Raw genomic sequence first — 288,358 nt, forward strand, 5'->3', positions numbered from 1 at the left:
CGTGTATTCTTCTCATCAAGGCGCACCTAATAAAAATATTTTAAAAATAATTCACAAAAAATAAATTGATCAAAATATCTGTAACGTTTCAGGGGTATTTTGGGCAATTTATTTCTTGCAAATTATTATTTTTGATATTTTTATTGGATTTTTCTATTTTTGAATAATACACATGTAAAATTTCAAATTATTTGGATTTGTAGAAAAAAATTAAAATTAAAATACGAAATGAGATCGTGACCGTCAGATCAGATCGGCCTATATTTAATCTAGGTCGTTGGGCTCATCTATATATATATATATATATAAAATGCTGGGGTTAGCCCACTAGTTCATATGAACATATGAGCCCAACGGCTTAAATTGAATTTGGGACGGTTTGACAGTCACGATCTCATTTCGTGTTTGAATTTTAATTTTTTTTATATAAATCTAAATCACTTGAAATTTTAGGTGTGTGTTCTTCTCATCAAGGCGCACCTAATAAAAATATAAAAAAAAATTTTCGTGAAAAAAACAAAAATACCCCCAAAATTTGTCGGGGGTATTTTGGTCAATTTATTTCATGTAAAATATTTTTTTGATATTTTTCGAATATTCAACTAGTTTTGATGAACACACTCCTAAAATTTCAAGTAATTTTGATTTGTAGAAAAAAATTAAAAATACTACCGACCATCCGTGATCGTCCGATTGGTCCAGATTCAATCTGAACCATTGGGCTCATATGTTCATATGAGCTAGTGGGCTAATCATAGCTTTTTTCTCATATATATATATATATATATATATATATATATATATATATATATATATATATATATATATATATATATATATATATATATATATATATATATATATATATATATATATATATATATTCATTTTTCTATCAAAGTTTTTAAAATGTTATGAAAATTGGGCAAAAATATATTTTATAGCAAAAAAATATGTAGGTTGACTGTTGAAGCAAACAATTAACATACTTGGACCCCGATTGTTCTAATCTTCTTCCCAAAATTTTTAAAGATACCCAAAACCTGACATTTAGATCTCTAATTTTGCCCTAGAACCATGCTTTGCAGTTTTCACACAGTTTCTCTAACTTGCAAGCTTATGCTCTTCTTCTAAATGTCTCTTATAAAGATCTTTTATCATTGTAAGTTATCTCGATTGGTTTCAAATCTATCTAGTAATATGAATTTTTGGGAGAGTACTTCTAAAAAAGAGAGAAAGAGTTTTATAAAAGTGATCTTAATTTCAAATCATCCCTCACACTTGCCCATAAGAATTGGGTCATTAATATTAAAATATACTAGAGAAATCTTGGTTAATCTATCCAATAACCCATTTTTAGCAGGGCGAACTTGAAAAGGTGCCACTACTACAATTGTTTTAAATTTTTTTTTAAGATTTTTAACCTCTTTTTGTTTTTTTTTAATAATATCTGTCAAATCGGTTAGTCAGGTTCGGGTTCTAACCCCTCCAAGCCCAATTTGTTCCGATTCGATTTTGCCAACACCAGTTAAAATAAAAAGAGGAAGGAGGCCCGTCCTCGCGTCTCATCTAATCTGATCTCATCCACAGCAGGTCGCTGAGAACTAAAATCATGGCTTTTCCGAGCAGAGATGGAGAGAAGTGGCGGGGCATCTCGCCGGACCTCATGGGTTCAGATTTCTGCGAATCAGTGGATTTGGAGGTGGCTGGCCGCCACGCTTTCCTCTTCGACGATGATTCGACCTCCCAATTTGTGGATTCATCTGACGCTCTTGTGCCATGGAATGGTGACTCACACCTCTCTATCGACCGCTATGACGTCCGCCACCTCCTCTCTGATCTCTCTTCTCTGAGGAAGAAGCAGAAGCTACCATCCAGTAAATCTCCTGATGCTGTTTCCGAATCAGATCTCGACTTCGAGCGGTTCCGCGATTTGAGAAAATCCGATGACCCTGAAGGTTAGCTCATGTGATCACCAACCCCTCCCTCTCTTTCTCTATCTGTCTATCTATATCTGCTCTCTCTCTGTTTTTCTGCTAATTGTCCCTCATATCTGTCGATTGTTTACTATCTTAGTAATTGTTTATCTTTATCATTTTGCAATTTTTTTTTTTTTTGAATTTTGGTTTTATTTTTAAATTTTTTATACTCTTATCTCTATTTCCTCCTCTCTATTTATCTTTATTTTCATTATGGGTTGGGTTTTTAGGGTTGATTTTTTTGCCCTTTTGCAATCAATTCCTATATTCGTACTTTTTTTCATTTTTACTTATTTTACTTTTAACTTTTTTTTTAGGGTCATTTTCATTGTTGGGACTTATGACAGTTCTAAGTACGTGTTGGTTCTTTTCAATATGGGTTTTGTTTTTTTCATTGGTTTTAGCTGTGTTTTATCTACGGGTTATGCTAAATATATATTTGATAATACACGCTAATAATAATTGAGTGACTTGGTTATTTTTTCTTGTTTCATAGTTAACTGCCTCTTGTTCAATGGATCATGCTGAGAGAATTTTGTTTTGGATAAAATTATGCTAATAATGTACTTTCAACTGGTGTGAGAGACATGCATAAAATTATCCTAATAATATACTTTCAACTGGATGTGAGAAAATTTTGATTTTTTCTTTTTCCCTCTTGAACATTTTTTCTTGATGGTTATTGAATAGTTTAATCTAAAAACTTTCTTCCTTTGCCCTACTATGGAGATTCCATGCTATCACTTCTTAGTCCTGTGCCATCGCTTTGGTCACTATTTTCTTGGGTACAAAAATTGTTTCTATTCTTTCACATAGTGACTAGATATTACATATCTATGTGACTTTGACCTAATGCCTGTTACTCTTTATTAAAGATGAGGTTTTTCTGTGTGGCATCCTTTAGTTTCTCGTGTTGCTTAACAGCAAGAATTAGGCAGAAACTTGATCTAGTTAGCAGTTTTCACCATTCTTATTACTGTTTCCATATTTGTCTTTCTTTTCAACCTTGTATCCTTATTCCTTTGACGTCGGGGTATACGACTAATTGAGAATTTGGAAGTTCTTCTTCCAGACTTATCCTTAGTGGAAACAGTTTATGATTCTGGGCCAAGTGGTTACAGTAGATATAGTACCGGGCAATTAGACTTAGTGAAAAGTAATTAGTTTCTTATTTGCTTTTTCAATGGATTTTAAAGTTTGCAGGGAGGATGTCTATTTACTTCATTCACATCTGTGGTGCCAACAAGTAAGAAGCTTTAACCTGTAATCCCAATGTTTATTCTTTTGCACATTAGACCACTTCTCCTCTGCAGTTGTGATTCCATGTACTGTAACTTCTATGCTTCATTGGAGGTAACTAAAAATTAACACTTTAGTTGTACTCTTCCTTTCATGCAGGAGGGGGTAGAGGAGCTGAAATGGCGAGTGGGTCTTATCAGGCTGTTCCATTTTCATATGGGAATACTGAGGCCTCCAGCGACCCTAGGAACTCTGAGGAGCGATTCGGAAAGTCTAATTTCTGTCCACCTTTTCCAATGCCTGAAACATTAGTGAACCACCTCGTAAGTACACTTGAGCATTCATCTGACTTTACCAATTGCTGTTCTTGCATTGGAAGTGTATGGTTATTTGTTGGTTGTGACTATAGCATCATATACCTGTTCCCCTCTACTTGTGATAGTCGTGGTGCATTTTTATTCTAAGGCTTACCTTGTCTAAGTTTCAGATACTCGGAGCAGGGATCGAGTAGTCGGTCTCATGGTTGCCTTGTTTCTTTTTGGTGAATCATGACTAGAGGAATTTGCAGGTGGGCCTAGATATCTAGTACATACTGTTTTACAGAAGGAAGAAATGTGAGGTGCCCACAGTTTTCCTGTGGAATGGGTGATCATGTCTGTTTTCATGGGGTTTGACAGTTTTCCGAAATGGAATGATTATGTGAATAGCATGAGCTATATTCATCTATTTTTAATTAGAGAAAAAAGTTTGTAAATGATTAGTGAACTATCTGATATATACCACTTAAAATTCATTATGGCTGAGAGGGATGTTTCTTTTGGTTTTTTGTTGCAGCCATCGACAGAGAAGATTCACCAGATTATTGCTAGGACTGCTCTCTTTGTCTCTGAACGTGGAGGGCAGTCTGAGATTATCTTGAGGGTGAAGCAGGGCAACAATCCAACCTTCGGTTTCTTGATGCCCAATCACAATCTTCATCCATACTTTAGATATCTAGTTGACCATCCGGAACTTATGGTTCCCACAAAGGACAAACCCATACCTCAACAAGATGACGGGGAGTCAGATATGGGGCAGAATCAATCATGCAGTGTTGTGGGAGAGGGGCTCTCATTATTGGGTTCCATCTATGGCTCTGGGGAAGATGAAGATGGATCGGTCGATGCAGCCTTAGATCCTAGAGATGCAGAATCTGCTCCCTCAGTTGAGGTGGCCGATAGGACTCATTCACAACCTTCATCGCATATCCTAGACAAAGCTGGTTCCAACCATTTATCCTCTGTCTCTTTAGTGAAAGAAAAGGTCCCTCTGGCCTGCAGTCACGCTTCTGTTGCTGCAGTTGCGGCTTCTGAATTGTACAGTAAGAGAAAGGAACTTGATGCTAAAATGTCAATCACCATTGTGCCAAACAAGCCCATAACTTCGTCGTCCAGTCTTCTCAAGGATGAATCTCTAATCATGGAGCCTCCATCATCTGTAAAATATGTCATAGAGAAAATTGTGGAGTTCATTGTCAAGAATGGGAAAGAATTCGAAGCAATTCTTATAGAGCAAGACCAAAACAGCGGGAGATTCCCGTTCCTTCTGCCATCTCATCGGTATCATTTACATTATCTTAAAGTCCTCCAATGGGCATTAGAGGTATATTCTCTTGCTTTTGGTTTGAAAAATCTATTTGTTTTGGTTGATTCTTACTGTATGACATACTTTACAGCTATTATAATTTGACTGGTTGGTTTTGATCCACATTTGGAAGTACTAAGCCTCGTTGCTTATTTCTCATGGTAGTAAACATCCTTTGCCTATCAATTTGTCGGTTGAACTGTATTTGTTTAACGAATAGTTTCTGTTAAGTCTGCTTAATCGCGCCTTCTGTTCTCTTTGTAGATATAACATTCTTTTGTTAGAATTTATTCTCATTCTGTATCCAGCTTCTTCTGTTATGGTTTATGAAACATAGTGAGATTGCCTGTATAGAGTAAGAAATATTATGAACTTTTGCTTTTGGGATTACATTGTGAAAAAATATATACAGGTGATTTACCTCATCTTATGTGCATGCTCAACATATATTGTGGTAAATAGACCATTCTAACTCGGCAAAGTGTATGTGGCCAAAGCTTGTTGGACACAAACACACCTTGGACTTACTCACTTGGACACTGCTTTTCACAATCTCGCAGGTCCATGGGATATGTCCAATTTATATATTTATTTATTTTTTTAATTTGTTGTTGTATCCAGTGGTTTATATGACTTTCTTAAAAACTCAAGATGGTGAAAATGGGGATATCTTAAAAAGCAATAAAGTGAAACTTTAAGTTGCATGGTGTTTGGAGTTTTTAAACACGATGAACTGCATGTTTTTGTGCGATTTATGATATTGATACTCTTTCCTATTTGTCCTTGTCTGAATACAAATAACATATCATATATCATATGGTGACTTATTTCCTACTAGATTATCCTAATTCCAAAATAATATACTTTCGTCCTTGGGTAAGTTAGTGGGGCAAGGTCCCTTACTCATTTTAGCCTTTTTGTTAAGATCAAAGTAATTACAAAGGATGCCTCTGCAAAGGGAAGTTAGATACTGATAATTAAATGGTACATGTGGGTTGAAACACCTAAATGTTAGCCAAGATTTTCCCCCTTATTTGCGAGAGATAATACTGATTGGTACCCAGGAAATTATCTTAAAACAAAGAAAAATTAGTCCACCAGGGAATGCTTGTGGTTATATGTTATTGTTATACACATTCATGCATGCATATTTAACAATATTTGGATTTATGCTATATAAATCGGGCCTTTGATTTGGTGAGAACAAAATTCAAGCAGTGTAATCAATATCTGCAAGGAAAGAAACTATTCCTGTATGGAATAAAGCTTTCAACTTTTGTAGTTTGTTTGCTATTTCTTTAAACTTGAGAATTGCATAAAAAAAGTAGAAAAAGAGCTATTGGATGGCATAAAAATCCTGTTAGCCCATTTCTTCCTTGGAGTTACACCATCTTAGTCATGAGTCAACTACCATTTTGGCTTCCCTTGAAGGTCTTTGGTGTCCTGTCAATGTTCAACGGACCATGAATCTCATTTAAATTACTTAGCAAATTCTATAATGGAATCTCCTTCTTAAGCCATCAATAATGTTTAGTGTTATCTCCTTAATCTATGTCTTAAAGATTCAGGTGAGGCTTTCTTAGACTTGGTGAGTCTATAGACTTAGGGGAGTCTTGAGTCATTAGGCACTTCTGTGCTTTTAACTAAAACATGTCATCCTGAAACGTAAAGATAATGATATATTTTAGGCAACTTCTTTCTTATTTAGAGGGTAGCGGCTGGATCTTTTGGCCTTTTGCAACCTCGTCCCCAATGCGCCACTTAATCGGCCCAAATTCGGCCGCCTAGCCACCTATGCGGCCTTTTTTGAAAAAGGCCTAGTCGTAGAATAGGCAGCCTGTCCTAGGCGGCTTTTGGTAGGTGCCCGCTTAGGCGGTCTAAAAGGAGGGGGCCTAGGCGCCACCTTGACCTGCATCATAAAATAGTATTAATTTGTAATTACTAATTTATTGGTAGACCAAAAAATGGTATTAATTCAAATGAATATATGGAATGATTAGACTTTTTATTCCACTTGTCTTTTTGCATGTGATAGTAAATATTAATTTATTGGTAAATCAAAAAATAACATTATTTCTTAATTATTAATTTATTGAAAATGCTTTTTGAATGTGATAGTAATTATTCATATTAAAAAAAAAAATGTGATAGTTAATTATTAATTTATTGGTAATCCAAAAAAATTATATTAATTCGCAATTATTGATTTCTTGAAAATGCTTTTGGCATATAACAATAATTATTAATTTATTGGCAAAGGAAAAAGAATATTAATTTGTAATTATTAATTTATTGGTAAACCAAAAAATAGTTTTAATTCAGTTTTAATTAATATATGGAAGGATTAGACTTTTTATGCCACTTGTCGAAAATTCTTTTTGCATTTAACATTAATTATTGATTTATTGGTAAATAAAAAAATAGTATTAATTTGTAATTATTAATTTATTGAAAATACTTTTTGCATGTGATAATAATTCTTAATTTATTGGTAAACTAAAAATAATTATTATATAATATATATAATAAAATGGGGGGAGGTGTGGGGAATCCAACTTTTAAAACAAAGGATAACTTGGCGCCTAAGCAGCCCAAAGCCCAAACCACCTACACCTTTTTGAACATTGAATAGGCCCATGTGGTTGGCATTTGTGTCTTATTATTTTACGGTCATGCTTTGTGCATTTCTAATGCCTACCATCCTAAGATGCCCTCTACAACATCCTTTCTAGTTGGATACTTTGATATGTCCATGGGCAACTTGCAAATGACCCACCAACTTGCATCTGCCCAAACATTTGTCCCGAGGGAGATCATATTATCACACACCATATAATCCCCATACCAAACGATGTTCATATGTCCACTGTAGTTGTCTGCTTCAATGATGTTGTGACCTCTATAGTGCAACCCCCCTCATAAAACACATACTCTATCCATCCTATTATGATTAATGAGCTCTGAATATTATACTATGTTTCTTTTGTTCTTCTGATTTGGTTGACACATGCTAAGTCACGAATGTTACGATTGATGATGCACAATTCTATATTGGATCATCCCTTACTATCTAGATGATTTGCATGATTTGTATGAATCATAGTTACTGGGATCTCTTGCTTTTGTCGGCGATCCCTTTTAGGATCTTGATTCAGTCGCTCCCGGCACGGATCTCTCAAGGATCTCGATTTTTAAATTTTGAGATCTTGATCCCCATTAATAGGGATCCTAATTCGTGTTGTTAGGGATCTCGATCCCAATGTTAAAGACCAAGACAACAACCAAACTGGTGATTTTCTTTGTTTAGAGCCAGCTAGCAACACAATTATACTTGTAATATAGTTGCATTGCTTGCTTGCTATCAATAATGAGATCCCTACTTTAGGGAGAATACATAATCCTAGATTGTCATACACTTTTAAGGTTGGTAGCAAGATCCTCAAAAAGTTGGGATCAAGATCCCTAAAAAGTTGGAATCTCTAACCCTAACATTTGGATATCTCAATCCCTAACATGTGCATTATGCAGACGGCATTCCTAACCATATGGATCGTCTAGCATTTCACAATCCCTCGCTCCCCATCCCGGTATCGTTCACGCTCCTGATTTTGGCAACTATGGTATAAACATGATTGTGATGTGTTTGCCTAGTGTCGAGTATAAGAGGAATGATATTTGTTGCTTATGATTCACCTAGGCACCGCCTCTATTTGATATGGCATGCCATACGATTGATCATCGTAGTTTGCTGGGCATAATATTGGACTTGTAACATCAAATGTCTCATCGTTCATTTCCTCTAGTTTTAAAACAACTAGAGGTGTCAATGGCCTGGTTGGCCAGGCCCTAAGAAACTAGGCCTTGAGCCACAAAGTGTAGCTGGATGGCCGGTCCCTCTAGGCTAAAGGGAAGGGACGGGTCGACCGGTCTTGAGCCCTGACCGGCTCGACCCCAGACTCGGCTGGGCCTTGCCCTGATAGGGCCAGTTTTGGGCTTGGGCCAGGGCCTCTTTGACTTGGTCCGTGTAGAGTGGAGCCTGGCCCTATGGGGATTAGGGTAGGGCTAGGGCCATGGGTGACTCGGCCTGGGCCCGCCCCCTTGCTAGCCCTAACAAGAAATTGCTTGGTGTCCATTACAAAGAAATACTTTGAGCATCACACGTCCTAACTAGAGAACAAGGCATGTATAACTCCATTGAAGTTTTACAATCATTATCTTGTGAGACGAATCACTAGATGACCTTTTGTGAATAATGTTTGTGGCTGTCACTCAAGTACACAGCCAGGTGGTGAAAGCTGGAATCATATGTGCTGGATATCCTTGGCTAGTTCAGTATAGATTTGAGAATTGGATGTGGGGGATACTTTCTTCCATGGAAAACTAAATTTAAACAAAACTACATTGTAGAGATGAAACAAAAAGGATTGTTCGAGTTATGCATGCACACTTGTTAGGGCCATCAATCAAGTCTGTTATTTCAAAAGATTCAATGTTGTTGCATCGCATGGGTATTTCCATAGTCAACTTGATAATTCTCTTTATGCAGAAAGAACTGCATTTTCTTTAATTATTTTGCGGAATGACATTGACATCGGATTAATGGGGGAAGGCCGTGATGAAATAACATTATGGACATTAGATTTGGAAATTTTGGAACGATATTCTTTTTGGGGATGGTAGGTGACATTACTTAAGAGGGAATGAAGTTTCTCCATCGTATCTCCATGTTATATATTTCATGATCATGATTCTCCTTTAGAATTGTAATGCCCTTACCCCATACCCGTATGTATGTGCCTCATGCCCATTATGGTAACCTCCATGTGGTGATAATGTGTATGATATGTTATCATGTTTGGGTGATTTTTCTGATGTAAAAGTCACCATATTTGGGTGATTTCCTTCTGTAACAGTTATGCATAATGGTTGTTTCTCCTATGGATGTTGACCAACCTATATTGCAACTCCCATAGGGATATATGTGTATATATAGTGTACATTGTTAACTTTATTTGTTTAGTTGTGTTCCAAAGAATCAAAACAGCTATTTTATTGATTTTTGTTGCCATTTCACTTGGCATTTTGTGGTCCTTGAGACTACCATCTTTTTCTCTCCCTTCTTTTTGCCACACTCGATTTGTTTCTTCACAGGATAGCTATCATTGAAATAGGTCTTTTTCCCATGTACCTTTCTTGTGGGACCCATCAATTGCATATTTTATATACAACCTTCTCTCCATTCTTTAGCTTTGTGCCATGTCTTGTGTTCGTGTGGCCCTCCCTTTTAAAGTATTATAAAACATTATGGTAATGGTATTAAAAAGGGAAGTTTGTTTGGAGAGATAGAGGAGAGGTTTTGGAAAACGGTGTTTTTTTTTGTTTTTGTCTCATGATGGACTTTCTCTCTTTCTCTTACCTTTCTCCCTTTATGGGTTTCCTGGTGAATTAAAAGGGAGCTTTCCCTCTCATTTTCGGCACCCAAGTCCTCTCAATTAGCTCTCTCGAGCTCTTTGCTTCAAGTTTACAGGAAGCTGTACATAAAGATGAAGATGTTTTGTGTTGTAGCACATACCGTTCAGGTAACAGTTACTCTTACAATTAACAATTTATTTTATGGCGTGAGATGGTAATATAGTTTCCAATCAATTTTTATTGGTGTTATTGCCGATTGGATGATTTTTGTAATGAGAGAGAGATATATCTTTTGAAGTTGAAATTTTATTTTCAATCTATGTTTAACGATATTATACTGATTGGAAGATCATTTTTGTAGTGAGAGAGAAGTCTCTTAAATAAATTTTGTTTCGCAAGGCATATCAGTATTGTTAGATTGTGGTTTTGTACAGTTCTCATGAGTGTACAACTCAGGGACTCGAGGAATTATATTTCTGATCTGGCTGTATCCTGGGAGTGTACTTATTGGGACCAGTTTGCACCTCGAAATTTTACTAAGATGGGGTTGTTTAACACTTTGAAGAAAGCGAATTCACTCGTGCCTCCAGATCTCCTAATTTTGGTCTCAATTATATGGAGTTTATGTCCACCATAGTGTATAGTCAAACATTGTGAGAACCCCCAATGGCCAGCAATTTCGAAGTGTTAAAAGATCAAAGCTGGTGACGACCTTTCGAATTAATTGAAGGATAGGAACCAAGATTTTGTCAGGCCAGATCAGTTTGATGATATGCTCATCTTATAAGATGGTATCAGAGGTTCTAATTTTCTCAGATAGTAGGAAGGTTTGTTACGTACGGCCCAAATATTGTCTACTAGCTGGCCTTGTATTTACTAATTTTATGATTGACCTAGTCACACAGAGTTCTACAAGCTTCAAAACAAGCAAGGGCCTCAAGCTTATGTGACTGATGAGCATATGTTGTTGTGATCTCCGAGGTAAGTTTAATAAGGGGCACTATTGTGGGTGGACTCAGGTGCCACCAGACGTGTCTTAAAAAATTGAAGCATGTTTTATGACCTATGGAAATGGTGGGGGGATCTTACTGTCCCATAAAAGGACTATCCCATCTCTGCCAATGTAATTGGAAAAAGGGACAACTGAATTAAAATTTACGTCTAGTGAGGTCCTTACTTTTTAAATTTGAATTATGTCCCTCAAATCCAAAGATATTTGGTTCAGCATAAAAGTTACGCCCCAGTAGGCATGTATTTTATAAGATTGATTTTTAGCCTTTGATATGGGTCAACTGGATAAATATACCAGTAACCAAGGTTAAGAGCATTGTCATGTGGGGAATAGAGTCCCAAGATATTTCAAAGGAACTATGGACTGTAACCTAGATAATGTGGGTGACTGTGCTATATACAAAGAGTATAACGATGCATACTGAATTAAGGATTCTGATGAATCCATGACTATTAACAGATGAATCTCCACTTATGGTGGGGGTGTATTTCTGGGATTCTAAGAGGTAGACCTGTATCTCTAGATCCACAAAGGATTGGAGATAATTGCCTTGGAACTGCTAGTGAGGAGGCTGAGTGGCTGAGAACTTCTTGATAGACATACTACTTGTTCGAGGCCCATGTCTGCTGTGTCAATCAAGTGTGACTGTGAAGTTGTATATCAAGCGAAAAGTAAAAGATTTATTCCAAAATATCCAGATATACTCGCTTGAGGCACAATCATTGGAGACTTTGGTTGACGATGGAGTCGTAACAATACTTTACGTCTGCTCTAACTAAAAGGTTACAAATCCACCAATGACAGACCTCGCAAGGGGCCAAGTCTGGAAGACAACTAGAGGGATGGGACGGAACCCAAATGTATCATGGCATAGGGTAATGGGAACCCTACCTAGGACAAGGAGGTCCCAAGTCCCAAGTTTAAAGGTAAAACAAGTCACTTCTGTAATATCTGATGGATGTGTACCACAAAATATTATTTTATAGAAATTTATAAATTTTTGCCCCATCTCTTACTGTGTGGTACAATTTTAATGCAATGAATGAAGAGGTTGAGTTTTACTCTTAATGATTCCATTTTCGTAGATGATGTCAAGCTTAGCTTGAGGCGTTGCATTATAGGGCATCCTCCGTGGAGTCACCTACATGAGAGTGGAAGTGGAGGCCGCTTCTTATGTGAATTTGGCATTCCCTAGAGGGCTTATGAATGCCGGGAATAACTCATGACTTTTTAATGTGCAAGCCTTTTAGAAAACCACAACTTTTTAAAGAGAATGTGTGGTATGCGAAAGGCTTATCAATAAAGGGCATAGCTTAAGGTTGCATCCACTCATTGTCTTGGTAAGCGTTCTGCATAATACTATGTGGAGATTCAAGTCTGTAAGACGCCTTCACGTATGCAGTCGTCTATCTTGAAATGCATAGAGAGACGTATGTTGTTTTGAAACAGGTGGCTGATTGTTGGCTTTATTTGTTTAGTTGTGTTTCAAAACAACCATATTTTTTATTTTTCTATTGCCATTTCACTTGGCATTTTGTGGTCCTTAGGACTACAATATTTTTCTCTCCCTTCTTTTTGCAAAACTCGCTTTGTTTCTTCATAGGTTAACTACTATTGAAATAGGTGTTTTTCCCACGTTCCTTTATTGTGGGTCCCATTGCATTGTATATTTTATATATAACCTTCTATCCGTTCTTTACTTTTGTGCCACATCTTGGTTAAATGTGGCCTTCCCTTTTAAAGGACTTCCTTTTAGTACCACTTTATGCCCCCCTCTCTTACACGTGAAAGTGGTTTAGAATAAAATATTATTTTAATGGTATTAAAAGGGGGAAACTTGTTTGGAGAGATAACAAACGGGTTTGAATTTTTTTTTTTTCTTTTTCTCTCATGTAGGGCGCAGACACACACACATACACTCTCTCTCTTTCTTTTGCCTCTCTCCCTTTACGAGTTTTCTAATGAGTTAACGGGGAGCTCTTCGTCTCGTTTTTGGAGCTAAACTCCTCTATATTAGCTCTCTCCCTATTACGAGCTCTTTGCTTTAAGTTAACAAGAAGATGTACATAGAGATGAAGATGTTTTGTGTTATAGCATAGGCCTCACATAATTTTCAGGTAACAGTTGCTATTACAATTAACAATTTATTTAATTGCATGAGAAGGTAATATTTTGTGTTTTAGTTTCTAATCGATATTTATTGATGTTATTGCCGATTGGATGATTTTTACAATGAGAGAAAGATGTATAGATCTGTTGAAAATAAATTTTATTTCCAATCAATGTATAATGGTATTATATTGATTGGAAGATAATTTTTGTAGTGAGAGAGGTATTTTGTTTCCAATCAATGTTTAACGATACTATACAGATTGGAAGGTATATCAGTATCTATAGACTGTGGTTTTATACATGTCTCATAAGTGTGCAACTTAGGGATTCAAGAATTGTATTTTTGATTTGGTTATATCCTGGGAGTGTACTCACTGGGACCTGTTTTGTACCTGAGAATTTTATCGAGAGAGGGGCGTTTAACACTTTGAAGAAAGCAAGTGCATTCGTGCCTCTAGATCCCCTAACTTTTGTCCCAATTACATGGGAGTTTATGTCCACCGTGGTGTAGAGTCAACTACGGTGCAAACCCAGAATGACCAACACACATTGCCCCAACATTTGGATAGAGTGATAAAGACATCTATATTTACTTCATCTTGTACTTGAATATTTCTCTCACTACTGTCTCAATCTAAGCATGTTGTCATAGCAGGGTTGAAACCTGGGATATCCATTATTTCCAGGGACCCTAGAATCATGATTTTTTCCTTTTTTTCTTGGGCTTGAAACTGTGGTGTATCAACAACCTCATATTTTCAGCAAGATCATCTTTGCTTTCCTTTACCAATAAGTTAGTCTTATCCTAAATATAGTTGTTGGAAACATTTGAGATTTGGAATCAATTTAAGAATCAGAAGTACAAAATCGTGGCCGACTAGAAGATTCTTATTGTTAGAATCATCATCCTTAATGCTTGTTACATGAATTCAAATTCCTACTTTCTGAGAATCACGCTCCAACCCAAATGTAATCGAGATTTCTACCATTCACAACCAATTGAAATCAAGATTTATAACTCTTTGGGATTGAGTTTTAACCCAATTGGAATCAAGAGTCCTATCTTTGTGAAATGATGCACCCAACCTCTTGGATCCTTCATAGAAAACAACATGAAACGAGTTTCATAAGGCAAAAGGTTCAAGGTTCTAGAGTATACTTAAGCAAGAATCTCTTAGAATTGGAATTGATGCTTGGAGTATGCCTAGCCATGGTTCCCCTAGTATTGGAATCAAGATACTCAACGGTGCTAATTACCTAAATAAGGGTTCCTATAGTATTGAAATTGATGTACTGAGTGTCCTTACTACAGTTTTGGATTGAGTAAGAGTGTAAAAATACTTGTTTGTTAATAATGAAATTGCAAACAAAGGATATTTTTTTTGGGTTCTTAGAATTCAGGAATAATGATAAGTAGAGTTCTTAAACACCGATCATGTATTAAATAATAATAAATTTGTAGTAGAATGTTTCACTAGTCCACTAGGGATGGCTATACAAAACATATTATCTTATCTTTACTTGAAAATGAATTTTTTTTTTGATATATATAGTTGAAAGCAAGGCTTTGTTTTGTCTTTGTGATGCTCAAATTGAACCCAATACCCTTTCTGAATTCTGTTTAAGAAGTAGTCAAGTTCTAGCATTAGTAGAAAAGCAAGTTGTGTCAAAAACCATAAATTTATTGTACAATGTGCTACTTGGTTGACGTAAATCTCTACTTTGTACGTAATTCCAAAAAGATCAGATCAAGATTCTATAAAGGTGGAAGCAAAATTCTATGTTGATCGAATCATAGTTTTGTGCACATATGAACCGCAATATTTGACATTGTGGAATCTGGATTCCAAAAAGATTAAGTAGAGCTCTTCTTTCCCCTGTCGACAATCTCCCTATTCTTGGAGCCTCCCTTCTCTCTCACCCTCTGTGAGCAGGAGCTAGAGGAACCAGTGGGCTTTCCCCATATTTATCTATTGTAGTTAGAGATGCAGGGATGGCTCAACGATTTCAGCGTCCCCTTCCCCTGTCTTGGAATGACATCTACAAACTGTATCCTTTAACCCATATTCATTGCAGACCCTTGCGCTCTGTGACTTCTCCTCCCTCTCTTCACAATCCTTTTACTTCCTCTTTTACCTCTAAGCCTTACCCACTTGTTAAAACTGGTTAACCTTCTTCCTTTGCTCAGGTCACCACTCGACCATACAGCAGCCCGGCTGTTAGGGATGTGCCCCTTGATAATCCCTCCCTTTCTTCCTCCCCTTTAACCCAGTCGCCCCCTGTAGGGCTCCCTTCTTTCGTACCTTCTCCTTTTCTCCCCTTCGTTGTCCAAGCCCTTACCTGAGGAAGTTTCGGCGAACAGGACGAAGCTTTAGGCGTCGTTAGTAGGGAGCTTCTTACCCGCAAGGGAAGACATTCACGAAATCGAAAGGTGGGCAAATAACTCTTTGAAGGAGCCCAATTTAACTTGCAGACGACTTCCAAGTGGGGACTAACTTTTCTCCTTTCCTTCTCAAACTGCAGCTACAGGAAGGAGCTCAACTTTCCTTCAAAGGGGCTGAGTGTTCTCTTCGGCCATGGTCGCTTAAGGAGGGTTCCTTCAAGAAACAAAGAGCCTGGCTTACTCTTGGTAACATTCCCCTTCATGCTTGGTCTCTTGCGACTATCAGAAGAGTTGCAGCCGCTTGTGGCACCGTTATTTCCATCCATTGGATTTCCCTTGAAACCCTTCCGCTGGGTTCCATTCGACTGCTCCTGGGAGTCCTAGACTCTAGTCGGATTCCTCAAACTGTTTGGCTAGAGGTCAAAGGTCTGTTCTACCCAGTCAACACTTCGTGGGAGCTGGCCTCCCCACCCTCTACTCATTTCTGGCCTCTTCCGACCCTTGAGCTCTCACCGGAAAATCCCTCCCAGCCTTGGATTAAGGTGATCAGGAAAAAACAACACCACAAGAAGCGACGTCGGCATTCGCCCTACCCGGCCCAGGAGTCGGAGAGACCCCGGGTTCGAAACGCAAGGACAAGGTTGAGTTTGGCACGTGCGTGCCAAACCTTCTTATCCCCCTAAGCCTTTTACTTATCGGCGTCCCGCAGACCCGATCTTAGCTGTTGAAACCAGTATTGAGCCTTATTCAACGGGCCTTACCCCCATCTTCAGTGGCCCGGTAAAGAGGTCTTGGTAGACCATTCACCCTCCCCTCCCCACTCGGGTCTAATCGTTGAACTCGGGCAGAGTGAGCACCAACCCCTTCACGTGCCTTTGCCCCCTCCTCCACCGGTACTATGTCCTTTCGTCTTTAATGAGAGGTCTTCGCCGCCCCTTTTCGTCGTCCATCTGCCTGGGACACTTGTCTCCATGCTGCCTCCGTAGCCCTTGACGACACCCCAGCTGTCCCAGCCTCTATCCCTCCAGCCGCAGCCTACCTCTGAAGATCTCCGGGCGCCTTCCTTCCCTGATGGAAATGACCACCAGTTGCCCTCTGTTGGGACTTCCCTCTCTACCTTCCCTTGTTCTTCCCTTCCCTTGCAGTCAGAGGCCCTCTCTCCTGTGCCTATCCCCCCCTCACTGCCTTCATCCCCTAGCCTCCCTCTGGTTCCTCTTTCCATCCGTTTTTTCTCCTTTTCCCTAGTACCTGTCCCTCATCAAAGCTCTACTAGCCCTTCCCTGCCTTTGGACGACACTCCTTTGGGTTTTGTCGTTGCCCATTCCATGGACCATTCTCCCCCCCAACCTTCGTCCTTAGCCAACCTTCTGGCTCCCCTCCTAACCTTCACTCCTCACCTGGTTCAGATCCACAGTGTGCACAACCTCCAGGTGGCCTGGCCCCCTTCCCCACCTGTGGTGTTGTCTTCCTGTTCCTCCATTCAGACCTACGACTACATCGCCTACTTCCCCTGCATTTATTATGAGACCCCTTTCTATGCCCTCCCCTCTCCTCAGGTTACCCCAATCGCAAACTCTCTCTAGCTTCTACCCTTACCTGCTGCGACCTGCACCCTGTCAACTGATCTGTCCCTCGCTTCCTCTTGACCTCTACCCCTCTTTCTCTCCTCCAGCGAACCTGAAGAATGAGGATCCAGTGTCTTCTGCAACTCCCATCCCCCTCTAGACTTAGATGCAAAAGAGGTGGTCGACGGGCATGGGACACACAGAGTAGTTGAGGCACCTCCCATGTCTCCCCCTCTCGCAATGACAGAGGAGGTCGACGGGGATGGGACAAACAGGGACGATGGTGCAACTCCCATCTCTCCCCCTCTCGTAGAGACAGAGGAGGTCGACGGGGATGGGACAAACAGGGACGACAGTGCAACTCCCATCTCTCCCCCTCTGACTCCCGTTAAGACAGAGGTGGTTGACGGGGATGGGACAAACAAGGACGACGACAGAACTCCCATCTCTCCCCCTTTCGCTCCCATTGAGACAGAGGAGGTCGACGGGGATGGTCAAACAGGGTCGACTCCAGGATGTGTGATATGTATAGAGTTATGGGTTTTGCCTACAATGGGCCCAAAGGACCGGCCCATAGGTTCTTAACCGCCAACACTCATAGTAGGATGCAAGTGAATTTTAGAGGACAAAGAGAACTGTGTAATCTTTTTTCCTCTATTCCTTTTGAGGGTCAGCCTGCAGACAGTCTCCTCTCAATTCCAACCAAACTTCCTTGCGGAGGTCTCCCAAACTGGCCTCCTCACCCCTTCAAAGTCTTAATACTCTCATAGAAACCAAACTACTTGGTCTTGATCTCCAACTCATTCGTCAGATTTGGGGTAGAAGACCTAGCCAATGGGTCTCCCTAGCAGCGAATGGGGCCTCTGGAGGTATTTGGATAGTTTGGATGCAGACCACTCTCTCAATTCCTCACACATCGAAGAATTCTCTGTCACAGTTCTCTTAACCAATATTTTAGATGGAGTACCTTGGAAATTCATAGCGGTCTATGGTCCCAACTCTTCATCTCTTAGAAATAAGCTCTGGTTAGAATTGGATCTGGTTGCATTTCTGCCTCATCCCATCTGGTGCCTAGGTGGTGACTTTAACATCATCCGATGGTCCCATGAGAGAAACACCTCTAATTCTATTTCCCAGAGAATGAGGGATTTCTCTGATTTTGTCAGTCGAAATGAGCTTTTGGATGTCCCTCTCTATGGCAGTAAGCTTACTTGGTCCAACCACACAGCCAATCCCACCCTCTCTAAACTCGATAGTTTTATTCTCTCTCTGAATTGGGAAGAACACTTCTCGAGATCCTTAGCTCTGGCCAACCTAAACCCCACGTAGGACCACTGTCCCATTCTTCTAGTCACCCTGGCTGTCAAGAGGGGCCTGAGACCCTTCAAATTTGAATTCCTTTGGCTGCAAGAGGAATCCTTACACTCCCTTATCCAAACTTGGTGGAAGTCCTATTCCTTACTCGTCTCTGGAAGAGCAGGATACATTCTGCAGACAAAAATCCAACTTCTCAAAGTCTCGCTTAAGTCCTGGAGTGGGCCTATCCCTAGTAACTTCCCTCATATTAAAGCCTCTGTGCTCAACACCATTCAAACCCTTGACCGTCTCGAAGAGGATAGACCACTGATCGATTTAGAACTTGAGCTAAAAAACAAGACAAAGATGGAATATCTCTCAACTCTCAAGAAAGAAGAGATATATTGGTTTTAGAGATCAAGGATCAAGTGGCTAAAAGCAAGGGACCTAAACACAACTTTCTTTCATCGGATAGCAAATTGTCGTAGGAGAGACAATTCTATCTCGATGATCATACATAACAACTGCCTTTTTACCCAACCTGAAGAAATTGAACTAGCCATAGTAGATTTCTTTAAATCTCTATACACTGCTCCCCCTGGCCCTAGACACAGGATGTCTTCCCTAGATTTTTTGAGCCTCTCAGTTGATAGGGCTTCGTGGTTAGAAAGACCTTTTATTGAAGAAGAGATCTTGCTAGGCATTGATGCACTAGCCAAAGATAAAGCCCCGGGCCCCGATGGTTTCCCGATAGCACCTTTTAAAGTTTTTTGGGACATTTAAACTTTTCTTCGATGAATTCTTTCTTCGGGGAACTCTGCCTAAAGCTATTAACGCAACCTTCCTTGCTCTAGTTCCCAAAGTGAAAGGAGCAGAGGACATCAAGGATTTTCGCCCCATCAGCCTGTTGAACTCTTCCTACAAAATTCTTCCCAAAGTCCTAGTAACCAGACTCCAATAGGTCCTTCCTTCCATTATCTCCTCTTCCCAAACCGCATTCATCAAAGAAAGACAGATTCTTGATGAAGCCTTAGTGGCTCATGAGTGCATCCACTCATATCACCTAGACAAAAAACCTGGTTTTATCTTCAAAATTGACTGGGAGAAAGCTTATGAACATGTCGATTGGTCCATCTTAGAAGAGACAATGGTCAGAATGAGATTTTGAAATCGCTAGAGGAAGTGGATGAGAGGGTGCTACTCCCATCCACACTTCTCTATCCTTATAAATGGGACCCTGAAAGGCTTCTTTTCTTCCTCGAGGGGTCTTCGCCAAGGAGATCCCCTCACTTTTCCTGTTCACTATTACAGCTGAAGTTTTCAGTTGTTCTATGTCCCGGGTGTTTCAGGTAGGTCTTCTCTTTGGCTTCAGGAGCTGTAGACTCAGCCCAACGGTGTCCCATCTGCAATATCCAGACGACACTCTAGTGTTCTTAGATGCCTCCCCTAGGGAAGTAGATACCCTGAACCTCTTCCTCAAATGCTTCCAAGTAGCAATTGGCTTCAAAGTCAACATGGAAAAATAAAAAATGATGGGGGTTGCAATTTCAAATGCTGAGATTAGGGGGCTCATTCCCAACTGGGAATGTAAAGTGGAGGACCTCCTTACAACCTATCTAGGTCTCCCTCTTGGACTAGGCAAACCCAAAAAAGGTCAATGGTCCCAAGTCATAGATAGGGTGGACAGATGCTTGGCTGGATGGAAAGGTCGTCCCCTTTCTATGGCAGGCAGGTCGACTCTGATTAAAGCTACCTTATCTAACTCTCCAGTTTACCTAATGTCGCTCTTCCATATGCCTGCTCATGTGGCTAACCGCTTGGACTAGCTCATGCGTAACTTCCTATGGTCAGGGCAGGCTTAGAAGACTAAATTCCATCTGATTGCTTGGGACAACATTTGCCTTCCTAAAAACCAGGGTGGTTTAGGTATCAGGGTCCTTAGAAAGCATAACCTCGTCCTCTTAGGCAAGTGGTGGTGGCAACTGGCATCCCAGCCTGATTCCCTATGGGCTCAGGTCTTAAGAAACAAGTATAGGATGCCTGAAGGAGTATGGGTGCCTGAGAGGTCCCACAGACATAATACCTCAGGAGCATGAAAATCTTTCTCTTCGGTCTTGCCTCACTTCAAAAAACTCATTAGACTTCAACCGCGAGAGGGCTCATGTGTGAGATTCTGGTCAGACTTATGGCTAGGTTCTTCACCTCTGCGGGAGGCTTTTCCAGATCTCTACTCACTGGCTATCAATCAAGAAGCTACAGTGGCTGAGGAATTGATTCTTACAGAAGAACGTAGAGTTTGGAATCCTTCTTTTCGGAGAAACCTAACCGATGAGGACTTTAACAATTTTCAAGTGCTCTTAATAGGCCTTCACTCCCATTTTATTCCTAACCAAGGGAGAGATGTTTTGGTTTGGACACCCAATCCTTCGGGAGAATTCTCGGTGGGCTCCTTTTATAAAATCCTCTCACAGCCCCCCACCTTTTCCGGCCAACCCCATCTCGGCAGTTTCGAAAGTGTGGTCCACTATTGCACCACCCAAGGTCCAAACCTTCAATTGGCTTGCCTGCTCTCACAAAGCCCTCACTATTGACCACCTCCAAAAGAAAGGGATTCCTTTCCCTAACAAATGTGCTTTATGCCTAAAAGATGAGGAGTCAAACCGTCACCTTTTCTTACACTGTGACTTCTCCTCTGAACTTTGGGGGAACATTTTGCTACTTTTTGGCATCGAATGGGTCACTCCACCTATGGTAAAAGCGCTCATCTCCTATGAGCTCCATACCCCTTGGCCAAAGGCTGGTAGAGCCCCTTTGGAAGGCAACCGTAGCGGCAACCCTATGGACAATTTGGATGGAAAGAAACAACCGTATTTTTCGAGGTTCAAAACTACAGGTTTCTGCTCTCCTGTACAAGGTAATCTCCATGGTAACCTTTTGGGCCTCAAACCACATGACCTTCTCGGGGATACTAAGGACCCAATTTCTCCCCCATTGGAAGAATATTCTTCTCTGCTGTCCGCGACAGCCACAAAGATCCAACTTTTGGCAACCACCCTCAGTAGGAACCATCAAACTGAATTTTGATGGTTGCTCGTTGGGGAATCCTAGGCCAGCGGGGGCTGGGGGGGGTTTTCCAGAGACCACCTAGGCAATGTACTTTCTTTCTCAGAGCACCTTGGCATCATGGAAGCACATTTTGCTGAAGCCTTGGCCCTCCTTCAAGGCCTGAAAAAGTATAATCGCTCTTGGGGATTACACCTCAGTATAGAAGGAGATTCAAAGAATGTTCTCTCTTGGGCTAGTAGGGTTTCCACTCGGCCATGGTAACTAACCACTACATTCGATGAAATCGAGCACCTTTGCAGGGATATGGATGTCTTATGGCGGCATACATGGAGGACATCAAACGACTTTGCGAATCACTTGGCAAAAGAGGGAGCTAATAGGCAATTACAAGATCAAGTCGGGGCCGTCTCCTTTTTTGCGCAAGATTTCTGGCTCAGCTGGCTTCCATAACACTTCACTTGGCTTCTCTAGGCCTCCTCATTTTTTGTATATTTTGCAAGCTTCATGTAAAACAATTACATTGGGCAGTCTTATAAGCCCTTTTTGTATGTGATACACTGACCGTATTTTTCCAGTGCATCCCTTAAGGGGTGAACTTGGCTTCCTCTCTCTTGTACACTTCTTAACCAGTAATACAATGTTAACCCTTCTCAAAAAGAAAAAACAAGATTAAGTAGAGATTCAATAAATGTGGAATTGAGATTTCGAACTTTATGAAACGGGCTTCCATGAAGATTCCTTTGTCATCGCCGTATCGAGATTCTGAAGTGGAATAGGCACTTCGGGTGAGAGATTCTAGTACTTATGATCCTAACTCTTTCCATTTCCAACAAAATGAAACCTAGACGCCTTTTTATCCCACACAAAAATCCTATAATATATACCTTTCTTGCTCAAGCAAACTAGAAAAGTAGGATCTTTGCAAACTTTGAAACTAAGGTTTTAGTACCCTTAAAAAAAAAAAAAACTTTAGGTTTCGAGTTCGAGTGAGAAGAAAAATGCTAGAAATCAAGCACAATATTTCTTTGGGAAGTAGTCAATCTGACCACCTAGATTGATGATCCCTTAAGTCAAGCTAGATGGGACAAACTGCTTAGAATGGTCCCAATCTTCCAAAATGTTCATGTGATGCCAGAGAATATTGGGTTATATTATCGGAATTCGTCCCATGATAAATGGGAAAGTGAGAACTTGATAGTAATGGCATGGCTCCTTCATTCCATGCAATCGAGATTTAGCAGGGGATTTTTGTTTTTTAACATTGCAAAGGATATAAGGGGGCAACAGCTAAAACATGCTTGCCACGAGATTATACACCTAGAATTTGCCAATTGCATTGTGCAATAACAAATTTGCAGTATGAGAAATGACTGTGGAAGAGGATTTTGGGATGTTAAGGCATGAGTGGGAAGAACTAGATAACTATCAACCTATTAATCCCACCTTTGATGACATTAGAAAACATTCTAAGCAATGAAGGCTCTTTGAGTTCTTAGCATTCCTACATCTTGACTTTGAATTTCAGAGAGTATGAGTTCTAGGAAAGGACAAATTGCCTGATCTCGAGTCAATCTATAATTATGCGAGGGAGGAGGCCATTGGGAAGGTTGTTGCGGAAGGACAAAAATCAAGCATCCATCCTATGCGATCGGCCTTTGCAACAAGCTTTAAGCAAGGAGGTATGAAAGGACCAAATCGTGCCCTGCTTGCTCTCGCCGAAAATGAGAAACTGAAATGCTCCCATTGTGGGAAGAGGTGACACCTGCGAGCACTGTTGGCACTTGCATCCACACTTGAGACTTAAACCAAGGAATGCAAGTGCCCAAACTGTATTGAGATAGGGGGAGGAAACCTCAACCATACAACCCAATGCATCCGATTTAAGAGATCAGGCCATCAAAAATTTACAGCACCACTTGGAGCAACTAGTTAGATGTGCAATTGCAAACCATATCACCAACTCGACCTCTTCTGTATCCTGGATCATTGATCAAGGGCTACTGATTATATGACTGACTAGAAAGTTGGTGTCATGTCCTTCTCTCCTCTTTCTAGTGAAATTAAACTTGCTGATGGGTCCATGACTAGTGCCTTTGGGAGTGGAGCATATAAACTTCCATGATTTCATCATCCATATCCTTGCCCTCTATAATAAATGTGCCTTCTTTTCCTTCTAATCTTCCCTTTGTTAACAGCTTGGCAAAACTAAATTACAGTGTCACATTCTATCCCTCACAATGTGTTATTCAGCACCTGAAAACGAGGAAGATAATTGGTGGTGCTGTACCTGTTCAACACAAAATGCACTTCTACTGCTCTCAACTCTGAGTCTAGAAGTCATGAGAAAATACTCTAGTGGCACACCCGTTCAAGCCACATTTCTTTGAAATGTTTGACATTATTGTTCCTAGATAAGTTTGTTTCCTAAAATATTCCTTAGTTGAAACATTGTAGAACCTCGTTTTATTTTAATGAAAACAAAAGTTCTAAGCCATTCCATCTTGTTCGTTCTGATGTTCGGGGGCCTGCTCTAGTTATTTATGTATTTGGATATCTATATTGTGTCTCATTCATCAATGACTACTCTCGTTATACTTGGATATATCTTATGAAAAGTAAAGATGAAGTATCTTCTATAGTTAAAATATTTCACAAAATGGTTTGAGACCCAAATAAAAATTTTCTGTTTTGAGAATGCATGAGAGCACCTATACAATGGCTTAAAGAATTATTTTCTTGATCATGGTTTAGACACTCAAACATCATGTTTCTATGCACCACAAGAGAATGGTGTGGCTGAACAGAAAAACAAACACATGTTAGAAGTGGTGAGAGGGATCTTATTAGGAATGAAGGTTCCTAAGACGTATTGGGATGAAGTAGTTCTTACTGCTACCTATGTGATTAATAGAATGCCTACATCTGTTCTCGAAGGTTGGTTATCCTTTCAAACTTCTCCACCATGCACTTCCTCTATTTTATCTTCGACCAAAAACCTTTGATTGTGCTTTCTTTGTGCATTAGTTTGAGGCTGGCTAGGAATAAATTAGAACCTCAATCTACTAGATGTGTTCCCAGGAAACTTGAACTCTCAGGATACAAATGTTAATGTCTGGAAACTAAAAAGAAATATGTCTCGAAGGATGTTACGTTCTTTGAGAATATACCCTATTTTTCTTCCCAAAGAGATTTGTTATCACACCAACAATCCTATTCCTCTTCCAATGATCATAGATAGTTCCAGTTATCCAACCATGAACATGTGGAATCTATTGAGAAACAAATGAATGTGTTCCCCCCAAAAAAGAACAAGAGAAAATCCAGTGTTCAAAAAGTGGACCGCCTAGCGCTTAGGCGGTCCGGAAGGCTTAGGCGCATCGCCCAGGCCTAGGCGGCGAAACTGGGTAGTCGCCTAGGCTCAAGGCCTGTGGCCCGCCCAAGGGCGGATTTTTTTTTTTTTTTTAACTTGTATTGATTTTTTTTAAAATATAAAAGGTTTGAAGGATGGGTTTTAGGTTCATTTCAAACCTAAACCCACAAAAAAAAAAAAAAAAAAAGAATCCAAACATCACCCAGGTAGATTTGATTTAGTTTTGGAGATTTATAATCCTATTAGAGGGTTTTTATTATTATTTTAGAACTAGAAAACATCTTAGAGGTGGGAGTTTGGAGTTCGAGCAATCAAAGTAAGTGTAAAAATTTATTTTTTATATTGCTTGTTTTATTTTGAGATGTTTTCTTCAGAATCTAGTCAAAGTGGAGATCCGGGTTAGAAATATGGATATAACCTGAATCCAAATGACAAAAATTGCATTAGATGCAATTTTTGTGAAAAAAATACGAAAGGGGGAATAAACCGGTTTAAGAAGCATATTGCCGGTATTAAGGGGGATGTTGCCCTTTGTAAAAATATTCCTCAAGCTATCAGAGAGGAGATTAAGCAATATATCAGTTTTGTAAAAAAAAAATAGGAACAAAATCCTTGTCATTTGAATAGATCTATTTCTGCTACTTCTAGAAGAAGTGATCCGGGTTGGAAGTATGGTTATAATCCAAAACCAAACGATAAAAATTGTATAAGGTGTAATTTTTGTAAAAAAAATACCAATGGGGGTATTAACCAATTCAAGAAACACCTTGTTGGTATTAAAGGGAATGTTGCTTCTTGTAAAAGGGTTCTTGAAGCTATTCGGGATGAGATTAGACAACTTCTAAATATAAAAGAACCAGAAAATGATGAAAATGAGTATTGTTCTACAAAAATATCTTGTCCAGGTTCTTTTAGAAGTGGTAATCCAGGTTGGAAGTATGGTTATAATCGGAATCCGAATGACAAAAATCGTATTAAATGTAATTATTGTGGGAAGGTTACTAATGGGGGCATTTACCGATTTAAAATACACCTTACCGGCATTTATTGGTTAAAATACACCTTACCGATATTGAGGGGGTTGTTGCCCCATGTAAATATGTTCCTTAGGCTACCAGGGAGGAAATTAAACAATATTTGAGTTTAGGGAAGCACCAAAAGATAGAAAAGGGTAGAGCAGTCAAGACTCTTAGGGCTTCATCTGCACATACTAGTAAGAGTGAGGTAGAACAAGAGGAGGAAGAGGCAGATTCAGAAGAAACAGAGGAGGACGAGCGATATATTGAAGAGGGCGATGACTCTGATGATGATGGCTTCGATTCTGATGCATATAATGAAGCTGACCATATTCCTTCTGATGATGATGATGATGACTGAAGACTCTTGGTGTTGAGTGTTGAGTGTTGACTATTGTGTCTGTATATTTCCTGAATTTCTGTATATTTTCTTTTCTTATTTTTAGTTTCTACTTTCTAGTTTCTAGTTCTACTATCTAACTGTTGTGTGTAGAGTCTACAGTGTATCTGACTATTAGTGTATGCTTGTATGGTTTTACTGTTTTAGCATTGTATGAAAAATATGGATTATGGTCTTATGGATTATCAAAAAACTGGGATTATGGTCTTCTTCTTATTATTTTTTTTTTCAACTGGGCCGCCCAGGTTTTAGGCGTCCGTCTAGGCGCTGGGCGGCATGGACCCCCATGGCAGCCTAGGGGCTGCCTAGCGCTTTTTGAGACACTGGGAAAATCTGATGTAAACGATCAACCCCAACTCGTTGACTCGTTAGTTATTTCGTCCTACTCAATTTACCTATTACTGTAAGAAAAGAGAAAAGGATTTGTATTTCTCATCCGATCAGTACGTTTATTTCTTATGTTTCATTTTCACCTTCCTTTCGTGTATAACTTTGCTCTACTTCCTCGATTTCTTATCCCTCCAAAGTTGCTAATTCATTAATTCATCCACAATGGAAAGCATCCCCATGATTGAGGAAATGATTACGTTTGAGAAGCGGGGAACTTGGGATGTAATTGATTAGCTAGAAGGACACCACGTGGTAGGATGTTGGTGGGTGTATAACCTGAAGCACAACTTGATGGTTCGATTGAGAGACACATGACTTGTCTGGTGGCTAAGGGTTTATATGGGCTTGACTATAAGGAGACGTTTACTCCTATAGCAAAATTGAAATTAGTACGGGTACTTTTATCTATTGTAGTAAACAGGAAATGACCAATCCGCCAATTTGATGTGAAGAATGCTTTTCTTCATGGAGATCTACAAGAGTAGGTGCATATGGCATTACCACTTGGGTTTTATCCTTAGGGGGAGAAAGGGAAGGTATGCAAGTTGAGGAAAGCTATGTATGGACTGAAACATTTACCTTGGGCTTGGCTTGAAAAATTCAGTATGGTAATATGTCTGCTTGGATTTCAGAGAAGTGTTTTTGATTATTTAATATTTGTTAAAACATATTTATTCTCTATTTCAATATTGATAGTATATGTGAATGATATAGTACTCACAGGAAATAATGATCACGAAATTCAAAAAGTGAACGATTCCTCGAGGATCTTGGTCCATTGAAATAGTTCCTTGGAATAGAGGTGGCTAGGTCTAAACTAGGAATTTTTTTGAATCAAAGGAAGTATACTCTTGTTCTCCTTAAGGACACAGGAGTGCTTAAAGCAAAACCAACAGAACCTTCCAAAGAGATTTATCACAAACTGTATTAGTAGTTGAGGCCTTTTAGAAACCCTGGTGTATATCAAAGACTAGTAGGTAGATTTATTTATTTGATCATCACAAGGCCAGACATTGCATATGCTGTAAGTGTGGCAAGGCAGTTTATATGCACACCATGCTTTTATCACTTGGAGGCCATTTATCGCATGTTATGATATTTAAAATCTGCTTGAGGGAGAGGGTTAGTTTATACCAGTCACGGTCACCTTTACGTATAAGGTTTCTGCGATGCAGATTGGACCGGGTGTTCTCTTGATTGACTATCAAGTAGTGGGTACTTTATGATAGTAGATGGTAATTTAGTCATTTAGAAGAATAAGAAGCAGAGTGTTGTAGCTCGATCTTCAGTAGGAGCCGAGTATAGAGCTAATACATGGGTGTTAACGTATTAGCCCCTATTCCTCTACATTGTGATAATCAAGCAGCAATTTATATTACCTGAAATCCTATATTTCATGGAAGAACCAAGCATATTGAGGTCGACTGTCACTTCATCAGAGAAAAGGTTACTTAAAAGACAATAGGGACTCCATTTGTTCACTCCAAGAATCATTTGCCAGACATACTTACCAAGGCCTCTATTCGAGTTTGACCAAAGGATATTTTGTGCAGTATATATGCAGGGCACATTGACCCACAGTTTCTGTGGAGTGGAAAAGACATCTATATGTACTTTATCTTGTGTTTGAATATTACTCTCTCATTTCTTTCTCAATCTTTACAAGAATGAATGCCATGTTTGGTTTACATAACAGAAACAAAATTTTTTGTTAAGTAAAATGTACCCTAGCGTTGTTGACAGTTGTACAGCATGCAAACTCATAATTACTCAAGGCTTAAGTTGTAAAGAACTTTTTAGCAGGTGATGGACTTTTTTACCTGAACCCAGAAATGCAGAAGCATCACAGGGATTGTTTTTACTTCACTCGATGAGATGTGACTTGTGCAGTAGATCTAGGGCGTCAATTGATGCTCTATCAGATATTTTGTTTGTAGCATGCTAATATGGTTTCAAACTTTTAATATACAATCAGTAAAGGGGTTTGTATTGAGTTCTACTTCTTACTGGTCTGTACCTTGCGTTTGCTGGAAAAGGATCTTGAGTTAGTTTGAGTTTTTCCTATTGAAACTTCAATGGCTGTCCTAGCTTATTTCTGATTCATTCGTCATGGGATCCCACTAAATCTCTGGTCTATTCATTACATTTGGACAGTAGAGTTCCGTAGATATCTGTTGAGCCTTTGTACAATACAAGCTTTCTGTAGACACATTTACTCAGCAATTTTAGTGGTTGCTTCTCATGTGTCTGTGTTTATATTTATATGCATGCCAATAAACTTCTTTCCAATCTTATTCCAGTGTATGCTCATCTAACTACTCTTTTGCTTTGTATATGTTCCCAAATTGACTTCCTTCAAATCATACTAATTATTCTTCCTTTCATTTACACAGTTTAAGCTATCCAAAAGGAGCAATACTGCTCAGCCACTTGATGTTGACAAGAAAAGTGTCAGAGAAACGAGCAGGTTCAAAGGTGCAAACAGTGCACAGGGTCTTAATGGCTCTTCTGCTCAAGTGCCGACTGATCTAGATAGGACAGAGAAGTTTAGGATGGTCATTGGTGGTGCAAAGAAGGAATCACAGGACCCACCTTCCAAACCTTCACAACAGGGAGTTGGTCTGAGTGTAGAGGCAGCTGCAGAGATTGTTTTGGCTGCAACCAGAGGCTCAAGGAACAACAACCCGAAAACCAATTTTTCTAAAACACATTTGGACAGTTCCAAGGCCACTGAGGACCCCGGTCTAAGTAACAGTGAGACAGGTGGGTCTTTGCCCCTCTCTCTACATGCTTGTGGCCATTCAACTTCTGAGAGAGACAAAAGCAATTCCTTGCCTCCTCTTGTTTCAAATCTGGAGAAAGGAGGTGTATCTGTGGCCAAAGCCATGGCAGAGAGTGCAGCCCTTGCAGCTGCGAGTGAGGCTGACTCTTCTGAAGCACGCCTATCACATGACCAAAAGCTGAAGGCCGAAAGGCTCAAGAGAGCAAAGATGTTTGCAGCCCTTATAAAGGCTGGGGGTGCCCATCGAGCTCCTGTACAACTCACTCTTGGTCAGCCTATATTGGCATCTGCCTCTGGTCATTCTGATACTCTAGAGATTAGGAGCCGTTCTAGGGGCGCCACTCCGAGCTTCTCGGGCGCAAATGCCTTGGAGCCTTCAAAGATGGACTTGGGACTTTTGGAGGAGACACAAGAGATAGAATCTTTTGAGGAAAGGAAAAAGGAAACTGTGCAAACTGGGCATGAAGGGAGAAATGATAAGAGCAAAAAGGAGGTGGAAGAAAATGGAGGAGATAGTAAGAAGCACAGGAATTATAGAAGGAAACATCATGAAGAAGAGAAAAACGATGAAAGTGAAGAGGAACAAGGAGAAGATAGGGCTAGTAAGAAGCACAAACGCTCCAAAAAGAAACGACACGGAAGAGGGAGAAAAGGTGAGAGTGAGGAAGAGGAAGGAGAAGTTAGAGATGACAAGAAACATACGCATTCAAGAAAGGAGTGGCATAGAAGAGAGAGGAATGATCAGAGCGAAGAGGAAGAGGAAGAAGTTGGGAACAATAAGAAGCACAAGCACTCAAAAGAGAAACAACATGCAGGGGAGAGAAGCGACGGGACCGAGGAGGAAGAGGAAGGTGAAGTTCGGGAAAGTAAGAAGCACAGGCACTCGAGAAGGAAACGGCATCGGCGAGAAATAAACTATGAGAGTGGAGAGGAAGATGAAGATGACGGGGATACTAAGCAGGATAGGCATTCCAAAAGGAAATGCCACAGGGAAGACAAGAGGAGGCATGATGCAGAAATTGATGAAAAGCGGCACAAAAGCCATTCCACTTCCAAAAGGACAGAGTCGAGGTATAGGCACAAGCACCATGACTCGTCCGAAGGGAGTGACGGGCATGGGAGAAAGTCGGATAAGCATAAGGAGAGATATAGAAGAGATGATGATGGGGTAAATCTTGAGCCCACAGTATATAGATCGGGAGATGAAGTGGAAGTTGGTGAGAAGGTGGATTCAATGAGCCTAGGTGGAGTAGAGGGAGGCAGAGGTGAGGCTCCTCACTCAGAGATTCCTGAAGACCTGAGAACGAAAATTAGGGCAATGCTGTTATCCACCTTGTAGCTGGAAGGAAGCTGTTGTCCACCATGTAGCTGTTAGCTTCCTTCCATAACAGGTTTAAGGCTCGTCTCTCTCTCTCTCTCTCGCTCTCTCTCTCTCTCAATTTGTAAGGTTATTTGGCAACGCTATGAGCCACCATATAGCTGCTAGCTTCATTCCATCAATTGGTAAGGACTTCATTTAGGTTTCTATACCATTTTGTAAGACTAGCTGTTCGATGTGATTACCATGCGTGTACCATAAATCCATTTCGATGAGTGGGATTTGATCATCATCATCTTTTCTGGTTTAGATTTTTGGCTACGGCAGAAAGAACGAGAAATTTTAAATGATAGATTTTGTAAAAAGAAAATGTTAAGTTGCACCTAGAAATCCTTCTGACAACCCTATAATGACTTTGAAAATTCATTTTTGCCATTTGGTTATGAAATTTGAAGCTCTAAAATGTGGTGCATATTTGGGCCACAGGTCTGGTGTCAGAAATCCTAATGATGGCTTGAAGATCAATTCCTTATGAAATTCAAAGATCGAAAGATAAGTGTAGATATGTTGGGTCAGTGAACAATTGAAAATGGATGAAACAAATAATGTACTAGAAAATATACAATTTTTGGCTCTTGATGGTTTTAATTTTTATCGATAGTTGTTGGGGTGAAGATGGTCTATTTTAAGTGCTTGAAGCCCCAATTTTTGGGGAGGTTTGTTATGCTCTGTCTAACCATCTTTCTTTTACGGAGTGTTTTATGCGTTCGGGGATGAAATCGTGAATTTGCGTCCCCCAAGGCCCCAACATACTAAACATCCATCTCAAAGATGATGCAAAATGGTGGTCCCTCCAAAAGAAAATAATAATAATAAAATCCGAGGGTCTAGATTTTTTTTTTTCAAAAAATTATCACTTGATTTTTAGGATTTACATGTTTTACGTATTAAGATCTCCATGTGATACAATAGATATTTGTAAAAAATTAGGTCTAAAGTCTCTCAAAATTGAATCAAGGTGTATTTTGCGAGTAGGTAAGCTCAATCTTCTCTCTTGTAAGAGGGAAAAAGTGTGTAGGAACTATTTGAAGGAAATATTTGTTGTTACTCTTTGAATACTACCATGTGGTGTATGTGGGAGCAAAAAGTTTCTCGGAAAGTTAGGACTATTTGGTTTGAACTTGGATCTGTTCGATAAGGTGGAGTGTTATTTGTGCATGTTTATAGAGAAATGAGGCGGCTCATTCTCTCACAGGATCGTTGGTAGTTAGCAACCTGGTGGGTGTTTTGACATTTTTCTTTTTTGCAACTTGAGTGCAATGTTATTATTGTTGAAATGAACGAACTTTCAGCAATCTTATGAAAAACCCCAAAAAAAAAAACAGAAAAAAAAGAAAGAAAAAAGAGAAATGGCCTGAGATATGCCACGATGGTTATGAAAGTAGAGACTACATGCATCCCATGGATGCATTGAAAATGGTCAAACTAGATATACTGGCTTATGGACAAGGACTTCCCATGACCTTTTTTGTTTTTTGATAATGTTAGGAACTTTTATTGTTGGTGGGATGAAATGCATTGTAATGAGAACATCAGAAATAGACAAGGCGAGAAGCAAGGTGCCGTCTTTAGCTAAGCTATCTGCGGTTCCATTGGCCTTGCGGTAAATGTGGGAGAAAGAGATTTGGAGATCCGGAGTAGAGCAAAGATCTATGATTTCAACCTAAAACCATGAAGAGTCTAGGGAATTCTTTGCTCCTGCTTACCCCATTTAATGACATTGAGTGAATCTCCTTCAATAAGAACGTACCCCATAATTCTCTTACTAGCAATAAGTTCCAATCCTTGCAAGAGGGAGCATATTTCAGCCTGGTTGGCCGTGGTGTTTCTGCAAGGACCCGCATAAGAGAAAATGACTGATCCCTCATGGTCCCTAAGCAGTCCTCCTATTCCAGCTGGACCCGGATTCTCAAAGGAGCTACCATCAAAATTGAGTTTGAGAGAGCCTACCTAGGAAGATTTCCAAACAAAGTGAGGACGACATATTGGTGTAAAAGAGAAAACTAAATTCTTACAGTTAACAAAAATGCCAATGAGAGAAACTCCTCGCCCCTCATTGGTTAAAGAGAACCAATCCTAGAAAGCATGAAGGATACGATCTTTAACACATTCGATGTTAAGAGAGACCCCATCAGAAGTTCTTCTATTGCACTCTAATCAAATATAACAAATGATAGCACTTCTAAAATTTTTCCAAATTAAAGCTCCTTTTGAGGGTATGTTTGCACAGCTGAGATGGTAAAAAATGTCGATTAAATTCTTTGGTCGCAAAAGAAAAATATCCAATAACCTGAAAGCCCAACGCCAAATACTAGCTGCAAAAGGACAGTGCAGGAAGAGATGGTTATGGATTCCTCTTCAATCTTGCACATTAAACAAATATTTGTTAAAATTTTGCCCCTTAATCGAAGATTATAGGCATTTACCTTGCAAAGTCACCCAAAGAAATGTTGAATTTTGAAAGGGACCGGCCATTTCCAAATAGAGCTAAGGGTAAAGTTATATCGTCTCACTCGATCTTCAAAGAGTAATTTATAGGCATACTTTACCGAGAATAAGCCATCATTCTCACTTTCCCAAACAATCTCATCTGATCCCCAAGAAAAGAGGTTGACATCTTGGAGGAGCTCTATTAAATTTTGAAATTGCAGGATAACGCAATCTGACAATCTATAGTAGTTGCATCCAATATCCCATACCAAACCTGATGAAGTGGAAATAGAGAGGTCATAAATTTTGACTGTTGGACTAGTTACTCTAGCAAAGAGATTTGGAAATGAGTAAAAGAGGGGATCATCTCCCACCCACTTATTAAACTAAAAGAAAGTATCATCTAACCAATGAACGTTTTTTACAACCACTCTCTTACAACTGAAAAATATCTTTCCAAATCTGAGAACAAAATTCACCACCGCGTCCTTTTTTGATCAATCGAGAAATATGATCGAAACCATATTTTGCAGTGAGAACTTCTTTCCAAAGATGATTTGGGCCCTGAAAAATTCTCCACCACCATTTTGAGAGGAGGGCCTAATTCATGAATTTCTACGTACGAATACCGAACCCACCCTCTTTAGTTGGGGTGCAAACCTTATCCCAGCCAATCAGATGGTATTTTTTGTGATTCTCATCAAAAGACCCTCAAATGAAATTGCACATATACTGCTCAATAATTTTAATCACATTTCTAGGCATCTAAAGAATAGACCTCAAGTAAATTACAAGGTTAGCATAAGTTGATTTCACAAGTGTTATGTGACCTTCCAGGACACTGTCTTTGGTTTTCATAAATCAACCTTAACTTGATACCTATGGATAAGAGAATCCCAAACTTCCCCGGAGAAGTTGAATCAGAAATGGAAACCCTCAAGTATTTAAGAGGAAATTTATCCACTTTACATCAAAGGATTAGAGCTAAAGGTGAAAGAAAGACCCATGTGATCCTTTACCGGGGGAATACTTTTGTTTTTTTCTTCACCCCTTTCTTTTGGCAAAAGATCACTTACATGTGGTCTTTATTATAATAAGATAAATTTCAAAATAAAATCAACATAACAATAAAACCAAGATCTTAACAACTTGATGCCATTGAAACAACTATGCACTATGCTTGAGAATAAAAGATAAGATTGCAAGCAACAAAAAGAAGAGTGTCAGAGATTACCTCAACCGGGCTTATTACACCCCACACCAAGTCATCACCATCCAATGACGTAGGATCAACGGTCTAGTTTCAATCTCGAACCGGGAAAGCAAATTTCGGCCAAGTCATACCAATGAAACATGAACCCCTTTTGATCACAAACTCAAACCCTAGGTGAATTATCTTAGCAACCTAGTTTGAGAGAGACGGATTCTCGTTTTGCTAAACCCTAAAACCTTTAGCCATAAATCCATATTTGAGAGATAGGAGAGAGAAGAACTCTATAACCTAAACCCTTAGGTTCTTTCACAATGTAGGAGAGAGAGATCAAACATAAAAGAGATAAACTTTCTTAAGAGAGAGAGAGATAGAAAGATAAGGTGTAGGGATTTTGCGTAGAGAAAATCCCTTTTTTATAGGCTTGGACAAGATAAGAGTTTCTTAAGGTTTTCCTTAGATTGCCTCTTCTTATGAGATTGATCATAGACCATCGATCAAGCGTGACTTGTGGGGTGAGAGATCAGAGTCATCCATTCCATAAATGGGCCATCAACATTATAGAAGTTGCATGGATCATTATCCCCCCTTTCCTTAACCATTTTCCCATCAATAGAAATTAGATAAATTAAATCTAATTAAAATATTATGTATTCCATAATCTTTCATAAAATATTCCAAAAATATATCAAGTCAATATATATTTTTAATATTTGGTCAATAAATGGTCAAAAGATTTCATATCTTATTTGACCACATGCCATAACATAATATTACCAAAATATAAAATAACTTAAACTCCAAGAACGAATCCAATGGGTGGGGCGTGCCACCTATGTGTGGCACATGTGGGCCCAACCCACTTGACACATGGTGGACCCATGTGCACTATGGGCCCCTCCATGATATTTTATATAATTTTAAATTATCAAAAAGAATTCTAAAACATTATTTGAATTTTACAATTTTGTAAAATCAATATCTTCATTTTTATAAGTCCAGAAAAATTATAAATAAAATATCAAATGACTCATAAAAATTCAAATAATAATTCTAAAATAATTTCTATCATAAAACAAATACAATTAAATTAACTTGATGGGAAATGGATCCATATGGTTAAGGAATTTAATCTACAATCATGTGGCACTCCACCTTCAACTGTGGACTACAGACCATACTTACCTTATTGAACCGACCTAATGTTGCCCATGACTCACAGTCCAAGCAAGAGCTCATTAGCGAGTCACCAAAGTCTGACGGATGAGCCAAGCGGTCAAAAATCCCAGTCTGTAGATTACAAGTCCTCCCCTAGAGACAAGTCAAGGTCACCAAGACCTTATGCGACTACAACTCTATGGCCTATAGGGGTATCTCTCGTACATACATACGCTTCACCTTAAAAGGTGGATTTCTAGCTTTTCCGAATGATCTATCGATATGCATGCCGTGTGATGGTACATGGATGAGGTTTTGACCCTTTTCTGACCTCATCAAGGGCTAACCAATAAAGTTTCATCGGTTTGTTCTTCATGCTCAGGTAACATGAGTTTTTTCCAACCGACTGGCCTGGATCGTTAAGCACAGATCAGTATCAACAAACCATCGTTTACTTAGTATGGTCCATAAGGGACCACACTCCCACTGAGTTCATGTTTCACTATATCATTTCATTTTACAAGCACTCATAAGGCCTTTAAAGGCTACATAAACCCAACATCTCTCACTTGGCTTTTGAATGCCTTATTCTCTCTTTCTCATTTTCTCTTATTCCCAACTCTCTCTCCCAATTACAATCTCTCTCAAGAATTTTTATTTATTATTTCAATACATTAATCATTGCTTTCGCCATCAATCCTTTCATAAAAAAATTTATAGAGGTAACACATTTTTCTCTTTGTTGCTTGGATCTCATCTAAAAAATGGTCGTAGGTCATCTTTTACATCGCATTGCGAATTATGGATCTGTTGTCGCAAAAGACCATTACGTACCCTCATCGCAGTGGGTTGTATGTTCATGAGCTCAAAAGAGTTGTTCAAATAAGCTACTCCCTTTTGTAGCCATACAACCAGCACCAAACATTTGGGTTCCATGGGTGAACTACATTATAGTCTGTTATTCCATTTGACATGTCAAATACTAGCAGTTGCTTTCACTGAAATATTTAGTTTATCTGGATCTCGATCTTTTGCAATCTCACCTCATTCCTAAGGTGATAAAAACATAGTTTTATATGCTTGGAGTTCTTATGAAATCGTGGCTTCTTTGACACGCATATCGTCACCGTGCTGACGTAGAAAATTCTTACTGCCTCACAATGCATGAGGTGAAAGTCAAGTCGATTAAAAAATTTCTTAGTCCACTACGTATTCTGCCTTCATGGTAGATAATTTCATTATATCTTGTTTCTTTGATTTCTAAGAAACTGCACTCCTTCCAAGCATGAACACATATCCAGATGCAGACTTCGCATCATCTGGATATGTGAGATAGCTTGCACCTATATATTTGAATATCCAAGCAGCTAAAAAAATGTGGGATTGTAGCAGCTCCCACTCAATTATTGCACATATAACATATACATTCTCAACATTCTTATGCATATATCATGATGTAGTGTATCAAGTCTCATGCAATATGTAATTCAATACCCGTTGGTTTCACAATATGTAAAAACCTTCATGAACCACAAAGGTTCAATCACACTAGACATATTGATAGTAAATTCATACAAACCAAGTTATCTAATCAATACAATATATGTCAGGGAAGCCCAACATGATGACCTTCCTACAATATTCCCTCAAAACCATGTACTGTAGAACCTAGGCTTTCTTGATCCATCGTTTTTACTTATTTGACAAGATTTTGTGATCTTGAAAATGCACGCAACTAATGGAGAATATATTGGTCATTGGTTTCACATATCACAAAGTGTCTATCTCTTCGGCACTTGGATTCTCCTGTCTTACACTGTGAAAAAAATATCTTCTTCATCCCATTATTTTAAATATCACAATTTTGATTCTCCCACTGATTTTTAGAGTTTCTATGCTACCACCAAGTTTCTCTATATGTCCCTTCATTTCAAAGAAACTACGATGTGTTTATATGTATTGTGTTTCTTCTTCTTTCTGCTATTCCCAGATCGAATACTCTTCACATAGAGTGTCATATCTTGTCAACTCTGGATTACCTCTCTCTGAAGTTTTATTATAATAAACCATACTCATAGCACACTATAAAACCTTTTTAAATGAGCACTAAAAAAAAAAGGTCTTCATAATTAAGAATCCAAATATGTGTCTTAACATACCTACATCTTTTTAGTTTACTGCAGAATAGAACTTGAGCATCCCATGATAAAAATATGATATCTCTCAACTCATAAAGAGTTAATCTTCAAATCTTTTTGAGTATTGAAATAGAATAAAAAAACATATAAAATATTGCTCAGTTCCATCCCTAAATCATACCATTTAGTGAATATTCATTTTAGTGACATTTACGTCACAATGCAATTTTTTCAGTTCAAAATCAAGTTGAGCACCTCTCAAAAAAAAAGTTGTTTCTCTCAATCCTCAAAGAAATTTTTCTTGAAATCTTTTGTGTTGAAAACTATACTTAAAACCAAATCATAACGTCATAGTTTGAATCCCAAATAATACTTTTATTCAGAGAAATAAATAAGTGACATTCACGTCACAAAATAAATCATACTACAAAATTTCAAGATGAACACTATCTAGTAAACTTGTTTTTTTTCTTTACCATCATGAAGTTTCCCTTTCAAACCAATTTTGTTTGAAATTAGACACATAATAGTACTATATATACTTTCACAAGCCTTATATCACTTTGTTAAGTAGACTTGATAAATATAGTTATTCATGTCTTTAATGAAGGACATACCAAATTACAGAAAATTTAGGGCAAAAGATCACTTACATGTGGTCTTTATTACAATAAGATAAATTTCAAAATAAAATCAACATAACAATAAAACCAAGATCTTAACAACTTGATGCCATTGAAAAAACTATGCACCATGCATGAGAATAAAAAATAAGATTGCAAGAAACAAAAGGAAGAGTGCCAGAGATTACCTCAACCAGGCTTATTACACCCCACACCGAGTCACCACCATCCAATGGCGCGGGATCAAAGGTCTAGCTTCAATCTCGAATCGAGAAAGCAAATTTCGGCCAAGCCACACAATGGAACCTGAACCCTTTTGATCACAAACTCAAACCCTAGGTGAATTATCTTAGTAACCTAGTTTGAGAGAGATGGATTATCTTTTTGCTAAAACCTAAAACCCTTAGCCATAAATCCATATTTGAGAGATGTGAGAGTGAAAAACTCCATAACCTAAACCCTTAGGTTTTTTCACAATGTGGGAGAGAGAGATCAAACATGACAGAGAGAAACTTTCTTAAGAAAGAGAGATATAAAGATAATGTGTAGGGATTTTGGGTAGAGACAATCTCTTTTTTATAGGCTTGAACAAGATTAGGGTTTTTTAGGGGTTTCTTTGGCTTACCTCTTCTTGTGAGATTGAACATAGACCGTCGATCAAAAGTGACTTGTGGGGTGAGAGATCTGAGCATCCATTCCATAGATGGGCCATCAATATTATGGAAGATACGTGAACCATTATCCTCCTTTTCCTTAACCATGTTCTCATCAATAAAAATTAGATAAATTAAATTTAGTTAAAATATTATGCATTCCATAATCTTTTACAAAATATTCCAAAGATATACCAAGTCAATATATACTTTCAATATTTGGTCAATATATGGTCAAAATATTTCATATCTTATGTGACCACATGTCATAACATAATATTACCAAAATATGAAATAAGTTAAACTCCAAGAAAGAATCCAGGGCGTGCCACCCATGTGTGGCACATGTGGGCCCCACCCACTTGACACATGGTGGACCCATGTGCACTATGGGCCCCTTCATGATATTTTATATAATTTTAAATTATCAAAAAAAAATCTAAAATATTATTTGAATTTTACAATTTTGTAAAATCAATATTTACATTTTTATAAGTCCAAAAAAATTATAAATAAAATATCAAATGACTCATAAAAATTCAAATAATAATTCTAAAATAATTTATATCATAAAACAAACATAATTAATTTAACTTGATGGGAAATGGTTCCATATGGTTAAAAAATTTAATCTGCAATCATGGGGCACTCCACCTTCAACTGTGGACTACATACCACACTTGTCTTGTCGAACCGACCCAGTGTTTTTCATAACCCACATACCAAGTAGGGGCTCATTAGCAGGTCACCAAAGTCTGGTGGATGAGCCAAGGGGTCGCAATCCCAGTCTGTGGATTACATGTCTCAAGGTCACCAAGACCTTATGTGACCACAGCTCTATGGAGCATAAGGGTATCTCTCACACATGCATACGTTTCACCCTAAAATGTGGATTTCTGGTTTTCCCGAACGATCTATCGATATGCATGCCGTGTGATGGTACATGAATGAGGTTTTGGCCCTTGTCTTTATAGGCCGCCATTACACACAAGGATCACACAGTCCCTCAGCTCACTCATCCAGGCATGTTCTCTGATCTCATCAAGGGCTAACCCATAAACCCTCATCAGTTTGTTCTTCATGTTCAAGTAACATGGGTTTTTTCCGACCAATTGGTCTAGATTGTTAAGCACAGATCGGTATCAGCAAACCATTGTTTGCTTATTATGGTCCACGAGGGACCACACTCCCACTGAGTTAATGTTCCACTATATCATTTCATTTTACAAGCACTCATAAGGCCTTTAAAGACCACATAAACCCAACAAAAGGATCCGCAACTTTCCTTGAGCAAGAGATACCCACCAAAGAAGTTTTATGAAAATTGATCTTCAACCCAAGGGCCAATTGGCAGCAAAAAAGGAAAATACTAAGCTTTTCGATTAGAGTGTCACAAAAAATTAGAATGTCATCGACATATTGTAAGTGAAAAATAATAGTTGCATTAGACAACACCTGGAAACCCGTCAAACGGTCTTTATTCTCAATGTTTTTAAGCATCATACTGAAACCCTCAGCCACCAAGGTAACGAGAAAGGGAAAAAGAGCATCTCCTTGTTTAATACCTCTAGAAGCCTTGAAGAATCCTTTCAGGCTTCCACTGATAAGGACAGAAAAATGAGCCAAGGTTAGACACCCCATAATCTAAGAGATCCATTTTGATCCAAAATCCATACATCATAATCTCTTGCATGACTATTTTTCAAAAAAATTTAAGAGAGAGGAAGCCATGATCTATGTCAATAAATACCCTCCTTGTCCTCTACCAAGCAAATGCCTAGGGTTAGGAAGCCACTCTAAACCCCACACCTTAACAATTCTATTGCAAGATAGTATGGGAGGCCCCACGTTCTAAAAGAGGGTGATGAGTGGGTTGGGATAAGGCACTCTACAATTCATTTGTAATCGATGTTGGTGACACTTGAGGCATAGACTAAAGGAGCGTTGAAGGGTGTGTTCACTGGGCTGATGTGAACAAATAAAAGCAACGACTCTCTATTACGTACTTCCTTAGACCCTTAAGTCACATTGTGATGGATAGCCCTCCATAGCTAATTGATCAACAAAAATGCTCTAGAAGATACTTTTTTTTATTTAGGCACAACTTGGAAGAGAGCTCGTCATCAAAAGAGAGTAATTCACCAAATGTGCAAAGGGATGTGTAAAATTAAATTTTAATCGAAGTTCCTTTAAAAATCCAGGGCTTGTAGGTATTGTTAGAGTTGTAGAAGGAGACTCTTTAAATATAATCAAATGGTGTTTGAAGGAGAGTAGCTGAGTTCGTTGCGTTTACAAGTGATGGACTCTTCTAATGCTTTGGAGATAAAGTTTCACACACGCATAGAACGCGGCAAATGACATAGCAGGTTTTCTTGCCAAAAGGGTTTCTGGGTTAAATGATTTATTTGTTCCTAGGCTGATTTTCTTTTTAAGCAATAAAAATGGTAAGATTGTTTCAAAAAAAAAAAAAAAAAACACTAGATGTGCTCATTTATCAAAACAAAAAAAAGAAAAAAGAAAAAAGAAAAAAAAGATTTAGTAAATCGTAAGAGTCTTACAAAAAATTGGAAAAAGACGAATATGACTATTTCTGATTTACCCAAGAATTAGGACTTAAAAAGGGGAGAGGGGGATTAATTTGTTTGTTTGAAGGGTGTTAGTGAAAATAGTCACTTCAATTATAGGTCAAGCAAATATATTTTTTTGTTCATAATGTTAAGCAATAGAATTCTAAAAAATGAGCACAGGCTTAGTTGGTTGGTTATTGATAATTCAATACTACATGTCAAGTTTGATTCTTAAAACCAAATTATCAAGCGCACGTCATTAAAATATGTCATTTTTAATGGGAAAAATCCTAAAAAGTTGATTATACATAGCCTTGGTATATCAAGGGAAAATGTCTAAATGGTCAATTCATTTTACAAAATCATCAAGATGGTCAAATCATCCTATTTAATATAATAAATATTGCATTTTAGATTCATGTCACTTAACTTCAAAGCTATGGTAAAAATATACAAATTGCTCTTGTCCAGGATTGGGCATTGGGCAATCTGCCGAACGTTAGTGGCATGAGCCCAAGTGCCATAGAAGTACCCCTCGTCTAATGTTAGTATCATGGAGATTTTCATTGGCTTGAGCCCACCAATGGGCGTCCTAGGCTGATTGGGTTTGGCCTGCATGTTAAGGCCCACGGACTGGGTCCAAGCCAATAGTGGCCTGACCAGAATTTTTTATAAGCAAATATTTATGTATAATACATAATTTTTTCCATATTTGTATAGGGTTTAGACTTGCTTGACATGAATTTTTTTTGTCCAGGAGGGTTGGGCGAGGTTATCATGCATTCAAGCTAGGCTGATCCCTAGACAAATTTTTTTAGCCTGGTTCGGCCTTGGGTCGCACACGTTGTCTTAAGCTAGGCTCGGGCTTGGCTGGCCCAGCCCAAACCCAGTCTATTAAAAGCCTAAACACAACAAGGGTTTAAGCTAATCCTTAACAACTAAGTGGTTATGAACCCTAAACAACCAAATGAATTTTAAAGAGAAAGTATAGAATGAGACATTTATCTTTGTACAAGGTGAACATATTAATCTGACCATTGGATATGAAATTGGGTGGCTTGCAATTATTCTATTGACTAAGCTCAAACTTAAAAAGAAATTTCTCAAACTCTATGATACATCCAAGCCATCAAATTTTATATTGGATGATTGTAATTAATTGTGACTGCCTTATGTCAAAGGTAAATGATCTCATTGTATACAATCCCATATTTAAATATGGGTACCTCCCTTCCTTTGTGTCTATAAAAAAAGGTGAGAGAAGGTCGACACAGAATATACAATGCGCAACATGCCTGTGAGGATGTTTGAAGTGCACTTCACACATGGTACAAAGATGCTCTTTTTTTGTTAACAAATGTTCGTACTTTTATTAAGCTCTAGAAAACAATTACTGAATTAGCTTCACGATAAACATCAGCTAAAGAATTAGTTAGTACATCAGCTAATTGTACATCAGCTAAATAATTAGTTTCACGATAAACATGAGAAAAAGACATCGTAAGAGAGAGAGAGAAGTCCATGACCCTTAGCCAAAGTGAACGAAGCCCCCAAAGCACTCGCTGCTCCCTATTGCACCACTCGACTACATTCAAGGAGTCGCTTTCAATCCAAACAGTATCCCCACAATTTATCTCCTTGAAAATCTTCAACCCATGGTACACCGCACTTAGTTCAGCCCTATTAGTAGTGGCATAACCAATGGGACCAGCAAAGGAGAAGATGACATTACCTCCTTCATCTCTAAGTGTACCACCTATACCCGCAATACTTGGATTACCTTGGGAACTACCATCAAAATTAAACTTCAAAGTACCGGCCAACGGTAGTGTCCAGAAAGAATTGGGACGACAACTCCTTCCTCTATGCAGAAAAAGATTGTTAAGGTTTGAATAAACATCGATCTTAGTCACTCCCCCCCCTTTCCCTAGTGACTGAAAACCATGACCCAATTGTCGATTTAATTGCATAAATCACGTAGTCCAAATAAAGGGAGACACCCTCAAAGGTTCTTCTATTTCTTTCCCTACAAAGATGTTCTCTTTTTTTGAGTAATTCAGAGGGGGGTGCAGGTATGGCATCGGTAGCGTGGGTGTCTAACACATTTTGTTGTTGGGTACTTTCGGAGAGAATATGCTGATCCAACAGTATATGAATGAAAGATATAAGATAGATGATGATCACACAATACGTCATGATGAGTAATAAGTGTAGAAAAGTGTGTGATTGATTCCATTAAGTGAATGTATATATGTAGATGGACTACGGATCTTTTTGAGGATGTACAACTCGAATGATAATGATGGAGCATATTGTTTCAATTAATGGAGGATTTTAAAAATCGAAAACATGTCGAAAATAGTGGGAAAATGTTAGGGTAAATTTTTGTTTTTCTTCCATATTTTCGTTTTATTTTTCTAATACTTATTTTAATGACCAAAATGCCTTTAGTCTTACTATAGTGTATTTTGCATGTATCCTTTTACCAAGTGTTAAAAAGGAAAAAATAAAACTCATTTTCCAATATTCACCTGTTGGAATATTGTATCTTTAAAAATTGATTTGTTGGGTGAGAGAGCAATGGTGTTCCAGTCTCTCCTTCTCACTACCCAATATTTTTTTCTCTCTACAAATTTTCAGAAGCCTTTGTCACAAGCGAGCACCCAAACAATCTTGCAAGGTCACCTGAAGCTGCTGCCGACCCTCATCGTCTACACCATCATCCATTAGTTTTTCTCTCTAATGCAAATCCTTGAAATGTTTTTTGTGCAGGAAACTTGGTTGATTTCCAGCAAGCTTTTGCTGTAGTTGTATTCTTATTTTCGTGCTTCTTTGGTGGCTAATTTACCGGTGGGAAGTTAGTTTGGGGTGTCCATTTAGATGTTATTTGCATGCTAGATTTGTTATTATTAAGTGTATAACAACAATACATGCATGCCATCAGAGGTACTCGAGACTTGGCTGAGGTGAGTTATTAGGGCGAATCCAAGTAACTTGCCCGGGTACAACTCACCTTTTTTAAAGAAAAATAAATAAAAAATAGTGGTTATATATATTGTAAATGCCTCTTTTGTCTGCGGTTACTGCTTCCACATAAAAATAAGCTCATTATAAGACTTTCTAAGCTCTATTCCCGCTGGCGAATTTCTTATTTTTCAATAGACCTTGAACCCCAAGGAAACGATGTTCATGGACGGGATTCGAACCCTCGTTTGGAGTAGGCCGGGGTAAACATTACTCAACACATATGATATAAAATTGCAATGATATTATAGTGAAAATTTAAAAACATTGTGTACAACTAACTCGCCCAAAACTCGGCTGAGGCCGAGTTGCTCGGCCAAGTTTTGGAACGCTCGTTAGTAGCCTTTCCATATCGATCCTAATCAATATCCATACTAGCTTGCAAAAGATAGTATTAAATGTGTTCATCCAAACCGTGCCTAAGATAGGGCGCACCCATCCCTGTACGTGCTAAACATGTACTTAGAGATAGAAGCCTATTGTTAATAAGATCTCAATCTCCTTTTTTCCTCTTTTTTTTTTTTTTGTTTTTTTTTTGTGGTCCATTAAGGTCCCTTTGACGCGATCTAATTGAATTATATAACACCTTATTTATTTGACGAAAGGGGTACATTTCACCACTGCATTGGCCCGTCATTTAGGGGCTTCAAATGCATTTATTTCATCCCATACTGCACATTCATCTTATTGGACGTGAGTGAATTATTTTATATGAGCCTTTGACCCTGGTTAATGATTTTGCAACAGGTTTCGATCACATAAACTATATTCTTCTTAAAGGCCATGTTGTTACGCTCGGGTTAATTATAATAAATTGATCGTTATATGGAAGAAATGCCAAATTACAAAATAACGGCGTTCCTATGGAAATAGAAGTCGTGCTAAGGCCCTTATAACGGAATTGAGTAATATTTTCCACATCCTTTTTTCTTTTTTTTAATTATGGACAATATGATGGTGATTATTTTTCAAAATGACGAGATTTTAAACGTGCATCTCTACATTCTTTCTAATTTATCTGTTGTTATTTTCCACTTTTTTTTTTTTTTCTTTATTCCTCACAAGGAGTCGAATCTGTTATAACTAATATTATTCATTTGGGATTGTATACAATTAGACCATTTACCTATTGTATAAAGAAGGTTACAATTGTTTTTAACCATCCAATGTGAAATTTGATAGCTAAAGAGTGTAACAAAATTCGAGTAAATTTCTTTTGAACTTTGTTCTTGCTCGATGGACTACCCAATTTCACATTCAAAGTTCTAAATATTAATTGTGACCACTACGTACAAAATGTAAATGGTCTCGTAATGTACTTTTCCTAATCATAAACTAACATTTTTTCTCCTTGGTTATGTTTTTTTTTTTTTAAGCATCAAATGAACAAAAAGCTCTTTTTTGGGTAAGTACTTGAAAAAAAAAAAATTACTTAACTTGTTTGGACTTTCTCGAGCAAATTTTGATAATTCAAATACCACCAAAACCATTTTTTGTGGGCTAAACCAGAGCCCTTGGGACATATTACTAGTTCACTGAACAAGTGCTAGGAAAAACGATACGGGAATGGAACCTGGCCAGGTAACCCGGAGTCGGTTCGGGCAATTGGCTCTAACAAGGCATGTCCCGGCAGGGCTAAAAATATTTTAAAAAGTTAAAAAAATCTAAAAAACTATGAAAAGTATGTTTAAAACATAATTAAATAAAATACATCCAAATGAAATAAAAAATTTAGTGAAAATGTCGATTTTTAAAAATCAATTTGTGTCGAGAGGTATATTAGAAATAATCCCAAAAAATAGAAAAATATAAATATAAGTATTTACGACCAAAATACTTCCCAATCTTTTTAAAAAACAATGGAAAATTTTAAAAGGTGTGGTTTCAATAAGGTTGAGGCTCTAAACCATCAAAGTAGGGTATGCCTTCAAATAGTATCAAAATTTTTTTTTTTCAATACTAAAAATCTTCGTGATGGCATGAACATGTATTTTTATATCTAATTATAAAACTTAAAATTTTAAAAATAGTGTACGTTGAGCATATCTATGAACACTTGACAATCTTGAAAATTGGCAATCCAAATACATTACAATATTCACTATTTTCAAGACTTGAAATTCATTTTTTTTTTGTCATGTCCATACATCTTGAGGTTGAAATGATCAATCGGAAGAATTATGGGTATTGAAACAACCGCTTCTAATGTATTTTTGAGGTGCACCCTTAGTTGATTGTTTAGAGCCTCGCACTTATACAAACTTTTTCCGAAAGAAAACCTATTATAAGCAAATTTCTTATTTTATATATGGGAAAAGATCTTGTCAGCCTACGGACTGACAACTACAATATCTGCCAACGGCTCAGATTGAATCTGGGGCCAATCTAATGGTCACAACTTTATTTCGTATTTGAATTTTTATTTTTTTATACAAATCCAAATAACTTGAAATTTTTAGCTTCTATTCTAAAAAAATAGTATAATCTTATAAAAATATTAAAAACGTAATTTGAAAAATATAAATTAACCAAAATACCCCCAAAATTTTACAGGGGTATTTTAGTCAATATATATTTTGTTAGTTTTTTTTTTATATATTTTTATTAGGTACACCTTGATGAGTAGAATTTATACCTAAACTTTTAAGTGATTTGGATTTATAGAAAGAAAAAATGAAAATTCAAATATGAAATAATGTCGTGATCGTCAAATCAGCTCAGATTCAATCTGGGCCATTGGCTGACACTGTAATAGTCTGCCTGTGGGCTGACAACATCTATTCCCTTTTTATTAAGTGTGCCTCACTAAGATGTATACATGTTCCAAATTTCAAGTAATTTCGATTTGTAGAAAAAAATGAAAAAGTGAAACACTACCGAACAACTGTGACTATGTGATGAAGTTTGGATGGTGATGAGGGTAGACGAATTTCGTCTACCCTCATCACCATCCAAACTTCATCGCACGGTTACAGTTGTCCCATAGTGTTTCAATTTTCATTTTTTTTCTACAAGTCTAAATTACTTGAAATTTGGAGTGTATGTACATCTTAGTGAGGCACACCTAATAAAAATATGAAAAAAATAATCCGTAAAATATAAATTGATCAAAATACCCTAAAAGATTATGGGGTATTTTAGTCAATTTATATTTTACGAGTTATTTTTTTCATATTATTAAGTGCGTTTCACTAAGATGTACGTACGTTCTAAATTTCATATCATTCAAATTAATGTATATATATGTATATATATATATATATATATATATATATATATAGCCAAACTTGGCCTTGGCCAGTGGCTAGTCCTGGGTAACCCAGCAAAGTTTAGGTCGTCCTGGCCAGTTTTGCAACATTAATGCACATCCTACTCAAAATAAACCACGTCAAAGGGAAACCAATTTGTGTGAAGATTCAGCAAAAATTGTGGATATATTTTCTTGGGGCATGCCAAAAAGTTATTTTAAGACTATTTTCCTCCTACTCATATTAACCAGTGTGCATACTGATTTTTTTTTTGACAAAGTTGTCCTTATAATACATAAAAAGCAGAAGATTGAATATTATCTTGTCGGTTCAAATGCACATGAATAATAAGTTCCCAAAGTGTCAAAGTTATCTTTGAAAGAGAGAAAGTAAGAACGTAAAATGTCGTGCAAAATCCATATTTCGACACTTCAAAGAGATATTCAAGTCAAATATATCAGTGTTTGATTACTGGTGCGAGCCAACTTGGACTCACTTGAGTAACTTGGAATTGCCATAGTGGCGAACTTGAGTATCCCCGAGCTGGGTGCTTTAACTGGAGGATCTTAATTCATGTGTAATATATAATCCAAAAAAATTCATGTGTAATATATTTTCTTATATTTTCTACCATTTTTTTTTACATTTTCCATTCTTTTTAGACTATTTCCAAAATATCCCCATCGCAATTTTTTTTTTTTTTTTTTCAAAATCCTTTTTTTTAACAATTTGGCAAGATTCAATTTTAGAATCACAAAACTCAAAAGATCAGCAAAACATTGTGAGCCTTCAGTTGAATTAGAATTCTTATGTAAACGAGTTTCTCCACTGAAATAAAAGGGGTTGTATACAGCAAAACTACTTATTTTTTGTTTAAAATCTATCTGCCGAACGTGAAATTTGTCCCCAGAGGTTAGAGGCTTGTCATTTCTTCACACAAATTTTGACAATATTTTTTCAGACCTCTGAATGTGATCAATGGCACGCTACTAGTAGGTTTGGGCTTGGGTCGGGCTGGAACTAGTCCCATGGAGCAGGCCTAGACCCAACCCAGCCGTAATGGAGCCAACAACACCTTGGTCTTGGCTCGGGCCTAGCCTTCACAGGGTCAGGCCAAGCTAAATAAAAAGAAAAATAAAAAAAATTAAAATAAAAAAAGGGTCAGTCCCACAGAATCGGCACGATCCTGTCGTGACCTTGGCCCGGTCCTTGAGCCACCATTTTGTAGCATAGGGCCTAGTTTCTCAGGGGCGAAGCCGACCGAGTCGGGCCAGCGCACTAGACACATTGCCACCCCTAAGCACTAGCAACTCGATTTCATATCAGATGACTAAAGGTCGTTGTGGCCTCTTGTACGAACAGTTCATGACTACGACATATACTTTTCCCTTGAAAGCCCCCAATTCCACGTGTCAAATGCACGCTTGGACTACTAGTGATCAGTTCCTAGACTACTGGTAATTCTTGTCATATTCAATTAGTGTCCTTAAATACGTAAAATGAAATTTGCTCAATTCATTTAAGTTTTTTTAATGGGATTGTACACAATGAGACCATGTTTTTTTGGAAAAAGTTTTTATACAGCCAAGGCTCTATATAATTAAATTAGGACGCACCTCTTTTGAGCCTCAGCTCCATAAAAACTGTTTTCAAAGTTGTTTTGCTCCCTAAGCATCTTTAAATTGATCATCTCGACATCATGATGCAAAGAAATAAGAAAAAATATGGATTTCAAGTTTTAAAAATAGTGTATCTTGTAACGCATTTTTGGATCGTCAATTTTCAAGATTTTCAAATTCTTTTAGATGTGCTCAATTTAAACTACTTTTGAAGTTCTAAATTTTATAATTAAAGATAAAAATATATTTTAAGGCTACCACAAATATTTCCAATGTTGAAACCATATTTCTGGACACCATTTGAAGGTGGGCTTTAATTTGACTGTTTAGAGCCTTGGCTCTATACAAACCACATCATTTATTTTTATTAGATGGAGGTCACAATCATTCTTACTCAATAGATGTCAAACTAGATGGCTTGGGCTAGTCACAAAGTCCAAAACTTTTTTTCTTTTATTTTTTTGCTTTTTTGAAATTTGAGGATTTTCAATGAGACTTTTACAATCACCCAATTTGAAATCCAAAAAACAAAAATGATTGTTACATTCATATACAAATTTTAAATGATTTCATTGTATACTTGTTCCTTTTAATCCACCATTGGTTTTACAACTTTTACTTTGAGTTCTCTTAGAAATCAAATGATTTTCAATCTAAGCAACAAAATATGCTTTGTTTTACTAATTCAGTCTTCTCAAAATCAAAATCTTAGTGTGGGCTGAGAGTCGTTTGCTCTAGGAAACAGTTTTCCTGCTTTCTTCTTTTAGTCCCAAATGGCTAGAACTCTATTTTAATAATTCAAATGGAGTGGTTAATTTTTAAAAAAGGAAATATGAAAACAAAGAATATTGGTTCTAGACTTTATTTTATATATTAATGATCCTCTATAACTTTCTTTCTAGTTTACTTTATTTTATTTTTATGAATATGTACTTATTACACGTATCATATATTAACATTGATGTCCAAGCCCATGAATCCATTTCCATGTGAGTCCCCATGAATGTAGAAAAAATCGAAACGGCACGTTTAACCAGACATGGGCTAGAGGCGATTCAAGGCCTAATGAGTAAATCGGTCGGTTGAGTTCAACTGGCCCAACTATCCAAGTCCTGAGAGGTTAAAAAAGTGTTAAAAAAATTAGAAGTACAAATAAAATCTAATAAAATATGAAAAATATATTTAAAACATGATTAAATAAAGCACATCCAAAAATTGAAATTTAATGAAAACATAAAATTTAAAGAATGAATTTATGCCAAGTGCTTGAAATTTATAAAAAAGATGGAAAAAAGATAAAAATAAATATTAATGATCAAAACAATTTTCAATTTTTAAAAAACATTAAAAAATGCATTACAAACAAAATCCTTTGGAGCCTGTTTGGGTACAAGGATTTTAAGACATGGATTCCTAATATCTTGGATTTTGCCAAAATCTACCGTTTGGATTGTTTAATGACTAGGATACTTAAAATCTGGAAAATCAAAATCATGGAAATAAGACGTACTTTTCCATGATTTCATTTCTACATGAAAACTTGTTTTTTGGCATTTCGAAAGCCCGTGGATTTCCCTTATTCGCTCTTTGAATCCGAAACATAGGGAGCACATGGTAGGTATAAAAATTTTAGAGAGAGATTGTAACAAGTTTTGTTACCAAATAATGGACATGGAAGTGATTGCAAAGAATCCATAAATTTTATATAGTTTATCCAAACAAAAAATTAAAAAAATCCATGACAAAAATCCTTGACATTGAAAATCCATAAATTTCTTTAGGATTTCAAATACCTCATATCAATGGTTTAAAAAACGGATCGGTGACCCGGATCGGGCTCCCAAAAAATCGATCCGGATCGGCGAATCGGCGATCCGAATCGAGAATCGAGTGAATCGGTCAGAATAAAGCTTCAAAAAAATCCGAAAAAATTATTAAAATTCATTATAAATATTGTTTTTTAGGAATTCAATAAGAAATAAGGGTACTCCATTAAGAATTTTCATGTTTTTGAATGAATATGCGAATATTGATATGTTCTTTCCCTGCATGAACCGCCATTCAGCATTTAATTTACATCACACAAAAGGATAAACATAGAATTATCATGGAATAAGTATATCAACATAATGGACTGCAATAAAGCATAAAATTAGTAACATACGATCTAAAAATAACATGATAGACGACGTTGTTGTTCTTCTTGGTCACGCTGGTGCCATTGATTGAATTCGTTTGACAATTCATTGATTCGATCTAAAAACGAATCATCGCTATTAGCAGGCGTCTGACTATTCCCAAATCCCTGAGTGTTAGTGTTTTGTTGTGTTCCCAATCCAAATTCCCCGAAGCTTGTCCATCCTTCATGCTCACCTGCACTGTCGTGCTCATCCCTATACTGTTGCTGTTGGGACTCGATATGTGAATAATATGGCTGGGATAGGGTGGCCTCAGAATCATCATCTCTCTCATTTTCTCTTAGACCCCCTTCCGACTCTCCCTCATTAGGTACAATATCATCGACATATTGTGGATACATTGGCTGGCTGCTTCCTCTTTCATGCTGCTCATCACTTTCTTCAATATCTTCATCACCGATAGCCTCAAGGAACGCTCTCTTGTGCAACACTGGCTCCTCCTCTTCTACTACCCATTGGTCTGCTGTGTCTGTGACAAATATTGTGTCTAAGTCTATCGGCCCATAGTCTTCAAGCTTCCTTCTTATTTGTCGCTCTCTGAGGTTTAAATTATAATGAACGTAGACTAGTTTATGCAGCTTCTCAGAAGCGAGTCGATTCCTCCTAGTAGTGTGCAACCATTAGAACGTACTCCAGTTGCGCTCACAGCCAGTAGCAGAACATGTCTAGGAGAGCACCTTGATTGCTATCCTCTTTAGGTGAGGTGCATCAGTACCATATATCTCCCACCATTCAGCTGGATTAAAATGTAAAAAGCATTGTAAGGGCAAGAACAATTCATAAGATTAAATATATGAATGAACAAAATATTAGCAAGGGGATAACCTGGATCCATCATAGTTCGAGAATTTCTGGCAAGTCTAGTTCCGAAGGATCCTATAGCATCCCTATACATAGCAAGCTAAAACAAATATATTACGTTTTAGTGCATTATTCCTCATAAATATAACAACTCAATGAAGTTCTTACCCAAACATTAAATAATACCTCTTGTATTGCTGCTACTTGGTTTCGATGGCTTCTCTCCAACCTTGCAATAATGTATCTGACCCCTTCTATAATCTTGTGGGGTTGTTCAAGTGTCAAATAAAAAAAATTTGGGTTGAAGTAGTAACCTAAAAAATATATAGGTAGAAAAATGTCATTTACAATTTCATAAAAAAATAATTTAAACTGAAACATTGTAATGATATAAATATATATTTACCAGCATAATGAATTGGACGTCCAAATTTGGTGTTCCACCTCTTTTCTATAATCTCGATCACTTTGCTAGCAAAATTACACTTCTCCCCAATAGCTGATTTCGCCCTCTCAATACCTTCATAAAGGATACCCATGGTAGCTTTCTTGTCAACATCCACCATTCTTAATACCGTGACCAAAGGGGTAGTGGCCTCTACAACACTGGAACATCGAGACCAGAACAGCCTATTTGAGATTATGTTGTCCACTTTCATACCGATACTGGACTTCGAGAGGCGGTCATTTAACCATTCTTCACAAGTAAACAATCTCTTTAATGCACCTTCAAATTTTCGAATGGAGTCCACAGCTAAGTAATCGGTCGCAAAGCGGGTTATGGCAGGCCTGATTATCTCTTTTTTCTTAGAGTGTTTTCTAAACAGAAATAAAATTTTAGAGTGGTTGTATATAAATCTCGACACCAACCTTGCTTCCTCTAGAGTCTCCTTCACAATTTTGATCTCACCGATCTCCTCTAACATAAGATCGATGCTGTGTGCAGCACACGGGGTCCATACTAGATGCTTTCTCTTATCCATCAACTTGCTGCCCGCAGAAACACATGCACGCGCATTGTCCATAATAAACTGGACTACATGCTTATCTCCCACCTCCTCCACTATCTGATCATATAGTCGTATGTAGAAGTTTGCATCCTTCTTCGTCCCTGATACGTCTTTGCTAGACAAAAAAGTTGTACCTTTTGGGGAATAGGCCAAGAAGTTTAAAAACTCCTTTTTGCTAACTTTATTCAACCAACCATCACTCATGAGAGTAATTCCAGTTCTTGGCCAACTCTGTTTATATTCTTCAATCCACTTTTTAACTTCCTCTACCTCTTCATCTAATATTGGCCCACTGAGCTCATATGCCGTCGGGGGTTTTACCCCGGGCTCAACTCTCTGGATTGCACTAATCATAGGTGGAAAATATGGGCTATTGGCTGCATCAAAGGGAATCCCTTTATCGTCGAACCATTTACCAACATATCTCCCTAACATGTTTTTTGTACCTTTAACCATGCCTTTTAAGGTCATCTGTTGTGACTTAGGCTTTGAGAGAAATGGGTCTTTACGACCATGACCTGCAATACTGGCACTCCTAGGTAACCTAGAAACAATTTCTTCAACAACTGATTCTCCGTGATACATATTGCCACCAACCCCTCCATACATATTTGAGCTGGGCCCGCCATACATGCTCGAGCTGGGCCTGCCATGCATATCTGAACTAGGCCCACCATGCATATCGGAGCTAGGCCCACCATGCATGTCTGAGCTAGACCCACCGGGCATTCTATACCCACGTTCCCTCTGATATTGTTCATGTAAACTCAATCTTGTGGCCATGTCCAGCTCATTATTATATTGCTCTTCTAGGTCATTATTATATTGCTCTTCTGTATCATTCCTGCTTGATGGTGTATATAAACTAGCTATCTCCTCATTCATCCTATGTTTGGCAATTTTTTTACCTTTGTTAGCATTAAGAATTGCCACCATCTGTTTTTTTACATTACTAGGGACACTAGTGCATGCAGAAACTTCTCCCTTAACCCCTGCCAAGTGTTGCTTGAACCTATGTATCCCACTACTTATCACTCTTTGACAGTAATTACAAATAATTTTGTCTTTCTTGTTGGGATCAAGTCTGACCCCATGTTGCCATGCAGGGTCTTCTACAGATCTTGACATGATTCAACTGTTTTAAGATGTAAAAAGTATAAAATTAACCTGACAGTTCAAAAAGAAAAATAATCACCATGTGTAGTGATAATATGTTGCGGTAGTTCATGTAGTCATATTTGTTGTTATTTGTTATTGCAAAATACCTTTTTTGACAATAATATTTTCGTACATATCAATTACAAACATTCAGAATAATATAATACAAAATGCAAGCTCCAAACATGGCTACAACTCAATTATAAAAAACATACATTTTTTGCATTAAAAAATTAATAATAAAAACAATTCTTCAAAGAGCCAGCTAACATCAGTCATTCCAACTAAAAAATCCATGAACAACAGATAAAAAAAATACAGTTTTGCATTAAAAATATAATAACATGCATTTTTTTGCATAAATAATCCATCAACATACAATTTTTTCAACAAAAACTTTAACAATAAAAATTTAAAATATGGTTTAATACCTCATGATAATTAAAACCTTGTCACGATTTTCACATCTTTTCGGAAAATCAGCATTTTTCAAAAAATTCGATCATGGAAAAAAAAAAGAAGAAAAATTATAGCAAACTCAAACAATAAAAATTAAAAATTGGGTTTAATACATCATGATAATAAAAACTTTATCACGATTTTCACATCTTTTCGGAAAATCATCATTTTTCAAAAAATTCGATCATGGATAAAAAGAAATAAAAAAAAAAAGTACAGCAAATTTTCAAAAAATTCGATCATGGATTACAAAAAAAAATTCGATCATGGATTAAAAAAAAAAAATAACAAATTTTCAAAAAGTTCGATCATGGATTAAAAAAAGAAAATCACAAATTTTCAAAAAATTCAATCATGGATTACAAAAAAAAATTCGATCATGAATTAAATAAAAAAATCACAAATTTTCAAAAAATTCAATCAGGGATTACAAAAAATTCGATCATGGATTACAAAAAATTCGATCATGGATTACAAAAAATTCGATCAAGGATTACATAAAATTCGATCATGGATTACAAAAAAAAAAAAACATAAAAAAACAAAAAATTCGATCGTGGATTACAAAAACAGAAAAAAACAATTCGATCTTGGATTACAAAAAATTCAATCATGGGTTACAAAAAAAAAAAAAAAACAAAAAATTCGATCATGGATTACAAGAAAAAAAAACAAACATTTCGATCATGGATTACGAAAAAATCGATCATGGATTAATGAAAATTCTATAATGGATTACAAAAAATTCGATCATGGATTACATAAAATTCGATCATGAATTATAAAAAAAAAAAACAAAAAAAAACAAAAAATTCGATCGTGGATTACAAAAAAAGAAAAAAACAATTAGATCATGGATTACAAAAAATTCAATCATGGATTACAAAAAACTCTATCATGGGTTACATAAAAAAAAAAAAAACAAAAAATTTGATCATGGATTACAAAAAAAAAAACAAACATTTCGATCATGGATTACAAAAAAAAAAAACAAACATTTCGATCATGGATTACAAAAAAAAAAAACAAACATTTCGATCATGGATTACAAAACATTCGATCATGGATTACAAAAAATTCTATCATGGGTTACAAAAATAAAAAATAAAATTCGATTATGGATTACAAGAAAAAAAAACAAACATTTCGATCATGGATTACAAAAAATTCGATCATAGATTACAAAAAATTCTATCATGGGTTACAAAAAAAAAAAAAGAACAAAAAATTCGATCATAAATTACAAAAAAAAAAAAAAACAATTCGATCATGGATTACAAAAAAATCGATCAAGTATTACAAAACTTTCGATCATGGATTACAAAAAAAAAATAAATAAATAAAAAAATAAAAAATAAAAAAGTCTGTTCTTTACAGAGCCATTTTACATAAGCCATTTTAACTCAAAAATCCACCTCTAAGTGAATAAATTACATCCAATTGAGTATATTTTCTGATAAACAACAATATAAGGAATCAAAACCCTAAATTTTTAACACATTATTTTTAATATATCATGAAAACAAAATCAAAAGGCGGAAAAAAAAAAAAAAACAGCGGAATTTTGGTTCCGCAGACATCTCAGTGTTCATCTCAAATTTCATGCTGTAATTGACCAGATTACGTAAAATTGAAAATTTTAAATCATACTAGACACAATAAAGATTAAAAACCCTAATTATTGAACTCATTATGTTCAAAATATGCCGTGAAATAAATCAAATGGCGGAAAAAACCATTATATATATAATGATTTCATGCAACGGTTGCATAGTAATATAATGCAACAACCTTAAAAAATCTTCTTATGGCCATTTGTTTGATCCAAATTTTAAAATATACACTATTTTCATTTTCTTAAACAATCTTAAAAAATAAAAAATTTAAAACACAACCTAGAAAATAATTTTTTAGCCCAATTAACATAGGCCGTTCATTTTGGTGAGATACTTAGATCTAGGCCTTAGAAGGATTTTTTCATTTCCAATTTTTTTGGATGGCTTTATTATCATTAGATGAACAATATTAAAAAATAAAAAAATGATTTTGGATTTATAAAGGCTAATATCTTGAAATTCATAAAATGAATGGTCTATATTCGTTTTTGGATGGGAGTCATTTTAACCATACCTAGGGTTCAAATTGAACTTTTTTTTTTTGGGGAGGATTTGATTATTGAGATAAAGAGAGTGTGTGTGCAAATTTTGGGGTCTTACGAATACCACAAACATTGTTTTTTAGAAGTGTTGTTTCATTATACTATGATACAACCGTTGCATTAGATCATTGCTCTATATATATATAGGATTTTGTTTGGCTATGCCACTTAGTGGTGTAGACCCTTAAAGTGCTCAATATTTTTGGATACTAAAATACCCTTGAATTGTAATGCAATTTTTTTGAAGTAGGGGCATTTTTTATCATGTAAAAGGGTAGAATAGATATTTTATAAAAAATAGTGGTATTTTATTAGTAGTTAAAAAAAATTAATGCATCCGCACCATATCAATGATGTCATTGTCCACTATTGTTAATAAATACATTTGTTTTTATTAGGAATTTCTAATTTATCCTTGACTAATTACTTTTTTTTTTAGAGAAACCCTTGACTAATTACTTAAAATACCCTTAAACAAAAAGTTAGTATACTATAGGATAAGGGTATCTAAATGTTCAGCACTTTAATAGTCTATACAATTACATCGATCATCTAGACTTGAGCACTTTAAAGGTATCTAAATGTCTAAAAATATTGAGCACCCTATTAAAATAAGTAAAACCTCACTGTATAAATAAGTATTGAAAAACCTTTACATCGATCAGCTAGACTTGAACATTATATTTATAAAAAAAGAAAAAGAAGGTTTTAAAGATCTAGAAATAGTATATGTTGCAAAAAATTATCTAGGCCGTCCATTTTGCCCTAAAATTAAGTGTTAATCGATCTGCAAGAAGTGTATTATTTTATGAATTTTAAATTTTATTATAGATGTTGGAATTTGATTTTAAAAATTTTTGTTGTCGAAAGTGTTTTGAGGCGGGGCTTTATTCATAGAGCCTAGGCCAATAGATACCTGATCCAAACATAAGGGGCAGTGAAATAGACGTTCCCCAATTTGGCTATTTATTTCCCGCGCTCCAAATTTCCTCTTTTTTCTTTTAATTTTTTGGCCATTACGTTCTCTTCGTTTACAGTTCCTCTGTACCATTTCTTAAAAACAACACTATTTTTTTTACCCTGGTTCTTCAAAACCTTATTTCAGCTATGTTTTTCTGTATTATGAGGTATTTTATCTCTGTTTTTCTACTTTGATTCTCCCAAAAGCGTTAAATCTTGTTTGCGTATCTTTTGGATAAAAAAAAAAAAAAAAAAAACGAAAGATTGTTTCTCGATTTTCTTTCAACTCCATAACTTGGCCAATCAATTTCCTGGGTGGCTTATGTCTAAATAAAAAATTTGCTTTTTGTGTCATTCATCTAATGATATGACGAAATTTAAACTTCAAACTAGTTCCATCAGGGCCTGATCTAGACCCTGTATCCACTACATTTTCTGCCTTCTAGAAAGCAAATTTTTAAAAAATTTATTCACAATATTCTTGGCTGGGTCAAATATACAAAATTGTGGCGAAACAGATGCCCCAAAGACCCCAAAATTGAGTTCGGGACCTTAAAATGGAGTTAGCATGGGTTAGAGTCCGTACCTAAATATACGTTTATCTATATATACCATATCCTTAAGCCAAAGTTAAGAGATGAATACATATAATAAGAATTATAAACGACCCTAACTCTAAAGATTGTAAGATACACCATATGAATGTTGGGTATTGTGGTGGTTATTGGTTGTTGAGTAGTTAAACCATTATAACCATCTAATAAAGAGTTATACCTCTCCACTTAATGGTTATTTCCTCACTCTATAACAATAAGACATTTCTCTCATTTCACATACAAATTTTGTTACCTGAATTTTCAGTAATAACTACTTGCTCACTCTAAAAATAAATTTCCAACAATAACTACTTGCTCACTCTAGAAATCAATTTCCAACAATAACTACTTTATCTCTCTAGAAATAAAAGGTAACTCTAGTAATTGAAGGCTTGCCATTTTAGTGCATTAAATATGCAACAGATCCTATAATTCAAAATTTCTAACCTTCTTTCAAGAAGATTTGTTGAAGTCTAACCAAGTATTCTCCTTATGGCAGTCTCTTTACATTCTCTCTTTTGTATATCTATATGATGATATCTGAAAGTTCGTCAATAAAATGTTTTATGTTCTTTAATTGAATTTGAGCATGTTTTCATGGCCCATGCTTTCCAATTCTCAATTCTCATATTATTTTAAAATGTTTTTTTAATAATTCTACCAAATAATCACTTTTTACAAATATTTAGTGATAGAAACCGAAAATAAAAAACCTTTGCTCTCCAGTCTTCAAGTCTTTCATTATCTTCAAATAAATAATTTTAAACTCCACCAAATATTATGCTATCGTATTATCTCTTCAATTAGGACTTTGTCTTTTTTTCAAGGGCCTCTCTCTTTTTCGTACAATTATCTAAATCTTTTGCTCTTTGAATAATCTATATTCTTCTATTCTCATTGTATATCTATACACATATCAATGTACTATTCCATTGCATATTTATGAAACTATTTATATAAACGCTTATTGCACATCTACATACTCTCAATGCATAAATTTACACGATTATTTGCATAATCACTTATTTTATTTCTACATGCAACACAGCTAATGTCATTTGTACATATAACATATAAACTATTATTGTATTTTAAGTTTTTATATCTTGAACTGGACCTGACTGGCCAGACCCGATTACAGCCCTAGGCCCATGGCCATTAAAACAGTGTAGGACCATATTTTTGAACCCCTTGTAATTTATCATTGTGCGTGTCACATAGAGAGAGAGAGAGAGAGAGAGAGAGAGAGAGTGAGAGAGAGATCCCTCTGCATGGTACAAATGATCCTGGTGTTCTAGAACACGTCAGGTCGAATGGGTAAATAATTTTTGCTCTGTAATTGGTAAAACAAGGGGGAAAAGACAATGCGTTAAATATGCACACAGAAAACAAAGGAAGATCTTGCAGGACAGGACAGGACAGGAATCTTCTGGTAAGAATAACATGTACAATAAAAACATAGCCTAATCAAGAAGCTGCACTTTTCAATGACTGCCTATTCAAGACGTCCAGTAAATACTTAAGATACTGGTTAATCTGAGGCAAACTAGACTGGGCAATTCCAATGAGTTCATAGCAAACCTTGGATACTTCATCTGTTAGCTGCAGAATTACACTTGTTAACTTTAAGTACCACTCAACAAAGAAAGCCCACTTCAATAGTAATTGAACATCGGAAAAAAAACAGTGAATTCTAAGATGGTTAATACCGTTTTCATCATTTTTAAATAGCAAAAGGAGGGGCACATAATTGAAATACCTTTAAAGACATCGTGATAGAGTCACATGCTTCAAGTGCGCCGTTTCCTTGTGTAACCTGGATAGAAATTATCAACTTTTTATTGGCAAAAGATTCACCCATGATGTTATTTTCTTTCCTAACATCTTTTATATGTCCTCTTACAATCAATATTCAAGAAATTATTATGAAAAACCGAGGCTGAGCTATGTGTTTCAGTTTTAAAACTAAATGAACAAGAATTAAACCAAACCATATTGTCGGTTCTGTAGTAGTATGTCTTTTCGTAGCTAGATTTGGCCTCAAGTTTAACTCTATGTTAGGCAGAGAAAAGTTACTTTCTGAGCAGAAAAATGCGTTGAGCTTTTGGTTAAATGGAAAACTTGGGCAACATGCCTCAATTTTTGCTCTGACTGGGTCAAAAATTGACTTCGAGTTTGAGCATATTGCTTGCGAATTCAACGTAAACATTGAAGTGAATGCTTACAGAATTTGGCACTTGAAGCAGACAATCAAGAATATTCTGAAGAGCCGTCCAAGAAATAGATGCAACGTCCTCATAGTAGGAGAGATCTCCAAGAAATAGCAAGTCATTCCCCACAACCTACACAGACAAGCAGATTACTATTATGTGAACTAGAAAGTAAGTCATGAAATTTCAGTTCATAACCATTTCACACTAGAATTTGTGGGTCCACCATTATGCTTTAGAAGAGTTGAGCACAAGCGCACAGTCATATGAGGACAACTTCTCATACTTTGATATTTTATTGATTGATTGGAAAGAACATTTTAGAAGTCCCTACATGATTATGGGGGTTTTGGACTAGGCACAGCAGAAGTAGATAACCAAGTGCCTTGTTATTAAAATTTTGGAAAGAAAATTATAATGCTTATAGTAAAAGTTGTTAACTGAAGAGATTTTTCTTTTATTTGATTTTACTATGCGCCTTCAACCAGCAAGAACATGGAATGCAATCATGGTCATGACTTCAAGGATAGACAAGTCCAAATGATTATGTAAAATTTCAAAAAAAAAAAAAAAGATTGATTGAAGCTGTCTTTATGGAAGCTTCTCTCTATCTGTAATTGATTCTATTTAATTAATACAATACAGTTAACTTCAGAAAAAAAATGATTATGTAAAACGAGGTTCAACAAATTTCGTGACATGTAATATGAGGTTCAATTCATCTCCACCAACACTTCAGAAATTAATGATTTTATGGGGAAAAATAGTTTTCAACAAAGAATTTGAATTGTCGGAGAACAGTGAACAAAGATATTTTCTTAAGAAGATCAAAGTATGTTGACTATAATCGTCAACAAATGTAACAAGTATTTGGTACAAGAATAGATTCTTTGGGAGAGGGTCCCACACATCAGAATGCACTTAGCTCAAAAGGATAAGCGACTCATTTATTATGAGAAACAAATCAAAGTGTGTGAAAGAATGCATGACAACTAGAATATAACAAATTATGGACTTGGACTAAAATAATGGATCACAATCCCCTTATATCAAGACTCTTAGTGAAACTGTGATTACAATGCCCAACATGGTGATGCAAAGCATCAATTATGTGTTTATATGACTTAGATCATCCAAGACTTAAATCATCCAACTGCAGACACTAAGACTAAGACTGTGGCGAACTTCGAACTACTTGAGGATTTAGCTCCCTTCAGATAATAGACACTTCCACGTCATTCTCCATCAGCTAACATTCTCCTCGTATTTAAATCCTTCACAAATACAGAGGAAGGAGAGAAAATGATGCAGGATTTGGAAGCTAACTGACAAACGAACACAATGTTACGATCAATGTGGGAAATAAAAAGAGTATTTGGGACAGACAAACAACGTGGAATTGAAATGGATGCATTTCTGACGTGAGTGATGGGGTGACTGTTTCCATCACCAGTAATAACAGTTACTCTACCATGATAAGGAATAAGCAGAGAGAATTTACATCACTGGACACATGGCTGGCTGCTTTGGAGTCGAGAATCCATGATCCATCATTCAACTGCATCATGCTCATATTTGGACAAGGAATTATTGAGCCATAGCATGCTGGTTTGTGGACTGAAATGAGTATATTGAAGAAGACCGAGGGGATGAAGGCACCTGATTTCTCAAACCAGACTAGACATGTTGAAGGTGGGACCAAATCTATACCAACCGACTGCCATATGATTTCTTAATGTGCAGAGTTGACACACGAGATAGTTGGCTGGTCACAATCTAATTTGAGGATGTGGTGTAGGAAGAATTCCAGTACAACACCTATTAGGAAGTACAAGTTAGTTCAAGTGGAAGGCTGAAAAGGGTAAAGGGTAGGTCCAAAAAGACATGGTTGGAAGTAGTGAGAAAAGAAATAGGACCAATGAACGAAAATTAGGCCACCTAGCCGTCTAGGCAGCATTTTTGAAAAGTGCCTAGTCGTAGCCTACGTGGCTTATCCTAAGGGGCTTTCGCTAGGTGCTCACCTAGGCGGTGTTAAAGGCGCCTAGGAGTTGGCTTGACCTGCACCAAAAAATAGTATTATTTGCAATTATTAATTTATTAGTAAACCAAAAAATAGTATTAATTCATAATTATTAATTTATTAGTAAACAAAAAATAGTATTAATTCAGTTTAGTAATATATGGAAGAATTAGACTTTTATGCCACTAGTAGTTTTGCATGTAACAGAAATTATTAATTTATTGGTAAACCAAAAAATAATATTAATTCATAATTATTAATTTATCGAAAATTATTTTTGCATGTGATAGTAAATATAATTTATTGGTAAACCAAAAAAATAGTATTAATTCGTAATTATTAATGTATTGAATTTTTTTTTTGCATGTAGCAATAATTATTAATTTATTGGTAAACCAAAAAATAGTATCAATTCGTACTTATTAATTTATCGAAAATGCTTTTTGCACGTGATAACAATTATTAATTTTATTGGTAAATCAAAAAATAATATTAATTAATTTATTGGTAAACTAAAAAACAGTAGTTTTAATTACTATGTGGAAGGATTATACTTTTTAGGTCACTTGTCGTTTTGCATGTAACAATAATTATTAATTTATTGATAAACAAAAAAATAATATTAATTCATAATTATTAATTTATAGAAAATGCATTTTGCATGTGATAGTCATCATTAATTTATTGGTAAACAAAAAAAATATATTAATTTGTAATTATTATTATATAGTATATACAATAGAATGGGGGGAGGTGTGGGGGATCCAACGTTTTTAAAAAAGACAACACAAACTGCCTTTGGATTTGGGCACCCACCTAGGCGGCTGCCTTAGCGGCTAGGAGGCCCATAGCCCAAACCCCCTAGGTGACGCCTATGCCTTTTTGAACATTGATAGGGACTTCTGACTTTACTGACGGTAGGGCCCTTGATAGAGTAGAATGGCAAATCAAGACTCGTGCAGCTGACTCCAAATAATTGGAAAAAGGCTCTGATGATAATGATGATGATGATGATGATGATGTAGGAAGAATTCCAAGCATTGTAACCATGATAAGTGAATTTGTTTCTCGCTCTCACTTGACTATGTTCCTTCCATCCTCGACGACACCCACATCCAAAGGTATTGGAGACATTTAACACATCATGTCCTCATTACTTATCGTTTTTTTGAAACATGCAATAAGAAACATGAAAATTGATTTTTGATTATGTTTGAGATGCAAGGGATGCAGCTCAATAAAGGTTAGTGTGGGAGTTTGGGACATAACAGAAGCAACAAAAGTTTGTACTCTTTTACCTAACCTGTGCAATTGATTGGACAACGACTTCATCATATTCAAGAAATCATTAACAAAATGAAGAATCACCTCAAACTTGGTGTAACGCCAATCGGAGTTCAACAATATGTGCACTCAATACTTGGGAATATGAGGAACAAATAACAATCTCAGTTCTTTGCAGTGCCATTATCAGAGAATTGAAGCAAGAATTCTTGAGGTAAAGTGGTGGTAATCCAAAGACCAAGGTTTGATCCAAATAGTTCCAAGTAGTGGATGCAGGATTGGGAGCACAATAAGTTTCTGATACCCCCTTCATTATCTATTTTTTGGTTAGAAATATACTCTAGAGGTATTGGATCAGTCCCATCAAGGTGTCCCATGAAATTTTGACATTTGACTGCAAATAAAGGAAGTTATTTTGTGTTTCCACATAAGAAAACGTGGAATTGAGTTTAGTAATATGAAGGAGAATGGGGGGGGGGGGGGTTGGGGGAGAAGATCCAATCATTCTTTTTTTGGGGGGCTCAAAGCTCCTTTTTTTGGAGAGAAAGATCTCCACCGTTTTTCCTTTATAGAGGAGGAATTTCACATAGCTCTTTTTTTATTGGGGAAGAAATAGATAGAGAGAGAAGAGTGGGTTTTATGAGAGGAAATTTCAACTACGTTTTTTGTTTTAGAAAAAAATAGATAGAGAGAGATAATAGCTTTGGTTTTGGCTATGGTTTCTGGTTAGGGTTCTCTTTCTCAAATTTTCCCTTTTTTACTAAGGAAAAGATCCCCTTTAAAATTATTATTTCAAATAACTGCCCGGTCTATAAGAAGCCACGACTCTCCCCTTCCCGCCCCCCCCCACACACACACACACATACACAAAACAAACAACCTCCTCCTCTTTACTTAAACGAAAAAGACTCTCAACCCTCTTTACCTTTTCTATTGTTTAAGTTATTGCATTTACCCTTCTTTTTTCTACTAACCTTATCATATAAATGAAGTTTGTGATGCATCTTTTAGCTTACTTGTGAGGTTCACCAAATGTGTGTGTGTGTGTGTGTGTGTGTGAGAGAGAGAGAGAGAGAGAGAGAGAGAGAGAGAAAGAAAGAGAGAGATAAGCATTCAAGGAAGGCTGCTAGAGAGAGAAAGGACGGAAGAGTTACATGGATGAGGAACAGAGAGTAACAGTAACAGAAGACTGATTAATTAAGAAAAAAGAGAAGGGTAAATTTTATAATTTGGACAATGAAAAAGGTAAGGAAGAGGTTATTGTCCTTTATCTAAGGAGGAGGTTAATGTCCTTTATCGTTTAACTTGGGGGCTCCATGGCCTTTTTATAAAACTGGGGGTATTTGGGGTTATAATTTTAGAGCGGGGTATATGTCGTTTTTGCCCCTTCATTTTTTTCCCTCTTGATGCAAGTGAAGAACCACCCCCACTTTTGATATAAATTATTGGGTTTAGAATACAAATGATATATGAGATATGGAATGGAGATGCACGCGAGATAGAGATTAAAAGAGATGCACATGAGGGAGATACAAGGGTTTAGTGAGAGAAAAAAAGTATAGAGATGTGGGGTGGATCTGAGAAAAGAAAGAAACAGAGATTAAATTTCAGTGTCAATTTGGATATACCCAAATTTGACAGTTTTCTGGATGACAATCCAATAAAATTTTCTCACGAGTTTAAAGGAATTTGGATATTGTTTGTGTGTTTTATACCAATGAAAAACAAGCTTACTTCATGCCAAAATTTGCCTTAAAAACAATTCTACCTGTACTTGAATTTTTTTCCCCTTTACTTATTGGGCCTCTCTCTCAAACAAACCCTTCATTTCTCAAAGGCCCCCCAACCAACATCTCTCTCTCTCTCTCTCTCTCTCTCTTGCACACACACACGCACACAAACACACATCAAAATAGACATGACTTACCTAACTGAAGCACAGTACTTCAGGATAGGGTTGACAGTCTTGATTTGCCCAGCTGAAGCTCGTAATTTCATTCTCAAAGGCAAGATTAACATAGGTGGACCACTCTAAATTGTTTTATCTTCAAAGAGAGAAAGGAGATAGCTAGCGTCTAGATTTTTGAGAGGGTATAAAGCTCGCTCTCTAGTTTCCAAAAGAGAAAATGGCAGAGCTTAACTTATTTTTCTCTCTTCCTATACAACAAAACAATACTTATTTTAGACAGCAAGAATTTAAACTTCAACACGAAATTTGTTTTTGTAAAAGGAAATTTTAAATCATCATTTTAAAATTCAACAGGAAAAAAAAACCTTTATTCTTTTTGTTAAAAAGAACTTTAAATCAAGAACTTAAACCAAGCATTCAAACTGGCCTTTGGATAGAAAAGAAGGTATTGAGATTTGGGCTCTCCTTTTATTTTATTCTATTTTGGATTGAGAGCGAAAATTAAGATTTGAGAGATAAAAGGATGGAAGCAGATTTTAGAGAAGAGTGGAAACGAAATCAATCTTAGAATGGAGTAATGCAAGAAATAAAGAGAAATGGTTTTGTGATGCATTTACTAGGAGAAGGAATGGATCAACCTTGAGATTTGGATCCTCTACTCTGATATGATGTGAAAATGTAACACAATATAAAAGAAAAGGAAGGAGAGTGAGTAATTGGAGATATGTGTCTGTGTGTGTGTAGGGGTATACTCTTATACCGCAAATGTACCTAGTACAACAGTAAACAACAAATATTATAACGGTCTATGTACAATACACAAAATATTATTTCATTGCTAATATCAAAACACATACGTGCAACCAGATTTTAACTGGTGACATGAGGATTTTCAGTCCTCTATTCTACCAGCTGAGCTATCTGACCATAACCTATGCCTTGCATCCTTTTTATTAGAGCACCTAAAACTATGTAAATGGAAGTCACTGAACAAATATTACAAAATCTTACCTGGTTCTGGAATTGATGTTGTATTTTACCCTTTGTTTTCTTTGTTTTGTAAGGCCAACATGTTGTGATTGATCCAATTATTTAAATTTCTTGTCCATGTATGCACCAAATCATATTTATCACAATCATAACACTTGGTTTGTCTTCAGGAGTCTTCTAAATCATCCCCTTGACCATATGTGGATCTTTTAAAAACTTGGGCATGCAAAGATGCTACTCTCCCCTTTTATAATTTGCCAAATTCCGAGCCTCATGAATATTTTAAAACATTAAGATTCTTTATTTGGAAAGATTTCAACAACTATCTTAAACAGTTGTACTATCACTTCTAGATAAAATGAGAAGACAAATAAGAGTAGTGGTGTATACTTATTTTGCAATTTTAGTAAGGAGTAAACTGATCTCGATTATCTGACACCTAAATTCAGATAGCCACGCCTTACGCCCTTCTTGTAATACATACACAGATTTATTAAATCAGCAAACAACATTTGACTGACCTCATAAAACCTCGTGTCCCATGAGAACAAACATGTACACTTGTTCGTATAAATCTACATGTAGGAAGGCAAACATGGGATGGAACCAATATAAAAAGACAGTTTTTTTGACCGCCTTAATATACAAATGTGCAAAGCTTTCTTGATAGTTGAAACCTTATTCACGAGAGTTCTGATCATCATGCAAAATTGAACTCATGCAAAATCCGAATTTTCCAGACTATGGCCTGATAATGTAAGAAGTACTCAGGATGACCACATAATAATGCACAATACAGATAACCTCATGAATGTAATCAGAATTAAACCAGGAATGGACTGAAGAACATTTAATACCTCTTTATTTTGAATATGGTACGGCAGCTTCTTTTGTGATAATGTTGATGTCAATAACAAAATGGCAATAAAAGCTTTTGCTTTAAACAATGAGGTCATTCTGCAGTAAGAGAGAGGAATATGAAAGCAGGGTGAGAGTGGGTAATAAAACTTATCACTGTTGGAATGATGAATAATGTTTCCGTATTGAAAGAAACTTCCACTCAAGAGGAGTGATGGTTCAAGAGTTTGTGAACATTGGTTCCATAAACTGATATATTGGCCTGGGCCTTGGCTCATCACAATAGGTGACATTGACTGACATTAAGACAAAATGGGGCATATGATCAAGAATTTTGTTTTTTAAAATATACCAACAACTATAAGAAAACAAAAAGCTAACATACAAGCTTTCAAATTTCAAGAAAAGCCAGATATACTATCTCTTATTTTCAAAACTAACATACGTATTTCCAAATCCCTGATATTCTTAAAAAATGTAATTTAACGAATCACCAATGTGTTATTTAATTTTAGAAAGAATGAACGGCTAAAAACCATTAAGTTTTCCCATTTCATACGCATTATAATAGCAATTACCTCTATATATTGGCTCTGGAGCCTGCCTAATAAATGGTCTGTCATAATACATTTTGAACCTCGTAGAAGCATAATCTAGTAAAAAGGTTCTTACCCTGCTAGAGAATTAACAAGAGCTAGCATTTTCTTTAACATGAAACCAATCCCTAGCTCCGGACTTCCTACAGATCAATGATAACAATCATTAAAACACATCAGCATAGTTACCTGAATGAGTAGTAAACATTAACTATTTGGATAATCGCTTTATTACAACTTATTAAAGGATCTTTAGGTACCTTATGCCGTTCAGATCGACTACAATAATACTTTGTAAATAAAACTACAGCTTCAACTTTAATTAAGATTGCTTTTTCTATAAGCACATCATCGAAAGGTGACAGTAAGCTAAAGACAACTTCAGATTTGGTCTTGCAGGACTATTATTATTTGTAGCTTTTGTGTACTTTAATTTTGTTAATTAGAAAAATGAAGTACAAACTCCTAATATCTTTGGCTACTGAATGCACAACGGCCAGCATTCCATGATAATATATAGGTTCAAAGCATTGAATAATGAGGAAGAAAACTACGGTTAGATATGCCTACTACATGTTGAAAATAAGGATAAGGAATTCAAATAGATCACATAAATAGAAAGTACATAAATAAAATCAAGATTTTAAAAAAAAAATACTGAACAAGAAAAACAACAAGAAGCTCACTGTGAAAGCATGGACATAGAAGTGAAAATACACAACAGAAGTATAAGAAACATTTGTGGTGTCGAGAAGGATATAGACTATTGGTACACAATGTTTAAAATATAAATGGTGTGGGAAGTCAGGAAAGGTAACTAACACTGAATAAGAATTTGGTCCAAGTACAGGTGAGAGCACAACACACCCTTGGTCTAACACAGTGTTTAGGAACTTGCCTCAACCAAGGGACTCGGCCATTGACCGAGAAGCAAGTTACTCGGCCGAGTCTTGTACAAGGCCAAACGTCCAAGATATATTCAAAAATAAAAAGAAAAATTGAAAAAAAAAGAAAGGTAGTAAAAGTAAAATAAAATCAAAAGAAACCTTAAAAAGTTGAAAAAAGCTTAAAACATTATAGAAAAATGGATTAAAAAATAGATTTATAGTTGGAGACATTCTAGATCCAAAAAAAAGGAAGACATAGAAATTGGGATTATGGCACAAAACTCTCCCCAATCCTTGCCAAAAACATCCAATCATATACAAAAATTTATTGAACAATCCTAAATTTTTCACAATTTTCTGGAATTTTTTTTTTTTTTTGAAATTCTTTCATGTACCCAGAATTGTACACACAACTCGGGGTGACTTGGCTGATGCCTATAGGGCAAGGCCGAGTCGGTTGATTCTGAGTGGACTTGGGTGAGTCCTGTAACACTGGTCTAACATGTACACACATGTAATTAAACAATGCTCGGCAAGACAGGTAATTATCTATTTGCACATGGTCGGAGTTAAATTTTAGTGGGATATTTAATTGAACGGCCAGAAAACAATGAATTACTGTGTCAGAGTGTGCAATTGAATAATAAACCTAGAAACCAGATTGAATAAATGAAATCACATAATGAACCATCAAACAAAGAACTAGCAGATTTGATTGACATGACAACAAATTATGGATTGATGTAAAGAAAAATGACAAAAGACATTTATGTAAAGAAAAATGACAAACGAAATTCATTTATTGACATGACAACAAATTTATTGATTGATGGAGAGAGAAATGATACTTAAAAGAAACTGTCGGATGTGAAATGAAATGAACGGAACCTAAACATGTAGGAATGCATTTCAAGGCAAATAAATAATCAACAGTGAGTGAACTTGTTAGATATTTATTGTAAGATAGGCTAGGCAAATTTTTGCAATTGAAAATATTTGGACAGAACATACTTACATTCACTAATTATATCACCTTTCTTAGCCATGAAGTAATACTACCTCACATTACTGAAAATGACATGGCAGTAGTGCTGGTGGCCCTACTGCCATTGGTGAACAACAGTACCAGCTCTCATTTTCCAAAATTGAAATCACCATGACAAGATGCATATATTCAAGAGAAAATAAAAAAGAATAAATACAAAAAAGCAGGCACATTAAAAAATGTCAATAAAAATGGCCTAAAGAGAAATTTTAGATAGGTTGGGATGACCTGGAACCATTACAAGTAAACTGCAGAGCTTTTGTAAGTATGACAGAATCTGATCTTCATCAAATGGAAGCGAGGAACCTGCAAAATCATTTTAAAAAACAAAAACAAAAAAACTGTCTCATTTATAGTTTCAACTACAACAACGACCATAAATAAATTGAAACAAAGTTTGCGATAATGAAAAACATCATATTGTATTTAACTGTGTAGGGTTTTATACATGCGCCAAGTACAGAAGCTTACAGGAAGAAAATGACCCTTACAAGAGAAAGGGAACGCAAGTATATCTTGATGGAATATGTTTGAGATACTGTACATAAATATGATATCTGACAAGACAAAAACTGCATATCATTTTCTGATTACCAAGAAAAAAGAGAAATAAAATTTAGCTCAAAGAAATCAAACATGACATGTTAAACGTCTATGCAAGTCAAATAAACACACAAACTTGGTTATGACCAGAACCACAAGAAGTAAAAATCCACTAAAAATAGTTGTAGTGGGATATGGGGTTTGTGGCCTTTAGAGGCCGTGAGAGCATGCAAAAGTAATAAATATTGTGAATTATGCGCTTCAGCGGGAGTGTATGCTGTTTGACTGATCAAGAGTAGGGCGTTCTACATAGCTCAGATCATATCCAAAACTCTCTCCGCAGAGCATAGGCATTACCTCTGAGGATCATCCCTTGTTGAGGTCGTAAAGATGCTCAGGGATGATGTTTGCAGGCCAAAAAGCCATCGGGATTCCTACGTGCGATTGTGGGCCGGTGAGAGTAAGGGCCAAATCTTCAACAAACATCTGCACGACATGTACATATGCAGTCGCATTCTAGGAAGCAACCCAACAGAGGGATATATGTACATGTGCATAGAGAGAGTACCCCTTGCACTATAATAATATATGTATATGACTTGTTCTTAAGGGGAACTTGCAATCCACATACTAGAACCGTGGTTCAACTATTTATAGGCTAGCTTTGACAAGCCACTCATGAGACACAGTGAATGATTATAGGTTGTGGATCCCGTTGGATTGGTTCGAGAAGATAGTTATAGATCACAAATCCTAGCAGAGGTGAAGTGCCTGACAGTCACTTTTCTTGACTCATTGGTACCAGTTCAATTCTAGAGTTATCTCTAAGTTTTTTTTAAGATGTTCAAGAACAACATAAATATCGTTTCAATTTTCTTTATGCTCCTGTGATATTTTCAGAATTCTTAAAATTTTATAAAAATTTTCAGAATTCATAAAAATTACTTTATGTATAAAAACCCTAACAAGGAAAATATTTGAAAATTTTAAAATTGGTAGGAGCAGTGTCAACCTTGAACAACACCAATTAGGAGGGGTGATTTGGTTCGAGTGGATTGCAAGTTTCTCTCTCACCTCATAGATTACTTGGGAATCCTATGATCAAGCTGAATTTGAATTGAGATGGGTATACCTTAAGGACACTGAGGCTTATAAAAGTGGGGTCCTCCCCTCATTCCCAGCATCTAAGTTCAGACCTGCTTCTGTCCTCCACATCTATCAAGGGTAGGCATTCCCCACCTAGACACGGCCTTAAGAAGGTGGTTTGACCACCCAGGCTAACCCAAGAAAGTGGAAAGAGGTGCCTTTGTGACGTGACACAAGTTAAAAAGGGTTGAAAAGAAACCCAATAGTAGTCCATGCTCTCAGCCCCAGTTTTGTTAGAGGGTATTGCCAAAGCTGCTTCCCAATTCAGGGAATTCAGCAGGACCAAAGGATTAGAGTGTGCCATTGGTACCGTAATGGGGTTTTGGGGTGTGCTAAGCCCAAAAGGGGTGATCCTAGGCAAAGGTCAATAAGTCATCGTACTTTTGTTTATTAGTTTTATTTTAGTTCATGATTCATATTTGTTAGATCCTAATTGTATTAGGAGTACAATGTTACTTAGGATTTCTACTTGGGCTAGGATTCCTGCTTGAAATAGGATTCCTATTTGCTTCAGAGTTTATATTATAATTTTGTATTCAATTTATGAATGAAGTTTATTTTTGCAGTAAGAGTTAAAGATTTTAGATTTCAATAGGTTTATTTTCTATTTTTGCATTGTATTATGGTAATAGTAAGCCTAAATTCTTTTTATTAATAAAGAAAACAAAATTTTTTTTGAACTTATACTATGGAATTCTACATTGCCCCACCTCCCCCTCTCTCTCTCTCTCTCTCTCTCGTGTGCGTGTGTAAGAGAGAGGGAGAGAATAAATAGGAGTGTGACTTTAACTATCTCATAACCCTTACTTTTCCCTCAAAATTTTCTAAAATCTTTCTATAACTTTCTTTCTCGACACTCATCCCAAATATCCTTTACTAAAAAATCTCTTTAATTTGACATCAAAATTAATGATAAAGTTGCTAAAAAAATAACAACAATCTCTCCTTAAAAATCTCTTTTATGTTTTATTCAAATTCTGATTTACAAAACAAGAAATATTTGTCAAAAATACCCATAAGAGATAAAGTATTTAATATTTTGCGCAATTGCAATGATTCCAACTCAAGACCATGTGTTTTTTTTTATGAGTATTTCGAAATTAAATCAACACACATATGGCAAAGTCTTAAATTGTTCATCTCATATGGCAATTTGTACATTTTCCATAAAATAATCGATTCATCATCATCATCATCAGAGCCTTTTCCCAACTATGTGGTTGGCTACATGAATCCTATTTCGCCATTCTATTCTATCAAGGGACATACACTCAGCGAGACTGTAAATCCCGATATCTTTTCTCATTACTTCCAACCATATCCTTTTGGGTCTACCCCTTAGCGATTTTGAGCCTTCCACTTGAACTAACTCGTGCCTCCTAACAGGTGTCGCAATGGGTCTGCCCTGCACATTCCTACTTAAGTCTACTTTCTCTCATCTTATAACCTATTGGAGCCACACCTAAATTCTCCTGAATGTATTCATCTAGAATTCAATCCCTTCTTCTCTTGCCACTCATCCATCTCAACGTCCTCATCTCAGCTACACTCATCCAATGGACATGTTATTTCATGACTGCCAAACATTTTGCCCCATAAAGCAAAGCAAGTCTCATAACTGGTATATAGAACTTCCCCTTTAGCTTCAGTAATATGTGACGATCACATAATCCGGTTGCACTTCGTCACTTTGCATGCCGAACTCTAATTCTATGTGCGACATCTTCCTGAATCTCTCCATTTTCTTAGATCCATAGACCAAAGATATCTAAAGTGCGCTCCTTTTAGTATTTCTTAACCATCAATCTTAACTACTTCCTCATCTCTACTCCTATTATTACTAAAATTGCATTCCATATATTCTTAGTCCGGCTAATATTAAAATCTTTAGATTTTAGAGCATCCTTCAAAAGATCTAAGTTTGTGTTGACGTCGCTTTGGGTCTCAACAATCAAAACTGTCGTCCGCGAACCACATACACCATAGTACCTCATCTTGTACATGACTGGTTAAGTCGTCCATAACTGAGATAAAGAGGTATGAGCTCAACGCTGACCCCTAATGTAGACTTATTGTCACTGAAAACTCACTCGTCTCTCCACTAGTTTTTCGCACACTAGTTATCTCAGCAAGTTGATATAGTATCTAGAAACTCTTTTCTTTTCCAACACCTAACAAACTAAATCTCGAGGTACTCTATCAAAAGCTTTCTCTAGATCAATAACGACCATGTAGAGGTCTTTTTCCTTCACCCTAAACTTCTTAGTCAGTTGCCAATGTAGGAAAATAGCCTCAATTGTTGACCTCCTTGACAGAAAAACAAATTGGTTTTTTGACAATGTTCTAAAAAACGGCCAGCCCGACGCTTAGGCGGCCTGAACAGAAAAATTGCATGCCTCGACCCAGGCGGCCCTACACAAGCGGTTGTACTTGGGCGGGCACCCAACACCCAGTTTTGGGTGGGCGCCCAGGGCTGTAAGGCAGTTTTTTATTTTTAAATTCACCCAAAAGGGCAAAGGAGGTCATTTCGACCCCCAAGTTTGTATAAATGTTATGGGGTTTATTTTTTAACCCCCAAAGTGAAAAAAAAAGAAACCCTCAATGTCCAAACTTATTTATGAGAATCTAAAGTAATTTCTGATAATCGAAGGTATTTTTTGTGGATTGAAAAAATTTTCAATGCTCATTGAAATTATTTTTAGGGTGCTATTGGTGGCATTAGAAGACTTTTGAGTTGATTCGTAGCTCAATTGAGGTAACCAACATCGAAGATCAGAAATTGGGCAAAAAAGGTCAGTCTGTAATCTTTATTTGAGTTTTATTTTTCCAATTTGAGATGTCTTCTGCAGGGTCTAGTAAGGGTGGAGATCCGAGATGGAAATATTGTGATAACCCTAATAAGAATGACAAGAATAAAATTATGTGCAATTTCTGTGGACATGTTTCTAATGCCGACATAAATAAATTTAAGAAACATCTTGCCGGTATTAGAAGTGATGTTGCCCCATGTAAGAAAGTCCCAGATCTTGTCAAGAAAGAAATTTGTGAATACATGAAGGTGAAAGAGTAAAAAAATTGCAAAAAAAGGATATAGCAGAATTTAAGTTAGGGGTCCATGTTTTTGATGATAATGTTGACACTGAAGAAGAGGATGAAGAGGGTAGCCATTGTTGGTAATCAGAACTCTAAGAACAAGAGGGCTTTTGGGTCTAAGAAGCCTCACCTACAAATAGTTTTTTTACACCTAGCCTTGAGAAAGTAATTAAGAAAGGCAAGGGAGGAAAAGGGCAAAAACAAGTGACAATTGAAAATATATTTAAGAGGGAAGATAAAAGCAAGGAGATTCCATATTTGCTCGGTGGTTTTACCAAGCGGGCATTTCTTTTGGTACTGCTCGCTTGAATAGCTTCCATACAATGTTGGAAGCATTAGGGAAATTTGGGTCAGGTTTGAAAGTTCCAACTCCTTATGAGATTGAAGAGCCACTACTGAAAAAAGAAGTCGAGTATACTAACGAATATCGCAAGACCCATAAAGAGAGATGGGCTAAATTTGGGGTTTCTTTAATAAAGGATATGTGGAGTGATAGGAGGAGGAGTAACACGAATTTGTTAGTAAATTGTCCCACGAGTACAACTTTTTTGTGCTCAATTGATGTTTCCAATGATATTCATGACACGCATTATATATTTTCTTTCATTGATAAGGGCATTGAGGAAGTTGGGGAGGAATTTGTAATTCAAGTGGTCACAGATAATGCTGCTCCCAATCTAGCTGCAGGTCATTTGCTTCGACAAAAGAGGCCTCGCATATTTTGGACCCCTTGCGTTGCACATTGCAAAGATCTTATGCTTGAGGTCATTGGTGAATTGCCTATTATTAAAGGAATTCTATTTAAGGCTAAGGAGATTACAAACTTCATATACAGTCACATACTTACCCTTAGCATAATGAGCAAGTTTACAAAAAAAAGAGAGCTAGTGAGGCCAGGGGTCACTAGATTTGCCACCGCCTACCTTATTCTATAGAGCATGTGTAAGAGGAGGATCGCATTAAGGTCTATGTTTGCTTCAGAGGATTGGAGTAGGTGTAAGTGGTCTAGAGATGCCAAGGGAAAGAAGGCAAGGGATATTGTTCCTTCGAAATATTTTTAGTGTGGGGTGAAGCGCACGATATTAGTATTTATTCCCTTGGTGAAGGTCTTGCGCTTGGTTGATGCTGATAAGCCCCCCATGGGCTTTTATATATGATGCAATGGAAAGGGCTAAGAATGAGATTGCAGAGAATTTGGGCAATGATGCAGCCAAGTATGCCCTAATTTGGGAGATTATAGATGACAAATGGGATAGGCAGCTCCATAGACCATTGCATACAGCGGGGTACTACTTGAACCCCAAATTCTTTTATGCATATGCGGATATTGAGTCAAAAGGAATAATTATGGAAGGTTTTAATGAGTGCCTTGAGAAATTAGTTTCCGATCCACATATCCAAGATAAGATATCAACTGAAGAGTAAATTTCGTACAAGTGTTCTTTGATGTCATTTGAGAAAGATATGGCATTAAGACAGAAAAAGAACGAAGAACCAGGTAATATACTTTTGACTTTTGTTTTATAAATTATAATTTTCTTTCAAGTTTCAACTTTCAAGTTCTGATAATGTTAAATACCTGAATTAATTATAAAGGTTGCCCACATATTGCAGACCAATGGTGGAGACAATATGAGAGTAGCGCTCCAAACCTCCAGAAGATGGCTATACGGATCTTGAGTTTGACAACTACCTCTTCTTATTGTGAGCACAATTGGAGTTCGTTTGAGATGATATTTTACTATTTTACAATTTTATATGCTTTTCTTGTTTATAAGTTCATTTTGTAATATAGATTCATAGAAGGTAAGAAGATCATAGACTCATAGTAGTTACTTGTGCATTTTTTCTTATAGGTGCATACCAAGAGAAAAAATAGGCTTGAGCAAAAGAAGCTCAATGATTTGGGTTTTGTTAGATAGAATCAAAGGCTCAAGGAGAAGAACAACCAGCCAAAGAAGGATCCTATCTCTTCAAAAGACATGAGAGAATGCTTTAAATTAGCTAGTTAGTGACCCTGGTACTGAGGAGGTCTTCCCAAGGGAGGGCTTGACATGGGAAATGGTCGAGGAGGCTTCGGGGCAAGCTTCTGATCTTAGGAGGGCCACTCGAGCAACTTCTTTTGGTGGTACTTCACGTAGGGAGATAGAGGAAGAGGAGGCAGATTCAGAAAAATCTCTAGAAGAAGAAGAATATGTTGAAGAGGGTGATGATTCTGATGACGACGGCCTGAATTCTGATGCAGATGAAAGCAATGAAGATGATGATTCTGATTCTTATTGATGTCTTCTCTCTTCTTTTGTAGCAACTTCATTGCACCGTCTTGGTTTGAGCTTTAGACATTTGGACTATTTTTATTTTGTTATGTGGTATTTTCTTTGCCTTTTAGGACTATTTTGTTGTGTTGTTTACTGGTTTTTTATAGTTTTGGATGTCAGTTTGTTGAAGACTTGGAGAGTTGGAAACTTGGATGTTATTATGGTTTATTTTATGGATATGGAATATGGAGAATATGAGAGTTGGAGACCTTACAATAGCCTATTAGACTTCTAAATGTTTTGTGTGGTTTGAAATTTTGAATAAGTTTATTCTCAACCCGAGATATGTTATATGTTTTTATATAAAAACGTATGTTGTAAATTACAAAATTTGACACAAATATATGCATATATGTGCATTTGGATAGCAAATATATAAAAAAATGCTAAGAATTTGCACCACAGGGCGCCCGCTTAAGTGCTGGGCGCTAGGCAAGCCGCCTAGGGGCCGCGTAGCGTTTTTTGAAACCTTGTTTTCTGATGCACTCGTTTTATGCCTTAATCGTTCCTCAATCAATCTCTCCCTGAGCTTCACAGTGTGGCTCATAAGTTTGATCCCTTGATAGTTCGCGCAATTTTGTATGTCTCGTTTGTTCATGTAATTAGGTACCAGAGTACTTTTTTTCCATTCATCTGACATTTTCGTTGCTCTCAGTACCTTGTTGACTAGCTTGGTCAGCTAATCAATACCGATCTCTCCCATGCAATTCCAAACCTCTATTGGGATATCATATAGTTGTAAGGCCTTTCCTATCTTCATCATCTCCAAAGCTTCTTTTACTCCTGATATCCTAATCCTACGAATGCATCTATGACCTTCGCCCTCATTTATGTCAATGGTTCATTTTACCGCTGTGTTCCCATTGTGTTCACCATTTAATAAACTAATCGATTATTAATCAGATATACGAGCGAGTAAAGATGAGAATTCATAAAAAAATGTAGAAATGGTTTTTATATGCGAAGTATTCTTAAAATTAGGAATTGTTACCATAGTGTTTAGCTTATCCAAAAAGAGAAAACTTTAAAGAAGAATTTACAAAACATTAGATAAAAATATAAGCAAACCAAAAAACTAGTATTGAATGTTTTGAAATGATAAAAAATACAAAAATCAATTTTTTATTTGAAATGAGTTTTTTATCTATTCCTGGACAAAAGAATTGCGACACACGTGGCAATTATACTGTGCAGGAGTCGCAGAAAATAGGGGTGTCCATCTTGTTGAATGGAGGACAGTATGCCTTCCTCGGGAGGAGGCTGGGCTGGGGGTGAGACATTTGACGGACTTGAATACTACAAGTATGATGAAACTTGCTTGGAGGATTTTAGCAAATCCATCTTCTTTAGTTGCTCGTTTTTTCAAGCACAGATATTTCAGAGTGTGTTCCATTTGGGAGTCTGTAGCTAATAGGGGTTGTTCTCATGCATAAAAGGGCATTCATTTCAGATTATCTCAACTCAGGGACAATGTTCAGTGGTGCATTGGCAATGGGCAGATGGTGGATTTCTTGATGGACCCATGGCTGTCAGTACAGTCGATTTGGGATTCCCTCGAAGGGTACCGACCCTTTCCTTCTCTCTCCTCTCTCTCTCTCCAAGATGCACCTACGAACTCAAGCAAAAAACAAAATTTTATTGAATGAATGAAAGTTGAATTGAAGGCCTTTTTACAATGAAGCTTTGCATGTTATATAAAATTGGGCCTAAACATGGGTGGACGGTCAAAAACTACCTAGGATTGAAGATAATTACAATTTAATTGAATTAAAAGAAATTTTAAAATGGGTGCAAAAGGACTGTTTTGCCCTTGCCTAACAATGTGTGGAATTCTAGAACAGTCCCTGCTGCTGCCCGAGAATTTGTGCGATCTTCCATGACTGATCTGGGGTTGTTTTGATGCCTGTTTGATCGAAAGATGATTATTTTCTTGTAGGGCTCAGCATGGTGATCGATTTGATGCCAACTACAAGCCATGAATCATGTTTTTAAATCATGAACATGAGACTTGAATTTTGGATGAATCTTGAAAACTTCAAATCGATAGTGCGCTCGTTCCTTGATTCTTTTTTCTTCTGTTTCTTCACTGAATCGCACTGAGCATGCCGTCATGATCACGTTGCAACAAACACAGCTCGATTTCGTGTTCGGATGAAGATCTTGTCATCTTGAGCTTTTGGCCGGAATCTTGAAATCTGGTAGCTGGAATTTACTGCAGCTTCGACTCCTCTGTGTGTGAAATACAACACTATTCATCATACATGAGGTTCAGCCCAGAGATAGCCTTAGACCTTACCCACATATTAGAATTGGTTCTGTGCCGATCTCTAATGTGAGTGTCGTGATTTGGCCGTCAGAGTGAGGCGTGCTGCTATTGAATTTTCTACGACTTTCTTCACAGATCAGCAACTTCTCTCTAGTTTATCTCCCTGCTCGGGCATCATCACAGGGCATACCACATATTTAAAAGCTCGTTTTGATGAGACGAACATGCTCACAAAATTTGAGCATGATCCGACTCGGATCGAGTCAGATATGGACCTCGAAAGTCACTGCCCAAACTTGACTCATAGAGGTTTTTGACCATGCTGGATCCAATGGTGGTTCCAAAGCAATTTGATGCACAAAAATATAGTTCTAGTTATGGGGTCCATTTCAGGGTGCTAGAGGAAAACTTTTCCGAAATTGTTTCTTTGTGTTCACTGCCTTAGACATGTCTGATCACGATAAAACTTGGCGAGTGTCATTTTGGAGTGCTGATGGAGATCTTGACCAATTCTGCGGCCATTTTGAGACTGTCAAAATTTCCACTATTTTGTGGGCTTTATTGACCTGTTTCCTCTTTATTCCGCATAGGGACCAAGGTGCTGAAAAATGTGTTCAAACATCCACTCTTTCTACTTCATATACATGAGATGGCCTTTGAGGTTTGACTCAGGGCAAGATTACGCCCTCAAAGCCAATAGAGCAACCCCTCCTTTCTTCAAACAAAATTATGCTTCCAAGGTCGACCTCGAGCTCCCTACTCTTAGGGCACCATACTTTACCAGAATTGATTGACTTTGCTCCCAATCAATCAGGGTTCTGTACCCAATTCCAATTTTGGGAGCGATTTTACTGGAGCTTGTGAATCAAACAGCAGAAAGGCATGAAAGTGTCGCTCATAGGAGAAAAGTCTACGTCTTCAATTTTAGAAGACTTACTTAATAAGAACCCATTTTACCCATTGCAAACTGCAGTGGAACCTGAAATGAGAGGTATTGTTCAGTTCTCAGTTGTTGAAGTTAGAGAAGAGGAACTTGACTCATTTGAATCGCGGCCCCAAGGCTGTCTCGAGCCACAACAAAAGGAGATATGGCCCTAAGGCTATCACGCGCCCATCCGAATTGAGCCATGGCCCCAAGGCTGTCTCGTGACATGTTCTCTTAAACTACGGTCCCAAGGTTGTCAAGAGCTGAGGGTTACTCGATCATCAAGGCAATCCCATATCAAGTCAGGCAAGTCTAACCCCTTATTGCTGAGATTGTCAGATTGGGGCATAAAGAGGACCAAGACTATTTCTATCCCAGAATCACTCAACTCTGAAGAGCGAGCTGACGTGATGGTGGTCTGCCAAGATGCCCATGTTCCTGAAGACCCATTAGCATGTTTCAACAAAACTCTGAACCACATACTAGACAGGCTTAAAGGGCTAGAAAGAATCAGGGTATCTCAGCACCAAGAAGAAAATTCACCTCTTGATCCCCAATTTGAAGAAGAAGAGCGAAGACCTCCACCTCCTCTTATGGCTCAAACTTCAAGGCCCCCAATTCCCCTGATCTTCCCTGATGGTCAACCCACTTAGCTTCCCATGCTATTTTCCCAACGGTTACCCAGGAAGACATTAAGAACATGATCAAGCGACGCATTCAAGGCTTACAAGTCGCAAAGGCCCATGAAAACGCTCACTACAAGAAGCCTTACCCACCCTTCATTGATCATGTTCCCTTTCCACCGGGTTATAAAAAAGGAAGAGTACCCGTCTTTGATGGCACCGTATCACTCCAACACCATGTGGTACACTTTGTGTCAGCATGTCAAGAATCAGCTTCTGATCCCAGACTACTTCTTCGACAGTTTGTGGAAACGCTAGCCTGGCCTGCCTTCAAATGGTATGCACTCTTGCCTCCAAATTCTTTTCATTCCTAGGAAGAGATGGAACATATGTTCTATAAGCGCTTTTATAACGTTGAACGAGAAGTTCAAGCTACAGACCTTCTCACTATGACTCAAGGAGTGAATGAACGAATAAACGAGTACATTTAGAGATGGAGAGATCTTGTAATGTACCAGAGTAACCCTATACCTGAGATTGATGCTATACAAACATGCATTAGAAACATGAAGAAGGAAATCTCCCTTCTTGTCGAAGCTTCTAATCCCACCACCTTCTCAGACATGATTTCAAGGGCAATGAAGATTTAGAGTCTACTTAAGCACCATGGTGGAACTCAAGCTCAGACCTTAAGGGGAGGTCAATGATGTCAAGTGGTCTTGGTTTCCCTCCGACGGGAGAGGTGGAAACGCTCTCTCGAACAACCGCGGAGGTTTGGTGCGTGACGCATGCGCAGGCCCTCGTGCTAGTGGATAGGAGGCCGACAGTGAGAGAGATTTTTGGGACTGAAGCGCTAACACCCTTGCACCGCTTTGGGGGTTCGAGGACATTCCCGGGCGGATGGCCCTCTTAGAGCAATTATGTAGCCCTCTGGCTATTCATCAGTGTGGTTTGGACGGGAGCCCTCTTCAGGCTTAGAACCTCTCTCCTCTCATCCTCTATGTGGATTCGAGCATCCCTCCTCAGGCGAGAGAGAGAGAGAGAGAGAGAGAGAGAGAGAAGAAACGACTCAGCTTAGGAAAGGTGGGGGGAACCCCCGTGACCGAGGTGCCTGCGGGACCGTGCACTCAGAGGTATCCCCTTGCTCTAAAAAATTTCTCTCTCCCTCTTCTCTCCCTCAAGGGTTCACGAAGAAAGACAAACTAACAAACAAAGGGGTAATGGAACTTGAAAAGAGGGGATCGTACTGTCTTTTTACAAATGAGTTAAGGTTGCTTACGTAGAGGATTCACCAAACAGGGGTGAACACTCAAAAGTCAAGCTTAATTACATTTAAACAAATTCAAAACAAATCCAAAAATTAGGCGCAAATGATCAAAATGTCCTTGTGATCTTTTTCCCAAATGACGAGACCATCCTTGCATACAGGTTACTCCACCATGGGAAGACCTTGGAAGCTGGTTATGTAACTTGTGGAAACTGTTCAGTTGTTTTAGCAACATATCTTTGTTCTTCTTTCAATCATGAGCATTTTGCTGCCCTTCAATCGTGTTGTGGTGGCCGTTTCCTTGGGATGAAAGTCCGATCATTTTTACGAACTTCGTTTGCCAATGCATCTTCGAGCTGTGTCGTTTTGGCTCCTGGCTCTGCTTGCAAGTCAAAGAGGAGGCAGCTACAGTCGTTTTGCACTAAGTTTGGGCTGATTTGGTGTCGATTATACATTTTCCCAATTTTGAAGGTTGCCAGGGAAAGGAATTTTGGCAACCGACTGGATTTGCTTCTTCGGTGACCCAAGGACTTGCATTCATCAAACCATCGATTGAATGCAAGAGTTGTACCATAATGTAGCTCTTTGTGAGGGGATTCTGCTGAACTCCTCGCGTTAATCCATGTCTTGGATGTTGAGCTATGCTTCCCTGAATTCGAAGCTTGTTGAACCGTGTTTTTTCCTTGGTTTCTCCGGCCACCTTCCGTCTCAGAGCAATAGGGGTTCTCGATCGTGCCACAATGTGCCCCATGGGTCAAAATGACACGGCTGACGTGATCTAGAACATGTCAACATTTGAGCTCTATCTGGTTTCGGAGGAAGGCATTGTGGGCTGGCAAGGTTATTGCTGGAAAACATCATAACAGTCCCCATTTTCAGGACTGGTTTGGTGAAGCTGCACCGCGCTATGGTAAAACCCATAAGTTGCGAGGCTGCATGAGAGTGGACCCCTCTAGAGAGGTTCAGTTGAGCCCAAATTTGGTCATCAGGGGTTTTTTGATGTTTTGAGTACAATGGCGGTGGTCTTGTCCCTTGTTGAAGCCACTAGCATAGGGCTTCAGTGAAGCGTCCTTCTTTGGTGTGAGGGAACCAAACCCAAGTGTCACACCCCAAGAATTTACAATACTGTTATTCCTGAGATGTGACAGGCCATATATATACATCTATTGATAGGACAAATTTACAGTGGCGAGGTCTTACAAAGTAAATAAAGAAAGCTAGCACAACAACAGTATCTTCCAAGGTTGATCTTGCCTAGCACTCAAAATGAATCCGCAGTTATCCTGAAAAATGTTTACCATAGTTTGATGAGTTTGGCTACTCAGTAAGTGATCATCATAATCCCAAAAATAATCATGTTTGAAAGATATCAATATTTTCCAAAATGAGATCTATTAATAGAAATGCATCAACAGTTTCACTTTCAATAAATGCATAATTAAGTATAATCCGAGTAATTGAAATGCTTATAACACTTTTAACGGCAGTACATAATTCAAAGGATTTCACAAAATACCCTACTGGTGTCCCAAGTAGGTCACCTATATACCCCATCAGCGTCCTGATGGGTCCACTTAATCCCTATCGGCTCCCAGATAGGTCCACTTAATCCCTGCATGTCCACTTATACCTCACCGGCGTGCCGGATGAGTCCACTTAATTCCTACCGGCGTCCCAAATAGGTCCACTTATACCTCACCGGCGAACCGGATGAGTCCACTTGCATACTTAAATTATTTCTAAATCTCTTTAAACATTCGAAAGCAGCAATATCATGTACTCAACATATCACTGAAATCATTAATATGAATTTCACTTAAACCATTAATAACAGTCATTCTATAACATTTCAAAAATAACCAATCAAATATTTTGGGCTCAAATTTAGAAAGGTAGCAATTTGTAAAGGCATTCTAGCATAATTGCCAATTTAATATGTATATAAAAACTCTTATAAAAATTCAAGAATACGGAATTATCACAATTTATGGGATATCAATCGACAAATAAACATTTCACCACAATACTATAATCAATTGCAAAAATGTCAATTTTTTTAAATAATAAGGCAGTCATTTGCACATGAATTTTACAATGTCTAAATATTCAAAACAGTAGAAAGAAATATCACAATTTTACTACAAGCAAAAATATCACATTTATTTCTAACAATAAACAAGAAAAATAAATAAATTTATTTTTCTAATTTACAGCATTCAAAATTTCTAACATAGATAAAATATCACAATTTTTATCAAAAAGATTATTTTTCAAAATAATGAGGTCACGTGCGCATAAAATTTATCGTGCCTAAAATTCATGATAATAAGCAGAAATAATTATTTCACTTTATTTTTAAAAAGAATGGATTATTTTTCGAGACAATGAGGTCACTTACACACAAAACTGATAAAATAAAGATCCTAGACGGAAATATCACTATTTATTAAAAATAGACTATTTTTCAGAAAGACGATATCACTTACTCACAAATATTTGAGAGGGAGCTTCCGATAAAAATTCGGTTCGAGAGAGGAGTTCACTGTGTTTCGACCAAAGAGAGGGAGAGATCTCAAAATTTTCTAGGGTGGGAGTGCTCACCTCCCCTATTTAAATTCTTATAACGTATTATTATATTGTTTTATTACGTTCTACCTCATACCTGAGGTGTCGCGTTAAGCGTCTGCTTTTAACATACGAAAACTACGTCCGCTAAAGGACGTTGCCAACTGCAAGCAGCAACTGCAAAGGCTGCAAACAAAAGCAGCAGCAAAAGTTTTAAACCAAGTAAAAGTTTTTTAAAATAGTGATGGTCCCCAAGGACCATCATACTCAAACAGACCATCACCTATTTAAAAGCAACTTTTCTCCTTTTTTTTTCTTTTTTTTTTTTTTTGAAATTTTAGGATTGTTACATTCTTCCCCCCTTAAAGAAATTTAGTCCTCTAAATTTGTGTACCTGATTACTGAAAAAGATAGGGGTATTTTTCTCAGATTTCATCTTCTCGTTCCCAAGTCGACTCTTCTCTTGAATGGTACTGCCATAATACACGGACCAAAGGAATCTCCTTGTTACGCAACACTTGCACCCTTCTATCCAGTATCAAAATTGGCTGCTCAATGAAGGATAGGTCCTTCCTGATCGGTAAAGGTTCATATTTTATGATATGGGACAGGTCGGGCTGTTATTTTTGTAGTGAAGATACATGAAAGACATTATGGATATGTGCCAATTCGGGTGGTAAGGCAAGTCTATAAGCGACACCTCCGATTCTTTCCAGGATTTCAAATGGTCCAATGTAACGTGGGCTCAACTTTCCTTTTTTGCCGAATCTCATAATGCCCTTTATTGGTGAGATTTTTAGGAAAACTCGATCACTTTCCTCAAATTCAAGATCTCTCCTTCGGTTATCGGCATAACTCTTTTGCCGACACGGAGCTGTCTTGAGCCTTTCACGAATTAATGTTATTTTATCTGTGGTAATCTGGACAATTTCGGGCCCCAAAAGCTTTCTTTCACCAACCTCGTCCCAACATATAGGTGACCTGCATTTCCTTCCATACAGGGCTTCATATGGTACCATCTGAATACTGGCTTGGAAGCTATTATTACAAGCAAACTCAATCAGGGGTAAATGGTCATCCCAGCTTCCTGTAAGGTCAATAACACAGGCCCTCAGCATATCTTCCAAGGTTTGGATGGTCCTCTCCGATTATCCATCAGTTTGGGGGTGAAAGGCAGTACTAAAGGTGAGTGTCGTCCCCATGACTGACTGTAGTCTAGCCCAAAATTTAGAAGTAAACCGAGTATCCCTGTCCGATACAATACTGACAGGAACTCCATGCAACCGCACTATTTCCTTAATGTACAGCTGAGCCAGTCGATCCAAAGTGTACGTCGTGCGAATCGGTAGAAAGTGGGCAGCTTTGGTTAACCGGTCCACAATGACCAAAATGCTATCATGTCCTGAATTTGTTCTAGGCAAACCAAAGACAAAATCCATAGAGATGTGCTCCCATTTTCATTCTGGCACCGGTAAAGGGTGCAACAACCCAGAGGGCCTTTGATGTTCAGCTTTTACTTGCTGGCATGTTAAGCATTTAGACACAAATAGTGCTACCTATTTTTTCATATTATTCCACCAAGAGGTTTTCTTCAGGTCTTGATACATTTTAATACTTCCGGGATGTATTGTATAACGAGAATGATGTGCTTCTTCTAAGATAGCTTTCTTTACACTCTCATCATTCCAGACACAAACCCGACCTTCGAATCTTAGCAAATCCTCACTACATATAGAGAATTTATCTCTCTTTCCTTGCTTCACCTTTTCTATAATTGTTATAAGCTGAGGGTCTTTCTTTTGTGCCAATCGAATCTGTTGGATTAATTGGGGTTCCGCCTTAATATTAGCAAACATACTTACCACACCATTAATGGACGGAGTTGGATGCCAATCCACTATTTCTTCTAACAATCGCATTTCTTGGATCATAAGATGAGCTAAGACTCCCGTAGATTTTCTACTTAGAGCGTCGGCCACAACGTTAGCTTTTCCTGAATGATAATGGATTGTACAATCATAATCTTTTAAAAAATCCATCCATCTTATCTGCCGCATATTTAAATCCTTTTGAGAGAAAAGGTATTTCAAACTCTTATGATCCGTGTATATTACGAATTGCTCACCATATAGATAATGCCTCCATATTTTCAAAGCGAATACTATTGCGGCTAGCTCCAAATCATGAATTGGATATTTTTTCTCATATTCTTTCAACTGTCTGGATACATATGCCACTACTTTCCCATATTGCATTAATACACAGCCCAAACCTTTATGTGAAGCATCACTATAAATCACAAATCCCCCACTCCCCTCAGGAATAGTTAAAATAGGTGCTGAAGTTAACCGAACTTTTAGTTCTTGAAAACTCTCCTCACATTCACTTGTCCATTCAAATTTGACATTTTTCTGTGTCAATCGAGTCAATGGGGTTGCGATTCGAGAAAATCCTTCTACAAATTTTCTGTAATATCCTGCCAATCCTAAAAAGCTTCGAACTTCAGTCACATTGCTTGGTTGTTTCCAATTAACAACGGCTTCAACCTTTGAAGGATCAACTGATAGACCTTCTTTTGATATGACATGTCCTAAAATTGTCACTTGTTCAAGCCAAAATTCACATTTACTAAGTTTGGCATACAATTTCTTTTCTCTTAATATTTGCAATACTATTCTTACATGCTGCTCATGTTCCTTCTGATTCTTGGAATAAATTACAATATCATCGATGAATACCACAATAAATTTATCCAAAAAGGGCTTAAAGATCTGATTCATCAAATCCATAAATGCAACTGGTGCATTGGTGAATTCAAAAGGCATGATTAAAAATTCATAATGGCCATACCTTGTTCTGAAAGCTGTCTTGAATACATCTTCACTTTTAATCTTAAGCTGATGGTATCCAGATCTAAGATCAATTTTTGAAAACACTTGTGATCCTTGTAATTGATTAAATAAATCATCAATTCTAGGTAATGGATACTTATTTTTCACTGTCACTTGGTTCAACTGTCTATAATCAATACACAATCTCATAGTCCCATCTCTCTTTTTGACAAACAGTACTGGAGCACCCCAAGGTGACACACTGGGCCTGATAAAACCTTTATCAAATAATTCTTCCAATTGTTGTTTCAGTTCTTTATGTTCTGCAGGAGCCATTCTGTAAGGTGCCTTAGAAATTGGTACTACCCCTGGCAATAATTCAATGGAGAATTCAATTTCCCTGTCAGGCGGTAATCCTGGCAATTCTTCAAGAAAAACGTCGGGAAATTCTCGGATAACCGGAGTGGTATCTAAATTTATTTCTTCCTTCCTATCTTCTTTGATATAGGCAAGAAAGCCTTGACACCCTTTTCGAAGGAGGCGATTAGCTCGAATACAAGAGATTAAATATGATGGGGAGTCTTCTTTGACACCATTGAAGTAAAATACTGGTTGATTCGGAATACTAAAGGTAACAATTTTCTTATAACAATCAATACTTACATGGTATGCAGAAAGCCAATCCATGCCTAAGATTACATCAAAATCTTGAATTTCCAAGAGTATTAAATCAACCAACAGTTCCTTTTCTTCTATCTTTATTACACATGATTTGTACATTATATTGGTGTTAATCGAATCTCCCATCGGTGTGGCTACCTCTAGAATGTATTCTAACTGTTCTGGTTCTACCTTTAAGTGGCATGCAGAGTGTTGTGACACAAATGAATGAGTAGATCCAGGATCAATCAAAGCATGAGCTACTTTTTGGAAAATAGTAAGAGTACCTTGAATCACTGATTTTGAGGCCTGAGCGTCTTGCTCGGTAATCGCAAATACTCTTCCCTTCATCTGAGGCTTTGGAGCTATCTCTCCCAGCTTTGGAAGCTGTTGTGTCTGTAAGCTAAGACATTGTTTAATCTGGTGTCCCAATTTTCCACATTTAAAACAGGCTCCGGTATTCCAATAACAAGGGCTTGATCCATGATTTTTCCCACATTTTCTACATGGTTCTATTGGGTTTTGAAATGGCGAGGGCCTTGGCTTCTTGTTTGGCCTTTCAAACTCTTGTCGATTAGATGATGTAGGTCTAACATGACTGTTCTGATTTTTCATCTTTTGGTAATCTTCAAAATCTTTTTCGACAATTTGGGCACGATCCACTATTTCAGCATAAGTTCTTAATTTCAAGACTGATATTCTGCTTCTAATAGCTGGTTTAGAAGCTCACCTCCCCTATTTAAATTTTTATAACGTATTATTATATTATTTTATTACGTTCTACCTCATACCTGAGGTGTCGCGTTAGGCGTCTGCTTTTAACATACGAAAACCACGTCTGCTAAAAGACGTTGCCAGCTGCAAGCAGCAACTGCAAAGGCTGCAAACAAAAGCAGCAGCAAAAGTTTTAAACCAAGTAAAAGTTTTTGAAAATAGTGATGGTCCCCAAGGACCATCATACTCAAACAGACCATCACCTATTTAAAAGCATCTTTTCTCCTTTTTTTCTTTTTTTTTTTTTTGAAATTTTAGGATTGTTACACCAGGTCACCAGGCTGGAGGCTTTATTTTTGGTACAATCTTGGTTGCAGGTGTTTCGTGACCTCGCGAGACAAGACTGTCGCCGACTCTCCTTATTCTCATGGGCTCATGGAAGTATGTAAAAAATCACTTACAATAACTTGCTCCTCCAGACGTTCCGCGTCAAGAGAAGCGAGAAGTGCAACATTCAGAAAAATTTAACATCGTAGCTCTTCTGACGAATCCTCGTCAAGACGTGTTTATTGTCTCTCGATCAATATTTGTTTCTTGATCACTGGCACGGAGCAATCCTTGAGGGGTAGACCTTGTTGAGCTTTTCCCTTCACCGGGGGCGACCAAAGTGGTTTCTAGTGGTCTGGTGCCTTGGTGAGGGGCTTTCTCCGGGTCCCGTCAAAATCTATTTTTTTTTAGGAGATCACATTGATATTCTACCATCAGCAGGCTTACAACTTCAACACGATCTCCTAGTTTCCAGCCAGTGGGGGCCCTTCTTGTGAGCTTTATCCCATTCTCGCTGGGGAGATCTTGATGTTTCGGTTGTCAGGGGCCCTTCTTGTGAGCTTTATCCCTATCCGAGCAAAAACATTAAGAGCAAACAAGGTACCTCTTGGCTTACATCCTACAGGTCCAATTGGGGGTCTCTCGAATTACCCAAACATGAAAGGAGGATGGCCTTCGAGGCAATCCCATTTTAGGGGACTTCACCCTGGATGCTTGAAGATTGATGGAAGAGAAGATGAGGAGAGGATTTTTTTTTGTTGTGGTGGCACTTAGGCTCGTTATAAAAGGGTGATACAGAGGCAATAAGGCTCTGGTGTCGAAAATAAGGAGGGAACACTAAGGCCTGGGATAAAAGGGTGGCACCAGAGCACTAAGGCTCCGGCTTTGAAAATAAGGAGGTGGCACTACGGCCAGGGATAAAAGGGTGGCACTAGAGCACTAAGGCTCCGGTGCTAAAAATAAGAAGGCGGCACTAAGTCCCGAGATAAAAGGGTGACAGGATAATGGACATATGGATTTGGGGACTCTTCGAGGGTGAAAGGTTTCTGATTTTATTGATGGTAAACCCTAGTTGTGGGCATTGCCTTCATCTTCCTCCACTTTATTGAACAACATATGGAAAGATGTGGAACGTCATATCCTTCCATTGCAGCATAAGAAGGATTAATTAGTATGGATTCATTCTGCTAGTGGAACCTTTTCAATCAAAGAAGCATGGAACTTTATTCGTTATAAAAGCTCACCTTAGCCTGTATTTTGTGCTTGTTGGTCGGGCAACTGTCATCGACAGGCCAAGGGATTCTCCTGGCTAGCTATGCACAATCAAATACCGACTACATCCATATTTCAGAAACAGGGTATTCATATGGCTATTATCTATCCTTTTTACAATGAGGAAACCCTATGTCATCTCCTGTTTCATTGCAATTTCTCGCAGGGTGTTTGGCGGTCTTTAGCTTGGCGGTGTGGCAAGAGGTTTGTGCTTGGAACTTCGGGCCAGGATACTCTTCATAGTTGGCTAGCCTTCAGATTCAAATCAGAGGGGTTTCTTAACATCTGGGCGACTATCTTCTTCACGACAATCTGGTTTCCATAGGAGGAGCAAGACAGAAGAATCTTTCGAACTAATGTTTCAAGAAGAGAGTAGGTTGTCATTTGGATTGCTTCACTTGTAAAGACCATTGCAGAAGTTAAAAAATGGGCGTTTAATCTATCAAAAAAGGCGATTATTGGCAATCTGCAAATTAAGTGGTGCCAGCTGAAGCCAAAATGCATGATCCCATTGACATCATCACTTTCGGAAGCTCATTGTTATAAGCTGAATATTGATGGTGTGGCCTTGCACAACCCTGGTTTGGCAGGTGGTAGTGGCGTCAAAAGAAACTGCAATGGTGGATTTGTGGCAGTGTTTGCTAAACACTTTGGTTTTGTGTCCAATAATTTTGAAGAATTTCGGGCTCTAGAAGAAGGCATTCTTTTTGCTATTCAAAAGGGCTGCTTCCCGATACAAATAGAGAGTGACTCATCTCTACTAGTAGATGCCATTAAAACTAAACGTCGTGCCCCTTGGAGATTACAGACGATAGTTAACAATTGTCATGCAAGGTTATTGCCTCAGGTGGTCTATTGGTTATGATTTTCACGAAGCGAATATGGGTAGTTGATGCCCTCGCTAAGAGAGGATTGGTTTGTATAGGAGCCACTATTTGGCGTAGTCGTCCTCTTGACTTTCTCTCTCTTCTTTTACTACATGATTTGACACAACTACCGTATTATAGGGTTGCATAATAACGAGTTATCCCCTTTTTATTAATGAAAAATCAGGTAGGGGGCCTTCTCCCCCACTGACTTACCCAAAAAATATTACACTGCATATCACTACAATGCCGAGGTGAAAAGAATGAGAGAAGACGTGAGTACACATCCCATACTGGCCGATCCGTAACTCATACGGGCAATAGACATAGTAACTCGTTGAAGACGTGAGTACACATCGTTGAGAGAAGAAAGTTCATTATTAGAGAAGATTTAGTTACACTGTACATCTGACCATTACCAATATTCCACTGTACATTGTCTTTCAAGAGAAATAAGCCAAGTAAAATCCCCTTCCATGCATGAGAACATCTTCTTCTTTTAGCTTCCCATATAGAGAAATTTCTAAAATATCGATGTTTGAAGAGACGTGCCAACAACGAGGATGGATTTTCCAAAATCCTTCATGCTAACTTCATCATTCCTACGATATTGAAATCCGCCATTTCCATTACCCAGAGACCTCCTTCAGCTAAAGTGAGACACTATTTTCCATTTTATAAGATGAACGCCTTTTTTCTCTGCTTCACCGACCCATAAGAAGTTCTCTGTAGTCTCTCCATCATAGTACATGTTTTCTTTGGAAGAATGAAAGATAACCAGAAGACCGCTAATGCTCTTAAGCAACTGAAGTCGACCTGCATATGAGACACATAAGGCTGTCATGACCCAATCTTACCAAACACCTTACCCACCAGACTATGACAATAATTGTGCCTCAAATGTCCACGAAATAATGGTAGGCCCAAATAGCGGACTGGGAGGACTTCTTCAATAAACTTTAACTCCCTCAGAATTGTCCCACGTCCTCCCCGTGGAGCACCAAAGAAAAACAACCTTGCTTTTAGATGAATTCAATATCTGACCAGTACTCCTTTCAAACTTAGAAATAAGTTCATGCACAGCAGTGGCAAAAGAAATGGATGCCTCACAGAAAATAAGCACCTCATCAGCACAAAAAAGATGAGCGACCCCATAGTCACACCCTGAAGAAAACGCCTTGGGAACCATGCCTTGCAACATAGCACAATCAAGCTGCCTACTAATGAAATCCACGACCAGCAAAAATAGATAAGGAGATAGAAGATCCCCTTGCCTCAAACCTCTCTTCCCTTTAAAATATCCCATGGGTGAGCCATTCCTCAAAACGGAGAAAGAGGTGGAAATACACAAACGAACCCAAGAAACAAATAACTCAGGAAACCCAAAGCATGTACCTTACCCACAATAAAATCTTAGAAAACCCTGTCATAGGCACTGCTCCAATAGATTTGCAGACACGTTTTAGGCCGAGCTGATTCATAGGCAAAGCGACATAAGTTCATTTGCCATAAGAATATTATCTGTAATGAGCCTACCTTTAAAAAATGCAGCCTGCCGAGGGTCGATAAAATCATCAAGAACAATTGGTAGCCGATTAGAAATTATTTTGCTGATGATTTTATACAAGACATTACACAACGCTATAGGTTGAAAGTCTTTAATCACCCTAGGTGCATCCACTTTAGGAATCAAACATATAAAAGTGGAATTGATTTGCTTGAGAAGCTTACCTTTAGTGAAGAAATCTTTAAGAATGACTTCCCATCCAAACTTGTAGAATTCCACTGAAAACCCATCAGGACCTGGGGTACTTTCATTTTTCGTATCCCAAATGCATTCTTTGATCTCCTCCATATTTACTGTGTCCACTAATTTGTCTTGAAGAATTGAGATGAAATGGCGGCAAGAACTGATCAACCATGTATAGGTCAATAGTACTCTCCTAAGCCAATAGGTCTTTGAAATAGCCAATCATTTGATTTTCAATGTCAGCCTCAGCAGACAAAATTCCCATGCTGATCTTTCAAAGAGGTAATTCTATCTTTCCTCCTCGTCGCCACAGCCAATAGATGAAAATATTTGGTATTGGAGTCCCCCTCTTTTAACCAATTTTGACGTGATTTTTGCCTCCAAAATCTTTCTTCATGGCCCAAAAGAATTTGGAATTTCTAAGTACACTCTTTTTCCTCAGACATGAATGTCTCATTGGAGGTATCCATGTGTAAGCTATCATACAAAGATGATAGTTGATGTTGAACTATTGCAATGGATTCCCCAACATAGCCAAACACATCCTTGTTCCATAACCGAAGGTCAGCCCTAAGCCTCTTAAGTTTAGCAACAAAGCGTTACATGGGTGTCCCCCAACTTGGCCTTGTCAGGAATTAAAGATAACATCCAAAAAACCATGATGCTGCTCCCACTTAGAGAAATACTTAAAAGGTTTGGGATCAGAAATAGAGACTAATAAGGGACAATGATCTGAGGTTTAGGGAGTAACTGGATTTTGGATTCAGGGAAGGCCCAAACCCAATCAGTAGTTGCTAATACCCGATCCAACCTTCTTCTAATGCATCTTCTGCTCAACTGGTTATTAGACCACGAGAACTACCTTCTGACTACACCAAGATCAGCAAGAGGACAATCCGACATTACTTGAGTAAAATCGCCTGAATCTGGTGGTAAAGAATTGGTGCCCCCCACTTTTTCCGAGGAATCCAATAGAGTATTAAAATCTCCTATTACCAGCCAGGGAAGAATAATAGTTGCTCCTAAAGCCCTCATATGGTGCCAAAGCATGGCCCTTTTGGACACATAACTAGATGCATAAACTCCTGAAACAACTGAGATGTTTCTATTACAAATACGAGTAGCGTCCACAAATATCATCTGATCATTTACATCAATCATTTTGATTGAGTAAATTAAAGGATTCCACAGGACTCCATGCATTTGACAGAGGATAGTGCATGTTTAAGTCTTTCCACATACCTCGAAGAGTATTGTAATTGCAAGTAAGGCTCTTGTCACCTTGTTATAAAATGAACATGCTCTCATAGAGTTGATAAATTCGAGAAATAATTTCATCAAAAGAGTAAATCTCATGTACTGCCTCCCGCACTTCGTTGGCAGTATCAAAAAACATAACATTAGCCCTCACATGGAGTTCCATACTATTCCATAACAAGGTCACCAGTTGATAGTTTTCCTTAAGCCACTCATTGTTGGCGTGTATTTTTGACTCACCTTCTCTCCCCATGCGCGTAAAAGAGGAGGCAGTTGCAATCATAGCCCATGGGTACCAAATATGCTAGGGACTACGTGAGCCTACGCGGAATAAGCCCAATATTGAAAAGCCATCGCAAGGGTATCATATCGGCCCCAAAAGGTGTATGAGAGTGGCCTTTTAATGACCCGAAGTCCTTCCCCAAGTTTCACCTCGAGCAAGCGAAGACACGAAGAGACATGAAAAAGATACAGTTTGGAGTACTGCGCTCTATACATGTACAAGCTACACCTTAGCCAAAACTCGCGGATTCCCTGGCCTACGCCAATACATGTCAAGTTTGCCAAATACACGCAAGCTTCATGCATTAGGCCCCAGAACCTCTTCACCCCATGGTAGCATCGTGGCCCTTCGCACAATGGGGCATGGACATAGTGGGACCCATTGACTCGCCTTCTGCCTCAGGCCATGTCTTCATGCTCGCTGCCACTGACTACTCCATGTGGGTCGAAGTTAAGCAGGTTGCTGGAATTACAATAGTTCCCAGTTTCGCAGCCACCACATAGACCACCTAGTCGACCAGTTTGACTTCAAATGGAAGTACTCAACCATGTACCATCCCCGAGCCAATGGCCTAGCTGAGGCCTTTAACATGTTCCTCTGTGATGCTTTGCGAAAGTCTGTCTCCTTGACGAAAAGGAATGGGCATGAAAAGCTCCTGGAAGCCTTATGGGCTTACCATACCACCACACACAATCCTATTGAGTCGACTCCCTTCTCCTTGGTCTATAGAAGCGAAGCAGTCCTACCACTAGAGATCCAACTCCCCTCGCTTCGAGTGGCCATTCACCACAGGACGACTGATGATGAATGAACAAAGCTCCAATACTAAGAATTGGATGCACATGACAAGAAGAGGCTTGTAGCCCAACAAAGCCTCGAGGTCTATCGAGCCTTTGACAAAGCAGTGCGAGTTCGCTCATTTACCAAAGGTGAACTAGTCCTAGTAGTCAAATGACCCATCGTGACTCATGGTCCCCACAAGGGGAAATTCGAACCAAAATGGGAAGGGCCATTTGTGCTCAAGAAAGCCTTCCCCAATGGAGCTTACATTCTAGCTCGTGCTAATGGAGAGGAAGCTATGTCCCCAATTAATGGGTAACATCTAAAGACGTACTACTCATAACCATTGGTCCGAGCTACAAGACCTTAAACAACATAGCATTGGTTCAAGTTGCAAGACCATAAACTCCGTACCGTGGGTCCGAGCTGCAAGACCTTAAATTGCGTAGCACTGGTGACCTTAAATTGCGTACCATCGGTTCGAGCTGCAAGACCCTAAACTGTGTAGTATTCGGTCCAAGCTATACGACCTTAAATTGTGTAGCACGTCCCTGTAGCATGATGTTAAACTGTGTGACATATAGGTCCTAGTTGCAAGACCGTAAACTGCACTACCCTACGGTCCCTAGTTGCATGGCCATACACTGCACTTCTCTATGGTCCCTACCACATGACCCTAAATAGGACTGAGAATTTACCCAATCCAGATCCAAAACCCGGATTTCGGATCCTATTGGGATCTGGGTATTGATCCAAGATTTGGATCTGAAATTCGGATCCATATCTTAAAGTCAGATCCAAATTAAAATCCGGATCAGATTCGGAGGTGGATCCGATCCGGATCCGACCTGGTTTTTAAAAGTAATATAATTTATATATTACCTATATTTATTAATTTACATCACAATATATATATCAAACTTTTATAATTATTAAAACCTTCCCCACCGTTATATTTGAGAACCCTTAATCTCCTCCCTTATCTCTCTCTCACTATCAAAATAAAAAGTTAGGGTTTCTCTAAGACTTAAACTCATCTCTCTCATCTCTCTAGAAATTGCTATGTTCCTCTCTTTAAAACTGGCCTCTCTCTCTTGACGTTGTTCTCTCCAGGAATGGTCTCTCTCTAATGGGGTGGGCTTGAAAGGTTAAAAATCTAAAGGGGCAAAAGCTGCAGCGGTCCCTGCTTTTGCAAAAAAGGCTTAGAAGCCATGAGACATGCTGGCGGTGGGTCTGGATCTGCAGATGTAGATATGGTGGAAATGGGTGAAGAGATAGAGAGCGAAACAAATGCAGAGAGAGAAAGGAAAAGTTTGGTATCTGCAGGAGCTTTCCTTCTCCCTTTCTCACCCTTTTAAACCGCAGGAGCTTTCCTTCCCCATTTCTCACCCTTTTTTAACAATGGAAAGTTTGGGATCATCTCTGGGCCTCATTGGAGCTAGGGTTTCTTGCTTTGTTTGGGGTTTTTATTCATCGAAGATGAGATTTTTAGAATGAAAGAAGCTGGTTTTTAATGGAAATTTAGGGATTTTGAACCAGGGATCTTCTTTTATTTCCTGTAAAAATACAAGTTCTCATCTTTCCATCAAGGATCTTGTCTCAAGATTCGATGGAATTAGGTTTTTGAAGTGTAGAACCGATGAATATTAGGGTTTCTAGGGCTTCTCATTTTGGTGATCGTGGGGTTTCTAGAAGTTGGATCTCAAATATTAAGGTTTTGGGGTCTTGAAAACTACGTTTTCCTTTGTGCGTTTATTGGACTTGAGGAGAATTGTTGAATAATAGAGGCCATGTACATAAACCACAGAAGCAAGCAAGATGAAAAGGTTGGGGTTTTTGATTTATTGTTTTGCATCATTAATGTAATGGGTCTCTCTCTCTCTATCTCTCTCTCTCTCTCTCTCTCTCTCTATCAATTTTATGTTTATTTCATTGCATTGTCAAAGTTGTATTTTGCAATATGCCTTTCTTTCTGATAATCTTTCTATTGTAGATTTGTTCTATTGCATTATCACGCTTTGTGATAAATCTCTCTCTCTCTCTATTTTGATTGCTCTATTGCATTATCAAGTTATGTTTTGTAATGGGCCACTCTTTTTCTCTGGCTTTCTCTCTGTTTTGGAGTTGTTTGCACAATCAAGTTATACTATGTGATGGCCTCCCCTTTCTCTCTCTCTTTCCATGTTATATATTTTTTATTTTGCTACTAGATTCATCAGTTGGTCTCTTCTTTTCAATGCCTGATGCTTGTCATATTCATCTTTGCTTGGTTTTTGATCCATCAACGGTGTTATGGATAAGGTAAACGAAGCAGGTGCAGGTGCAGGTGCGGGTGGTGAGGATAATTAGAGAGTGAGTTTTAATTTGTTCATGTGGTTCAGTCTAGAGAGAGAAAGATGGTATTTAGAAATTTGAGTTGCTCAAACGAAGAGAGAATCTTGATGTGGATTTAGATTTGTAAATATTACATAACAGTAGAGAGAGAAATCCGATCAGATTAGGATTTGGAGATCCGGATCCGATGTCTAATTTTTTAATCCAGATCCGGATTTGGGTGGATCCGAACCCCATCTGAAAATTTCTCACCCTTAACCCTAAATTGCATAACTGTATTGGGGTTTTGAGTTACTTTACACCCCAACAAAACAAAGTGGAAACAAAATGATGATGGACATGGTGCGCACCCAAAAAGCCACCATGAGCAAAATATGTCCAAAAAGAAAAAAAGACAGCAAGGGCGTTATAAGCAGAAATGTCAGACTCACGTCCTTATGGCATGACGTTAAACTGCGCGACGCTTGGTCCTGGTCACATGACCTTAAACTGCACTACACCGTCTTACTGCACGACATAAGACTGCTTCAATCCAGGTACAAATTTGGATTGGCCACCCATGCTACCGTCTTAGACAACAGCATGGAACTCATCCAATAACCTTGACGCTAAACTGTTGGCCTTGGTCTTCATGTATGACCTTCAAAACACACCATCCGCACGACCCCGGAGACATGACCCTAATGACGCCTACCCAAGATGACGGACATAATGAAAAACCCAACGGACGTCATGGGTAAAATGTCAAAATAAAAGAAAAGAAAAAAAAAACAACGGACGTGGTAGTATATCCTATCCACTACCATGGGTAAATATGTCAAAATGGGCATGATGAAAACCTGCAAGGGCATCGTGAGTAAAAACAAAAAAGAAAAGGCAGATGTGGTGTTAAAACCATGGGTAAAAACACTAGAAAAAAATTGTCGCGGTTTTTGTGAAAACCAAAAATGGCACATGCCCCAAGGGCTTGAATGAAAAGCCGAAAGGGCATTCGAGTCAAGAAGAATGGAGACAAAAGGCACTTCTATGAAAGAAGTCTCCAACATCCCTCATTCTTCTGAGGAGATGACAGCAGACCATGCAAGCCATGAGAAAAGGAGATGATCAAGCCAAAGAAAGAGCGTTCATTTCAAACATAAAGGAGGTTACATGTTATGGTCAGTGACCTCACACTACAAGAGGAAGAAGAAAAGAAAAGAGGAAGAATCTACCCCTCAGGACTCAAAGCTATCAATAGCCTCGTGGATCTTCGGCATTGCCATCTCTGACTTCTTGGAGACTGCTTCCATATACCCCATAATGTCATTCGTGGCTACACTAAGCCGCACCTTTGCGGCTGCACTAAGCCGCACCAAAGATCTCTTCGCCTTCTATATATCAACAGTAAGCTTGGTTAGCTTCGCGTCTTCAGCATGGCTGTCATGGTGCCATTGGACTAACTCCTCCCCTAAGTCGCAATGGCGAACGGATAGCATGTTGATCTCGTCTAACGAAGGGATAGCCTGTTGATCTGTGCTATAGAAGTACCTTGCTCACAAGTATACTCGGCTTCTAGCCCTTGATGTTTGGTGAGTGTATCCTCCACAATGACCAACCGGGGCCCACGCAGCTCCTACAGCTCATACTCAGCTCTCATAGCCTCCACTATCCACTGTCCCAGGTTATCCAAAAGTCCATTGAACCAAACCAAAGTAGCCTCATCAAGGCCGCAACTCGCCAAAGCTACTGAATACTGGCGAACCTCTGCAAGCATCCTCTCAAAGTCTTGTATAGGGCACCCTCTCAAACGCCAAATAACCAGTGCTCAGCATCGTGCGAACCATGTCCGGACCCACATCGAATGGGGAACTCGCTACCGAAGGGCCAAGGGTAGAAATGCCCCTATTGAAGGATTGGTAACCGCTGTGACCACTTGCTCAGGCATGGCAATGGGGATGTCTGTCTCCATGGACATCTCGGGTTCAGAGTGGGACTCAATATCAGATGCCAAAGAGGCGAGCACTTCTGCCACATCGGTATCTTTGGAAAGCACATCATCTTCAATCTCTATTGAGACTAAAGCATCAATGGGTTCCGACTTTGGGGCTTTACCATCACTTCTCCATCTATGCATTTGTAGTCTGCCAGCCCTGATAATTAGTGTAGAGAATGTGCTAACATGTCATCAACCTCAAATAGAACAAGTGTGCCCTCGTGCTCACTCAGGGCATCAGCCATATCATCATCATGTGTCATCTCGACTGCAAGAACTGTTTCCACCATGGGAGCAGGGCTGCTCTCTCTCTGTCGACATGTCAAGTCAAAGGTAACATGGCGAGATGAGGTCAGCAGTCTACAACAACCTCGAGGATGGGTGCCACCTCCCTACCCGAGGACACAGTATCATAAGCTGATGGAGCCACGCAGGCGGACTCGAAGACAACACTAAGCGCTTCACATGCTTGGAAAGTTTTGAAGGCCTTGGAGGCAAACCACGAGCTGCGCTCGAGGCATGGCCCGATAGGATGAGGTTGCTCTTCAAACAAGCACTCTTCCACATGGTCTTTGGCTCAGCTGTAGTCTCAGACTCGGAGACTTCAGCGATTCCCACCCATAGTTAGCAAGTCAAGGACTTTCAATAAATCGGCTTACCATAAAATCGGGAAAAAATCGTTTTTATTTTAAAAAGTCGAATGAAAAAATCAGATAAAAAATACGAATTGGCAAAAATACTTCATATAAAGATATCGCCAATACATCAGACTAGGCTAAAAAATTCGGAGTAAAAAAATCAAATAAATATATGTATAATTTGTATTATAGTTTTCTACCATAGTAGCTTAATAATAATCCCAATAACATAAAATAGAATGGTAGCTTAACAATAATCCCAATAATGTTTTCTAGTTAAGTGTACAAGTACACTGTGATCCTTAGATTATATAATTTTTGTTGTCCTCATTTATGTGAAATGAGTAATATAAAATGCTCCTGCCCTCTCATACAATGTGTTAAACAAGCTTAAAACAGGGCTCGGGCAGGGAAACCATTGGACTTCGTTGCTCTGTATCGAGGGTGAGAAAGAAACCTTAACCAGGATGGGGCAAATTTTGGGATCACTGCTTTTATAATCTTGAGCTCGGACAAGATCTGGACAGGCAAGAAGAGATGGTGGACCTGAGTTCAGAGATTTTAGAGAGAGAAAGAAACCCTAATCAATGCTCTGCTTGTAGTGATTTGGGTATTTTTTAGGCTAGGGCAAGATTTGAAAGGCAAAAAGTGATGGTGGAGCTGATTTTAGAGAGAGAAAAGGAAGAGGTGATTTTTTTTCTTTTGTAATATGTAATTTTTATTTTTAAAATAAGACCATTTTTTCTTTTTTTGACAGATGCTTGATAAACCATTAAACCTAGTAGACCAAAAAGGGCTCGTAGCATTTCATGAATGCAAACAAACATTACAGGGAATTAACCTGCCAATTGAAGCTCAGTGTTTACAATTATGAGAACAACACCGTCTTCCCCATCCCTCCCATGAAAATAGAGCTTTAGAACATCTAAGCTTCCGGCTCCTCATGAACGTTCTTTTTATAATTATTATCTCCTTTGGATCAAAATTCAAAAGAAAATAATATGCATCCATAGACGCTCCATGAATCAATTGGCCACATAAGTACCTCTCCCAAAGGTTAAAAAATAAGATCATTTTTTCACAGAGGTTCTAGAGAGAAAAACATGGCCCTTTTCATTCTTTTGGGTTTTTTTCTGTAAAATCAGGAAAAATTTTGTGCTTAATTGGGGTTTTTCTGTGTAAGTTGCATGTTTCAAAGCTTGTGGTTCTAGAGAGAAACAGATTTTTTTAATTTTTTTGGATTTTTTTCTATGAAATTAGCAAGAAAATGAACATTTTTTTGGGCCCATTTCATTCTTTCTCCAAAAAATGCGTTTTTAACGTCCTTATGAAAAAAAGGCGTTTTTTTGACAAACTTTTCAAAAAAACGCCGTTTTTAACGTTTTTAAAGAAACCTCCGATTTTTCAAAACATCGGCGACGATTAATCGTCGATTTGCTTACTATGCTTCCACCTTCTTCTTCTTCCCCTTCTTGGCATTACCACCACCTTCACCACAACAGTCATAAGGACGAGCTGCGGCCAGAGCAAAATGATGACCGCTGCCAATAAGATCATACAGATCTTGAGTGGGTCAACTCTCGGCCCCAGATACGGCATGAGCCACCTCTCAGTTTAAGATGGACAAGATGCAGTTAAATAGGGACTCAGTCTCATCCTCAAGAGCCAAAAGGCGATGAGAGTCAGCCTAGACCTCGACTGCTCCGAGGCTACTGATTTTCTTCCCATCAAAGGCCTAATCAAGGACATGGATGGTTGAGAAACAAGGCAGAGTGAGATTGCTCCCATGTTTCGTCTCACTTTTTTAGGATATATCAACCTGATTCCAAGGATGAGGTACCTATCAATACGAGCAGTTTGTTTGGTTCCACCAAAACCAATAGGCCTCAATGGCTCGCCTGAGACGGCAATAATGAGGAACCACAAACTTGCTCAAACCGGTGAAGTCCAAGCAAGTCGACCAAGCAGCCCTCACATGATTGTTTTCCCATGCTTCACACCTCCCAATAGACATGAATTTGCCCTTACGAGCTGCTGACTTTCCGAATCGCTTCTCAAATAGCACATGATAAGAGCGCCCCTGGTCTAGCCCATGTTGACGGGCAAATCGATGCGGGTAATATGCCTCTAGCTTCTTGCCATTACCCAGGCGAAGCAGTAGAAGGCACCCCATTAATACTCAAAAGATAGGGTATAAGTGAAAGCTCCATCAAGCTCATGGCCAGAGTCGTCAACAAATACGCGGTCAGTCGGCACACCAATTGGAAAAGGCCTCGAAATTGCTCAAAAACAGGTTGCACGCAGAACCCAGTCCATGGAAGAGTGCCTTCATCCTAACTATCCGTAGCAGATGGGGACAAATGAAATTATCCAGCCCGTCATAGATCTCATGTGTTTTAGGAAAGTAGGCTGATAGCCACCCGAATACATAACGAACCGGGAATGCAATTTTGCACTACCTTGGACTGGCCTATCCCCTAGTCACTCTCCCCACTAGTCACCATCTTAGGCTTTCCACAAACAAATCGCCTCCAAGCCATAATAGATACTACATAAAGCTGGTTGCGACAAAGCATACTGGCGTCCATGGGCTATCTTGCAAGCCATATGGAAGCAGCTGGCACAGATAGAATCGCTTTGAGAAGAAAGCAGAGGAAACTTCCAAAGAAACATGGCAATGTAGGCTGCCCAATATACTTGGTCTTTCTCAAGCCTACGAGGAAGAGCTGCTGACTCAACCACTTGCTTGTCCTCCTTGTTGGCAACTGTACTTAAGGTGTCTTTGTCACCTATGACATTGTAGTCAGGTTCAAAGTCATCCTTCTAATCTCTATGAAAGAAAGCCAAGCACTGTGTCAAAGCCAAGCACTGTGTCAAACTCACATGGGTGATCCTACCCTCAGTACTCAGCAGCTGCTAAATTTCGAACAAGTTGCGAAGCCCTAGAGGAGGTGTTTCGCCATTCACAAGATCACTATCGAAAATGACACCATTACTCAGAAAAATTCGTCATACATTTCCCCCAATAACGGTAAACCGCCAATAAAGTGCATGTCAAGAAGGGAAATCCCTACTTCTTCATGATTGAGAAGCCACATGTTGCTCACATTGGTTCAGATCTCCAAGACAGACTTCATGGTGTTTAAGCATCGATCATAGTTACTGTAGCACCACTCTTTTGGTGCCCTAGGTAAACAACAAAAAGGGAAAGTCATAGTGCGGTCTAGGGTTTGCTGATTTTGGCTAAAGTTTTGCCCAAACAACCTAGATCTTGCTGATTTCAACAATTTTTTGTTGATTATTTGCCTACGGTCTGTGATTTCGGCGAACTCATGGGAACGAGAAGGGGCAATAGAAGGGGGATTTTCGTTGATCCACTCTGTGATCCCATAGATGACAGAATTGAAGAACTTGAAATGCAAGTACAGCAGCTGGCACAACAGTTTGCGAACCTCAATAATGGGCAAGACAATGATCTTTCAGCCCAAGAGGATCTCGAGTATAAGCCTTTTCAATTTTACGCTCCGCGTGGGGAGTCAAGTGATGAGGATAATGACAAAAAACCTAGATATGGGGAACATCACTCTGTTTTCGATTTGAAGGATGAGATTTTTTAGTTCGACACAGATTGCATGGAAAGTCAGCAAATTGTAGATTGGGATTCACCACCAATCTTCGATATATACTCAGATGAACAAGATTTATTAGAAGATCCGACCTATGATAAGGATCAAGATGATGGTGAAGATATTCTGGAAGAGGGTGACGAATATGGGGAGAAGGCAACAGGACGATTGATCCAAATCATGGCCTTTGAAGACGTCACTAATATTGAAGAGATAGAGCATTCAAGAAATTCAAGGTATTGGAATTAGAGTAGCACAGTGGAAGCATGGTTGATTCATGATATGCAAATTGTGGCCCTAATTCCTCAATACAAATATCAGGACCCATTACTCAAGGAATTATCTTTATCACGAATAATATTTGGGCCAACAAAGCAAAAGAAGGTTGAAGAAGGTGTTTTTGTTGCTGAATTTATCTTGGCACACTTCAAAACTCGAGGACGAGTTTTCTCCTACCAAGGGAGAATGATGGATGATGGAGGAAATAATTATTCTTATTTTTTATTTTCATTCAACTTTACAAGATGTATATTATAGTTTGCTTATAGGGCTTATTTCTAGGGTTTTTAGATTTTCAGGGATTCTAAGGTTTTTATATTTATTTTTTTTACTTCATGGAAACTATTCACAAATACTATTCATGAGTACTATTCATAAGTACTATTAACAGGGGTAAATTTGTCATTACAAAGTTTAAGTTTAAGTTAAGAAGTTTAGTTTAAAGTTATGTGTAAGTTACGACCTTTTGGTCAAAAAGTTAATTGTATGAACAAATATTGTCCAAAACAATAATTTTCCAATGTGAACAAGGGCATGGATGGGCTAGAGAGTTGTTACTTATTCCTCTATAAGAAAAGAAAGATTGTCTTGTATTTGACTTGTTTCTTGCTAATTTTACTATTCCCTCAATTTTCCTTACCCGTGATCTACGCGGTAGTTACTGTAGCAAGTACAGAGTTACTGTAGCACCACTCTTTTGGTGCCCTAAGTCAACAACAAAAGGGAAAGTCATAGTGGGGTCTAGGGTTTGATTAATTTTGCCAAAGTTTTATCAAAACAACCTAGATCTTGCTGATTTCAACAATTTTTGTTGATTATTTGCCTAGCGTTTGTGATTTCGATGAACCCATGGCAGTGAGAAGGGGCCGTAGAAGGAGGATTTTTTGTAGATTCACTCCGTGATTTTACAGATCACATAATTAAGGAACATGAAATACAATTACACCTGCTGGCACAGCAATTCACGAGCCTCAATAATGGGCAAGACGGTGATCTTTTAGCCCAAGACGATCGAGAGTACAAGCCTTTTCACTTTTGCGCTCCGCGTGGGGAGTCGAGTGATGAGGATAGTGACAAAAGACAACATCACTCTAAGGTTCTCGATTTGACGGATGAGATTTTTTATTTTGACACATTGCATGGAAAGTCAGCAAATTGTAGATTGAGATTCACCACTAATCTTCGATATATACTCAGATGAACAAAAAGATTTCTTAGGAGATCCGAGCTATGATAAGGATCAAGATAATGGTGAAGATATCTTGGAAGAGGGTGAGAATATGGAGAGAAGGCAACAAGAGGACCATATCATGGCCTTTAAAGATGTCATTAATATTGAAGAGCTAGAGCATTTAAGAAATTCAGAGTTTTGGAATCTGAGTAGGGCAGTGGAAGCATGGTTGATTTAGAATATGCAAAATGTGGCCCTAATTCCTCCATATATATATCAGGATCCGTTTCTGGAGGAAATATCTTTACCACGAATAATATTTGAGCCAACAAAGTAAAATAAGGTTGAAGAAGTTGTTTTTGTTGCTGAATTCATTTTGACACACTTCAAAACCTGAGGACAAGTTTTTTCCTACCAAGGGAGAATGATGGATGATGGAGGAAAAAATAATTCTCATTCTTTATTTTTATTCAATTTTAAACGATGTATATTATAGTTTGCTTTTAGGGCTTATTTCTAGGGTTTTTAGTTTTTCAAAGATTTTAAGGTTTTTATATTTTTTTGTTTATTACACATGGGAACTATTCACAAGTACTATTCATGAGTACTATTCACAGGTACTATTAACAGGGGTAAATTTGTCATTACGAAATTTAAGTTTAAGAGAGTTTAGTTTCAAGTTATGCATACACTACGACAAATATTGTCCAAAACAATAATTTTTCAATATAAGTAAGGGCATGGATGAGCTAGAGAATCATTCACATATTCCTCTTTAAGAAAAAAAAGAGTTCGTCTTGTAAAAGAAGCCTAAGGCTTGAGCCATAGATGAGAAAAAACCCTAAGGTTCCTCCAAAATTGCTTGTTTTTGTCTTGTTTCTTGTTAATTTTACTGTTCCCTCAATTTTCCCTACATCAGATAGCCCAAGGCACCCTGGGGGATTCCAAGGTCACGTGGCTGACGGATCAAGCCCGACTTGATGATGCTCCATAAGAGCCCCCTCCTGAGAAAGCAAAGCTTGGAAAAACAAGAAACAAATACTGAAGTAAAGAAAAGATGAAAGGGGCTAGTCTTACCGTTGGTCAGAGAAGTGTCTGCTATAGGTTCGGTTTATCAAAAGCCCCACTAGCTCACAAGCTTTCCTCTTTCTCTCTCTAAGCAGCTCCAATACCTCTCTCTCTAGAAAGTGAAAAATGAAAAAGAGATGGCAAAAATGAGGGGCCCTTCCTTCTTTTATACATGGGAGAAAGGTGAAAATGGGGCCTTTCTCCCATAACTCCTTACAAAGCCCATATTCCAACCAAGTCCCCTTAACAAAGTGAGGCATTTTAAAGGAGGGCACTAAGGTAAAAGAGAGGCAAAAAAAGGACCAATACTGCCTTTGACAAAGCCCCTAAGGTCTTAGGACAAAGCCTGCCCTCATAAATATGCCAGGGCATTGTCATCCAAACAGACCTTTGAGAACCCAAACGACACGAAATTGGACCCATTGCGAAGCTTGGGCGCGACCTAGTTAGGAATGGGCACCCCCAATCCGAAAACGTCCCCCGGGGCAAGGGTGCCATGCCCAAGAAGGGGGGGCAGACCCCCATCTCTCTCTCTCTCTCTCTCTCCCCCCCCCCCACTGGCTGCGTAGTCTCCAGTGTCTCTCCCTCTCTCCTCTCTCCCACTGACATCATAACCACCAGTGTCTCTCCCTCTCTCCTCTCTCCCACTGACATCAGAACCACCAGTGTCTCTCCCTCTCTCCTCTCTCTTTCCTCTCTTCCTCTCTTCTCTCCCCCACTCTCTCTCCCTCTTCCTTCTCTTCTCTATCCCACTAGCGACTAGGCTGCCCATCTCTCTCTCGCTCCCCTCTTATCCATTCCTTCACCCTCTCATCTCTCATCTCTACCTCTCCCTCTCCCTCGCATTGGCAGCCTAGGCGCTAGTATCTCACCTTCTCATTCTCTTTTATCTCTCACACTCGACATCCTAGGTGCTGATGCCGCTACCACCTACCTCATCCATTTTTACACACCATCCACCTTCATGTGCACTCGCTCTTCATCAACCACCTCGTCTCTCATGACTCCCTTTGAGTCTAAAAAACCAAACCACTAATCTCTCATTCAAACCACTATCTCAATCAAGCCACCCATTTCAAATCAAACCTCCCATGAACCATCTCAAGTGTACTCCTCGATCCCTTACACCAATAAGGGAGCCTCCCCACTATTCGTCATCCATTTCTCTATGCATTTCAGAAAAATCAAATAGAGGCGGACGTGGCCATGAAGCCATGGTAAAAATGCCCAAAAAGAAACCGAGCGTCATGGCAAATCCAATAAAGAATGTCACGAGTGAGAAAAGGTAAAAGGCGGACGTGACAATGAAGTCACGAGTAAAAGAGCCGAATAAAAATGAAGTTGGTGAAAACCGCTCTGTGGCACCACTTCCACCAAGTTCAGAAGAAAACTCGAAAGGACACCTGAACCAATAAGCAGGTTGATGTAGCACTCGCCATGAAAAGCAGCTTCGATCGACTCAAGATGCAAAAAGCTCAACAGCATTGGAGATCTGCCCCACAAAGGGCACCCAACTATGGAACCCAAAAACAGCTCAAGAAAAGCTCCAACAGTTTGGGTCAGTCCCCAATGGGCTCGTGAACGTCAAATAAATCATCAAGATGGCTGTCCGGATTATCAACCTTCTAAAAGGTTTGCCCCCCAAAATGTTAATCAAGAAAAACAACTCCGGCAGAGCGGGTCACATGCCCCCAAGAGGCTACCAACTATCAAGTGCCAGGCTGGGAAACACGCCCTTAATAAGGCCCCCGCTGCCGTACATGCCCCGGCCTTGGGCCCAATGCCTCAAATGAGGCCTCAATCTGTCAACATGGGCTTCGCCAGATTGGGCTAATGCCTCAAAAGAGGCCCCCAACTGTTCATTCGATTTGAATCCTGGTACAGCAGGACATATTCACAATAAGGGCTGCCGACTGCCAAACCAAATCAATGGCTGATAGATTGGGCTAACGTCTCAAATGAGGCTCCTGACCAGTAGTCCAAATTGAAGCCTGATGTATCGGGCCAATGTCTCAAATGAGGCCTTCGACGACTAGACCTAATCAAGTCTGAGGAATTGGGTTACAAGCCCCTAAGAAGGCCCCCGACTGCCAAAGAATTTGGATTCTGATGAGATGGGAAACACGCCCCTTAAAAGGGTCCCCAGCTGTTGGAACCAAAAATACCCACCAGTTACCCCTTTTTGGCAGGCTAAGCATGATTTACCCTCTTCCAAAGGTCATGTTGATGCTGGTAACTAGGAAACAAAATTGGGAAAAAACCAATGGCCCAGCAAAGATTAAGAAGATGAACTCGTCCGATTTTGTTCCGAATGTCACAATTCTCGCTCCTCTTGAAGAGCGACATTCGGCGGGAAAAGCAGTTTGCGCATATTTTTGACACCTTCTTTCCCCATGCGCATAAAAGAGGAGGTGGTTGCAACCATAGCCTATGGGTACCAAATATGCCTAGGGACTACTGAAGCCCATGCGGAATAAGCCCAATTTTGAAGAGCCATTGCAAGGATATCCTCTCGGCCCCAAAAGGTGTATGGAGTGGCTTTTAATGTCCCAAAGTCCTTCCCCAAGTTTCACCCTTAGCAGGCAAAGACACAAAGAGACAAGAAGAAGATATGGTTTGGAATACTGCGCTCTATACGTGCAAAAGCTACACCATAGCCAAAACTCTTTGAAGGTGATCTCAGATGCTGTCCAAACCACCGCAGACAGCTTCAAAAGGCGGAAAAATCCTTAGGTTTCAGGCCAAACAGATCTTCCTAGGTCTTACTTTCCTAAAATGGGTAGGCCATTTACTATTCAGGTGCAGGCAAGAAAAACCAAGTGCCTAAAATATTTAAAAATTGATACATCTTCTAAAAAAAGAGAGTCTTCCAACACTCATATCTCATCGAACAAAAGGCGGATCAAGCCCATATTTTGATATGTTGTGCTCCTCAACGAAAGCAAAGTTTTGACATATGCCATGGACGAAGCCGACAACCGCGCCACGAGAAATCTTAGAGATTATGCAGAAAATTTGTGTGCGTGACGTGCTCGCGCTCCAATGATCATAACTCGAAGCCTCGAGGTCGGATAGACCAAAAAATGAATGCATTTCGATCGTGACTCAAAGAGCTTCGACTTGAGGTAAAATACACTACGAATGAGGTCCAAGAAGACATCTGTCCAAGGCTCACAAGTAGGCACAACTTTCGGGCACTAGAAAAGTGCTTTTCCGGAGACTTCATAGAAAACAAAAAATGGTCAATCAGAGGCGAAATCACATGATTCTTGATGCAAAATGATCAAGGTGACTCCCCCCTTCAATTTAGTAACAAAAAGAAGACCATAAGAGTGACATTTTGGACAAGATCGACATTTTGGACAAGATCGAGCATCAAAGAAAACACAAGTATGCATGTTGGCCAGAAAAGTAAAGATTTGCAAGAACACGATCAGAACTCCACAACATCGTGCAAATCCTATATCAAAACGATCCTCCTGGCGCAATCTACTTTTTCAAAGCAATAGATCGCACCAAACGTTGCTGGAAAGTCAGAATCTGATAATGTACAAATTATCAGACTTTTTATAATTTCGATATTACTTTTTAGTCCATTTTATTCTATGTTTCATCAATTCCTCTAGGTTTTGAGTGTACACGCATGTTTCAAGGGTAACCTCTATATAAACCCCATCCTTTGTAAGTTTGAAAAAAAGTTGGAAAATCAATGAAATTATGCTTAACCTAGGAGAGAGTGTAGTTTTCTTGAAAATCTACCACCCTTGAGTGAGGAGAGAGCATACTTTGTTCTTAAGGGAAAATACCCCTCTCCCACCATACTCTCTAGTTGGACTATACTTCCACCCTAGTCCATACACCACACCAACCCATACACCCTCCCAACCCATACACCACACCAACCCATATTCCATACCAACCCATAGACCCTATCAACCATACTCCCTACCAACCCATACACCACACCAACCTATACGCCACCCTAGCTGCCAACCACTCTTTCTCTCTCCTCCCTCAAGCTGCCAGCCTCTCTTTCTCTCTCCTCCCTCTTGCTGCCAGCCTCTCTTTCTCTTTCCTCCCTCTAGCCATCAGCCTCTCTTGTTTTCTCCTCCCTCTAGCCACCAGCCAGCCTTTCTTTCTCCTCGCTTTCCCCTCTCTCTCTCTCTCTCCCCCCCATACCCCCTTACCTAGACCACTCTTTAGGAGGTAATCTGAGCATCCTCTAGTTGGGTTCAACCTATCAGGGTCGCGACCTTAAAAGTCCTCCAAGGTTCTTAGGCTTCGTGCCTAGTACCTTTTCCACAGTCGACCCAGTAATACCTCCTAAGGCAGGTGACGTCGGAATGTTGTTGGATTATTAAGTGGTCCTCTAATTCACTTAGCCATCTAATCTAGCACACCCCAACTAACCTAACCCTACCTAGCCTACTTAACCTAGCCTAGCCTACCCAACTTACCTAGCCTATCAAACCTAATCTAGCTCACCCCAAATCCACTTAACGACCGAGCCTAGCACGCCCCAACCATAGCCAACCTTAGCCTAACTCAACCAACCCACCTAGTCCAAGTCATCAAGCCTCATCTAAGAACAACTTTTCCAAGCCGAGAGACAAAACCCAAGGGTCCATACAACCCAGACCATACGAGTGCACATAGCTTCCAAGGGAGCACTGAGCCAACGATTGTGAAGAGGCCAATACCAAATCGAGCCGAACGAAGGCCAAGGGGCTTTTGACGGGCGCTTCATGGTGCCGAAATCTAAGAGGACCACCAGCCTGGGTGCATCCGACCCCATCCTCGTGAGGTAAGCCTTACCTCACACATTTCGTTTGTTGGTTTGAATCGTTCCACCGCACCGCCCAACCCTTATCCTTGCGGGCACCGGGGTCACCAGTGTGCGCACACGCGCACGCACCCTAGGGGGGCACGACACACACCACTCTCTTTTTCCAAAACGAAAAGAAAGAACCTGCAGTTTTCAAGAGGGGTTTCAACAAGAAAATCCAGGGCCGACCACTCATACCCATTATCTAACTCTTTTGGCCCATCTTTAATCAGAGACTTTAACTCTTCCCTTTATAGACTGGGCTCATAACAGGTAATTAGGCCCATTTAATATCTCAGTAGTTGCTAGAATTGCTATCATGTCACAAAAAAAGGTATGCAAGAATATATCAGGCTGAGCACAATTAGGAGCCCTAAAACACTAAATTGAACGTTATAAATTCACTGAATCACAAAAAACAGCAGTTTGCAAGGCAAAGGACTGCACATATAACACTTTTCAATCACTTATGAAGCGAAAACTTATCACTCAGGCATAGATGATCCCCAACAGGGTTCCTATTGCTTCAGCCACACATTTTGAGACATTTCAGGACCTGGTCCTCTCGTTTTTCACATCCAAGAGAGCAAAATTCAGCAACATAAATATTCACAGCACGAGCAGGCCATCATATTGGCCATGCACAAACGAAAAAACTGGATATCGCTTGACAAGATCAGTACCCAATGAGATTAGGGTTTCCCTTCTTCACTACTCTTTTCTTTCTTTCTTTTTCTTTTGTTTTTGCTAAAAAAAGTCAAGGAAAGGAGAGCATCAATTCAGATCTTCTCCCCATATGAACGGTACTGTGAACAGTGCCATGAACAGTAAAAACTAGAGAGAGAAAGGGAAAAGAAAGAGATGAGAGAAAAGATGAAAGCGAGGGGAGAGAGAGAGGTTTGTAGACTAATTGCATAGCCCACATGCACCTCTTAAACTTCATTTGTAATACTTAAGGGGCTGCTGGAATCGCCCCTCCCCCCCGGTACCTTGCTTCGATTTTTAGGAGATTATGAATATTTGCAGGGATACAGTCGTCTTATGCACGCACACTTGGAGGACGTCAAACGCCTTGGCAGACCAACTAGCTACGGAGGGAGCACTCTTGAGCACATGAGAGACTGGAGGTTTTTTTTCACATTCATGCTTCACATCTCACAGAATGTTTTGGACTTTTTGGACATCCTTTATCTCTTTGTTCTATATGACTGTAATGGGCAGAACTTATAAGCTCCAACCATTTTTCGTACAGGACCCTTCCGTAGGGTTGCCTAAATTTTTTGCCGAGGGACCCGGTTTGTGGGTTGCCTCGATAGACACTTGTACTTCCTCAACCTCTTTCAATACAACAGTTAACATATTCAAAAAAATAAATTACAGAAATTGCCTTTTAAGTACTTCAGTTAAACCTAATGCCCTAAAGTTTATAAAAAGGACAAAGATAACCCATCCTAAATTCAACACTCATAACAACATAATGATTTAATCTCTAACGCATGTATAGCACATGAAGTATTTGGAAACTTTTCAAATAATAATGAAAATAAAAAATCGGTATACGCAGATATCAACGAGAGAGATCTTCAATTAAAAAAACCGGCAGTTTCAAATTCTTCCAGAAAGGAATGAGTAATTAAAATAACATATTAACAACATAAACTAACCATCATTTTGAGTGACATGATGAAGACTGTCAATAGCTGCATTTATGAGACTGTCGGAGTGAGAAATTAGGCCGCACTGCAAAGCAACCTGAAGCATGAAAAAGAGAATAGAGCAAATAAGTATGGCAGAGAATTCTTATGAAGCAAAACACTATAAATGGCTGCAAGAAAAAGTACCTCAGCAGTTTCAACCAAGAGTGCAACACGCTTTAGGTTGCTACTAAGAGATGGTATAGTTACTTCATTAAAAGCAATGCAAGCTTTACAAAAATCCATGAGTTCATCTCTACCACTTGATGCTTTTATAGCTAAATAATTGCTAGAATGTATGATATACTCCTGTTATATACAAGCATAAAACAAGGATAAGTAGAAGCAAGGGAAATCTATTAATTTATATACCTAAACTGAAAATCTGAGAGAGAAATATAAGAAATAATTAAGAAGTGCACTGCCACCAGATAATACATAGTCACACAACTATCCATTTTCCTTGTACCATTTACCACAAACCTACTGTTTTGAAAAGGAAAAGCTAAACATGTTCTGAAACTCATTGACCAGCCCAACATACCTATAGGATGCATGGTCTATGACCAGCCCAACATACCTATAGGATGCATGGTCTATGTTTGCAAGCCCAATAGAGGTCAGAACATTTTAGCCCCATAAATGGGGATTCACAGTCGAAGCTTTCTTTCGTGACTGATACCCAAATGGATGATAAAGGCACAAAAATCTCATTTGCATCTACCTCTACGAATTTTATACACAAGATTCCTAGCTCTCAGCCAAAAGCCCAGTAGTTCTCAAAATACAGACTATATATGGGAAGTGAAAAAATATAATATTTCGGAACTGGAACATAGGCATGAGTTTAGGCTCTATTTACACCTCCATACGTATATACTTTAGGATAAATTGTTTATGATGTTTTGCAATGTTTCATCACATGAAAGTTAGTGTTTTAAAACCGCCATAATCAACTTAGGAGCTCATTATACAAGTTCCCACAGCACACAGTTTTATTGTGACTCGAAAAGGACTAGGCCTAGCTCTTGGCCGAATCCATACTTTATGAGATCAAATGAATCATACAAACTTTACCTATAATATATGAACCGGATATACAACATTCTCAATGTATATGTATCATGGGAAGATGTTTTCTCTATATCCCACACTGAATTCACAATGCATGAACAGAAATTACAAGACGAAGTCTTTGAATTTGCTTTTCCATCTAGAATATCATCCTCTTCCTTTAAAATGTTGTTCGACCAAATTAAAAGTTACCAAAACGGAAAGATAGGTAAAGAGCTTTCCGAGAAAGCCTAAACATTCACGAAGTACAACACGACCAACCTTTAATTCATCCATCCTATGGAATGTTGAGCGGCATTCTATCAGAAAGTTCAAATGATGCTCCAGATCAGCGCCAAAGTCAACCTGAGCAGCCGAAATATCAGAAAAATGCAGAGCAGTAAGGGAACGATAGTGTGAAAACAGAGTTACCAATTGCACAAAACGAGATACATGACGCTCAGCTTGTCGGTGCTCATGTCTGCTTGCCAATACATCCCCAGAGTCATGAAGAGCCTGGGAAACCTCAAATAAGAACTCTATGACAGAAGAATCATTGATACGTTTCCTCCTACGAAGAAAGAGAGAACCAAATTTTCAGAAGCTACTCAATTTTGTTCAAGCTATAGAGCACACATTAGGTGAACTCAAACTAAAAAGTATTTATTCATACTCAATATAAGAGTTCTATAGTGATCATTGTGAGAATTTCTTCGGATGCAAAAAGCGGGCCGCTCAAAGATATCACTACATTACCACTTACCAGGAAAAAAAAGCAGTGGCAAACTCATCACTAATGCTGCAACTCATTCCATGTCAAAAATATTCCAATAAGAGACACGAACAATTCCAAATGTGGGACCATGGAACAGGAAGGGTTCAAATTTCCAAAATTCCAAGTAATCATACGGCTAGTGAACTTTGCGTCTTCAACGATGACAATACTATTAGGCCAATATCAAGAAATTACAACACAAAACATGCATTATCAATTTATGGTCCTATATCTCACACAATAAATATTACAAGAATATGGATTTATTGATATACATATCGAAGCAAGTTAAATGAAGGAAAAATACATCTATACACCCTACTTTGGTATACCATTTCCCAATATACCCAGGGTTTTAAAAACTTTCTGGCAGCATAGGTTTTCTAAAAAATATGTCCTCTAACCCCCTGGACCCAATTTACCCCTTTTAACACTTTTTAGTTTTTGGTCCACGAAAAAACTAATTAAGAGTCAAAAGGGGTAAATTGGGTCACCAAAAACTAAAAAAAGTCAAAAGGGGTAAATTGGGTCCAGGGGGTTAGAGAACATATTTTTTAGAAAACCTATGCCACCAAAAAGTCTTTAAAACCCTGGGTCTATGGGGAAATGGTATACCAAAATAGGGTGTACGAATATATTTTCCCTTAAATTAATGCGGTAAGTCACTGTCATGAGGCCCATCAAAGATGGAACAAAAGCCCCCCCACGGTGAACTCATGTTTTTTTTTAAGTAGGTTTTAGACACAGCCAAAATCCATGATCTAGAAAAGAGTTGGGAGTAGAGAATGCATGCGAACACATGCGCTTCTAACGTTCTTCCACTCTCGCCCATGCACACGTGCATCACATGAATTCATTTACAAGTAATCCTAAACAAATTATGAAAATGCGAAATTGTTTCGAAAATATGAATTACACAAATATACAACAATCCCCCAATTGTTTCAAAACAATAGGTTAACAAACAATTTTCTCTCTCAAAACCTGAAAGATGATGCATAGGTGAAGGTGCTATTAAAGTTGAACCTCCACATAGTGTTACATGGAACACCTATCAAGATAGTGAGTGGACGAACCTTGAACAATGTCTATAGTCAATAAGCCTCCCACATACCATACATTACCCTTCAAATAGTTTTCATTTTAAAAAAGTTTGTGCATTTAAAAGTCTGTGAACTATTCTTGGTTTTCATGAGCGCTCTATTGAATACCTAAATCTCTTAAAAAGTAGCCTCCACTTTCATACTCACATTGATGAATCCATAGAGGATGCTTAGCAGTGTGACATCCAACTTAGGCTTTACATCATCTAGGGAAATAAAATCATTAAGAGAAAAGCCTGTCCATTCATTGCAGTAATTGTACCACACAGCCAGGTATGGAGCAGAAATTTAGAAAAAATTCATTAGGTAATATTGTAGTACATACATACTTCAGACATAGCACAAGTGACTTATTTTTCCCTTTGGACATTGGACTTGGGATCTCCTTATCCTTAGGTATGTTCCCATCACACTGTGGCATATAACATAAGGACATCAATCCCAACTTCAAGACTTGGTCCCTGCAGAGGCTTTTGTTAATAGATCTACCAAGTTCCGTTTAGAACATACATGGAGCATAACAAGACTCTATCTTCAATCATTAGTCGAAAGTGACTATGCCTCATACGAATATATCTAGATTTTCAGGGAATAAATCTAACTTTTCACTCAGTATTTATAGCTTCACCGTCACACCGTTTTGAGGCTGCAGCCATGGGCCCCTAACCAAGTGGTAAATCTACCAATATGTTCCATTCACTCAGCCTCTTTACTAATGGATTCCAAGTTCCATTGAATTTTGCAAGTTCCAACAATCTTACTTTGGCACTCTAAATTAAACCGTCCTCCTATGATATTGTATAGTACCATTCCTGAGGCTTCTCTGTAGGCAAGGTATTAGAAGTGGCAATCCATCATTACATACAAAAAGAAGAAAGGGACGTCTCTCATATTAACTAGACATAAGGCTGCCAATAAGGCCATGACAGCCCTTTGGCTTCAGGGCCAAGTTTTTGGAAGGGCTCGGACAGCCCTATTATGCCCACAAGCTAGGCTAGGACCTGACTTGGCTTAAGAAGTCTGGGCCCTAACCAAGCCACAAAATCTTGGGCCAAGTGTCACGGACGTAGCTAGAAACCCCAAGCTTCTGACCGTGCAGCACCCGTTCCTTAGTCCGTCAAGGACGAGTCAGCCTTCCCACCCAGGCACAACCGTGTGCCAATCAAGCTCAACAAACAACTAAGACTGGTGTGCACCACCAACACTAGCACCTCTACTTAGCCAACACTACACTCAACAAGATAGAAGCCAACATAACCATCCAAGAGAGAGAGGGACACTTAGAGAGAATAGGAAGAGCTCAATATTCGCTATCACAAAAAAGATTACAAGGTCTGAGGTGCTTTACAAATGAGGGGACATCCCCTTTTCTAGGCTCAAGGCCTTACAACCAACTTTCTAGATACACCCACGTCTTACATCTATTGTCTAGGAACCTTCTAGCCTAGCTAGGAACTCTCTAGCCTTTACATGGCTTCTAAAGCCATCTACGTAATAGAACCCTCAAGATATTTCTAGAAGCCCACTAGAATACTCATGAACATCCTAGAGTTCTCTAGAACCTTCCGACACCAAGTGACAAGAAAAATGGGCATGTGTACATAAAGATCAAGGCACAACTAGCCCAAGGCATAGTAAAATCTTTGGAACGTAACATTCTCCCCCCACCTAATTTGGCGATGCCCTCGTCGCCTTTTCTTTATGAAACTGTGTAATTTGGTTCTTGAACTGCCACAACGTGTTTGCGCGTTCCCAACTTGCTTCACTATCTGGTAGATTCCTCCACTAATCAAATACTCCTCGTAAGGTGGGATGTCGTGTCACCATATTGTTTGGTTGGCAAGAACGGACTCGGCCTCCTTGTCGAAAGAGGAGGTTGTGATTGGTGGGGCTCTTCTGTTGTCTAACAACCTTCTAGCCTGGATAGGAACTCTCTAGCCTTTACATGGCTTCTAGAGCCATCTACACAATACAACCCTCAAGATATTTCTAAAAGCCCACTAGTAGAAGAATGGGACCTCTTATGGGACATAGAATGCATTACAGACGTATGATCATTACGCTTCAACCGGGTTATTCTATTCCACCTCTTATAGAGAAAAGGACTTAAATCAAAATACTTAATAACACGGCGATACATTTATACAAAACTTCTACCCCGAGCACACGCAATGGAGCCGTAGACAGTCAAGTGAAATCCAATCCACGAAAGAATTTGATCTATGGACAGCATCGCATGAACGTCCTAGAGTTCTCTAGAACCTTCCAGCACCAAGTGACAAGAAAAATGGGCATGTGTACATAGAGTACAAGGCACAACTAGCCCAAGGCATAATAAAATCTTTGGAATGTAACATTCTCCCCCACCTAACTTGGCGACGCCCTCGTCGCCTTTTCTTTATGAAACTGTGTAATTTGGTTCTCGAACTGCCACAACATTTTTGTGCGTTTGCGTTCCCAACTTGCTTCACTATCTGGTAGATTCCTCCACTTAATCAAGTACTCCTTGTAATGTGGGATGTCGTGTCGTTGTATCGTTCGGTCGCCAAGAACGGACTCGGCCTCCTTCTCGAAAGGTTGTGACTGGTGGGGCTCTTTTTGAAATCCTTGAACTAGGATCTTCCATATCTTTGTAATAAGGCTTCAGTTGGCTTGCATGGAATACTGGATCTATTTTGAGCTGTGATGGGAGTTCAAGCTTGTAGGCTACTTGCCCAACCCCTTTTGTTATAAGAAAGGGTCCTTCATACTTACATACTAATCCCTTATGAAGCTTCTAAAATGCCTTAAACTGTTGAGGTAGGAGCTTTATTAGCACTAGATCTCCCACGTTGTACATGACCGACCACCTCTTCATATCTGCCCACTTCTTCATTCGTTCGGTTGCCTTATTAAGGTAAGTAAGATTGGGCTAAATCTATCTTTTCATGCCATCCTTTTGCAAATCGATAGGCCACAGGGTACCTTCCTACGGAGCCACCCATAAGAGAGTTAGGAGTGAGTGGTTGTTGTCCAGTTACCAGCTTGAACGGACTATGTCCGGTGGACTCACTCTTTTCTAGATTGTAGAAGAATTGGGCCACATCGAGTAGCTTGGCCCAATCCTTCTGGTTGGCACTCACAAAGTGTCTCAGATAAAGTTCCAAGAGTGCATTCATTATTTCAGTTTGCCCATCAGTTTGTGGATGAAAGATAGTTGAGAACTGTAGGTTAGACACCAATAGCTTGAACAACTCGGTCCAAAATCTCCCAGTAAACCGAGGATCTCTATCCCTAACAATGCTTCATGGCAAACCCCAATATTTCACTACGTTCTTTGGAAATAGCCGTCTAGCTTCCTTTGTCATGCAAATCCTTAGGAGCTGCTACGAAGGTGGCACATTTAGAGAGCCTGTCCACCACCACTATGATCGACCCATATCCTTCAGACTGGGGGAAGGCAGAAATGAAATCTAAGGATACGCTTTCCCATGGCCTTCCTGGTGTAGGGAGGGGTTCCAAGAGCCGTCCAGGAGGTTGTTGCTCCACGTTGTCTTGCTGGCACACAAGAGAAGTTCCACATCCTCCCTCATGTCTGGCCAGTAATATGTAGAATCTAATAAGGCCAGGTCCGTCGTTGGCCCGGATGGCCGGCCCAACAGATGTCATGGCAATCTTTGATTATTTCTCTCCTTTGGTTACCGCACTTAGGAACATAGAGTTGCCCTTTCTTAGCGATAACCGCCCATTCTTCATCCAAAATCGTGTATTCTTCCCTTTTTGTACCATCTCTATTATATTTCGGGATGAAGGGTCATGCAAGAGTCTGTTTATCTTGTCACGAATTGTCCCTAGGAGGTGGTAGGTTATAGACTCAAGCTTGAAGGAGGCTAATTCTGCCTTCCTGCTCAAAGCATCGACCACCTAGTTGGTTTTCCCCGACTTATATTCGAACACCAAGTCAAACTCTGCAAGAAAGTCTCGCCATCGTGCTTGCTTAGAACTTCGTTTTTTCTGGGTCTGAAAGTAGCTTGTCGCAATGTTGTCGATTTTGACCACAAACTTGGATGCCAATAGATAATGTCTCCATATCCTTAAACAATGTATTATAGCCATCATTTCTTTTTCTTGAACTGTGTATCGCCTCTCTGTTTCATTCAATTTCCTGCTTTTATACGTGACGGGGTGATCCTCTTGCAAGGGTACCCCTCCGATAGCGAAGTCTTAGGCATCAATATGTACCTCATAGGGTTTTTGGTGGTCCGGTAGGCATAATACGGGCTCTTTTGTTACAACGTTGTTTAAGTCTTCAAAGGCCCGTTGATACCTTTAATCCCAAATCCAACTGATGTTCTTTTTCAATAGGTCGGTTAGGGGTGCCGCCCTTCCAGAGTAGTTTTTGATGAACTGTCGATAATAGTTCACAAGGCCAAGGAAGGATCGGAGTTCTGATACTTTGGTGGGAGGATCCCACTCAAGTATGGCCTTTACCTTCTCTTGGTCCATGAGAAGCCTTCACTAATTTTATGCCCCAAAAACATCACTTGGGGTTTGGCAAACAAGCGCTTTTCCTTCTTTACATACAATTCATTATCGCTTAAGACTTGAAAGACAAGCTCTCAAGTGCTCAACATGTTCTCTTAATGAGTGACAATATACCATTATATCATCCAAATAAACTACCACAAATTGATCCAGGTAAGGATGGAAGGTTTATTCATCAAAGTGCAAAATGTGGCTGGGGCATTAGTTAATCCAAAAGGCATGACTAAGAATTCAAAGGATCCATACCTGGTGACACATGTGGTCTTTGGTTCATCCCCTTTCGCGATCTGAACCTGATAGTACCCCGTTCTCAGGTCTAGTTTGGAGAAGTACTGGGCACTTTCCAATTGAAATAAATCGGGGATTAGCGGGATCGAGTACTTGCTCTTTATAATCACTTTGTTAAGGGCTTGATAGTCAATGCACAGCCTCAGGTATCCATCATGCTTCTTTTGAAATAAAATTGGGGCAACATACGTGGCTTTATATGGTTAAATGAATCCCGCATATATGCTCCCTTAGTTGCTTCCTTAGTTCCTCCAACTCAGGGGGAGCCATCCTATAGGGTCCCAACGCAGGGGGCTTGGTGCCCAGCTCTAACTCAATCTTATGATCAATCTCCCTCCTAAGAGGAAGTCTTTTGGGCAGTTCAGGTGGCATTACATCCTTGGACTCGTCTAGGAGTTGTTCTATTTTCCCGAGCACCTCTCCTTCGGCGTTTTTATCTTTAAAGGCCTCTACTATCGTAGCTAGGTAGGTTAGCTCACCCTTCTTTACCCCCTTAGTGAATTGTAAAGCAAAAAGGATCTTAAAAGGGACTTTGGTGCTTTGCGCCACTGGCACCATACATGGGGACCCCTCCTCCATGATGCAAACGGAGTACACCAAGGGGATGGGCACTACCTTTACTTGGCTTAAGAAATCCATTCCTAGTAGCACTTGGAAGTCGTCCATGGGTGCAACAGACAAGTTTATTTTCCGACTCCATTGGCCAATGATTATATCCACCCCATTGATAGGTTTGGCGTTAGAGTTAACAGCTTTGATCTGGCCAGCCTCTTGGGTGACTGCCAAGCCTAGTCAACTAGCCTCTCTAGTGGACATGAAGTTGAGACTTGTGAGTGGCACTTGTGTCAACCACCGCTTTCGTGGGCTTGCCATTGATCCAAGTCTCCACATACAGGAGGCCCTTGCTTGGGGATTTGGGACTCCCTGTTTCAGCCTTTATCCCATTGAGAAGTCGTATGGATCCCATGTGGGACTCGGTATTATTGTCCCCTTCCCCGTTGTCGTGCAATTTTGCTACAAGGGCATTGAGGGCCTTCCTCTTAGGGCATTCTCTTACCCAAGGAGGTCCATCACCAATAAAGCATTTCAGGCTCCATACCTTGGACATGTCAGAATTACTGTTTTCACTCTTACTGTCCCAACCATTCATGGACTTGTTAGGTCCATTTCTAAGGTAAGGACCCTTTCTCGTCCTCCCCCACCATGGCCTTGGCCACTCCTTGAAGTTCGTGGCATAGATGGGTCATTCCTCTTGTATTCCACCAATTGTTCAGCCATGGTCATGGCCAACACCAAGACTTGCGCGACCAGACGTTGCAACTCTTGCTCAGCCCAGGGTTGTAAGCCATCCATAAAATTGAAAAATAGGTCCTTCTCGGCCATGTCAGGGATCTCTAGCAATAATGTAGAGAACTCTAATCACGAAGAGACCCAGTTTGCCTTAGTTGCTTAAGGTTCTTGCGAGCCAGATATTCAACATTTTCAGGCTAAAATTGCCTTTTGATTTCCCTTTTAAAATCATCTCATGTCTCAATTAGGCAACTACCTGTTCAATGTCAGCACAATTCCTACGCCATCAAAGTGCGGCAGTATCGGTGAGGTACATGGTCGCAGCATGTACCTTGGCCTTTTCATCCCTCACGGAGATGGCTTCAAAGTACCTTTCCATTTGCCAGAAGAAGTTACCTAACTCCCCGGGAATCCCTAGACCCAATAAAAGTTTTGGGATCAGATGTGTGAACCTTAGGGGTCTCTTGGGTCACCACGCTTCCAACACTAACAGCCTTCTTGCATAGGATGACGTCCCCCTGAGCTCATTCACTTGTTCCTGTAGCTTTCCTAGGACAGCCACTAACTTGTCTTCAAGGGACACCCTCTCTTTGTGTTGAGTATCCAAGGCCTCATTCAGGGTACCCAATAGCCCATTCTTGAGGTCCTCGAGCCCAGCCTCAAGGCCTTCTATGGTAGCGCTGATTTCTGTGAACCGGTCTTGACCATCCCCAACAGCTATCTCCAAGAGCACCACTCGTTTTTCTACTGCTGCCAAGGGATCTTGGGACCTATCCCTTTTATCTTTCTTTTCACGAGTTTGGCTGCCCTTGGTCACCTCAGAAGCCATCACGTCCTACTCTCTTAGGTCCACATGCCAAAAGCCAACGAGCAAGCCCACACAAGATGTTGCTCCCACGAACAAGTCTTTTGGTTCCCCGAACGGCACTCTGATACCACTTGTCATGACCTTAGCTAGAAGCCTCCGCTTCTGACCGAGCGACATCCGTTCTTTAGTCCATCAAGGACGAGTCAGCCTTCCCACCCAAGTACAACCGTGTGCCAATGAAGCTCAACAGGCAACTAGGCCTACCGTGCACCACCAACACTAGCACCTCTACTTAGCCAACACCACACTCAACAAGATAGAAGCCAACACAACCATCAAAGAGAGAGAGGGACACTTAGAGAAATAAGAAGAGCTCAACATTCACTATCACAAATAAGATTACAAGGTCTGAGGTGCTTTACAAATGAGGGGGCACTCCCTTTTATAGGCTCAAGGCCTTACAACCAACTTTCTAGATACACCCACATGTCTTACATCTATCGGCTAGGAACCTTCTAGCCTGGCTAGGACTCTCTAGCCTTTACATGGCTTCTGGAGCCATCTACACAATACAACCCTCAAGTTATGACTAGAAGCCCACTAGAATACTCTTGAATGTCCTAGAGTTCTAAGAACCTTCCAGCACCAAGTGACAAGAAAAATGGGCCTGTGTACATAGAGTACAAGGCATAACTAGCCCAAGGCATAGGAAAATCTCTGGGACGTGACACAGGTCCAGTCTTGAGCCAAGATGCACAACCAACATTTTTAATGTTCAAATAGAGGGCACTCTGGTATGTCCTTACCAATTATGTATTTAAATACGGGATATTAAGTGTAAATTAAGCTAAAGAATTTCTTTTTAATGAAAAAGAAAACTAGTCCCTACTTGTTTACCTTCATCCCTGACACAGTTAGGCCATCTCTCTCTCTCTCTCTCTCTCTCTCTCTCTCTCTCTCTCTCTCTCAAAGTTTTCATTTTATTTTTGTTTTATGAATTACTCAAATATTAGCAATTTCAAAAATATTGAAGATTGCTATTCTAACCGTCAGTTAGCCCTCTAGATCACAGGATCAACCAAACTAGTTTACTGATGAATCTAGGTCCAGGATCTGTATACAAACCATGCAAGAATGACAAAAAAGCAAGGTGTATTTTTTTGGTCAAAATATTCTGCATGAAGGGAAGCTCTGCTGTATTTTGAAAATGAAGCAGAACAATAATCAGAGAGCATCAACCAGCATGATTGTAGGGTGTAGGGAAACCCTAGCATTAGTGATGCTTCAAGCAAAGTGCCATCACCAGTCATCTATTGACCAAGAGAAACAATGGTGTGATTAAATAAAATAAGGAAATAAAAACTATTTATTAGAAAATTAAGATTAAAAGAAAAGGAGCAAAATCATATAAATTCATAGAATGATACTAGAAAATTAGGTAAACCAAACAGCAAATTAAAATGCCCAGATACAGATATCAGAATATCTTTATATACCCACCAGTTTGCCTTCGCAAGTATGTGTCCACTAACGATTCTGCGTGTGGTTCCGTATAGTACATCAAAAATGTCAAAAAAATGGTCCTGCACAACAAAATTGAGAAGATAAAATTCCCATCAACAGAATATATGATGGACCAAATGATCATACTAAGTTATAACTGGACTTCAAACCTCCAAGCTCTAAAATGTGTCGAAGTCATGAAAATGTGCACAGAATCACCCAGCAACACTAAAACATGCAAAGCATACAAGAAGCTAGGAACTAAACAAGTTAATGCACCAATAGGATTGAATCAAAGCCTAGTTGGCAAACTATCTTGGAAGACTACTGGAGAAGTTTAGGCATGTAATCGGAATTGGAACCCCCCTGTTTATGCATGTGTCTGGGGTACCATATCCAGAAGCCATTCATAGGATCTCGTGTTGTATAAAATACTAACCAAGGGAACCTTGCTCTCATATCATGGGTTTATTCATGAATCACTCTACCATCTGGCACTAGCTAAAATGAGAGATCATATTACATGACACCAGCAATGGGGGTCGGGGCATCGGTGGTTAGGGGGCCAGGTGCCTCAATATAACGTCCTATGCTCCATTCCCACTGTTAATACTTCAAACAAAACAGCAAAAAAAGAAAAAAATTATACAGATATTGAGGAAGATGTCGTACATAGAATTAGAGCTAGGTGGGTGAAGTGGAGATGTGCATCAGGAGTTTTATGTCATCGTTGCATACCAATAAAATTGACGGAAAAATTCTATAGGATGGTCGTAAGATCAGCCATCCTTTAAGGGATGGAATATTGGGCTGTAAAGAAACAACAATCTATAGGATCAGCGTAGCTGAGATGAGGATATTGAGATGCTTGAGTGGCAAGATAAGAAAAGATAGAATTCAGAAGAAATACATCCGAGGGAAGTTAGGGGTGGCTCCAACAGGCGATAAGAGGGAAAGTAGACTTAGGTGTGCTAGCCACATGCATGTAGATCTAATACAACACCAGTTAGGAGAGCCGATTTTGTTTAAGTGGAAAGCTATAAAAGAGCAAGGGGAAGGCCTAAAAGAACATGGATGGAACTAATGAGAAGAGATATGGGGACTTATGGTTTGATTGAGGGTACAAGCCGTGATAGAGCAGAATAGGACAACAAGATTCGTGAGGCAGACCCCAAATAGCTTTATTTCTTTTTTCTTCCTTTCTTTTTTTTTTTCTGAAACATGCTAACTATTAAATTGAAGGAATGGAATGTACATGTGTAGTATATCAAAAAATGGGCTACCCACAGATTGGGAGCTCTATACAATGTCACCCAAGGGGTGGCCGACGACAGCAGATCCCAAATAGTTATGATAAGGCTCAGATGATGATCATGATGATATTGCATGACCCCTAATAATTTGTTCATGAACAACATTTTCATGGACGTGTCTAGCCCTACAAGCTTTTTGCGCTAGGGTACTAGACTTTTTAGACATGTACTTGACTTGTACTCATGTTGGCATTCATGTATTATTACGTTTAGGACAAAGTCTCCTTTGCATAGTATATTTATTTGGGAAATTCACGCTAATATCCTTTTTAGATTACAAAACATCCCCGCATTTCACATATTTTAATGCTCAGTCAATAAAGGAGTCACCGATTCCGAACTTCAAGTCCCAAACCATTGACTAGATACCGGATTCAATACTTCCAGTTCCGAACTGGTTAGTCTACAAATTAGTCGGTTTGGATATTGCAGTTCTTAATCAACAACTAGATAGAAAAGGAAACACCCCAATTAGGAACTTGAAGTTTCAAACTAGAGGTATTTTGAGAACAATAAATAAGGCAGAAAAAGGGGGACATAGTGTAAGATATGTAAAATGGGAGACTTTCGTTAGTACCTCAAAATAAAAGGGATATTAGAATAAATTTCCCTATTTATTTCAAACTTTTATATCAATAATTGATAATGTTGCACCAGACTCTAGTTCTTGTATGATTTCATATCCCAAATCTACAAAAACAAAACCACCAGGCACACATACAAATATATGACGTTAGAGAGATGACCAATGAGGAAAAACAAAGAATTGAGATGGTGACAATGATGACATATGCATGAATCTAAAGCCAAATTGATTTAGGGAAGTTGCTAACATCTTGAGCAAAGACCGCTGACGCCCAAATTGGGGTAGTTGCAATTTGAAATCAAAATGGCGATTCAATTCAGCGAAGAAGTTTCCATAGATGCACTAGTGTTTCATCAAAACTAGCATGTGTGAAGGTTGTTTTAGTCAAATCAAAGGTAATGATGGTTCGATTCACCATTCCACTCACTATAGGAATTTGATATTGGGAAGCCGGGCTATTGGGCCAGTGGTTATGGGAGGGAAACTGCAACCCAACATCAAAGGTTCCAACCCCACCACTTAGCTACCAAAAAACATGAAATTGGAAGGGAATCATGTTTTATAGTTATTGAAGATAGTTTTGGGTCAAAAGTAGGAAAATGAGACAACATTACTGCGATAGCCAAGAATACCTTACTCGATGTACTCAAAGTATGGCCCACAGTTGCGATTACAGCAGGAGAGATCTAGTCCATAGTTGTTGGAGGAGGAAGCGTGTTCAAGAGCGGAATCGATTTGGGCAATGGCGAACCGCCACAGGGTGGAAGCTCCCTAAGACTAGGATTAACATCTATACATCGAACAAATTAAGGAGCTAGATCCTACTATACCTGGGAGCAAGATCCCATGTAGCTTTTGACTTGGGGGGGGGGGGATATCTAAGCTCCACTATACATAAAAGGAGATCAATTAATAGTATATGATAAAATTAGCATCACGCCAATGCCCACTTGATCTATTATCATAACTTTAGCTTATATTACTAATGTTGTAGTTATAATACTCCAATTTACTACAATAATGCAATTTAATAATATCATAAATTACCTTACAATGACATTAAAATGTAGCTTTTTTATTATCATAATATCATAAATTACCTTACAAAGACATTAAAATGTAGCTTTTTAATATCGTAATCCTAGTACAGCACGATTTGATATGCACCACAGCTTAACATATCCTAAAGAAATGAATCTATAATATCAAAGAGAGGAGCACTAGTTCAATTAATAGTATAGCTCCTCTCCTTGGAGGGTTTCTACAAGCATGTAGACCAAGAAACCATTTTATAGGGAACGAGATCCCTATTTCTCTAAACCCAGCTCTCTTTAAGATCCCTTAGAGGAACCGCAGAAACGAGTTCCTAAGGTGGGACCATGGCCTGCCAACTTAATAGTTACAACACATGCCCAAACCATACATACATGTCAAAACGAAAATATTTCAATTATTTTAGAAAATCATACTTAGAGAGAACTCTTATAAGACTGATCAAGTGTCATACTAGCAGTAGTAGATTTTCGATGCACAATTGAAAATGAAAATATATAACAAACTCAAGCAACAAATTCCATTCCAACATTTTTAAAAATAGTCTTAGCACATAATAAAATCAGCATAAGAACTCCACATAAAGTAAAAGCAAGAGGAACACTCACCAATGAGCAAATCAAAACACCAAATCCTTAATAACAAATATGGTTTAGTAAGTATGAGATGCTTGTGAGATGTTCTCACCAATGCTAATACATCTGTCAAGTCAGCAAAGTGAGCAATAAGCCTGAGCAAGATGGATTCAAGAATATGTAACTCATGCTCTGTGATTTCTTGACCGCGAGTGTATCTCCAGATGTTATCTAAAAATAAGTTTAGTTGTTCATCCTGTGGAAGAAAAGTAGTAACTCAGGATCGTAGAGAAAAATTATGTAAACAACGATAGAAACCTATAAAAAACAATATATGACAAATGAAAAATATTCAACAATCATAAGGGAGAAGAAAAGAGACAGGAAAAAAAAAACGACAAAAACAATATTTCAAGTACAAGAGGATTGACAGCTATCCAAAGATTCTTAAATAAGGAAATGGACACATATGGATATAGGAAAGAGGAATAACTCAGAAGTTTACGAGATTTAGGAAATAGATGAAAGTAGGATTATGAATCTTTTGATCCTTCATCCACTTCTAGATAAGATATCCTTCTATTCTAATTTGAATTTTGATCAAAGTAGGATAAAACAAGTAGGAATCCTAATTCAAATAGGACTTCTAATACAATCAGGATCTTTAAACAAAGAAAATTCTATTATGACTTTTGATCAAACAAGGAGTACTAGTCCAGGTAGGAATTCTAATCCAAAAAAGACTCCTACAATCAAGACTCAAATAATATTTTAGTACAAGTTCTTATCAAACTAAGAGTCGTAGTCCAAGTAGGAATCCTAATCCACATAAGACTCCTCAAATAATAAAACAGTATTTAATTAGGGGCGTCCCACATTGTGTGGGGGAAGTGTGGCCCTTGTGGACCACACTTCCCACCATATGTGGCCTACCCATGTGTGGGAGCTAGGCCCTTGCCCCCCCCCCCCCCCACGTGGATCCCACATAAAAATAAGGCCCCTATTAATTCTGAAAAATAATATTTTTAAGGTATAGAAAATGTAAAAACACAAAAATACCTCTAAAATTAGATAGGTACCAATAGGTCAAAAATAAATGATTGTCAACACAGTCCACCCGTGCTAGGATTCATAATCCACAACTATCTTCTCAAACCAACCCAACGAGACCCATGACCCACAGTCATTTGCAGGGGCTCATAATTGGCCCGTCCAAGTGAGCCAATAAACAGTGGAACCATTGTCCCACTATGTGGATTACAGGTTCCCCCTAAAAGCAAGTCAGATGCATATATCACTATAGTGTAAGGTCAGCTCTCTCAATGCACATGTAAATGTATCCCTATATACGTTTACTTCCCAAAAATGCAGTTGTTATATGTACATATGCCATGTTGTTGAGGATTTAGCTGCCACTCTTAAAGCTTACATATGCACATAGGAGATCACGAAGCTATCCTAGCCTACAAACAATGTCCTTGGGCATCTCTATTACATCAACAAGGGATGAACTCTTATAAACCCTCAATCGTGATGCCTATGCCCAAAATAGAAGGGTTTTAGACATGACATGGGCCATAGACCGCCCAACCCTAGGTTAGTCAACAATAGTATACTCCAATGAAGTAGTCAACCATGGTATACTCCATTGAAGTGCACAAGACACTATAATTTATTATATTTACATTCTCTCACGACATAATCTTGAAAAAAAAAAACACAGAAGCAGGTTTTAGGGGAACCTAGCTTTATTTTTTTATTCCTAAATTTTATAAATATAAGGAAACCAATAGCTAATATTGCGAGCATCAAAACACTTAAACCAAAAGCAAGAAGGGCACTTTCCCCCCTTTAATTTTATTATGATCGATCACTTAATTGGTTAATAAATTCTCTAATGATAATGGGACACGTTGGACATAAATTCTATTGGAAATATTTGTCAATGATGTGATGATATTAAATTCCACTTCGTGTCAAATAAGACATGAGAAGAATCACTTTCAATAATGCTTCTTTCTCGCTCCTTTCAATATTCTTTTGGCACTTTTGCAGCTCCTTTTCTCTAGTTGCTCCGTATTTTCATTGTATGTAACCATACACAAGAAGGATATTCCTCCAACAAACTCCGCCATGAATTTTTACTAACAATCCTTCATAACGCCTTCTATCTGATTTAAGGGGATTTGCAACCCTTACCACCTCTTCATAAGAAATCTCATGAAACGAGAGTTTCATTGCCAACTATGCCCGAGTCCAAATAAATATCAAAGGGTAAAGATAACCTCCTTTGAGAATAAAGAAATTTGCTCTTTTGTAATGCCTGCAATGCTATTATATTAAACTATGATGTTATTTATGATATCTTTTGTTTCTTATGTTATTTGCTTTAGTGGTTTTTTGGGACATTTATTGAAAGCAATAAATAGGAATACAATTAGTCCGAATTTGACCAATTGAGATATCTAGGAACAATATTTTTGTTCCCTCTCATTCAAAACAGAGGGACCCTTATTCTAGAATTCTTATTCTTTCTAGTTCTTGGGCCAAGACAAGCAAGGACAAAAAATTTACACAATATGGTGTAGATCTATAGTTGTCATACCTTGTTACAGAACTCGTGCTTAATCCAAATATCAGACATTGTCGACGAATGAATCAAGTTCACAAACAATTCCCCAAGGTCGGAAACTAATGAATCTTTCAGTCTAGAATGTTTTGGATTTAGTCATAACCATCATTCTATATCCAGTCTCATTTCCATTTTTTCAGTTATTCTAGATACTATCTTCAAATATCGGATCTTCCATCATTTAAATTGTACATCTCCTTCACTAGTAGTTACTTATCATTCAAATAATGAATGAATACAAAAATTTCAAATCACCAAATCATAGGTCTCCAATAGATCAAAAATTGTCACAGCGAGAAAATCGAACCTACATCGCAAATCAAACAATTAATGAGTAAGTGCCCTAAGCCAGATTGAGGTTAACCCTCGCACAATTACCAAGTGAAGTAGTTAACATATCATCTATCTAATAATGTTAAGCAACACCATTAACAAAATCATAAACAACTCGCAACGAAAGCATGGAGCGGCTTATGCCCCAAATTCACTCCTTAGCTCAAGGAATAGGATATAAAATGGTAGAATAATCTTCAATCTACACCCAAGAAAGAAAATAAAATCCAAGAATGCCTCTTGTAAACTAAGAAAATTTCCTATCTTTCTGAGACGAATGTTATTAAGAACAGAAGACAAGAGGGAGGGAGGGAGGGAGGGAGAGAGAGAACCTGTCCTACATAGAACTAGTACCAAGACTATATAGGGCAAAAAAAAGTTACCGCCAGTTTACACCCCTATTGGAAAGAAAGAGAGTGGGAGAGACAAATAGAAATTAGAAAAGAGGTTGGGTGGGACCATCCACACTACCAGCTATGATAAAGAAATAAGGGAAATCATATCGTTTGAATGCAGGAACGAGTAAAGGAGTAGGAACTAGCAAAGGAGAAATTTAGAAAATTTACAATTGGCCATACAAAAATCAACTAAAGTAAAACCTGATAATTTATACAAGATTTTTCAAACTAGTAAAATTTGTTTAGTTTCATCATTGTTTGTTTATGGGGTCGTTTGGATGCTTGGAAACATATTGTCTGTGAAATATTTCTGGCGTAATACATTACCTACAAATGGATTCTTACTGTTTGGGTAGTATTTATATGCAACTTGGGAAATACATTACTACTGTTTGGCTATGTCTGGAAGAAATATGGGAATTGTATTTTACCAGCACTTGCCTATAAACTATCATTTATTTCTTTTTTGTCACAAAATTCCACTGAAATGCAGAATTAAAGTCATTATCACACCATTCCAAAAAGATTTTCTAATAACAACATCATCACCATTCCAAAAAGATTTTCTAATAATAACTTGTACCATTCTAAAGCCATCATGACACCATTTCCTACTTATTTTGCATGCATTTAACACTTGCATGGAATCACATGTCTTCTAACATGATTAGACTTTGGTTTCAACAAGATAAGTGATTGGAATAATATGATTGGAATAACATGATTTTATTGTGATAAGCTTTATTTATATTTATTTTTTATAGAAATCTTTCAAATGTCTCTCTATATAATTTCAAATAAACAATAAATTTATGATACCAAATTCAAAATCTTTATGGTACAAGTTAAAAAATGGGAACAAGTTTGATTAGTAAAGTAGAAGGTTTGGTAATTGCAGTAGAAAATTTTGAGGTATTGGAGGAGACTAAAGAGGTATCTTATTTCAATTGAGCTTTTACTAATATCTTATGAGGATCATGTTGTGTGAAATTTTTTATTATGATTGCGTTGTGTAATTTTTCATTGATTACCAATTATTATTTTTATTATTTTTGTTTTTCTATGAGAGCGAATGGTTTCAGATGAGGGCTGCAACCCAAATTGAGGATAGAGGGATGTAGAAATGGATATGCGCAAGATAGTGCAGAAATGGAAGAAATGGATGTGCACAAACACTTATAAATGGAGTTTAGAGAGAGAAAGTAGAAATGGATATGTGTAGGAGAGAGGGAGAATGGCAGGGGAATGGATGGGCATAGGAGAGAGGGAGAATGGTGGGGGAATGGATGGGCATAGGAGAGAGGGAGAATGGTGGGGGAATGGATGGGCATAGAAGAGAGGGAGAATGGTGGGGGAATGGATGGGCACAAGAGAGAGGGAGAATGGCGGGAGATAGAGGATTTTTTTTGGGTAAGAGACGCGCGTAGTTAGACTACCCGTTAAGAGCGTAATGGATTTCACAACCATTCTGCACGTAATAGATTTCACATATTTTGCGAAAATCTTGTGTAATTTATTTCCATTTTCTTACGGTTGAAGTGTATCCAAACATGGTGTTGAAGTGTACCCAAACATGGTAAATCTTATATTTCCTTGTAATATGTTTCCCTGTAATAGATTTTCAGGTACCCAAACAGCCCCTAGAACTAGTAAAGGAGTAGGAACTAGTAAAAGGAGAAATTTAGAAAATTTACAATTGGCCATACAAAAATCAACTAAAGTAAAACCTGATAAAATTTATACCAGAATTTTCAAACTAGTAAAATTTGTATAGTTTCGTTATTGTTTGTTTATATGTTTCTCAATCTGCATTGAACAAACAATAATAGGGAAGTAATTGATTTGCATTCTTTTCCACTATTTGCATATGAGAATTGCTTTTCCATAATTTATAATACATCACATAAACAATATTTGTCAATGAGAAAAAAAATAGAACAAATAGATAGTATTGTGGGCTTACCATATTATGCTGAAGGATAAAATCCAAGTAAACATCCAGCACCATCAAATACTCCATTTGGCAACTAAATTGATCAATAACCTATAAAAACATAATGAAAAAAGTATGGTAACTTCCAACTTCGAAAATTTGCAAAAGTTTAGCATTTGACAACAATAGTAACAAGCCTTGGAAATAAACCAAAGAGAGAAGCAAGGAATAAGAAGCAAGAAAAGACTCAATATTCTGGATTTCTACCAAACTATAGAATAGACAAATGCAAATGCTTATGGCGATTACATACGCCCCAGTGGTGCAACTATAACATTAACCAAAACATCAATATATAATATTTTTCATGTCAAATAAAACCAGCAGGAAAAGGAATTGTTCGTATTGATGACTACTACATCCCTTACGGAAAATTAAAAGTTTGTTTGCCAAAATAACAAGAATGCCCTGAGAAAATTTCATAACCAAAAATGCGGATTACATATAATTGCAAACATCTTCTCGCATGATGCATAATGGAAAAAAGTATAAGGTCGCAATAAAATAAATTACATAGATAATGGACACTCCCACTCAATTTGATGGTCACAATACAAAAGAAGTTACAAACTTCAGTGCTTGAGTGTGGAATAGATAACGCAACAAATAAGATTACCAACGAAAAAAGGTGGCAACCTGGGGGGCCACCCAGATCCTATCTTCCCGAGAATCCATACATAAGCTAGTCTGAGTAAACTAGGAGGAAGCCCAGAATTATAACCGTATTTGATTAGAATTGAGAAATCCTGTCTCATTCGTTTTCTCCAAGTATGACGAACATTGTTACCTACAAGCCCATATGAGCAAACACTGTCACCATAAAATGGTGAGGAAGGTGCCAACCCATTACTGAACTCATAAAGTAGTGTGTATGCAGCCAACTATTACCCTGACACCTCATTTGGCTCCAATTCAGCACAAAGAACAAGTTCAGACAGACCACTCATTCTTGAGTAGGTGATCTTCTAGAGTACTTTTGATCAAGAATTAAGGAAACACAGGTTTTCGTAGCAACTGCAATAGCGAATTGCAGCCTTCCTCAAGAAACAAGGTTTAGTATACAGATTCTTCAATAAATAACCCACGCCTGTGGTACCCCAAGACTCTCATGCATAGACTGACCTACAGAATATCGTTAACCATGTCGAGGCATTTAGCAAATAGATAAACAAACTGCCATTTACCAACCAATAACACATTGCATCGTTCATGGATCTCCCCAACTACCAGACAATGGGGTGCAGTTGGAGAACCTTTTGCAAGATCCAAAAGACATGCTCTAAAATAATATATGCAGTGTACTTGCACTGCCTAAAGAAGTGATCTACAAATATGATATAATCTCAATAAATACTGCATGAGACAAAATATTTCATACGAGACATGGATTTCAGTTGGTGATTAAGATGAGTTTTGCTGTTTAAATCATCCCACTAAATAAAAATGTATCCACATAATGCTAGCAGAATAATAAAATCAATATCTTCTGTATGAATGACAATATTAACCAAAAACACTTTGTCGAAAGCCACGAGTTTAGAGTGGCTGAGCATCACTGAAACCATGTATCAAGTGCTCACATAAGACCATAGCGTGCTACGGAGACAACAACATATGAGGGACTCCATCTAATCATCTATCGAAGAGGACTAATATTTATCTAATCAAACCAATTCACCATGAAGAAAGGAATTCTTCATATCCATTTAAGAGGAGGCCACTAACTAATTGTTAACATCATAATCACCAAGCGAACTGTGCGATCTTAGCTGTAGAAATGATGATCTCACTGTAATCATTCTCTCCTCAGAATATCCCTATGGCACAATCCTACCCAAGGACCCTTTCCACTTAAGTTTCACCACATAAGCCCATTAAAAACCAAAAGCTGCACCCTACTGAAAAAATAAAGCAAGTCCCAGCTCTAAAGCAGAGCCACAAGCTCTCCATATATGGTCTTTCTACAAGCAGGTCGTGCGCATGCTCTGTTGTAGGTTTTGTGCTCATGAATGCAATCATGATAAAGTAGAAGACATTTGGTATGATAGCAAAAAATTTACAAAAAAATTAAGTGTCAATTTATTCATTTTGGTTTAATAGCTACACAAATTTTTACATGGTTAAAAAACCCAAATCCATCCTTAAAATATTAATTGAAGTTATGGTCTTTTCTAACCCAAATAAATGTTTGAATTTGTGGCCTTTAAAGACTGTGAGAGCATGTAATATAACTTATAGTGAGTTATACACTTTAGTGGGAATATGTGTGTTGATTGATTGATATAGGGTTAAGCAGTCTATGGCACTGGTCATTGTCCAAACCCTTACCCCTAGGTATGTGGCACTACTGAAAAAAGTTTACAAAGGGTCACGGTCCCATAGATGGTTTATAGGTCAGGATAGCTGTGTGGTCTCCAGTTTGTAACCTGTAAGAGTGAGGGCTTAATCCTCAACAAACTTCTACATAGCATGTGCACATGATAACCGCTTTATCGGGAAGCAATCCTGAAAATGGATACATGTACATGTGTATAGAAGAGTCCCTCTAGCACTATAGTGTTATATGCATCTGACTCTCACTTTGAGGGGAACCTGTAATCTACATTTTGGGACCATAGTTCCACTATTTATTGGCTGGCTTTGATGTACCAATAATAATTCCTTGCATGACATAGTGGGTTATAGGTCTCATTGAGTCGGTTGAGAAGATAGTCAAAAACTCATGGTGATTAGGTCAGGTGGAGTGCCTGAGAGTCACTTATCTTGACCCATTGGTACCAATCCATTTCTAAAAATTTTATTTTTAGTGTAAAATTTTTTTTTAGTGTAAGAAATGTTTCTATGGACTTTTAGATTTTTTTTCAGAATTTTTATAATTAATTTCAACAATTCAAACCCTTAAAAGGGGATTTTACAAATTGTGATGGTGTGGACGCGCTTACATAGGGCCCTTGGATCCAGTCCCACATGTGTGCCACACCACATGGTTGGGGTGTGAAGCACATGGGGCCCAAATATCACCCATAGGGGATGGCCCACCCCCCTTCCTCTTGTTTTAGTTATTATTTTTTATTAAAAATCTTAAGTCAAAGAAATATTTTTAAAATGATAGTGTATCCTTATTTTGTGGGAGTTCTAAAATGATAGTGTATACTTCGTATAACTTAAAGGGAGACAAAGGAAGTTCTAAAAGGTTCTTATAGATTGGTCTTATCCTAGTTTGGTTTTCTACACAATTCCATAGCCTCTATCTCTCTCGACTCTCTTCCCCCTCCACATCCCTCTCTCTCATCTCATCTCTCTTGATCTCTCCTCTCTATGTATGGCACGCCACCCCATAAGGTGGAGGTGGCATGCCCAACCCTAGTTAGTTTTAAGGGGAGGTACCACATAGTGGCACACCGAATGGGTTTTTAAAGGGGTCTAGAAACCCTAATTGTGTTATAGTCTCTAAAACCCTAGCTTTGTAAGCTAGTGCCTAAGGAAGCGTCCCGGATGAAAAAAATTCTGCAAGCCCAATAGAACCAAAGCGTGTCATTGGTCAAGAAATAGGGGAGGGGTATACTAAGTCCTATAGGGATGACCCTAGATAAATTCAAGTAAGTCTTCTCAATTGTTTGCTTTTTGCTTAATCATTATTTGCTTATTCATTTGAATTTCCAGGAACATTCTTCGTATTAAAATGGTTAATGGAAATTTGTTTTTTTATCCTTGGCTTGCATCTATTCAAATTGTCAATAGAAGTTTATGTCTTAGGTTGCATTTAGGGTTTTATTTCTTGTTTACACTAATGTGTTGTGGCACGTACAAGTGAAATTCAGATTTATTAATAAAATAAAAGAGAACATTTTTTATTTGATTTCATTGAATTCCACATAGCCACTTCTCTCAAGAAGTGGCTATGTACTGATGCATGTACTATAGTATCATGGGAATGATAAGACCCCAGGCACAACTTTCCTCCATGGTTAGCTTCAATAGTTTTCGAGGACAACAAACAGATCAACAAATCACACAGGGGGGCATGTTTTACTCTTTTGAGGAGTTAAAAACATAGGGATATCACTCTTGCAGTCCTACTATTTGGGGATAACCTTTGCATTATTCTTCCTTTAGTTGATAATATGGCATTGTAACCCAACAAAAGCCTGATAAGCAAAGAAAGAAATGAGTTTAAAACTTCTTACTGAACATTGGGAGTAAACTTATTCTTCGATATTTTTTAGAACTCCTTAATGCTTGTTTCCTTATACTTTGTACTTTCCATATCATGCAGCGCAAAATTATTCTTAATTTTAATTTTATGTCAGCTTTAGGATTTTTTTTTTTATAACTTTCAATTCACTATTCACTGGTATTATTCCAAAGTATTGTTCATGGGCTTACTGTTCACAAGGGTAAAATTGTCATTACAAATTCTATGTTTTAAGTTAGGACTTTTTGGGTAATTTTAATTAGTGTATGGACACTTAAGGTCCTTAAACATTAAATATTATTATTTAAGTGGTGCATGGGGTCTAGAAGGCTCATTCCAAACATGACTTTGCTTTTAGAAAAAATAAAGTGAAAGCTCCAAGCTTTTGAACCATAGCTTGGGTGGAGAGGAAACCATAGGGTTTCTCCAAAAAAGTATGATCTTTTGTTGTCCTTCAAATTTCTCCTGCAACAATTTAATAACATAGCTCAAGGATTCTTCAACAACAAGGTCAGGCAGCTATACCCAACTCTAAGGTTTGCTGATTTGGGCTAAGTTTTGCCAAATTCAACATAGATCTTGCTGATTTCAACGAAGTTTTTGTTAATTATTTGCCTAAGGTTTGTGATTTTGGCTAATTTATGGCGCTACAAGAAGGGACTTGGAAAGCAAACTTTTGTAGATTCACTTCGTGATTTAAAAGATGATGAAATTGAGGGACTTAAAAGGCAAATTTAGCAGCTAACGCATTAGTTTGCATGCATCATTCATGGGCAAGACGGTGATCTTTCTGGCGAAGATGTTGAGTACAACCCTTCTCACTTTCATGCTGCACATGAAGAGTTGAGTGAAGAGGAAAGGGATAGAAGACCTAAATGTGGCAAACATCACTCTAGGGTTCTTTAGTTTAAGGAAGCCATTCTTGATTTTAACATAAGTTGTATAAAAAATCAGCAAGTTATAGATGTTGGGTTTTGTGGCTTTAAAAGGCTTAAAGAGATTGTAAATATGAGATTTTATAATAAAATATACACTTCAGTGGGAGTGTGTGTATTGACTGACTAAAGGTTAGGCGATCCATGGCGCTAGTCATGTCCAAAACCCTTACCCCTAAGCATGTGGCGCAACCAATGTTTCAAAAAGCGCTAAGCTGCACCTAGACGGTTGGGGGAGTTCAGGCCGCCCAGCGCCTAGACGGGCGCCCAGAACCTAGGCAGCCCAATAGAATTTTTTTTTTGGGTTTTCTCCTCTAAAATAGCCTCTAATGGGTTTTAGGCTTCAAATGAACCTAAAACCCAATATTTTCCCCTTATAGTATTAAAAAAAATGACCCAAAAACACTCTCAAGGAGCCGTATTTCCGCCCCTGGGTGGGGTGCAGGCCCTAGGCGGCCGCCTAGACGAGTTCAGGCGAGCGCCCGGGGATATCCACGTAGGTGGCTGCCCAGGCGCTGGGCGGTCCGCTTTTTGAAACAGTGGGCGCAACTGAGAAGGGTGTACAGTAGGTCATCCCTTGTTGAGGTCGGAGAGATGCCCAAGGATGTTGTTTAGGCCAGGAGAACTGTGTGTTCTCCTGTGTACAGTTGTAGGCCTGTGAGAGCAAGGGTCAAAGCCTCAACAAACTTCTGTACAGGAAGTATGCATGACAGCCGTATTACTGCGAAGCAGCCCCTATAAAGGAACACGTGTACATGTACATAGAGAGAACCCACTTTGCACTGTGGTGACAAGTGCTAGACTTGCTCTTAAAAGGGAGAACTGAAATCCACATTCCAAGATCATAGTCCCACTATTTATTATCTAACTTTGACAAGCTAATCATGAGCCCTTGCTTTAAGACTGTGGGTCATGGGTCTTTGTTGGGTTGGACAAGAAAACAGTATTGGACCATGGTTTCTGAGGCAAGTGGAGTGCCCTTAGTGTCACTTATTTTGACTCATTGGTACCAGTCTACTCCTAGTATATTTTATTTTGATATTAGAAATGTTTCTATGAATTTTAAATATTTTTCATGATTTTAAAATATTTTTCTGCTTAATTTTCATCAAGTGTGTGCCACCCATGTGGGGCATACTTGAGCTCCTAGGGTGGCACGCCACTTTCATATCTTGAAGAAGGGCCACGCCACTTTTCTAGGGAGAAAAGGGGCACACCCCATTTTCTTAATAATTTTTATTTATTTTGCCATGCCACTTAATTAGGACAATGGGGGGGCATACCCCACTTTCTTAATATTTGGTTCAAATATTAAGGGATATATTATTGACTTTAAATTAGATTTGGTTTCCTTATCGTATGGGAGTTTTAAAATTCAAATCTTTCTTGACTATGGGAGATCTAAATATGTTTAAATTAGAGTTGGATTTAGGTCAAAATCTAAGGGGCTAAGGTTCCTATCTTTCTACCCAAACTCATGACGACTAATTTTTGCGATGGATGGCTCTGATTAAATCTCTCACCCCACAGATATCCTAATTATCCTAAAGGTCAAGTTGGAAATTGGATAAGAAATACTTAGATTCGAATCCTATTCAAAATAAGAGATAGATCTTGTTTCTATTTAAACCTATTTGAACCCCGTCTCTCTCATAACAAGATATTTCTTTCTACCATAACTAGATCCCTCTCTCTCATGCCCCAAGTCCTCTCTCTCCCATGCCATATTTCTCTCACTCTTTCTCTTCCTCAAATTAAAACCACATGACCTCTCTTTTGCCTTAGAGAGGGTCACTCTACTCTTTCTCCTTCTCTCCCTTGCTTTTTTATTTGAGTAGCTTCCATTGAATAAAAGAGAGGAGGTTCTACTGTGTAAAACCTTAGAACTAAGGTTTGTTGTATTTTGAAGAAAAAAGACAAAAGCTCAGCTTCGAGAGAGATCAACTCACAGATTCGACCCTAATTTATTCCCGTAATGTTTATATACACCCTAGTTGATTTTGAGTTCTCTAAATACCCTAGAAAAAAAGCATTGCCTACAAAGCTTCCCTACCTCAGAATTTCCAGTAGCACGTTAAGGAGTAAAAGTGCGTCATTAGTGAAGGAATCGGGTGTGGGGTGTACTAAGTCATGGTAGCGTAACTCCAGACATCTCTCAGTAGTTATAATTAATTTTCAGTATTATTCCTATTTTTTGTGAATTTTCAGGAACTTATTTTATGCTAAAAATTATGGTGGAAGTTAGTTTAAAGCTCTTAGATAGTTTCTATTTCTCTTGGCAACGAAAATAAAGATCATAGGTTGTATCTAGGGAATTATTTTAATTTCGTAGAAACATATTGCGACCTATGTAAGTGGATTTCAGATATTCGGCATAAAAATAAAAGAAAATTTTGAACTTAATACCTTGAGTTCCATATAGCCACACCTTTCTTCCTTTTTTTTATATTGTTTCATAGCCACATCTTTCAGTAGATTGGAATTTGCCACCAATTTTTTATATATACTTGGATAAAGAACAAGATCTTGTAGGAGATCCAATCTACGATGATGATTAAGATTTTGTGGTTAAACCGATCTTGGACGAAGAAACGATGGAGGACTCCAAGGAGAATCAATAGGTGAAGTTGATGGTTCAATCATCGAATCCAGTGTTCATCTCGATGATGCACCCATGCTATGCTCTAGGGCTGCGATTCTATAGTCGAATAGATGCAATCTCAACAAAGTTCATGTGGTTGAACAGACTCTATTGATATACAATGACCCTTTTCTCGAGGATTTGTCAAAGGTGTTTATGGATATATTAACTGACTACAAAGACCTAAATTCAATGTACAATCATTATGTTTTCATTATGCAATAACCCACAAGTCCCAAGTTGTGTTTACAATATTCGAGTTGAGGAAGGTTGTCAAACCAACGTAAATTTTATCTTAGCACAATTCAGAACTCGAGGACAAATTTTCTCCAACCATGGGAGATGATGGAGGGAAAAATTATTTTTATTCTTATATTTATTTAATTTCAAAGAATGTATATTTTTATTTTAGTTTCAAGGTGTATTATTTAGGGTTTCTTAGTTTTTCTAGGGATTCTAGGGTTTTTTTATATTTTTATTTACTATTCACAGGTACCATTCACAGGAGTAAAATTATCATTGCAAATTTTGAGTTTAAGTTAGAACTTTTGGGTCATTTTAATTATTACATGTACGTTTAATGTCCTTGAACATTAAATATTATTGTTTAAGAGATGTGTGCGGAATAGAGAGATCAATCCACGTGATTTCGTTTTCAAAAAAGAATTACGTAAAGAGCTCCAAGCTTTTGAGCCCTAGCTTGAGTGGATAGGAAAACGTAGGGTTTTTCCAAATTTTCCATGTGTTTGGCTAAAAAATCGTGTTCCGTTTGTTGTTCTTCAAATCGTGTTCCTTTTGTTGTTCTTCAAATTTCTCCAGCATCACCTTCATATTCCCAAAGCATCTAAGAGAACCTTTCCTCATTTCCAAATAGAAGTTTTTACATAAATAATGAATCCAGATAGATACCACACAGCAACTGAGCAAGGAAAAAATAAAAAAAAAAATTACATTCAAAAGGGATAGGCATATGGACAATTACGTAAAGATCAAGTAACATACATGAAAAACCTTGTTCAATATGGCATCACGCGTATCCAAAGGTGGGCTGCTTTCACAGAGCTTATATCCAAGCAACCTGTAATTCAAATACTGCCCTATGATAAATTAATGTGTATTCCTCCAAAACCAATAGATTTGAGAAAGATTCAAGAAACCTAAACAACCACGACTCGTTTAAGTATGGATTGCATGTACTTAAAACGAAGGAAAAAAGTAGCCATCGGCCCATTCTTATCCTACCTGATCCAGGGAAATATCCTTGGCTTTCTCAATCATGTCTATGATCCCTAGAGCATTGGCACCAACAATTTCAGTAGAAAGTTCCCTTAGGAGATTATGAAGGATGACCGAAACCTCAAAGCACTTCACAGCCAGCTTAGTGTTATTCCTCACAGAAGCAATATCCACCAGGATATCACCACATTTCAACTATATATAGGTATCAAAATGGTGCAAATATCAGCCAGTTAGAACAAAGAGCTCACTCTTATACAATACAGAGCAGAGAAACAAAAATACTTAAAACGAGTATAGCACCAGGAAACTTATCAATTGAATGGGTAAAATATGGCAATTAGGTCAAAACAATAATCCCAGGGTTAAATAAATATCCAAGCAACATAACCACAATGCAAACATAACACCATAGAGCCAATCAAGCACCACAAAAGTTGTCTCGAGGATTATGATAGACAAAAATGGAGACCAGTAAAGCACCGCTACTTAGGCTTAATTGAACTTTACTAACATCAACAGAACTTTAATTTGGATAAGACACATTCAGATGAATGCAATTAGACCCCTTATGTTTATACAGCACAGGCTAACAAGGATGTTTATCTTCTGGGCGTTTTGATCATGGACATACGAGTATTATGAAACAGATTTTGGAAAGCCAAACACATTTAACCTAAAATGCTTCAAATACCAAATGCAAAGCTTGAAATAGCCAAAGGACTTTCAATGACTCAAAGTTAGACCAAAATATATTTATTTCACACAAGCCGTTTGGACGAAATAAAATGCACTAGTTTTGTACTGAACATTTTGTATGTCTAACTCATTTGACCTTGAGTTAGACATACAAAATGTTCAGTACAAAACTAGTGCATTTTATTGCTGCAAAATAATTTCTAATCGCCTACGAGTAGTTCTTGCTGATTTTATTGACCCTAGGCAGGCTGATTTTTTAAAGGTAGGCTTATCACTGATAATATTATCATGGCAAACGAACTTATGTCTCTTTGCCATAAGAACTCAGATTGGCCTAAAATGTGTTTGCAAATTGATTTGAGCAGTGCATATGACAGAGTATCCTGGGATTTAATAGTGGGAAGGATGCATGCTTTGGCTTTTCCTGAGTTATTTGTTTCTTGGGTTCACTTGTGTATTTCCACTACTTCTTTCTCAATCTTGAGGAATGGCTCACCCAAGGGTTTGTTTAAAGGTAAAAGAGGTTTGAGGCAAGGGGATCCTTTATCTCCTTATCTTTTTTTGCTGGTCATGGATCTTTTTAGCAGACAGCTTGATTGTACTATGTTGCAAGGCGTGGTTCCTAGGGTGTTTCCATCAGGGTGTGACTATGGGGTCTCTCATCTCTTTTATGTTGATGATGTGCTTATTTTCTGTGAGGCATCCATCTCTACTGCCACAGCTATGCGAGAACTTATTCATAAGTTTGAGAGGAGTACTAGTCAGATTATAAACTCATCTAAAAGCAAGGTCTTTTTCTTTGGTGCACCACGGGGAGGACGGGGGAGAATTCTGAGGGAGTTAAAATTTGTTGAAGGGTCTCTTCCTGTCCGTTATTTGGGCCTACCATTATTTCGTGGACATCTGAGGCACAATTATTGTCATAGTCTGGTGGGTAAGGTGTTCGGTAAGATAGGGCCTTAGCAGCCTTTGTGCCTCTCATATGCCAGTCAACTTCAGTTGCTTAAGTCTGTACTGGGTGTGTCATCGGTTTTCTGGTTATTATCCTTCATTCTTCTGAAGAAAACATGTAATATGATAGAGAGACTACAGAGAAACTTCTTATGGGCCGGGAATCAGGAAAAAAAGGTGTTCATCTTATAAAATGGAAAACGGTGTGCCTCCCTATGGCTGAAGGAGGTCTTGGGGTAAGAGATATGGCGGATTTCAATATCGCAGGAATGATGAAGTTAGCACTGAGGATTTTGGAAAATCCATCCTCGTTGTTGGCACGATTCTTCAAACATCAATATTTTAGAAATTCCTCTATTTGGGAGGCTGAAGGCAGAAGAGGATGTTCCAATGCATGGAAGGGGATTTTACCTGGCTTATTTCATTTAAAAGGCAATGTACAGTGGAATATTGGTAATGGTCAGATGGTGGATTTCTGGATGGACCCATGGTTATCAAGTCATCCACTTTCAGATCCCCATGATGATAACACTCAGGAATATTTGAGGGCTACTGTAGGGAAGAGGGTCTCAGACTTTATCAGAGGAGTTCCTAGAGCTTGGGTTCTGCCGCATCCTGCATATGATTCTTTGAGGAATATATGGAGAGAGGTTGACAATTATAATCTCCCTCTACAGCCCAAGAAGGATTCACTAGTCTGGATTCATTCTGCTGATGGATCACTCTCTATTAAAAGGGCATGGGATTTTATCAGGCATCAACGTTCATCACAGCCTATCTTCCGCAAGTGCCCTACCATAGGGTTGTATCTTAATTGTTTTTCTCTGCTTTTTTATTAATGAAAAAACGGGTAGGGACCTTCTCTCCCACTGACTTACCCAAAAATAAATAAAAAAACTCATTTGACCTTAATAGTACTACATACCAAATGCAAATTCAGAAATAGATAGAGCAGTCTATTGCTTCACAAGATGAGGAAAACTAGAACGAACAAGGAAAGTCAAACCTACTGGTCACATAGCCATAAAGGCAATAAAAATAATAATAATAACCATATGATACAACAAAGGTTGTCCTGAATTACCCAAAAAAAAAAATTTGTTGTCCCAAGATTATAATTATGGCAGAAAGAGTGTATTTGACTATTATATGGTTTTGCAGAATAATTTTGTAACTTGGAATTATTCACATTTACCAGAAGCAATGATCAAAATATTGTTTCCTTTCTTTGAGTTTCAATGAATTTGCCTGATACATCTCTAATCATACAACAGTCAAGTGCATAATATCAAAGTATCATATCCATATTTAATAATTCGATCAGTACATAACCGTACTTAATTCAATCAGTACAGAACCCTACTTGATCTCAAATTTTAATATCCAGACCAAATAAATTGTTTAAGCGAACAATTTTTTCCAGTCTGGTCAGGATGATGTCTGACCAATGGACTTGGCCAGACCATTAAAAGGCCAACTCCAGGCAGATTTGAGGGCTTCCTTGCTTGAGAATGGGGCTGGTCCAGCTTATGGGTGGATTCCAGTCAAACCTGATCAGACTGGCCGGGCCAGTATGGTATTGGCAGTACCAAAATATATGTAGAAATTAATTCCCTCAATTCTCATAAATATTACATTAGGAGCAAATGTTACTGAAAAGAATGCATCACATAAAGACAGTATAAACTCATCCTCAGCAAAAGAGGAAGAAAAGATTGTTCTTTTATGCCATTAAGGATTAGGAGAAAGAGTTATTCATGAAAATCAACATCATGTTTGGGCACAGTAACACAATATTTTGGGAAATAGAGATATGTTACTTTTACCTTTCATGAATATATATGTCGGACATGATATCTCACTTTTAGGTAATAAACATAAGCTTCTGCACAATTTCATGCATGATGAACGATCCAGTGATGTATGTTAAGTCTGAAACAAATGCATCAATACAAACCATTGCACATGCTGTATGGCATGGAAGAGTTAGCATGTCTAGAAAATTAAATTTAGAAGCCATGGATATTAAAGTTGTTAACGACAAGCAAATACAAAGCCCAATTAATCCTTTTCAAATGGAATGATAACTTCAGTGTGCATGCCATAATTATCCTCTTTGGATTGTATGCATTGAGACTATAATAGACTCTACAGTGGCATTTACTAGTTCGTGCATCCTATTTTTGTTTTCTATAAACCTCTTGCAATTTCAACTTTTAATTACTGAATATTGATAACTATCATCTTTCAATCAGTAATTTTGTATGAACAGAATGGTAGCCAAACAGCATGGTAGACAAATAGAAAGTTCACATAATAATATAAATGTTCCTACTATCATAACATTGCAATAAATATTAAACACTAATGCATACGTAGCTAAAGAGGGTCAAACCTCCAAACAACAATTAAGAAGAATCATACCAACCTGTGACCTGTACTTAAATAGGCATTTAGTAATCCACTCAACAGATGGTTCTAGCAATGAGAGAAGCAACTTCCGATCCTCCAAGGACTTTGCATTTGTAGTTACAGTTCCATAAACAATCTTTGACAAGGTGGTCGTTATATCGTTAACAGAAGTAATGAGAAATCCTGCCAATCCAAGAAATAAACATGTCAAAGATAGGCAGTCAACAAAGCAAGTTTCACCTCAAATGACAAGATGGCAGGAAATAGTTTCTCCAGAGATGCATTGAATAAGTGGATGAAAACAAACTCAGACAACATATGACAAGTAATAAGAAATACAATTATCCAAACTATCAAAGTAAAGACAATAAAGCAAAGCAAAAGTCTACAAACAGTTACATATCCCTATCTTGCATACATATCTATATATCTAACCACGTTTCCTCTCTGTATCATATGCATGTATATAACCTGATGGACGGGTATGGCAGTGAACATTGCCACAAAATCATTGAGGAATCAACTCTCAAAAAACACAAAAAAAGAACAAAACAACAAAAAAAGGAATCATTTGAGGAATTCAAATAATCATTTGTGGACTCTTGACCCTGGTGCCATTCAGCCAGACTGGCCCAACGGAGACTCGTGCAGCAAAATCAACTAAACAATCCAAAGTGGATTCACCTTATGAACAAAAGGATGTGCCATCATAACAAGTTATTTATCATTCCCTTTTTCAAGAAAGAAAACAGCCATCAGGTGAACTTGTGATTTAGAAATGTCATGTGAAACAAGTCTCTCATCTTGAACTAGAGGTCATTGATACCCAATGTCACTCTTGATATTATGTTATGTCCTTGTAATGAGCAATCTTGGCTTAGATAGAATGTTAGAGCAAGAGAATGAGAGAAGCAAAAGAGGAAAGGAGAAGGCAGCACATGATGGAGGCATAGATGTTGTGTTTTTGTCAACATTCAAATGCGCCTTTAATAAGTTATACGCACAGAATATTGTAGGACCTTTTTACCTCACAATTTAATATGAGCATGATTCCATAACACTGTAGCATATAAGATTGGTAAAAAAAAATGAAAAAAAAAAAAAGACTACATGTCTCGAAATATAAAAATGATATGACATGCATGACTGCCCACGTCCTCTATGAAATATACAGAAATCATGAACCTTTTTATAATATCCAAACAAAAGTACAACAATATTGGGCAATGCATAACCCATTTTAGATATTGTTTATTTGTAATCAAATGGAAAGAAAATTGTGTGATACCAGAGTCAGACGCAAGGAGTTCCTGAGCACAGTGGGTCATATACAAACGGCAATATGCAGATGCCAATGGATCTGCCAAACCCCTGATCATCATAGTCAAGCGTTCTAGAGCATCCAAAGAACTGTCTTGAAGAAAATGCCAGCAACGCAAAATCGCAAGCTCAAGATATCTGATGCAAGATATCATTAAAAATTACTAATCAGGTATCCACCATCGAAACATATGCAAAATTCAAACTCAAAAACTAAAAAAAGCCACAAGCCGCAAAAAGCTGCATCAAGTCGAGAAATTAAAAATGACAGGCAAATATGTAAAACAAGGCCTCATTTTGACAACAAAACAAATCTCACAAGAGAGTTACTTATAAATGGTAGAAAACTCTTTACCTTTTCGGGGTCACAGATGTTTTGGCAGCTTTTTTATGACAAGCAGGGTCACAAAAGTTCGCCACCCATGAATAAAGCAGCGGACCATGCAGGGACCTTTTTCAACCTAAATTGGCAGAGGAGAGAAGCAGCCTAGTTCCCAAAAATTGGTCCGTCCAAATGGATAAACAACTCAGAAGGAGACCCACAGGAATTGAACTTGGGAAGTAATGTTGCAATCAACAAGAAACCAATCAAGCCCAAGCCTGCTTCCTAAAGTACTTCAACAACTACACAATGGTACCTTTAATAAAATTTTGCACTTTTCGACATAAAACTCAAACACATAAAGAACCAGAGCTTAAAACTTCAGCATGCTGACTCACCTCAGGGCTTATCACACCTTGCCCAGATATCTTACTATTCACGTGAGTTTAATATTTCAAAATAGGTTTTATGGAGCGGCGACATTTCGTGAAGAAATGAGATTAGAGAGATAAGAATAGATTCGACCATAAACACCTGAACAAGAACAACACCAAAAATCCACGTGAATAAATTCACTTGAGGAACCTTGCTAAGTCTCCCAGGGTAGTCAGTTTAGATCAATAGTCTGGGAAAAGACCTATGACCAGGTCGACCAGACCCAATTAGATGAGGTTCTCTAGAGAGAGGGTTTCTGCAAGAAGTGGAGGATGTGGATCAAGGATTGCACCTCATGCTCCCATATCTCTTTCCTTATTAATGGCATTATTAAAGGCCATTTCACATCTTCCTGGGGGCTGAGGCAGGGAGATCATTTGTCTCCCTTTCTCTTCACCTTTGTTGCCAAAGTGTTCAGTCAATCTCTTGTTATGGTGCTTCATTAGGTGCTGTCTAATGGTTTCAAGCCATGTAACCTAGACCAGAGATTTCCCACCTACTCGCTGATCATACTCTGTTCTTCTTCCACACAAACCCCCCAACAAGTTAAAACTTATGATTGGCCATAAGGTGGTTCGAAATCTTCACAGGTATGACTTTTCAACATGGCCATATCCAAGATAATGGGGTAGCAATGATAAACCAAACAACTTGAATGGGCTAAAAGACTGGTTTGCGGGGTTGGATACTTGCCATCCAAATACCTGGGCCTACCCCTATTTATTAACAAACAGTGGAAGCAACTGTCGAATGCCATTGTAGAAAACTTGACCAGAGACTAGCAGCAAGGAAAGGAAGATTTCTTTATTGGGAGGATGCATCATCCTCATCAAGGAGACCCTATCGAACGTCCCAGTATACCAGATGTCTTTATTTCACATACCTTCGTAGATAAGCTGATGAGGAACTTCGTATGGTCCACAGCAGGCAGTCCACACAAGTTTCACCGTGTCGCCCGGGACGACTTATACCAACCAAAATCACAGTGAGGCTTGGAAATTCAGAGTCTCAGGTTTTGTAATCTTCCACTTCGAAGAAAATGGTGGTGTTGCTTTGCTACCCAACTAGTGGCAGATCCTGGGGTGCATGGCAATCACTCGTTACAAGCTACAAACAATTTTAGTAGAGGGTCCACTTCAGGTCAGAAGTGGAGATAAAGTGAAATTGGGAAGACCTTTGGACTGGGAAGTTTATGTTACAAGAGCCATGGCCCAAATTATTTCTCCTGGACACTCAGACAGAGGATACAGTCACCCAGTCAATCGAGGTTTAGAGGAAAACAAAGTCTGGAACACAAGTTCAGAATGCTCTTACCCCAAGTTCAGAATGCTCTTCGTAACCAAGAGCACTCTGGCTTCATGGCCATCATATATTTGCTGCACTCTACATAGATTTTACAATCCGGTGTCGATAAGCTCGTTGGTCCCCAACCACCTCTGGCTGATTTTCTATTTCCTCTTAACAAGCTCTACCACATCATATTCTCAATCATTCAATCACAAAAAAAGCCTCATTAAAGCCGATCTGCCAGAATCCAGGCTTTCATCTGGATTCTCCTCTCCAAAAATGTCCTCACACTGGACCAGCTCCAAAGAAGAAGGATCCTGCTACCCAACAAATGCGCTTTGCATAAGACCTTTGAGAAGACCAAATGAATCATCTCTTTCTTCACTGTGCAGTGGAAGGCCCCCTGTGATTGGGCCTGCTCAAATCTTTGGGAATAAAATTGGGGTACGCTTTGACAGCCTCCACCCTTTGGATCATCTGGCATGAGAGGAAAAATCTTATCATCATAGGAAAGAAGGCCTCTATCCAAGCACTAAAGGCATGTCCGCTCAATCGTCGTTTTTTGGGCAAAGCATATCCAAGCAGTCAAAGCATATGCACAACTGGCATCATGAGCAACCAGAGAGCAATCTAGGGTGCAATTCCCTATCAGCTAGATCACATCCAATTCCAGGACCCCTCGCTTTGGAGCCCAAGACCAAGGGTGCATCAAACAATAGTTACTGGAATTTCTCACCCAAGGTCGTGATTCCAATTCGGAATCTCGGTTCCTCAATTCCAACAAGGAATCTTATCGGAATCCATTTCCATGAATTCAGGAATCTCGATTCAAACACTTATAGAATCTCGGTTCTAATAGTTATAGATTCTCGATTCCACAATTGTTGAATGTACACTGGTTGAATCTGGATTCCACATATAATGATATCCAATTTGGTAATTTTCAAATCCAAATTCCTAAACATCAAGAACTGCAGTTCATAGATGCAAGAAACCACGAATTAATCAAACATTGAATCTCGCTTCAACCCTCTTTGAATCTCGATCTGATTTTTTTGGAAAAGAAATACCATAAAATCAAATACTAATGTTCTAGGTGCACAAATATGTGACTTATGGATGGTCAAATGTTTATGAATCTCGATTTGAGTTATTTGGCAAGAGAGTGGAGACGATTGTGTCCCATTGTTCATATGTGCTCCGAATAATAGAGATTTTGGTTCGATTCAGATCACATTTCGAATAGTGCTAGGACTCTCAGATAATGTTTCTAAAATGTTAGAATTGGCTGCCTTTTTTAAAAATACAATCGGTAAAGAGTTTTACATTCAAATAGGACTATAACACATAAAACATCATGGAACAGACAAAATCCTATTATGAACTATAATAATGAAATCAAAATCACATTTAAATACACAAGATTAACATTTGTATTTACTGCAAACATTTCCCTAGTTGACTATGTGTGCCTATTAATTGACCATACTTCTGATATTGTGTCTGAGGCTCAATAGTCAATACATTGACTTCAAATCTATTCTTCAGGTCTTAGAGAACTCTGATCTCAATCGCATGACGAGGTTCTATCTTGTTAAGGCACAAGATGTCGTTGATCAAGGAATCTTGACTCTAAGAGGGTTGAAACTCGACCCATAGAGTTACAAATCTTGATTGCCAAATGGGTTGAAACTTGATTCCAAACTGATATGAATCTCGATTCCAAACTGGTATGAATATCGATTAAAATATGTCAAAAACTCAATTCTAAAGATGTTGGAATCTCGACTCCATATATAAAAGAATCTTGATTCCAAATGGGTCAATTTTAAATAGGTCAGAAACTCAATTCTAAAGAGGTCGGAATCTGGATTCTATTTAAGTTGAATCTCAATTCCTATAAAGTAGGAATCTCGTTTCCCACAATTCCCCTCATGTGGACGTTGATTCCAAAAACAAGAATATTCTAGCCAGATGCGACTCCACAATTCTCAGGTGTTTCCAACAACTATGCATCAAAGTTAATATTGATGGATGCTCTGTCAGCAACCTTGGTCCAGCAGGCTTCAAGGAAATCAGAATTTATCAGCGTTGTTGACTCATCAGTGGCAAAGAACATTGCAATCCTCGAAGAACTCAGACAATTTAATCCGCCATGAGGCAACTCTCTAGTGACTAACTTAGACTCCAAAAATATCATTTTGCGGGCCTCAAAGTCCGGCAAAACACCCCTGGCACTTGAGCATTTGTTTGACCACATTTTTTACATTTGCAGGCCTATTTGTGACTTCTTCAACATCCCTAGACAGAGGCCAACAGCATAGCTGATGATCAGGTAAAGATGATCGGCACCAGGGATTGTAGGTGTTGGATTTGAAATCCTACCCCTTTGTGGGTGCAAGGATGTCCATGATATTTTCAGCATTCTTAGTGGCTAATAGAGAAGAGGATGTCCATGGAATTCCGGACTTGTTGGTGGTGGAGAGAAGAAGGGATATGAGAATTCCAAGTGATATGGGATTTCTAAATGGGAATAAGGTTGACTTGAGGAAGCATTATTCAAAAGAGGTAAGATAAGTCCCTTTTTGGATAAGATTCCCTCATGGGATACTTTTCCATATAAAATTGTCAACGAGAAAAAAAGAAGAGATTTCACATGGGGATGTACCCATCTCTCCAAACGGGTATCTCCCTCTAAAACCAAGAGCTTCCATCTCTCTCCTAGTTTTCTCTCTCTAAAAGCCCTAGAAGAAAACCCATAGTTGATCCAAGAGTTCTCGGGCCTTCCATCAAAGGCTCAAGAGATATGCGTTGTGTATACGACACTGATGGTTCTAGTAATTGGTAGTCGGCCGAGGGATGCGGGCATCAAACTCTCGAACTAGAGGAGATGCGCATAGAAACACAAGAGGAATGCATCAATTGCACAAGAAGAATTGGATCTGGAAAAGGAATGTTACTTCTATCCAATTCGTGTGTTTTTGGTGTTTCCACTGCATTTGGGATTCCAGCCAGATTCCAACATTAGTATCAAAGTCAATATAGTGGAAACCCGCCTTCGTTTTAATGCGCAAAAACATATAAAAAAGTTTTTTCTAAATCTTTTTCCTTTTTTTTTTTTCTTTTCTAGATTTTTGGGATGCTCATACACCCCTATAGGTGTCTGATTTGATTCGGGGCCTTGCCGAGCATGCACAAGCGTGAAAGGCTCGATCGCAGGATGCATGGGCATGCCAAACATGCGCTGGGTGCAAACTGGACGCCCTGGTCCCTCGACAGTTCACAGAGGAGCAGCACTACAAGGGACCACGCCGCAGTAGTGCATGGACAAGCAGCCCATGTGGGCGTCGTGCACCTCCACGACACTTGAGAAGTGGTGAACCTACGATGGTCCCACGTGGTGGTTATGCGGTGGACCATCGAGGTGCACGCACAGTGATGTGAACCCATAGGCCATGAGGCCACCTGTGCAAGCACGACGGAGGCACATGGGCCCCACATGAGGTCACGTGGTCCCGCCAAACCACAACATTGATCAAATTGACCTGTGGGTGCATGGCCAGCTACATGGACTGGATGCAAGGCCCACATGCAAAAAATAAAAAATAAGGGACTGCCCCACACAAATGCCGGCCACGGTTGTGTTATGCACAGTGTCTGCACATGTGTGATAAGCACGTGTAACAGCACATGCATGGTTTGGCAAACGTGTGAGGACACACCCAAGGCCGCACATTAAACTGTGCGTTCATGGCATTACAAAGTGTCATGTAGCCTCAAAATTGGACTGCACAGAAACTGCACTATGAACATGTCTGTAGTTGTACATTTTAGTTGTGGTCGCAGCCACACCATTACGCCGTGGGGCCTCCCCCATTTCCCATGAGGCCGCACTCTTGTTATGTGAGACAGCAGCTGCACTAGATGACTGTACGACCTCTCCCTGTTCACGTGATACAACACTTTTGAGGTCAGTTGCGGCTGCATTTTTTTGGTGCGGCCTCGACTCTGTATTGCCTTGCCCGCGGCTACACATTGTTACAATGCAGCCTACAAACTTAAAGAGAGGCAAAACATTGCGTCCAAATGTCTGTTTTTGGCAAACCGTAAATGTTTTTGAGGCAGCATGGAAAGACAGATGCATCCAGCAGGTTTGGTCTGCTGACTGCGCTTATAAAACCCTATTTTCGCCCTAAAATCATATTTGGAGCCCCATTTGTTAATTATGTTGGCCCTTCACTACCGGTCGGGCCAAGGCAATCTGATTGCAGGTCATGTTAGACCATAGACTACAATCATCTGCCATTTTGATGTGGGATTTCGCATCTGGGATGCGGCCACTTCCTTGATGACGAGGATTATGAGCCTTACTCTCCAAATCAGATCTAATGCTAATTACTTGCCCTAGGCCCTCTCTAGCTACACAAAATTTTCGCTTCGAGTTATTTTGGAAGTATGACCTTTTGATTCTTGAAGACTCAAGGAAGTGTTAGAAACAATGATACATTTTGTGAATGGGCAACTGTGTCTTAACAAACAGTCTAACCAAGTTATTTATTCACTGTTGTTTTGTTTTCTACATTCATGGACATAGACTGCTAGGGTATTTCCATGTTTGGATTGCCCAAATCCTTAGCAAGGAAATGTTAAGATGGTTGGAACTTTTTTTTCTTCGATATATCTGTTTTTTCCAGTACTTGCTTAATGAGAGAGGAGTATTGGAAAATCTAATCATCAGCATGGACCCCCTTGAGGTAAGGGTTCACAATCTAGGCTTGTCACTAGATGGAGACTTGTTGGACATGGATCAGTTATGATCATTGTGCACACTTCTTTATGTTAAGTGGCATGCACAATTGACCAAAAACGTCAGCCTAAAAGTTTTCTAATAATTAGGCATGTAAGGCTAGCCTCCACCTTTAGTTTGCTCGCACCTCAGCCACCATATTGCATACACTCATATGAGCATTTGATGTGCTGCAAGCTGTCTCCATGATGGAGCATTTGAAGAAACAAATCACAGTGATCTGTGACATGAGTGATGCATGCATTGTTGGAACTAGATGGAGATATTGATGATACAGGCACATATGGTGCTTGTACACTAGTCATTCCCTCAATCTTAGGAACCAGGTGGAGATGATGATGCTGTTTTCGAGCATCGCTCATCTCTACATCTGGAGTTAGAGGCATGAGGCCGCTCTGCAATTGATAATAACACAAGCTTACTTGCCAAGGTGGGTGGGCCCAAGGGCAGAGGCGAACCCAACGGCTAACCTAGTGGCAGTATTCCCATGAGAAAAGAGGATATGGAGGTTGAGGTGCTGGTAGCGAATGGAGGAGAGGCAAGCATAGCGCTCCTATGTGTGAAGTCAACCTTGACCTACAACCGTCGCAGGATAGATTCGCCACTTCACTCGTGTACGCACTGAGTTGAAGGCGCCATGAACCATCTACTTCAATATCTATGCTAGTGTATGCACGGGGTGCAAGATGATCATTTTAAATGTATTGTAGCATGGTATCAAGACCAATTCATTTAGCTTCCCTTGTTCCAGTGGGAGGCGTGAGCAATGGATGGGGAACATCACTAAGGGTGCGGTGCATATAGGATCATTTGGGTCATCGTATGTTCTAGATTCGACCATATTGCTCTATTATATACTATACACTCCTGGACCGAGCAGACCACTTTTTAGCGTCTAGATCCACATCTACAGGACAATCAGTTTTGAGAAATTGCATGGTTGATTACTTGTTTCAATGACTTTTTTTAATAGGCTGATTGTTAACAAAATTGAACCTCCCCATTCCAAAACCTTGTCTAATGGTAGTATCCACTAGAAAACACATTTTCCAAGGTATATAGATGGTAGTAACCTTTAGAAGCTATCTGTACTTTTTGTTTTGTTGGATGGAGGCCTTATGACAAATCCCAGTATCAATACCTGCAACATCAATGAATGCTTTATTTCGCTTGAATCAGAGGCTACATACTACTTCAGTGGATTTAAGCTAGAGGTTGATAATCAGTCAGGGAGGAAAATTATGATTCTTAGAACTGACAAGGGATGCAAGTACATGGGTGAATTGTTTGGGACAATTCTCTCAGGGTCATGGGATACGTCAGCAAAAAATGATGTCCTGTACTCTGTAGCAACATAGTGTTGCAAGAGAAGGAATAGTGCCCTACCAGACATTTTGATGTCCTTGATTGCACAATTGTGTCTATATGTGAGCTTCTGGGAGATGCTCTATTGTATTGTGTGCATCGCGACTAGGGTGCCTTTGAGATCTGTCTGTTGAAACCATTAAAGAAGTTATGGACCAATCATAACTCCCATGTATGCATCTCCATTGATGAGAATGAACTGGGTTCATATAAGGAAACACTGAAATCAATTATTGCTAGCAAGTGGATTGTCGCAAAGGACATAGAGATAAGAATTCCATGGAGAAAAATCTAGTATAGGAACTCGTGGATCTTCCATATGATAGAAAGGTTGATGGGACTATAGACAACACACAAAACCTTGAAAGTGGCAAAGGGCTTACCTAATTGAGTGTGTGAACTACACTGACAGATTCTCCCTGGTGGTGAGAATAATATTAATTTAACACACATTAGCCATTATAGTGAGTTAGGCTCTGCAACTTGTGACCACATGGTTGTTCATATCATATTTCTTGAAAGGATCAATCATCGAGAATAGTGGGAGTTCCATGATCTCGTTATTACGAGTTGACGAGATCCTAATGACAAGGAATGACAAGGAGAAGATCGATACTGCTAAAGAATGGTTGTCCTCCAGTTTCGATGTGAAGGACATGCTAAATGTTCAGATCAAGCACGATCATTCGGAGAGGCTCCTTAAGTTTGTCTTGATTGACTTGCATTAGGAAAATCTCAAAAAGATTAAGGATGCATGATTGGGGGTCCATCGATACTCAAGTCAAGAAAGGTCATATGCTTAGTCTAAATCTCTGTCCATGGATGGAGACTAATAAAATAGATGATTTGGTACTATATAAGAATATAGTAGGAAGTCTTATTAATGCCATGTTGTGAACGTCACAAGATATGTTGTGGGGCTTCGTAAGCCACCACTAGAGCAATCCAAGTCTGAAACATTGGCAGACAGTGAACTTGACACTCCGAGATCTCCAAAGAACCATAGACTACTCGTCGAACTTTCTAGGAAATGATCCCCACTATCAGGATAGAGTAAGCCTAATTAGATGATGATCTGGATTACTAACGGTTGACATCAGAAAATGTCTCCACTCTAGGAATGGGAGCAATTCCTTGGTGCAACAAGTCAGACGACATAGTTGGCATGTCCCAGATGAATACAAAATATATGGATTGATGTGTCGCATTGTGGGAGAGCGTATGGCTCACAAGGAACATGCAAAGCTGGGCATCATAGTGAGTGCTAGAGAGCCTATGAGCATGTTTTGGCGATAACATTGCGGCATAAGCTTTCACAAATGATCCCAAGTATCACAATTTGACATAGCACGTAGAGACTGGGTATCACTATGTGTTAGGTGTCATTGAAAGGAGAGAGACAGTCATAACATGTTATCCCACTAGTATACCCCATGACTCAACCTATAGCTTGAAAGAAGTCTAGGGCTTGTGTCATGGAACTGGGACCTGGGAGTCCCGAATTGGTTTTCTGCACCACCATTGTTGTTTGGCTCTTCCAATTCATGGACGTTATTTTTTACTTACCATTTAGGTAAATCACTTATGGTTTTATACTTTGTTCACAACACACATGATTTTATTGCACATTCACACTAGTGCACTAGGACACTTGCTCATTGTTAGATAATATCATCAGCAAAGTGTTGACCACTCTCATTGTCTAGGACATTGGAGGATGAGGCACACACAGGGTGTGTATCGCCTCAATACGAGATCGAAATGAGATTCCATAGTTAGGAATCGACATGATCTATATGTTTATGTCATCCCACCAAATCATATAGCCTATATGATAGCCAGATGTGAGCACTGAGGATGCTCAGGTTAGTTGCTTGGGTGCGATCACATGATGCATGGTTGCGACTGCTTTAAGACCTATGGTGAAAATCCGAAGTGGATGCTGGTATTGTTTATCATTTACACCGTGAAGTGTGACTCATACCACGTGCTTAGCGAGACCACTATTACTTGAGTGCCCGTATTGATCCTATGACTATATTAGGTAGTGGAGATTTGATGTTACTACTTTAGCGTGCTTTCTCATGATCATATATGATTCGACTGGGTTGGAGACAGAGCTACAAAAATAGTCAAGTCAAAAAGGAATAATAGTAGGCCTACGGGAAGACCGTTAGCATCACACTCCGAATGGTACCTAAAGAGATAAGTGAACTCTAATTAGAAGATCATTAACTTGAGGTTTTGATGATGGGTGTTCTTTTCCAAAATGTTTTTTAAAAACTATTATAATATAATACAATATTTTTGCAATTGAATTTCTTAGCTTGGATGAGAATGATGTTTTTATTAGAAGAGCTGAGTGGGAGCACATATACGGGTTGAGTAGTCTCCTAAGTATAAAGTAGCTCACAAGGGATTAGTAGAGATAATCAATCTGGTGTGACCAACTAAGTCTAAGACAGACTTGAGTAATTGAGTCTAAGGTAGGTAGAAGCATTATTTTAATAAGAAAAAAGAGGTGTTCCACGTTAGCTTGATGGAGACTTAATGTGGTTCTCTTTGCAGAGATGGATTGCTCCTTAAGGTCTCACGACGTATTTCTTGACAAAGTATGAGAGGGCTCTTGTGCTGTGATATATCACAAAAAGATGATGACATCTTTTAGTGCACCCACTGCATGACGACTGGGAGATGTTGGATTTGGCGTCAGCCCCTTTATGGGTGCAAGGATATCCATGATAGTTTCAGCATTCTTGGTGGCTAATAAAAAAGAGGATGCCTATGAAATTCTGGAATTATTGGTGGTAGAGATAAAAGATATGGGAATCCCATATTATATGGGATTTCTAAATGGGGATAAGGTTGATTTAAGGGAACATTCCAAAAGAGGTAAGATAACTCAATTTTTGAAGAAGATTCCTTCATGGGATATTTTTCCATATAGTGTTCTTCAAGAGAGAGAAAAGAAGAGATTTCACATGGGGATGTAAGTATCTCTCCAAAAATATTTCTCTCACTACAACCAAAAGCTCCCCTCTCTCTCTCCTAGTCTTCTCTCACTAAAAGCCATAAAAGAAAACTAATAAATGATACAAGAGCGCTCAGCCTTCCATCAAAGGCTCGGGATTTCTAATGTGTATATTATACTGCCAGTTCTAGTAAGCGGCAGTTGGCCTAAGGATGTAGGCATCGAACTCCTGAACTAGAGGAGACACACACAAAAAAGATGTGAGGAACGCATCAACCGCACAAGAAGAATCAGATCTGGAAAAAGTTAAGTGATTTCTATCTGATCCGTTTGTTTCGGTGTTTCCATAGCATTTGGGATTCCCGCCAGATTCCAACAATAGGGAATAGCATTCAAATGTTTGAGGAAGGATCCCCCTTTGTGGCTTTTCCATTTTTAGGGTTTCGTGGAAGTTCCTAGCCCTTTATTTTTTGTTGTAACGAGTCCCCAACCTGAGGGATGCCAATCTTTTATCTTCATACATGTTTCCCTTTGACACAGTAATACAAAAACAAAAACCTTTCGTCAATGTGGGCCATTGAAATAGGATATAGGGATTGATTAGGCCTAGAAAATTCTTCTTTACTTGCAGCAATATTGACAATTGATATAGGAAATCTATGGGGTGAAGGGAAGCCTCATCCAAGTCATTCAACCCTTGGTAAGCTATCTTCAATCAAGACTTGAAATTAACACCTTATCCCCTAGCTTTTCAAACCCTAATCTGTTGGCTACCCCTAAGTTCCCTTGATTGTATTCATTCTGAATCCCATCCTTCCTTATCTTACCACTCATCCATCTCAACATTCTCACCTCAACCATACTCATTCTATGGATATATGGTTTCTTGAGCCCCCAACATTCCACCCCATAGAGCATGGCTGGTCTTACAGCCAATCTACAGAACTTCCCCTTCAGTTGAATTGGTAAGCGACGATCACATAAGATGTCCACTCAGCTCTAATCCTATGAGGAACATCTTCCTCAATCTCTCCTTTATGGTAGCCAGGTACCGTTTAGCAGTCCCATTATGCATTAATGACTTCATCATTAAATTGTTTCTCCTCATTTGTAAATCCTTCAGCATACCTAAGCTAAGTTACTACAACCAAAGGGTACGTTGTTACCATACACACTGTATGCACCAACTTCCTAACTTCAGTTACTCCACGAATAACAATCAATCCATTAAATATACAAAACTTTGGTTGATTTATGGCCATTTGTATGACAAGGTCAATCAACGTCTCTAAAGGAAAATAATTTCTAGGTGAGCCCACTGTATTCTAATATCCTAGTGGCCACTTCATGGTCAATACTTGAGCAAAGAGACACTACAATCCAAGTATTTCAAGTATTATGTCACAGTTGTCATGATAAGAGAGCACCCAAATATGAAATAACTTCTAGGGAGAAAACGACTTTTATTTCTCGTAACAAAAAAGCAGCAAGATATCCATTTCATAAAGTGCAACTCCCCAATTATTTCATGAGGCCAACAAAGTTTCTCATAGAAACATAAGGCACTGTAGATCTCCCAAATGCATGCATCATATTGCCTAAAATGTTTAATATAAAATAAAGATCACAAGAATAATAAGAACAAAAAATGTGCCCAAAAACATCTAAAAACAAACCAACTCTGCCTATTTACGGATATTTCTATCCTAATTACAAGAACCAAAATCTGGGAAAAATTAGGAAATGGTAACTCAAAACTAAGAATGAAATGTTTTCAGAGGGGAATACAAGACCATACAAAATAGATAGCCTTCTAGTAGCTACTACTACCTAACTTCCTTCGAAGATATTAGAATATGCTCATACCAATAAAATTTGCGATCAATCACTAAGGTGATATTCACAAACAACAGCAACAGTAAAAAGCAACACACAAGTAACTATATAATCAGGTAATAACAAGTAATAACAATTCCAAATGGTGTAGAGACTAAAACTAGAAAATGGATATTGGTATGGGAAATATATGAGTAGAAAAATCCCAATGATCACTAGAAGCTCAGTCATTCAAGCTAAAAGTAAAAAACATTTCCCAAATTCCTCGATTATATTGCCAACGAATAAAATGATTTATGAATTTAAACAATGATATCCATTGTAAAGATCAGAATGCACACTCACGAACTAAATCAAAAAATGTATGTCAAAATTCTATTTATAGCTACAATTTAAAAAGTGGACAATTTTACATGCGAGGAAGTAGCTCACGTATCGAACCAATCTTGCAAAACCAGTTATTGCAGGTTTCCTTTGCCTCTGAACGAACATCTTTAGTTGTGAAGTTCTCTGCAAACAAATCCACAAAAGTGTGACATTTTAGAATTGATTGGAGTGACCAATCAAGAATTATAGCATCACAAAAGATGTGAACTATTAACCATGTTTCAGATAACTCGACCTCCATGCAGAATTTGCACAAAAAGAATTTAACTTTCCAGGAACTCATTCCCTACTCAAGTACATATTACAAAGATGACAAAGGGCCTAAAAATTTATAATTATTTGTTCCTGCCTAAAAGCACACCTTAAAATGAACAAGGGCACAAGTGGAATACTGAATATCGCATATGTTTGTGAAAGGAATATATTCAGAGCAAAATAGACTGATTGCCAAAAGGACTCCAAGGATTGGTCTCTCCCGATATTGTAATTACAAACAAGATTCTTCAATTTATGTGCCTCTAGGGAAAATTGCAACAAATATGCAGCTTTAAACCAGAAGCAATTTGAAGAAACACACTTCTCAATTATGATCAGAGTGTCGCAGAATTTGATAAACACATACATGTTAGGAGCCAGTTGGGAGTGCTTCACAGGATGCTGAAGGACAAGTCATGTCCATCTTATTATATTTAACTTAAATACTATACTGTTGTCAGAAACACAGACAGAATCATGGATTCACATGCAAGGTCTACGACAGAAGGCCTGCGTTACAGCTAAAATGGGTGATCAATGACATGCATCAGCCAGAATGTTGGTGTCCAGATTGATTCACATGGTTGGCACCAAATAACTATTCCATAACATGGTACCGCATAACAAGAAAAAATAAATCCCAGCACCCTCAACAATATTTGAACACAATATTAAAAAAACATAAGATAGCAACAAAGGCTGCCAAGACGTCTGTCTGCTGATCACAATGGTTGACACTAATGAGTCAAAGTAAAAGGTGAAGAAGAGCCCCTGCCGGCCTTCTTCATAACCTCAATCATTAGATTTACTACGAAAGAGGAAAAGTTATCATAGTGCATAAAGGACAAGAGACAGCACGATGGAACTACAGCATCATAATAATCAAAGCAAAATTTGGGCAAAAATCGAAAGATTCATAGCATCAGCATCATCATCATCATCATAGTCATCCAAGCCTTACCCCAATGATTTGGGGTTGGCTATATGCATCCAGTTACACCATGCCATAAATTTAGAATTCATGATAACATGTGGCAAAACTTTACGCTGGCTGTCTACCTAATGCAACCACCTCCCTTACCTGGGCTTGGGACAGGTTTAGGGGAAAGTTTCAAGTCGTTACCCTTATTAGACCATATTCTTTACCAAATCCCCTGGAAGTGTAGTCACTTTTTTCTTCATAAACAGAATGCTTTCACCTCAATCACATATACAACTGTAACTGTTCGCACATTCTATGAAAGCCTTAAAACTCGAAAACCAATTTCTGAGATCCCTTATGAAATAAACACGATTTGTTTAGGTAATCATAGCATTTCAACAGGTTGTACACAAATTTAAGAACAATTCCAGGAAATCGAATTTTGAAAGAATGATTGCTCAGGAGAGAAGGTACTCCACAAGCACACATATTGCAAAAGGCAAGAGAAATAAAAACAGGATATAAAGTTTCAAAAAAAAAAAAAAACAAGATTTAATTCAAAAATAGAGAATACCATATATATATATGAGTAATGATCCTATAAAACCCTCCCACACCCATGTGTGTAGGACCCCAAAGGATCACCATTAAATTTGGCACAGATCTCTAGAAAAGTTATCACATGGGTGTGGGACTTGACTTTTCTAGAGATCTGTGTAAAATTTAATGGTGATCCTTTGGGGTCCTACACACATGGATGTGGGAGACTCACAAGGTCATTTTCCTATAGATATATATATATATATATATATATATATATATATATATATATATATATAAGATCAGTCCACAAAATCGTTAAAGGAAATTAACATTCAAACAAGAATGAAGTCCAATGTAACGACTAACCAGGCAAACAGCAGACCAAGGTTCCATTATCATCATATTCTGCCTTTCTTTTGATACGCTCCCATACCAAGCTACCTAATGTGTCTAAAATATTCGTAACAAGAACGAATAGTGTAGGATAAAACTCTTTTACGGATGTATCAGATAGAAGCCTAGTGACCTGCAACAGCAAACAAAATCGAGAAAAGATAAATAAATAAATAAACTCGCATACTTACTTTAGAATTAAAAAAAAACAAAGACTCGATTATCACACTTTGCTCTAGAATTTTACAATGTTGAATTTTTATTGGCACGCAATAAAACAAAGAAGATTTTGGAGTAAGAAGACTTTTACTTTTAAATACTCTATACAACTTTATTTACTAAGCACAGGAATTGTCATTCCATATTATAATTTATGACTAATAATATCCTTCCCTTATATTGAAGAGATGATGATTATAGGTCTTAGCAAGAGATACCTATAGAGGAGATGACATGAGAAAGATAGAAGTGTCATAAACTACAAAAAAATAATGAGACACAACTGGTGAAATATATAAAATAAAACATTAAATTCTAACTAAAAACATATGAATTTTTCAAACTTTACAAAATGAGAAACAATGCTTGTTTTCTAAATAGTATATTGTAAATTTTAAAAATCACAATCAAAAGAAATGAATTACATCATAGACAATTTGAAAATATAAAAATTAATAATTAAGAAGTTTAAAATTTCGTAAAGAATACTAGAAGAAGAAATAATGTAATTATAATATTTTTATAAAAAATAACAGAATGTGATACCTTATAAGATAAAAAAAAATTTCAAAACCAAGAGATTAAGAGCGACATAATGCAGATGGAAAATAGCAAGGGAAGCTGGAAGAGATAGGAGCAAAAATAAATAATAATTTTTGATAAGTAACATGCATAATTAAATAAATATTACTTAAGATTCTCGAAAAGTTAAAGCAAGTATATTAATCACATGTTTTTTTGAAATTATAAATTCATAATTACAAAACCATAAAATATAATTATAAAAATTATTAAAATACAAAATTAGCAATTATATCTATACTTTTTCGAAAATTCTAAAAATAACACCAATATTTCATTTAACTTAAAAATAAAGTAAGGCTCTTCGAACATGAATATTGAAATTAAAAATATATAAATTATTCAAATGTTACAAATATGTTTAACAAAGTTCCTATACATAGTATTGATAGAAATATTATAAATAAGAAAATTGGATTATATGTTTGTGGATCTGAAATTTTAAGGCATTAGAATTTATTAGTGAATTATTTTTTGTTTTTCAGTAGAAATGTATTAAGATCAAAATTCATTTTTAACAATGATTTTTAAGATCAAATTCATTTTTGACAATAATTTTTGTGCTTTGAAAATAATGACCAATTTCTACAAAAATCCTTAAATGCTTTGCAAAGACTATGCTGACCCTTCTAAGAAATAGGTAGAGGCATCCATCTTTTCATGCTGTTTTACTCTTCAAATAATTTTATTTTTTTGAATGAGCTATTACTATATTACCTATATCCATTGCCATAAAATTATTAATGCCACCTATATTAAAATATTCTAGCAAGGAGAGAGAGAGGGGGAGAGATCACATTATGCAAAAAATAAGGGAGCATTTATTAAAGATAAAGGGAGAGATAATGCATGGAATTTGAGATGTGAGCGGATAGGTAAAGATTGGGTTTCAATATGCATGTTAAGAGAGAGATTGAGATAAATCAAATATTTTCAATGAAATGATAGGGGGAGAGAGAGTGAGAAAGAGAGAAGGAAAAGAGGGGAGAGAAGGAAAAGACATGGAAGAGAGACAATGATAGGGTGACAGATGGGATATGTTGAGAGAGAGAGAGAGCATGAAAAGATCTAACAGAGAGAGAGAGAGCAGGTAAAAATCTAAAAAAGAGGAACATGTTAATAAATCATTTAAGAGAGTGCATGAAAAAAGGAAAGCATTTTTTTAAAATAGAGAGAGAGGGCATGGACATAGAGAGAAACGTTTCTCCTACCACTTAATAATAGGAATTGTTATAGAGATATACATTAATAACTCATTTAAGAGAGTGTATGAAAAGGGGGAAAAAAGTATCACTTTCCAATATGAATAATGCAAAAAATTAAAGACAAAATATTGAAATGGATATAATATAAAAGGAAAAGGATAGAATTGAAAACAAAAAAAGGACACTTGGCCAAAGAATAAAAAGGGTCCTCCTCTCGATTTATATAAAACAGACAATAGTACATATGATGAAATTGGGCAAATATAACATATTCTAGGGCCACTCCCTCGCAAAAGTTCCCAGGTTAGGTACATAGATAATATGTTATACATACATGTAATGTAGGGGCACTCCAGGGGAAGTAATCCCATGTGCTCTCTAAACAGGGAACTTTGAGCAAGCAACGATCTCGCCCCTACCCCCGCAAACAACAATAATGACCAAAGAGCCTGGAGCAAATGATGATTATGATTTACACCGACTAGTTAACTATCAAAGACCCATATCCATCACAAAAAGTTTAAACAGCGACAGCAAATGTGAAGAAGACGGTACACAATTTGTGACAAATGTGAAAATGCAAGGACAGAGAGGCTCTCAACAACAGCTTGCATGTGAATCATATAAGTCCATCTCAGATTCTTACCTTGATAGACAGTTTCAGAGCTGTTACACGATCTTCAAATTTCCATGCTTTAGCTATTTCATCATTTAATTCACGCAACCTCAACACATAATCCTGTTGGGTGATGACTTTCACTTCCTGTACAGCTATCTTTTGGGGATCATCTAGTTCTTCCAGGCGCAAGGTTGTTAGAGACCTTCCAGATGCTACATAGTGCATCAAGCACACTTGTTTCAGATAAAGCCTTATAAATATAGATTCATTGTATTATGCAAAGAAGTGTTTCCAATGAAAAAGGATCCCACCACTATATCAGAAACCAGACCTTTGGCATTTCTGAAAATAACATCAGATGTCTGTGCACCAAGATAATTGAGGTAGGCATCAGAAGCATAAAATAATATAAATGCAAAGATGGTAACAAAAGGAAAATATTCAAGGGTAAAACTAGCTTCTACGAAAATGATGAAAGTACATGAAACTTCCAGAGATGGATAAATCTAAAAGATCCATGTGCTCTACAAGTTTTGAGAGTGTTCAACCTTCAAACGATTTGAACAATAAAGCTAAATTTTACAAAATCCATCAAATGACAACCTAAGGATTGTCTTTTTATCAAAAATGCAAAAGGGAGGATGAATAATAGTATACCCATTAAAATGACATAAGTAATCTTTTTATCAAAAATGCAAATGGGAGGATGAATAATAGGTATACCCATTTACATGATATAAGTAGTTTTTTCTAATGCAAAATGCCAAAAGGCTTGAATGGGTATTCCAATCATCACAATCAATAACTAAATCCTATTCCAAGCTGAGCTACCCAATGTATTCCCCCAGTTCTAGAGTTTAGGGTACAAACCTTTCCATTCATTCCCCCATTTATATTGATAAAGGTCTAGGGTACAAACCTCTCCATTGACGACAAAGCTGAACTACCCAATTTATTCCCGCAGTTTTAGAGTTTTATTGAAGCCATATAATCAAATCAACTTGATTTTCCAGGGAAAACTCTCAAACATTGGCTATGATTGGCTACCACATTCAAATACCAAACACCATACTGTTAATTAACAGCCTCATGAATTCTATAAAAAAGGGATTACTCTCTTAAGTTGAAGATATGTGTCTAAAATAAAGAAGGAAAATAAACTTACTGATGCAATTCTGATTGTCTTCGCAACGGGGAACTTTTGCATTAAGGTCCTGTTAAAGTTGACCCATTCCTTTCTAGATACCTCATGTAATTCCTTCAGGTCCCCTCCTACAGCAGTTTTAGATACAAATTTGACATCTTCACCCATGAAAATCACAGGTTCCACATTGTGTTGTGTCAATGGATCACTGAAAGAAACCTTCTCCCTATCTGAACAATGATTCTAAAGAAAGAGAACCATTACATACATTTCATTAATTAGTAATACGAAAAAACAATTATAAAAAAAAATTCTAAAAAAAAATTACAGACTATGCAAGTACTAACAATATATTATCAACCTAAACTTCAAAAACACAGCCTATTTTTTTTCTGACAGGAAAAAGAACCCTTTTTTTTTAAACGCCAAGGCCATTTTTACCAGGCAAACAATCTTTACACAACTTGATTCTAAATATATGATGGATGGAAACATTGATATTAGTCTTTATTTTTATTCAACTTTAAAGGATGTATGCTAAAGTTTTCTTTTAGGGCTTATTTCTAGGGTTTTTAGTTTTTTTGGGATTCTAAGGTTCTTATATTTTTTTGTTTATTTTATAGAAGCTATTCACAAGTACTATTCATGAGTACCATTCATGGGTACTATTCACAGGGGTAAAATTGTTATTAAGAAATTTAAGTTTTAAGTTAGGATAGGTCATTTTAATCGGACATGTAATGTCTTTGAACATTGAATTATAATATAAAAGAGATGTGTGGGGCCTTGAGAGGGGAATTCCACATTTTTAGAAATTGAAAAAGAGAAAACATAGGCTTTTGGAACCCTAGTTTGGGGTATGGAGAAGAACCCTAGGTTTCTTCGACTTGTGCTTGTGTTTGGCTTGCTCCTTGTTGTTTTTACTGTTTCCCTCAAATTTCGCTGCATCAATATACACTACTTGAATCAAAGTGATGTATTTAAAGTTTCTGCCGTAAAAAATTGTACCAATGGTAGAGGATGATGTTCTATATGAGCAGAAGACGTTTTATTGGTAATCTCCCAATGCAAACCAAAACACGAGGGTCAGATAAGTCCTCAACTTTGTCCAATTGTAGAGCCATAACTGTAATATCAAGAGTTACTATAACTATAATGTTCCCATGTTATCTTTTGCTTTTTCCTTTCTTTTTGAGAAATATATTCTCTAATGTTATCAAAGTGTCAAAGCATTCAAGGGCTATGTTGATTTACTCATGACACTAAAATGTCCAGAAGAATGAGCAATGATCTACATCAAAAGACTATTTTAGATCACAGCATCACTAAGGTATACATTGCACCATTAAAATTAAATCTAAGAATAAAGTACAAGGAGTTGGACAATAAAATCATCTTCAAAAAGTCTAGCACAAAATTTAAATAACATCAGTCCAAAGAAATGCAACTCTCATGCTTACACCTTCCATGTTAAGTTCTTTTTAAATTTTGAATATATGTGGTGTGTGTGTGTATCTATAAATATATACGTGCATGTATGAGAAAGCATATGGTATGTTCCTTTCCAAATGTGGTTGCCTTCAAAAATCCATCGTATAGATGGATTTAGGATCTAAAATACATCCTTATCAACTAGATGCAAGTCTGCTACAAATCCATGATATAACAACCTAAAAGAGTAGTGCAGATCTATTGATCTGCAAAGGATTACAATGAACAGTCAAAGACAAATTTAAAATAGTTGAATTTTTAAGGTTCAATATTTTTCTTTAACATTCATGGGCATGATGGTCGCGATTATCAACCAGTGAAACTTTAGGTCCAACATGCATCTTTAAATGAAAGGAGGTCGAATTTGAATCAGAGCATCAGGTGACAAATCAATATACATGTGTGCAAGTATGTCCATGCACGTGTGTATGAAAAAAAGGAAGGATCCCAAAATAGAAACCAATGTGGCACATAATTCCATAAATTTCCTATATTCTTAGTAGCACACATATTAGCCAAACTATCACCCATCACATTCACCTCTTAAAGACATTAGCAAAACCCATAATACAATAGTTTGACATGAGGTCCTTCATTACCACAAGACTGTCATCTGTCATTGGATTAAGAAGCCCTTTCAGCCATCAAATGACCATCAAGATGAAATGTACAACAAAACTTTCAGAATACTTTATTAAAATCTGCTCTCTTGATTGCTTAAACATATTTGGAGCTATTGCCTGGAGATCCACGAAAGACATGCCTGAGGAATACGTGCTTAGAACTCAATTATATATGAAAATCTGTTATTCTTAGAACTAGACAGCTATGAAACAAGGGCACGAGTGCTGCGCATGTTTAGGAGAATCCGACACACCAACACACTATACACGAATGCATACTCATGAAATACGCATTGAAGTGCATGTCTGAAATTTTTCATTTTTTGGATTCGCAGACACGACGTGTCTGCCTTGTAGACACACGAATCCACAGGCAGAACAAGATCTGCTTCTGCATTTTGTATGGCACGTGTCTGTTTTGAAATACATTGGGACCGTACATGTCTTATGGACAAACATGTCTTTGATTTGGACCAACATGTTCAACTTTTGTCAAGCTAACTTCATTCTTCATTGTCATTCTCCTTTCCACCTCTCCTCTCTTCTTATCCCACTCTCTTAGAACTTTATCACTCCATCTCTTTTTCCCCCCTTTTCTCTTTTCATCCTTTCGGCAGGTACAACCATCCAAAACTATGGTTCTCAAACTCAACTGCAGCCAAACTCTGAGCACCCGATCTGTGGACTGTCTTCACTACCTTCTCATCATTAGCTGAGCACCCAATTGGTTGGTGGCCCCTATTCTTTTTTGATAATCACACCCCTCCAATGGCTGCCTTCTCTCTTTTCTCTTTCTCGATTTCTTCTTAAACTTGTATTTTTTTGTATAGAGCACTCAACAAGGTGGACTGCCTCCTTTTGAGTGACTTGAACCCTTTCTCCCCATCTTAGCCTCTCCTCCCACTTTAGTTCTCCTGTCTCCACTCAATCTCTTCACCCACTCTCCATCTCACTTCTACACTAAATACTCTAATCTCTCCAACCCCTTCCTTTCTCACACTCCCCCCCCCCCCCCCACCCACGCCTTTCCATACAAAACAATTTGTGTATAAAGAGCATTCTGTGGGCTGCCTTTCTCTCACTTCTAATGAGAACATATTGAAATTTAGTAATATAGTGTCACCGTCTTCAAAAAAAGACTTATTAATAAAAAGTCATAAATTAATTTTACATAAATATGCATAATTTTACATAACTATGCATATAGACAGGCATAAGTTGTACGGTTGTGTTGTACTGGACTTAGCAAGTATCGATAAGTGAATCAGGTTCCTCGAATCCTAGTCAGACAGCATTCTTTTTATGGTTTAGGTTTAGAAAAGATAATTTATAGGTGTGTGCATGGATGTAGGAGAAACTAATGTTTTTATGGAATGAAAACAGCGTGAAAAAACAGGAGAAGTTAGAGTAGGTTGCAAGTAAGAGTTAAGGTTGAACAGATGATTACTGTTCTAAGAACAACAAGGTTTTGAAGAAGGTCGTGTAGGGTATAGTGAGGGGAGAGAAACTAACCTTATATTGAACAGGCACCAGAAAAAAATTAGGGTTAGGATGGAGATGGAAAGAACCCAACTTGGTAAGGAAGGAGTACCATACAAGTAAGGTTTTCATGGAATCAGCAGAAGAAGTCGTGTAATCTGGAGCACAGAAAAGATGGAATCAGCACAGCCAAAGCTCACAAAGAAGCAATTTTATTACTCAAAGCAAGGTTCTGGCCCTTGGCCTTCACAAGTATTTATAGCGACTTTTGACCCCAATCCTACCTTGGCCAAGACACCAAGCAATCTCAAGACTTGCCTAAGCCTCCTAGTACATAAAAAAGGGTACCCACATAATTAGGAAACAATGTCACTTAAACGTAAAAGAAACTCAAACAAATGGGAAACTAAGAAGTCCTATCATACAAGGTAGAGCTCCATTTACAAATAGAACTTCAATGCAATAAAGCAATAAGGAAAACTTATCCTAATGGGACCCACATGGTCTCCTAGGGGGACCTATATCTGATGATGCGCAAAGTGCATCAAGTGGACAGAGTGGTGAGTATCTCCTACGGGAGCAGCATATTCCTCCTAATTCTTGTGTATCTCAGGAGGACATGAACCCTAGGAGGGCTACCAAGAAGAATAAGAAGAGCAAGCATTGCTTGGGATGATTTTCTAGTTATTTACGGTTACTTTAGGTTATTTTAATTGCTTTTACTTTCTGGACAAGTTGGGGACTTTCTAGCCATTTTAGTCAAGGCCATTTATTTTTCAAGTAACTTAAGTGGGGACTTTTGGAGTAATTTTAATTATTTTATGGATATTTAATGTCCTTAGAATATTAAATAATACTATTAAAGGGGTTTGTGGGGCATAGAGGGAGGATACCAGTGATTTTCATATTGGAAAAAAAAAAGACAGAAAAACTGAGGATTTGAAATCCTAGTTGGGTTGAGGAAGAAACCCTAGGTTTCTTCTATTGTTTCTTCTATTGGTTACTTGTGCTTGGTCGGTCTGAAATATTGCTGATTCTCTATCCTTCTTTAAATTTTCTACATCAATTTGGTATCAGAGCTCAGGATTCTTCGACCGTAAGGCTAGATAACTACAACCAAGTATGGAGTTTGTTGATTTCGGGCTAAGGTTTGCTGCTATCAGCCAACTTTTTGTTGATTTCAGCCCAAGGTTTGCTAAATTTTGCCAAGATCTTGCAGATCTCAGTTAGGTTTTATTCGTTTTCTGCCCAGGTTTCATGATTTCCATGAACCCAATAGCAAGGAGAAGGGATCATGGAAAGAGGATTTTTCTAGACTCACTTCGTGACCTCGGAGGAGAGGATTAAAGACCTCAGAAAGCAAGATTGGCAGCTTACGCAGCAACTCGAGGACATCAATAATGGGCAAGAAGGTGATCTTTCCACCCACGAAGATGTCAAATTTAATACTTTTCACCATCGTGCTCCATATGTGGAGTTGAGAGAGGAGGATAGCGACGGAAGACCTAGACGTGAGAGGCACCACTCTAAAGTTATCGACATGAAGGTTGATATTCCTGACTTTGACGTTATCCGGAGAGTTTATCAACTGGTTAAATACTATAGAAACATTTTTTGGCTGATAAGTAGGTTACAAAAAATAAAAAGGTAAAGATTATTGACATAAAGTTGAAGAAAGGTGCCTTGGCATGGTGGGAACAACTTGAGACTAAAAGAGGGAAAATGGAAAAGCTCAAAATTAATACGTCGGATAGGATGAAAAGACATTAAATGAAAAATACCGACCTGAAATTATCTAAAGTCCCTTTGTCATAGGACGAATAACCTTCATTAAGGAAAACAGAATGTGAAAGAGGAGACTGATTAATTTCATCAATTGATGGCTCGAAGTAATGAGGTTGAAAGAGAGGAACAATCCCTAGCTTGCTATGTAGGTGGACTTAAAACACCTATAAAAGATGCGATGGTGCCATAGCGTTACTGGACTTTATATGAAACTTACAACCTTGCAATTAAGGTTGAAGCTCAACAGAGGCGTCCATCATCAAGGTGGGGCGAAGTCCAGGCTGATACAACTGGCCGTTGAAGCAATTTTAGGGGTAAAAGTGGGAATTTTGTACGACCTGTTAGATCGACCAAACAGCAGGATACTATGGGTCTTGGTCTTGGGGGCAGTACTAGTTAACCAAATCGCTCAAACAGCAGTCTTATTAAATTCTTTAAGCATAAAAGAATTAGACAAAAATCTTCTCAATGCCTGAATAGAAAATTAGTAAACCATTCTGAGGAAGTTTTCAAAGAGGGTAGCAGGCATCATTTGATGGAGACTTTATTTATGATGTGGAACCTGAGGAAGAAGAGCCTAAAGTGACATTTAGTGACTATGGTGAGGCTTTGGTGATGCGGCACAGCATGATTATAACCTAAGCAGGAGACGAGGCAGATTGGTTGCGTACTAATATTTTTATGCTCGATGCACTGCCTACGAGAAGATTCGAGATCTTATCATTGATGGGGGGAGTTACAAAAATATTGTTCCTCAGAAGATGCTGGACAAGCTGTAATTAAAGACAGAAAGCCATCAAAAGCCAAACAAGATAAGCTTGGTTCAAGAAAGGAAATGAGGTAACAGCTTCTAAACGCTATCCAGTTTCTTTTTCTATTGGAAAGCACTACAAAAATGAGATATGGGGTGATGGGTGATGGTATGCATGTGATGCATGTAATTTATTGTTGGGTAGACCATGGCAGTATGATAGGTGCACTATTCATGATGGGCTCAAAAAGACTTATTCCTTTGTCAAAGATGAGGTAAAAGAGGTTTTAGGTTGATCTAAGAGGGAAAATACAGCCAAATCAGATGAGGGGTGTATTAACCATCTTTCTTTGGCAGAGGTTATAGATGGCCTAGAGGAGTGCAGTTGTCGTTTGGAGTGGTCTAAGTGGAGAAGCAGCCAGATAGTTCCATTCCACCTTAGTTAGAGCCCCTGGTGAGGCACTATAGTAATGTCATCTTGGATGATTTCTTGACGAGTTACCACCCATGCGGGATATCCAAGATCACATAGACTCATTCCAAGATCTAGCCCACTGAACAAGGCCGCATATAGAATGAGCACAAAGAAGTATGAAGAATTATAGAGACAGGTCACAAAGGTTCTACATAAGGGATTCATTCAAGAGAGCAGGAGTCTATGCGCAGTCACGGCCTTATTGACAAAGGATGGGAATTCGTGCATGTGTATGGACAGTAGGGCTATTAACAAGATCATGATCAAGTACTGCTTCCCAATTCCACACCTTGATGATATGTTGGATATGTTGGCTGGTGCTACTATGTTTTCGAAGATAGATATGAAAAGTGGATACCATCAAGTCCAAAATCGGCTTGGCCATGAGTGGAAGACTGCATTCAAAACACGAGAGAGCCTTTATAAACGGCTGGCGATGCCATTTGGCCTCTCCAATGCTTCAAATACTTTTATAAGGGTGATGAATTACGTGTTCCAACCTTTTATTCAGAAATTTGTAGTGGTCTACTTTAATGATATTCTAGCATACAGCATTAGTGAGCAGGAGCATATGGAGCACTGCGGTTGGTGTCTAACCTGCTACAAGGACAGTAGCTATATGTGAATCTTAAAAAGTGAGAATTCAAGACAAACAATCTTTCTTGGTTATATTGTCTAAGTTGAGGGCATTTAAGTTAACCAGAGGAAGGTAGCATCTACCAACGATTGGCCTACTCCTAGTACAATGCATGATATTCGCAGTTGTCATAGGTTGGCTACTTTCTAAAATAGGCCCTAAAGAAGGGGGCATTTGTATGGTGAAGCAAAAAATGACTAGGTGCTTATGTTGGCTCTTCCTAACTTTGGTAAAGTTTTCGAGCTGGATTATGATGCTTTGCAAGTAAGGAGTGGTGCAGTGTTGAGCCAAGAATGGCATCCTATTGCCTTCGCCCAGCGGCAATATTCTACATATGATGTGGAGTTTTATGTTATTATTCAAGCCTTCAGGCATGGGCACCACTATATGATCTAGAGGGAGTTTATTACATTCTTAGATCATGAAGCATTGAAATACGTTACTGGGAAACATAAACTAAATCAGTGACATGCTAGTGGTAGCCTATTAGCAGGAGTGTACCTTTGTCATTTGGCATAAGGCAAGCAATCAAAACAGAGTGCCAGATCCTTTGATTAAAAGATAAGCTTCACTGGCTACCATGACAAGTACTATCATTAAATTTGAATTTAGGAAGGATCTTTATACAGATGATGTCCATTTCAAGGAGATTGTCGCATACCAATAAAACTGAAGGGCAAGTTCTACATGACAGCTATGAGACTAGCTTTGCTCTATGGTGTTGAATGAGTGTAGCGGAGATGAGGAAGTTGAGATGGATGAGTTGCAAGACAAGATGGGATAAAATTCGTAATGTAGGTGTGGCACCAATAGGTAATAAGATGAGAAAAAGTGGACTTAGGTGGGCTGGCCATGTATAGCGCCGACCAAATACAGCACCCGTTAGGAGGTGCGAGTTAGTTCAAGTCGAAGGACTTAAAAACGCAAAAGGTAGGCCCAAAAGGATGTGGTTGGAAGTAGTTCGAAAAGATATGAGGACTTATGGCCTCAATGAGGATATGGCCTTTAATAGAGCAGAATGGCGGACCAGGATTCGTGTAGCCAACAATTAAAGGGGAAAAAGCTATAATGATGATGATGAACTCTATTCCAAGGAGATATGGCTTCGGTGCCATGATGGAGTTAGTGGTGATTTTCTTATTCAAGACGAGTTTCTCTTTAAAGGAAAATGTCTTTGTACACCTGCAGGTTCCCTTAGACTCTCATAGCAGAGCTTCATGGAGGAGGTCTCAGTTTTGGTCTTGACAAAACCATAGCATTGATGGAGTCTAGATATTATCTGCCCAAATTTGAAGAAGGATGTTGCAATTTGCCGAGATACCGTAAGTGTTAGCTGACTAAGAGATAACGACAAAATAAAGGGCTACTTTCAAAAAAAAGAAGAAAAAAAGGACAAAATACAGGGTTTTGCTCTCCACTAAAACTTTCTAGTACGCCTTGGGAGGGTGTTGGCATGGACTTTTATTGGGTCTTCTGCAGACTCAAAGAGGTGTGAATTTTATATTTGAGGTAGTGGATAGATCCTCAAAGATGGCTCATTTTATAGCTCGTAAGAAGACCTTGGATGTCATGCGTGTTGCTACTATGTACTTCAAAGAGCCAGTGAGGTTGGATAGTGTTCTTAAGACGATACTTCAGATCAGGATACTAGATTTCTTAGCAATTTTTGGGGAACTTTGTGGAAGAAATTGGGTACTCAATTACAGTTCAACAGCATTATCACCCATAGACAGATGGGCAGTCGGAAGTGGTAAATCGTACACTTGGAAATCTTCTCAAAAGTATTGTGAGGGAAAAGAAGAAGCAGTGGGATCTATATCTACCACAAGTCAAGCTTGCCTATAACAGTGTTCATAGCAAGTCTATTGGTAATAGTCCATTCAAGGTGATATATGGGAAGAACCCTATCCATTCATTTAACTAGGTTCCTGTCCAAATTAATGGGGAGTGTCATGCTACTGTCGACGAATTGGTTTAGCAGAAGAAGGAATTCATGAGCAGGTGCGTGCTAACTTAGAGGCCAATATAGCCAAATATAAAGAAGAGGCAGATAAACTTCATCACTTTAAGGAATTTAATATGGGTGATGGGGTGATGGTATATCTCAAGAAGGAAAGGCATCCAACAGGCAAGTAAAACAAGTTCAATGACCACAAGACAAGACGAATCAAGATTTTGAAGAAGATGGACAATTACACTTCCTTCACATATGGAGATTTTTTATATCTTCAATATTGATGATTTGCTGGAGGCAATGAACAAAAATTCAACCGCCTTGCCACTTAGGTGGCCTTTTTTCAAAAAACGCCTAGTCATGGGCACCTATGCGCCGCCTCGACCCTTGGTGGGGACAAAAATAAAAATAAAAAAATAAAAAAACTTGAGAAACATGTAAAATTGTAATTTTACTCCTTTAAAAGGGGAGAAAAGGGTTTTGGGGGGGCATTCTTGCCCCAAAAAACATTTTTAGTGAAGTTTAAGTGAGAAACAACTTGATAAAAACTAGATTTGAAGATTTGTTGAGAGATCGAACCTTTTTTCGACCCCCTCGAACGGTCACAATATGAAACGATATTCATCCTCAATCTTTTTGAGGCTTATAAAAGCTGTAAAAGAGGAGATTTGGGAACCCAAACATTTCGGTTTGGCCCGATATCGAATCCACTTTACAAAGGTTAGTATATTTCAATAGTTTTTATTACGTTATGTATTTTTTTTTCCACAATGTCTAATGATGTTATTCTTCGCTTTGTGATATATATTTAATATGTTATTATCTATTTGAATTATTATTTGCCCATTTTGATATGCAGCTTGAGTCTTTGGGAAAACAATTCAATAAAAAAGTCCATTGCCCCCAAACCGAATGAATCTTGTTTTTTACTTCTTTTTTTTAGTTTTATACATGAATTTACTTGTATGATTCATAAACCACAATTTTTTTTTTATAAACTTTTGAACCGTTAGTGAATGACTTGTGATTTGCGAGATTTAAATGACATCTCGAGTTGATTTTATCTTTTAATGTTGCTTTTGAGTTATAATTATTTCAATTACAGTCTAATGTCGTAAATGTTTATGTCTGATCTGTATTTTCAATATCTTAACAATATATTATATACAAAACTTACTTATTAAATAAAAGAAGACAATTCTATATACAATAAAATGGGGGGAGTTGTGGGGGTCCAACTTTAAAATAAAAAAAGACAACACAAGCCGCCTTGGGTCTAGGCGGCTGCCTTAGCGCCTAGGCAGCCCGGACCCCAACCACCTAGGTGGCCACCTCTCATTTTTAACATTGGTTGGAGGATCGTAGGCCAATGAAGAACAAGAAGATCAAGCATTGCTTTGGGTGATTTTCTAGTTATTTTAGCGTGATTTCAATTATTATAAATTGGTTTATTTTCTGGACCAATTGGGGCCCATGGTCCACTTCGTTCATATGTGGTTTGGCCTTGGAGAGGCCGATGCCATCAAATAAGGGGATACCTGATACATGTCCATGGTATCTTGTGTTTCTTATGAAACAATTCTAAGGAGTCTAATGGTCATGATTGAGAAAGAAGAAACAAACATACATGGAGGAATCCACCTTCCTTAGTCACCAAAGTTCACTGTAAAGCAGTGTCTGGAACAACGCCAATCTATATTGGAATCGGCTGGTCCCCTACAGAACAGAATACTTCTTTGACATAACTGGTCGGTTATGTCAGGAAATTGGGCGACCTAGGAATGCTCAGCACGCTTATATTTGCTTTTTTCATTATTTTTCAATTTTTTATTAATTTTCTATTGACCATTCTCATTACGAGAGAAGGTAGAGTAACCCAACCCACCATGCAGAATAGGGTAGCCACGTCCCAGGTAAGTACGCTTTTCTTACCACCTAATAATATCTCACATGTGGGGACTAAATATACTTCATAAACACTTGCAATTTCTTCTCTTATATCAATTATCAAGGGCTACCAATTTAATCTCTTCCTCTCTCATGTGCATACCATTACAACCATTAGTACCAAATTAAACTCTCCCTCTATCGTGTGCATGCCATTACTACCGATTTAATCTCTCCCTCTCTCGTGTGCATGCCATTACTCCCTCTCTTGTGCATGTCATCACTAGGGTATGCATGTGTTTGGTAAATAATACAAGCTACAAACATGTCCATATGTTTTTTTTGGCAAATAATACTGGACAAATAAAGTAGTACCATTTATTGAGTCAAACGTCATAAGGAAATATTTATTAAAAACAACTAAAGTAGTCTCAAGGAATTATTTACCAAAGACACATAAAGTAGATTTCTATAACTGTCAATATAGCACAATAGCTAATAATTTTTAAATTAAATCTTAATGATTCGATATAATTATCATAATTATAATTAAATGAAATTATCATAATTATAATTAATGAAATTATAATTAATATTGTTATATGTACGATGGAGTGCTAATTAGTGTACAAACAACTAGTGGATAGACAAGTGAGTTTTCAGTGACAATACGTCTACATCAAGGGTCAACATTGAGCCCGTACCTCTTTGTCTTAGTTATAGATAACTTAACTAGGCACCTATAGGATGAAGCACCATGGTGCATGTTGTTCGCAAATGACATAGTTTGATCGATTAGACCCGAAAAGGCATCAACACAAAGTTAGAACTTTGGAACGATGCTCTAGAATCCAAACATTTTAAAATTAGCTAGACTAAGACAGTATATGAAATGCAAGTTTAGTAATAATAGGAGTAGAGACGAGGAAGTAGTTAAGATTGACGGCCAGAAAGTATAAAAAATGCCACACTTTCGATATCTTGAGTCAATAATATAGTAAAATTGAGAGATTGATGAAGATGTCGCATACAAAATTAGAGCTCGGTGGGCGAAGTAGAGATGTGCAATTGGAATATTATGTGATTGTTGCATACCAATGAAGCTGAAGGGCAAGTTCTATAGGATAGTTGTAAGACCAACTTTGCTTTATTGGGCTGAATGTTGGGCAAACAAAAAACAATATACCCATAGAATGACTGTAGCGGAGATGAGGATGTTGAGATGGATGAGTTGCAAGACAAGGGATAGAATTCGAAATGAATCCATTCGAGAGAATGTAAGTGTGGCACCAATAGGCAATAAGATGAGAGAGAGTAGACTTGGGTGAGTCTGACTATGTGTGGCACCGACCAAGTACAGCACCTGTTAGGAGGTGCGAGTTAGTTCAAGTGGAAGGACTTAAAAGGGCAAGGGGTAGGCCCAACAAGACGTGATTGGAAATAGTTAAGAAAGATATGGGGACTTATGGCCTCACTGAGGATATGACCTTTAATAGAGCAGAATGGCGAACCAGGATTTTTGTAGCCGGCCCCAATTAATTGAAAAAAGGTTATGCTGATGATGATGATAATTAATATTGTTATAGTAAATGATATATTTATTACATAATTTTAATCATGTTAATATTGTAAGAAAAATAATTTTTCATTTTGATATTCATAGATTTAGCAACCAGCGCCATATCTTTTAATGAGCATGATGTGCGTATGAGGGGACTCCAACTACCATCCATCAATGATCTATACTAGATCTACTTATCTTTTCTCTATATTAGAACAGAGTTATGAGGTGTATGTAGTTGTGGTGCACAATATATACGAGTGTCATTATGTGCAAGAATTCGAATTCCTAATCACTGTATTGATAAATGCTAACAATATAATTTCTTGATAATTGTATGGTCTTATAGATTCACTTTATTGCAATAAGTTGCATTTTGAACTTCATTTTGAATGTGAAATGAATGTAATGGTCAATAAACACTCAGACATAAAACAAGTTCTGTGTATTTACGTATTTTCTATAAAATAATAAAAATCCATAATGCAATAGCCCCTTGTTTTAGAAATCTAAAACCCTAGATTTTTAAGAAATTTTAGCAATTTCTTGAAATTCTTTTAAAACCTAACTAAACTGGCTGATCCACCAATCCAGATAGTTGATTCACCGATTTAGATCAATTTCCTATAGGAGAGATTCGCCAAGCCGAGCTGGTCTTCCAAACACTTCTCTAAAGGTGTCCAGGAAATAGTTGTTTCTAATTCAAATCGGCAAGTGAATTAAGAATCTTGGATCTACATCTAAAATCTGTTAAATCATGAGCCTGAAGCTCCAGCAAGGATATCCTTCTCCTTAAAAAACAACCTTAACTAAGAGAAATCGTTAGGGGTATGATATATTTCAAACACTTGCAAGATACTTTTTCTATGATTTCATAACATCCTCCGACAAATATATAGTCTCAAGAAATCCCTAATGGTAACCTTCCCTACCCTTTTATACAGTTGAATTCAATGAACTTCACGTTAACTCCATTACCATCCTACATTGACTATGAAGTTCAAGAACTTAACCTCAATTGTATCCTAGATAAAAAGAAACAATCAGGTTCATGGGCTTTGTCCTGAGCCATATTAAACACCAGCTCTTTAACTTCAGTTTCTGAAAAGGCTACCCTTACCCTGCACCTAGATGCTAGCTGCGACCAGGTCAATGGTCGAACCATTCATTGCATTAGATTGATAGGATCAATTTTCATGAAATGACAGTTAATAGCTTGCTTTGGAATACCAAAGAGCAAATGGTGAAGGTCAGAACATTTCGTCAAGCTTTTCACCTCTATGATAGCAAGTATTTGCATGAATAACTTGCACTCCACAAAACTTAAAATCACAAGCGAATAAAAATTAATTTATACGGAGCTCCTTATCTGAATTATAAGGTCCCAATTCAAATCATCAGATCAAGTAGTAAGAGAAAGAAAGATGGAAAGAGAACAGCACGCAACTAGAATAACATGGTAGAAAGAGATTACTGCATACTTTCCAAAAGGATGAGTGAATCCCCAACGGCCCACGGGGAGAGAAAAAACTAATGGTCCTACTATACAGAGATAAACAAATTAAGAAGAAAATAACCCATTCAAAAAAAAAATAAAGAGACATCAGCTATTCTTCAGCATTTACACATAACAGCTCATTCTAGAGAGCGAGAAACATCAAAAATAAAAACTGAAACGAAAATCGCCAGATTAAAGGGGGGAAACTAGGGTAGGGGAGAGAAAGAGAAAAAAAGCAGACCTGTTGCTGGTGGTTTTGATGGAAAGAAGAAGTGGGGTTGGAGAGAGGATGATGAGTTGTGGGAGTACGACGAAGGGAGTGGGCAGCGTCCTCGGCCACGTAATCCTTCACTCTGAACTCAACTACCATTTCTCTTATTCTCTAGTGGAGCTGATTTCAAAATTGCAAGGGCAGGCAACCGGGAGTTCTAAGATGCACTGCATTAGCAGCAAGGTTTTTAAAGCCCGCATGCCATAACAGAATTAAGAGCTGCTCCGCCTCCGTCCCACATGTTACATCGAATTGTTTAACCTTTGTTTACAAGAAGTGATGGTCTAGCGACCATTCTTTTTTAGGAAACGCGTATAGTGGGACCATTTATTTTTATTATAAAGTCCACAATTAATCTTGATATTGTATCTAAACGCGAGTACTGTATTTATTCTATTGACCAAACTCAGACTTTAAAAGAAACTTTTTCGAATTTTATGATACACCCATATAATCATTTCGAATTTTATGATACACCCATATAATCAGATATCACCTTGGATGGTTACTGGGTTTTATTAGGCTACACCACTTGTTTATATACCCTTAAAGTCATCATTTTTTATTTTACACTGGATGGTTACAAATAAGGGTGTTAGGCTCAACCACTTGTGTATCCTTAAAGTCCTCAATATATGCCCTTATACCCTTAAAGTCCTCAATATATACCCGTAAAGTCATTATTTTTGGATACTTAAATACTTTTCGATTCGAATATGAAATTTTTCAAGTAGGGGTATTTTTTGGTCATTTAGAAGGGTAGAATGGATATTTATATAAAATAGTGACATTCTATTAGTAGTTAAAAAACAATTAATTAATGCTTCTTGAGGGTGATGTCACACACCATATCGGTAATGTCATTGTCCAATATTGTTAATAAATACTTTTGTTTCTATTAAAAATTTCTATTTTACCCTTGATTAATTACTTAAAATACTCCTAGATAAAAAGTTACTACATTATATAAGGTATCTAAGTGTCCAAAAATGTTGATGACTTTAAGGGTATATGCCACAAGTGGTGCAGCCTAACAAAACCCTTGCGACCTTGTATGAAAGGTAAATGGTCCCATTGTATAAAATCTTTTTTTTTTATTACAAAGAGGTCAATATTTTCACTCATTAGATTTCAAATTAGATGGCGTAGGATGAATCACAAAGTTTAAGAATTTCCTTTTTTGAACGTTGTGTTAATTCAATAACATTTTTATAACTACTTATTTTGAAATTTAAGAGACAAGATTAATTGTAACCTTCTTGTACATAAGGTAAATTGTCTCAGTCTACTTTTCCTTAAAACTAAAAGGACAAAATTTATATAAGATTGACATAGAATTAAGTTGTACATATAAAATCCTTTAAAAAAGTTATTTGATACTGGAAAAACATCTAATTGATGATCTCGAGATTGAGATGTATAGATATGGGAAAAAAAAGTGATTTCAATTTTCAAGTTTTAAAAATAGTATATTTTATAACACATTATCTTAACCATCCATTTTCAAGATTTTCATACGTTCGTAGATCTATTGGACTTGAACTCTTTATGGAATTTAAGATTTTATAATTAGAGATAAAAAGAGATTTTTACACTATCCTAAGAATTTTCGACACATCTCATGAAAAAGTTTGGAGGTTCACCTTAATTTGATTGTTTAAGGTTGCAACCTTGTACAAACCTCACCCAGAAGAAAAAGGAGATGAAAAGGAAAACAAACATAAATATTTATTTTTTAAGGAATATTTAAAAAATGTCTCTGAAATTTATAATTTTTTTGTTTTTAAGTTTATTGCTTTCTCAAAATGTTGTGGTTTGTATAAGGCCGAGGCCATAAACCATAAAAGTAAGGCGTGCTTTCAAAAAGTGTCCAAATATGTTTCAATACTGGAAATCTTTATGATAGTCAGAAAATTTATTTTCATCTCTAATTATAAAATTTATAGCTTTAACAATAGTGCAGATCGATGAGATCTATGAACACTTGAGAATCTTAAAAGTTGGCAGTCCAAAAATGCATTACACTATGCACTATTTTCAAGACTTGAAATCTATTTTTTTTTAATGTAGTACATCTTGAGGTTGAGATGATCAATTTGAGGATTTTCAGACATTGAAGCAACCTCTTTGAGTAAATTTTTTAAATGCGTCTTAATTAGATTGTTTAGGGCCTTGCCCTTATATAAACGTTTTTGTTCTCAAAATGCCCTCAAGTTTTGTACTTAGAGTAACAGTAACAAACTAAGGTTGCAGCCTCAAAATTGTGAAAAAATATTGTTCAATACTAAGAGTATTGAACATTATTGGCTCAATGTAATATTTGGTTTTCTCAATACATGACAATTTCCTTTTTAAATAAAAAGTAGCTTGGTGCTCTTAACACCGAAAATTAATGTTTTTTCTTTCTTACGTAAGCCAATTCAGCACTCATAGTATCGAACTACTCCGGTTGGTCCACCCCACTTAAAACCTCATTTGTCCCCTGTTCATCTCTCACCATCACTCTACATGACCCTGGGCCTTCTTTGCTCTCTCGACAAATTAGAGAAATCTCTCTCTCTCAATCAAGGTCTAGATCCTTCAATTCTCTCTCTACAAAAGCCCTGTCCTTTTAGGTCTGCAAAGGCATCTCTCTCCAGTGTTTCCAACGCATCTTTTCTTTTCTTTCCTTTATTTTCTTTTTCTTTTATTTTTAATTGAAAATACCTATGAAATTTTCTCTAATTTGATGCTCATTAGGAGTGGCAATGGACCCGGACCCCGACCCAGGACCTGAGGGGTAGACCCGATCCAGATCCGGATATGGGTCCAAAAATAAGACCCGGCAGGTTGGTCCCGGTCCACGTACTGGTCTATCTGGACCCGACTCGTTGCCACCCACTTCCTTTTTCTTTTCTTTTCTTTTCTTTTCTTTTCTTTTTTTTTCCTCCCCTTTTCTTTGAGGAATTGATGGGGTCTTTTTCAACTGGACCTAAGTTATTTGTTTTTCTTTTGCATATATGTCTTCTTTTTACTTTATATGAACTTGTAAGTTTATTGCAAGTTTATAGGTTTGAGTCTGTTTTGATAAGCTACAAGCCTAATAGCTTTAGATTTTAGTTTTTTTTAGAAAGTTGCAATTTCGTGTGAGAAAATATATGCATACATATATGTATATGTAGGTTTATTTTGATACCTACATACAAAAATATACATGAACTTGCAAGTTTATTGCAATTTGATACATTTGTGTATGTGTGTGTTTGTTGTCAAGCGATTTAATCAAATTTTATAGGGATTTATTTTGAACTCGTATCAAATATCTTCTAAACAAACCCAAATTCCAATTATCTTATGACAATCATTTAATGCAACGAATAATAAATGTCATCGCCTCTCCCATATTATATTTGTTTTCCATGCATTTGCATTTGTCAGTTTTGTATCTATTTATCAATGAGAGTAGAGGACAAAGTCTGGTTCAAGTGACAACATCGCGAGCATATAAAATGGCTACCAAGAAACTAAAATTGGACTTTCTTTACAATATTTTGAGTGTAATTGATGTCGGTGGGATCCTGGTTTCCCTCAGGTCAGGAGGCGAAAACCCTTTCTCGAACAACCGTGGAGGTCCGACGCGTGTATTGTGCACGGGCCCTCCTTCTTGCGGATAGGTGCCGACGGTGAGAGAGATTTTGCAACTGGAGCGTGGATGCTCTTTATGCTGCTCGGGGGGGTTCGGGGACACGCCCAACCGGATAGCCCTCTTAGAGCAATTACGAAGCCCTCCAGTTGCTTGTCAGCACGGTTTGGATGGGGGGTCTCTTCAAGCTCACAACCTCTCTCTTCTCTCTCTAAGATATTGGAATGGGATTCGAAAGTCCCTCCTCCTTGGTTGCCCTCACGAGGGGACTAGCTGGCCGCTAAAGGAGGCGTGAGGAAACCCGAAGGTCGAGGCCCATAGGTTTGCTCACGTCTGCGGGCATGCGGGGGGACGCGGACTGTCAAGCAAAGGAGGTCGCGAGTGAAGGTGAGAGAGAGAGAGAGAGAGAGAGAGAGAGAAGGAGTGACTCGGCTCAGGAGAGAGGGAAGATGACCCACGTGGCCGGGGTGCTCGTGGGACCGCGCACTCAAGGGTATCTTCTCTCTCTCAAAGGTTTCTTTCTCCCTCCCTCCTCTCCCGCAGCAAGCGCAATCTAACCTTAATTATTCCCAGCCTTGGGGGCTATTGGAGCTTGAAAAGGAGGCCTTTTTACAATGGGTTGCTCAAGGTCTTGAAAGGGTCGAAAGGTCTCAAGGTCTAGCCCTTTTTCAAGTGGGTTAAGCTTGCTTATATAAAGGATTCACTAAACAAGGGTGAACACTCAAATGCCAAGCTTAATTACAATTTAAGAAATTAGAAATAAATCCTAAAATTAGGCACAAATGACCAAAATGTCATTGAGATCTTTTGCACGAGTGATGAAACCATCCCTGCATGCAGGTTGTTCCGCCATGACGAGACCTTAGAAGCTTGTTCTGCAACTTGTGGCAATGGTTTAGCTGTTTCAGCAACATATCTTCAATGTCCTCTCGATTGTGAGCATTTTCATGCCTTTGAATCGTGTTGTGGTGGCTTTTTTCGTTGGAGTGAAAGTCCAACCAAATTTGTGAACTTTGTTAGCCAATGCTTCTTCGAGCTGCACTGTTCTAATTCTTGGCTCTGCTTGCAAGTCAGAGAGGAGGTTGTCACAATTGTTTTGCACCAAGTTTGGGCTGATTTAGTCTTGGTTTGTGAATTTGCCAAATTTGGGAGGTTACCGAAAAAAGGGATTCTGGCAACCGACAGGATTTACTTCTCAAGTGACATGAGGACATGCATTCATCGAACGTTGGATTAAATGCAAGAGTAGTACCAGTGTATAGCTCTCTACAAGGTGGTTGCATTGAACTCTCCTTCGCGGTGATCCAAGATTTGGATGTCAAGCTATGCTTCACGGAATCCGAGGCTTCTTCTCCTTGAACCCCGGTTCTCCCTTTGGTTCTGCGAGCACCTTCTTCCTCGGAGCAATGTAGTTCTCGATCACGCCATAGTGTGAGCCATAGCTCAAAATGACAGGCTAGCGTGATCTAGAACATATCGAATTTTGGACTCTTTCCAGTTTCAGAGGAAGGTGCCATGGGTTGGCGCAGCTGCTGCTAAAAAACATTGTCGCAGTCCCCATTTCTAGGGATTTGTTTGGTGAAGCCGCATTGTCACGACCCCGCACCCTAGCCCCTGCCAGAGGGCGACAGAGCGCAGGATCACGACCGGAGGTCACGTATGGCACTCAGGTGATAGTGGCTCAACGTATGAAAACACATAATCAAGAGCAAACCATGAAAGAAAACTAAAATAAAACCATTCAACAGATAAAAATCAATTCATTCAACAGATAAAAATCAATTCAAAAGTACAACTATCTCATTCATTCAATATCAAAAAGTCTTTATAATTCCTGGAAGGCACTACTGGCCCAAAATATACAAACTAAAATGTTCGTCATATTGTCGAGACCATCAAAACATATTATGAAAGTCTTCGGAGGACGGCTTTCCAACTTCTAAACTTCGAGCTTCAACCCCCAAATGGCCATCCACCTTTAGCACGGATGCCACCACTCTTCACTCTACAGTTATGTAAATAAGATGGAATGAGTTAAAAGCCCAGTAAGCATATCTACACCAGTGTATTTCAACTAGCATAACAGTGATAACAATATGCAATGTACATATGTATATATATACGTTCACAAGGTATCAAGTGAAGTCCCTCAGCATGGTTCTCAACACGCTAACACTACTATGATAAAAGCAGTTCAATATACAATGCATAAGTCACAATCACCTTACTTAAAGCAGAACATTAAGGACAACATATCACAGTTACAAAACTAGTAAGGCTTATTCCCTAAATAGAAGTCCCATCGCTCAAGCTAAGCCAATCCTGTTGCTTGAAGCCTCTACCCTCAATCAGGAGGGAGGACAATGACAAGTGGGTTCCCCACTTCATAATGCCCTCATACACACACACACACATCCCCAGCATGCTTTGGGGTTTTCGATAGGCAGTGGCCTTGCTAGACACACCCTCTTCTTATGCCCTTCTGGTGAGAGAGCGTTACACTACCATTGAGTGACCCAATGAGTAGTGCCCATATCGATCTTGGGGGGGCTCCCAACTATTCACATCCTAACTCTCGTCCTATCATGGGGAATTAAGGAAAGATCGCAGCTGTCGACACCATCATTCACATAATAGGTGCCCTTCCCATCAGGCAATTACCAGTACCATCATTCAACAGTAGATGCCTATTCCCATATCACATAAGAAGCACGGTACCATCATTCACACAGTAGGTACCCATTCACATAACACATAAGCAGCACGGTACCATATTCACACAGTAGATACCCATTCACATAACACATAAGCAACACGGTATCACATTATAACGATACCAGTATCTCATTATGATAGCAGCAATACAAATTTTGATAGTGGCATATCATATTTAAGCAATATCATAATCACAATATCGTAGTAATAATTACGTTACTCCAGTTAAGCCTTACCGTTCAATTTCCTTCCATCAAAGGCAATGACATGCGCTCACCATTAAGGTCGTAACATTTGGACCGTTTAGAGTTTGAAGACGATTCCAAAACCAATTTTGTACTAAACACACCTATCTTTCAAATGGGTATAGTTTGAAGATAATTGGAATATGTTTGGCCTCTTAAAGGTTCAAAGAGGTGAGGGTTTACTAGCTGCACCCTGCTGTGTAGAGTGGACAGCAACATACCCCGCTTCATACCACTATAACTCCCTAGCAGTGAAGCAACTTATGACAGTTAATATTAAAGTCTAAACCAAGACATATATCTTTCTAACAAGGCAAATTTGAAGTATTTGGACTCCATTTTGTAGTTCAAAGATTCGTGCCAAACAAGGTGATAATTCTGAATTTTATCAACATTGCCCATAGTGACATACCTTTATAAAACAAAGTATAACTTTCAATCTAAAAAGAGTTTCCAAAAATGAACTTCGTTTAGTTAGTTAAAATCAGTGACCACATTAGTGAAAAATCCAAGAAAATAGCCAAAAATGATATACCCTCTCCATTTGAAACATAACTTTATTTTCATAAAGAATTTCGGCAGTGAGAAAAATCGAAAATTTTACTAGACTCACATATCTTTCCAATGACGGTGATTTGAGGTCAATCAGACCTCGTTTGGCTATTCAAAAGCCTCTTTCAAGAACACACATATTTCTGGAATTTCACAATAACATAGGGCATGTTTCAAGAACGCATTCCATAACCTTCATTCCATGGTAAAGGACATTATAACAACCATGCTCTCACAATGTACACACATAACATGCATTTCTTACATAATCTAAGAATCATATATTCATTCTCAACATCCACTTCTATTATAGAACAAAAACCCCAAGTTTCAGTGAAAAAGGCGTAAGGATTTCTACCTCACTAACACATGCATTACTCATCTAGCAAGCATAAGGCTCATGCATCCTTATGACTACCATGTAATGGTGATGGATCCACTTACCTGAAAAAAAATGGTGCTTTCTCCACTCCTCTTCTCACAACTCTCACCCACCCAACAATGGTTGCCTTCAACAGTCACTTCTTCAAACCTTGTGTCTTAGAGAGAGAGAGAGATGAAGTAAGAATGAGTGGCGTGGGTGAGAGAAGTGGCTTATGTACTCTTGTGTTTGGGGTGGTTGACCAAATGTCACAAAAAGATTCAAAATCTAGACAAGTGGCTCTCAAATCAGCATGTATTTAATAAGTGTCACCTACAACTCATGCATGTCAAGGACACAGCTGGCGATAGCCCACTCTTCGCTATGCGTTACCTCTCACGCGTGGGATGCTCCCTCGCCTTGTCGCTCACCCTTCACTTTGTCACGCCCTCTTCTCTTTGCCGCGCACTCACTATCGTCGCACACCCTATCGTCGCGTGCTCTTCACTTCATCACGCTCCCTATCGCCGCGTGCTTTTCACTTTGTCGCGCGCTCTCCTTTTCGTCGTGCTCCCTATCACCACGCGCTCTTCACTTCATCGAGTGCTCTCCTCTTCGTTCCGCGCTCTCTCGCCGCACACTCTTCACTTCGCCGCGCGCTCTCTCGCCTCACACTCTTCACTTCGCGCTCACTTGCTGCGTGCCCTATCACTGCGCGTTTTTAACTTCCTCCTCCCTCCTTATCCCGCCATACACGCTAATTGGCCGGGAAAATTCTGGGTCATCACATCATCCCCCACTTAAAGAGATTCTGTCCTCAAAATTGTTAATCGCACAAATGGGGGTACAAGGCCCAGATTTCATCTTCTCGCTCCCACGTTGATTCTTCATGATACTGCCATGACGCAAAATTTGAATTCTTCTATCCAGTATCTCAATAGGTTGTTCTATATATGTTAAATTCTTTTTGATCGGGATTGTTTCATGCTTCAAAATGTGGGATGGATTGGGCTGATACTTTTTCAATAACGACACGTGAAACACATTATGGATATTGGCTAACTCGGGTGGTAGGGCCAATCGATATGCCACATACCTCCACCCCTTTCTAAAATCTCAAAGGGTCCAATAAATCGTGGACCCAGTTTCCCCTTCTTGCCAAACTTCATTATACCCTAAGTTGGTGATACCTTCAGAAAAACCGGATCACTCACTTCAAATTCAAGGTCCCTTCTCCGATTGTCAGCATAACTCTTCTGTCGACTCTGGGACGTTTTGAGCCGCTCTCGAATTAAGGCAATCTTTTCTGAGGTTACTTGAACAATCTATGTCCCTAAAAGTTTCTTTCACCAACCTCGTCGCAATATATAAGCGATCTGCACTTCCTCCCATATAATGCCTCAAAAGGTGTCATCTGGATATTTGCTTGGAAACTATTGTTATAAGCAAACTCTATCAGAGGTAGATGATTATCCCAGTTTCCCTTGAAATCTAAAACACAAACCTTCAACATATCTTCCAGGGTCTGTATGGTCCTTTATGACTATTCATTTGTTTGATGGTGGAAAGCTGTACTAAAAGTGAGTTTGGTCGCCATAGTTGACTGTAGGCTATTCCAAAACCTCAAAGTAAATTTGAGGTCTCTGTCGGACACAATCCTAACAGGCACCCCATGCAACCGTACTATTTTCTTGATGTATAGTTGGGTTAACTTATCCATGGTCTACGTAGTACGGACCAGCAAGAAATGAACGGCTTTAGTGAGTCGGTCTACAATAACCCAAATACTATCATGTCCCAAACTTGATCTTGGCAGGCCAGACACAAAATCCATAGTTAGATGCTCCCACTTCCCTTCTGGTACAGGCAAGGGTTGCAACTGTCAAGCAGGTTTCTGATATTCAGCCTTCACTTGCTGACAAGTCAAGCACTTGGAAACAAATTGTGCTACTCCTCTCTTCATGATTCTACCAAAATACTCTTTTTAGATCCTAATACATTTTCGTGCTCCCTGGATGTACTGTATAACGGGAGTGGTGTGCTTCTTCTAAAATAACCCTTTTTACCTTTTTATTATCAGGGATACAAACCGGACCTTTAAAGCTTAACATATCATCACTGCCCAGAGCAAAATCCTCCTTACCTTTCGACTTTATTTCCTCCAAAATTTTCATGAATTGAGGATCTTCCTTTGACGCTACTTGGATTTGTTAAAAGAGATGGGGCTCCATTCTTATACATGAAATTATTCCTTACCCTTCATTAAGGGGCAGAGTTGGGTGTCATTCTACTACATCTTCTAGTAACTTCGTCTCTAGGACCATCATGTGAGCCATTGACACCACAAACTTCCTACTTAAAGCATCTGCCACAACATTAGTCTTACCCGAGTGGTGAATGATGGTACAATCATAATCATTGAGCAAGTCCATCCATCTTCTTTGTCTCATAATCAATTTTTTCTGAGAAAACAAGTACTTGAGGCTCTTATGGTCGGTGAACACTTCAAATTGAGTTTCATACAAATAATATCTCCAAATATTTAGGGCAAAAACCACGGCTGCCAATTTCAAATCATGAGTGGGATAGTTCTGCTCGTACGCCTTTAATTGCCTGAAGGCATAAGCTATACCTTTCCCCTTTGCATCAATACACACCCAAGCCCTTTGAGCGAGGCATCAATAAAAACCACAAAATCTTCATTCCCCTCAGGTAAGGTTAGTACCGGGGTTGTAGTCAGTCTCTTCTTTAATTCTTGAAATCTTCTCTCGCAGTTATCGGACCATACAAATTTAACTTCCTTTTGGGTTAGACGGGGTCAGGGGAAGTGCTATTTTCGAGAACCCCTCTACAAAACGCCTGTAATACCCGCCAACCCTAAGAAACTGCAAACTTCAGATACATTCGTTGGTCTTTCCCATTTAAGTACAACCTCAATCTTACAAGGATCAATAGAAATCCCCTCTTTTGAAATAATGTGCCCGAGGAAAGCCACACTTGGGAGCCAGAATTCACTCTTATTGAGCTTAGAATACAATTTGTCAGTCTTTAGAGTCTGGAGGACCTTAATTGTTGCTCATGATCTGTCTGATTCTTAGAATACATCAAAATATCATCTATAAAGACCACTACAAAGTTATCCAGATAGGGCTAAAGATTCTGTTCATTAAATCCATAAACACAACCGGTGCGTTCGTTAATCCAAAAGGTATAACTAAGAACTCGTAGTGGCTATAACTAGTCCTCAACATAGTCTTGGAGATATCCTCTTCCTTAACACGCAATTGGTGGTACCCAGACTGGAGGTTGATCTTAGAAAATACTTTGGCCCCTTGCAGTTGATGGAATATGGCATTAATTCTGGGCAACAGGTATTTATTCTTCATCGTGACCTAATTCAACTGTCTATAATCCATGCATAGCTTCAAAGACCCATCTTTCTTGTTCACAAATAAAACCAGTTGACAAACTAGGTCGAATGAACCCCTTCTCCAACAGTTCCTGTAATTGCTCCTTCAATTCCTTTAGCTCAACTGGGGCCATCCAATATGGGGCTTTAGAAATTAGAGTAATACTAGGCGCCACCTCTATTTCAAATTCAATCTCCCTAACTGGGGGTAGAGAAGTTAACTCTTCAGGGAAGACCTCTGGATATTCTCTTACCACCGGTATCTCTTCTAATTTAGACTGAACATTCTGGTTTCTTACTACATAAGCCAAGTATCCCACACATCTTTGGCCAACAAGCAATAAGCCCGAAGGGCTGAGATGATGTCTAAAGGAGAAACATCCTTAATTCCCTTAAAACATAGTTCAGGTTGACCCAAGAGTTTAAAAGTTACAATCTTATCAAAACAATTCACTATAGCATAGTGGGTAGACAACCAATCCATACCTAAAATAATGTCAAAGTCTCGAATATCTAAGAGTATCAAATCTATAGTTAACATATGTCCTTCAATCACAACCCCACACTATTGATATATTATATCGGTTTCTATTGATTCTCTCATAAGCGTACATACTACCAAAGTCCAAACAAGTTGTACAGGCTTAACATTCAAGTGACATGCAAAGTATGGTGCAACAAATGAATGGGATGATCCAGGATCAATTAAACTTTTGCTTCAATTCCACATACAGAAAGCGTATCTCGAATCACAGAGGTTGACATCTTAGCCTCTTGCTTGGTCAGGGCAAACACCCGCCCTTGAGTCCTCGGTCGGTCCTCTGATCCTCTGACGGGATAGTCTTTCACTGGGTGGCCCAATTTGCTTCACCGAAAGCGGGTCCTGGCCTTTTTGATGCATTTAGCCACTGTATGGTTTTACAAACCATAGTGAGAGCATACTGGGTGTCGGTTGCCCCTCACATCACTTGGAAAAACCCCGGGATCCTGGCAGCACCTTGATTGTTTCTCCCCTTCAACTCTCTCCCTGGAGGTGGCCGTGCCTTCTTCTTAAAACTCTCAAACTGGGTGACACCCAACCTTTCATCTCTTCTTGCCTGAAAGTCGTCATCATCTCTCTCCATCTTTAGAGCCAGGTCTACCAGCGGGGATAAGGTCTTGAGGTTTGCTGCCATAATCCTTCTCCTTATATCCAGCTGAAGGCCCCTCTCAAATTTACTAGCCTTTCGCCCCTCAAAACTAATAACATGCGGCGCATATCTGGAGAGTTCAGCAAACTGTGCTGCATATTACTCAACGGACATATTTCCCTGTTGCAGCTCTATGAATTCTACCTTTTTCCTTTCCTTTACCGAGTCGGGAAAATATTTCTCATAAAAGACTTTTAGAAAATTCTCCCAAGAAGTCACAACTCCTGCTTCCCTTGACTATTTTACTGAGCTCCATCAGTGCTCAGCTTCTCCTTCGAGCATAAAGGTACCCAGCCTAACTTTCTGCTCGTTGGTGCAATTTAAAACTTTAAAGGTCTTTTCTATCTGCCTTCTCCATCTCTCAGCCTTTTCTACTCCCCCATGCCCTACAAAGTTTGGAGGTACCAGCCTCTTGAACCTTTATATCAGATTACTATCATTCATATCAGAGGCGGGGGTAGACGGGGCCGGCATAGCTTCTCTTGTCATTTGTGTCGTGGCCCCTAAGCTCTAGGGAGTTCACCAAAGGCCTCGGTGTTCCCATTACTTGAAATCGCGTTGTTGGTACGAGTCCTTGGCATCTCCAACCCAAAACATAAAGCCCAGTTACTAGCCTATCAAAGAACTATCCTACAGACACTTCTAAGACTCCTGAGGCCAAGAATCCTATCATGCCTACTCTGATACCATAACTATCACGACCCGGCCCCCTAACCCATGTAGGAGGACGATAGAGTGCAGGATTGCGACCGGAGGTTGTGAATATCACTCAGGTGGGAGTGGCTCAACACATAAAAATACTAAATCAAGAGCAAACCATGAAATAAAAATAGAATAAAACCATTCAAATGACAAATATCAATTCAAACATACAACCATCTCATTCATTCAATATAAAAAATTCTTTACAATTCTTTTAAGGCACTATTGGCCCAAAATATACAAAATGAAATGTTCATCATATTGTTGAGACCACCAAAACATACTATGAAAGTCTTGAGAAGACGACTTTCCAACTTCTAAACTTCGAGCTTCAACCCCCAAACAGCCACCCACCTTTAGCACGAATGCCACCACTCTTCACTCTACAGTTATGTATATAAGATGGAATGAGCTACAAGCTCAGTAAGCAGATCTACACAATTGTACTTCAACTAGCATAACGGTGATAACAATATGCAACACACATATATATATACGTTCACAAGGTATCAAGTGAAGTCCCTCAACATGCTTCTCAACACTCTAACAATAATATGATAAAAGCAAGTCAATATACAATGCATAAGTCACAATCACCTTACTTAAAGTAGAACAGTAAGGACAACGGATCACAATTACAAAACTGGTAAGGCCTACTCTCGAAGTAGAAGTCCCATCTCTCAGGCTAACCCAATCCTGTTGCTTGAAACCTCAACCCTCAATCAGGAGGGAGGACAATGACAAGTTGGTGTCCTACTTTGTAATGCCCTCATACACACACACACACACACACATCCTCAGCACGCTTTGGGGTTTTCGATAGGCAGTGGTCTTGTAAGATATGATCTTCTCCTTTTGCCCTTTTGGTGAGAGAGCGTTACACTACCATTGGGTGGCGCAATGTGTAGTGCCCATATAGATCTTGTGGAGGGGAGGAGGGCGACCCTCCCAACTATTCACATCCTGACTCTCATCCTATCAAGGGGAGTTAGGGAAAGATCGCAGCTGCCGGCACCATCATTCACACAGTAGGTGCCCTTCCCATCAAGCAGCTGTTAGTACCATCATTCACATCGTAGGTGCCCATTCTTATTTCACATAAACAGCATGGTACCATCATTCACACAGTAGGTACCCATTCACATAACACATAAGCAATATGGTACCATCATTCGCACAGTAGGTACCCATTCACATAACACATAAGCAACACAGTATCACATTATAATGATACCAGTTTCTCATTATAATAACAACAACATCACATTTTGATAGTGGCATATAATATTTAAGCAATATCATAATGACAGTACTATAGTAATAGTGACATTATTCTAGTTAAGCCTTCTCGCTCAATTTCCTACAATCAAGGGCAATGACATGTGCTCACCATTAGGGTTGTAACATTTGGACCGTTTAGAGTTTGAAGACGGTTCCATACCAATTTTGTTTTAAACACACCTATCTTTCAAATGGTGGTGGTTTGAAGACAATTGAACCTTGTTTTACCTCTTAAAGGCTCAAAGAGGTGAGGGTTTACTAGATGCACCATGCCGTGCACAGTAGACAAAGACATAGCCTGCTTCATACCACTAAATCTCCCAAGCCATTCATCATCAGTGTCACTTCAGCATCAAAGGAATAGAGAAGGATTTTAAATCGAGCATATCAGACATACAAAGCAGACTTCTCTGGCAAGGAACTGGCAGATGATGGAGAACATGTCATATTCGCAATAACTGCCCTTCCACATAACAACATGGAGTTCACAATTGTGCTTGTGGACTTGGCTTCCAACAAATTCTGCAAGTCAGATGGGATTCCCCTTAACTGAGTTACCGTCAATAAAGTTAGCAGTTCCAAAGTCCCCAACCCTCAAAAAGTTCCTCATCGAAGGAATGCTCTCAGAAGGTTATGCCAATGGATATGGGCACTGTCGTGCGTGTTCACAGCCGAGCACACTAAGCTATCGTGCGTTTTCACTTCCAAGCACGAATGTCGTTGCGTGCGTTTCCTACCATTCACACTCACTGCCGACCACGATAACTGTTGGGTACATGACTAGCGTTCGCCGCCATGTACGATCACTGCAGTGCATGACCACTACTGTGCACGACCATTGTCGAACATGCTTGTTGTTGTGCACAATTAGCCATTATGCACAAAAACTTAATGAGTGTGTTTCTTTACACGTGCTCACCAGCCACATACACAAGACCCTTCAGCTGCCTGACGCCTCGGTTGCGTTGTGACCCTTCGATTGCTCGAACCCTTGGTTGCTCTGTGAGCACCTTGCTGGAAAACCACTTATGGGATCCATGTGACCACCGGAAAGCCACTGGTAGAGTCCCCATGACCACCGAAAAACCATTACAAGTCCTCGACCGGCCTACTACTCAACTCCTATGACTTGCCGGAATCACTATAGCCTCAAAACCGCTCTCGCCGTTCACTGGACCGGCCAAAAAATCCCCTGCTCACCATCGGAATCCTTGTAATCCATCGACTACTTGCCATCACCCCGGGCTCTCTTTCACTAATGCTCGCTAACAGAGCTCTTACCGTAGTGGCCAAAATCTGCCCTTCTCTTGCTGTGACCCACTGCACACAGTCACTTGAACCTAGCCAGAATCTTTTGGGCACCCAGTGAAGATGCTTAGGTAAAAATATAAAAAGGGGTTTTACCCCCTTTTTATAACCGGACGCTCCTTGTCCTGTTTCTTCTAAAACAAAAATGGCATTCAAGCTCAAGAGAACTTGAGTGTCATTTTGAAAACAGACCAAGGGCATTTTTTGGAAGCCGAGGCATTGACGAAACCAAGCGACAATGGGCCGGGCTGAACTGAATCAAGCTCGAGTAAAAAGCCTGGGCTGTCTTATGCCGCCATGAGTGTTCATTTCACCATGAAGCCGCTGTGCGTGTTCATTTCACCGTGAAGCTGTCGTGGGTGTTCATCGCATCACGTAGCCGCCCTGAGTGTTCACAGCACCACGTAGTCGTCGTGTGTGTTCACAGCACCACGTAGCCGTCATGAGTGTTCACAGTTCCACGTAGTCGCCATGAGTGTTCATGTCACCAAGTAGCCACCTTGAGTGTTCGCATTCATGAAGAGCCGCCATGCGTGCTCACCCTCAACCACTGTCGGTGAACTCCTACACGACAGACCGCGACACATGCTTGTCGTGATGCTGTGCGTTTTCCCATGTTGCCACCAACCTAGTTGCTTCTGCATCCACTCCTTTTACATGCACCTCCGCGCATGCCTTCCCTAGCCAGCCTGTTCGTGTGCGCATCATCAAGGCTCAACCCTCATGGTCTTTTCATCCCCATTGGAGTCATGTTCATGACCTAATCTTTTATCTCCAGGGAGTCACATTCACCCCATAATCCCCAATGAGTCTACTTCCGTCTACCGTCCCTCACTAGGCCACCTTCACCATCTGAACCCACTACCATAAATGGTCTCAGCCATTTCATCATCCATAGGTTGATTCCCCAAGAAACCTCATCCACTTCACATCACCCAGTGAGTCCACCCCTCATTAGCGACCCACATACATGACAACTCATCATGGTCCAGTTGCATGACCCTAAACTGCAAAACACGTCCTGGCCACCTCATGTTGAACTGCTTCGCACAATGGTCTAGCTATATGACCCTAAACTAAAGTGCACGTCCTGGCCTCATGATGATAAACCGCTTTGCACAATGGTCCAACTGTATGACCTTAAACTATAGTACACGTCCTGGTTGCATGACATTAAACTGCTTAGCCCAGGTCTAAGTGACATGACCTTAGACATGCCTCCATGCACATCCACACCATCGCCATTTCATCCCCAGGCAATCCATCTCCATAACCCTTCAAGAATTCGCCACATTTCCTAGTGAGTCATACCCACACTCATGAAACCATGGTAAACCATTCCACCATCCATATTTACTGTCAGTTAGTGGGCCACCACTCATCCACCTCTCGTACAAACATAATCCATTATTCACAGATGGTCTCATGCCATCTCCCCCAAAGTGAGTCGAATCACCACCATACTCACCTTATGGCCTCTATAGACCATCATCCATATCCATAGCGGTCTAGCTGTATGACCCTAAACTATAGTGCACGTCCTGACCGTATGACATTAAATTGCTTTGCCTAGGTCCCGGAGGCATGACCTTAAACTCGCCCCCTCAAAAAATGGGCATGGAGTCTGACGTTTTCAAGCTCTTCATATGGGTCTTTGTGGTGCGGTGCTTTACCCTACATGCGAGTTCTAGGCATTCTCAAGTTGTTCGAAATGGGGCTGAGGCATAGAGGTATAAAGTGGTCATAGACCCAGCATTGTACCAAGACATACATAAAAAAGTTAGAAGCCTAACAAAAAATAATACCCTAAATATAGGCTCTAAATATGGGGAAGATCTCTTGTACTAGGGTTGCTGACCCATTGAAATGCATCACCTCCCCACCCATGACCTTAGATAAAGATTGATATGTGAAAACAAGGGCTGCAACACCCCATGTGTACTTCCTGACTCATCGAAGTATTGCAACAAATTGGAGCAAGCATCAATCCTTCTAATGAGTCGGCGAGTATAGTTGTGCTAAGCACGTAAAGGAGATAAGCACAGATGTATTGCACCAATTACTGCTTGGTGTGCTTTTTTGGTAGTTGCCTAAACTTCTTCCTCAATGAAGTGTTTAATCTTCATTAGTTTTTTCTCATTAGGTTAATCACCTAGATACTCATATATGAATTCCTTGTAGTTTTCTAGCCTGGAATGCCATGAGTAAAAATGATGGACGGGCCTGGTCACAAAACCATGAGTAAGAGTGTTCCATAAAATAAAGCCCGGGCACGGTGAAAACCCGCAAAGGGCACTGTGAGCAAAAATGGAAAAAGGGTAAACATGGCCGTCAGGTCATGGGCAAAAGAGCCTAATAAATGGAGGTTGGTGAAAACCATCTCTATAGCACCGCTTCCCCCTCTCCAAGTGAAAATTTCGTCAGGGCAATCAGACCAATAATCAGGTTGATGCATCGGTCACCTCCATAGGCAGCTTCAGCCGGCATTTCAAGAAAATTCCTAAATAGCAGAATACCATGTTATTGAAACCCAAAAACAAGATCATTCACAGGAAATAAACTGTCAAACCAGGGCAAGCAAACTTGCTGAGGCTGCAAAAAATGCTGCTCATACGTCCAATAGGGTGTAGACTTTAAAATCATCTCATCATACGTCCAACGGGGTGTAGACATTAAAATCATCCCTCAAAATCAATCACAAGGCAAGAAACTGTCAAATCAGGTAAATACTTACCTACAACAACCAGGGAAGTGCCCTTTCAAGGTCGCCTCGCCAAAATCCCTCCCTGGCTGGACCAGACATTTGGGATAGTCAACAAAATGCACTCGATTGGGCTCAGCCAGATGGGGCCCACAAAGGTACCCTGCTTGTCAAAGCAAACTTAGTGTAGTAGCAAACAAAGCTGCAAAAAGTCTGACAAGGGTGAAGACTTTAAAATCATCTTGTACGTCTGATAAGGGTGAAGACTCTAAAAGCATCTTATACGTCCAATAGGGTGTAAACTCTAAAATTAACCCTTAAATGTCTCTTCTTCCCCCTAAAGTCTCCACGTATGCGTCTACAAGCTTTTAAGTAAGGGCCCCAATCATCTGAGCACCTTGGTCACCCCTCCGAGAAGCAGCTTTACATGAGTATCCTTTGACGTTCATGTGATCCGGTGACTAGGAAGAAAACTAAAATCGAAGGAACAATTTTGTTTCTGAATGTTGCACTTCTCACTTCTCTTGAAGCACAACATTCAGTGGGGAAAGCTATTTGAGGTCATTTTCCATCACTTATATCCTCGGTACAAATAAGGAGAGAACAGTTTGTGACCTAGGTCCGCAGGTACCAAAATACGTGTGGACTATGGAAGCCATAGGTCAATAAGCCCTGATCCAGAAGTGAAATTTTTGACAGTCTCAAAATGCCCCAAGAAGGTTCAAGTTCGTAGCTAAGAGTCTCCTAAAAATACTTGCCAAGTTTTGTCGCAATCCGACGAGTTTTAGGCAATGCAGACGTTAAAACAGTTTCAGGAAATTTTGCTTCTACCATGCAGAAAATGGACTTTGAACGATAACACCATTATTGAAGCATCAAATAGTCTCTAGACCATCGCCATTAGATTCAAAACGTTTAAAAACTCTTGAGCACCAATTTTTGAAGCATTTGGACGCTTTTAGAGTAAGTTATTGCCACATCATCCAAAATGCGTAGATCGTACACTATTACGATGCACCCTCGGTGAACCAGTTTCCATTAATGGAAAATGTGGTTCTCAATTTCGGGGGAAAACTTTACATCGCCATATCTCCCGCATCCCAGGTTGGATCGAGCCCAAATTTTGGGAGCATGTTGATCTCGTCGACCCAGTCGATTTGATATACAGCACAGATGATAACACTACCCGAGTCGAGAGAAATTGAAGAGAGAAATTTTTCGGAAAAATTTCAAAAGTAGCCGAAAATTTTTAGCAACATGTCCCCTCAATCAAACGGTCATATCACGACACTCGCGCGCTGGGTCGACCTCAAACCATACCCATTACGAGCACAAGGTCAGAGGCCTCATCCGAGCTGAACCTCACACGTGATGGATAGTCAGATTTGACACACGATGAGTCCGAAGTTTCTGCAATTCCGACCACCATTATCTAAACTCCGACCAAAGTTTCCCAATTTGGAAAACGGTTATTCGAGTACCAAATCCAGCCGTTCTTTTTGCAAAATAATCGTGGCAACATGTTTGATATGCTACAATGAAGAAACCAACTAAAAACACTAAGAAACGGGCTGAATCCTAAATCTAAGATCACACGTTTTCTCATGCTTTTGTTGCGTCATGATCATGGCTTGATCCATGGTTCAAAAAGGATATCAAAACGATCATCTTTCTGAGCTGATCAAGAAAAGAGTAATCTTTTGGCTGGATGAAGACCAGAAGGACCCCGAATGGATCTTGGAAGATCGTGAAGACTGCATGTCCATTACAGGGACTGATTCGAAATTTCACGAATTATTAGTGTAGGGGAAAAATCATCATTTTACCCCTATTTCTTAATTTTTTTTAATTCATTTAATTGTTAATTTCTATCAATTAGGTTAGAAATTGATCATCCATTCATGTTTGGGCCCCACTTCTATATAAGGATGTACTCTCTACATGTAAATGAGCCTTCTTTTGATCAATAAAAAATTATCTTTTGCTTGATTTTTGGGTCACGACTTGGAGAAAGAGAGAGGAGAGAGAAAATTTTGACAGGTACCCTTATGTAACTTTCTCTCCTCACTCTCTTTTTTCTCTCTTCTTTCTCTCTCTTATTTCTCTCTTCGCTTTTTCCTCTTTCATCTTTCTTCCTCTTCTTTCTCTCTCATCTTTCTTTCTCTTCTTTCTCTCTCATCTTTCTTCCTCTTCTTTCTCTCTCTTCTTTTTCTTTCTTCCTTCTCTCTCTTCTTCCTCTTTATTCTTTCTCTCTTCTTTCTCTCCTCTCTTCTTTTTCTCTTCTCCCTCTCTCTTCTTTCTCCCTCTTCTTTCTCTCTTCTTTCTTCCTCTTCTCCTCTCTCTTCTTTCTCTCTCTTCTTTATCTCCTTTCTCTTCTTTCTCTCTTTTTCTTTCCTTTTCTTTCTCCTCTTCCTTTCTTTCTCTCTCCTCCTCTTTCCTTTCTCTCTTCTTATTTCCCTTTCTCTCTTCATCTTTCCCTTCTTTCTCTTCTCCTTTCCCTTCTCTCTCTTCTTCTTTCCATTCCTTTCTAATATCTCTTTGTCTTTCCCTCTCCACCGGAGCAGTGATGTGGGCGTACCCTTTTTGGCGGGCTTCGTCGTGGTCTCTGTGTATTCTCTATCTGTCTCTCTCCTCTCACAGTGGTAGTGATGTAGGCCTACCCTTTTTGGCGGGCCTCACAGCCATCCCTATATTCTCTATCTTCTCTCTCTTTTTATTTTCTCTCTCTTTCTTAACGAACGGTAGTCAAGTCGCCATTTGTGTGCCCTTTTCTCATTTCTCTCTCTTTCTTTTCCTCTTCTCTGTTCACATAAGGCAGCAAGCCACCGTATGTGCTCTCTTTCTCACTCTTTCTTCATAAACAGCAGCAATTCATTGTCTGTGTTCTCTTCTTCCTTCTTTCTTCACAAACGATAGCAAGTCATCGTCTGTGTTTTCTCCATCCTTCTTTCTTCACAGACGCAGCAAGCCACCGACTGTGTTTTCTCCCTCCTCCTTTCTTCACAGACTACAGCAAGCCACCGTCTGCGTCTCCTCTCTCTCTCTTCTCTCTCTTCACAGATGGCAGTAAGCCACCATTGGTGTTCACTCGCTTTCTCTCTCTCTCTCTCTTCATAGATGTAAGCAAGCCACCGTCTGTGTTCTTTCTCTCTTCTTTCTTCATAGATGGTAGCAAGCCGCTGTCTGTGGTCTTTCTCTCTTCTTTCTTCAGAGATGGCAGCAAGCCACCGTCTGTGGTTTCTCTCTGTTCTTTCTTCAGGGACGACAGCAAGCCATCGTCTATATCTTTCCTTACTATTTTTCTCTTTCTCATTTCTCCATCTCTCTTTTCTCTTAATGTTCTTGTTTCTTTTATTTGAAGGATCTGGGTGAAAAACAGACCAGCTTTCTCCCTCTTTATTTTCCTTTTGATCATGCCTATTCTGAAGGACTAGTTTAAAGACATACTAGCCCTTCATCCCTCTTTTCTACCTTTCTCTTTACTATCTCTCTAAAGGACCAGTTGAAAGACATACTAGCCCTTCGTTTCACTTCTTTTTATTTTCTTTCTGAAGGACTAGTTGAAAGACATACTAGCCCTTCGTTCCTCTTTTCTTTCTTCTTAAAAATACATGTTATCTCTGAAGGATCTAGGTTAAAAATAGACCAGCCTTCGTCTCTCTTTGTGTTCTTCCTCTAAAGAGTTGGGTGAATGACAAACCAGCCTTCGTCTCTCTTTTTCTCTCTCTATCTCCTTCTCTTTCTTTCTCTTCTTTCTAATGTCTCTTCTTCATCTAAACCTTTTTTTTTTTCTCTTCTTTTTTACTGTAAACTATGTACTAAGAGTCCCGCATTAAGGAGACGTTGTAAGGCTGTCGAATCGACACAAACTCAATCATATCATTTTCCATTTTTCTTAGTACACACGCATGTGTGCGCACACCCGATGACAAGGTGGGGTTCTCATACCCACTTGTCTATATGCTAATGTATGTGTTTGCAAGTAAGAAGAAATAAGCCAAGGGAGACGATTCCAAACCAGGCCACAAGCCTGAGGGGCATTTTACATGATCTAAGAGGACGTCCATGCGAGTCAGCCCGAGCGTGTCATGGACCCACGTGAGGTAAGTCCCGCCTCACAACCCTATTTCCTCTCTCACCGGTTGGTATTCCTACCCGAGTCTTTCTTAACACGGTTCACAAGAGAGAGGTCTCAAGTCCCAGGTCCATCTTGATCCAGATCCATGCCACTAAGTCACCCCAACTTGAGGGTGAGATCAAGGCATCTAACCAGGTGCATGCTCCAAACAAGCCTTGAGGGGCTTCAGGAATGCCCCCTTTCTGACCTCCAAGAGGGGATCGAGTGCATCAAGGCCTGTGTGGCCAACTTGCAAGTCATGGGTCTGGATGTAGAGACTTTCGACTGGCTGTAAGAACTGCTGCAGAACCTCATGAATTGGGGAGCAGAGGCTCTCTTAACAGAGACTTCAGCACGAATGTCTTGCCCAGCGTGCCTAGCTTCCTTGAAGATGAAGCTAGCCACTCAGCAAGCTCTCGTGAGGATTCATGAGGAGAAGAAGCAGTGGCTCACCTCCCATCAAGCTCGGCTGATAAGGGAAGAGGAGGAGATAAAGTAAGAGATCCAGAGAGTTGTAGACGAGATCATTCTATTATAGACCCGCGTGGCTGACTCGAGGGGTCGAATGCAGTGTTATCGGGAGGTGATGGCTACAAACTCCTGCCACCTAGGGCAGTTAAGCTCGAACATATCGATGGTGACCGCCTTGTCCTAGTTGGTCACAACGGAAATCACTCATGGTGAAGAGGAGGCACTAGCTACGCTGAGGAGGGCGCGAGAGTGCTTTTGATGTCGTCTTCTTTCTCCCCTCATTTTTGTGTATGGGCCCTGATGGCCCACCTAGATTTTGTAACCCCATGTGTATATGAATAAGACAACCATTTTTCTTATTCTTTTGCATTTGATGCATTGAGGTTTTTTTTTTTTTTGAGAGGGTAGTTTTAGAGTCATACCCCCATGACTATAATAAGGCTTAGAGCCCCACCCTTGGGATTGACAGTAGTGCTTGCTTTCAGGGTTCCACGCTCGCGTAGGGTGAGCCATGAATGGTCCTCATGATGGTGCAACGACCCCCCTTGGTGAAGAGGACTTGCCATGGGATGAAGTCTTGCAAGGTGGGACAAGGGGTTGAGAATCCTGCCCTAACTTGATGGTGAGGAGATACGGAGTTCTGAATTGGTGCACCTGGGTTTTCCCGGTGTGCCCTCCTACTATGGGCGAACGAGGCTTTAACGCTTGGGGCAGTGTTGTCGCATCTGTGTGGTGAGCTGCATTTGTCCTAGCGTTACTCACTCTTTCGCGGCCGTGGTACACTTCCCATGGCGCTGAAGCGCGGTCGGTGGAAGACTCGGAGGTACTGGTGATAGGGCTCCGAGCCCACTCCGTCTTAGGGTGAGGGTGGTTACACTCGTAAAGGGCCCTTCCCCAAAGCGGAGGTTGTTTGTCAATTAAGGTTATCCATCAATCCTGGATGTACCCTTGAAAGACGTCTTGGAACCCCCAGCAGTGGGACAGGTCGTGACCGCTCCACTGGTGGTAGCGGCACCATGGACCCTGGCTTTTGCTGGCAGCCTGTTCTTATCTCTTAGGAGTGCAGGGCACTATCATCTCGTGCTACACTAACATGTCGAAGAGGGCGGGGAGCCAATAAAGCAGGAGCTCGATCGTGGGGACCTCGTCGTCCGGCTCTTCATGGAGTGTAACCATATGACAGGCTCCATGAGCCTTCTTGAGGTCCTCCAAATTGATTTTCCCTTTTTAGATCAAGGCTTCGAGGTAGTCCTTCAGCTGGAAGCAGTCCTCACGGGGTGCCCCAACATCTGGTGGAAGGCACAATAGTTGGGATGGAATGCGTGACCGACTATTTATTAAGAGGGGGGACCACCATGTCCTACTCAATCAGCATTCTCAAAAGGGTTGTTACTCACGCTTTGTTGAAGCTGTTTGTTGAAGTTGTATTGCTGATTGAGCCTCTGCTTGAACTCTTCAGTTCGCTAGTAGCCTTGGGGCGGAGCCACCCTGCTGTAGTCTTGTCTTTGCTGTAGTCTTGTCTTTAGGGCGGCTGTTGCTGCGCCATCCCCTGAATTCGCAATTGCAAGCCTTAGGAGGTGTCCAATGTTGGTAGGGGCGCTGTATTGATTGCGGGCTAGGAGGTGGTGGTAACCGTCGCGCTGATTAGATTATTTAACTGACCAGCATGGGGGTTAGTCATGTTGCCTCGTAGTTGGCCTCCTTCTAAGGTTTGGGCCTGGTCTCTGCCATGATGTTTTAACAGGCTTTCAATTTTGCTGCCGTAGTGACCATTTCGGAGAAGGTGGTGGGGTTGGAGGCCTCGACGTGCAAGGAGATTTCTCTCCTCATGTTCCTGATGCACGTTTGCATGGCCTCTGCCTTGCTCGTGGGGTTGCTTTGGCACATGGCGAGGTCCCTCCACCTCTGGATGTACTGGCCCACCGATTCGCCCAGGTTTTGGGACATGGTGAGGAGCTCTATGGCATGCATGTCCAGCTCCACTTCGTAGAAGCGTTTGTAGAAGAGTTGTTTCATCTCCCACCAGGAGTGGACCTAGTTGGGAGGCAAGCAGGCATACCATTTGAATGCAGGCCTGACTAGAGTCTCCACGAATTGTCAGAGTAATAGCCTGAGGTCCGAGGCTGACTCTTCTTAGGCAGATATGAAGTGGGCTATGTGCTACTGAGGCGAGCTCGTGCCATCAAAGATTGGCAATCTCCCTTTTTGGTACCCAACAGGGAATGGAACCCGATCGATAGATGGTGGGTAGGGCTTTTTTGTATGAGACTCTACCCCGCGTCCTCGACACCTATAATTCTTGGATGCCTCTATTGATCATGTTTTATACATCCTCCTGTGTGAACATCAACGGTGTCGCTTGAGGGGCTGTGTTGGGTTGGACCTCAAAAGAGGGAGGTGGGTCCGGAGACCTTGGTGCTGGAGCCAGAGGGGGAGGCTGAGGTCCTTCCTCCTCCCCGAGTGGCAGTTAAGGGGGAAAGTTGGTCTCTTGATGAGAGGAGACCATTGGTAGCGCATCTTAGAGCCCTTTGAGTCTGTCCAGGATGTTGTTCAGGACATTCTCAAAGCGCGCCTCAGGGTTTTTGGGCTCCCCTCCATCTTGGCTTACGGTCATGACCTCGACGAGCTGACCCAAGTTAGGCAACTCAGTGGGGAGAGACCTTGGTCCTCTTCGTGCTCCGATCAGGGACCCCAGAGAGTAGGGGTTGCACTCACCCTGCCTGAGCACGGGCTTATTTCAGAGCCCGGGTGAGTACAGGCTCCGGGCAGCCTTAAGATCGGGTCGTTGTTGGGCTTGGCGCTTGAAGGCCTTGGGGCCCTACCTCGTCTGTCAGCTCTTGGGGATGAGGGTCGGGTGAAGTAGGGTTGCCTTCCTTGGCCCCGACGATGTTGGAGTGGACAACATTGTTGTCTTCGGGCTCGTCCATGTCCCGTAGGCGGTGGAACCGATTTTAGCTGGGTAGATCTTTTGCTATAGAAGATCTCACCTTTCGTTGGAGGAGGGGAACCTCCATTCCCCTTACCTACTTGAGCCACAGGCTCCGGTAGACCTTCCTCCAGAATCGGAAGCGGGTCCAGTCCCCCTCCTGGCAAGCCCATTCTACTGATGCACGGGCAGAGTCGATGAGCTTGGGTAAAGTGAAATACCTAAGAACAAGAGGCTTCTCAAGAGGCAATGGTGGTTGAAGCCATCGGCATGCGGGATGGAGTGGTTGGTAGTCGTTGATGGTGCCTTTTCTTCTTGGATCTCATGCCAAAGGCCGACTTGTGCGCGCATGGAGTGAGAAGTGGAGAGGATGGTGCTCGAAGGGAACTTCTTCGAGTACCACGTGGTAGACGGCATTGGAGCAGTGGGCGTTGCAACAAACGTCCATCCCTCTTTGCAGCCAGCAATAACGGGAATATTGTCTGACAATGCGTGTTCAGCTAAGTGGTCAGTAATGGCTTGTCCTTTGACCGATTTTTGAGTGACATACTTGATCGCGAACTTACTCAATAACATTGTCCACTTTGCCAAACGTCCATTGAGGTCTGGTCTCTCCAATAAGTACTTGAGTGGGTCAATTTTTTAAATGAGCTTGGCTGAATGAGATAAGACATTGTCTTAGTTTCTGCATGGCCCACACAAGTGTTAAGCAGTGTTTCTCCACATCTGTGTATCTTGTCTCATAGTCGACCATGGTTTTGCTGATATAGTAGATCGTTTGATCTTTTCCATGGTCGTTATATTATCCTAATATTACCCCCATGGTCTTGTCTTTCACTGACATGTATAAGAACAAGGGTTTATCTAGACTAGGAGGACTAAGGATGGGAGGTTTGGTGAGGTACTCCTTGATTTGATCGAATGCTTCTTGTCATTCATTGTCCCATATGAATGGGGTGTCCTTCTTAAGGAGTTTATTGAATGATGCGCACTTATCCGCCAGTTGTGAAATGAAACACCTTATGAATTGTGTGCGACCTTGACGCCCATGGATTTCTCTGACGCTTCGAGGCGGAGGCATTTCAGTGATGGCTCGTATTTTGGACGGGTCCACCTCAATGCTTCTTTAGCTTACTAGAAAGCCTAATAATTTGCTGGATTCAAATCCAAAGGCACATTTTTGTGGATTGAGTTTGAGTTGATGTTTCCGGAGTCTTTCGAAAATGGTTCTCAAGTTGGTGAGATGATCAGACCTGGTCTTTGACTTAACCAGAATGTCGTCGACATAGTCTTCCATAATGGTATGCATTGGATCGTGGAAGATGCTAGTCATTGTCTGTTAATAAGTTGCTCCTGCGTTTTTGACACCAAAGGGCATGACTTTGTAACAGTAGGTTCCCCATTCTATTATGAATTACATCTTAGTTTGGTCTTTTTCTGTCATGAGGATTTGGTTGTAGCCCGAGAAGCCGTCCATGAATGATAACATCTTGTGGCCCGCAATGTTGTCGACCAAGGCATATATGTTTGATAACGAAAAATTGTCTTTGGGACATGCCTTATTGAGGTCTCTGTAATCGACACACACTCGGATCCTCCCGTCTTTCTTGGGTACGACCACTATGTTGGCCAACCATTCTGAATAATTGATGGGAGTACTGAACCTCTCCTTGAGCAGTTTGTAGATTTCTTCTTTGATTTTGAGCTCGAGGTGGGTCCTTTGATGTCGGAGTTTCTGCTTTATAGGCTTCGCTCTTTCGTTGAATATTAGGTGATGTTGCACTAATGTGGGATCTAACCTTGGCATACCATTGTATGACCAGGCGAAGATATCGCGATATTCCTTGAGAAAGGAAATCACATGTTCCTGCTCCTCAAAAGATAAGGAGGCTCCAATCTTGGTTAACCTTAAGTCCTTCTCAGTTCCTAGGTTTATGTCAATCGTCTTTTCGATGATAGCCGTTGGGTCACCATCGAATATCTTCTTGAATTGCTCAATATGGGAAGTAAGTTTCTCAGGTTGAGAGATTTCTTCAGACTCTTGACTCTCTTAATCTTTGTCTTGATCATCCAATTCATCATCTCGGGTATTATACACCGTTATTGGTCTATCTTGAGAGTTTGTTGTTTTGGAAAATTCTTTTTTATTATTATCAACTTTATCATGTTTTGAATTTTCATCGGTTTTTGAAATATTGGAAAAGGTGTCCCTTATGGGACTCACGAGAGAAATGTTGGGAATTGGACACGCAGGCTGGTTAGATGGCCACCCCTCGTCTATCCGTTTTTTGGGACCGAGACTTGAAGGTGCCGCTGATATGCTTCCAGCGATTCTTAAGACAAAGGAATGATCGACCAATTCTGTCCTTGGGCTGGTGTTGGTGGACGAGCACCCTTGGCTATGTTAGAGCCAACTGTGCACACCTCCTCCAAATCCAGGTCAGCAAATAGGTCTTCAATTCCTAGTCCTTGAGTGTGCTGAGATGTGGAAGAAGGATAATCCCCTGTTGGGGATTCAAGGATCACTTTCGGCCATTTTGGAGGACAGGCACGAGAGGATCGAGGCTTTCAATGCCCCCTGATATGAAGCACAGAGGGCTTGAAGGCTTTATCCAGCTTTAAAATAGTGTGAGAGTACGCCCGAGCCCTCTTCGATCCCCTTTTCCAGTTTTGGCTTTAGGTGATGCAGAAATCGCTTCCTTTACGCCTTGCTCTTGACTTCCCCAACCATAACCAGGTTGGAAGCCTTGAAAGAAGAGTATGTGTCAGGCTTCAAGGGACCCGAAGTCATATCGATGTTGGCATTGGATAATCTCCTCCATCGATGAGGAAGTTTGCAAAATTTGAGGAACGGGACGCTGGCTCTAGGCATAAAGTGGCACAATCAGCTTGCTCGAAGGAAGCGAGTGGGATTTCCCCGAGCTCGATCCCTACGGCTAGCTTTTCGCTATGTGTGCTAGGATTAAGAAAGAAGGGTCGTCGTAACGCCATTTTTTGTTGGAAATTTTAGGCATTGATGTAGCGTGGAGCTGACCACGAGGTTTTCGTGGAGCTAGGGTCTTCCTAGCAACATGTTGAAAGAAGGTTTTATGTCTAAGACATATTACTTTACTGGCTGAATGGTGGGGCCAATCTTGAGTGTGAGAGGCATAATGCCCTCAGCTTGCCTCTTGGTCCCATCATATGCAGCGATGGTTACCTAACACGGTTTGAAGTCATCCGGTGTTTTGCCTATCTACTTCACCGTTTTCATAGGGCATATATTCAGGGATGCCCCATTATCAACCAACACTCTCCTTATGTCATATCCTTTCATGAAAATAGTGATATGAAGAGGATGGATGTGAAAGCGATTGACATTAGCCGGGATGTCATCTTTCGTGAATATGATTGGCGCTAGTTGATCATCCTGCACAACTCATCCGTTGTGTGTTGCTCGGGATGTGGTTCTTAGCAAGAACCTTTTCAATTTGCGCTCTATGTGCTGGCAAATTCGCAAGCAGTTCCAAGATGGAGATTTGAGCTTAGATCTTCTCGAGATGAGTCAGTAGATCATAGGTGGTTGCGAATCCTTGAGTTCTTTTATTAGGTTCATGATCCGCAACCCCTGCTGGTGGTTTGGCAATTGAAGTGGCTATCATTCTTTCATCAAGAGTGTCCGCCATCAATTGGATGGGTTTGAACACTTGACCTCTTCGGGTTAAGGAATAAACTTCGCCAGCTTGAAGCTCGATAGGGTCAGTCCTAGCGAGAGTAATGGGAGACCTCGGGGTGTTGGCCCCTTGTTTGGAAGATGATCCCTTTTCATCAGCTTTGACCATGTCAATCGCGAGGGCATCATCTTCGTCATACTGGTCCCACTTAGGAGGATCATCAGAGTTCGAGGACGAAGAGTTTCCTCTAAGAAGACTCAAAATATCTTCTTCAACTCTTAAAGATGATGATCACAAGCAAATATGAATTGGCTGGGATCATCTTCTTCGTCTCCGTTTTCAATCATGTGAGTGATAACATCCTCCTTTGAGTTACTCGGAGCTCCCATTTCTTCGGTCGTTGTGGCTGTAGTTTTTAGGAGAGGGTTTGTGAAGATACCCATCTTCTGATTAGGTTCTTTGGCAGGTTGATTTCTAGATCCGACAGTGATGTCGCCCCTATTAATCAACCCTTGAATCACCTGCTTCAAGTAGAAATAGTTTTGGGTATCATGGGCATGGTTTCTATGCCACTTTCACCATATGTTCTTATCCTTAACCTCAAATAGTGGTTCTGATGGTGGCGGTTGAACCATGGTTTGCTTCAAGAGTAATTTCAACACTTTTTCTAACGGGTCTTTGAGAGGAGTGAAGTTGTCCTCTCACCTTCGATTGTTATTTTGAGCGTTAGCTCTAGGATGACCCCTTCGATTTTGATTCCAATTATTGTGTTGGGTGGCTGAACCCTAAGTTGGTCCATTCACAACAATTTTGTTAAACTGAACGGAAGTTTTCCCCTTGCCGTTGCACTTATTTTTATTTTGGGGAGTCGTGATAGGTTTGTTATCGGGCCTAGTACTGAGGGGTGTCCCTCTCACCCTTTCATGTCACGCCACCTGCTCGATCATGGAGTCGAAAGAGTGGGGGATAAACCCTAGCTAAAGAAGGCCTTGTATTTAGGAGCTGCATTTTCTAAGGCCATGGATATTTTAGCTGGGTCCATAAGTGGACATTCGATGACCCGCATCGCCGCCTTGCATAATCGACCGATAAAATCCTCGAAGGAATCTCCTGGGTCTTGTTTGGTTGCACTGAGCTCGCCTAGGGAAAGAGATCTTGGTGTCAACCCACGATAATGAGAGACGAACTGGTTGAACATTTCTTCAGGAGTTATGTGTGTTTGAGCTGTAATTATTCTCTGATGCCAGTTTAAACCCTCACTGATCAAAGTTTGTGAAAACAGAGCCTTCAACTGGTTTGGCCTGTCTCGCAAGGCTCGGAGGGACAGGAGGTACGCGTTGATGTAAATATCTAGGTCACTCTTCCCATTGAATTTGTTTTTAAACTCTAGAATGACAAACCTAGGGGGAAGGTTTTCCATGCCTCTAAGGATCTCATGAACATAAGCCTTTTGGGGGTAGGATTTCATGCATACCCATCCTTACAAGGATATCTTGTATCGCTTTTAAGGTGCCTTCTTGTTGGGTATTCGGCATAAGAGTAGGCCCACCAGTCGGTGGGTACTTAAGTGTAGATTGGTAAGTTGAGATTTGGTGTACATGTGGGCTTGTATGGGCCCGAGGTTGATGGGCCGCGGTTACCGGAATGGTTTGATACATTTGTGCCTGAGGGGCATACTGGCCCATAGGTGTCGCCAACGGTTGCGGAATGACACAGTTTGTTAGACCCAATGGACTAAGGGGACAGATTGAAGAACGGACTGACTCGGCTGTGCTAAGGGTTGACCTATACCACTAACTTCGTTTGGGTTTGACCCCTGAGCTAAGGCATGAACAGTGTAACCTAAGTCAACCAGACTTTTAAGGCCAGCTTGGACGCCTATCTCTCCTATGGGTTGATCTAAATTGACGCCTCAACTTCGTACAGAGTTAAGAACATCGTGAGCGGTACAATGGTGGCTCGAGGTTGGATTGGATCTCCTTGACGTAGGTGGGTCTTGGTTCTGAGACCACTGCATCTCAAGGTTATCTTTGTTCGAGTTGTGAGAATTGGTATTAGATGCCGCATGAATTTATTCCCTCACTCGACTTCTACTTTGGCTACCTAAAATCCCCTATAGGACGACGCCTGGTCGGACACCCTGACTATTCAACATTTTTCGGGCTGAATTAGCTTTTCGGATCACACCAATTTCGAGACTAGGAGTGGACCCTTGGGACTCTGCCTCCAACTGAAGACCTGGGTGTTGGATAATGGATTGGCTTGAGGTCTGTTGATAGATCCATGGGATTGCAGCATATTGGTCCCTAGGTTTTGGAAGGTTTGCTTTAGAGTCAACTGTGGAGCAATCATCATGGTTGTCTTGAGTAACCGACATGGTGACTCTCTTTGGCTGGGTTCTAGAATCTAGACTTAGGTAAGGGCTAGACTCGACGGCTTAGGGCAAACCTAACCCGACTCTCGGGGCAAAACTTTTGCTGAGACTTAGGCTAAGACTAGATTAGAACCTAAACTTGCTAAACTCAAAGGGTTTTGGTCCAGACCTTGAACTAGGGTAAGCCTAGTCTAGCTCTAGAGGCAACTCTAAGCTTAGACCTATGCTAAAACCTAGACTAAGAACTAGACCAGATGGGTGTGAGTCTTAGCTCGGACCAAGAGTGAGTCTATGTTTGGACCTGGGTGTGAGCCTGGTTCGGACCTGGACTGAGCTGGGTGCAAGCCTAGGCATGGACCTAGAGGGTTGTGATAATCAGACCGAGTATGGACTGAAACTGGATCAAGGATGAACTACGAATGAGCCTTCGGCTTGGACCAAGTGGGGGCCTAGATTCCGACCTAGGTGTTAACCTAGTTCAGACCTGGGCTAGGTTGGGTATAAGCATGAACTTGGACCTAGAGAGTTTTAATGATCAGGCCAGGTATAGACCTAGACTGGATCAAAGATGAAGTAGGAACGAGCCACGGCTCAGACCAAGAGGGGCCTAAGTTCGGACCAAGGTGAAACCTGGTAGGTTGGGTACAAGTCTGAACCTGGATCCAGGGGGTTCAGCTCAGACCAAAAGCAGATTAGGGCGTAGACCTAAGATCAATAAGCAAGCAAGCACATGAAAAAGTTTGACCTAGTAGTACTATAGGTAGGCTTGGCTTGAGAGTGGGTTCCTAACTACTGAAATGCGGCTTGGCTGATATAGGTCCCCGCATAGGTCCTGGCCTCCTGTTATAGGATTTTTCCAGATCCTACTATACGCGGAGTTGCTTTGAGGCAAATGATTACGGAGGGGAACTCATAATTAAAGTTACATGAATTCCAACCGCCTCGACTCTCAAAGCTGGGTCCTCTCACGCCGTTAACATGGATTTTGTGGGTTTTCGAAAAATTTGTTTTCTGGTTTTCCAGGATTCCCGGTCGGTGTGTGATAGAGTGTGTAAAGAAGCACGCAAATGAAAATAAAGTCAAGCACACATGTACAGAATAAAAAAAGAAAACAAGTGAGCGCTCGGCGCTGATCGCGCCTAGTGATGTGCTCTTCGAGGTGAAACTCGCTTGAGACACAATAGAGATGGAGGGGTGAGGAACTCTTAAGAATGTATGATCAAAGCAGTGAAACCAGGCACAGTTCGTGCTAACTTGAGTGTGACCCAAGTCGAGGATGACTCGAACGGGACACAGTACAAGAAGGGTGCAAGCAACCCTCAATCAGTTTTTTTTTTTTTTTTTTAAATTTTTTTTATATTTTTTAAGATTGATGAAACATAGTTAAACTAAGCGTGGTGAAAGTAGGAAAACCATGGGTTCAGTCAAAATTAACAAACTAAAAAAAAAAAGTCAAGAGCATGACAGACTTATCTAAAGAAAATTTTTTTTTTTATATTTTAAACAAATTTATTTTAAGCCAAAAATTGGTGAATAAGCACAAAAAAGGCTCTGGAATAGGCCTGTGGGGCTCCAGAATTTTTTTGGGACCTTTGTGATAGCACGGACCGTGTCGCCTGCGCGACACAGGTCATGTCACACCTGTAGGTTGGGTGGCACGGATCGTGTCGCCTAAAAAAAAAACAGAAGAACAACAGATAGAACAGACCTGTATCAATAAAAATATTTTTTTTGTATTTTTTAAAATTTTATTTTGCTCTAAACTTTTGTGAAAAGCTACAAAAGCGACCCAGGACCCACCCTAAAAATTTTCAAAAACATTTGAATTGGGCGATGGGGGGCATCAGAGGGCGTGCCGCCCTGGACCTGGGCAGCTCGACCCGCGTCGCCTGAGCAGCACGCCTAGTGTCACCCAAAATATTATTATTAATTTTTTTTTTATTTTTTTAATATATATATTGATAAAATAATATTACTTTAAACTTGGAGAAATAGCAAATAAATTTTTTTTAAATGAAAATAAATTAAAATAAAGCGATAGGAGTGGACTGCAGAGCTAACAAAAATTTTATTTTTATTTTTTTTTAAAATATTTTATTTTGATGTGAAACTTTGGTAGCAATCACAAAATGATACATAGAAAATTTCTGCAAAGTTTCAAAATATTCTGAGATTTTTAAAATTTTGATGCTCGGATCACGCTCGATTTACCCCACGGTGGGCGCCAAATTGTTTTCCACAGAAAATCAAAGCGATCTGCGGATATAGATCACTCTGATTTGACACTTTAAACTGATGAAAAATTAAGAAAATAAAATGGTAAAGAGAGTGGGAACAATGGAATTCATATCTGAGATCAGATCTGCCCAGAAAGAGGAGATCTGCTCTCAGATCTGTGGCGGAGCCAGCATGATCCAAAGCATTTCAAAATACGATTTTTCAGTAAAAAAAATCAAAATCAGATCAAAAAAAATAAATCAAATAAAATAAATAAGAAATGAAAGGAGAATGAGTACCTGACCGGGCCGGATGGCACAAGACTTCCGAGCCTTCTGGAGCCTGCCCGTATCAGAACCGGTTCCTCTTGCCCTTCTAGTCTAGAAGTCGATCAGAAAGTCTCTGGTAGATCTGGTCTGTGTCCTAATATTAGATCTGGGGTTTCTCTCAAGGGACTAAGGCTTTCTGATGCAATTTCTGGGGTTTCTCTCTAGTAACACCCTCAGTTTTTTTTGTGTCTATCTCTTCTGTTTCTTTTTCTCCACTAGGGTTTTTTTTCTCTCTGGCATTTCCTTTTCTAAGGTCCCCCTGTTTCTTTCTTTGTCCTCCTCTAAATGGTCCCGAAAATATGCTAGAAAGGGGGGGGAATTTTGTTGGGGAGAATATCTTCCCATAACCAACCAGCAAAAAAATGCATTTTAGAGGTCTCGGATCTAGGCGACATGGGTCGTGTCACCCGGGCGGCACAAGTCGGTCGCCTGAGCGGCATGCCCCATGTCGCACACACCAAATTTGTTGAAATTGAACATTTTCACTTTTTGTATGTTCTTCGGCTTCTTGTGAAGTTCTCAGAGAAAATTTGGGTCAAAACATATTTTTTTACTATTTTTAATGATTGTTTTGGTAAAACATAGCATTTACAAAAATTTGGGTCAAAATAGGGTTTCTATAGGGTTTTGTGTAGACCAACTGGTTCTAGATCACGAGGTAGGCTATGTGAACTATGGATTTCGATTTACTAGGTTAAGTGTGGTCCTAAAGGTTCAAGAAACCACAGAATTTGTCAGTTTTAAAATGGGATGTCTACATGCTTATACCTCATTCTATCTATTTTCTTATATGTAGAGTGATAGTGCCTGGCTGTGAGTGGCAAGTAGCAGGCGTTTGGAGTTCAGATCTGTCCGAGTGTTCCTTCCTCCATAGTAAGTGTTTTGTGGCCAGGCCACTATGTTTTCATGTAATGAGTTGAATGTCAGGCTTATAAGCCTTAAAATTTATTGTAAAGACTTTGGAGTTAAATGAAAGATCTAAATATTTAGTCTTTTGTGCTTGTTAGCTGAGTTTTATTTATTTCTTGTGGTTTTCCTTGATTCTGCATTTATAACACGTGTTGATGTCACTCCCACCTAAGTGACATACGCGACCTTCGGTCACGATCCCGCACTCTATCGTCCTTCGATTTGGGACGGCAGGGGTCTGGGGGCTGGGCCGACAGTTATGGTATTAGAGCAGCCATGATAGGATTCTTGGCCTAGGGAGTTTAGAAGTGTCTTGAGAATAGTTTTGGGTAGATTAGTAACTGAGTGACTGTGTCTTAGGTAGAAGATGCCGAGGAAGCGGGCCAATAATGCAAGCTCCAGTAACGAAAACACTGAGGCCCTCGGTGAGTTTGTCAGGACCTTAAGGGCCATGACACAGATGTCTCGTCTTCCCCCGCCACTAACTCAAATGATAGTAGCGTGATAGAGAAATTTAGGAGGCTGGCTCCTCTGACCTTCATGGGGCTTGGGGGAGTAGAGAAAGCTGAAAGATGGAGAAGATCTTCGAAGTTTTGAACTGTACTGATGAGCAAAAAGTGAGGCTAATCACTTTCATGCTTGAAGGAGATGTTGAGCACTGGTGGGGCTCAGTGAACCGGTCTTGGGAGGAATCAGGAACATAAACAAGCTGGGGAAATTTTCTAAAAGCATTTAATGAGAAGTACTTCCCTTATTCTGTGCGGGAAAGAAAAGAAGTAGAGTTCATTGAGCTACAACATGGGAATCTATCAATGGAGCAGTATGCAGCTAAGTTTGCTGAGTTGTCGAGGTATGCGCCACATATCATTAATACTGAGACGCAGACAGCGAACAAGTTTGAGAGAGGTCTTAAGCCAGACATAAGGGGGAGGATGATATCAGCAAATCTTAATTGGTAGTATGCACACCTATGGGGGAGTCTATAAGAACTGATACTATTTATAAACATTGTGGTGTTTTGCTAGAAAGGTGTGAGCTGCATATAGATTTGATATTGTTAGATATCCAAGACTTTGATGTTATTTTAGGCATGGACTGGCTATCCACACACCATACTACCGTAAATTGTCATGATAAGACTGTAACCCTTAGACCCCCAAACCAGTACGAGTTAAACTTTATTGGCGTGAAGGATGTTTCCCCTCTGCATTTTATTTGGGATATTCGGGCTTCCCGTTTACTGGCTAAAAGATGTGCTGGGTATCTAGCTTACATAGTAGAAAATCAGGATGACCGGTCTAAGATAGAAGAAATACCGGTGCTGAGGGAATATCCATAGGTCTTTCCCGAAGAGTTAACCTCTCTGCCCTCGGTCAGAGAAGTAGAATTTGAGATAGATGTGATCCCGGGCACGACCCCCATCTATAAAGGCCCTTATATGATGTCCCCGACGAAACTAAACGAGTTAAAAGAACAATTACATGAGTTGTTGGAGAAGGGATTCATTCGACCTAGTGTGTCGCCCTTTGGTGCACCTATCTTGTTTGTTAAAAAGAAAGATGGGTATTTGAGACTATGTATAACTATTGGTAGTTGAACCAGGTCACTGTAAAGAATAAATATCCCTTGCTTAGAATTGGCAACCTTCTGTCAGGTTATCATTAGCTGTGAGTCAAGGAAGAAAATGTCCCTAAGATCGCATTCAGGACTCGTTATGGTCATTACGAGTCTTTGTAATGCCGTTTGGATTAACTAATACCCCGACTGTCTTTATGGATCTGATGAACAAGGTTTTTAGACCCTTCCTGGATGATTTTGTAGTAATCTTTATAGATGACATCCTGGTGTACTCAAGGAATTGAGAAGAACAAGAACGACATTTGAGAATGATCTCCAGACTCTAAAGACAGAGAAGTTATATGCTAAGTTGGGGAAAAGCGAGTTTTGGCTTCCAAGCATGGCCATCCTTGGGCATGTTATTTCTAAGGACATGGTCGCAATTAACCCTTGTAAAATTGAAGCCATACTGAAATGGGGAAGGCCAACAAATGCGACGGAAGTTCGTATCTAGCGGGATACTCTAGGAATTTTGTAAAAGGCTTTTCAAAGATATCATTGCCTAACCCAAAAGGAAATAAAATTTATATGGTCAAATGATTGTGAGAAGAGTTTTTAAGAATTAAAGAAGAGATTGACTACGACCCCAATATTAACCTTGCTTGAAGGAAATGAAGGCTTTGTAGTTTACACCGATTCTTCCCATAAGGGACTAGGGTGTGTATTGATGTAACAAGGGAAAGTTATTGCCTATGCCTCCAGACAATTAAAGCCGCAAGAGCAAAATTACCCAACTCATGACTTAGAGCTCGCCGCTGTGGTCTTTGCCTTGAAGGTTTGGAGACATTATCTCTATGGAGCCCAATTTTAGATATTTACATACAATAAAAGTCTCAAGTATTTATTTTCTCAGAAGGAGTTGAGTATGAGGCAAAGGAGGTGGTTGGACCTACTAAACGATTATGATTGCACCATCAATTACCGACAGGGCAAGACCAATGTAGTGGCCGATGCTTTGAGTCAGAAACCCTTAATATCAGTTGCACATCTGATGGCCCGAGAAATGAAATTAATAAAAAATGTGGTAGAGTGGCACTTGACATTACCCCCTAGTAATGAGTTAGGAATAACTGTGGGTATAAGGGTGGAACCCCAACTCTTTCAGTAGATTCAGGCAGCACAAATGACAGACCCTCAGCTAATGAAAATTCGGAAAGATTTAAAGCGAGAAAGAAATGAGGATTTTTCTGTCGACAGTGATGACTTATTAAGATTTAGAGAACGGGTATGTGTCCCAAGTGATGAGAATATGAAGAGGGCTATTTTAGAAGATGCACACCACTCCTGTTATATTGTACACCCAGGAAGCACAAAAATGTATCAAGATTTAAAGAAGACTTTCTGGTGGAATAACATGAAGAGGGATGTGACACAATTTATTTCAAAATGTATGACCTGTCAGCAAGTGAAGGCTGAATACCAGAGACTTGTCGGGCTGTTACACCTTGACTATGCCTGAATGGAAGTGGGAACACATCAATATGGACTTTGTGTTCGGTTTTTCAAGATCAAGCATTGGACACGACAGTGTTCGGGTTATCGTGGACCGATTAACTAAGGCTGCCCATTTCTTACCAGTCTGCACTACCTATACCCTAGATAAACTGGCTCAGTTGTATGTCAAAGAGATAGTAAGACTGCATGGAGTACCTGTTAGTATTGTGTTCGACAGGGACTCTAGATTTACTTTGAGGTTTTGGAGTAGTCTGCAATCAGCCTTGGGGAGAAGACTGCTTTTTAGCCCCTGATTGATGGACAGTTAGAAAGGACCATTCAGACCCTAGAAGATATGTTGAGGGCCTATGTTACAGATTTCAAAGGAAACTGGGATGATCACTTTCCTTTAATGGAATTGGCATACAACAACAGTTTTCAAGCCAGTATTCAAATGGCACCTTTTGAAGCCTTATATGGGAGAAAGTGCAGATCGCCAGTGTGTTGGGATAAGGTCTACAAAAGGAGACTATTAGGGCCATAAATTATTCAAGTGACATCAGAGAAGATCGCCCTAATTCGAGAAAGGCTCAAAACGGCTCAGAGTCAGCATAAGAGTTATGCTGATAATCGCCGAAGGGAAATTGAATTTGAAGTAGGTGTCCGGGTCTTTTTGAAAGTATCGTCAATAAAGGGGATTATGAGGTTTGACAAAAAAGGAAAGCTAAGTCCACGATTCATCGGACCCTTTAAAATATTAGAGAGAATCGGAGTCATGGCATATCGACTAGTCTTACCTCCCGAGTTGGCCAATATTCATAATGTCTTCCATGTTTCATTATTGAGAAAGTATCAGCTCGATTCGTCCCACGTCTTGAAGTATGAGCCGATCCCAATCAGGTAAGACTCAACTTATGTTGAACATCCATTTGAGATACTGGACAGAAGAGTTCAAGAATTGCGTAACAAAGAGATTCCCTTGGTTCGGGTTTTTTAGCAGTATTATTCGAGAGAAGAATCAACTTGGGAGCGAGAATATGATATCTGGGATAAATACCCCCATTTATTTACTTAGCTAAATTAATGATTTTGGGGACTAAATCTTCTCTTAGGGGGGATGTTGTAAGGACCAAAGTTTTCTCGTCCATAGTAACACACATGGCGGTAGGAGTTTGTTGAGAAGGGGTAACATCGTGTGTGAAGTGTTTTACAAAGGGGGCAATGTCGGCTATGAAGAGAGAGAGAGAGAATGGCAACGCCGTGAGTGTAACGCCACACGTGAAAAGTTAGCGCCACGCGTGAAAAGTCAGTGCCACATGTGAAAAGTCGGCGCCGCGTGTGAAGTTGAGAAAGAACATCGCCATCTGTGTAGTGAGAGGCATCGCCGCCTGTGAAGAGATAGATGGAGTGATGCCGTATGTGTCACTGTCGTGCTTGGACAGTGAACACCACCTGCTGAGTGCCTGCTGTCATGCGTGCCAGTTGTCCAGTTGCACACCACCTGGCACCACTTGAACTGCCACCCAGCCACAGGGTACTTAAGCCCTCTCTTCTCACTCTCGCACCACTTTACTTCCTCTTCATCTCTCTTTATCTTTAAGACAATTTGGAGAATTTGGAAGAAGCTCCCTTTAGCTCACTATTAAAATGCCATTGTAGGAGTTGAAGAAGGTTATGAAAGAAGGTTTTGGAGGCACTGTACACTTACGGTAAGTGAATTACTACCTTGTAGGTCCTTAAGTGTGAATTGATCATGAATTAGCATGTCAATGGTATGAATACTAGCACAAGTGATGGAAGTTTATGCTTATTGTTATTTTTCAGCAATATAACTAGCATTTGCATTATTACAATGCGCATCAAATCTGCCTTGTTCTTCACGAAAAGTATGCAATATGGTGTTATTAAGTATCTAATTGAAAGTGGAAGGTTAATGTTAAGAATTAGCACAATTAGAGGCCATTTGGGTATCATATTAAGTAGTAATGTGACTGTGCTGTAATTTCCAAAAAGGTTTTCTTGCAATCCACTTTTGACCTATCAAACGAGGTCCAATTAACCTAAAACCATTGCCATTAGAAAGATATATGAGTCTATTATAATGTTTATGTTCAAATCTTGCTCAACGTCTTTATGCATATAGAGTTATGATTCAAAAAATGCTAGTAGGTCACTGTGAACAATCTTAGTAAAATACAGAACTGATGTCTTGGATGTCAAGGATTTTGACCAACCAAATGAGGTCCATATTCTTCCAAACCACCTCCATTTGAAAGATTTATGAGTAAGATTTAAATAACATGTTAAACACATTTTGAAATTCATTCTTGATTGGGAGATATGGAATTAATTTTAAGGACATGTCATTGCTTTTACTGTATAATAGATTTTTGATGGAATGCCTCCATTTACTTGAATTTTTGAGGGGCTAAACAAGGTCCAATTGCTTTTAAACTACCCCCAATTGAAAAAAAGGTGTGTCTAGTGTAAAATTAGTTTTGGAACCATCTTTAAATTCCAAACGAAATAAAAGTTATGACCTTATTTATGATCGGACGTCACTGCCATAAATTGCAGGAAACGTGACATTAACACTGTCATTCCGTGATACTAATATTGTTATTTTGGGATACTGATATTGACATTCTGTGATATTGGTAATATTATCATGTGATAATGATACTATTATTTTGGGATACTGATACTGACATTTTTTGATACTGATAATGTTATCATGTGATACTAATACTGTTATTTTGGGATACTAATATTGACATTCTATGATACTGATAATGTTATCATGTGATACTGATACTGTTATTTTGGGATATTGATCACGACATTTTGTGATATTGATAATGTTATCATGTGATACTGATATTGCTATTTTGGATACTAATACTGACATTTTGTGATGCTGATAATGTTATCATGTGATACTGATACTGTCACCCTGTGAATATGACGTTGGGATTATGTTAAATGAATAATGAATATTGTGATATGTGCAATGAACACTACGCAATGGGTCCTCCATTGGTAGTGTACTGTCTGATTCTGTTATAAAAATACTGCCATTTGTGCAATGAATACTATGCAATGGGTTCTTCATTGGTAGTGTACTGCTTGATTCTATTATATGATATCTATAATGAACGTGACGCAATGGGTCCAACATTGGAAGCGACTATTCTGATTTTGTTTTATGAACACGGATATCTGTGATATGACCACTACACAATGGGTCCTCTATTGGTAGTTGGGTACACTATACCTTAACTACTATTATAGGAGTGGAGTCAAGAGGTGATTGTAAGTAATAGGGGGGTCGCGCCTGCCAAGTTGTCATGGGCACTACGCATTGGGTCCTCCAATGATAGTGTAACGCCCTCTCGCCTAAGGGCGTAAGGAGAGGGTCGTATCTTGCAAGGCCACAGCCTATCTAAAACCTCAAAGGAAGTTGGGGATGTGTGCTTGAGTGAAGATATTACGAAGTGGGACCTCCACTTGTCATTATCATCCCTCCTGAATGATGGTAGAAGTCTCAAGTTACATGATCGACTTAGCCTGATCAATGTGGCTTCTACTTCGGGAGTAAATAATATGCTCTGTCTGTCTAAATTAAGTATTAAGTATTATGTATGAACATCTGACTATATCTGTGATATGCATAAATGTAAATGCATCTTGAGAACAAGTAATGCACGATTAACTGAATCTTACACTCTCTATACAACATTTATATGTACTCTGATGCATGACCCTACTCTGTGAGGCCAGTGTGACCCGTGATGAACCATAGGCCATGTTATTCTGCACATCCATATAGACAGAAATGCAAGAGTAGTGATTTACTCACTGAGCTTATAGCTCATTCCATCTATTTTCTTCTGTATAACGTGATAGTGCTTGGCTGCGAGTGGCGAGCAACAGATCGGTGATAGCAGGCATTTGGAGTTCATATATGTCCAGGTTTTCCTTCCTCCATAGTAGGTGTTTTGTGGTCAGGCCACAATGTTTTTATGTAATGAGTTGAATGTCAGGCTTATAAGCCTTAAACTTTATTGTTAATACTTTGGAGTTGAATGAAAGATTTAATGGTTTAAATTATTCAGTCTTTTATACTTGTTGGCTGAGTTTTATTTATTTTTTGTGGTTTGCTTTGATTCCGCATTTATAACATGTGTTGATGCCACTCCCACCTGAGTGACGTACGCGACCTCTGGTTGCGATCCCTCACTCTGTTGCCCTTCGGTTTGGGACAGCAGGGGTCAAGGGGCGGGGTCGTGGCAGTACTACCCATGACTTATAGTCTCGGAGGCACGACCTTACACACACCCTTAGGTCTTGGTGTACGACCTTAAAACACACTATCACTATGGTCTTGAAGACAAAATGGTGATAGGCTGAGCCGAGTGGGGTTTCAGCTCGAGCCCAAACTCGAATGACTCTTTTCAACTCAGCTCACCGACCGCGTCTGCCGTATGCGATTCTCTGCCCTGTCTGCCGTGCGCAGGCTGCCGAGCACGTCTCCAAGCACAACCAGTCGAGCATGTCTTTTCACCCCATCTGTCATGCACGTTAAACCGTCAAAAACATTTTACTACTGCAGGCATTCCACAGCCGAGCGTGCCCCTCACCACATGTTGTCGTGCGTGTATGCGTTCACCAGACCGTCGTGTGTGTTCACTTTCTCCAGACTACCGCAGACTCTCACTCAAGTCGTCGTTTGCGCTCAACGCGTCCACTGAATCGTTGTGCGCGCAAGCATGCATCTTTGAGGTGAACTCTAGTTGCTGGCTGCCGCGCGTGCATCTGCACATTGCTAAGTGCCAGTTCTCCACCTCCAAGCCAGCTCAAATCCCTTCACACGAGCCCCTCACAGCACTTCATCCCCAATAAAGCCTTAGTGAACCCACCGTCTTTCCCGGTGAAGTCTCACTCATGCCTCTAGGTCTGTTGTCCCTCATCATAGTTTGACCCCCATGGAGTCACACTCATGCCTCCCATCACATGTGTGCCATTCTAATCACCAGGGAGTCACAGTTGTTCCCTAATCTCTATTGAGTCCGCTTACACCTACCACCCCTCATTGGGTCACCTTCATCATCTGAATCCACTGCCTATAAATGGTATTGGCCATTTCATCCCCAGTGACTCAGACCATCATCCGTAGACTCATTCCCCATGGAGTCTTATTCACTTCACATTCCCCAGTGAGTCCACCTACACTCACCACCTCTCATTGGGCCACCTTCATCAGCTGAACTCAGGGTCCAGTTACACGACCCCTAAACTATAGGGCAAGCTCTGATCGCATGACGTTAAACTGCTTCACACAACGGTCCAAGTTATACAACCTTAAACTATAGCACATGTCCTAACCGCATGACGTTAAACTGCTTCCCACAATGGTCCAATTTATATGACCTTAAACAGTAGCGCATGTCCTGGCCACACGACATTAAACTGCTTCGCACAATGTCCGTGTTGTAAGACCCCAAACTGCATAGCGATGGTCCAAGTTATATGACCTTAAACGTAATGCACGTTCTAGCCACATGATGTTAAACTGCTTCGCACAACGGTCTGTGCTGTAAGACCTAATCTGCATAGCAACGGTCTAAGTTATACGACCTTAAACAATAGCACACGTCCCGGCCGAATGACATTAAACTCCTTCGCACAACGATCCAGCTCTATGTCCTTAAACTACAGCACACATCGTGGCCGCATGACGATAAATTTCTTCATACAACGGTCCGTGCTATAAGACCTTAAACTGCATAGCCACGGTCCAAGTTATATGACCTTAAACTGTAGCACACGCCCTGACCGTATGACGTTAAACTGCTTCACACAATGGTCAACGCTATATGACATTAAAACATAGCTCAGGGCCCGGTGGCATGACCTTAAACATGCCCCCACAAAAAAGTGGTCATGGTGAAAGCCCGAAAGGGCACCATGAGTAAAATTGACGGACAAGAATGGTCACGAAACCATGACTAAAAGCATTCCGTAATAAAAACTAGGTGTGGTGAAAACCTGAAAGGGCACCGCGAGTAAAAACGGAAAAAGGGTGGACATGACCATGAGGTCATGAGTAAAAGAGCCAAATAAAAAGGAGGCTGGTGAAAACCGCCTTTATGGCACCGCTTCTCCCAGTCCAAGTGAAAACCCGAAATGGTGCTTGGACCAATAAGCAAGTTGATGCAGCGCTCGCCCCCATAGGTGGCTTCAGTCAGCACTTTAGGAAAAATCCCCAATACCAGAATACCCTGCTATCAGGACCCAAAAAGAAGTGCTTCGAGAAAAATCCAACAGTTTGAGTCCGTTCATGTAAGGACCCAAAAGTCAACATAATCTCAAAGACGACAAGTTAGGGGTCCATGCTAAAGGACCCCATTCTCAAGAAGTCATATAAAAACAAGAAAGCCCCAACGGTATGCCAAAGATGTTCCCAAAGGCAAGAAACTATCAAACTAGGTCAAAACCTGCCACCGACAACCAGGGTGAAGCCTCCTCAAGGTTTCTAGTTATTGTTTCAGTCTAAACATTTCAAGCCAACCGCTAGACAACCCTGACTAGGTGCAGTGATCCACACCTCAAAGATGCCACCTCACCAAACCCTCCCTGACCGAAGGCCCAGACATTTTGGGACAACCAACAAAAAGCCCCTAACTGGACCCGGCAGGATGGGGCCCAAAGACGTATCCTGCTTATCAAATCAAACCTGATATAGCAGTAAACAATGCTCACCAAGTGCTCCTTGGCTGTCTATCCAAAGCAATCTCCCGACATGGATGATGGGCCTTCTTAGAGGGGTCCCCTACTGGTAGCAAAACAAAAGCCTCTGAATGGGCCTTCCCAGAGGGGTCCCCCACCAAAAGGCACCAAAAATCTGACTGATTGGGAAGAAAGCCCTTAAGCAAGGCCTCCGACTGTCATACAAGCCTGGATTCTGACAGACTGGGTATACAAGCCCTTAAACAAGGCCCCCAGCTGTTGGAACAAAAAACAAAAGCTCCTAACGTGGATGATGGGCCTTCCCAAAGGGGGTCCCCCATCAGTAGCTCAAAGTCTTTTCTCCCCCCAAAAGTCTCCATGTCTAGGTCTATAAGCCCTTAAACAAGGCCCCCAGATGTCAAAGCACCTTGGTCACCGCTCTGGGAATCAGCTTTTCATGAGTACCCCTTCGGCGGTCGTGTTGATCCAGTGGCCACAAAGAAAACTACAGTCGAAGGACCATTTTGTTTCTGAATGTTGTCCTTCTCACTTCTCTCGAAGCACAACATTTAGTGGGGAAAGTTTTTTGAGGGTATTTTTCAATACTTATATTACCAGTGTGAATAAGGAGAGAGCAATTTGTGACCTAGGTCCGCAAGTACCAAAATTCTTGTGGACTATGGGAGCCGTACGTCAAGAAGCCCTAATCCAAAGTGAAATTTCTAATAGTCTTAGAATGCTCAAAAATATTTCTAAGGGTCTTTTAAGAACACCTTCCAAGTTTTGCCACTATCCGACAAGTTTAATACAGTGCAGATGCAAAAACAATTTTTGAAATTCAGTCTCTAACGTGCTGAAAATAGACTTTATAACTACAGCCCTATCACCGAAGTGTCAAAGGATCATGGGACCACCACCATTGGATCTAGAACTTTCGAAAACCCCTAAGGACCAAATTTCGTCTTGATCGGATGTTTCTAGACCAAGTTATGGTCAAATTACTCAAAATGGGTAGGTCACACACTATTGCGGTGCACCCTCATGAACCAGTTTCTATTAATGGAAACTGTGTTCTTTTATTTCGGGCTCAACTTTGGATACTCATATCTTCTTCGTCCTAGGTCGAAATGAGCCCAAATTTTAAGAGCATGTTCGTCTCGTCGGCTTGATCGATTTGATATATGGCACGCCCTACGATGTGGCTTGAGCCGAGAGAAAACCTAGAGAGAATATTTCGATTCGAAGCAAGGTTTCAGAATTTCCACCAAGTGCGTGCCTTGATCGAGTGGCCACATCACGACGCTCGCACGTCGGATCGACCCGAAACCAGACCTGTTACAAGCACAATGTCAGAGGCTTTGTTTGAGCTGAACTTCACATGTGATGGATGGTCGGATTCACCACACAACAAGGATAATATTGCTGCATTTTCCAGCCACCAGAAACCAAATTCCGGCCAAAATACTTAATTTGGAAAACGATTGTTCAAGCACCAATTCGAGCAACGTTCATCGCCAAATGTTCTTGTTGGCATGCTTGTCAAAATGCAATGAAGAAATCGTGGAAAAACAATGGGAAATGAGTGTGATCTTAAACCAAAGATCGCATATTTCTCGTAATTTTCACACCTCGAGATTGTGGCCCAAAACCCAATCCATAGCCTGAAATGGGCAACAAAACGTCCGTCTTCCCGAGCTGATCAAGAAAGCAATAATCTTTTGGTTGGACAGAGGCCGGAAAGACTCCGAACGGGGAACGAAAGATCGCAAGAGTTGCTTGGCTTTGGCAGGGACTGAATTGAAATTTCAGGAATATGGGCAAGGGGCACAATTGTCATTTTGTCCCGAGTTTTCTTATTTTTATTTAATTCATTTAAATGCCATTTTTCAACAATTAGGTCAAAAATTGGGCATCCACCCATGTTTGGATTGAAATTTTATAAATACACGTGATGAGCACATGTAAAGAACAATTGGATCAATTAAAAATTTTGGCTTCTGCTTCATTTTTGGGTCACGTTTTGCCTTCTTGGAGAGAGAAACAGAGGAGAGAGAAGAATTTGGGTAGGAACCCATGAGACCCATCAAGGTAATTTTCTCTCCCTTCTCTTCTTTCTCTCTCCTCTTCTTTCTTCCCCCTCATCTCACTGGGATGACATGGTCTGCTACTGTCCCAAACTTTCTCTCTCTTCAAACTTTCTCTCTCGTCTCTTATTCTTCTTTCCTTTTCTCCCCCTTCTTCTTTTCTTTCTCTCTCTTCTTCCTTCATTTTCTCTCTCTTCTTCTTTTCTTTCTCTCTCTTCTCCTTTCCTTCCTCTCTTTTTCTCTCTCTTACCCTCTCTCTCTTGGTTGGGACGGCAACCTGAGCCTTTTCCCAAGTGGCGGGCTCAACTGCTGCCCATGTCTTTCTCTCTCATTTTCTCCCTTTCTCTCTCATATCCGAGTTGGCAGCCCTCAACCCTTTCCTGAATGGCGGGTTCAGTTGCTGCCCTGGTTTGTCTTCCTTTCTCTCCCTCATGTCTTCTCTCTACTGACTGACACAATAGCCCCAGCTCGTTCCCAAGTGGCGGGCTCAGCTGCCGTGTCTGTCATCTCTCTTTTCTCTCTCTGATCTTCTCTCATGATTGGGACGGCAGCCTGAACCCTTTCCCAAGTGGCGGGCTCAGCCGTCGTCTCCTCATCTCTCTTTTCTCTCTCTGATCTTCTCTCATGACTGGGACGACAGCCCTAGCCCTTTCCCAAGTGGCGAGCTCAACCATCGTCTCCGTCATTTCTCTTCTCTCTCTGGGCTTCTCTCATGAGTGAGACGGTAGCCTGAGCCCTTTTTCAAGCGGTGAGCTCAACTGCCGTCTCTGTTATTTCTCTTCTTTCTCTCTCCTCTTCGAAACTGCAGGCTCACCCGTCGTCCCCGACCTTCTTTCTCACCTCTCTGGGATGGCAGTCTTACCCGCTGTCCTAAACGTCTCCCCTCTCTTTCACTGGGACGACAGTTTAGCCACCTTGCCAAGCTTCTCCCCTCTTTTTCACTGGGACGGCTGTCTACCCCGTCGCCTGCAATATTCTCTCTCCTCTCTTTCTTCATTCTTCAAACTCTCTTCTCTCTCCTTCCCTCTGGAACGACAAGGTCAACCCGCCGTCCCAAATTCTTTCCCTCTCTTCTCTTCCCATCTTTGGGAAGACAGGTTTAGCTGTCATCCCTGCTTTCTCTTCTTCTCTCTTTTCTTTTCTCTCTTCTCTTCTTTTCTCTTCTCTTTCTCTCATCTCTTCTCTTCTCTTTCTCTCACCTCTTCTCTTCTTCTCTGTTCTTTTCTCTCCCTTCTCTTCTTCTCTCTTCCTTCTCCTCTCTCTTCCTCTCTCTTATTTCATCATCTCGCTCCTCCCCCTTTGGAAGATTAGCGAAAGGCAAGCTAACCTTCACCCTTTTTGTTTCTCTCATTCTCTTCTCTCTCCTCTTTCTCTTTTCTCTCCCAATTTCCTTATTCTTTCTTCTCTCTCTCTCTCTCTCTGAAGGATTAGGTGAAAACCAAACTAGCATTTGTTTCTCTTTTCTCTCTCTCTCTCTACTTTTTCCTCTCTTTTTGAAGAACTAGGTGAAAGTCAAACTAGTATTCGTTTCGCGCTTCTCTCTATATTATCTTCTCTTTCTATCTCTTATCTCTTTTCTTCCCTCTCTTAGTTTCCCTATCTCACCCCCTTTCTCTCATTCTCTATTAAGGAATGTTGTCGTGAGTCCCCTGTTAAGAAGATGCGAAAGCTGTCCAATTGACACGGACTCAAAGGCGCCATTCCCCCATTTTTTCCTTTGAATGTACACAGTTATGTGCATTCACTCAAAGACAAGGTGGGGTCTTCTGACCCACTTGTCTGTCCCCTTAACTTGCGTGTGTGTGTGGATGCAGGAAGGAATAAACATGTCAAGGGAGGCGATTTTAAACCGGCCTCAAGCCAGGGGACATTTCTCATGATCTAAGAAGGCACCCACGCGAACAACCCGAGTGTGTCACAAACCCATGTGAGGTAAGTCCCGCCTCACGACCAAATTCCTCTCTCACCGGTTGGTATTCCTGCCCGCGTCCTCTTTATGTGGTTCCCGAGAGAGCGATCTCAGGTCTCGGGTTCGACGAGAACCTGGAACCACGCCACCAGGTCATCCCGACCCGAGGGGCGAGATCGAGGCGCCAAACCAGAGGATTGAGATAGATCAACCACAGTCTAAGCTAGAGCTGGCTTAGCTTTCCTAGAGTCAAGCTCACACTTCAGCTATGCGTCCCTCCTAGGCAGTTTCCCTTGTTGCGGCGAGTACGAGCCATGATGTGACTAACTGGACAATGCGACAATTCTCTCATACTCTTCTAAAAGGCATTTATTTCACTGCTCCTTGGTGGCATGTGCTTAAACTACTAATCACTCTTCAAAATCAAATTCTCCTTATTTCGAGCATGAATCCAAACTACCATTTTCAAATTAAAAAAAAAAAAAAAAATCAATCAGTTCCTGCATGAACCAAATTGTCATTTCAAAACCGTTTTTAGTCAGCTCCAAGCACAAGGGTCAATTTCTATTGTCAAAAACACATCTCAAAATGTCTTTTCGGTATGACGTAAAAGATCGGGAACCCAATATTAGTTCCATGTCTAACCCGTGCAACATAAAATAGCTGGGATAGGTATAAAAGACACATCTTTCAATGCATGATGTTAAACTGCTTAGTCGGCTCCCCAGTCACATGAGTCTATATTGCATGATCATTTTGTTTTCATAACTCAAAACTCTTTCTTTAGTCACCCCACCGTGGCAAAAACTGCATCATTTGTAGATGGCCTTCCTAGTAGCTCCATGGTGGCAAAATCAATATTGTTTTCAAAATCCCCCAACTTTAATTTCTTTGTTTCAAATTTATTAATTACAATTTCCTAATTTTGGTTTATTAATTTCCAACCTCAAGATTTAGGGGCAACCTTCATCTGGACGCTTTTGAAATTTTTGTATCTATGATTTTCGAAAACCATAATTTCTTTGATTCAAGTTGTAATCTGGCATAAATAGCCATTTCTAAAACCTCTCCATGTTTCAAAATCACACCAAAAATGTTTTTGAAAATGAAGAAGTCAGATCCATACCTGGTCATGATGATTAGAAAGCACTAGAGACTACTGGAGACTTGAAATGGGATGTCGCAAGGTAAAATACCGTTCTTCCAAACCCCTAAACCTGCTCAAGCCCGTAATCCATTGCCCAAACACCTACCAATCGGAACCCTCATCCTTAGGAAACACCTGGGGCACGAGGTGGCCTCTAATTCACTTGATCGGGATTTCTCTGCCTTTTCAAATACGTTTTATGTGTCAAAACGTAGTCTAACTAAAAAATTTGACACAAGGACCTTAGCTAACAATGGAGCTTGCATCGATTGCCCCGACCAATGGGCTAAGCTCACCACTAGGTCTTAGAGACCACATGCAGCACAGACGGCTACTGTCAAGCTTCTGAGCAAGGGCTCTATTTCGCACCCCGTGCATGCCCCTCTATTCAACTCAATGTTACTCTAGTTCTGTGCCTCAGGTGTCTATGTCTTTGCCGCCCGTCTCACATTATGCGGTGTGACACAAGCAACAAACAGGGGCAACTGTAGAAACCCTGATCCTGATTGAGAAATCTATAGGAAGACCAAAGTATCCTCCAGACAATTACCCTGAAGCCTGAACCACCCAGGATTGTACCCTAGTACTAGAACCACGTAGCAACGTTTGGAACATTGGAAGACACTCTGACATGCCAGAAATGGTCGATAAGAAGAAATCCAAGGTAGACAACCCTTAATCAAAGAAGATCGAATTTGGGAGCAACTACACATGATAATGAAAGGGATAAGGTTGTCGGGATCCCATGGCTATAGTACCAAACACATCAACGAACTCCCAGTCTCGTTGATTAAGTGGTGGCTAAATTCGCTGAATTGGCATGTCAATTGACAACTCAGAATGCAGGTACTAAAAAGCAATGATTACTAATAACGACACAAGCAATATTGTTGACGCCATTAGCACCCACATCGACTTTTGATTGGCTGAGATTACCACCAATCGCTTGACATCGGAATGTGTAAACTGAATAGTAGATTTGTCATAATTACCTATGACAATGCTACTACTCGCATCAACCCCAATACTAGTAATGACAATTTCTGATTGGTTGAAACCACTGCCCAATACTGGAATTCGATGGAAAGAGGTTATCATTGCTTCAATGGTAGTGGAAGTTGCATCAACATCAATAACGCTTTTGCCCAGATTTCACACAAAAGACACTCATGGTAGAGCCGACGAAGGTTACAATGTTGTTATGCATCTAACATACCATTGCCCATGATTACATCGACTGTAAACCGATGGGTTGCATGTCATGCAACTTGTAATCATGACGGATCAATGATATTGATAGTAGTGTTGATGAGACCACCAGTGGCGTTGGCATCGAATAATCCAAATTTGATCCAAGATTTTGGATGGTGATTAAGGTGGACAAATGTTTATAATAGGGGTCGAACACCACCAACCCCTCTTCCCCCTCCCCCCATTTTAGGGGCCGGATCCTGAACATTACACCTAGACTCTGCCACACTGAAACCAGACTTCGCAAAACCCCACACTAACCCTAGACCCATAGTCTCAAACCTTCAACCTAGCATGCCTAAATACCTAAACCTCGCATTTTCGTACTCTTCAACTTCATTATCCTAAACCTGCCTTGCTCGGAAGGAATCGGTGAAAGTCGCGTAGGTTGTACTGATCTTGAACAGGCATCGACTCTATCTTGAACCGGCATCGACTCTAGGTGCTAGGCCTGGGGCCCTGCTTAGGTTATGCCTCCATTTTCTTTACTTTATTTCATTTTCAGCTATTTTAAAAATCCTTTCAAAATTCATTCCTCTCTTCTCGGAACTACCATTTCAAAACTTTTGTATGAACTTCTAATTTTTCCATTTTCAAAAGCTGCCATTGCCAGCGATTCGAGCGAGGGCAGTCTTATGACCAGCCTTTCGCTCGTAGTGTAATTTAATAGGACCCATTCTCTAACAAATCCCTTTGGATGAGTTTGCACCCACAAACAAGGCCAGCATCGCAATCCTTGCCGAAATTTTCAAATATAAATAATTATTAGTTATACTATGGCATTTTGTCACTCCTATTTAGAATGGTCTAAGATATATTATGGCATTGTGGCACAAAAAGGAGTATTTGAGGATTCTAAATGGTGTTTGGGGGCTTCTAGAATAGGGTAGAAGCATTTGATTGAGCTTGAGTGTGTTAGATAAGGTTGACATTGTACTTTTACACGTTTACAGTGGTGGGCCCATATTTTGATATTGATGTTCAGAGCGAGGGAACCAGGGAACGTTGGTTGGGTTTTGCTTATTTAAATCGAAATTGCTAGGAAAAATGGCACTCCATCTAGCTGCTAAATCCCTGTTGAGACGCTTGGGCCCTCTACCCGCTTGTTCCATTGTCGCTGCTGCTTCCTTACGTCCTCCAATTCGCTCGATGGCTGCTTCCGCTTCTCCCCAATTCGAGAAAGTTCAGATTCAAAGGTATTTGAATGGTCTAAGATATATTATGGCATTGTGGCACAAAAAGGAGTATTTGAGGATTCTAAATGGTGTTTGGGGGTTTCTAGAATAGGGTAGAAGCATTTGATTGAGCTTGAGTGTGTTAGATAAGGTTGACATTGTACTTTTACACGTTTACAGTGGTGGGCCCATATTTTGATATTGATGTTCAGAGCGAGGGAACCAGGGAACGTTGGTTGGGTTTTGCTTATTTAAATCGAAATTGCTAGGAAAAATGGCACTCCATCTAGCTGCTAAATCCCTGTTGAGACGCTTGGGCCCTCTACCCGCTTGTTCCATTGTCGCTGCTGCTTCCTTACGTCCTCCAATTCGCTCGATGGCTGCTTCCGCTTCTCCCCAATTCGAGAAAGTTCAGATTCAAAGGGATGACACTGTAAGTTCTGGTCCTCTGTCTCTCTAGTTTGTAAAAACCCATGGTAAATTGATAAATGAATGTGAATGTGAATGTGTCATGTGGGTTTTCAGCCCAATTTGGTTTTATCGGTGTTACATGAGTGATTATTTGATGCTTCATATTTCTAGGATTGTTAGATTCTAGTTCATCTTCTTAAGAGGATGATCATGACTGTCAATTGTTTTGTGCTATATCAGTGTGAAGATGGGTTTCAAGCGAGAGAGAGAGAGAGAGAGAGAGAGAGAGAGAGAGAGAGAGAGAGAGAGAGAGAGAGAGAGAGAGAGAGAGTGTGTGTGTGTGTGTGTGTATGTGTATTTTTTTTTGAAGTATGAATGTACTATTATGAATGTTTTTAAAGGAGAAAAGATAGGGAAATCTTTTTGAATTATGAATGTACTATTACCAATTGCATTTAGGGATTTTACTTTTTAGTGTTTGTTCTAGGATGTAGTAAATTATTTTGGAGAACATGGTGTGCAACGATTTCTGGGATAAAGATTTCTAAAAATTTCTTTTTTAGGAGGGCATTCTTGAGATCGTGATGCATGTATGTGTTTTTTCCCAGTCCTTTTACCAAGATGTCATGCTTGCCGTGCCCTTTACCCTAGCCTAGCTGTTGGACTTACTATGAAACAAAGGCCTTTTGTGGTGTAACCATTGATATGCAAGTCGCATAAACTTCCCATTGCCTCCTGTCATTTGCTATCTTGTTATTCAGTTTTGGCTCGCTCAAGATGATGCTTCTTAGCATGGTTTGTCGTTGTCTATGGTACACAGATTCAATATCTTTTATTGGCTGCCATTGTGATGTTCTCCAGCAATCTAGTATAATGCTAAAACATAATGGTTCCTTGGCATCCCAAGCTCCTTCCAGTGAAATTTAATTTATTCAATCTTTGTAATGGAATTCTGTTTTTTCCTTATTCTTCATGCTGCAGTTGTGAGAATTGTATTATATTTTCTGGTTGTCCACATTTTGTATTCATCTAGATGAGATCTTCATCCATTGAAAATATAAAATAAAGAATCCTGTTTATTAACCTTCTTTTATTTGTCCCGCCTTTCATTTTAGCAAAATGAAATTCGATTCTGGTCTGAGCTTTAAGGTGTTATGTGGCAAGGCCTTTCTTCTAAATAAGTAAATTAATGTAGTTCTTTATTCATGACATGCACGCAAATAGAAACTCACCACTTAACATAGTTCCATATTCACAAATTATTTTTAAAATGTTACTAATATATATTCTATAACCAGTTGGTATCTTTTTATATTTCTAAATTTATATAGTTATGCTGTTTTCAGTGGAATCATGAGATGCAATAAACAAGGAAAGAAAGAGGAAATATTTGTCAATTATTGGAAGAACATAGTAATCAGTTTAAGCAATTAAACTATCTAATTGCCTGGTCTAAAAAAAGAAACACACCTTCTGAAATTTTAGATTTTGGAGTTCCGTGCATGCTGCAATGAACTGAGGATGGCCTATTTCAGATAGTGTCTTTTCTTTCTGACATACGATTATTCCCGAGACACCTTAAAGGAACCAGGGGCCTTAATAAGGAATTTGATGGACACAAATTTCATGACGAATTATCATTAATGAATAATGTAGATAGAGCGATCGGCAGATCTGATTACTGGGGCAAGTATCGGTGCACTGTACACTCAAAGAATTTCTTTAGGTTCAACTAATGCAAATTAAATTTTAGCGAAAACATTAGAGATGCAGGGGACAAAGTGCAAGGAATCTAATGCCGCTCTTGACAAAAAATTGGGTGGAACCCAATGCTGACCACTGTGACAGTTATTGCTGCAGCAAACTACTGGATGCAGGATCCTTTGTAGCTTGATTTCATCTGCCAAAGTTAGGCTATTGTTATGGCTTGACTATGTCTGTGAGGGGCCTGTAGACCGCTCCCCATGCAGCTTGCTGCAGTTATCTCGAAATGTCTCATCTCAGTTAATCTTCATCAACCTGCTGCTGCTACTTATCTACATGTGCTCATATCTCATAGGTAGAGGTGATTCACTTGAATCATGTGTTTTTCTTTTCTTTTCTCTTCTTTTATACTTTGCAAGTTGTATAAGGAGGGCAATTAGTTAGTCATGCTCAGTGGAGGAAAATAGAGAGAAGTGTAAGGGAGGTTCATGAATCAAGGTATGAAGGGTGGAGGGAAGAGTGTCCTACCATTCCTGCCATCTTGGGGGGGCAGTGGACCTGTCCCACAAAAAGCTTCGCCCTCCCACTACCAGTATGAAATAAATACTCTACCTGATCATTTCCATATTTGGGACATGCTGGAACCTCATTGTCAACCCATTGCACAAGTCTATTCTCCCCTCCAGCACATTGGCAAGTGTCAATGGTGTACGATTACCAACTTGGGCACACCATATTACTTTTTTTTTTTTTGAAGAAATAACTCTTTCTATTGAGTAAATTGGAATGTACAAATTGCAAGTGTTGGTCAGTACAGAAAATTGTGGTTCGTATATTTTATGGTTTGTTCGAAATTGTGACAAAGTACCTTGTTAAGATTGAGGTCTCATGATCAAAAAGTTTATTCCTGAGGCACTGTCTTTTGCAAGGGAGTCAGTGGCTGTATTTCCTCTCATCAAGAGTGTCTAAACGACACTTTTTAGTGATGGGTATATCTTTTGAAGATTTTGATCGAAAATTGTTTGTAGTCTACAATGGTAGGGGGCAGATTTTTTTTGCCCAGCTTATCACGTTCAGAGAGTCACTTTTGACCAATAATAAGGTGCCGTGGCCCAATTCTTGTCAAAAAATTTTATCCCCAAGTCTATTATCTCCTCCAGCACAATCGCAAGTGTCAATGGAGAAAGATTACCAACCTGGACGCCCCACATTATACTTTTTATTTTTTTGAAGAAATAACTCTTTGTATTGAGTAAATTGGAATGTGCAGATTGCAAGTGTTGGTCAGTACAAAAATTGTGCTTCATATTTGTACTAAATTTTGGCAAAGTTCTTCATTAAGATTGAGGTCTCGTGGTCAAACAGTTCATTGTTGAGGCACAGTCTTCTGCAAGGGAGTCAGTGGCTGTATTTGCCTCTCATCAAAAGTGTCTAAACGACACTTTTTATGAAAATTGATTCTAGTCTACAAGGGTAGAGGGTGGATTTTCTTGGTCCAGTTCATCACATTCCGAGGGTCACCTTTGACCAATAATGAGGTGCCCCAATTCCTGTCAAAACATTTTAGCCCACCTATAAAAGCCCGAGCCTCTGCAAATGTAGAATTAGCAGTATTAATCTTGCCCGAGTAAGATAATATGGTTTTCATGGAGCTATTTCAGAAAATGCTTCCCACACATGCTGGTCCTAGGTTGCTGAGCAAGCATCTATGCAAATTGAGTTTGATAGCACTGGGGGCAAGTGGGATCCATTGGGTGGATCTCGTGGTTGTCATCTGTCAGGAGTCAGGACCACAGAAGATACTTCTATTGTTGTGCGAAATCTGCTGAGGTATATGCACCAAGCTCTTGTGATTGTGAGCCCATAAAATTACTGTAGTTCAAATATGATCCTTGATTGCATTGATATGAGATTTTTGACTTTTGAACTCATGCCTATTGCTCTTTAACCAGATGGCCTGAACGGACGCCAGCATGGAAGGCCGCCAAAGTAATAAGCCTGAAGAGGGGTATTGAGGAGAGAAATACGACGACAAAAGACATTGGACTGTTTAGAGATTTACCTGTCCCCACTCAAAAAGATTGTTGTATTAAATTGCCAGATTTCACTCGCTACTCTAGAGTGAGTGAAAAGTCGATGGATGGTCTCCTTGTCATCCTTGCATATGGTGCACCAGTTAGTTAGGTGGATTCACCTCCATGGATTTGAACGATAGTGAGGGCCTTTTTAGAGATAACCAAGTGAATGCGTGGACTTTTGGTGGTGCCGAGGGAACCCTTCTTACTAGACCGGATAATTGATGTTCGGAGTAAATTTGTTGTAAAGGAAAGAAACTGAGAATATACTTGAGAATGAAGCGTGCCAGACCTTGTTATCCCTTCTAAAGCAAGGGATAAAGTGGGATTGTAATGCTCCAGCAGGGCAAGCCAATCAGAAATTCAAAGTCAGGTGGTTTCGTCTAAAGCTTGAATCCGTTGATGTATAGGATCGAGCGATGGTCACACTCTAGTCTAAGGCTGTGCTAGAAATTTGGTAGCACATTTTCCACCCGTCCCTCCCTTAGCTGTGTATACTTCCAAAGTCTGATGCAATGCCGGGTTGTTGCAGCAAAATATATTCTTCTAAAGCAGGGAACGTGCCTGCAACCCCTTTTTATGCACCTGGTGTTGACTGTGCCCTTTAGTAGCCAACCTGAGGCATCAGGTCTCTAGTTGTTTACAATTACCTGCTACCAAAGGTAACCTTCATGGGCAGTGAAGGTTCCTGGAGTATTGGGTTATGATCTGGTTGACTTCTTGTGGCTCGTGATAAGTGCATTCTCCCCTATTAATCATGGATGCCATTAGTCCTCATTGGTAGTTAGCTATCTTGTGGAGGAATGCAACGTTTTGGTGTTATCCTTGAGCCATTTCATCGAGGAATGCTGGTGGCAGAAGATCTGGAGTGGGTCTCTGTTATCTTCACTCTAAGTCTGGATTGCTGATTTTATTGAAAACAACATTATTCTTTTTTAGGAAATCACCCAACTGCTGGTGGCTCCATTGTTTCAGCTTGTTCTTTAAAAATTCTAAACTCTTACAAAGTCTGAAACCAATATACTCGTGAAACACAAAGGAGGACCACCCAAGGGATATGTGTCATGCAGCTCTGTATCCTTGAGCCCTATCAACTCAAATTGGAAGGGTTTTTGACAATTTAATTTGGTCAGGATCGGTATACGAGGCACCATTAAGGGGATAGTCAATGAGGTTGTTTCTAAGCTCAAAGAAACCAGTCATGTTGGTTGTAATGTGACTATCCCTGTTTTGTTTGAAGGTCCATTTAGTTATGTTGAGTCACCATCGAGGGAAGGTTATTTCTATAAATAAACAAAGTCAAAGAAACCAGCCATACTGGCTGTAATGTGACCGTCCCTGTTTTGTTATGAAGGTTCATCTAATGACGTTAAAGTCATCACTGATGGATCGGGGATGGGGGAGAATGAATGAGACATGGTCAAGTTCTATCCAAAACTCTTGCCTGAGATTCAGTCTATTGGGCCCATAGACTACTACCAATACCCATCTATGGGTGTGCGATACTCCAGAGAAGAAAATCGAGTTTGAGAATGAACCAATGTGAGTTGGGAATTGTGAAAACTGTCGGTTCCCAAAGACCCAGATTTTGCTTGTGGTGCCTTGAGCAGGTAGGGCTTCCCATGCGCAAGGGTTGGGCCCCAGATCCTTCGACCATGAAAAGGTTAGGACAGTCAGTATTTGGTTTTAATGACTGGTAGTATATTAGCAAGTATTTATGGGTACTGCTAAGGGCATAACTTTCTTGATGGGGTTGCCCAGTTCCCCAATGTTCCATGCTAGAACTCTTGTTTCATAGGGGTTGTGAGGGTCTCCTAAAGCATGTGAGAGCATGTACAATGCTGATCCTCATAAGTTGATATGCTTGAGGCTGAAGTATATAGTTATTGGGACCTTCCTATCGACAAATCTATTTGGCTCTGAAATCTCGCTCCTCTTCTACTCGGAAGAGAATATCGATCATCTGATATTTTTAAACTTTGGAATCTCGATCCTTACTATTAAGGATTGAGTTCCTGAGCATCAGGGGACCCACATTATTTGGCATTGCTGTGTAGTAGAGCCATGTGGTATATAGCATAGTCTAAAACTATGTATATTATAGTAACATACGCCATGGTTACCAGGAGCAGGAGCAGGAATGGCTCCAATTCTAGGAGCGGGAGCATTGGATCGATGGCTGCCCAACGAATCGGAGCTCGGGGAGCGAGTTTCGATCAGGGTAAAAGTTGTGGATCGAGATCCCATATGAAGAGGGAGCGCATTCCCAATACAACGGGATCTAGATCCTTAGTTAACAGGTACGCGGTTCATGTACAATGGGATCACGTTCCCATATGCAATTGGACCGCACTCCCACCCGCAACACGTACGAGATCGCATTTGAAGTTGAGTCGCCTCCCCATATAAGAATGGCCGCATTCCTATTTGGAAAGGATCGAGCTCTGTTCAAGACGGATCGCATTCTGTGAATGATTATCTGCGCTCCCATTGCAAAACTCTATTTCTATCAAGAACCCCACTCCATTACACATGTATTCATGCTCCCATCAAGCACGGCAGCCCATTCTCATCTAAATGCAATCTCATTTTGGTTTATTCTAGAAACCATTGTCTTATGTAGTAATGGCCCATCATGGGGCTAGATCCATGCACAACCAATCCTAGATGGCTATGGATTAATTAAATTTCATTAATCTTGTATGAAAGTAATTCTTTCAATGCTTTAGACAATTATATTTTTGAAATAGTTAATTGTAGTATTGTTCAAAATCTAATACACGATATGGATATGGGTGTCATGTTGGCCATTTGTGTACCTGGAAATCTATTGCTTGTGAAACATTACTAGCTTGATACATTATCGACATAACTGAAAATGGAATGTTGTTGTTTGGGTACCATCTGGATGCAACCGGGGTATGTATTGCTACCATTTGGCTACGTCCAGAAGAAATTTGGGAAATGCATTACCCTTATTTTGGATTGAAAATACTGCATGAAAATTTGGCTTAAAATCTAATTCTTTTATTTTAAAAGTTAATTTTATTTAAGAAGTTTATTTAGGAAGTTATAAATTGGTGTATAATAATTTATTCAAAATTACAAAAAATTCAGGATCACTTCCTTATAAGGATGGAGTTCCATGAACACATGGATTGCGCTCCTAAGATTCAGGGATGGAGGATCTTATTTGTTCGGGAACAAGATCTACAATCTTCGGGAATGTGCGCCATGTGATGGTGGGATCGAGATCCTTTGTTCATAGGATCGAGTACCCTATAATTTGGAGTGAGATCCTGAAAAAAATAGATCGAGTTCCGAACAAGATCCTGGTCATGGAACGCCGGAGTTGGATTTCGGAATAGGAGCGCTCCCAATAACTATGGTATATGCTATATATTATAATATGTATTATGTAGTTGTAGATGGTAAAATTAAAAGTAGTAGCATAGTATAGTATAACATGGTATTGTAGTATGGTAAAGACGACTATGGTACAACAATGTGATGTAGTAGTATATTTAAGTGCTCTTGAGGACCACTTTTTTTAACCAGATGGAGCTCGGTCCTATATAGCTTCCCCAAATATTGGGATCTAGATCCCTAGATTTTTTAGGTGTACGTACTACGATCCCTACTATAGGGAGTGTCCTTGTCATGATCCCGATTGCATATCTGATTCAATCATGATTCAGGTAAGTAGGGGCTGAGGGAGCAGGAATCGTGGAATTAGACTCTCATAATTTATGTTGTGAGAACTGTTTTTTTAGCTGGCCTTTTCCTCTGGCTTTGGCTGCTAGTTGCACATTCAGTGTGTGCTAGGGTTTCCCCTATCACATACCAAACTTTACATGCACAACCCCCTTCCCTCCTATGATAAACACAGAGAAAAAAGAAGACAAAGGAAAACAAAACCCTGGAACAACTTTACTAGTCATGAAGGTAGGCACATAATCAATGTATAAAGGATGGAATTCTGTAGAAAACAGGCGTAACACCTTCCAATAATATGTCTGTTTTCACCCAAGATATCCTTGGGATTGCTGAGATTTTACAAGGAGAAAGTAGACTCAAGAACAAAGAAAGTTGGCGGAAAATTGTTGTCCTATGAAGAACTGGGAGCTTGAACACATCTAATTTTTGTAGAGAAAACAACAAATAGGTTTTTAACTTAAGGCCACCTCATAGACTTCTTACACCCGTTATTGTTTCCTTAGGACAGTTGTGCACCTAGATCCAAGGCAAAGACCTCTCCCATAAGATGCTTTGAAGATGAAGTTGCAAAGCCAAACTTTGGAGAAAGAAAGAAATCAAAACTTCCTCATGGAAAAGCCTTAGTCTCCTTCCACACAATGTCCTTTCTTTTTCTCCACCTTTTTCTCTCTCTAAAACTTTCTAGAGTCTCTCTAGGTTCTCTTCACACTTTCTTTCTCTTTAGAGCTCAGAAAAAATGTGAGAACTATGGGAAGGGAGAATTATGTGAAGGGGGAATATCCTTACATCGGCAAACTTTAGGACTATTTTCAAAAAGAAGTTCTTGCCTTTATTATAAGTGGGAAACCTAAGGGGTGAGAGATTAAATCTCAGCCATCAAACTTTGATCAGCCATCATGATCCAAGGACCGGAATCACACTTTACCCTAATATGATTCTTTTCAACTACCTTCCAATTGGATTAGGATTGCACCTCCCTAGAAACCCATGTGTTCTAGAAGATTTTATCCAAACAAACCTTATCCTGACCAACTAAATTGTCTAGAGAATAATTTCATAACCACCTAGAAGCTTTAGTTACCAAGTAGGTTTGCAATGCACCTCAATCGAGTGGGCCCCACATGTGCACATGTGGTAATTACAAAGTTGTCCCACCATTTTCGTAAATTTCAAGAATAGTACAAAACATTTTCTTCCATAAATTCCGAAAATTACTTTTCTAATTTGGCAAAATTGCTACACAAGATTGATGTGATTTAAAAACATTTTATTTTCTTCCAAAAACCAAAATTAAGTAGGATAGATTCCCTTGGAAAGTTGAGCATGCTTTGGGAAGAAAAATTTCCTTTTCTAGTAGGCATTCCTAGATAATGCTTAATGGGTGTGGCTTGTATAGAGCCTAGGCTCGAAACAATCAAATTAGAGCCTACCTTCAAATTGTGCCAAGAAATGTGGTTTCAATACTGAAAATCTTTGTGATAGCCTAAAATATATTTTTATCTTTATTTATAAACTTAATGCATGAAAAAATAGTGTAGATCGACCGATCTATGAAAACTTAAAATCTTAAAAATTGACGGTCCAAAAATGCGTTACAAAATACACTATTTTCAAAACTTGAAATCCATTTTTTTTCTCATGTCCGTGCATCTTGATGTTGAGATGATCAATTTGAGGATATTTTGGGCATCAAAACAACCACTTATAGTGAAATCTTTGAGGTAGGCTTTAATTTGATTGTTTAGAGCCTCGGCTCTATAAAAACTTTTCCCATACTTAATAGCTACCTACCCTCATTCAAACTAATCCAATAAACTTATGACGCACTAGTTCTCTCATACAAGGGGCCCATGATTGGTTCATTAAAGCCATCCAAGAAGTAGATAGGCTACAAGCTTACCTAGGAATTGTAGGTGTGCTCCACAAGGACAACTCATAATCAATGAATAAATTTCTACAGTGAACCACATACAAATACCATCCCAAAACTGGGATCATGATCATTGCCAGATCACACAGAAGTCTTGTCTGCATGCCGTGAACGATAATGTCGAGGTTAAGGCCCTTGTCTTCCCAAGCCCCACATTCTTCACGCTGTGCCTATATATCCAGTAGCTAATAAACCCTAACCAGCACTGGACAAGACCTGCCTCAATGGGGTACCTAGAAAACCTACTCTGGTAGATTCATCTTTAGAATCAAAATCTCAAACTGGTCTTGCACTTCAGATCTTACTTTGTAAACCAAAACCCTGAATCGCAAACTTCCTATAGTGCTCTAAACCACTTTATGAGCCCTTTTTAAGTCACTTAGGACTGAGCCTGCTCATCATGACGTGTCACATACCACTCTAAGTAGTGTTCAATACTCCCTCAAGAGCAGGAAATATTACAAGAAAATGAGTGATAAAAATAACCAGGTATATTAAACAACCAAGAGCTAATACCCCTTTAAATGGCTACAAAACCCAACATTGACACCTTTTGATGGCCTTTCTTCTGAACGCCTCGCTGATGTCGGGAGGCAGTCCATCTTGAAGCCCATGATGAAGCATTTGATCAATATTGCCCTCCCCCTTCCATCAAACAAATGTTACCTTCTGTCTGATCATAAGTTTGCAGAATAGAAAGAATCTATGGCTGATTGTGGCGAATTCGGTTCCTCTAGCTTACCCTCTATATTTTTGAGTTTCTAGTGTCATTAGCTCAGTGGAAAGGGAGAGGCTGTGGTGTTTGGGTCAATATGGGAGTCGAGAAAGAGAACTGGGTTGCAGCTGAAGGATAAATTTTGGGTGTGTATTTGGTATGTCAAAAAGAAATCCTTTAGGAGGATTCTAGATTGGGATGTAGAGGAGGGGATCTGAAGTAGCAGGTAGAGACTTTGAAGGAAGCCTCTTGACACCCAAGGAATATTGGGTAGTTTGCTGGTATATGGTGAGGGATAAAGCTTTGTGCGATTTCAATGTTGTGGTTGCTGATTGGTAGGCTATGGCAACACTTGACAGAGGTGTCAAGGGATATAGGGCTTGAATATTTGTGGTGGGAAGAAGGAAGAGCGAGAGAGAGAAAGGGGGGGGGGGGGATTTGGTGGATAGGAATGCTAGATTTTGGTTGGTGATTTCTTTGGTCAAGCCTTGATTTTTATGTTGTCATCCTTAGGGGCTCTTTTGGTGGGCTATATGTCAGTCTGAATACCACATCCATCCACTGGAGATACTATGGTTCTGTGTTGGTGCTAGGGCTTCCTTGAGGTAGCGTCATGGAGGGATTAGAATCCTCCATCAGCAAGTCAGTGTTGAGGTTTCCTTGAAATGGCCCCTGGGACTCTCAGAACTGTTTAGAAGTTCGACGGGATGTGTGGGTGGGAGGAAGTGGCTTCTGGGTGGGAGGAAGTGCCTTAAGGAAGAAGCTTGGGTGGGGCTGTAGGCTGATGTAGGATTGAGGTCAAGTTGGATGGAAGGTGGGGATTGAGAGGGAGAAAACTTCGACGGTTGCTCCCTTGGCAATCCCGGGCCATAGTGGCCTTTTTAGGAACCATGAAGGCACCGTCCTAGCCTAATTCTCAAGACATACCAGCCACTCAGATTCCCAAACTCCTGAGGCTCTTGCTCTTCTTGAAGGCCTTAAAACTGTTTGTTCACTCATGGGGCATAGATCTTTTAGCAAAAGGCGACTTTAGTAACGCCCTTACCTGGGCCTAGGGTTCGACTTCTTGTCCCTGGCCACTGAATACCATCTTTGAAGAGTTTAATCACTTGCGCAAGGACATCACAATTGCATGGAGTCACATTTGTCGAGAAAGTAATTCCCATGCGGATTCTCTCGCTAAGGCGGGTGCTATAAAATCTGTGACTGAGATTTTTTGCAAGCTCAGTCCATTTTTGTGCAGTCTTCGACACTATCTTTCCCCTTTGCTATTTTTCACTCCATTGGAAGCCTTGTATACAGCTCCCTCTAGGAGGGTTACCATTTTGTCTGTAAATAGCCTCCACCTTTCTGTGACTCAATTTTGTGCTGTTCTTCCCTCTTAATACAACAATTAACTTCATGAAAAAAAAGGTTAGAGGTCACTGAGGTAGTCTGATGCGCCATGCTTTGTGGTTTTTACAACCTGCTTGTAGTGCTGATTTTCCATCCATTCCTTCCACTCCTATATTTCGGATGATCACTTACTTCCCTGAAGGCTTTTTGTTTCATATTGAATTTCCAATGCTATATGCCTGTAAGAGCTAGGTTGAAGAGTGCCAATCCTCTCCAATGTTCCTGTTTATCAATGCCCTTATTCCATATGCCACCCGTTCTAATGTTCCTATATAGCAATCGTCCTTATTCCATATGCCAATGACGAATTTTTTTTGATCCGGAACAGGAGAGAATCACAAATTCCATTTGGTATCATGGGACACCATTTGTCTTCCTCAATTGCTAGGTGGTCTTGGCATCTTTAAATCAAAGGCAATGTAATATTGCCCTATTAGGAAAATGGTGGTGTCTTCTTGCCACATGAGAGAACCACCACTGCAAGCGGTGGCTAGGCATAAGTACATCTCTGAATCCTCGGCTGGGCTAATGGCGCTTTAAACATGAGATCTTTTAGGGAATGGTGCTCTATAGGCACTAGCTTTAATCTGTTCAAAGAGAACATTCATTTTAGTGTTAGAAGAGGGGATCAAATATGCTTTTGGACTCACGTTTGCATTGGAGACTCAACCCCAACTTGAAACCCACACATCCATCAAAAGGAAAGGTCACACACATGTTAGGCCTCTATGTTGAAAGTGGTTGGCGATTAGAGATTTATTGCACGCTGTAATCCATCTGAAACATAAGACTCTTCAGAGCGTCGGTATTATTTCCAGGTGGCTCTTATATGGGATTGCACTGATATGCAAGAGTGGAGTAGTGAATGTTTAATGAAGAATTTACCTCCAGCATCAGGCGTCCATTTTAGCTTATCCGCTCCATTCATGGTGAAACAGGTCAATTGGGGCCACTTCAGATAGCACACATTCTCAAACTGTTGCTTATTTAGGTTCCTATGGAAAATCAGGCACAAGACCATCATTTCATTTTTTCCTCTCATAGCAATCACTTGCTGTTATTCCTTGATCCAATGCCACTCAAGCTAATCCTAGAAATCTCTCTGATTGTATTCCCATTCCATAACCTCTCTGATTGTATTCCCATTCCAAAAATTAGAATTGATTGAGGTAGTCTCACACCTCATCCTTTTGTGGTCTTTATGACATGCTTATAATGGTGATTTTCGAGCCTTCCTTTCCATAGATATATCAATGGTTCTTATTCCATATGCCTGCCTCCATAGCAGCCCGCTTGGAGAGAACAATGAGGAATTTTCTTTGATCCAGAACAGGTGAGAATCACATATTCCACATGGTAGCATGGGACACCATTTGTCTTCTAAAATGTGTGTGGGATCTTGGCATTTGCAATCTAAGGCAATGTAATATTGCCCTATTGGGAAAATGGTGGTGGCTTCTTACCATACAAGCGAACCACTAGTGGCAAGCAGTGGCTGGGCATAAGTACCTCGCTGAATCCTCAGCTTGGCTAATGGCACTTCAAATACAAGATCTTCGGGGTCATGGCACCCTAAAGGCATTAGCCTTAATCCATTCAAAGAGAACATTCATTTTAGAGCTAGAGGAGGGGATCAAGTAAGACTGACCTAATGACCTTTGAACTGGGGCCTCACCCGTATATTAAAACCTAAAAATGTCAAATAGCCATGAGAAAACATGTAATGACCGAAAGTACTTCTAGGTTTTTAATCGCAGCTACATATTATATAACACCCAAAGCTAAAGTCTGAGCTCAAAAACAAAAGGGTTATGACTTCTAAACTGAGAAAGGTAAGCAATGCACTCAGTGGCTCAAGTCTCAAGTCTTAACTCTCAATCGATGTTTAAGAAGGCGGATGCGGCCGCCTAGGAGCCAAGGCGGGCGCCTACATACCTCGGCGACCCTAAGGAAAGAGGGTTGGGGTGATCTCAAGTCTTAACTCTCAATCGATGTTCAAGAAGGCGGATGCGGCCGCCTAGGAGCCAAGGCGGGCGCCTACATACCTCGGTGACCCTAAGGAAAGAGGGTTGGGGTGAGGGCCATATGTTGTTTTTTTTTGGTGTGTGTGTGTGTGTGTGTGTCTGTGTGTGTGTGTGTGTGTTTGTGTCTAGTGTGTGTATGTGCATGGGCACATATGTGTGTGCGTGAGGTCTCGCATGAAATTATTGAAGTTGCTCTTTATTTCTTTTGGATCTGTACCTTTCAAACACTTGGAGGATATGCAGAGAGAGAGAGAGAGAGATGTAGGGATCTCGAGAACCCCTGAGCTTGCGGAATCGGGAATCCCAAATACCGGGATCCCACCCAAGATCGTGTACTCAATTGGCTAAATGAGAAGTAGATGAATACAACTATAAATCGAGTGCGAGAAATAAATGAAACATAGAATACACACCACAACAACACACAATTTACGTGGTTCACCCCGTAGGGCTACATCCACGGCCTCGGCAACTAGAAATCCACTATCATAATGAAGATTACAGTTTGGGTTACAAGAGATAATGCCTATCTCTAAACATCGGTAAAAGACCATCACCGATCTTCCCTTCTAAACCCGCTCTCCCGACCGCGCAACACCGTCGATCAACCTCATTCCCACTGCAATACCGTTATCGGAAAGATTACTTTGAGAGCAACATAGAGATTTTCTCTCTCTAGAAGTGGAAGTTAACCAACCCAAAACTCATGGAAATACAGCCTCTTTCTCGAAGGCCATGTCTCTCTCTTTTGGAGACTTATCTCCATATTGGAGATCCATTCCCATAACCCCCGAAGGGGTGACCCTCAAAGGATGGGTATTATGTCTTCCTTTACTCTCTTATAAAGATATCACTTTCTTCCTTCCCAAAAAGTCCATTTTCTATTTCCCATAATACCCTTAATTTTTAGAAGAACATATGGGCGTGGTGATTTGGCTATCACCAAACCCAACAAGAGTGAGGGACCTCGCATCAAACACTTGGAGGTCATCTTCTTCGTACATTTAAAGAGGGAGCATATGGGTCCATGTGTATCTTTGTGTGTGTGTGTGAGAGAGAGAGAGGCCGCACATCAAACCCTTGGAGTCCATCTTCTTCTTCTTCTCATATGTACAGAGAGCACATGGACCCAATATATATATATATATATATATATATATATATATATATATATATATATATATATATAGCGAGAGAGAGAGAGAGAGAGAGAGAGAGAGAGAGAGAGAGAGAGAAGGGCAATACCTGACCTTATTTTTGTTTGAGTGGATTTGAATTTCTTGTGTTTTTTTGGTTAGGGATGGCATTAGGTGGACGCCTAGGCCGCTTAGGCACCCGCCTTAAGGCATGCCCTCCCAACTGTAGCGGTTTGTCGACCAGCTCGCTTAAGGTGCCGGGTGGCCAACTTTTTCTTCATTGCTCTCAATCAGACATGTCATATGATGATGCATCATGTTCACGGTGAATCCGTGCCCAAATGCCTTCAAAAGATCGCACAAAACAATCTCAATTGATCGCCTGAAGATTCCCCTAATTTCTTTCGAAAACTTCGCATTCAAGAAAAAAATCTAGTGCTAATTTCTTCTCATTAATTCCCATAGAACTTTGTATATACAGTTTGAAGGGTGCTCTGAGTGTGTCTATCCCCTTCATACGCTTTTGTTCCCTTTGTTGTGGGATAAAAACTACCTAAAACTTCCATGCTCGTGAGAGTTTTTTGCCCACGAGGAATGGTACGCATATGCGAGTGCATCATGACCGATGCGATGAGGGGCATCACCAAATCCCATATAGTGGGATGGAACAATGTGTTCCGGGCCTCATAACGGATTATGCAACTGCATAATGCATTATGCAGCGACACTTGAAAACAAATGGTTTTAGTTTCATTGTTTTTCAGGGGTTAAGGCACCCATACTTTTGACATACAATGTGTTTGTGATCTACGGAGCGCTTGACTTGTGGTCACCATTTTTGGCTAGTGTATACCTTAAATAAAATTTTTGACGCTTACTCAAAGAACAGTGTGAGGCTAGGTTTTCAAATCTCCTCCCACTTGACAGTATGAAGTTTTCCACTATCTTGTGGATGTGATCTAATTTGCCAATCATAAAACATGGTGACTTTAGGAGAGAAATACAATATGTTGGGGTGGAGCTTAGTGTTGCTCCAAATAATGTTATACCCCAGCTCTTAGATGAAGATCCTCTTCCATGGAGCCAGTCATCTGTCAATCGTTTCAATAATTGTGTCCTAGATACTTAAAGCTTCCACTTCGTCGTCCAATATACAACGGCCACCGGGGTTATTGGTTGGGAAGGAGTACGATACTGTGCCAAAGTGGCCTGAGATGCTTAAATTCTAAGTAATGCACGTGTCTTCATTTTGATCCCTTGCCCTGTCATGACTCAAAGATATGGATCACAAGCCTTCAATTTTGCACGTGCTCCATTGTGCCATAGCGTAAAGTGATAGTTACACCCCCATACTGTAGAGGTGAAATCATGGGCCATTAGGTCTAGCATGTAAACAATGAGGTCTCCCAAACCAGCTAACTGGAACATCCTACTCAATACCATGCCATCATCATGAAGAGTGGGGAAATAAGGGAATCTGCCTGCCTAAGACTGCGTATCTTGAAGAAATCTTTAGGGAGTCATTTATGAAAATGGAGAAGGTAGCTGAAGGTGCACATTCTCTTGACCATTTGATCATATAAACATTTTGTTTTACCAAAATGTGTACTCTTAATGCTTAAATTATCTTCCATGCATTTTATTTGGCAGTATTACTTTCACTTTTAGCTTAAATTGATTCTGAGGTTGATTTTGATGCAGTTGCCAAACATAACGTAACTCTCCCGACAATCTGTTAATTTAGGTTCAAAACTTAACATTGTGGTCTAGTTTAATTTCAATGTGGTCGTTAATAAAAATAAAAATGTTGGATAGAGTCACTCCTAGAACCAGAAAAATTTTCTTCACCCCTTGTGGGGATATTGATTTCATAAGCTCGCATGCTATCATTTCATGTCAGCTTAAGATGAAACATAATATCTTGACCATGTCAATGTTTTTAAAGTTGAAGTAAGCTCGATTGGGCCTTGTACCGAGCCATGTGAAACCTAATCAACTAGGAAAAGTGATTGTCTAGACTCAGCTGGGACTGTTCCATATTTGCAGCATTCTGGTGAGATTCAGCAGAGCTCTGTGAAATTCATTGAGACCCATGTGGCTTTTGAGTCAAGTTGACTTGAGCAAGTCCTGAGTCGACTTACTGAGTTTAAAATACTGGCTTGCATTTTAATGCATTCACCATGATTTTATTAGGTCTCTGCTGGGAGATTCTTAACATGTAGTGACTCTTGAATGTCATACCTGTTACTGATAGTAGGTTTCACATATTTATTTTGAGAATCCTCATAATTATATTAATTTTTGTCCTGCTGTGACAGTTTGTACACTTTTTGAATGGGTCACATATTACACTTATGCCTGTGCTTTAATACAAATGCATTGCTTTGAGGTTACTACTATGATCCTCTCTCTTTGGATTCTAATCATTATATATTTTTGTTCATCCTTACAGGCATTTGATGCTTATGTGGTCGGCCAAGGTGATGCACCTGGTATAGTGGTTTTGCAGGAATGGTGGGGAGTTGATTTTGAGATAAAAAACCATGCTGCAAAAATTGCTAAAATGGGTCCTGGTTATAAGGCTTTAATTCCAGAGTGAGCTTCTATCTCTACCAAGATATGTACATTTCTTGCATCATTTTAATAGGAAATTCGGGCATTTATTTCTTCGGCTTTAGTGTCAAAGTCAATTGTTATGTTTTAAGATCTTGAATTTGTTGCATCATCAAGGGGCTTTCCTTTGCTTATTGAATTTAGTGGCATGTCTTTCTTCTGTATTTCAGTTTGTACCGTGGAAAGGTTGGTTTAGATGCTGCCGAAGCACAACATCTGATGGATGTTCTTGATTGGCAAGGTGCTGTCAAGGACATAAGTGCTTCTGTTAACTGGCTCAAGGCAAATGGCTCACAGAAGGTGATGATTGCTCTTTCAATAGTCCAGGAAATTGTTTTCTCTCATTTATTTTTGTGGTTAAGGTTCGGATATTTCAAAATTTGATTATAGAAAAATCAAGATTGGTTTCTGCTATTTGTCATTGGAGAGGATATTGAACTTGTACATAATGAAACCGTCTGCAACTGCTGGCTTGAAACTGTTTTTGTTATTTCCTTGAAGTTTCTGGGTTGGCAAACCATGTTGTCATTAAGTTAGCCCCTCCTGTTGAAAGAGCACATCTTGCTCAAGGATTTTGATTGTCACTTACGAAAGAATAAGATGATGCTCATTGAGGATGATGTTTACAGACCATTTCCATCTTATTATGGAGTTTCAGTTCTCGTTCAGCACATGAGCTTTATGGAACTGGACTCTAAGTTGTCAATAACTTACAGAACTCCAGAGTTGGAGAATAAGAACAACGTGGAATAATTTCTCTTCTTGATCCCATAATCTCTAGTATTTTAATATAATTGTCAATCAAGTGTTCTGTCAATAAGAGGACCTCCATCAGAGCCACTCCTATTACACTATAGGTAACATGATATGTACTTCAGCACCCCTCATTAGCATACTTCAAGTACATCCTGCAAGAATGATTTCAAAATTAACTTGTTCTACCAGTATGCGACACATGACTGTGTTCATTGAAGCCTTCCATTATCTTTGGTGTTCATGATTTTTCCTTTATTGCTTGTATAGCTTGACTTGCAATTAGGAGAGCCAAGGGTATTGTGATATACTGAAACTCTGAAATAGCTTATTTTAATAACTTTTCCCTTATTGTTTGTTCTGCAAATTGCCCTGGGTAGTTGCCTGACTTTCTTTTGTGTAGCATTGAAGTCTTAACTTATAGTAGATGCACATAGGGCTCTGGGGATTTTGTTTGGTCTTCTTTAGAAATATGCAGGCACTTCTATAAATTGTCTTTTACTATCAACTGTAGAAACTGTCCTTGATGTTCTTAAAAATTTCTTAGCTTTATTAGTATTTGGTTTGGTTTCTGCTCTATTTACGTACGTAGTTATGCTCATAGGAAACTGGGCTTTGAAGTAATGACTGGTTTTGCCTCTGTGAAGAGGCATGTTCTATTATTCCTGTTTTCTCCCACATGCTTCGTATGTCATAATTCCTTCATGTAGTTAAACAAACCCCACTGTAAACAGGAATGTACCGGCCCTCGAAGCAGTGGAGGAGCGGGTTCAGTCCAATTTTGTAAAAATAATCCGATTCATGGGCCAGACTGGTCAACTTTTAAAAAAAAATAAAAAAATTTGGAAAAATACAAATAAATGGAAAACAGAAAGAAATTGAAAAATTCAAGGAAAACACCCAAAAAAAAGAGAATTTTTTTGGGAACAGTAAGGAAATTACAAAATTATAACTAAACAAGATTAGAATTCAAGATTTAACTGACAAAAAATCATCTACATTGCAGACTGGTCTGATAACACCGGTTCTTATACTTTCTGAATATTTTCTGATTTCCTAAAAATTTTTAGGTTATTTTTCCTATTTTCCTCTTTTTCGATTTCTTTTTTTTTTATTTATGTAATGGGATCTGTCCAAGTGGACCGGTGGCACCACAAATTTGACCTCTGATCTAATCTTAATAACATTGCTTGAAGGGCATTAAATGAGTAAAGTAATACAAGAACATAATCGTCTCACTCTCATAATGACACAAAGCATAAAGCATGGATCCAAAGTCCAAACCTACAAAATGTGGCCTTTAAAAGGATTACATAATACATAAATGATAAAACACAAGGGCATGTAATTTGTAATCTCCATCTTCATCTTCATCTTTATCTCCTTCTTTGTGATCTACTTCGTTACCACCTTCCTCATCATCATCATTGATATCCCCTCCATTGGAACCAAGGAGATCCTCATCTCCACCACCTATGACAAAGATTTACATTACTAAAAAGTTAAGTTCATAGTATTTGCATACTAGCATAGGAGCCTAAGAGTCTTGAATATAACCAGAAAAAAAATAAAATAAAGGATCCAAAACCAGCACCTAATAGTTTCCCCTTTGAGGTGGTTTCATTCTCATCTAGTTAAATATCTTTGATCCCTTCAATGGTCAGTTGCCCTTGCTCGACAACCTATTTTTCAACAACATTAAACTTCTCTTGTCAATAGGGTCCCCAAGCATGTGGGCTAAATTTATATTATTTTTCTAGCTTGGGAATTTAAGAACTACAAATTTGTACCATGACAGAAAAAGTTTGTTGTATATGTATTATTACCTATGCCTTAGTTTTATGTTTTATTTCACGAAGACCAAGTCATTGATCTACTTATTCTCCAACTTTTCACCTACCTGTATTGATGCACTGACACACTCCAATTCGTCTAACAACAACTTGCACTGCAAGTTTGGCGGAGGATATGAATGACAAATTGTTGATGGTTATGGGATCCCCACCAAATCTTTCCAACCATTCTGCTCACTAATAGAAATAAACGACATGAGAGGTTTTAATCTATAATATACTTTAAGATCTATTGTGCATGGGTTCTTCACCGTAGGTTCTGCACCCATGTTAGATACAATTAGACAATGGTATGGCTTTGGCATGGACACAATTCAATTCTCCATTCCAGCGGATCCTGAAGAGAGGATTCTTCAAACATGTGAATATGTGGAATTCTACATGTTTGAATTCTTCTCTTGATGTGTAGGATCCCTCTCCACTTCTTTACTATACTTAGTACATTACTACAGTCAACATATTAAAAAAAAGAAGAAGAAGATGTGTCCTTCTCCTAAAATAATTTTGTCTTATAATATCATATTTGAACCTTTTTTGTGCTTTAATATCACTAAACCTTAAACATAGAGAAGAGGTGCACATCTCAAGCCTCTAGTTTGTAAACTCTAATATCTCCTACTTGTATCACTATCAAATGCTTTTGCATTCCTCACTATAACTTTGCGTGATTCTTTGGTTCTTCATGGGACTTGTAAGAAGGATGTTTGCTTTGGATTTGTGCTCTTTTTATGTTTTTTGTTTTTGGGTTTGGGGGGGGGTAGTAGACAACCATGTCCAATCACTAGCAAGCAATTATACTCATCTTGTGTTTATTAAGAAGGATGTTTGCTTTGGATTTGTGCTCTTTTTATGTTTTTTGGTTTGTGGGGGGTGGGGGTTAGTAGACAACTATGTCCAATCATTAGCAAGCAAGTATACTCATCTTGTGTTTATAAGTGTGTATATATGCAGTGTTCGAAAAAGTGGACCACCCAACGCTTAAGCGGTCCGGAAGGCCTGGGCGCATCGCCAAGACCTAGGCGGTAGTCCCTGGGCATCCACCTAGGTGGTAGGGAACCTGCCTAGGCGGGCGCCCGATGCCAAGTCCTGGGCGGTCACTCAGGGCCTGCGCCCCTCCTAGCGGTGGATTTTGTTTTTTTGTTTTATTGTTTTTTTTTTGATACATAAAGACTTTTAAGGATGGGTTTTAGGTTCATTTGAAACCTAAACCCATAAGAACCCATTTTAGAGAGAAAGAAACTAAATTTTGTGATTCTCATTGGATTGAAGTGTTTTTCAAAGTTTCGAAAAACGGATCCAAACATCAACCAAGTAGATTAGATTTAGTTTTGGAGTTTTATAACCCTATTACAGGGTGTTTTTTATTATTTTAGCACCTGAAAACATCTCTGAGGTGAGAATTTGGAGTTGGAGTAATCAAAGTAAGTACAAAACTTTATTTTTTAGATTGCTTGCTTTATTTGAGATGTCTTCTTCAGGATCTAGTTGAAGTGGATATCCGGGTTGGAAATATGGATATAACCTGAATCCAATGACAAAAATTGCATTAGATGCAATTATTGTGAACATGATAAAAAGGGGCATAAATCAGTTTATGAAACATCTTACCGGTTTTAAGTGGGATGTTGCCCTCTGTAAAAATGTTCATGAAGCTATCAAAGAGGAGATTAAGCAATATATGAGTTCTGTAAAGGAACAAAATCCTTGTCATTTGAATAGATCTATTGCTGCTTCTACTAGAAGAAGTAATCCGGGTTGGAAGTATGATTATAACCCAAAGCCAAACAATAAAAGTTGTATAAGGTGTAATTTTTGTGAAAACAATACCAATGGGGGTATTAACCGATTCAAGAAACACTTTGCTGGTATTAAAAGGAATATTGCTTCTTGTAGAAAGGTTCCTGAAGCTATTCGGGACGAGATTAGACAATTTCTGAATTTAAAAGAACCAAAAAATGATTAAAATGAGCCTTATTCTATGGAAATATCTTCTACAGGTTCTTCTAGAAGTGGTGATTCGGGTTGGAAGTATGGTTATAACTTGAATTCAAATGACAAAAATCGTATTAAATGTAATTATTGTGGAAAAGATACTAATGGGGGCATTCACCAGTTTAAAAAACATCTTGCCGGTATTAAGGGGGATGTTGTCCTGTGTAAAAATGTTCCCGAGGCTACCAGGGAGGAGATTATACAATATTTGATTTCAGAGAAGCACAAAAAGATAGAAAAGGGTAGAGCAGCCAAGAATCCTAGGGCCTCATCTACACATACTAGTAAGAGGGAGGTAGAAGAAGATGAGGAAGATGCAGATTCAGAAGAAACAGAGAAGAATAAGTGTTACATTGAAGAGAGAGATGATTCTGATGATGATGGCCTCGAATTGGTTGCATATGATGAGGCTTACCATATTCCTTCTAATGATGATGATGACTGAAGACTTTTGGTGTTGAGTGTTGACTATTGTGTCCTAGACTATAGTCTGTATATTTTTTAAATTTTTTTATATTTTATTTTTCTTAGTTTTAGTTTCTACTTTCTAGTTTCTAGTTCTACTATTTAACTTTTGTGTGTACAGTCTACAGTGTATCAGACTATCAGTGTATGCTTGTATGGTTTTATTGTTTTAGGCTTTTAGCATTGTATGAAAATATGGATTATGGTCTTATGGATTATCAAAATTCTCTTATCGACTTCGATTTTTTTTTTTTCAACTGGGATTATGGTCTTATGGATTATTAAAATTCTTATGGATTATCAAAATTCTTATGAATTATCAGAATCAAGCTATCTTTTTTTTTCTTTTTTCAACTGGGCCGCTCAGGGTCTGGGCGCCCACCTAGGCGCTGGGCAGCTTGGACCCCCATGGTCTCCTGGGTGCCCGCCTAGCACTTTTTGAAACTATGTATGTGTGTGTGTATGTGTGTGGATACACCACACTAATGGTGAACTTCGAATTTCTTACTCTAAATATTTTGACAACAAAATGCCCTCAGAAATATGAAAATTACAAAATGCCCTAAGGAATATGAAAATTACAGTAATAGAGCTTGTTGGGAGATTTTAACAAGGGCATTATTGTAATTTTAAATTTCTTCCCAAACCCAATTATCATTCTAAAAGTCAAATAATCTTTTTAAATTTGAAATTATGTTTTGGAGGGAAGTTACCTTTCCTAAAATACATGGACTATTTATGGTCAAGAGTCACTTTTGCACATATAAGGACATTATGGTCAAAATTTTGTAGTAGTAAATTCTAAGTTCACCATTGGAATGGTGTATTCTAGAGTAACCACATACACATTCACTCACACACACATATATTTGTGTCGCCAAATCCTCCTTTTTAAAACTCAGAATTTGAGACCTTGTATTTGTGTCTAACATTGACATCAAACTAGTATCCATGTAACATAGCTAAAGTTATGGACATTATAAAATCAATCTATGGATTAAACAAATGGAACAATGGACCTTTGAATTTAGAAGGGGATAATTTGGACCATTGGTATCATAAATACATAAGAGGGAACTTAGCGGTTTCTCCAATAGGCGATAAGATGAAGAAAAGTAGACTTATGTGGGCTGGCCATATGCTGCATAGACTATAATATAGTACTGGTTAGGAGGGGAATTTCTTTCGAGGGAGGTCTCTAAAAGGGCAAGGGGAAGGCCCATAAGGACTTCGATGGAAGTCATGAGAAAAGATAAGGTGACTTATGGTCTGATTGAGGGGTATAGGCCTTGATAGAGCAAATTGACGGAACATGATTCATGTAGCCCCCAAATAGTTGGGATCATAGTTACCCAAAACGATTCGAAATCTGAATTGATATAGGTATTTGAATCGTAGAATTTCCACTAGCTGGAAGGTTACTTTTTTCAAGAATCGATGGCCATACAATAGGAATCTAGTTGAGACTCAGTCCTGCTTTATTTGTTGTTTCTTTGTTTATCGCACCTGCACGGAATCATGGGGGACTAGATTCCTATTTTTAGAGATTGAGATTTGATTCCTATCTATGTATCCCTGCATAGATGGAATCGAGATTCCTAGCTCTTTGGAATCAAGTTTCTGACCTAGTTGGAATCGACCAATATGAAATCGAGATTCTTTCATTTATGGAATTGAGAGTCTGACATCTTTGGAATCGAGATTCTTAGGTGTTTGGAATCTTGATTCATACCATTTTGGAAATGAGATTCACATATATTTGGATTCGATTTTCATCCTAGGTTGGCATGGAGGTTCATAGAAGTTTGGATTCGGGTTTCGACCCATTTGGAATCGGGATTCGTAACCCCCTCTATAATCAGGTATCAAGCAGACACATGGATACATAGTGATATAAATAGAAGTTGGTAGGAGATTACATATTGCATGAATTGAAAATATAATACACATGGATAGAGAGTGACAGGGATTTGGACATTAAATGGTAGCTCAAGATATACATATTGCTTGTAATAAAATAACAATAGAAACAATGCCTTCAATACATGGCTTTCATTACAGACTGACAAGAACATTGGAGTGAGACTTCTGGTGAACCCCTGAGCCTCGGCTCTAGCATTGAGCTCCGGCGCTTCAACCCTTGAGCCATGAGTTTCTTTGCCCACTCCATTCTATGAAGGCCGTGGAATCAAGTGAGAAATAAAATATAAACGAAGAGTAGGGATGTGAGAGGGTGGGGAATGAAATATTTATTTTTAGTGTTGCCTGGAAGGAAAAAGGGGCAGGGCAGGCTTACCATGAAATTCATGAGATTTTTAGGGTTCTCCATGATATTTTGCCTCAGAAAAAATGTCTGTTGCTGCTCTGATGCCTAGGTTATTACCATTCCCAATGTCACAAGAAAAAACAAGGATATGCTTGACAACTGGCTGATAACAAGTTGCCCTTCTTTTGCTAACCTCTAACCTCTTCTTCACACCTATCACTGCACTGCCTTTTATCTCTCTCCCTCTCTACCCCACCAAGGAGACATGATCCCTTTCTCTCTGGAAATAAAGATAAGGAGAAGAAAGGAGCTCAACTACTCGCTCTCTCTCGCTGAATTTTGGATATGATAAGGGCTAGACTAAAATATGGCATGAAGCCCTTTAAGTTTGGTTACTGAAATAATTTAGTAGTAAAGTGTTTCTTAGATAAACAAGGTCAACAATGAAACACTATAGAAGCCTGCAAATGATTGGATTATTCCGTGGAGGTTTAGCGAGGGAAAGATAGGGAGTGCGGATTAAATGGGGAGCAAAGAGTTCTGCTGAGGCCTAAGGTGTTATTCTAAATCAAGATGATTGGATTATTTGGTCAAGGTTTAGAGAGAGAAAGATATAGAGTGGGGATTAAATGGGGAGCAAAGAGTTGTGCTGAGGTCTAAGGTGTTATAATAAATCATGATGTTAATTCATTGTTAATACCGTGTTACCAAACCATTGCTAACTTGTTTCCAAAATCCAAACCGATAGTCAAATAATGCCATACAAAATGAAATTGTGTAACACATTTTCAAGCCCATTTTTTGACCGATGTGCCTCACATGTACGTCTACATTATTTTTAAATTTCTTGACTTCAAATCTCTCTTTGTTGGACTTGGATTTACAATGCACGCTTAATGGAATCAGTCTGTCAAGTGTTGATTTTTATAGGTCGTTTGCTACGAAAAAGATGATTGCATCTTGTAATTTAAGATTGGGTGTCGAGCTCGAGTAGTTTGATCTTTGATGCTTTGACATCGTAAACATCAGTTCTCAAAAAAAAAAAAAAAAAAAAAAATTGATTTGACATTGTAAACATTAGTTCTCCCAAAAAACAAAATTAAAATAAAAGAGTGGAAAACCCATAGACATCATGGCTATGTGCTTTGTGATAAGGACAGTGAAAATGTGGAGAATTTCATTTGTAATTCTCGAAGGACTAAATTCTCTTGATTTTACTGCTCCAACACCCTAGTTATATGTGCCTTTGTTACTTGCTGACATTAGAATTATACATGTTGAGTACTCCCTAACTCTAAAAATTTGCAATTGGAAGTTAATTATTGCAAATACATAAGCACCACGATCATCGGATTATTATTTGGAGCACCTATAACCCATGGAAACAATGTTCCCCACGAGGACTTCCAAATAACTAAAATCAAAAGGTCCACAAATTTTTTATTCGGGCACAGAGAAGAGACATGTCTGATTTGCAAACACATAAAGCACTTAATGGCACTGCTGTTTGGGCAATTCAGGCGACTAGAGCTAGCTTCGACACCCACTGTATCTTGCTGTTTGGACAGTCTGGCAGGTCATGAGGACTGTCCAGCACCGAATTCTACTTTTTCCCTTAAATTCGCTTCCATGACCATTTTTACTACCTCGGGATACAACCCACCTTGATGATGGATGCCTTTGCTGAGCTTCATCCTTAAATGCTAGGTTGTGAGCTTCATCTAAGGTCTAGTAATGCTGTAAAACCTCCACATCTTGTTTAGATGTTCTCAGCCCACCAACATAACGAGCGAGGGATTGTTCCTCATTTTGAAGCACATCACTATGGGCCATCAACTGATAAAATTCATTAGTGTACTCTTTTCTCCCTTACAAAAGTTATTCCTCTTACAATAAAGGGATTATGGATAATTTTCAGGTAGGTATCTTTCCTGTAATTTCTTTTTCATCTTCCCCTCAGTATTAATTTTGGGTTTTCTCATTCTCTCCCTTCTAGCCCTAAGTTGTTCTTAGGCACCGTTCTTCAATTTTATGGCAATAATTTTTACTTCTTTTTTAAATATTTTTTTCAAGAACCTGCTTATAATAAAAAGGAAAAAGTTTATGTAAGGATGCAACCTTAAAATTAAGAAAGAAAAAAAAAAGATTTTGAGTCCCAAAAATAGTGCATATTGCAACACAATTATCTAGACCGTCCATTTTCAGGACTTTCATATGTTTATAGATCTACTTGATTTTAACCATATTTGGAGTTTAAACTTTTATAATTAGAGATGACAATATATTTTAAGATAATCCTAAAAACTTTTTACATCAAATTACATGTTATGATAAACTTTGGAGGTGTACCTTAATTGGATTGTTTAAGATTGCAACGTTATAGAAACCACATCCTAATAAAAAAGTGCTTTCTACATTATATAACTACTCTATAAGCTCATAGGGTTGAGCCGTGCCATCAAAATTAGGTATATTCGCTTTCAAATCGACATCCCTAAAGCATTGCACCTTACGTACAGGTCTCCTCATCACTTGACTCCACACACAGAGCATGGCGATGACAAGAGTTGCATTGGATATTTTCTTGGGCTGAAAGATCACCGTCTTGCCCATAATAAATATTCACAAACCGCTGTGTTAGATCTTGAACTTTGCCTTTTAAGATCTTTAATTTCTAAGGTTTCAAAAAACGTTAAGCGGGGCGGCCTGCCTGGCTCCCAGCGCCTAGGCGGGCGCCTAGAACCTTGGGCTCCCTGTGGTGCAAATTCTTAGTTTTTTTTTAATATATTTGCTATCCAAATGCACATATATGCATATATTTGTGTCAAATTTTGTAATTTCTTCCATTTGAAAATATCGCAAGTTCGCAACATACGTTTTTATAGACAAACATATCATATGTCTCAGCCTCTCAGGTAATCAGGTTGAGAAGAAACTTATTCAAAATTTCAAACCATACAAAACATTTAAAAGTCTAATAGGCTATTGTAAGGTCTCCAACTCTCATATTCTCCATATTCCATATCCATAAAATAAACCATAATAACATCCAAGTCTCCAACTCACCAAGTCTTCAACAAACTGACTTCCAAAACTATAAAAAACCTGTAAACCACACAACGAAATAGTCCAGAAAAGCAAAAAAATTACAAACCATATAACTAAATAAAATCGTCCAAATGTCTAAAGCCCAAACCAAGATGGTGCAATAAAGTTACTACAAAAGAAGAGAGAAGACACCAAGTCATCAATAAGAATCAGAATCATCATCTTCATTGTTTTCATCTGCATCGGAGTTGATGTCGTCATCATCAGAATCATCACCCTCTTCAATATATTCCTCTTCTTTTAGAGATTCTTTTGAATCTGCCTCCTCTTCCTTTATCTCCCTCTGTGAAGTATCAGCAGAAGAAGTTGCTCGAGTGGCCCTCTTAGGATCAGAAGCCCCGAAGCCTCCTCGACCATTTCCCATATTAAACCCTCCCCAGGGAAGACCTCCTCGGTACCAGGGTCACTAACTAGCCAATTTGAAGCATTCTCTATGTCTTTTGAAGAGATAGGGTCTTTCTTTGGCTGGTTTTTTTTCTCCTTGAGCCTTTGATTCTCTCTAACAAAAACCAAATCATTGAACTGCTTTTGCTCAAGCTTATTTCTTCCCTTTGCATGCACTTATAAGGAAAAATAATGCATAAGTAACTACTATAAGTCTATGATCTTCTTACCTTTTATGAATCTATATTACAAAATGAACTTATAAACAAAAAAAACATATAAAATTGTAAAATAGTAAAATACCATCTCAAACGAACTCCAATTGCGCTCACAACCAGAAGAGATAGTTGTCAAACTCATGATCCGTATAGCCATCTTCTAGAGGTTTGGAGCGCTACTCCCATGTTGTCTCCACCATTGGGCTGCAATATGTGGGCAACCTATATAATTAATTTAGGTATTTAACATTATCAGAACTTGAAAGAACATTATAAATTTATATTTTATAAAACAAAAGTCAAAAGAATACTACCTGGTTCGTCTTTGTTTCTCTGTCTTAATGCCATATCTTTCCCAAATGACATCAAAGAACACTTCTACGAAATTAGCTCTTTAGTTGATATCTTATCTTGGATATGTGGATCAGGAACTAATTTCTCAAGACACTCATTAAAACCATCCATAATTACCCATTTTGACTCAATATCTGCATCTGCATAAAATAATTTGGGGTTCAAGCAGTTCCCCGCTGCATGCAATGGTCTATGGAGCTTCCGATCCCATTTGTCATCTATAATCTCCCAAATTGGGGCATACTTCGCTGCATCATTAGCCAAATTCTCTGCAATCTCATTCTTAGCCCTTCCATTGCATCATATATAAAGCCCATGGAGGGCTTATTAGCATCAACCAAGCGCAAGACCTTCACCAAGGGAAGAAATACTTTAACGGCAAAAATATTTCGAAAGAACAATACCTCGTGCCTTTTTTCCCTTGGCATCTCTAGACCACTTATACCTACTCCACTCCTCTGAAGCAAACATAGACCTTAATGCGATCCTCCTCTTCTATACATGCTCTATAGACTAAGGCAGGCAGTAGCAAATCTAGTGACCCCAGGCCTCTAGATTGGGAGCAGCATTATCTGTGACCACTTATATTACAAGTTCCTCCCCAACCTCTTCAATTCCCTTGTCAATGAAAGAAAATATATAATGTGCATCATGAACATCATTGGAAGCATCGATTGAGCGCAAAAAAACTGTACCCATGGGACAATTTACTAACAAATTCATGTTACTCCTCTTCCTATCATTCCACATATCTGTCATTAAAGAAACCCCAAATTTAGCCCATCCCTCCTTATGAGTCTTGAGATATTCGTTAGTGTACTCGACTTCTTTCTTCAGTAGTGGCTCTCCAATCTCATAAGGAGTTGGAGCTTTCAAACCTGGCCCAAATTGCCCAATTGCTTCCAACATTGTATGGAAGCAATTCAAGTGAGCAGTGTTAAAAGAACTGCCCGCATGGTAAAACCACTGAGCAATTCCTTCTTAAACGTATTTTCAATTGTCACTTGTTTTTTCCCCTTTCCTCCCTTGCTTTTCTCAATTACTGTCTCAGGGTTAGGTGTAAAAAAACTATCTATAGGCCATCTTGTGCGAGCCTTCTTAGACCCAAAAGCCCTCTTGGTCTTAGTTCTGAGTACCAACCACGGCTACCGCTTCTTTTCCATCTTCATCCTCTTTTTCAGTGTCAATATTATCATAAAAAATATGGACCCCTGACTTTAATTCTGCTATATCTTTTTTTTTGCAATTTTTTTACGCTTTTCAACTTCATTATATTCCAAAATTTCTTTCTTTACAAGATCTGGGACTTTCTTGCATGGGGCAACATCACTTCTAATACCGGCAAGATGTTTCTTAAATCTATTTATGCCGGCATTAGAAACATATCCACAGAAATCGCACATAATTGTATTTCTGTTATTCTTATCAGGGTTAACACAATATTTCCATCCCGGATCTCCACCCCTAGTAAACCCTTCAGAAGACATCTCAAATTGGAAAAATAAAACTCAAATAAAGATTACAGATTGACCTTTTCTACCCAATCTCTGATCTTCGATGTTGGTTACCACAATTGAGCTACGAATCAACTCAAAAGTCTTCAAATACCCAACAATAGCACCCTAAAAATAATTTCAATGAGACAAAAAACTTTTTCAATCCACAAGAAGTACTTTCGATTCTCTGAAATTACTTTAGATTCTCAGAAATAAGTTTAAGATTGAGGGTTTCTTGTTTTTTTTAACTTTGGGGTTCAAAAATAAACCCCAAAACTTCTTTTAGAAAAACTTGGGGGTCAAAATGATCCTTTTTGGCCTTTTGGGCGAAGTTAAATACAAAAAAAATACCAACTGCCCTGGGCGCCGCCTAGAATTGGGCGTTGGCTGCCCACCCAGGTACAGCCGCTCGTGTAGGGGCCCCCAGGTCGAGGCGTGCGGAAATTTTTTTTTGGGCAAGAACCGTTTTTTGAAATATTGTTAATTTCTTCATTTTTGGGATCACGAAGTGGCACTGCGAAAACCCCCCTTTCACGGTCTGTTCTTTATGTCATGGATTTGCCAAAATCACAAACCCTAGTCAGAGAATCAACAAAACCTTGCTGAAATCAGCAAACTTGACTAGGTTGAATTTGGCAAAACTTGGGCCAAAATCAGCAAACTTGACTTTGCTGAAGTGTCCTAGCCTTCTTGTTGAAATATGAGCTCTGATTCCAAATTGATGTGGGAAAATTGATGGAAATAGTAAAATCAGCTAGAAAACAAGCAAAAGACAAGCATCTACTCAAATAAACCTAAAGGTTCTTCTCAACACTCAGACTAGGATTCAAAAGCCTGGAGCTTTTACGCTTCCTTTTCTTAAAAATTGATCATGTGTATAGCCTGGCCTCCTCATGCCCCACTTTATTATTATTTGTTTATTGTTCAAAGGACATTATTTGTCCTTACAAATAGGAAATTGACCCCTATGTCTTAACTTAAGCACAAAAGTCGACAATGCCCATTATCTAACTTGAAATGACCAAAATAGTTCCAACTTAAATGTAACTTAAAACTAAACATCATAACTTTAAAAGTACCTAAAAAATCCCTAACTGGTCCATCAAATAACAGTAATAAATAAATCTGAAAATAACCCTAAAATGGCTAAAAACTTATCCCAAGCAGGGCTTATTCTTCTTGGTAGCCCTCCTATGTTTTTACATCCTCCGGGTATGCACGAGAATTAGGAGGAATCTGCTGCTACCAAAGAAGGTACTCATCGCTACTTGAGGCACTTTGTGCATCATCACTATGACTATCAATCCATACTTTTGGCACAAAATTGTCTACTATGTGACATAACTAGTTGTAGATCCTGTAAGTGCAGCCCTCGCCAACTCTCTTCTGTTCGTATACTTCCTCATTAGATTGAGGACAAAATAATGGTTCTAGTTAAGTTTTCTATTGTTTTTGCCTTCTGCCGTATCCTCCATCTTCCCAATGCCATCAAGCATTAGAACTATATGAAATGAGAAATACGTAATGTCCAAAATATGGTGGGGTAGCGATCATGTAGCAGCTGCCCCCAAGGAAGTAGTTGGTTGCATTATCTGTTATGAATTGGACTGTATATTGCGTCTCCACATGATCAACACCTCAAAAAAGTGAAACAATGCCTCACCCATCATCAGAATATCTAAGGCATCAAATGACTTCAAGAGTACGGTACTGTTATGACAAGACACCAAAAGTTGATCAATTGTCGTTATCTTATCAGTCCACCCCTCAATCGTGGTTGAGCTTCGATGTTTGGCACATATCTCTCTATATGTCTAAATGAGCTTGGCCTTTCATATTTTTCTTCATAATTCAACTTCTAGTGTTATGGAAGCTAGAGCATCCCCTATGGCCATGGATTTCACTGCATCTAACATAGGTTGGAAGTACGAGGAATTGAGTGCATTAAAAGGTATGGAGCATTATACATCCACCGGGCCACACATATGTGCCCTTTCTACTGCATACTCCCAACCCCAAACACTTTTGATGTTGGCTCATCACCCCGTGTTGTTGATGATGGGAAATAGTCTCCTAGCAGACACTGCTCGGGGTGCTAATTGCACTCAATTGGCGGTTCCTTCCTCTCCTCATAGATTTGTGTACATCAATGTAGATTGGGGCTCCTCTTCTTCATCAAAATTAAATGTCTTTGTGGGGTTGGGTATGGATTCCCAATGTTATCGACGATTATTTGACTTCTTTGCTTCTGATTTTTATGATTCTCAACAACTTCTTACATTTTGTACGTGACATGGGTGGGCACTCTTGGGGATTTTGTTTTTGGGTGAGTGGCACTCTTGGGGATTTGCTGCCATTTCTAGACTTGTGAGCCAAATTCTCCTTGACTTAGCATTGGCCCCCTCTCATTATTGTTTACTTGCAATAAATGAAGGCATTCTATTCTCATAGTTTTTCACGCGAGAATCCTACCTACATCTCCTCGGTCTGATTTCACTTTATTAGACACAGATAAAGACAATTTTTAATCACCTAATTCGCTATCCAAACTCCACCAAAACCATCACCAATATTGTACCCCATCCAGACCACCAAACACCAAATTCTCAAACTTCCACTACTGTCGATTAACAATTCTCCAACGAAAAAATTACAACCATATGCAAGGGCAACAATGAAAAAACGCAAACCCATCGCAAACATTTAAATTGTAATAGATAAATAAAATTCAAAATATAAATTATAGAATGAGGATAAATGGACAATAAAAGTATCATTTTTTTATGAAATTAACAATTATATTGAATGTAAAAACGTACAAAAATGAACCTCCGTAGAGATGGAGACGATATATAGACGCAAATGGCAACTCACTTAGTGGGAGCTCTATACAAAACACCAATGGTATAAAGAAACTGTAAACAGAGGACAAGGTGCCTAAAGCCTTATATTTTTCTGAACCCACACAAAAATCCTTATTTTTCCTTCCCAAAAAGCCTAAATCCACCCCAAAACCTCAAATCTTCAGCCAAAACTCCCAAATAAGCACCAAAATAAACCCATTGTAACATCATAGCTTATCCAAAAATTTTTAAAACGATGAAGACAAAAAGGATAAACTATTCATATCACAGGAAGCACAAAATGTTGAAGTCCACCAAAAACATCCAATATTCAACTTGTAAAACTAAAACAATTACTAAAATAACCCGCTATAATTTCCATAGTTCTAAAAAGGTAAAAAAAAAAAAAAAACTGAAGGCACACAAAAAATCCCAAAATAAACAAAATTCGCCCATAACTTATGATATTCAAACTAAAAAATCAAAGTAATCCATATGATAGACCAAATATCACATCCCCAAAATAGCCATCCCAATATATTGAAATTTTACTTCACAAAAACCACTTAAAAATCCTATTTGTTTTCTAACTTTCTAAAAACTTAAATGAAGAAAAAAGTAAATATATATCGTTGGGAGACTGGTAGAATTCGTAACATGTGCTGGAAATGTTCCTAAGGTCTCAGGAATATGGCCTAAAGATTGAAGGGTTCAGGTAAGGAGAGAGAGTGCGGCAAGCGAAATCACCAAACCAGTGTCATCAAGATCGAACTAGCCATGGAATCAATTAGGAGTTTGGTTTAGTCAAAACCAATCAAATCACTAGTTGAACTAGTTAGACTGAATTTAAAAATAAATAAAACATGAGAATGTTTGCTGAAATATATTACTAAGAAAGTCATCCAACCTTGATTATTCGGTCCAACATGCCAAATATGGACAGTCGGACCTGCCATGACATGTCCAACAATGGTTTTGATTGGTTTCATCCAGACCTTGTTCTTATTGTGGACCAGACCATTCAAGGCATTGATGAATGGTCCAACCAGTTGGACTAGCTAGTTTGGTCGAGTCTTGATAACATTGTGCCAATTTACTCTATGTCTCGCTATATATTGGGTTTTTATGGCCCAAAAACAACCGAATTTTAGGTTGGACCAAAACATCCCCATGAATGGGCAAATATGACCCAAAAAACGAAATTGCCTAAAATAGTTAAGTATTGACCAAAAAATAATAAACAAACTTGCCATCTGTAAATATTGTAGATGTCAGGTTGTGTTTGGACTAGTTGGACATGCCAGTCAAGATATTCTATTGGATATAAACTGGTTTGACATCCCCACCCTTTCGAGACCCCCAGGTCCGACCTGTGAGTAGGATTGGCAACAGGCTAGGCATGGGCCAACGGGGCAGCCCTGGCCAGAGCTTGGCCTAGGCCTCGATAGATTGAGCCGTATGGGCCCTGGCATAGGTCTAGTCCATGCCTTGGCCTTATTCGAGCTTGGCCAGTCTGGGCTGGGGTAGTAGCTTCATAGGTAAAAAGAAAAATAAGGGAAAACATGAATCCTGTTATGCCATTTCACTCTATCAAGGGCTATACCCTCAGTCAGAACATAAGTCACCATAACTTTTCTCACTACTTCCCTGTATCCTTCTGAGGTCCCCTTGCCCTAGTAGAGCCTTCCATTTGAACCAAATCGCCCATACGAAGCAGTTCAGTTCTAGGTCAACATTGCACATGGCGAGACCGCCTAAGTCTACTTTCCGTCATCTTATCAACTATTGGAGTTATCCCAAGTCCCTTTGGATTTGTCCATTTCAAATTCGATCATTTCTTGTCTTGCCACTCATCCATGTCGACATCCTCATCTCAACTACACTCATTTTATGAATATGGTGTTTGTTGACTGCCCAACAATCCGTCCCGTAAAGCATGGCTGATCTTATTTCAATCCTATATAACTTCTTCTCAGTTTCATTTGTATGTGATGATTACATAAGACTCCAGAAATACGTCTCCACTTGATTTACTCAGCTCTAATTCTATGCCCGACATCTTTATTAATTTGTCTATTCTTATGGATTATTGACTCAAGATATATATATATATATATATATAGGAAAATACTGAGATTAGCCCACTAGCTCATATGAACATATGTGTTCATATGAGCCCAACGGCCTAGATTGAATCTGGGCCGATCTGACTGTCATGATCTAATTTCATATTTGAATTTTAATTTTTTTTCTACTAATCCAAATCACTTGAAATTTTAGGAGTGTGTTCATAAAAAATAGTTGAATCTTCGAAAAATATCAAAAAAATATTTTATATGAAATAAATTGACCAAAATACCCCTGAAAAGTTTTGGGGGTATTTTGGTCAATTTTTTTTGTGAATAATTATTGTTATATTTTTATTAGGTGTGCCTTGATGAGAAGAACACACGTCTAAAATTTCAAGTGATTTGGATTTGTAGAAAAAAAATTAAAATTAAAATACGAAATGATGTCATGACTGTCAGATCGGCCCAGATTCAATCTGGGCAGTTGGGCTCATATGAACTAGTGGGCTAATCCCAGATTTTTCGATATATATATATATATATATATATATATATATATATATATATTCTTAAGGCTGACATTAAGTGAAATGTTTTAAAATAAAATAAAAAGTTTAATAGCTATTGTTTCTACCAGAATTTTGGTCAATTTATAGTTCAAGAACTGTTAAACATCGTGTTTATGATCTGCCTATTTACCAGGTGGGAGTGACGGGGTATTGCATGGGCGGGGCTCTCTCTATTGCAAGTGCTGTTCTAGTACCTGACATCGATGCTGTTGTAGCATTCTACGGTGTTCCTTCTCCCCAGCTTGCAGATCCCTCCTCTGCTAAGGCACCAGTGCAGGCTCATTTTGGGGAACTGGATAATTTTGTTGGTTTTTCTGATGTCACAGTATGATCCTTTGAGTGACTTGTGCCCAATGCATTGGAGACATAAATGTGGCTTGGAATATTTCTATGCCTGAAGGATTTCATTTATCATTAATTTTCATTTGAAATTTTCCATCAAATACACTGCCTCTTTTTTGATTGGTACATGACTGCAAATTCGCTTCCACAGCAAATGGTTGATGAAGAGATTTTCAGACCAAAACTTGAGCTATACATTTGAAAAATGAGTTAATTAGCTTATAGAAATGGCTTAGATGGTAATAGAGTGTGCTCCATGACATCGATTCTGGCCCGGGGAGTTTTTAATTGTGAATTTTCAGATTTTATCTTGGTTGGCTGTTAACTGTAGATAATATTTAGCATAGGTCGTATTAAAAAGCATTTATTTTCCTGGTTACACCAAGATGAGTATTGAAGATTAGCTTGGCACAGGCATTTCTATCAGAAGAAAATTTGGTTTCCGTTGTTTGTCCAAGTTCAATATATAAAACTTCTATAATTCTATTTATGAGAAACTCAGAAGTGCTATTTCTTCGTATCACTTTGTTTCTTACCCAGACTATTATTTTTCAGGCTGCCAAGTCTCTGGAGGAGAAACTGAAATCAAGTGGAGTTCCTTATGAGGTTCATATATATCCAGGCTGTGCCCATGCATTCATGACCACTTCTCCCGAGGGTGTCAAGAGGAGGCAAGGGATGGGGCTGACTGATCACAATGAGGAGGCCGTACATACGGCTTGGTCTCGATTTGAAACATGGATGGGCAAATATTTGTCCCCATGACTGCGTGCATATTTTCCATGCTTGGAAACTAGACTATTGAGTTATGCGAGGTGGTCCTTATTATGTTTGGAAGCTTGGTAGTTTCCCTTGGATGCGGTGCCCCTCATTACTGAGTACTCATAAAAGAAATGGTGTGCTACGGTATTAGTATTTCTTATGTTAAAGTTGAGTATTGTATCAACTAAAGATTGACTGACATGTTTAAGTATCTATTATATATTAATTAAGCTATAATTGAGGGTAGAAACACATAACATTCAACTTCAACTAAAACTAAAAATATATAAGGTAGAGTACTTATGAAGGGGGCCTACAAAGTAGTCATTTAGAGTAGTTTTCCCCATAAGTGCATTTATTCTCAATCCCTTCCTAAAGTGAATATTCCATTAGTAATTTGTTTAGAAATATAGAAAAATAAATTCAATTAGGAAGAAAACTGTCTTTAATCTTGTGCATATAAGGAATGCATTGGACATCCATATCTCCCATTTTCAGGAGTATCAGCTTTATTGCCAATTAGGTACATAATTTTTAAATTTTAAATATTTTATTGTTTGGAAATCTATTTTATGTATTTTTACCAGCATAATATGGCAGTCACAATAATAGCCCGTTCCTCATGTAAATGCATATATTTTTCTCTAATATGGTGGGTTGTGTTGGCGCTTTGGTGCGTCCGAATACAGATTGGATGTGGTTTCTATAAGGCCTAGGCTTTATAAAAACAAAGTAAAGCCTCACTTGGAATCTTTATTCGAAAAGCAGTTTGAGCATCGAAAATTTATGATAGCTCTAAAATTAGTTTCCAACACTTACGGCAATTTGAAGATAAAAAAATGATACAGATCTTATGGATTTGTGAACACTTATTTTTAAGTTGAAATAAATATTATAGATTATGTGTTATAATATATATTATTTCTAGGGTTTCAAATCTTTTCTTTTCTTTTTTCACAATTATAACAGTCAAGGCCGAGCAATTTGAAGGTTTTCCAATACCAAAACAGTAATTTTTGGTAAGTTTTGAAGTGAAGACCTTATTTATTTTCATAAGGCTGTAGCCTTATTGAAACATTTTCCTTATCAATATGATGATTGTGACACCCATTGGGTACGTGCTCTAGTTTTTGGTTCTGTATAGATGGCTCCTGGCCATTGATTTTCACTGAGTTCTTATCATGCGAGAATTACGTTTTCCTGGAAAATGTCATTTTCGCCATCTAATCCATTTTAGGCTCATTTTGAGCCATTCCTCGCTTCCAAGAAAAATAAATCTTGTACTTTCCATAGACCTGCAAGATTTACAGTTTTTCTTATCGATGCCTAATTTTTTCAAAATGGCAAGTTATGAAAATTAGGTTTTTCTAGGTTTTGAACTCCCCTCTCTGATTTGTGTTTTTATTCTTAGAAATTGCTGGGGCTTTTATTAGGGTCTGAGAATCGTCATACAACATTAATTTACTAAGTCTTATATTTGATTAGTAGGTTTGGACGAAATATGAGTTTATCTTAACTATCAATGCTCTTGGCTTTTCATTGGCTTTTCCAACGATCAATACTCTTGGCTTCTCCAAAATATCAATACTCTTGGCTTTTCCAAACTAATGTAGGTTTGGACGAAATATGAGCTTATTTTAACTAGTTCTAGTTGCTGATTAATTACATGAATGTGCATTTTTTTTTTTTGATTTCAAAATTTACTTTTTGGAATTATAAATTTTTCTTTTGTGAAAGTCATTAAATATCACTTTTTTTTATATAGAGTGGTTTTTTAATTGAAGTTTTGTATATTATTATTATCATTATTATTATTAATTTATCTTGTTTGTTCTTGACTTCTCACAATTTATCGTATCTGGAATTATTTTATTTTTGATGTTTATTTGTCCTGTGTTCAATGCTTTTCTATTTTCTTGTGTGGTATTTTTGTGTGATTATAAGTTCTCTCGTTTTAATTCTTGATTTTAAAGTATTTTTGGGTATTTTTAGGAAGTATTTGGTAAAATTTTTGGTTTATTCATTCTATATTAAATATTTTTCTGTTCAATTATTTACTAATTTTTAAGATTTATTTACTCTGATTCTAACATCGAATTTGTTTCCCCAATTTTTTGGGGGATTTTAATCCTTTTCAGTTTTATTTTTAAAGCAATTAGTGTTTGTTTTATCAAAAAAATTAACGAGTGGTTCTTTTTGTCATTCAAATGTTGCATAATGTTTTTGTTGCAATGGGTCTGCCAGTTCGGGCCGGCCCGATTGGCTCCATGCCGGAAAACTTCACGTCCTGGCTGCTTTTTTTTTCCCTCATTTTGTTCTCTTTTTAATTAGGTCTCTTGGGCTGGCCTTGCCTGATCAGGCCTAGACAGAGCTAATGTTGGGTCTGAGCAAGACTCTTACGCACAAGCTGACCCTATAAAGGATTAGGGCAGGGCTGGCCCGCCCTGTTGTCAGCCCTACTTGACAACACATTGTTAGAGCACATCTCAACTAAACGGATAACTAGATATGTGTATTAATAATGAGGATGATGTAAACAAATACTATACAAAAGCTATGGATAGCCTCATGCTTCGATGAAGATCTCACAAAAATTAGAACACCATGAAGCTTTGGCATCCCCTCCTAGCTTTATGATGGAGCTTTAATACAGCTCCTTCCTAAAATCTCACTCTCTACACCACACTTTCTCACACTGCATAACACCTCACTGTACGTAAGAGAAGAGAGAAACCCTAGGCTTGGAATGCCACACTAAAGAGAGAAAGGTTGATCAAAGAAGCTAAGATGGGGATATTTATAAGCAAGTGTAAAGAGACTTTTAAATGAGTTAATTTTGGCCATTAATCATTTATGGAATGAGAGAGGCTTAATCCTTGCCACTCATCATACCATTTTGATAAGTTGATGAGATTTAACACCCTATTTTCCCATAAAACTTTAATTCATTCCAAATTTTCCATCGTTAATCTCAAATTCAAATGAACATTAAATTCAACTTGCTCCCACAAATGCCCATGTCTAATCACTTTAATTAAATGAAGAAGCAAAGATAGGGGCTTACCCCTAATGTCATTTTGCACACATTCTAGAGGCCATTTGAATTTTCACTTTACCTCCAAATTCGGATTTCATGCGCACCCAATTACATGATGCCATCTAAAATAGTTAGTTATATTCGTAATTCAATATAAGCTTAGGGTTTCAATCATAACATCAAAACCTATAAAATCTCCTCATAAAATTCACAAAATCCCAATTAAAATAGCACATGACATAATATACACCAAATGACAAGGGGATCCCGCCATGGGGTTAATGGGTCCTGCCATGGGGTTAATAACACCCCCCACACCATCTCTAATGGGTTTGATATGGACCCCCCATGGTCCCAGGTGGCATCCATTGGATACTCGTATTAGGTCGAAACAATTTTCAAAAATTTCATTTTTGGCTTTGAAAAATCTCAGAATATCCCAAAAAATCACCTAAGCTTATTCAATCAATATAACATAATTTGATATCATATAAAATATTAATGAAGAAAATTAGAATCTTATGAAAATAAATTGACATTGGAGTGCTTTACTCAGCTAGACCCAAAATCCAAAGTAACATTTTCAAAATACCCCAACAAGCCCATGACCTATAATGTAAGGCAAAAACTCATACTTGCTTACAAAGTCGATCTAATATGTGGTTTAGTACTCTCAAGTTGTAGTGGATTACAAGTGTAACCCCATGGGCATGCTCTCTAGTGGATGTGAGGGTCCTCACTTGACATATATGTACTCTCTTCATGGTGATTAGCTATGGAAGAGTGGCTTCCCATTTGCAATAGTATATGCACGTGCTATGAGAAGGTTACGAGGTCAGTGATTTTGGCTTATGTACTCAAAGCCCTAACATTTTCATATGATGCTAAAATGCACGAGCTCATATCATAAGCAATTAATCACAATCAATCACATACACAATGTCTCAGCCATCCCATAGTTACGAGGCATAAATCAAATACTAACCTTGACTACATGCAACCCTCAACCCTCTCGATGCCTCTCACATATACATCAGCCTCTTGAACCTCAATGTTCATGGCCGTTGGTCCCAGTGGACCAAGATCCTAAGAAGATTTATGTTGAGGAATACTATCTTGCAAAGAGCAAGTCAATCCTAAAACCTGGCCACCATCTTTCTTTAAGTCTTTTCTTTCCATTCCCTCACACTGTAAAAAACAAAAAAACCCCTTCGACATCAACATTTAAAATATATTACCTTGTCCCAAGCTAAAGCCACCTTCTACACTACTAATAGCATCCCCCATATCTTTCTAGGGATTCTAAAATTTTACCTGATAACTAGAATTCCCAAAATCATCTCTTTTATTATAACCTCCTCTCTCACCTTTTTCATTTTTTAGCAAACAATCCAACTTAATTTCTTCATTTCTTTTGTCATCAATAAGATAAAATCTAAATACCAAATATTTAGAGCAAAATGAGGTAATAACTCCTCCTAAATCACACCTTTTTCGAAGGAACTTCACTATTTAAATTTTGATTTGACACATGATTCAATTGTCTAATAGGATTTCCAAACTGTGTAACTTTCGAATTTTGAACCATACCTGACTTGGCAAAAGCCAACTTGATGATTGGCCCTCCATAGAGTGGGTAAGTTCTTTATAGTTAATGTGGCATGGTACCTTGATTGGTCCATTCTACTATATATACATATGTCCTCGAGCAATTATCCCATCATTATCCCTCTTCTGATTACCATGTTTCCTTGTGACAAGGGTCCATCCTTCCTCCTTATCACCACTTGATTCCCAAACACCATCCTTGGTTTGTAGAAATAGTGTACAGTCTATGTATAGCTATCCCTTGTTTTGTGCACCAAATTATATAGAAGATATTTATAATATATTTAGGGGATATTTGGGGAATCTGTTTTTATATTGTTGGGATCTAGTAACATCTATAAAATGCTTGGTGAATAGAATAATGGGTAAGAGAGAAGATCCCTCTAATCGTGGATGTAGGTCTAGAGATTGAACCACATATACTATATCTTCTTCTTGTTTTTCTCCTTGAAATCTTATCTCTTGTTTCTGGTTTTTCTTTTAAATGCATTTTGATATGGTCTCAAAGCACTAATCCAATTATCATTTAGGCTTCTTATTTCACAGTTGGACATTGGGCATCAAAGATCTCGTTGTCCACAGATGTTGCTAATTCTTGCCTGCAATTAGGTAATCTCTAGCAATTTTTTATAGATGGGGGAATCAAACAATGTGGTTTATCAGGGCAACATCCCTAATCTAGAAATTACTCTCATGCTCATGGAACCAATTATTTAAATGGTCTAGAGTTGCAATTGTGTATCCAAGCAGCAAATCTAAGATGGGTTTCATGGAGGTATGTGGGACGAGTTGTCCCAATACACTCCCGTTATTGGTAATATAAATCGCAGACTAAAAGAAGTTGAACAAAACAAGGCATTTGCTATGTTAGCAGGTCTTGATCCTAAGCATGAGCCCATTAGAAGAACAAATCTAATGGATTATGAACTTTCATTCTACACTTCTGCATGCGCCACCATCCAAAAGGAAGAAACTAGGCGCAAGGTCATGAATCCTGTCATTAGAAGGAAAACCCCTGACAATATTGAGAAATCAGCCTTACTTCTTGAGTCTCAAAAATCTAAAAAAAATCAACCCCTACTAGTGATAAATTTGAAAACGCTGGTTGTGACTAACCTAAACATACTCATTGCAAAAAGCTGAGGCAACACTAAAGAGAAGAGTTATGATCCCCATAGAAAATCTCTTGGTAGAGTAAATCTACTGCTCAAGTTGCTCAAAGTGAGTTGCTTCTCTAATAAAAATTTGGCTCTCTCTCACAAAACAAAGTCTCTCTCTCTCTCTCTCTCTCTCTCTCTCACACACACACACACAAAATAAGCCCTTACAATTTTTTTTTTTAAGAATGTAAAATAAGACCTTACAAATTATATTATTCTTATTGAGGCATCACATTTTTGCAGTGTATCACACTTTCAGCAGTTTTGTATTGTATTTCAAAACAGGAACCAATAGGGTATATGGAGTTTATATAATTTAATTGTAATATGTCCATAGAAAATGATTCTTTATTGGGAATGTCATAACTAAGTGTTAGTTGAGCTTTTTGATGAGCATAATTTTTTGTGGTACATGTATCTCCTTATAGCTCTTCTCTCTATCAGTGTAAATATTGGCCAAGGTCATCGTGGAAGCTGGCCATCTAAAGAAGATAGATGCGAGCCCATGTTCAAGATTGTCATACTGAATATTGTTGGACTTGCCTTGGCCACATACCTCTCTTTAGAAATACTAAGACCTTGAATTATAGTAGTTTCTTATACCACTAGTACAACTCAATTACATGGAAAGATATTTGCATATACAATAACAAGATATAATATTGGACATGTTGGATTGCATTTAGAAATCAGTGATACTATTTTGCTAATTTAAGATTCGATATCATGGCTCAAACTGTATACTAAGATAATTCAACATATCCATGTATTTTGTTTTCCTAGCGTCATTGAATTGAGATATTGGCAATTTCAAGTCATCTTAATCCATATGGTAATAGTATGAATATTTTCAATTTATTTCTCTCTCTCTCTCTCTCTCAAACAACTCAAATTCTCAAGTCTCTTTCTATGAAAGAATACTACAAATGTTTGCATATATATATCTCTCTCTATCTCAAACGACTCAAATTGTCAATCTCTTTTTTATGAAAAGACTACAAATGTTTGCATCTCTCTCTTTTTCTCTCTCTCACACACACATAGTTCTATATTTTTTATATGTAAAATTTCATGCTTATTTTATCTCACATAGCTCTATATATTCTAAATTCTATGTGGAAGGATACTTTAGTCTAATACCGATATTGTACTTCAATTTCAAATCTAGCATTGCAAGGCATAGACCATGCCGAAAGACCAGAGGGCCAATCTAGCTCATCTACGGATCAAGGAGAGGAGTGACATATTCTTATCATCATCTAACTAATTTAGTTGTTATTTTGAAATTCATATTTTTATTATATTATTAAATTTGTATTCTTTTAATATTCTTACATTGGCTACAATAGGTACTTATTATGCTAGTGAATTTCATTTCAGAAAAAAAAGATGTTTCGTATCGATTAATCCACTCAAGCCCTATCAAAATGGGAGTTCGGCAACAGGTAGAGCTGATTAGAAAGGCTGGCATGGGCTCATTGATGGATATACTTCAAAGTCAATTGTAATTTGTTGAAAGCGTTCATAAAGATATGGTGTTCATTGACAAGTACCTCCCGCCTAAATGTTCGGGAGATCGGTCCAACTTTATATGATGTATGATGGATATTGCATATACCTGTTACAGGCGAGCCTGTTACTGGCATCTGGCCCGAAATTTATAGGGAGTTCATTAACAAGTATCTAGGTGATTGCCCCAAAGAGAAAAAAATGATGTGGATTAACCATACTTGGTTGAGGACGAGATTTGGGCAATTACCTAAAAGGTCTAGCAAGTTGCAATTGGTGCAATACACACGTGCCTATCTCTTTTACTTAATTGGCACAACCATATTTGGCGACTCATCTAAAGGAACAACTCTTGTAATTTACCTCCCATTATTTGATTACTTTGATAAAGCAGGGAATTACGCATGGGGAGCCGCAGCCCTTGTCAATGTATTTCGGTCTTTATCTAAGGTTGTGAATGGGGAATCGACACATTTCAGTGGGTAAGCAACCTTGCTTCTTGTAATTTTTCACTCTATATAGAGTTATTTAAGCTATTTTCTAGGTTCTTACCTTTTTTTTATGTCTACGTATTGGTGGCTTATCAGAGAAAAAATTTGTGCATGTTTAGTGTAGTGTTGGATCTATGAGCACTTTATGGCTCTACCCCTCAAGCCGATACAAAAAGATTCAAAAATGTCTAGAGCTTGTGTGTGGGTTAAACAACCACGCCAAAAAGACCCAGATAGAGTGTTTGAAGACCTCACACTTGCACGTGTTAGTGGTGTCAGTTTATTTTGTAGTTTACTAAAGAATCATGTATTCATATAAGTTCTTACTGTAGCATATTTATTTTCTTAAGGTGAATTGTAAACAATATGAGGAGCCCTGAGGAGAGACATGCAAAAACTTAGACCAAATCAGCTAGGAAGCTTCATTGTGCCGATCATTTATAATAAGTTTTAATATAGCAGAGTATTACATGCCCGGTTGCATAATTTGGCATCTTGGGAAAGTCCAAGGATTCCTACTGAGCCTTTGAAGTGGGATAGGAGAGAGAAGGTTGGTGTGCACCTACAAATTGGGAGGATAAGTTGAGCATAGAGATCAGAGATTGGCGTGAACGTCAACGCAATATTATTGAAGTTGTGAATAACCCCTCCTGCTTCTGGTCATAGAAAAATTATTTAGTTATGTATTTTATTACATTTTTAAGTTTTGTTATATATTCAATCCAATTTATCCAATCTTATTTGTCTTATAATTATATAAACAATTTTGTAATTACAGCAACACACCTGTATAGAGATGTTAGAAGCCGCACTTGAAAACGAAGGGGATTCTGGGCGTTACGTAGTCGCAACCCATGAATTGTTAGTAAAGAACACATCAGATGCAAGAGAGGAGAGTGAATGCTAGGAGGATAGTAAAAGCGAAGAGAATGGTGAGGAGGATAGTGAAAGTGAAGAGGATGCTGAGGAGCAAAATGGAGGAAAGAAGAGTGAAGCCGAGGAGAACGATGAGAGGAGAGAAAAGATAAGAGAAGACCGGTATCATGGTCCTGCTATGCCTGAGGAACCGAGATAGGAACTTCGACCAAGGGTGAAGGGGAAGGGTGCACTTGATAGGGGCCTTATAGATTTGTAATTTGAAGTCTTTTGCAGTTGGATATGTACAAACTCCATTCTGCAGGCACATTGCGATGTAGTGCCCTGCCCTCAAAGTTTATATATCATTAACGTCTATTTTAGACAATAATTTTCCTCAAATGAATTACTTTAAGTTTTCTTCTCTGTTCATCCTAGGCGTGTTTATCCATGCTCTGAAGTTTTGTTTCTCACATTGTCTTTTTCCTGGTGAATATGGAGTTGAGACAATGAATTTTTAAGGCTCTGCCTGTTAGTGTCTTTCACACATTTGGTCTTTTTCCTATCGAACAAGACCTTAAATACATAGTAATTCCTTGTGGGAATCATAGACTGCAATTCAAGTTCTTCCAACTGTGTTCCCAAGGATATTACCTTACGTTGTCTGCTATTTTCATTCTGGGCATGTTTAACCATGCCCTGAAGTTCTATTTCTCACATTTTGTCTTTTTCCATGTGAATTGGGAGTTGAGACAATGAATTTTTAAGTAGAGGTGGTTGAGGATTGGTGTTTTCTTTCGATTCATGGAATTTGGTCTAGGTAGTAAAAAAATGTTAAAATAAGTAATCAATGGTAGTTTTAATCACTTCTCGTGGTACTTGAAGCAAATTTGGGTAATTTTATGAGAGCATGTATGCTTATGTCTTGATATCTACTGCTTACCTGATACTATGTGGTGTATGAATCTGAAGGAATTAGAAATGACATAAATTAAAAATGAAGGCTATCTACATGGCCATAAATTTTGTGGTTATTTCCTAGCATTTCTATGTCCTAAATTTCTATTTGAAATTCATAAGTTGCATGTTTGGAACGGTTCCTAAATTTTATTGTTTTGTGCGTGAGAGGGAATAAGATATGTAGGACCGGCCTTTTGGGCACCAGAAAGTTTTGTGTCGGACCGGTCTTGTGGGTACTAGAAGGATTTGTGCCAGACTAAAAATAAAATGTGTCGGACCGACCTTCTAGGCTCCAAAAGGATTTGTGCCGAACTGAGAATAAAATGTGTCAGACCAGCACTCTGGGCACTAGAAGGATTTGTGCTAGACCGGGAATAAAATGGGTCAGACTGGCATTCTGGCCACCAGAAGAATTTGAGCCAGACTGAGAATAAAATGTGCTGAACTGACATTCTGAGCACCAGAAGGATTTGTGTAGGACAGAGAATAAAATGTGTCGGACCGGCCTTTTGGGCATCACAAGGTTTTGTGCTGGACAGGGAATAAAATGTGTTAGACCGGCATTCTGGGACACCAGAAGGTTTTGTGCTAGATCGAAAATAAAATGTGTCAGACAGGCCTTTTGGGCACCAAAAGGATTTGTGCCGGACTGGGAATAAAATGTGCCAAACCGGCCTTCTGGGTACCATAATGTTTTGTGCTTGACCAAGAATAAAATGTGTCGGATTGGCCTTTTGGGCACCAGAATGTTTTGTGTTTGATCGATAATAAAATGTGTCGGGCCGATCTTCTGGGCACCATAATGTTTTGTGCCAGATAAGGAATACAATGTGTCAGATCAGCTTTATTGACACAAGAAGGTTTTGTGCTAGACCGAGAATAAAATTGTAGGACCAGCTTTCTAGGCACTAGAATGTTTGTGGTGGACCGAGAATAAAATGTGTCAGACCGGTCTTTTGGGCACTAGAATGTTTTGTGTCGGATTGAAAATAAAATATGTTGGACCAGCCTTTTGGGCATAAAAGTAATTGTGCAGATAGACAATTTTTTTGGTGACAGATCTGGGGTACTATTATTTTAGTGTTAAAAGCTATTGAAGTCAGGTAGCTAAGTTGTGGGATAGCAAGAGATATCTACGGATTGTTTGCAACATATGGAAGCTATACAATAATTCTATTTCGTAACTATACAAAAATTCTACTTGCAACATGAATTTGCAAAATGGAAAGCTATACAAAATTTTGTTTTGAAGTTATTCAAAATACACTTTCAAACTATACAAAATTCTACTTGCAACAAGAATCTGCAACATATTGAAGCTATACAAAAATTCCATTTCGAAACTCCATTCTCAAGACAAGGACTTCTCCACCAGCATTAGGCTTGCAAAAATTTCTCAGATGATGAGCTTAATTGTTGAGTATTGGGCTTGCAAAAAATTTCTGAGATGATGGGCTTGAGAGTTGACCATTGTTCTTGCAAAAAAAACTCCAGTCTTGTTCTTAAAGACATGGCCTCTACTTTGACTTCTTGCATTGTTTTCCAAACTGATATAGTCATAGAAAATTTAAGAAATACATTAGCTCGGTAACCAATTCAAAATAGAAACCAATTGAAAATAGAAAGAACTAAGCATTTAACATAAAACACATGCCATTATACCTCAGTTTATTTAATTTATAACAATCAATTAATACAAATGTATTAACGATATGCCACCAAAAACGTGAATCATATACATAGTGAAGACCATATATTATTTCCACTGTTTGTGACTGTGCTTTGATGGAGTTTAGTTGCAGGGTGACCTCATGGGAATAGTCCTCCTGTTTCGATCTTTTGCCTATAACTTCTTCTTGAAGTGTTTGTTGAAGCTTAAATTTGACCTCTGGGGGTTTTCAACCATGCCAGATACAATGGCGGTAGTCCCATGGCTGTTTGATGCTCTGAAAGGAGGGTTCCAGTTATAGGGCCCATTTCAAGGTGCTAAAGGCTGATTCTGTCGAAACTATTTCTTCGTCTGCACTGCCCTAGACATGTCGAAATGCGACAAGACTTGGAAGGAGGGTTTTAAGAGTTCTTATGAAGATCTTGGCCAGCTCTGGGGCCATTCCGAGACCGTCGAAATTTCCATTGTTTGTCAGTCTTTATAGACCGGCTTCCCTCTTTTATTCCGCATCGGGGACCCATGGTGCTGAAAAATGTCTTCAAACACAGTATGCCATACAGAGTCACTATCTTAACAAACCTTAATATCATCCTCATGAGGCTTAAAGATCTTAGCACCTTCAACCACAACATCAATGGTACAAAGCTCCTTATTGATCTCAAGACGAATCTTATTAGGAGTAGACAAAATTTCCTCATTACGAATCTTAATCTTAACATAAGATAATTCTATACCTTTTAGAGCTTCTCAATCCATTGTCACATACTCACCACAAAGATTACCCAATCCTTGGAAAACCTTAACATTCCAGGCATGAAAAGGATCCCCCAACAATCTAATCCAAAACAAACTCGTAGGAAAAAAATATTTATGGGAGGAACTCTTCCACCCATCTATGGTTAATAAAATACCTCTCACCATATAAATATTAGTGTGCAAAGGATACTTGACATCATCTTCATATATGAGAATGAAAAATAAATCTTCCATCCCCAAATCATTTTACTACGGGTTCATAAGCTAAATGCCAAGCCTGTTTTGCCCAATCTCCCAAACCAAACAAATCGTTGGTGGAGACAGAGAACACACTATCAAATGCTCAATACGAAAGAAGAACTCACCTATGCCAAAGGCAACAGAAGGAAATGCAACATCTCTTTGCAGAAACCCCGCCATCATCCCATTCATAGATTCTCTCTCTAAAATCTGTTGGCATTCTCTAAACTTTCTCCCGAAACTACGACATCGTTCTCACAAATTTCTGGTTAAGGCCAAACTTGCCGAAAATCACATTTCTATCACAATTTTTCCAAAAGGTACTTTCTTGTTCTTGAAAGATTTCTACAAATCACTTTTTCCCACCTTCCAAAATTTATATTTAGTTGAACCTCACTTAATCTGATGTTTCCTAGTTACATCCTTTCCCAAATTTTGAAACAAAATAAAGGAAATGGAATGTGAATTTTCTATAAAAATTATGAACTTTCTAGAAAACCATTCTCTACACCATTTTTTAAAAATTTCCCATATTACCCTTTATTTTCTGGCCAATAAAAAAAATATTTTTAAAAACAAGAACTCCATTTCTCTAAATTTTCAAATTAGCCTTTGAATCCTCCATATTTTCCAAAAGATGCCTAAGGTTTCAAAAATATCAAGAAAATATTTTTTAAGAATTTTCTTTCAAAAGGGTGCATCTGCTTCTTCTCTTAAATTTCTTTCAAAAAAAAAAATCAAGAAAAAATTCAGGGCTCCTTGGTCACAAGAGCCTAAACTGTGAACCAACCACACTCCATTGCATCCATTTCATTTCATTTCATCTACCATCCTTCATTTTTTCAAGGCTCAGGGGCCGCATGACCTTGGACTACATGACCAAGCTATTTCTCTTTCAAAAATCCCTCGTCTTTTCTTAAAAACTTTTTTAGGTCTACATGGTCACATTAGCTAAAACTATGAGAGCAACCTATTTATTCTTCAAAAATTCCTCATCTTTTTTTAAAACCTTTCTTTTTGGCTCTGTGGTCGCATGAGCCAAAACTACGTCACAAAAACTAATTTTTTTTTAAAAATGTCCAATATTTTTCTAAAAATCTTCTTCACAAGGGCCTAAAATGCTAACCAATTTTATTTCTCAAATCATTATTTATAAAAAAGAAATTGCGCCAATTCATTTCAAATCTGCTCCTTTGTGGCATAGCCTCAACTGCCAACCATTCCAAAATCAAAATTCTCTTTATTTCTAGTCATGAACCCAAACTCAAAATTGAAATTCTCTTTAGTCGGGTATGAATTCAAACTGCCATTTCAGGACAAATACACTTCAAAACATCCATCACGTATGACGTAAAAGACCATGAATCAAATCAAGTCAAACATCAAACTCGTGCGATATAAACGGGCCGATACAAGAAGATGTCTAACCTGTATGATGGCAAAAAAAAATCGGGATTCAAATTCAATCATAACGTCTTTCGCCATATGACATAAAAGGTCCCGTGTAATCATCAAAACATCCTAGACATGAAAATAAATTGTATGTCGTTGTCCTCTACATGACATTAAATTGTGCGCCACATATCCATCGCTGCATGACACAAAACTGTTTAGTTGGCTCCATAGTTGTATGAGCTAAAACTACTAACTATTTCGTTTTCAAAATCTCCCTCATTTTCTAAAATTTTCTATTTTAATTTCTTAATTTCTTATTTCTTCGTTCCAAGTTCTTGATTTCTTTATTTATTTTCATTTCTTAATTTCGCAATTGTTTAATAATCATGTAGTAATTTCACGTTTCTTAATTTCTCTTTATTCTTAAAACTCCAAATCATTAAATCATTCTGATTTGGAGAATTTCAACGATTTGTGTTCATGTTTAAAATTTTTTAATTATTTTGGTTAGAACTGTAAGCCCGACACCAATATCTATTTTGATAATTTCTCCCTATTTTCAAAATGTTCTAAGAATGTTTTAAAAAAACAAAGGGATAGGACTAAAGCCTCGAAATGATGATAAATGTCCCACACTCAATAATCTCCTTTAATTATGAAAGCCTGATTGTCAAAGATTTTACCTTTAGGATACTACAACCCAAAACCTGTTCGAATATCCTACCCATTCATAGGACGCCAAGAGAAAGGAAGTGAGAAATTAAGAAAATCGTCAAACCGGGCAATTTTGATAAAAAATGGTATCATGAAATTTAAAATTTTGTGAAAATCAATCTCAGTTGGAATTGGTTAGCAGATTGCATCAGGCAATGAGGCACAAAAGTCCCAAAAATTGAGCTGCAGGGTGCAGCGTCGCCTGCTGTCAGTTTCTGATTAGCCACTGATAATGGCCTTCTAATTTATTTTGCGTATTTTGTCTATTTAAGCTTTCATTTTCTACCCTAGAGGGTTGGCATGTCGGTTCTTTTAGAAAAACCTAGATTAAAAGATAGTTTTCAGTCCATGCTTATGTATCAGAAAACCTAGATTTACAAAAAAACCATCATCCCTTACTCCATTAAAGAAAATATTAAACCTTATCTTACTCTAGTCCCGCAAAACATAGATCTTCAAGAGCTTTTCAATCCAAATTATTCAAAGTCGAGGATAATCATTAATTTATAAGAAAAAGGATATTCAATCATCAAAAGAAGCTCTGATCGAGGCTCCTACTCTAAGTGTCAGGGCATGGGGCGATGGTGTTCATAAGTTTTATTTGTTTCTTCTTTATTTTTATTTGCGTAGATTTCTTTTTATTTTTTGCTCCCTGCATCTTTATTTCATTATTTTCCTTGATTTTCATGAGTTTACAGCCAGCATTGCTGACAATCTATAGAGGGTTTGGTCTCTTCAGTGAACTAAGTATACAACGAGTTTGCACTAGATCTGATTTCCGATCAGGCCCAGATTCAACATATACACATGGCCTTAGGGCACGGGAAGAAACCAACCTGAGAATCCATTAAATGAACATCAAGATGAGCATAAGCTCGCCTATGACTAGGTGACTAGGGATCCTCAAAACCACAATAACGAGGATTACATATAGCCTCGATATCATAATATAAGAAAGGATAGAAGAACAAATTACCCCACAAAGAATTTCGATCATAGTTGGGAGAGCCAAGTTATTCCTGTTGTAGACAATAGAACAAGGTCAAAAGGTCTAATGAATCCATTCTTTCAAATAAATGCAATAATAAAATAAATAAATCACACATATGGGATAATAGACCAAACCCAAAGAGGCTAGACACGTGTCCCTCTCAGGTTTAGTTGATGAAAGATGATCTGGAAGACTGAAGTATGCTCATTTTGTTAAAATCAAACCCTATCCTTCCATCTCTTTCAAGAGGCACAAGAAGTTAACCTCCTAGATATCATATGGGGACACCTTCACCTCACTAGATTTTTTAGAAAACCAATCTAAGCAGGATGAAGAATCCAATCCAAATGACATAGATGCACATCCTGTTTGTATTGACTCAATCGATAATGCCATGAGGGATGTGAATTTGCGTATTCTCTCAAATTCAGACTCAATATGTTCACCTTCTCAAGAGCCAAATATAGATTATCCAGCTGATTCATCCTCTAAAGTGAACTCATTTGATGACCCACTTAGGTGGGACAAAGAGCTAGATGAACACGAATCCCCAGAAGTCAATAAGGATTAGGGAATGACTCCATTAACTGGGACATTCTAAGATCAAGAAGATCGACCTCAACATAAATTTCATCAGTGTAGAAGACCTGATCGAGGCATTTTGATCCAACAAAATGCAAGGGACAGTCTCATCCAAAGAAGCTAATTCAATGGGTCAACCAGTGAGGTCGAGGCCTTATCTAATGACATGCAGTGCATTATAAGGCACAAAAACAAAGAGGTGCCTCATCCCTTCATCCAAGAGTCCTACCTAAACTCGAGTACTAAGGATGCGTTCAGTTAGAAATTAATTCTTTAAGAACAACAAGATGAAGTTCTAACTAGAAGGCTATCAAAAAGGAATAGGGTGAATAGTCATCCATTTCAAGATCTAAAAGCCAAGTGAAGCATTAACACCCGATTAAGCTCGTACTCAAGGGCATTAATGCCCATGGAATAATAAAATAAGAATTATCCTTTTAAAAGGAAAACCAAATGAGCTTGGCTACCAAAGTAAAAGATTGAAAGGCTAAGAAACTGAAAATGATTCCAAGTCTAACAATTAA

At 39.0% G+C, this 288,358-nt stretch overlaps 5 protein-coding genes across 40 annotated transcripts; 3 read left to right on the forward strand and 2 right to left on the reverse strand.

Annotated features, from left to right (window-relative positions):
* The first annotated feature begins 1,612 nt into the window (after window positions 1-1,612).
* LOC18437298 (SWAP (Suppressor-of-White-APricot)/surp domain-containing protein) lies at window positions 1,613-31,255 on the forward strand. Of its 2 annotated transcripts, XM_020669073.2 has the most exons (5): window positions 1,613-1,958; window positions 3,176-3,225; window positions 3,378-3,541; window positions 4,053-4,859; window positions 29,257-31,255. In XM_020669073.2, the coding sequence occupies exons 3-5, from the start codon at window positions 3,398-3,400 to the stop codon at window positions 30,982-30,984; spliced, it is 2,679 nt and encodes an 892-aa protein (XP_020524732.1). In that variant the 5' UTR covers window positions 1,613-1,958; window positions 3,176-3,225; window positions 3,378-3,397; the 3' UTR covers window positions 30,985-31,255. The 2 variants fall into 2 exon arrangements, with proteins under 2 accessions (XP_020524732.1, XP_006847574.3); XM_006847511.4 differs by lacking the exon at window positions 3,176-3,225.
* A 20,412-nt stretch (window positions 31,256-51,667) lies between these two features.
* Window positions 51,668-55,652, reverse strand: LOC148782817 (uncharacterized). 2 transcript variants are annotated; one of them, XM_088862291.1, is made up of 4 exons: window positions 53,099-55,652; window positions 52,879-53,006; window positions 52,717-52,792; window positions 51,668-52,360 (listed from the first exon to the last, which is right to left on the reverse strand). In XM_088862291.1, exons 1-4 carry the CDS (start codon window positions 54,828-54,830, stop codon window positions 51,861-51,863), a joined length of 2,436 nt encoding a protein of 811 aa, XP_088718417.1. In that variant the 5' UTR covers window positions 54,831-55,652; the 3' UTR covers window positions 51,668-51,860. The 2 variants fall into 2 exon arrangements, with proteins under 2 accessions (XP_088718417.1, XP_088718418.1); XM_088862292.1 differs by having other exon boundaries at window positions 52,245-52,627.
* Window positions 55,653-60,305: 4,653 nt separating this feature from the next.
* LOC18437299 (uncharacterized) lies at window positions 60,306-182,607 on the reverse strand. Of its 28 annotated transcripts, none has more exons than XR_016050987.1 (24): window positions 182,216-182,605; window positions 167,855-168,076; window positions 167,021-167,051; window positions 166,717-166,901; window positions 164,038-164,197; window positions 161,978-162,074; window positions 148,510-148,679; window positions 147,238-147,404; window positions 143,166-143,354; window positions 142,926-143,015; window positions 134,123-134,203; window positions 128,909-129,052; window positions 125,267-125,349; window positions 115,432-115,549; window positions 115,261-115,344; window positions 114,073-114,234; window positions 113,896-113,983; window positions 71,304-71,389; window positions 71,061-71,138; window positions 68,977-69,043; window positions 68,304-68,403; window positions 61,259-61,375; window positions 60,793-60,849; window positions 60,306-60,635 (listed from the first exon to the last, which is right to left on the reverse strand). XR_016050987.1 is itself a non-coding variant. In XM_020669111.2 (24 exons), exons 1-24 carry the CDS (start codon window positions 182,342-182,344, stop codon window positions 60,501-60,503), a joined length of 2,820 nt encoding a protein of 939 aa, XP_020524770.1. In that variant the 5' UTR covers window positions 182,345-182,605; the 3' UTR covers window positions 60,306-60,500. The 28 variants fall into 28 exon arrangements, 21 of the variants coding, with proteins under 21 accessions (XP_020524770.1, XP_020524769.1, XP_088716494.1 ...); XR_002281502.2 differs by having other exon boundaries at window positions 71,074-71,138; window positions 71,324-71,389; window positions 115,411-115,549; XR_002281500.2 differs by having other exon boundaries at window positions 71,074-71,138; window positions 115,411-115,549.
* Window positions 75,938-77,404, forward strand: LOC148782818 (uncharacterized). The gene is made up of 2 exons (XM_088862293.1): window positions 75,938-76,475; window positions 77,211-77,404. Exons 1-2 carry the CDS (start codon window positions 75,938-75,940, stop codon window positions 77,402-77,404), a joined length of 732 nt encoding a protein of 243 aa, XP_088718419.1.
* Window positions 182,608-234,550: 51,943 nt separating the features above from the next.
* LOC18437306 (alpha/beta-Hydrolases superfamily protein) lies at window positions 234,551-272,117 on the forward strand. 7 transcript variants are annotated; one of them, XM_088860380.1, is made up of 6 exons: window positions 234,551-234,694; window positions 234,854-235,106; window positions 252,233-252,375; window positions 252,564-252,693; window positions 270,897-271,028; window positions 271,661-272,117. In XM_088860380.1, exons 2-6 carry the CDS (start codon window positions 234,948-234,950, stop codon window positions 271,868-271,870), a joined length of 774 nt encoding a protein of 257 aa, XP_088716506.1. In that variant the 5' UTR covers window positions 234,551-234,694; window positions 234,854-234,947; the 3' UTR covers window positions 271,871-272,117. The 7 variants fall into 7 exon arrangements, with proteins under 7 accessions (XP_088716506.1, XP_088716510.1, XP_088716507.1 ...); XM_088860384.1 differs by having other exon boundaries at window positions 270,897-270,987; XM_088860381.1 differs by having other exon boundaries at window positions 234,943-235,106.
* The last annotated feature ends 16,241 nt before the right edge of the window (window positions 272,118-288,358 follow it).

This window comes from Amborella trichopoda, chromosome 3, assembly GCF_054954075.1.
Source record: "Amborella trichopoda isolate Santa Cruz 75 chromosome 3, AtrichopodaSantaCruz75HAP2 v2.0, whole genome shotgun sequence".
NCBI classification, from domain to species: Eukaryota; Viridiplantae; Streptophyta; class Magnoliopsida; order Amborellales; family Amborellaceae; genus Amborella; species Amborella trichopoda.

Bases quoted from the DNA above. Each gene is read 5' to 3' on its own strand.
- LOC18437298 (XM_006847511.4), top strand. From the start codon at position 1,613: ATGGCTTTTCCGAGCAGAGATGGAGAGAAGTGGCGGGGCATCTCGCCG. The intron at 1,959-3,377 runs GTTAGCTCATGT...CCTTTCATGCAG, and splicing joins AAAATCCGATGACCCTGAAG to GAGGGGGTAGAGGAGCTGAA. The intron at 3,542-4,052 runs GTAAGTACACTT...TTTTTGTTGCAG, and splicing joins AAACATTAGTGAACCACCTC to CCATCGACAGAGAAGATTCA.
- LOC18437306 (XM_088860380.1), top strand. From the start codon at position 234,948: ATGGCACTCCATCTAGCTGCTAAATCCCTGTTGAGACGCTTGGGCCCT. The intron at 252,376-252,563 runs GTGAGCTTCTAT...TCTGTATTTCAG, and splicing joins TATAAGGCTTTAATTCCAGA to TTTGTACCGTGGAAAGGTTG. The intron at 271,029-271,660 runs GCACCAGTGCAG...ATTATTTTTCAG, and splicing joins CAGATCCCTCCTCTGCTAAG to GCTGCCAAGTCTCTGGAGGA.
- LOC148782817 (XM_088862291.1), bottom strand. From the start codon at position 54,830: ATGTCAAGATCTGTAGAAGACCCTGCATGGCAACATGGGGTCAGACTT. The intron at 52,793-52,878 runs GTATTATTTAAT...TATTTGTTTTAG, and splicing joins AAGTAGCAGCAATACAAGAG to CTTGCTATGTATAGGGATGC. The intron at 52,361-52,716 runs GTTATCCCCTTG...TATTTGTCACAG, and splicing joins TCGAACTATGATGGATCCAG to ACACAGCAGACCAATGGGTA.
- LOC18437299 (XM_020669110.2), bottom strand. From the start codon at position 182,344: ATGGTAGTTGAGTTCAGAGTGAAGGATTACGTGGCCGAGGACGCTGCC. The intron at 125,350-128,908 runs GTGAGAACATCT...TTTGTTGTGCAG, and splicing joins TGACAGATGTATTAGCATTG to GACCATTTTTTTGACATTTT. The intron at 71,390-113,895 runs GTTAGTTTATGT...TTGTCTTGTCAG, and splicing joins TCATGTCACTCAAAATGATG to ATATCATATTTATGTACAGT.
- LOC148782818 (XM_088862293.1), top strand. From the start codon at position 75,938: ATGTTGGAAGCATTAGGGAAATTTGGGTCAGGTTTGAAAGTTCCAACT. The intron at 76,476-77,210 runs GCAAGTTTACAA...TTAATTATAAAG, and splicing joins ACTTACCCTTAGCATAATGA to GTTGCCCACATATTGCAGAC.